This window comes from Aotus nancymaae, unplaced genomic scaffold, assembly GCF_030222135.1.
Source record: "Aotus nancymaae isolate 86718 unplaced genomic scaffold, 86718_ANA_hifiasm-v0.15.2.pri h1tg000022l_1, whole genome shotgun sequence".
NCBI classification, from domain to species: Eukaryota; Metazoa; Chordata; class Mammalia; order Primates; family Aotidae; genus Aotus; species Aotus nancymaae.
This window is the reverse complement of record NW_026988435.1, coordinates 46,916,827-47,166,745: the sequence shown is the minus strand read 5'-3', so window position 1 is coordinate 47,166,745 and position 249,919 is coordinate 46,916,827. Positions and strand designations below refer to the sequence as shown.

The following is a 249,919-nucleotide window of genomic DNA, read 5'->3' as shown; positions in this document are numbered from 1 at the left end:
GAATAACATTTTGCAGCTTTTTCAACAGACGCCGTCGTGTGAGTGGTGCATCTGGCTTGTCGCCACTAGACGCCAGCACCTGTTCCCATCGCCCTTCCCTCCTGCGGTTGCGTCCAAGCGCAGCTCCCTCTCGTCTCTCCGCTGTGGTGCTCTGTGGTCACGATCTGGTGGTGATGAGACCCGCCTCTATGATCAGACCAGCCTCTGCATCTTGTTACTTAGCATGTCAATAAAGAGACAGATTCCTGGGTCACTGATTTGCTGTTTCTGTGCCTCGTTCCCTGGGCTGGTTCCAAGGCCGCTCCTGGGGCGTACTCTGGACGAGTGTATCAGCACAGGCCCCCAGGAGTGTCTCTTTTGTTTGCCCCGTGTTTTCTCTAACCATACTTTTTAATGACTAAGAACTCTAATGTGATACTGAGTTAGGGTCCCCAAGACCACCCAGGGCGGTGATACTCCAGGAGGCCACAGGCCGTGCAGGTCGTGGTACTCACGGCTGTGACTTCCCACAGGAGAGGATACCCAGTAAAATCAGCCAAGGGAAAGGTGCCTGGGCCGAGTCCAGGGACGCCAGGCTCAGGCTGTGGAGGCCTCTCCTGGGGCGGGGTGACGCAGGACGCGCCTCACTCCCCTGCAAGCAGCTGGGGCGCTGCGCGTGCAATGTTGGGGCCGCCCTGCCTGGTGGGGTGTGTGTGTGTGTGTGTGTGTGTGTGTGTGTGTGATGTTGGGCCACACTGCCTGGTGGGGTGTGTGTGTGTGTGTGTGTGTGTGTGTATGTGTGTGTGTGATGTTGGGGCCGCCCTGCCTGGTGGGTGTGTGTGTGTGTGTGTGTGTGTGTGTGTGATGTTGGGCCACCCTGCCTGGTGGGGTGTGTGTATGTGTATGTGTGTGTGTGATGTTGGGCCACCCTGCCTGGTGGGGTGTGTGTGTGTGTGTGTGTGTGTGATGTTGGGGCCGCCCTGCCTGGTGGGGTGTGTGTGTGTGTGTGATGTTGGGGCCGCCCTGCCTGGTGGGGTGTGTGTGTGTGTGTGTGTGTGTGTGTGTGTGTGTGATGTTGGGCCACCCTGCCTGGTGGTGTATCTGGGGATGGGTCAGGTGAGCAGTTTCTGCCTGGGCTGCGCCATAATTCCAGACTCCCAGCGGGGACACTGGTGTTCTGTCTAAACCGTGTAGTACAAACAGCTCAGGTCCAGTGAGTTGGGGCAGGGGGAGCCCCCCCTAAAATCTTAGTTCCCAGACACCAGCCAAGGGCCACCCCAGCCAGCGGGCCTCAGGACGGCCATCCCCGCCCACTGTGTGGACCCTTTCTGCACAGATAGCCTTAGGGGTTGATAGTGATCTGTACCGTGTCGTTTACTCTTGTGTTTCTGGGATTTGTCTGCTGGCACTGGTTGGCCGCAGTTGTTTGCCTGTCTGGCTGAGTGCCGTCCTTGGTTTTCCCATGCGCCTGTCTGGCTCCTGGGATGGGAAGGGCTGCTGGGGCGGCCAGGGAAGCTCTAGGGTCTCATCTTCTGGGTGATGGGTCTTCTTACCTTTCCTGGGGTTCAGCAGGCCCAGTTCACTGCGTGGGCCACAGCGAGGGTGGTGTCCACAGGCTTTGACTCCCACTTCCGGGATTCCTGCACCTGCTGGGCTTCTCCAGTCCAACCTCTGTGTAGATGAGGTTGCTAATTTTTCAGAGAGGAGAGCTAGTCTGTCTCAGTTTGTTCATAGGATACACACTGCTTCAGCTGCACAGAAAAGCACCTCAGGGCAGCCCCAGCTCCCCTACCCAGGGCGTCCTCTCCACCACGGCTGACGAGGTTGCGGTAGGCCACATATGTGTGCTGGAGATGAGGGCCCTGGGGATGCCACCTGGACACAAGGAAGGGACAGGGGACAGGTACAAAGATTCCAGGCTGCCAAGGGGTAGCGAACACACCAAGGACAGGTGGATTCTGGAAACCCTGCCCAGGAGGGGACTGTGGGGCTGGTTGAGGTGGGGGTAGGGGTTGGGGAGGGGCTGTGGACAGGGCCAACCCCTCTGGGTGCTGGCCTAGGGCCTGGACCCTGGGCTGTGGGGGGCACGCTGGGAGGAGGTCTTTTAGTTCTGCAGTCTTGAGGGAGGGTTTTTCCTGCTCCCTGTTTCTCTGTTGATGCCCGTCTCCTCCCGCCGTCCGGGTGTGCCCACCTTCACCTCCGGAGGATGACTGCCGTAACTGCCTTACAGCCTCGTCTGATGGTTCCAGTCTTGGCCTCGTCTTGGGGTTGGCATCTGTTGATTATCTTTTCCTTGGGAATTGTAGTTTTTAAATTTCACTGTATGTTGAGTAACTTTATTTTTTGTGAATATTTTGAATGTTATGTTTCCAGACTCTCGGCTTTTGAAATTTCTCCGGAGATCTTTGAAAGCAGGGAATGAACCCTGTTAGCTTCAGGCTGAAGTGTGTTCTGCTTCTGTGGGGGGTGGTTCCAACGTTCCTTCAGCTTTCAAGGCCCCGCTCCTCAGGGCCAGCGTGGACTCGGGTAGTGGTGGCGGCAGAGCTCTCTTGGGAGCTTTCCTGCCTGGCGTGGGGCTTTTCTCTGTATGTGGAGCTTTGGGGAGCTGAGAACTTTCATTGGTCCATGCCCGAGTGAGGGGACCTGCCCAGCCCTCCTCCCCTCAATGTCCCCAGGACCTCCAGGGCACCTTCCCCACCTTCTCCGGCTGGAATTTGGAATGTTCCGAGAATGTGTCCCCTGCTCCGGGCAGCTCAGCACAGCTGGAGCCGCCTCAGAACAAGGCAGAGACAAGCATGGGGAGAAAGCCGTGTAAGTGTTCACGGAAGACGCCCCGGACTCTCCCCTTCGCTGAAAAAAACTGTCAGCCGCAGCCACAGCAGGTTGGAGAGGCTGGCCCTGAGCGGGTGTTCTACCTCAGAGGGCTCAGGGAAGGCTGGAGCCTCAGGAGAGGGAGCCAGGTCAGGGTGGGGAGGGCCCAGGGCAGCAGCTGGTTCTGGAATGAGGGTGAAACTTAAGGAGAGGCAGGGGCTCCTGAGCCGGCCTGGTGGGGCTGGGCCTGGGGGTGGGGGATGTGAGGGAGGCGTGGCACGGCTCTGGTGGGCCCTGCGGCCCCGGTTCCAGATGGGAAGGTTCACTTGTGCTGTTGTGTGGAAAAGGGCAGAGTCCAGGAAGGAGGAGGCTGTGGCGGGAGCCCAGGGGCCAGCTGGCGACAGTGAGGAGGGGCCCCAGATCTCACAACGGGCCCCACATTTATGAGGTACCACAAGGACACACAGCTCCAGGGGAGGGGGAGGGGCTGCAAGACCTGGGGGCAGACAGGCTCTGCATGCACACCCATGTGCACCACAAACCGCCCAGTCACCAGTGTACAAGCCCCGGACACGTGACGCCTGATGTTCCTCCAGCTGGGCTCGTCCCACTCCTGGGGCGCCCGCCATGGGGCAGATACCTCCAGCCGGCACTGGCCCCGGGCGGCTGGCAGCGGGCCCATCAGACAGCGCTCCCTGGCCTGGCCCTCAGTGTGTGTGGATGCCTTAAGAAGTAACCTAAATTGAGCCTGTTTGTCATAGATGAATTAGCCACCTGCATCATCTGATTTGCCAGCCTACACGCTTGGCTAGCAGGTGAGCGTTCCTGCAGGGGGAGCCGGGGTCCCTGCATCCTCCCCATCAGGGAGGACGGTGTCCACCTGCAGGTGGCAGAGGAGGTGGCCCGTGGGTTCCCGCTCACACCCCAGGTGAGCCTTGGTGGCTGAGGCTGTCGCTCATTGTGCCTGGAGCTCTGCACTGGCAGAGAGTGCAGCCTGAGGGGTTCGCCTCGGACACTGGCTGGCCCCTTCCACCAACCCCTGAGGGCTGAGCCCTGCAGGTCAGGGAGGTGCCACCCTCTGGCCGCAGGACCATGCTGGGCTTCAGGAACTGGCTTTGGGGATTTGTGGACCACATGGGGCTGCTCGTGGCCACTCATATGGGCTGCATATGGTTTTGGGGGATCCAGGATGGGGACGTGTTTCTGCTAGTCAGAGTGAGCCTGGCTTATGCTGCAGAAACACATGGTCCCCAAATCTCAGGGCTTGAGGGAAGTTTGATTCTCGCACCCATTACCAACCAGTCCAGTGAGCTCTCTTCAGAAGGGCTCTGTCCCACAGAGTCACTCAGGGACCCAGGCTGGTGGGGCTTCTGCCACTGCCGTGTGGCTTCTAGGAAGCCAGTCCAGCCCCCCAGACAGTGGGGCCTTCCCTCTGTGTGCTTGGTCTCTTCTGACTGAGCCAGGCTTAGCCTGAGGTGTGTTACCCACAAGACCACGTGCTGGTGCTTTTGCTTCTGCTATGGGCAGAGGGGAACTGTCAGTCAAGCTCCTCTTTAAACCACCTCCACTGATGTGATCACATTTCACCCAGCCTGGTGCTGGTTTTCAGCGTTCGGGGACTTTGTCTCCACGCCTCTCATGACCCGCCTCCCTCCCAGCTCTCTACTGTGCGGCCTCTTCCTCGGCAGCCCTTCCTCAGCTGCCCCTTCCGTGTAGGCCCTCTGGGATTCTGCCTTGGTATCCGCCTTCCAGCACTCACCACCCTCCACCGTCTCCTCCCGTTTTCTCGAAAATGTCCCTCCCAAACCGTCTGGGTGGTCTAGTCGTTGTGGCTGGAGCTCCATTCGCCAGCCCCAGCTGCCTCGTGCATCAGGTCAAGGGGTCCCCGTGCCTTCCCTGCCAGGCCCTGCCTTGACACATGGCCCCATGTCCTGGTGACTCTCAAACTACCCCACCTGCGTTCTAGGTTGTTCTCTCACTTGGACCATGGCAGTGGCCTGTCATTAAATAGACAAAGAACTGGAAAAAAGCCTTATCATTTTCAATGAAAAATCAATTTATGATCATTTTGGAAAAATTAGAAAGATTAGCAAAAAGCTGGAGCTAAAATACGTCTATGATCCTGGATCAGCACGGATAATTGCTTCTGGGTGGCCTGGTCTTGTGCTGTGGGCTTTGGACACATATTTTAATACCCGGCCCAGTGCTGTATAGCAGGATGCGGGGGTGGCAGAAGTGGCAAGGGTGGGCCTGGTCAGGCCAAGTAGGGGCTTTTCCATGCTGCCTGCCTGCTGGTGTCCCCGGCGCTGAGACGGGGTCCTGATGAACTGTAGTCACCGACTGCAGAGCACAGGCTGTGTTCAGCGCTGCACTTCTGAGCACAGACCGGCGGCCGTTCTCAGCCTCTGCGCGCACCCCCTCCGGCTGGCATTCAGGCGTCTGAGCGGCCCCCACTTTAGAGCCACCTCAGAGGCCCAGCAGTCTTCCCTGTGGAGGTCAGGCTTTGCTGCCACAGAACCACTGCAAATGCTGTCTTTGTTCATACTCTTGATGGTGTCCTTAAGGTGGCGGACAGCTGTTGAGGGGAGCAGGGAAGCAGAGGCCCCGTCACGTGCTAAGACTAGACGAGTCTCAGGAGAAACGTTTGTCCGTAGGGTTCAATGTGGGGTCTGGTAGTCCTGCAAAACAGATCTGGGGCCCTCTGGGTCAAACGTGCTGTCCGGACCTCCCTGCTCCTCCAGCATGCTTTGGTGCTCTAGCCATTGACCCTCTAGAAACTTCTGCAATCCTGAGTTTCAGTAGGAGTGCCCTCCCTCTTCTCTGTCACTCCAGTTCTGCCCATTGTTAATTTTGTGTGTGTGAAACAGGGTCTCACTGTCTTGTCTAGGCCGGAGTGCAGTGGCTCACTGCAGCCTCAACCTCCCAGGTTCAGGCAGTCCTCCTTCCTCAGCCTCCCAAGTAGCTGGGTCTACAGGCATGCACCATAACACCTGGCCAATTTTTGTGTTTTTTGCAGAGATGGGATCTTGCTACATTGCCTAGGCTGGTCTCAGGCTCTTGGGCTCCAGCAGTCCTCCTGCGCCAGCCTCCCAAAGTGCTGGGATTACAGGCGTGAGCCACTGCACCCAGGCCTTAATACATTTTGCAAATTAAAAAGTAATTTGAATTTTTACTGGTGGGGGGGGTCTCAAAGAAATTATTACAGAGTATCAAGATGGTATTCTTTTTTTTTTTTTTTTGAGAGTCTTGCTCTGTCACCCAGAGGACATTTAACCCATTATATAGAACAGTTCCCTGTAAATGTCCGGGGAATGAGTGGTGCTTCTAGGTGGCTGGATGTTGAAGTTTCTGTTTTACTAACCCAGCTGCTGTACAGAGCATGGAGGTCACCTGCAGGGGCATTTGCATGGTGGGAGAACTGTGGATTGGGAAGTGCCACCCCATTGGCTCCTGGCTCCCACGGCCACCGTGCGGCTTCCTGGGCTCCTCTGGAGGAAATCTGCATTTCTCTTTGGCTGCTTTAATGCTTTCCCTTTGACTTTGGTTTTCTGTAGTTTCACTATGATGAGTCTGGCTCTGTGTTTCTTTTGCTCTATCCAGCTTGCATTTCTCTTGGTCTCTCCAATCTGCAGAATGATGCACTTCATTGGGTTTGGAAAATTTCTGGCTAGTATCTGTTCAAATGTTCCTTTCTCTGCATTTCTTCTCCCCTTTCCTTCCAGGATTTGAGTTGAAAATACGTTGGGATAGTTCAGGGAGATTCATTTTGATCTTCCGACCTCCAGAACTGCACGAGAATGAATTATGTTATTTTAAGTTTGGCAGTTTGTTCGTAGTGTTTCAAACACGCAGATTCCACTCTTCACAATTTCTAGTTTCCTGCCAGAATCTCCAAGCTTGCCCAGATGTCCACATCTCTATCTAATCTGGAGTCTTTGAGGGTCTGTTTTCTGTTGTTCTGGCCAACTTTTGCTCATGTGGTTGTGCAGCCTCGGATGCTTGGTTATCTTTGTATTCTGGGCATTTTATTTGAAAACTTATTCATAAAAAATAATTTGAGGCCCAGGATAGTGTTATTTTCTTCCAGATAGGATTTTAAACATTGCTTCTGCTAGGTGCCTGCTGGCATCAGTATTTGGAGATTTCCTTAACATAATTTCTGGACTCGGTGTTTTCCCGCCCCGCATGCCCAGCAGCCAGGCTGCAAGCTGTGCAACGGCTAACTTGTTTTCTGCTCATGCTGGTCCTACAGCGCAGCCCTTCTGGGCCCTGGCATGAGGCAGAGGCGCCTCCCATGGCACCCATCTTTGTCGGGCAGACCCCAGTTCCTGCTCTCCAGGTCATGGGCGACTTAGCTCAGCTGCTTAGCTGCCTCCTGCCCACTGTCAAATGCCCCCAGGGCAAAGCGGTTCCAAACCCTGGGCCCATCTCTTGGCTTTCTGTCCTCTCTTGGGTCTTGGCCCAGGAATGCTCACTGGCTTGTTACCTCTTTGATGGTCCTCATGAGATTTTCGAAATGTTTTCGAGCTCTGGGAAGGCCATCAGCATGCGGAGGGCACAGACTCACAGGCGGGTTTCTTCAGTTTGCTGCCGCACAGACGCACAGATGAGGTGGGCTTTTCTTCCATCCGCCCCGCCAGTGTATGTACTGCTGCACTGTTTTCAGCCCAGAGCTTAGGTTTTCATATCAGAGCCACGTGTGGGCACCTTTTCCACGGCTGCCTCCTGCGTGGAGCGTTCTCCAGGAAGCTGTTCTGCTCGTTGTGAACTGACTCCTGAGAAGCTGCGATGATGAGAAATCAAGGATTGACTGAAACCCACCCTGAGCCCATGCACCCTGCAGCCAGAGCCATGGCCTCCTCTTCACTGAGGGCCTCGCGGAGTGGCCGAGAGCTGGGCTCTGGATGGGACGGTCCTGGAGCTGCTGCGCAGGCTCTGTGTTGTGGGAGCGGCCGCTGTGCTTTTGGACACAGAGCCTGGCGCGTGGCGGGTGCTCAGCAAACAGTTCCGCGTTATCCTCTTCATCAGCACCATCTCTCCCGTCTGCTGGACAGAACCGGCCTCCCCTAGGAGCCCCCGATTCTACGAACACTTGGCCCAGCCACGGACACACAGAAGCGGTAGCTGGGCCCTGAGCAGCTTAGACGCAAAGACGTGTGATTTCTCACAGGGCGCCGCGCTTTCATCTTTTACAGGCACAGGCGCACGTTGAGACCAGTCGCAGGCTGCCTCATTAGCAGTGGCACCCGACTGACACCTCCCCGTGTTTTACACTTGAAAACCTGGAGTCACACTCGGAATGGGTCCAGCTTCCTCCCCTTCAGCCACCTGGAGATGCAATCATTTCCTTTATCTGGCTAGATTCTATCTACCCCATTCAAAGCCATGGGCCTTTCCCCAGTTTTAATTACCTGTGGCAGAAGGTGACTCACACAGCCTTGGAATCTAATGAGGTTATTGCTCTTGGTGGTTAGACAGTTACACTCACATGCATGCTCATGCACACACATGCACATACACGTGCACAGATAGCACGCACATGCGCACACATGCACGCACGTGCACACATGCACACGCATGCAGACAGCACACACATGCACACAAGCATGCATGCACACATGCACATACACATGCACAGATAGCACGCACATGCACACACATACACATACACGTGCACCAGCATGTGTGCACACGCACTCACATGCACACACACACGCGCTCACATTCGTGGACACACACACATGCACTCTTGTGTGCACACACAGCTTGTCAGCCCCAGGCAGCCAGGCCATGCCAGAGGCTCAGCACACAAGCACTGAGCATTTCCAGGCTCCTGCTGCCAAAATCACATCTTTATGCAATAAGTTGTCAACAAATTGCTAGATGTGAGAAGTTTAAGAATCCCCCTTCCCTTCCTCCCTCCCTCTCTTCCTTGTTCCTCCGTTTCTTTCGCTCTTTCTCTCTGCACTGATTTACTACCCATCAGGTGCCCTGCCTTGTGCTCGGTGCTGTGATGATGGAGAAAACATTCGGCAGCTTGTGACCCCTGTGGATTTGGGGAGACGGACGATACGCAAGTGAAAACGGATGACGGAAACATCCAGTGCTCGCGGCTATGAGGAGCTGCATAGGTGCACAGTGAGAGCCCACACAGCCCTGGGTGGGTGGGAGGGGCTTCCCCTCTGCTGTGGCTGGACAGGGTTGCTCTGGGAGCATCGCAGGCAATAGGCCAAGCTGAGCGGAGGGTGAGGGGTCCAGGAGCCAGCGGGTTGAGCCTCCTGCAGAGGCCTCCCAGGCAGAGCTGATGGGGAGAGGTCTGGTGCAGTGGGCTCCACGGGGCAGCCTGGGGGGTTGGAGCTTATCCCTCCAGCAGGGAGAGGCTGGGGGAGGTTGAAGAGCCACGTGTTGGGGGTTCTCTCTTGCTGGTGGATCGGGTTGAAGGAGGAGGAGGCCGAGGCTGATGTGGGGGCGGGGGCGACGGGCTGTATGGAGAGGGAGACGGCAGGTGCACTGGAGATGGATTTGGGGTGGAGTCCACGGGATGGGCCAATGGCTCAGAGGGGGCGGAAGGTGAAAGCGGGGATGAGGGTTGCCAGTGGGGCCCTGGGCAGGGGGCGGCTGGAGCCACAGGGAGGACCGAGGGGCCGGGAACAGGTTTGTATGTGGCGGCCCGTGAGATGCTGTGGGGACACGCTTGTGTATTCGGCCACAGCACCCGTTCTCCCTGATTTGGGTGACACCTCCTCCCCCATTTCCTTTTGGGAATCACCTCTTTCCATATGCAGTCCGTGGGACATGGGGAGCATGTGGCTGTTGCCTCTGCCACTGGGGTCCCACCTCCTGGCCCGTGAGCCCTGAGCTGAGGGTTCCAGGGACAGAGCACACCCAGGAGCCTGTGCTTCTCTGGCAAGGCCCTGTGGGTGTGAAGAGGCTGTGCTCTTGAGATGTTGTCTGGCACAGCCCGGCTGGATGCCGTATCGCCTCCGCGGCCCTGGAGCTGGTGGAGAGGCACTTCATCCACCAAGGGCAAGTTTTGTTCCCGGTGGCACAGGGAGCCTGGTGCTGGGCCTCTGAACGTTCACCCTGCGGGGTGCAGGAGCAGGCACAGGAGCTCCCGAGGCTGCAGGGAAGGGTGCAAGCCCCAGCGAGCCAGGGCCTGGGCACAGGTGCGGCATTCTCGGTTTTGATGCTCCCCTGTAACTGGCATCTGAAGTTTCCGGTGAATTCCCAGGGAGGCCTCCTGCCAGGCTCTGCTCCCTTGGGGAATGTTCTGTGTGAGAGCCGAGGCCATCACCGTCTCTGCCAGCCTCTGACAATTGTCACACTCACTGACCTGTGCCTTGTGAGCTTGGTTCAATTATCTAACACACCTGGCACTTAATTCTACCTTTTACCAAACTCCACCCAACCACAATGGATCAAGGAATTAAATTTGCTTTAAAAAAAAATACCACTATTATTGGAACAAGAACCCGGCTAGTGACGTGTGTGCGGCTCTGTAAGCAAGAGTTTTGGCGAATCTCGTCACCTGGCTGATGGAGAGCAGCCCGTGGAGGAAACCTGGCCTGCGGGCACAGCGCATTACCGGGGAGGATTTGGGAACAGAGCTGCGGGGGGCCAGCGTGGAGGTGGTCAGGTGTCGCTGACCTCTGCCAACACACCCAGCCACGTGGGTTCCCAGCAAGGCTGTCTGACCACGAAGCTGAGAGGCCTGGCTCCCTTCCTGCCCCTCCACCTGCTCAGAACCAGTGGGAGCTGGGGCTCCTGTGGGATGCGGGGACACAGCCAGGCTGCTGTGAGGCCTCCTGGGGTTCACAGCATGACGTTCACATGCTGTGAGGCCTCAGGGAGCCCCACGTCCATAGCAAGTGGGCCGTCCGCCCAGGCATGCACACGGCAGGGACGTTTGTTGGTTTGGGTCGGCACATGTGGGCATCTGCTCAGCCTGAGGGGTGGGGGTAGCTGGGATTTGGCCAAGGGCCTCCAACTCCTGGGCAGAGGCTGGGCTGTGTGCCCCATCCCTAGACACCACCGCCAAGGACACAGCGCCCAGCCTGAGGACGGTTCCGTTCCTGGGGCAGGAGGACTCTGGGTGACTGGCGCTGCCAGGTGCCAGCACCGGTGCGGGTAGCCCAGTGTGTGGGGTGCTGCCTTCGGGTGGCGGTGTTTCTCCTGGAAGTTCCTCCCCCGTGGCTGGTGGGCCCAGAGCATGCTGCTGGAGGACCACAGGCCCTGCCCCAAGCTGGGTCTCCTGGACCAGCCCGGGAGGAGTGAAATTTGAGTAACTGAAAGGAAAGGCCAAGAATCCCGCAGTCGGCTCACAGCCCTGGACGAGTCCCATGGGCAGGGAGGGGCAGGCCTCAGGCTTCACTGGATGCCAGGGACCAGGACCCTGGAAGCAAAGGTTAGGAGTGTCACCCCTCACACCCCACCGGAGGCCTCGGTCAGCCTAGGGCGCAGGCACAGAGCTGGCGAACAGACACCCTCGCTGGGGCCCCTTCATTGAAGCCCGTATCCATTGCCTGGAGACCCCCAGTGACGCCTGGCTCCGAGAAGGAATCCAGGGCCACCCCCATGAGGGGATCCAGCCTTCTCCTTGGGCTTCCTTGCCCCGATCTTGGCCTCTCTCTGAACCTGTGGCTCACAGCCAGGTGAGGACACTGAAATACTTCGAAGTCTGGAAAGAAGCGAGCCCAGGTCTCCCCGGCCTGCCTGGGGGGCAGCCGCAGTGCTTGTGGTGGGATCCCCGGGGAGGGCCGAGGCCTCCGGGTGGGTGTGAGGGGTGGCACTGCTTCCCTGCTCCCAACCTTCCTTCCGGGGTCCTGGTCCCTGACATCCAATGAAGCCCAAGGTCTGCCCCTCCCTGCCCACGGGCCACGTCCAAGGCTGTGCGCTAACTGCGGGCTTCTTGGCCTTTCCTTGTAGTTACTCTGATTTCACTCTTTCTCGTCAACCTGGGCTTCATTCCCCTGCCTGCCACTGCCCCTCCTCATCCACTGGCCCCGCTTCCCAGACCTCACAGTGCTAGTCTCAGCTTGGCTGAATTTCTCCCCAAGCCCCAGCTCTGGTTCCTGGTCCTTAGGGAGAATCAGAGCCACTCAGAGGGCTTGTCAAGACAGGGCCGGCCCCAACCCTGCCTGCTGACTCTGAAGGGCTGGGCGTGGCCTGGGAATTTGCATTTCTAATGCGTTCCCAGGTGATAGCCCTGGGGCTGGTCCTGGAAAGCCTTTGAGAGCGCTGCCCTGGAGCACGGCTTCCCAACCTCCATGCTGGTAAATGCAGCCGGTGGCCTCCCTCTGAGAGGCTGACTCAGGCCTGGACTGGGGCCCCCTGAGAGCTGCTGACGCCCTGCGGGGTCTAACAGAGGGGCAGCACAGGACTCAGCGGACCCAGACCCCACTAAGCCAGACTTCTGCAAGGGCCAGGGACAGTAAAAGGATCTGGTTTTCCAAAAACACAGAGGCTCCACGTCCTCACAGCTGTAAGGCAGGTATTTCTGTTCCAGAAAGTCTTGTTTGCTCATCATGCTTCTCTGCACCAAAATTAAAATCAACTTAATTGAAATTAAAGTTTAAAAAATTCTATGAACATAAGGCTCTAAGTGCTAAATAATTTTTGGGGATTTTTTTCTCTGGATTTTCCCTTAAATATTAATACAAAAATGTGTAAAACAGCACTAAACTAAAGATAAAATTGGAAGCCTCCCACCAACTGAATGGACCTCCGTTTGGCCAAGGGGACCCCAGAAAAACCTGAAAACCAGATTTCTCTCCTGGCACAAAAAGCCCTTGAGCCCAGGAGTCCCAGCGTGCAGTGAGCCATGATCGTGCCACTGCACTGCAGCCTGGGTGACAGAGCAAGACTCCCTCTCAAAAAAAAAAAAAGAACAAACCCATAACGCAGCCACATCAGGCCCTTCCCACTTTCTCAGGCGTCATGAGACTGTTTTTGTGGACCATCATCAGCCATATTGGCTCAGAATAAACCTCTTTAAAATTTAATTTTACAGAATTTGGTTTTTGTGCTAACAGCACCAACACAATTATCATAGCATTTAATAAAATACTGAAAAGTAAAGCAAGTAATTGTTTGGAAAGTACATCTCCTGCTTAGATGGGAATTTTCCATGGTTCACATGTCCAGGCTCCATGTCAGGCACTCCATGTGTCCCTGACACAGGATTTTTACTCCTTAGCTCAGCTGAAACCGGTGTTCTTGTCTCACAACCAGAAAGAATTAGGCACGTGGACACATTCAGAAGGTGAGGAAAGCAGAATTTACTAAAAAAAAAGCTCTCAGCAAAAAAAGAAGTCCTGCCAACAGGCTCCCACCTCAGATCGAATACCAGGCTCCATCCCTCCCCCCCGCTCCCCGCACAAAGCTCAAACCTCAAACTTCCCACGGCTCCACCGCATCCTCCCAGTGTGCAGACTGACCCCCAGCGCACTGCGTGCATGCACAGACTGGTCGTGGGCAGGTCCCCATCTGCCTCCTGCATCTGTCTTTCCGCCTCTAAAGAAGTACGTCTAATTGCCATTAGAATAAGGATGAGAATAAAGGTGAAGACCAGTCTTAACGGCTTCCTGCTGACAGGGGCGCTGTTTTGGGGAGACAGGAGGCAGAGCTCCCTCAGACCTGTCTATGGGTTCCCAGCAGAAAGCACTATTGGCCGAGGCTCCGGCCGAATGACCGATTGGAGCTGATGACCTGAAGGCGAGAGGAGACGAACGTGGCTGTTAGAAAACATGCATCAGAATGAAACCGGGGGTAAGAACAGCTCAAACCTCCTGAGCCCTTTACCTTTTCGCCAGCGTGGTGTGCTGCTGGGATCCCTTCCCTGAGCCCAGTCCTAAGCCAGCCAGTTTAAGGTTTGGGAAATTAGCTTTTCCCAGTTTGGAGGCTGCATCTGAGGGGAGTGTCCCATTGTACAGACACACAATTACCTGTTTGCGAAGAGAGGGCAGAGGAGGAAAGAGGGAAAAAAAGGCTTTTTTTTCCAAAGGAGTCCCAGGGGTTCAGGATGCATTTGGGGTACAGACTGAAGATGGATCTAGACCCATCCAGAAAGAGGGAAGTATCCCAGGTTCCCTTCTCTTCCTAGCAAATACCTGGGGTACGTGAGGGGGAGAGAGTGAGGCATCCCTCTTTCTTCTCCATCCTTATATCCCAAGTCCCTAAGACCGCAACGGGATGCCACCCATGGGTGTCAAATCGGCTTTCACCCGTGTTAACGGGAGCTGGGGGGTGGGAGTTCTTGCTCTCACCCATGTACATCCTATTTCCCCTGCTATCAGTAGCCTTCAAATTCCCTAGACCTAATTTATGCCCTGGATACGAGCATGACCTTTATCCATGAAACGGGAGGCTTGGGTTAACCTGCAAGACTCCCCCGTGCAGTGCTTTTTAACTTCCGTTGTCATCCGCCTCTGGGTCCTTTAGATCCAGTTTTCTTTCCTAGGGCTTTGACCTGAAGCTTGGAATTCAGTGTGGGACAAAAATGTATCTCGAGGCAGTTGCATGGACTCCTTATCACAGGCGGAATGCTAAGGTGAAGCTGTGGAATTGAGTCCTCCTCCACCTAGGGAGAGAAAGGATGTCCTGTGCCACGCCCTAATATAGACGCCGGTGGGTACAGTGATGCTTGCTGAGATTCGGGTGCATGGGCTTGGCTTTGCTTAGCTCTCTTGGTCTACTTTCACAGAAAGGAAACCTCCGGGTGATGGACACCGTATTTATTCCCATCACCCGGCAGGATTTGCAGGATAATTGCTGAGAATTAAATATTGATCCAGATTTTTACATTACTCATCCTCCTTTGTTCTAATGAGCTGCAGCTGGAGATTGCTGGTTGGTTCGCAGGAATAAGCAGGGTTAGTCTAAAATGTAGGCAACAAGTTAGAAACAGTGAATGAGTCTAGAATGTAATGAGAAATGTATGATAAGCTTTGAAACATGATTTCTCTCTCTCCAGTCCTCGTTTTTGTTAAAAACAAATCACGATAAGACTGAGTTGTTTGCAGAATAGACTTTAGACTTCTGCTTGGCCTGGTTATTTACATCAGGTGCAGCAATGATTATCTTTACATGGGCCTTTTAGGTTGGCTTTGATGGAGTTCTGTTTCACAAGGAATCGTAAATAGGACTTTCTAAAGTGGATGTTATGAAATAGAATTCCTGATTTCCATAAGTTACTTATTTCACCAAAATGATGACACAGAAATTTTTTTAAAAAGCAAAAACTTTCTATAACCCTTTATGGAACAGCCATAAATTAAAGTCACATGAGCTAAAAGGTACCACAGTTTTTATCTTCCCCGTAAAAATATTTGATCCAAGTGCTTATCCTTCTTTAAGTCAATTAATTAGAGCTCTTTTTTATAGACATCACACACACAGCATATATATATATATATATATATATATATATAACTACGCAGACAGACAGAAGAACATTCAGTTGCTATAATATTTTTTATTTGCCAATCCCCTAATTGGATTATTGGCCTCTGGATGGAGCCCTTTGAGAAAGACTAGGGAAACATGCAGTTTCTAGGGTCTAATAAACAAGTATAGCTGGAAGATAAAAAACAGATTTTGAGAGGGATCCATCCGCCTCTAATTCCTGGGGCTCCATGAAGAAATCAGAGGTCTCTCCTTTCTCATGTGAACGTTAAGAGTGGCGAGGCATTTGGGAGGCTGAAGCGGGTGGATCATGAGGTCATTACCTGACCTCAGGTGATCCACCTGCCTCGCCTCCTGGAATGCAGGGATTACAGGCGTGACCCACCACGCCTGGCCCACAAATCCTTTTTCATAATTGCTTTCTAAAAGGAAAAACAAGAACAAAAACAAAACCCTCTCACTTAGAAGTTAACTCCTGACCTGGTGGAGAAAAGAAAAAAAGCTTAAATTGCAGGGTTGGAAAGACGCCTTGGGAAGGAACCTCTTATTCTTAAGAAAATAGTTTCCTCCAACAGGGAGAGAAACTGATTGCTCTTTCTTCCCTAGGGCTTGAACAGAGCTGGACTCCTCGGCCATGGGAGGGGAAGACGCCATGGACACAGGTTGGGAATGCTGGCCAGCCTGCCATGTGCGGGCTTGGAGTCATGCACCCCAGCCCCAGCTGGGATCGGGGTGGGGGGCAGGGAGTTCCACTCACCCATCTGTCCCGAGAAATGAAAGAAAATGCCATATAAGTCTGGGTTGGACTGAGGCTGATGTTCTTGACCCCAGGGAGTGGCAAGGGTGGGGCCTGCTTCCTTTACCTTCAGAAGTCTGAGGACAGATAGGCTCAAAAACGAAAGGGAAAAAGGTTTTGATCTGCATTTACTTACCTTTCCCATCTCTGTATGGGCCACCAAATGATGCAGGATTTTTACTCCTTAGCTCAGCTGAAACCTGGGTTCTTGTCCCATTACCAGGAAAAAAATAGACACACAGACGTGTTGAAAGGTGAGGAGAGTGGGATTTATTAAAAGAAAGCTTTGGAAAAAAAAAAAAAAAGAGGTCCTGCCAACAGGCTCCCACCTCACAGAATGAATTCCAGGCCACCACACATGAGCCGAAGTGGCCAGGCTCCTCCCCCCGCACAAGGTGGGCACTTTCTGTGGCTCCACCCCATTCTCCCAGTGCACAGGTGGGCCCCCAGTCCATTGTGAGCATGCGCAGGCAAGACCCTGGGCGGCTTCCCTCATCTGCACAAAAGCATCTGATACAAACACTTGTGGGGTGGACTGGAGATTCTCTGGGGACCTTCGCTTACCTGCCTCCGGCATCATCATTTTGTGGTGGAGTGAAACTGAGACCTGCAGAAATTAAAAGCAAAGAGATGATAATGTCTTGGCCACTAATAAGTCTGGAGCTTTGGATGAGTATTTTGAAGATTGTGATGTCTTATTTAAACTAGAATTGGCATTGTGTTGCTGTTCATGTGACCTAAGTGAATCAGGACTGAGAGGATTGAATGGACAAGTGAAAACAAAGCAGCTGGGCAGCAAGAAGAGAGGCTTGTGCCCAAATACAGAGTGACTCTGGATTTATAGTATGCACTGTAGTCTACTGCTGTGTAACAAACTGTCCCAAACAGTAGCTTAAAGCAGCCAAATGTATTGTGGCACACAGTTTCTAAGGGTCAGGGACTCAAGAGCAGCTTGGCTGGTGGTTCTTGTTCAGAACATCTCGGGAGGTTGCAGTTAAATGTTGTCTAGGGCTGCATCATCTGAAGGTTTTAAAAGGAGGATCACATTTCAGAAAGCTTCTTCACAGAGCTGGCAGTCACTTTGTGCTTTAGTTCTCTACCACATGTCCTGTCCAGCAGGATACCCTGGACTTTTTTACATGGCAGCTGGGCCCTGAGAGGTGGGGGAGAGGAAGAAAGAGAATGAGAGAGAGTTCTGATGTGTGTCCTTTTCCTTCAAGATTTATTACTGGTTCATCAGAAGGAAATGTGAGACTTCCCACCTCCTCCTCCTTGAGATGCTACAAATATGCAACTGACCCTGGGGCTGAGGTGCAGGGACAGAAATGGAGTCCTCTCTCATGGCCCAGAACAGAGAGGATGCAGAGAGGTGTTTCACAGTATGCTGTTTGGGTAACATGATACCCCAGTTCTAGGAGCAATAGATGCACAAATGGATGGCTGGGCAGGTGGATGGACAGAGGGAGGGACACTGAAGCTTGTCCCAGGTGTCTCCTACATGGACTTGGGATCCACACTGCCATCTTTCCCTTCTTCCTACATTGTCATTGCTTGAACATGACTGCCCCAGGAGAAATCTGGGGGCTAGAAATTTTGGCAAGTTCAGGGGCTAGAAAAGGAGCAGTTAAGGAGAACTGCCACTGTGCCCACTCTACCTTCAGAGAAGCCCATTGTGGCCTCAACATCCCTTTTTTAATGCCAGCTTTTCACTTTACATTTCAAGAAAAGAATATATCTCTTAAAGCTCTCAGCATCCTCTGAGGACTGCATACCCTTAAGGGAGTGGGGCTTGTCCCTAGTTGAAGACCTTTGTTCTAAGGTTGCTGTTGATTCGCTCCCCTTGCATCTCTTAAGTCTGTGTGTAGTTGTCCCTCCTTCTTTCTTGCTCCTCTCTCACTGGATCGTTGCCACTGCCTTTGCGGGGAACTTGGGGCTTTTGGCTCCAGGAAAGGAGAAAGCTTGAAAACAGGATGTATTTCTCTTGATTTCATGTGTGCTGAGTGGAAAGGTGAGGCTTGTCAGGGTTCCCCAGGTCGGAGGCAGACCCCTTTGGAGGACACCAGGCAGCTGCTGCTCAGAGGTCTCTGCAGGAAGGACAGAGAGCCTACTTAGGTGGTGCCTACCAGACCAAGGCCTTGACTTAGATTAGTATTTTGAGTAGACAATATAGGAAGATGGCTTAAAGTTGCATGGAGTGATGATGACTTCCTCCAACCCATTTCTGCCAGCTTCTGGATTCATGCATCCTTGGAGAGATGGTTGTTTGCCATCTTTGCTTCTCTTAATGATCTGTCTGGGATCTTGTGTCATGGAAAATATCCAACTGTACCATCTTCATTTGAATGGCTGCATAGTGTCCCTTGAATTGACATCCCACCCTTTAATCAATCCCCTCTGTATTGACAGCCAATTTGTTTCCATCTTCTGTTCTTAAACAGCACTGCCATAATACTTTGGTTCTCATGTTGTTATATATATGTGAAGGTGAATCTGAAAAAAAAAAAAAAAAAAGTCCAAAACAGGAATCACTGGGTCAGAGGTATTGCCATTTTAAATAGTGAGAGATTGCTCCCAAGTAAACATGACTTGTAGATTCTACTAGGTGCATAACAGCAATGTTGCCTTTCATAAACAAATAAAACATTTGGTTCTGGTTCTGCGTTCATGATAGTTTGTGGTGAGCTCTTAAGGCCTCTAACGAGCTTTCTGGTGAGTGTCGGCTCCTTTGCAAGCATATCTTGATTGAGCACTCTCCTTTTTGGATGCTCCCACATCCACCAGCATGTTCTCTGCCTGAATCTCCTGTCCCCTTGTTTTTCCACCAAAAAAACCCCTTCTTTAAAGCCTGTCTTATGCACCCTCTCTTTCCAGAAGTCCTCCCTGCCACACCCCAGGCTGAGTCCCTTGTCCTCCGTGCTCTGAGGTCCTTCCTCTATCTTTTTGTTCAAACGCCACTGTTCAAGTAGGCTGTTCAGCAGAAGTGGGCTGCCTCTGTTTCATGGGTGAGGGCTGGGCTGAGAGGGAGCAATTCGGGGAAATAATTTATTTCCTCATCCACTGGAAGACTCTTCTTTATTCCTCAAAATGCTTTGTCTGGAATATGACACATTTTAAATTTATTTTCCCCAAAATCACTCTTCATGCTGCATTTTTGACCAATGGGAGAAAAATCAGAGTCCATGCAGTGGCAGGCTATCCCTATCCTTTGTCCTGCCTGCTGTCTGGCCAAGCAGTGGTGTGTGAGGGAAGAGGGCTCCCCGTGCCTGCTCTCCTCCCTCACATCCACGTCTCATCCTCCTTTAGCTCTGTCTGTCCAGCCTTCAGAATGTGTTAGTTTTATCTAAGCATCATAGTCTCCAGGAAACCCTAGATCCTCTTAACAGTCTCTTTCTCCCACCTCTACCCCCAAGTCTCTTCTCCCTGGTGCTCAGATCATGGACCCCACCCTTCTCAAACCCTCCCTGGCTCCTTGTTAAACCAGAGTAAGACCCAGACACCCTTTCCTGCCCACAAAACAGATGAAGCCTGCCACCACTTGCCTGCCCGTCCCCTGCTCACTTGCCCCACCACCATCTGTCCTTCCCCATCCCCCTGCCCTGCCACCCCACCCCACCCCTGGCTGTTCTTGAGAAACCTCAGCCTTGTCCCCTGCAGAGCGCCTCTGCATCAAGTTCCTTCTCAGAGAGGCTTGGCTGGTTGTTTGCTGGATCCCAGCTGCCCTGTCACTCTCTGCTGTCCCCTCTGTGGGCGTTTGTTTACATGATCTGCCAGGACAGGGCCTTTGTGGCTCCACAGCAGATGGGGGGCACCCAGAAGGGCTCTCAGGAGGGAGCTGTGATTTATCTCAGGGCATAGGACCCTGCAGGTCCTTGCTAAGCACTGGCGTCTGTCCCTCCCTTGAGCACCTGGTCCAGCCAGGGCGGCTGCGTCACTCACTATGTAGGCCTCGTGCCCACGTTCTGCCAATTCAGCTGGACTGCAGTGTCCTGCCATGTTTGCTAACTTGTTCCCGCCAGGATATTGCCTTGGCCTCTGGACATGCAGCCTGCTGTAAACGATCATCTCAGTGACCTTGTGCAGCTTTGTCACAGGGACCCTGAGGAAGACGCCTGCTCCTCCTGTCCACTCCTGTGTGGGTGAACTGGCAGATGATGAGAAGGGAAGGATCACTCGGGGAGGGCTGGAGCCCTGGAAGTGTGTGGAGCCTGCAATGGCCCTGCTGCTGCTGGCTAGGACAGAGGTGGGAAGTCAGGTGGGCCTGGGACACCCAGGGATGTGGCAAAGGGACAGCAGTGCTGCGACGGCCTCAAGGCAAGGCTTCTGGAGAGCACCAGAGGATCCGCCCAGGAGTGGGCCTGGCTCCTTTCCAGCTCACCCTGCCTCAAAGAACCCTCTGGAGCTCTCTGCCTCAGTTTCTCCAGCTTACCACTGACAGGCTGGACCTCAGGCCCTCTGCAGTGGCTTGTGGAAACACCCATGATTCTGCATGGTCACCCCCCCCCCCCAAAAAAAATTGCTAAAGTCCTGTTTCTGTGAATATGCCCTCATTTGGAAAAAGGGTCTTTTCAGGTGTGATCAAGTTCAGGTGAGGTTGTTGGGGTGGCCCTAACCCAAGATGCGTGTGACCGTATGTGAAGGTCTTGTGGAGACAGAGACTCGTCAGGTGGCTGCATGACAATGGACGCAGAGGTTGCAGTGCTGCGGCCACAGGCTGAGAAACACTGCAGCCGCCAGGAGCTGGAGGAGGCAGGAAGGACCCTCCCTCCCCTGGAGCCTCCAGAGACAGCTTGGCCTGGTGACACTTTGATCTGGGACCTCTGGCTCTAGGCCTGAGACAAGACTTTTCTGCTGCTTTAAGCTGCCTGGTTTGTGGCTGTTTGTCACAGCATCCCCAGGACGCTGGCACCCCTGACATCTCAGGTCTCCCCCGCTTCCCCAGCCACCACCATGAGAGGAGCCAGCTGTTCTCCCTTCAAGCCCACTTTTCTTCAGCCTAGACCACGAGGAAGGACAGTCTCACACACTGCAGGGAGTGCCCGGACTCTGTTGGGGGAGCGAGGCCCCGTGTATCGTGGGGGGACGTGACACATCTCTGGAGGGAGGACCATCTGCTTCCCCTCTCCTCGAGGCGCCTGGGCCTGGCCTGGAGTTCAGAGCTCTGGATTAACTCACTGCCTGTGTGGCGGTTGCTCAAGCGGGACACCTCTGTGAGTTCTGGGGCATTGTCCGTCTGAGGTCAGCGCCAAAACGCACAGCACACTTTTTGTGCCTTTCAGTACGCACAAAATCTGTCAGAAGGCAGGACGTGCTGGGTAAACACTGGGAGCTGGGGACTCTGGCCTGGCCGCGAGGGCTGGAGAAGGCGGTGCCTGGAGCCCCGCAGAGCCCGGGAGCTCCACACCAGCCGCCCTTCCTCCTGCTCTGAGCATCTCCGGGTAGCCGCTGAGCCCGCCCAGTGTCACCAGTTTCTCAGGTGACTTCAGTGGCCGGCCAGTCGGGCCTCAGGGCTCATGCATCCCATGAAGAATTTCTGGGTCCTCATTTTCCTGAACATTTATCTTCCATCCTGGAACACTTGTGCTTCCTCACTGAGAAGACGGAGAACGCACCCCAGCCCTGACCCCACGCTGGGACCGTGAGGCCCTGCTCGTGACTTGCTGCCGGGCAGGCCTGGCCGTTCCCGGAGCAGCTCTGGCCTTGTTTCCAGGGATGGGGCCTCTCCTGTCCTGCCCTCTCCTGTCGGCACCCTTCTCGCAGCCGCAACCGGGGCCTGGGGTTAGGAGAGGGAGGCTTCGACGGTAGGGAATGACCTGGCATTGTCACTCGAGGAGGCAGAGGTCTCTGGGACAGGCACGGAGGGCAGGGCTGGAAATGGGAATTGGGAGGGGCGGGGCCGGGAGTGGGTGGGGCCACAGTCCACAGGGCACAGTCTGCCGCTCTAGCTCCAGCCGCATTTCTCCCGAACCTCTAAGTTTTGGGAAAGTCATTTAGGACACATTAAACAAATGCGTCCTACAGACCTGTGTCACTCCCTGAATCCCATGTGTGGGTGAGAAGTCATCCAGGTAGACAGCAGATCCACACGGAGTGTGCCCTCAGCACCTGCGTCCCTGGCACGGGGGAGTGGATGGGCCTCTGCTGTGTGGAATGACTGAGGGGCCGCTTCCTGCTTCGGGGACCCTTTGAGTGGAAGGCTGAGTTTCCAGGGGCCGAGTGGCATTTGGGAATGGCCGCTGCTGAAGTTATGCTAATGGCATCAGCTCCCAGCCCAGTGGAGGCGGCTGAGCCCAGACCCTCCCAGAGTGTGACTCAGGCCACCTGCTTTGTAGAAACTCAGGGAGGCAGGACACTGGCCACCACCAGTGTTCCCATTTTATGGGTCAGGAAATGGAAGCCCAGCGAAGTGAAGGGATTTGCTTTTCCCTCTCACCCGGGGGCGGTTTACCTTCACCTGCAGCCCCACCCAAGCTGGGGCCCATCTCCAGCAATGACATTCAGAGGGGACAGAGAGCCACAGCGCGTGTCGGGAGGTCAACCTCAGGCCACGTGGCGCTTTCTCATGGGCGACTTGTCCTGACCCCACAAGGGTTTTGCTCCCCGGGGGTCATGCTCTGAGTCCGGGGGCCCCGTACTCCGAGCCAAGAGCTGAAGCAGCTGAGTCTCTGGATCTCTCTGCCTCAGAGAGGCCCCAGAGAGTTGGAGACGCAGGCCCCCAGGCGCTGTTCACATCACGGAGCGGGCAGCTCACATCCCAGTGGCTCAAAACAGATAAGACCTATTTTTGCACATGCACAAGGCCAAGGAAGGTTGAATTTACTCAAGGCTCAAGGGGAGGAGGACGCCATGCCCTAAGTCTCTGCTGCCCGTGGTCCAAGGCTCAGGAAGCGAGTAGTCAGAGCCAAGAACCAGCCAACACCCCCACCCAGAAGACCTGAGGCCAGGCCCAGCTCCAGGCGCAGGGAAGGCAGGCACAGGTGCCAGAGACCAAGAGTCCGGCTCCACAGACACAGCCGCGTGGCAGCCTGACGCAGCCTCTGCCTGGGTGCTAGAAGGCCCCGTGTCATAATCGGAAATACAGATTTGGTCCCTGAGTCGGTTCCTGGCACAGAGCTTCTAAAGTCCATGTAAGTTCCTGAGCAATGGGGTGAGTGAGAGGAGCATCGTGCGTTACAATATTTTGTCCTAGCTCCTAAGACCCTGGGAGTCTCAGGAGAGATGAGTGTTTCCTGTTTGTTGATGACATGACTAGAGGCGGGGCCCTAGCCAGCTTCTGGATGGGGCGCTGGTGGCCAGAAAGACGAAGGCAGAATTGGAGGCTGGGACTTGCTGGAACCTGTGACCTCCGTCCAGAGGTTGGGGACTGAGCCAGTCACCAGGAGTCACTGACTTCCCTAGTCATGTGTCATGGAGGCTCCCAAACCCCTGCACAGCGGGTGCAGAGAGCTACCGGGCTGGTAACATGTCCTGAGCCGGGAGGGCAGGTGCAGCCCGAGGCCCACGGACGTAGCTCCTGCACTCAGGACCCCTCTGGCCCTTGCCCTGTGCACCCCTCACCCGCTGCTCGTCTGTGTCCTTCAGCACATCCTTTATTAGGAGAGTAACCCAGCAGACGGAAGTGACCTTTCCCTGAGTTTTGTGAATCATTATAGCAAATTACTGACCCCAAGGAGGGAGTCATGGGAGCTCCCAGTTTATAGCCGAGCTACCGAGGACAGGCGACACCCTGGGACCTGTGATTGGAACTGGGAGTGGGGGCCGTCTCCTGGGCCAACCCTCGGCCTGAGGGCTCTGTGCTGGCCCTGAGCAGTTAGTGTCAGAACTGAATTAGATTGCAGGACACTCTGTAGGCACTGACGCGGAATCGGAGACTCAGTATGGAGACCCACACGTTTGGTGTCAGACGTGTGGTAAAAAACACAGTTTCTTTCCATTTACCCCCATCTTGCTTCTATCTTTTAATGCCATTTTATCCTATTCCTAAAACTGGGCAGAGGGAAACCGAGCCCTGCAGGACCCCCTGCTCTGGACCCCCCAGGTCTGGGCCCCGGCTGCAGCTGCGCTTTGTCCGTGCCAGGTGCCTCCCCAGCCTGCTGCCTCCTACTGAGCTCCCACGCCTCCCCCGTCCCGGGCCGCAGGTGCCTCCTCACTGCTGCAGGGGCAGACACCCCTCTACCGCTGTGCATTTGACCCACAGCGGCCAGGTGCATCTTCTGGAAACCCTACATGGCTCTCTCCAAGCTGCCGACGGCTCTGCTGCCACCTCCTGGCCCTCGAGGCCTCCAGGCTCTGAGTCTCAGGCCCAGCAGTTCCCGGTGCTTCTTCCCCTCACCTGCATCTCCTCTGTGAAGCGTGCCTTCCTCCCTGCCCATTCCCCTCCTTCCCTCACCATCCTCCTGCCACCAGGCTGTCAGCCTCTTGCAGACAGGACTTGTGTTGGATGTGGCTGTGATGAGCTATCCATGTGACACGAAACCTAAGCATCTTAATGTGAGGGGTCTTGCCGTGCTGTTTGGATTTCCCTGAATGAAAATCTGGGCTTTGTGGTCATTGTTGTGGACTGAATGTTTGTGTCTCCCTTAAATACATCTGTTGAAACTGTAACACCCAAGGTGACGGTGTCAGGAGATGGGTCGTTTTGGGGGTGATGAGGGTGTATGAGCAGAGCCTTGTGAACGGGGTTCGTGTCCAAATAAAACAGGCCCCAGAGAGCTGCCTTGCCCCTTCCACCGTGTGAGGGCACAGCGAGAAGACGGCCGTCTGCAACCTGGGAGAGCTTCTAGCGAACCCGCCGTGCCGGCACCCTGGTCTCAAATTCCCAGCCTCCAGCGCTGTGAGGAAATAAATTCCTGTTGTCCAAACACCGTCCAGTCTACAGTGCACTGTGCAGCACACAAGCCAGGACAGAAGGCCAGCGCAAGGAGCGGCAGCTGCTGGAACCAGCGCCCGGGAATGTGGAGGTGGCTTTGGAGCGGATGAGGGGGAGCAGCTGGAATCATTCAGAGGCACGTGCTACAGCTTTTTAAAGGTGGTTTTGGCGAGGGCTCAGAAAGACAAGGAGCACTGCAGAGAGAGCCTGTCTTCTCAGAAGACGCACAGGGGATCGTGAGCAGAACCCTAGTAGAAGTGGATGGGAAGGCCATTTTTGGGGAGGCTCAGATGGAAACAAGCTAGTCTCTTCTGGAGGAAGAGCCACCTTGTTAAAAAGTGGCAAAGAACGTGGCTGAACTGTGTTCATGTCCCAGTGTTTTGTGGAAAGCAGAACTTGTGAGTGATGAAGCAGGATACTTGGCTGAGGAGATTTCTAAGCAAAGTGTTGAAGGGATGGCTTAGTTCCTCCTGACTGCTTAGGATAAAATGTGAGAAGAGAGAAACGATCTCAGAACCGAGCTGTCAGACAAAAAGAAACCAGAACTTAAAGATTTGGAAAATTCTCAGCCTGTGCATAATATAAAAAGCTGAGAACTTGTGCCTGGAAGCGAGCACTAAGGGTGTGTGGCCAGTGACCTTCTGATAAGGGGATTTGTGTGGGTGTGAACCACAGGCACAACCAGTTGTCCCAGCTGGAATCCTGCCAGCTTGAACCGAAGGTGAAAGAGAGGGGAAGGAAGTGAGGATGGCTGGCCGACCTCTTGGGTTGTACCGAGCAGGACCAGAGCGATATTTGGCTCTGAACGTGAGCTATTCTTCAAGACGAGGGAAGAGGGACCCATAAGGTGATTTAGAGGCCATCAGGGCTGCCACATGGGCTTCAGCAGGCCAGATGCCCCCTGCCCAAAGCCATGGGGGCAGGGCTGCCCAGAGCCTTGCAGGCGTGACCCCTGACCCCCAGAGCTGCAGGGGCAGGAGCACTGCCACAGTGGGTCTGGAAGGCAGGACCAGCACCCCAGTGGCCACAGAAGATGATTCTTGAGCCTGAAGGTTTAGCATCATCTGCCCTGTTGGGTTTCAGGCTCCGTGGGATCTGATGCCTCTTTCTTCCTTCCCATTTTCCCCTTTGGAATGCGAATGCCTGTCCTGTGACTGTCCCGTGCCTGTCCCATTATAGTATTTTAGATGCACATAACTTAATCCATTTTACAGGTTCACAGCTAGGGTGGAAGTGGACCTTGAGTGTCACCCGTATCTGGTTTAGAGGATGTTTAGATGAGACTTTGGACTTTAGACTTTAGAGCTGATGCTGGAACAAGCCACCACTCTGGGGTTTGAGGGACGAAATGAATGTTTTGCGTGTGAGAAGGACACGAGACATAAAGGTCAGGAGTGGAATGTGTGGACCAACGGCATCGCCCCAGAATTCCCGTGTAGAAATTCTAACCCCTAATGTGGTGGCACGAGGAGGTGAGGTGTTGGGGAGGTGACTGGCTGTGGGTGTGGCCCTCACGATGGGGCCCTCTCGTGAAGGACACCCCAGACGGATGCTCTCACTTTCGCTCTCTCTGCCACGTGAGGGTGCAAGGAGAAGACAGTGCCAGGAAGACTGTCCTCGCCAGAACACGACCTGCTGCCAGGTTGGCCGCCGACTTCCAGCCCTGGACTGTGAGGAAAACAGTGCTGTTGTTCAAGACACCTCGTCAGTGGCATTTTGTTAGAGCAGCCGAAACCCATTAATGGTCATCGAGAAGCTAATGTGTGATTGGGAACCACCCCTTGCCTGGTGTTCAGGGAATCGGTTGGACTCCGACAGAGCTGCCTTGGTCAGGAGTCCCGGGTTCGGGGGCATCCACAGAGCCCAGAAGTTATGGAGAAGCTGCTGGAGCACACGCAGCTTGGCTCCCCAGGACACAGAAGACACCAGGCTCTCCGCCCCCTCTGGCTGCCGGCCACTGCGCTATGCCTCTTGCTATGGTCAGGGTGCTGTGTTCCCCTGGCTGCCTCTGTGCTGCCTCGAGCCTCCGGCCTGCTCGTGGCTTGGGCTTACTGTGGGGCTGTTTTGTGAGGGGCACAGATGCACACCATCAGCGCTCGAGAGGCTGACGCGAGATCAGGTGATACTGGGCCAGCAGGGCAGCGTGGAGCACCCGCCACTTCCCAGCCCTCACAGTGGCCACTGTCCTGAGCCTGCGGCCAGCGGGGCCCTGCCCCCTCATCTGTGCATATCCACAGGGATGGAGACTCAAGGGTCCTGGGGCTGGAAACAGCCAGTGCTCCTGGTGAGCTCACTCCGACCAGCTGCGCAGCTCTGCACAGGCCGTGTGGAAGGAGGGGACGAGCCCCAGGTGCCATGGGCCCTCCCACCCCCCCATCTCTTCAGGAGAGGGATGACAGCCACTCCCAGCTGTGACTCAGTGCCTGCACCAATCACATCATCAGCTGTGCTGGCAGCTCACAGATCACAGGACAAGCCACGTTTTGTGCACATATATCATATGCCTTTTATATAACGTGGGTATCTACATACATTCCTGCTGCAATGTGCCAAGATGCTCCGTGGCCATCTCTCTCAGTGAAATCGTCGTCCATTTTCATTTCCTGTGTCATCAGTATGTGATGAGGCTTCAACAAGGAACTTATTATTACTTGTGTCATAAGAAAAATAAAGTTACTTTTGAAAGCAAATGTATGTCTAAGTGATGTAATCTATTTGCTGGGTGTAATAGACTAGAAGCCTTCCCCCGACAGCTCCCCTCAAATCTGTCAGCGGGGAATAAAGCCATAAGAGCTCGATGGCCTTTGGGTTGTTAGTTTAGCAAATCGCAGGACTTTAAGGCACAAGCGCGTTCTCGTCCAGCAACACAGAAGTGGGCCGTCGTGGCAGGGGCAGGACGAGTGCTACGAACTGGCTGTGATTTTGGAATTCTGCCTGAGAAAACTGCGGTTGTTCAAGGGACGCTTTGACCACTTACTTCTTGTATTTTGCTTGGACCAACGTGATCAATGCCGAGGCCTGGGGTCTCCACTCTCCCACCACAGACGTCACTGCTGGTGACGCTGAATGAGTTGCCATTTTGCAGATTTGACGTCTGATGCTGAGAGTGGCACTAATGCCAGGATTCGCCTTTATCTGCCTACTCTTGTTCTGAATAATGGCCTCCAGTCTCTTCTCTGACGTGGTTTTTCCTGGCCCCGGCTGCCAGATGTTCCCGGGCCTCCTGGGTCCTCCCAACCTCCTCCGGGGTCTCTTTCTGTGGCTCTGGACCCCGTCCCTCTCCTGTCCCCTCTGTGCCATCCCTGCTATTCCCAGGACCCTCAGCTCTTCCTGCCACAGGCTTGTTCACTCTGCTCCCATGGCCTGGAAGCCCGTGGGCCACTTCCTGCCACCTGCCTGAAGGACGATGACCCCTCAGAGAAGCTCAGCAGCCCAGGACTGCCCCCACCTGCTCCACCCACAGCACCCCTGGGGCCACTGTGCTGCCCTCCCACACCACTGTCACCAGCACCAGGCTCTGGGAGCCCAAGCTCTGTGGGCTGAGGGTTGAAGCTGGGCCTATTTGAGCATCACCTGAATATGGGCACCAGGCTGGACCTGGGATCGCCCAGGGACCAAGGCTTAGAGCAGCCACGGAGCTCACAGGAGGCCAGGAGGCTGTGGAGCGGGGAGGCTGCAGCACAGGGTCAGGGGAGCTCAGGGCAGCTGTGCTGGGTGGGGCGAGGAGGCCCAGGTCCTGAGTGGAGGCAAGTGAGGTGCACATGTCCCTGCAAGATGGAGAAGGACCCTGGGGGGACCAGCACCTCTGCTGGGGATGGAGCTGTGGTGTTTCTCAAAGCTGGAACCCCCATGGGTTTGTGTCCACTGGACTTGAGAACCCCGTCCAGGAGTGGTCCCTTAGAGGAAGAGGTGACAGGACTGAGTAGGGAGGGTGCCCTCAGGAATGAGGACTGTGGAGGAGAGTTGGCGTGGACAATCCAGATGGCTGCTGGCCCTTGGTGGAGAAAGGGACAGGCTTGGGGTCGGGGAGACATAGAACCCGTGGCCTGTGGACCTGGGGAGGAGGAGTAGGCGTGGCAGGCTGCCCAGCTGCAGCAGAAGCGGGCACCGGGAGTCTCTCCAGCATCTGTGATCTGCAGGGCAGCTGGGGCGGACTCACGGTGCCCAGCAGGTGGGTCATGAGGGCTGCCGTTGAGTCCAGGAATCAGCCCACCACGGGGATGGGGTGGGTGCAATCTCAAGGAGATGCCTGGGTGCGCACTGAGGACTCCTTGCAGGGTAAAGACGCCCCCCAATCCCCACAGCCCCCACCACCACTGAGACAGGCTCTCCCCGATCCCACCTCCCTCCGGCAGGCAAAGGCACTCACCCAAGCCCACACAGGAAAGAAGAGCTTGCCAAAGGAAAGCTTGATTCATGACAAAGTCCACAAACTGCCACCAATTATATTTCCAGCGAAGTTCAAATATTGTGCGCTCTTTAAATAGCCTGCCCATCCCTGACTGCCACAAAACACAACTTAAGGTAAACACACGGGTGCCTCAGTGACAACATTTGCAACGTTAACCTCACTTTCTAAATTAATTTTTAAATCGAGGTATAACGCACACATGTAATGTACCATCTGTACCATTTTCAAGTGTACAGCTCAGGGACAAGAAATATTTAGATTTCCCTCCTTTATCTCCCCCTCCGCCTCCTTCCCCTGGGAACACCATTCCGCTCTCCGCATCCACGGAAGCCTCTGGTTTAGCTTCCACCCGAGTGCCAGCAGGAGATGTTGGGCTTTCTGTGCCTGGCCTGTTTCGCTTACCATAGTGACCTCCAGTTCCATCTGTGCTGCTGCAGATGGCAGGATTCCATCCTTCTTTGTAGCTGAATGATATTCCCTGGTGTAGATATACTACATTTTCTTTATGCGTTCATCCGTTAATAAGCACTCAGGTTGATTCTGTGTCTCGGCTATTGTGAATGGAGCTGCAGTAAACACGGGAGTGCAGAGATCTCTGACATATTAATTTCCTTTTTTTGGAGAAATGCCGGTAGTGGATTGCTGGATTACGTGGTAGTTGTAACTGCTGTGCTGTTTTCCACGGGGGCTGTGCCGTCACCTTCCCACGCGTGTCTGAGGGCTCCCTTCTCTAATCCTCACCAGCGTCTGTTACTGTCTTTTTGATCCAAGCCATTTCACGGGGCTGAGATGATGTCGCAGTATGGCTTTGATTTGCATTTCTCTGATGCAAAAATATGCGATGTGGAGCATATTTTAAACACCTGTTGGCCTTCGTATGCCTTCTTTTGAGAAGTGTCTGTTCGCATCTGTTACCCATTTTTAACTGGATTACTATTATTTGTTGCTGTTGTTTTGAGATAGGGTCTCACTCTGTTGCTCAGGCTGGAGTGCAGTGACATAGTCACAGCTCATCGCCACCTCTGCCCACCGGGCCCGAGCCGTCAATCAGCAATCCTCCCACCTCAGCCTCCTGAGTAGCTGGGACCACAGGTGTGCACCACCACGCCTGGCTAATTTTTGTATTTTTTGAGGAGACAGGGTTTTTCCCTGTGGCCCAGGCCGCTCTTAAACTCTTGGGCTCAAGCGATCCACCTGCTTTGGAGCCTCCCAAAGTGCCGGGATTACAGGTGTGAGCCACCGCGCCCGGCCACTTTATCAGATTTTTAAAGATATACTAGAAAACCATAAGAAGAAAAATAGTTCGTAATCCCAAATAATCCCTTTTGGTCCTGGTAGAAAAGAAGTAATCCATGGCTGAAACCTGGACTATTTGAACATTACAGAAATGTGCACAGCGCCTTCTCACATGGCCCCGCCACCGTCCCCAAAGAGGCTCTTCTTGGGATCATTCTAGGAAGAACGGCCCTGCACACGCGCCCGTCCACACCCACAGGCACGCGCGCCCGTCCACACCCACAGGCACGCGCGCCCGTCCCACCCACAGGCACGCGCGCCCGTCCACACCCACAGGCACGCGCGCCCGTCCACACCCACAGGCACGCGCGCCCGTCCACACCCACAGGCACGCGCGCCCGTCCACACCCACAGGCACGCGCGCCCGTCCACACCCACAGGCACGCGCGCCCGTCCCACCCACAGGCACGCCCACTCACGCAGACCCCGAGCCCCTCGGCACCTTGCTGCCGCAGGCATCCCGCATCGGTGTCCTTAGAAAATCCGATTTAAAATGCCTTAAGAAAACAAAGATAGGACAGCAAGACCGAGGCCCAAACACCCTGACTTGGAGTCAGTCTGGGACCAACAAGCCATCAGGAGGTGGCGCATGCTCGGCCACCTTGAATCCCACCCTTCCTTCTCTCTGCGTGGGTCCTTCTGGAAGCTTCCCCACAGCCCCCTCCCCAGGGCTCCTGGTCCCTTAGGCAGGGAGGGGGCCTCCTGCTCGCCAGCGCCCCCCCAAGCGGACACCCAGGGCGGCCCCGGCGAGGTCTGCGCTCTGGGAGAAGGGAAGTGGCTAGTCCAGGCCCTATGTCCGCGGATCCCAAAGGGCGGAGTGGGGGGCAGGCCCGGCGTCTCCATCCTGCTTCGGGGGCTGGGGAGCGCGGGCAGGGCGGGGTCGCTGTCCCCGTGATCGCCCCTGAGCCCGGCTTCCTTCCCTGCTCGGCCGGGACTGGGCGGAGAGCTGCGCCCGCCTCCCTCCCTCGCTCTGGGTGATTCACATCAAACAGGAGGCGTCTTTGTTCCTCCCCGGCTCTGGCTCCCACGCGGGCCTTCCTTGCTCCTGGAGGCCGCGAGGCGTGAGCAGGCCCGTGGTCGCCCGGCGGGGCCGCGTAATTACAGCCCTACCTCCCTGCGCTCCTCCCGCGCCTTTGAAGTGGGGGCCGCGGCCCGCCGGCCTCGCACCCGGTAATTGCAGGTTCGCTGGAGGCCCCGGGGACGGCTGGTTGCTAAGTTCCCTGGGTCTTTTCAGCAGGTTGTTGGGGTAAATTACAATGCGGCTCGCAGCAGAAGGGAAAGCGTGTGCTTTTACCCGGCTTAGATTAATGTGGGTTAATCTGTAAAGAATTTTAAGAACACGTTGGCTTGGTGGGGTGGGCTTGGCCTGGAAGGCTGGAAATGACGGGCTTGGGAACCGGGGCTAAGCGCGGCCGTGGCCTCCCACCGTGGCCTCCCGCCGTGGCCGAGGCAGCCTCCTCCACTCCCCAGTCTGTGGCTTTAGGCCAGAAAGCCCTGCTGGCAGCCCACCTGGGTGCCGGCTTCCTTCTCCCAACCAGCTGAGAAGAGTTGAAAGCTCACACGAATGCAGGCTTTGATATTTGAAATCAGCCGAAAGCCAGTTACTGAGGGAAAAGGAGGGAAATAGTTCCTTCTTACCCCCGGTCCTTTGATTCTCTACAAGAAAACGTACTGTCGAGTCCTTTGGCGATTTTGTCTCCAGCAGTAAATAATGTAGAAACCATTCCCTGGGGGCCGGGCGCGTGGCTCACGCCTGTAATCCCAGCACTTCGGGAGGCCGCCGGGTCAAGAGGTCAAGAGATCGTGACCATCCTGGCCAACATGGTGAAACCGGTCTCCTCTAAAAATATGAAAATTAGCTGGGCGTGGTGGCGCGCACCAGCTGAGCAGGAGAATCGCTTGAACCCGGGAGGCGGAGGTTGCAGTGAGCCGAGAGCGTGTCAGTGCACTCCAGCCTGGCGACAGAGTGAGATTCTGTCAGAAAAAATAAAAATTTAAAAAAATTTTAAAAAAAAGAAGAAAGGAAGGAAGGAAGGATTACTCGGGCTGCGGGCAGGGGAGTTTTGAGAATGCAGGGAGCTTTCGAGTACTCCCTGCGAACACTGGCTGCCTTCTCTCTTCCGGAACGCATGGCTCCCTCAGCCACTCCACGCCTGCCTTCCACGTGGCGGGAGACCCACTGTGGGCACACCTGGCGGAGCCCATAATCTTCAAAGAAAAACTCCAGGGCTCTCCTTGAGTTGCAAGTGTGACATAAGTTCCTGAGCCCTAGGAAAGGGTTTCTCTGCGCTGAGTCTATACTAAAGGGTCCCATAGACATTGACGGGATCTGATTATAGAGCAGAATGTTGTGGAAAACAGTAAATAAATGCCTAATTCATGTCTCAACCTACTCAAGGAAGGGAGCGCATTGAAAACAGACCCTACCATCAAATAAGTCGCATTGAAATTCCCGAGAATGGTGGTTTCCAGGCTTTTACACTTTAATTTAGGAGAATCTTTCCCCTCAAAGTGACGTTACATAGAATTCCGATGTATAATAATAATAATAATAGCAGAACTCCTCCGTTGGTGAAGAAGGCAAGATCCAGGCGCCTCACTCCCTCAGTTCAACCCCTCCCTGCCTCCTTCTCCTCCACTCTTCCCACCCAGCCTTAGGGTGTATGTTGGAAAATAATTTCAGAAGCACTCATCTATCTATCTGTCTATCTTATTATTTTTGAGACACAGTCTCACTCTGTCACCCAGGCTGGAGTGCAGTGGCGCTATCTCGGCTCACTGCAACCTCTGCCTCCTGGGTTCAGGCAATTCTCCTGCCTCCACCTCCAGGTAGCTGGGACTACAGGCACATGCCATCATGCCCGGCTAATTTTTGTATTTTTTGTAGAGACAGGGTTTTGCTATGTTGGCCAGGCTGGTCTAGAACTCCTGACCTCAGATGATCTGCCCACCTTGGCCTCCCAAAGTGTCGGGATTACAGGCGTGAGCCACTGCGCCCATCCCTATCTATGTATCTATCTAGGACATATTTTTTTGGAAAATCACCCACTTCCTCGTGTGTGTGTGTGTGTGAGAGAGACTGATTTACACATACATATGAGATTGATTTAAGGAACTGCCTTATGTGCTTGCGGGGGCTGGCAGGTCCAACATCTGCAGGTGAGTTCAGCAAGCTGGAGATTCAGGGAAGAGTTGGTGCTGAAGTTCGAATCCGAAGGCCGACTTCTGGCAGAATTCCCTCTTCTTCATGGGGAGGTCAGTCTTTTTCTTAAGGCTTTCAGTTGATTGGAGTAGGCTCACCCAAATTATGGAGAATAATCTGCTTCACTCAAAGTCTCCTGATTTAAATGTTAATCTCATCTAAAAAATATCTTCACAATATCCAGGCGTGTTTGAGCAAATATCTGGGTCCCATGGCCTAGCCAAATTAACACATAAAATTAACCGTCACACTAACAAATGGAAAAGCATCATTAATTTTCCAAATCAAGGCACTTTCTCTGAGGATCCTTCTCATGGGCTCTGAGCAGGCAGCCCTGGATCCCTGGAAGAGGGGTTAGCTCTTCTGAGAGTGTGGGACTCAGTTTATGTCCAGCTGCTTTTTCTTTACTGACTTGGTTGAATATCATGAATGATAAATTATATATATTATTATTTGTTTTTCCTGAGATGGAGTCTCTCACTGTCACCCAGGTTGGAGTGCAGTGGCACAATCTCGGCTCACTGCAACCTCCGCCTTCCAGGTTCAAGTGATTCTCCAGCCTCAGCCTCCTGAGTAGCTGGGACTACAGGCACATACCACCGTGCCTGGCTAATTTTTTGTATTTTTAATACAGACGGGGTTTCACTACATTGGCCAGGCTGGTCTTGAACTCCTGACCTCGTGACTTGCCCACCTCAGCCTCCTGAGTAGCTGGGACTACAGGCGCATACCACCGTGCCTGGCTAATTTTTTGTATTTTTAATACAGACGGGGTTTCACTACATTGGCCAGGCTGGTCTTGAACTCCTGACCTCGTGATTTGCCCGCCTCAGCCTCCTAAGGTGCTGGAATTACAGGTGTGAGCCACCACGCCTGGCTTATGAATGATATTTTATAGTACCGCTCCTTTCAGTCTGGTGAAAAGAGGTGATTAAGAGGAAAAGCAGAGGGTGGAGATAAGCTGGGCATTAGGCTTTATTTGACATGAAATTCACTGGTTAATCATGAGCTCCTTACCATGGAGATTTACAATGTGTTTCTATTTCAGGACTGGTTCAAATGTCTCCCATTTTGTGACTCCTTCACCAGCTCCTCAAAGCCACACCCCTCCTGTAGGCTGTCGTGGTACTTTTGTTTCAGGTGGAAATCTGTATGGTGGTGTCTGGTGAGTGAAAGCAGAGACAAGTGATGTGGACGTCAAGCACTGTGAATGTTGGTGGACTGTGGGCCCGGGCAGAGCTAGAGCTGCTCAGGAGAGCTTCGGGGATAAAGAGGAATGTTATCTACCAGCCAGGGAAAAAGAAATGGAGGGCATGAAATGATCATGAACATATACGCACTTAACAACATGGCATTGGAATTTATGACAATAGACAGAATTACAGAGAGAAATGGAACAGAATAGAAACTCAGAAACACACATACACTCACACAAACACACACAAACTGTAGGAGAGTGAATTGTTTTGTAGACAATGTTGGTAAAACTATCTACTCTGTGGAGAAAAAGCAGAGTAAGACCTGTACCCAAATACTTAACATATGTATAAATGTATTAAAGATCAAAAACTGAAAGGAAGAATTACAAAGCTAATAAAATGTCAAGTCAGGGGAAAAACAGAATATCTAAGGGCTTGGTAAAACGTAATTTTAACATACATTTAGAAAACTTGGGTATTCAAAAGGAAGGACAGAGCACAAAAATATGCAACATTAAATATGAGAAAACATAATTGCAGATACAGAAGAGATTTATTTTAAGGACATTTTATGTTAATTATTTGGTAATAAATTAAAACATTTGGAGGAAGTGGGTGATTTTCTAGAGAATTATGTCATCACTATTATCTCATGGAGTAAAAAACCAGAATAAACCAATAATCATAAAAGAAATAGGAAAGTTGGCCGGGCGCGGTGGCTCAAGCCTGTAATCCCAGCACTTTGGGAGGCCGAGGCGGGTGGATCACGAGGTCAAGAGATCGAGACCATCCTGGTCATCATGGCGAAACCCCGTCTCTACTAAAAATACAAAAAATTAGCTGGGCATGGTGGCGCGTGTCTGTAATCCCAGCTACTCAGGAGGCTGAGGCAGGAGAATTGCCTGAACCCAGGAGGCGGAGGTTGCGGTGAGCCGAGATCGCGCCATTGCACTCCGGCCTGGGTAACAGGAGCGAAACTCTGTCTCAAAAAAAAAAGGAAAGTTTAATGGCTCTACCACCTAAAGAGTCCCCAGCTGGAACTGAAATGTAGAGTGTATATTAGCTATTTTTATGGGCTCAATGATATTTTTCTTAGATGTGATAATCTTATTGTAGAAATTTGGAGTGTCCTTATTTTTAGGAGACAGTGCAGAAATATCTAAGGGTGAAAATCATGTGAATAATTTACATTCAAATGATTCAACAACGAAAAGAGTTTACCTGGGCACACGTAGGCATGAGAGAGAAAGCGATGTGACGACGTGGTGACTAGCAGTGCACCGGGCGAAGGGTGCGTGTCAGATTTTCTGCAGGCTGGAAAAGTGTTTTAAATGTTGCAAGGAGAAGAAGCCTCGAAAGTTTTCACAAACGAGTTCCAGTTTATCTTCAGGAAACAAATTTTATGATAGCCAAAGTATAAGTATTCCAGACCATATAAAAGCATGAAAAGCACTCCAATTAATTTATAAAGCTAGCGTAATCTTAGTATCAGCTCACAGTCAAGAAAACGAGTTCATTCACTGATTGATTACACAGTTATTGAGGCAGGCACTGAAGATACAAGGCTGGATCTAAAGATGCCTGGTCTGAGCCACCTGGAACTTCCCGTCTGGGGAAAAACGCACGCAACGATCACCTAAACAAGGGATGGAAAGCATCACCCAGAAGGAGAGGCAGCACGTAGTGCACTGGGCGCTCCTAAGGGGGTGGCTTTCCCCAGAGGAGTTAATCGGGATGGGGAAGGAGGAAGGGTGTTCAGGGAGAGGGCGCAGCCCAGGGACAGCCTTGGTAGGAAGAAGCACGTCATGGACACGTGCCTGAGAGACACCAGTGCTTGGAGCAGAAGAGGGAGGGCGTGTCCAGGGCTGAAATTGCAGCTGGGCGGCAGGTGAGACCACCCCAGGGACCTACAGGCCACATCCTGGAATGTTGTCTTTATTCTGGGAGCAACCAGAAGTCATTGAAGGGAGCTCTGGCCTAACCAGTTGTGGGTTTTGCAGAGATGGCTCTGAATAGATCCAGGAGACCTAAAGGGGATGGGGGAGACTATTGGGCAGCGAAGGCCATGGGCAACGAAGGTGGCTGGACCAGGAAGGCGGCGGGGGTGGGGAGAGAGCAGGAGTGCTTGAGGTCAAACTTGGACTTCCTGAGAGAGATGCCAAGGATGAGATTAGGGCTTCTAGCCTGAACCCCTGGATGGGGGTGGGAGTCATTTTTGAGACACTCAGGAGGATGCCAGGTGAGTAGCTGCAGATAGAGGCCTACTGCTCAGTGGAGAAGGGTGGGCAGTGGCACCCACTTCTTAGTCTCTGCATTGAGGGAAGGTCAAAGCCTGAGGAGACTGCCTGGAAAGAGAGCAGTGAGAAGAGAAGAATGTGATGCATGCAACATCAGACTGAACTCGGCACTGTATTAAAAGAAAAATGCATCCTCACTCTTGTGAAACTTATTCCAGGAATGCAGGGACGTTCAGCATTAGGAAAGCGATACTTACAATTAATTCCATTAATAACTGAAATTGGAAACGTGAGACCATATCAACGGATATGCAACGGCATTTAAGAAAATTCAGCAGCCATTCCCACTCTGAGAGGGAAAGAGGAAAAATTCTTTAATATGAAAATGACTACCACACCCCACAGCTGTTACTGTTGAAATCAGGAATGAAATAAGAAGTCTGCTGTTGCCACTACTTTCAACATTGTTTTAAAGGCTCTAGTTCATGCTATAAAATATGAAAACAAATATATTGGTACACATAGTAAACTGAAGCGGAAAATTATTTGCAGACAACGCTTGTTAACCTAGAAAAACAAGAGATTCTAAAATCACCTAGTAAATTTAAGGTTGCTAGATATAAGATAACTGTACAAAAATGAAACTTTTTTATATATAAGCAATAACCAATTACAAATAGAAATGTGGAAATATTTTTATAATAATGATAAAATCACAAATAAATTTTTAGGAAGAACTTTACAGAGAAAATACAGAACCTCTACAGTCAAAACTATAATTTTTAGAAAAAAACTTAATTGAAGGTTGGAATAAAGAGAGAGATATGTTCTGTAGGAAGACTTCATCTCACAAAAATATCCATCTGAGGTAAAAATGTCCATCATTCTCCAATCTGTAGACGTATTGCCATTCTAACAGGTATTTCTATAGTGTTTTTTGCTTGTTAGTTTGATTTTGACTTGGGAGGTACAGATGGAAAACAATTTTTAAAGTCATGTGGAGGAGAATGTATGTTAGAATTGCTAACACATTTTTGAAAAGGGAAACTAATGCATATATTATTTATCAGCATGAATACTTACTATAAATACTGTCATTAAAATAATATAAATAGAGCCGAGATTAATGGAATAGATCCAAGTATATATAGAAGCCTAATTAATCACAAATGTGACATTTCAAGGTGGTGGGAAAGAAGATTTAATAAATGGAATGTGCATAACGACTTTCTGGAAACAGAGTTAGACTCACTGCATTCCATACGCAAAATCACATTCCAGATGGAATAGAGATCTAAATAGACACAAAAAGTCTAAAAATTGTAATTCAAAAATTGTCTTCAAGTTTAGTGAGCATCAGAATAAAAATTGTATTTTAAGACCCATAAAGTCTCAAAGAAAATATTGCTGACTAAATGAACACTTAAAATACCTAGCAAAATGACAGGGTAAAACAAAGCGTCCAAAAAAGGGAAGCAGGCCAGGTGCAGTGGCTCACGCCTGTAATCCCAGCACTTTGGGAGGCCCAGGCAGATGGATCACTTGGGCTCAGGCATTCACGACCAGACTGGACAGCATGGCAAAACTCTGTCTCTACACACACACCACACACACACACACACACACACACACAGAAGCAATCAGGAGAAAGTAGACAAAGGATAATACCCTACTATTTAAGGAACTCTTCAAAAAGGGGGGAAAAAAAATAAATGGTAACCCTAATGTAATAGGTCAAAGGTCAGATTCTAGTGTTAGATTTTAAGAACCACAATTGCCTCTCCTTGGAGGTCAAGATGAATAATTATGCTGTTCTTAGTAATATAAAAGACCAACAGTATTTCTTGTTTGAAAAAAAAAATAACTCTTCATGTGAGAAGATAATCTCTTATTCTCTTATTAAATAACTCAATGAGATCTAAATGACTTTCAGATTGGAATTCTAGCATGCATTTTCTGGAGACAATGGACCTCACGTGTGCCTGGCCAGGTGAATCGGTGACTGATAGGCCCAACCGCTCTGTGATGGGGAGCCCAGCCTTGGAGGGCCTGGCCCAAGAGCATATAACCCCAGTGTACTCGTTCATTCCCACACCTCTTTAAAGAACTACCTGAGACTGGGTAATCCGTGAAGAGGTTTATTTGATTCTCGGTTCTGCAGGCTTAACAGGAAGCATGACAGGGAGGCCTCAGGAAGCTTACAATCATGGTGGAAGGTGAAGCGGAAGCAGGCACATCTTACCTCAGTGGAGCAGGAGAGACTGAGGGAGGAAGCGCCACACACTTTTAAACCGTCAGAGCTGCTTCTAACTCACTCACTATCACAGGAACAGCATGGCGGAAATCCACCCCCATGACTTGATCACCTCCCACCAGGTCCCTCCTCCAACACTGGGAATTACAATTCAGCATGACATCTGGGTGGAGACTCACAGCCACACCATATCACCCAGAGTTGGATAATGCTCATTTCCAGGCGTGCCAAGTACTTCCCAGTCTATCTAAACTCGATGTCAGATGTCATGTGCATGCTCTCTTTTCAAATGTCATACAACAGTGGTCATTACATACCAAGTGATGGTCTATCCTGGAAGAATTTTTGTGTCTTTAAATTATTAAAAACCAGCCTGGGCAGCATCGTGAGACTCCATTTCTACAACAATTTAAAAAATGAGCTGGGCATGGTGGTACGTGCTTCTCTGGTCCCAGCTACTTGGGAGGCTGAGGCAGGAGGATCACTTGAGGCCAGGAGTTCAAGGCTGCAGTGAGCCATGATCTTGCTGCTGCACTCCAGCCTGCGTGACAGAGCAAGACGCTGTCTCTAAACAAGAAACAACAAAAACCAAAATTCTGTGGGTTCATAGCCCACAGAAGTGTTGGTTTAATAGAACCCAAAAGTGGAGGAGTGGATGTAAGAGTCTTATTTTTGTAATATACAGCTATCATTTCCAGATTCTCTTTGACCTCTGTTCCTTGTTTTCTTGGAGAATGCCTCGTTCCCTGGCTGGGGCACGTTGAACATCTAAAGACATGGATGCACTTCACAGGCACCTTTGGCCAAGTGATGACACGCTCAGGGCTACTTTTGCAGCTTGATGAAGCCCATCATGACCTCCTGGGGCTCGCTTGTTGATCTGACTTGATTAACAACCTGCATCCTTACAGAATACATGGAGCCCTCCTCCTCTTCTATTGATCGTCTCTATTTCCCTCGAAGCAGACAAAGGTGAGTGACAGCCTGCACCAGGATGTGTTTGGGGGAAGCTCTTGGGAGATTTTCTCTCTTATCGTTTGGAGGCAGAGTTAGCAGATCTGAGATGGGCTGCTGTTCCTTCCTGTGCTGTGAAGGCCTGGTGGGCGGTGAATTCACTGGTTAACAATTGCAGAGATTACCCAGCCTGCTTCCCCGAAGCTCAGCTCAGCTCAGCTCTGATGTCTGATGTTACGGCAGGAACATGGTTTCTTCTTCACACATGCATGTCTTTTAGTGGGTTCTGGGGATATGTCTCCATGAGACTTTGATGCTCAAAAGAAAAGAATTTCTCCCTTTTCTTTTCCTCTCCCTTTCTTGATTAGTCTGTTTTCACACCGATATAAAGAACTACCTGAGACTGGGTAATTTATGAAGAAAAGAAGTTTAATTGACTCACAGTTCCACAGGCTTAACAGGAAGCATGGCTAGGAGGCCTCAGGAATCTTACAACTCTGGTGGAAGGTGAAGGGGAAGCAAGCTCGTCTTACCATGGCAGAGCAGGGGGGAGAGAGAGAGAGAGAGAGAGAGAGAGAGAGAGAGAGAGAGAGCGTGCGCGCACGAGAGCGAGCAAAGGGAGGTGCCCTATACCTTTAAACATATCTCATGAGAATTCCATCATGAGGCAGACAAGGGGGAGGGTGTTAAACCATGAGAAACCTACCCATGATCCAATCACCTCCCGCCAGGCCCCTCCTTCAATATGTGGGAATTACAATTCCACATGAGATTTGGGTGGGGACTCCCCTCCCTGCTCCCCATCCCCACTCCCCTCCCTGCTCCCCACCCCCCCTCCCCTCCCCCACTCCCCACCCCTCCCCCTCCCCTCACCCATCCCCTCCCCCACTCCCCTCCCCTCCCCTCCCCTCTTTTTTCTTTCCTTTCTCCTTACCTCCCTCCCTCCCTCCCTTCCTTCCTCTTTCTTTTTCTCTTCCTTTCTCTCTCAACACAGTCTTCCTCTGTTGCCCAGGCTGGAATGCAGTGTGGTATGGTCAAGGCTCACCGCAACCTCCACCTCCTGGGCTCAAGCAATCCTTCAGTCTCAGCCTCCTGAGTAGCTGGCGCTATAGGTGCACACCAACACGTCCAGCCAATTAAAAAAATTGTTTTGTAGACATAGGGTCTCACTATGTTGCCAATGCTGGTCTAGAACCCCTCGGTTCAGGCAGTCCTCCCACTTCCGCCTCACAAAGCGCTAGGATTTCAGGGGGGTGCCATCTCGCCCAGTCTAAGCTGGCTTCTTATCACTGACGTCAGTGCTCCGCATGGGTGAGCCACGCTGGTGTCCCCGAGGAAGGGGTGTGGTTTTTCTCATTGAGCATTTTGGAGCTGGCATTCCCTGGGTCAAGGTTCAAGAAATGCTGTTTTAGGTACGTCACACCTGTCACTTAATTCATAGGACAGTCCTACCACTCGGGTCCTCCTAGGCACATTCTACAGACCTGGAAATTAAAGTGACTTGTCCAGGGTCACACAGGAGGCCGCCGTCTAGAGGAGGGAACTCTGAGCTTCCCCCCTGCACTCAGCATGTCTTTGTGAAGTTTTGTATATGAACAGTATTTCCACTGGCTCACCCTTATTTATCTTTGAGACTATTACTAGTGTTACTAGATCAAATGTAACATAAAGAAAATTTCCTGGAAGGATTCGAGGCGACATAATTATGATTCTTTAAATTAGGAGATTTAGAAGAGATGCAGGATTTCATATCTTATCAGGTAAAAGTCAGCAGGGGCTTGGGCTCAGAGGCCAGCAGTCCTGTGGGGAGGTGGCGAAGTCCAGAGATGCCCCCTGGGCTTGGCCCTGCACGAGTGCCACCTGCCTGTCCTTTAGGGGGAGTCCCCAACCCCCCAGGGGCGTGGGCCCAGAGGCCACTGTGACCCGCAGCTGGCCTGGGAGTGGCCGGCCCAGGACAAACTTCTCAACAATCGGGAAACAAAAGAGGAAGGCTCCATTTATTCCATTTACACAACAATCAGGCCTTTCATTCCTTTGGGGAACCACGGGCTGCTTCGTCAGGTTAGAGCTGTCATGAATGGTGCTGAATGGAGCGTTTCCAGCTGCTGAGCCCTAGTGGGGTGGGGGTGTCCACTCAGGAAGCCTCTGTCCCTGCACGGTGTGCCCCCCGGAGCTGGCAGGGGGTCCTGGGGGGTGAGGGAGGTGCACCCCAGCCTGGGACTCACTTGGATGATGGAAGAGGAGTCACATACCGAGGGAGACCGTCAAGCTCCCTCCATAAGATCGCAGCTCCCTCCAGCCTCAAACCTACAACTATGAATTACTATTACTATGAATGATCATCCACGGGGGCGGGGCCGGGTAAAAGAAGAAAAGGGAGGGAGAGAGAAGGCTCTCCAAACGACGGCGGGGCTGCTAGGGAACGGCCTCCTGTGCCGGGAAGCACTCTGTCTCTCCCAGTTTCTCTCTTTTCCCTCTCCCTCGAGGTGTTTCCCCACCCTCTGTCTCTCTCTTCGACCCCTTTCTCCTCCCCTCCCTGGGTCTCTGCCTCTGTGTCTCTCAGCAAGTCCTAATGACAGGGTTTGTGCTCTTGGAAAAGTCCTTGTGTCTGAGGCCACCCTGCAGAGGTCCCGGAGCAGGGCTTCCTTCTGAAACCAGCAGCAGTGTGCGCTTTGGGGGCCTGTGAACCAGGGAGAGCCGTCGGCCTCTGACCAGCTTGCCAGGGCCTGCACTCCCAGCACAGAAACCCAGCACCGGCTGCGCTGGAGATTTCTGCGGGAGTATGCGGTGTTCGGTGGTGTTTGCAGAGGCAGGGCACTTCTGTAAAAAGAGCACTCACTCCTATTTAAAGCTGCTTCCCCTCCGGTGGCATTTCATGCCCACCCATTGCAGAGTCTTGAGGTCAGACGTGAGGGTCTTTCAGCTCCGGTTGAGTGACCCTGGCCACACCCCTTCCCAAGGGACGCTCGCCTGCTCCTTCTCCTTAGCTGTTCCCTTTAAGGACCGACTTCCCTCCAGAGGGAAATTCCTGAAACCCAACAGTTGACAAACCCACACACCCTCGGGAGGGCTGGGCACCCGATAAAAAGCCCTCCGAGGTAGCCCAGCCCCTCCTGGGGACGGCTGCTGCTGCCAGAGGACCCAGCAGAGCCCCGGACCTGCTGCCTAGACCCCCAGCAGAGCCCGGGACCTGCCTCCAGGACCAGTCCCCCACCAGAAGAGCCCAGGACCTGCCGCCTGGACCCCTCACCCCCCGCGGAGCACAGGACCTACCTCTGAGACCCCCCCCCAGCAGAGCCCAGACCTGCCTCCAGGACCCTCCAGCAGAGTGTGGGGACCTGCTGCCTGGACCCCCAGCCGGAGTGCCCCACCCCGCCCACTCCTGCCACAGTCACCCGTGCCCCTGGTCCTAAGAGGTGGTGAGCCCGGGGGGCCTGCACCCGAGGGAAACGGGTCTTCCGTTTCTCCGGCTCTTTCTCAGCTCTCCGCAGCACCATCTATTTCTGTCTTTCCTTCTGGAAAGTGTGCTTTGCGAGTGACTAATTGCAGGCCGAGCCGAGATTGTTATCACCTGTCACCTGAATGCAGGACCCAAGCCCATCGGGGAAATGAGATAAACCTGCGGCTGCAGCCCCACCTGCCAGGCCACCTGCCTCCCGCAGGCAGCAACCAGAAGCTTCCCCACGGAGACCGCCAGGCCACCTGCCTCCCGCAGGCAGCAACCAGAAGCTTCCCCACCGAGACCGCCAGGGCCACCTCTGGCCCCGCCGGGGGCCGCTGGCATGTGGCCGTCGAAGTGACCCCCGGGGGCCCCACGGCCACCCCCGGAAAGGCTGACGCAGGCGTCTGAGGAGCAGCCGCCTCCCTGCAGGCTGAGCGGAGCCCTGGATGGAGCTTGGCACCCAAGCCCCTCATGTCTGCCCTGCTGAGGCTGTGTTTCGTGCTGCCCCTGGCAGCCCCCCGCCACAACGCGCAGCGCTGGGAGCCCTGCACAGGTAAGGCGGGGTGTGGGGACTTGGGTGGGTGGGGGAGGGTCTCGCAGGGGAGCTAGAAGGGGTGTCGAGTTGCAAATGCCACTTTCTGACGCTGATGGAAGCCACGGCGCCGGTGCCCGCGGACGATTTGGCAGGGCTGGCAAGTAGCACCCTGGGGAGACGGGCAGAGGCGGGAGGGGCACAGGTGGGGAAGATGAAAGCGCGGGGCAGGCGGCGGCAACAGAGGCGCGGCTCTTCAGAGCGAGAGCAGGGTGGGGACGAGCTTCAGGAGCGAGCGGCAGCCACGGGGCCTCCACAAGTGCTTACCTGCTGGGTCTCCTGGGAGACCCTGACACCTGCTTTGGGAATGAAGAATGAAGTCGCAGCAGCCCGCAGGCCGCCGCGCATGAGCCGTTCCCGGTGGGGACGCCCCCGGCCCGCACTCGGCAAAGCGAAGGGCCACACCGGGCCTGCCCTTTCCCCACGGGAGCAAGAAATCAGAGACGCAGTCACAGCCCCAAGCACACCACCCTCCGGAGAGCAGGGCTCAGCTCAGGGGAGAGCCAGGGGCTGGGCCGGCGGGCCTGGCAGGGCCTGGAGGTTTCCTTCCCACCTTTCAGAAAGGCCATTTGGCTTGCTAATGACCGTGGCACGCTAACACTTTTCTAGAGTTTCTACTGAGGGATTTTACTTTTCAACCAACATTTAAGAAACAGTCTAACAGGTGAACTTGACCTGGTCACTAGAAAGCCGGTTACAGGACAGTGAATTGGTGACCCGAGCACTGAGGCTTGGCAGCGCGGCTGTCGGGGAGGCCAGGAGATGGCTTGGGCTTCTGGTTTTGTTTGCGAATCAGCATCCTTGGTTCCCTGGAATAGATGAAGTCCGCCCCTGGCACCAGGCCACAGCTCCCTGCTCGGATGACACTCAGATCCGATGACATGACCAGGGGATGGCCACGGTCACCGGAATATGGAAGGCACTGACCTGCGTGGGGAGGGGGGGTGGGGGTGGGGGTCATAAACGTGTCCGGCCACCCAGGGCCGGCCGGCTGTGATTCCAGGACAGCCCTCGGGCTGCGCGGTGGGAGGCAGGCTGGCCCCTCGTGCTGGAGCCGCTGCCGCCTGGGTGTCCGGGACAGGACGGAGGCCCCTGCTTGCTCCCCGGGCTCCAGCACAGCTGCACCTGCCCGCAGGGACTGCCTTGGAACCGGGTGATTCTGCAAACAAAGCGGGCGCCAAGTCAGCTTGTCGCAAAATCCCCTGGCTTCACGCGACCGAGGCACTGCCAGCCCTTCTCCCTTCCCTGCTCGGGGACCCCGGGGCAGCGAGCGACTCCGCAGCACACCCTGGCGTGGGGAGGGGGGGAATGAGTCACAGACATGTATTTTCATGTTCCCTTTAGCTCGGGGAACAGAATCAACCTGCATAATAATAATACAGGTTCTTTATAAAGCCCGCCCCCTGTCCCCTGAAGCTACGTTGCAAATAGTTAAAAGATGACCCAGTTATAAATACCGAGAACCAGGGAGGAAAGATGAAAGTCAAGTGAATAAAGTTGAGCTGAATCTGGAGCACTCCCAGGAGACCCGCACGAGGGCCAGCCAGGGGTTCAGATGGGTTCCATTCCGTCCTGGGAGGCACAGGCGCTTGCGCGGCTGCGGGGGGTGTGGGGTTCCGCCTCCTCGTGGGCCCCGCGGCTGGGGCCGTGCCGCTGTGTGCGCGAAGGCACCGCGCGTGGCAGCGCGTCTGCGCTTTCTCGTCCTGCTCCCCGAGTCTGTGCCCACGGTGTGGAGCCGCGGCTGGTGGTCGGCCCGCAGGTCCCGGGCGGTGTGAGGCTGGGCTGGGTCTGCCGCGGGGCCCAGGCCCCTTCTCTGGAGGTGCCGCGGGGGCCACCTGCTTGGATGTCCTCTCGCTTTGCCTGGTCCGGCAGTTTCTAGTACTTCGTTTGCTAATCGAGTGACTGCCCGGCTCTGGGGAAGCTGCGGGCTGGAGTTTTCAGGCGGCCCCGGCCCCGTGGGCATCCGTGGAGGACCGGCCTGTGTTTTCACACCTCACCGTAGGAAGCCTCAGCGCGAAGGCGATTGCGGGGGCCCTTCCGACTCCCGGAAGGAGCCTGTGGTCGGGGCTGCTGGCGCTGCGGAGCCGGCAGAGTGGGCTGCGTTCTGGGCTCGGCCCCCTCGCTCGGAGCAGCGCACGTCACCTCCCCGTGGACAGGAGTCAAGGCGGGAGATTCCGCGGGAGCCCTCCGAGGACAGCTGGGCGCAGCGGGCAGCGTCACTGGCGGGTGGGCTTTGGGGGCGGGGGGGCTGCAGGATGCGAGGGCGGCAGCGTCTGTCCTCAGCGTTACCCCAGGAACAGTCAGTGGTGGGGACCCCGCACGCGGGACCCGGCTGAGCGAGGCCTCGGCCCCCCACCTAGCCGGCACTCCTCACTCACTCCCCTGCCCAGTACGTTCCCGCAGGATCCACCCAGGAAGGGCCGTGCCCCCACCCGGGATGCGGCAGCCACAGGCCAGGGCCCCTGCCCGCACGGAGCCGGCAGCTTGGCCAAACTGCAGCTGCGTCCAGGTCCAGAGCGAGTGCCGCGAGATCCCGCGGGCTGCGCCTGCCCCGCTGGCAGGAGGTGTCCAGGAGGGACTCAGGGAGCAGCATTCAGCAGGGACTGCAGTGTGGAAGGCTGTCAGCAGGTGGAGGGACCCCGGGGGGTCCGAGGAGGAGTGGGGGTGGTCAGGTCTCTAGGCTGGGGACGGGCGGGGTGCCTCCCAGGAGCTGGAGAAGGCACAGAAATGGCGCAGCTTCAAGTATTTAAAGATCACTGCGGCGTGCGGGCTGCGGGCTGCGGGCTGGAGGCCTTTGCAGTAAGGGATTAGGAGAGGTTTCCCAGCCCAGCCCTCCCACTGCACTGGTGCTTCCTGGAGTTCCGCCCTCAACCTCTGTCCTCTGCACTTCAGTGCTTAAAGGAGTGTGAGCGCTGGGGAGTCCTGGTCCCTGGCGAGGTCTCCAAGGCCGCTCCTGGAAGGCTCTGTGCCGGCGACACCTTCTCTTGGCTGCGTGTGCTTGACCAAAGCCCTTCGAGTGGCCTGCAGTTCGGAAGCGTGCCCATTCCTGAGCAGGCAGCACAGTCCTCTGTCCAGGGGGCCCAGCTCCCCACTCAGAGCCAGAGCCTGCAGTCCCCGAGGCTGGGGACACGGGAGGGATCTGAGACCAGCCTCGCCTGAGCTCCAGCCTGTTTTGCCCAATACATGAAGGCACGGGTTACCCCAGCGCACACCTGCACTCCCGCTCTCTCCCCTCCCCTCCTTCCCCCCCGCCACTCCCCCCTCCCCTCCCGCCTCCTCTCCCCCCTCCTCTCCCCCCTCCTCTCCCCCCTCCTCTCCCCCCTCCTCTCGCCTCCTCTCTCCCTTCCTCCCTCTCTTCCCTCCTCCCTCTCTCCTCCCCTGTCTCTCAAATCTCTATAGCCTCGTGCTGGGTGTTGGGGGGTGGTCGGGGGGCACAGGCTAGGCAGCCAGGAGGGATGTGCGTGACCCCCCAGGGCTCTGAGGGACCCACTGGGGACGGACTGTCCAGTCTACGCTGATGGGCCTAGGGCTTGTGGCATTAGTTTTCCATCATGTTTATTTATTTGATCCATTTATGTTCTGGAATGAATGACCCCCACCTGTAGAGGATCAGAGGCTCAGCTGCGTCACCTGTCACCTATGTCTCTCGAGAACAAATCTCAGAGTTAAGGACCCCCTCATTCCCTGCCGCAGCCAGGCGGTCACTGTGGGACCCCTGAAGTGCAAATTGTCAGTGGCCACGCCTTTCCTTTTATAAAATTCTAAACTCTAAGGCCAGGGCATTTCCCCCACCCCCACCCCCACCCCCGATCTTCAGGAAGCAAAGAATGTTTGTCTTTGGGGCTGAGCCCCTTAGCTCTGTCGGACACTAGGGTTCGCTCCAGCCTCCCTGTTTCCAGGATAAGGAGCCGCATACGCAGGGCCCCGCCAGTCCTGCGCTTGGTTCCCCGCTGAACGCCCCTCCTCTGCCCCGCCCTGCACCCTGCAGCTACGCGGCCTCCGTCTCCACCTCCACCCCCAACACTACCCCCCCACCCTCCCCACCCGTCGTCCTCTGCCCACCCCGGTTCCTCTCCCCACCCCCATCTTCCTGGTGGAGACCTTGGTGTTGGGGTGGGGGCAGAGGTGGAGCCTCAGGAGTGGGGCTGGCAGGTGGGGTCCTGGCTGTCACTCCCGTCCTAACCCCAAATCCGCGTCCACTGGACTTCGCCGCCCTGATCGTCTGTGCTGGGGCTAGGGGTGCTCGCCCGGCCCTACCCAACTGATAAATGGAGGCGAGCCCGTGGGATCCCTCACTGGTGCCCACGACCCCCAACTGATGCCCGCACCAATTCCATTGGGAAAGCCGGGCGGAGGCGGGCGTGAAAGCGGTATTTTTAGCCTGCCTTTGTCCTGTTGGGGAGTCGTTGGGGGTGTGGGGACCCCATCTCTCGATGGCTCACTTTTATCCCTCCCACCAAGGTGGGGCTTGGGGGCGGCTTTGGCCCTGGGTGGGGTCTGTGTAGGGGGCTGTGGCAAATTTAATCCCATGGGCACCACTGTCAGAGGCTCAGGGGTGTGGAAGAGAAACAGAAGAGAAGCTCGCCAGGCTTTGAGGGTGACCGGGCTCGGTTCAGCCTGGGGAGCCCGTCCCTGTCTCCTGCTCCAGCAGCTGGGAAGGATGGGGTGGTGGGGCGACCCCTGAGGCCCGGAGCTGCTCGACCCACACCCCCGCCCCCGCCCCTTCGCCTCGGCTGCCTCCTCTGGGAAGTGGGTGTAGCGCAGCCCAGTGAAATGACTGCGTGGGAAGCGTTTAGCGTGTGCTGGGCGCGGGTCGGAGCCGGGGACTCAGGGAGGGTCTTTCTGCACGGCTGGGGACGGCATGTGTGCGCGCAGGAGTGTGGGTGGGTGTGCGCTTGGGTGTGTGGGTGGGTGTGTGCGCGTGGGTGTGTGGGTGTGTGTGCACGCAGGTGTGCACCTGTGGGTGGGTGCGTGCGTGGGTGTGTGGGTGGGTGTGCACGCAGGTGTATGCGCGTGGATGTGCGGGTGGTTGTGCGCACGTGGGCGTGCACGCGTGGGTGTGTGGGTGGGTGCGCGTGTGGGTGTGTGCACGTGGGTGTGGGTGGTGTGCACGTGGGTGTGTGGGTGGTGTGCACGTGGGTGTGCGCGCGTGGGTGTGTGGGTGGGTGTGCGTGTGGGTGTGTGCACGTGGGTGTGTGGGTGGTGTGCACGTGGGTGTGTGTGTGGGTGTACACATACCTGTGCAGGAAAACCCGTGACACAGCCGCCCTTCCTTAGTTTTGCTGGTGCGTGTTTTCTGAGGTTCCTATGGCAGCCTGGTGTCCAGCAGGAGAGGTGCTCTCAGCTCTACCTGGCCCAGGCAGCGGGTGGGCCCTGGGAGGGGCCTGGGGAGACCTGTGCTCCTACGGGGACTCCATCTGCTGCTGGGGTTTGGGGACTGAGCTTGGGGCACCAGGGAAGGGTCACTAGTCGTTGGGGACAGGCCATTGCCGGCCACGGGGAACAGGTCAGCTCATCTGGGTGGGGCCGGCATCCAGGGCTCCTTTTTAGTTGAACTGCGCTCCTACGGCCGGGCTCCATCCAGTGTCCGTGGGTGGCGTGCAGGGGCCATGAGGTGACTCGGGTGGCAGCCACTGCATCTTTTTCCTGCAAACATCTCCCCAGTGACAGAGTGGAGGCTGTGTGGACAGCACTTGTCACGGTCACCCACCCGGGCTCTGCTTCTGGTCCCCCGGCAGATTTGCGGAAATTTCATGCGCGCCCATCCTGGAGAGACCCCTGCTCCTCTTGCTGATCCAAGCCTTAGTGGAAAGGCCCTTGTGCCGCTGTCCCTCGGCTTTGAGCCATCAGGGTAACCAGCTCCACGTAGGTGTCCCCCTTGGAAGTCAGGTGTGTTCTCGCTCCTGTGTTGAGAAACCTGTGCTGAGAAGGGCCGTGGGCTTTACCCACCGGCTGGGGGCCAACAGCCCTGGCAGGTTCCGGGCCACCCCCCACTGTTTGAGTTCCCTGGGGCTGGGGGTGGACTTGGCTAGAGGGAGGCCGATGATGTCACAGACAAGGAAAAGTCTGGACTGACAGGCCACAGAAAATGTCTGGCCTCAACAGCCAGGGAAGTGGGGAACTGCCTTCTCTCCCCTCTCCCGTGTTCCATAGTAGGGCCCCTGGAGAGTGGTGTGGGTTAGGCGAGGTACCCCGGGGAAGCAGGGGGCAGGGTCCCAGCTGCCTCCCACCCCCACGGGCTAGGAAGAGGACGGTGGGACCCATTCTGTCTGAACACATTTACACCAATCCTGTTCTAATTGTGGGAGGGCTCTCCTCTCACTGAGGGTCTCTGGGGACCCCCTTTTTCGGGGAGAGTAGGACTGGAAAAGCCGAGGGTATCTGTGCCAGGCTCTCCAGGAGAGACCGAGGCCAGGTGATCTTAGACCTGTGCTGAGGGTCCTGGGAACATCTTGATGGATTTCAGGGCCTCCTGGGATTACAGCCCCGGGCACCCCACTCAGTCCCACCCTGTTCCAGCTCGTTGCAGCTGGGGGGCTCAGGAGCTGGGCAGGGGCGCTAGTGTTGGTGTGGAGGTGACAGCAGGTGAGGAGGCAGCTCTGGCAGGGAGTGAGGCTGGGTGTGGGACCCTTGGGGCTCCTGGAAACATTGGTCCCAAAGGAAACCCCCAAAGAGCGGCCAGCTTGGGCCCCAGACCCTGTAGTGTGGGGTCCCCAGGTCACAGACTCATTGGCCTCTTTCCCTCTGACCTCTGCCGCACCCGACTGGACCTGGCGCCCCAGAAGAGCTGTTGCTGTTAGCCTTCCCAAGCACTGCAGGCGGGGTTGGATATTTAAATAAAATGCCAGGGCTGCAGGGGAGAGGGAGGTCCCACCCCACCCCACCCCACCCCACCCTGCGCAGGAGCTGGTAGACCGCAGCGACACTCAGCTTCAGCTGTGCCTGCTGCAGGCCCTGTCCCCGGCTTCCTTAAACTCACCAGGGACAGGGAGACATGGGACACCAGGACCTTCCTGCCAAGGAGCCCTCTGGCCATGCCGCCAGAGACATCACCACCTGAATCCTGGACTCACAGCAGCGCCGCCCCCAGAGCTGCCTGGAGGTGCAGATCCAGGAGGCCTGGGCTGCCAGGACGGGAGCCTTGGAACTCAGAGCCTGGAAATGCTCCCAAGACGTGGCTCATCTCCAGGGTCGCTGAAGCCAGGGCTGTGTCAGCATAGAAGGCCTGAGAAAGAATGGCATAGAACACCAGGCCGGGAGAGGGGCAGGCAGAAGCCAGGAAAAGCAGTGTATTTGTTGTGTGACACATGCAGAGGGCAATGGGGCCGATGGCTTGGAGAAGGGCAGGGGGGTGGAGCCAGGGCCTCCTGTGGCTGTGGGGGAATGCCAGGGAATACCCAGGGTCCCTCAGTCATAGGAGAGGGCCATCTCATGGTTACCTGGCCCTGACTTGGAGGTGGTTGTGGGTGTGAGGTCAGCCAGCCTGCACACTGTGATATGTACTAGTGTGGTGCGTACCAGTGTGTGTTGAGAGGTCAGCAGTGGGAGAGTTTGAGGGGACCTGAGCCTGGCTGGTGCTTGGGGACGTGCCTGACAGCAGCTGGGCTTCTGGCCTGAGCAGAGGCCTCAGCAGGTGGGGCGGGAGCACATGGGGCGGCAGAGGAGGGACACGCAGGAGGCTGGGTGGCAGCAGCTGGGCTGGCAGGAGGGGACGGGCACACAGCAGGAGGGGACGGGCACACAGGAGGCAGGCCTGCACACGGGGCAGCAGAGGAGGGACATGGAGGAGGAAGGTGTGCAGCAGGAGGTGGTGCAGCAAGCCGGCTGGCAGCTAGACCGCTGGCAGCATGAAGTGGAAACCCCATAGCAGACGGGTACACAGCACACAGGCACGCAGCATACAGGCACGCAGCAAACGGGCACACAACAGACAGGCTTGCAGCAAACAGGCACACAGCAGACAGGCTTGCAGCAGACGGGCACGCAGCAGGCCTGCTGGCACGGGGAGGAGGTGCAGCAAGCCGGCTGGCAGCTAGACTGCTGGCAGCACGAGGGCGTGCAGGAGCTGGTGCAGCCCGATTGGCAGGGGCTGGGCTCACAGGCTGCCTGGCAGCAGGGGCTGGACACACAGCTCACTGGGGTGCAGACCAGGGTCAGGCACGGGGCCGGGGCGCAGCAGCTGGGGGCGCAGCAGGGGGGCTCGCAGCAGCTCTCTGGGCAGTCGTCCACCTGCCAGGAGTCGGAGCAGGCGCTGGAGCAGACGGACATGGTGGAGGCGGCCATGCTGGGGGTTGAGCTGGGGGAGACTGGAATGAGTGAATGGGTGAGGGAGTGTGTGAGTGGGTGAGTGAGTGAGCAGGTGGGTGAGTGGGTGGGTGAGTTGGTGAGGGAGTGGGTGTGGGAGTGGGTGAGTAGGTGTGGGAGTGGGTGGGTGAGTAGGGGGTGAGTAGGGGGTGAGTGGGGGGTGAGTGGGGGAGTGAGTGGGGGGTGAGTGGGTGAGGGAGTGGGGGAGTGAGTGGGGGTTGAGTGGGTGTGGGAGTGGGCAGGTGGGTGAGTGGGGGGTGAGTGGGGGGTGAGTGGGTGTGGAGTGTACGGCGCTGAGGTCTGGGAGCGTTTGTGTCTCTGTGTGTTGTGTGTTGTCCCAGCACGAGGCTTCTCCGTCTTCCTCTTTCCTCGTGTTTGAAGCCAGTTCTTGGGAGCCCTCATCAGGGCTGGTTTATTTCCCTGGGGAGGCCACCCCCTCGTAGACGCCTTGGCTGCGTTGGTTCTGGGCTGGCAAGTCCTGACTGGGCCTACCTACTGGGTGGGTGAGGATCACACTCGGGGGTTTGAACCCTTGGGTGCCGGGCTCTCATTTTGGGGGACCCAGTGACGGGGTGACTTGGACTCTGAGCTCATGGAATGGCCGATGTGTGAGCCCCGCTCTGGGGCCATGGTCCCCTTCCATATGTGTTTGCCGCCAGGTCTCCACTGCTAAAGAGAGGGTGGTGATTCCAGGGCCGTCTCTACCCATGACTGTGACCCACTGTTCCTGCTTCAGGCTGCGCCCCGGATGTCTGTGTGCTTCCCGGGGCACCAGCAGCCCATGCGTTTTTCCCGCTGACTGAGACATGTGGGCTCCAGGTTGCAGGGTTGTTTGTGGGCAGGGGACCGGGGGGTCGGTGTCTGGCTGAGCAGTGGCCACGTCACTGAGCAGTGAGTCCCTTCTGCCACGCCTGCTCACCGTGCCCGTGGTGCTGGCCCAGCAGGGGCTCAGCGAGGGGTGTGTGGCTGCTCTGCGTGTCACAAGCTGGGGGCTCTGGAGGCCCCATGGGCTTGGCTTTTGCCTCTGCTGCCCGCCATGGAGGTGGGTGGTGCTGCCTCTGCATCTTCTCCTGCTGCCCTCGTGTGGGGGCACAGATCCTCATGCCCAGGGCACCTTTCCTGGTGGCCAAGCTGCAGCATCTGTCCATGGACCCTTGGACAACCCCTGGGCTCGCTGGTGGTCAGGAGGCAGTGGCTGATGCTGTGCCAGAAATGAAAGTCATGGTGTCCACTCTCAGGGAGGCAGCGGGTGGGCACCACTGCATTCAGGCTGCCCGGGCCCTGGGCTGGCAGGACAGAGGCAGCCGCCCCTGGGCAGGTGTGGGCTGAGGAGCTGCATGGCGGCAGGAAGCAGGTACCTGTGGGGCACACAGGGGCAGCTGGAGCACCACAGCCACCGGATGGTGGGAGCCCGAGGCAGGGAGGCCCTGCAAGGGGACTGGGAGTCATCAGGCGAGGCTGGCAGGTCCGGAAGGCCAGGAGCACCTTCGTCTGCCAGGGACTGAAGGGGGCTAGACCTGACCCCTTAGAAGGCTGGGGCTCCGTTTCACAATTTCCGTTTCATTATTACTGTTGTCTCAATGACGTTTTAAACCAGAACACCTGGAAATTGTGCAAGTTACATTGATTATACAAAGCTTCACACACATTTGCAGAGTTTCCTGTGGCTGTTATGGTAACTCAGCACAAACCTGATGGTTTAAAAAGCAGAAATGTATTCTGTTATTCCAGAGGCCAGGTGCCTGGGAGTGGTGTTGCTGAGCAGAGAGCCAGGAGTCCGCGGAGCTGTGCTCCCCGCCGGAGGCTCAGGGAGGATCTTTGTTCCTTTCCTGCTTTTGTTCTGGGGGGTGGATGGCGGCCTCTGCCTGCCTCGCTTCAGTCTCCGCCCCTGTGCTCACATGGACGCCGCCTCTCCCGGGTGAAGTTTCTCTGTCTCCCTCTCATAAGAACGCGTGTGATGGCTTTTAGGCCCTCCCTGGCTAAGCCAGGGTCATCTCGCATCTCAGGGCTCTGAACTTCGCTCAGAGATGGAAGACAGAGTGAGTGGATCTCGAAGAAGGAGAGCAGGGCAGGAGGTGCTGGAGGCTGGAAGGACGGGGCAGGGAGGAGAGGAGGGGCCTGTTGAAGGACACAGAACCACAGCCGGTCGGGAGGGGCAAGGTCTAGTGTTCCACAGCAGGCAGCCCCACCCTGGTGCTGCAGACCCGTATGGCCCGTGGCCTGTTAGGAATTGTGTGGCCGCAGCGCAGGAGCGGGTGGCAGGTGAGCGAGCGTGACCATCCGAGCTCCACCTCCTGCCAGGTTAGCGGCAGCACGGGACTCTCAGAGGAGCGCAAACGCTGCTGTGAACTGCGCATGGGAGGGATCTAGGTTTCGCACTCCTTGTGAGAGTCTAATGCCTGACGATCTGTCCCTGTCTCCATCACCCCCTGGTGGGACCGTCTCGTTTCAGGAAAAGTAGCTCAGGACTCCTGCTGACCTGACGCGACGGTGAGTTGTGTAATTATTTTATTATATATTACACTATAATAGAAACAAAGTGTACAATGAACGTAACACACCAGTCATCCCAAACCATCCCCTCCTGGTCGGTGGAAAAACTGTCTTCCAGAAAACTGGCCCCCAGTGCCATAGAGGTTGGGGACCGCTGTAGGGTGACTGTCACTCAGCAAGATGCATAGTCTCACGTCGCTGGAAGGAGGGTATCAAACGTTCCCCACAGAGAGAAACGGTCCCTGTTGGAGGTGGCGGGAGCTCTGGACACCCAGCCCGACCGCCAGACCGCTGGCGCTGTCTGTATGGAATCGTCGCTGGGAGCTCCATGGAGATGTACAGTCATGATTTGTCACTTTAAAAACATTTTGAGTCTCTTGATCAGCAACCTGTAATCAATCTGCAAAGTGCCTTTTCTCCCTATGAGGCCAGATTGACAGGTTCCAGAGAGTCGGGTGGGGACGTCCTCTGGGGAGCGCCATTTGGCCACCACGCCTCCTTCCCGTGTTCTCCCGGGCCATCTGGTTTCTGCCTCTGTCCATCCCTCACCTCCGACTTGGCTTGCACGACCTTGGAAGATCACCCCGTGGGCTGCAGCCTCCTCTTTTCAAGATGGGGTCACGGTCCACCTGTCCCACAAGGCCACGTGAGGATTATGTGGTTCAAAACAGGTCACGAAGGCTTTCTGAAGGTCGGCCACTGTTTTTATTGGCCACGAGGCAGTATCGAGCTTAACAGTGACGCTGGAATTTCCTCTCAAGCCTGGAAAGCCTGGGGCGCCTTTAGATGGAGGGCTCGCTGCTGCAGTGGGTTTGAGCAGACACTCTTGAGGGCTGAGGCTTCAGTGCCCCTCTAGTTCCTTAACCGTAAAGGTCACGCTGCCCGGCCCCAAGGCAGGTTCAAACCACCGACCTCACAGGTACCGTGACGTTCTAACAAAAGAGAAGTCCTCATGCGGCAGCCCGGGCTTCCAGGCCCCGCTCACCGTGTGCTGCTTGATTGGCAAGGGGTGCTCGGGGAGGACTCTGCTCCCTCGGCCCTTCTCACTTGGACCGGCTTCCTTTCTCCAGCCCTTCAACGCTGAGGGACTTGCGGGGGTGGGGGCGGCAGAAGAGGGGCCCAGCAAGGACAGCAGAACCGCTCTCCCTGCCAAGCACACGTGATGTCAGCGCGGCACCGGCCTTTCTGCCGGCGGGCCCTTGGCTTCCCCTTGCGTCCCACTGTCTAGCAGTCATGGTGGTGGAAACCTGGACTGGAAGGCACAGTGTCTCCTGAAGTTACCAAGTTCTTCCTGTCTTTCTCCAAAATCGGCATCTTCCACTAGACAAGAACATGCTTTCTTCCGAAACTAAATTCTGTAGCAGAATCTCTGTTGTCATGGGAGCTCTGGAAGCACGGGCATCTCCTGGGAGGCTCAGACCTGTGGACGGGGCTGTTGGCCCTGCTGGCCCACAGCGGTTTAGCAAATCGGGGGCCAAAGTCACCCTGAACTAAAGAAATGGCGGTGGGGAGAGGCAGGGCAGATCCCACAGATGCCTGGCAGCTCCGTGAAGGTGGCAGGGCCCCGGGCAGTGCAGGGGACGAGGTGGAGTCCAGCTGCCCCCGCCGGCCAGGGGAGAGGGCAGTCAGGAGGAAGATGGGAGCTCAGCTTCAGATGTGCCAGGCACGGCTTCCCTTCCATCTGGGGCACCTCTGGAGGCCGCTACAAGCGTGGCCGGGAGCCCAGGGTGGGCACCGGGGTGGAGGCCTGGAGGCTGGGGGCAGGGAGGGACCACACATAGAGAAAAGGCAGAGGAATGGGAGCAGGAGCTGAGACAGACGCGCCCCAGGAGCCCAGGGAGACAGGCACAGCAGGGGCCGGCCAGCAGAGGGAGGACAGAGGGACAGCGTCCTCAGCACCACAGTTCCTGACCAACTGCAGGAGGAGGGGGGGAAGAATGGTGTGCCGGAGGAGCTGGGGGTGAGATGGGGCCGCGAGGAGCCGCTTCCTCTGGGAGATGCGAGGCAGGACTGAGTCAGAGGCTGCGACTGCGCCAGGGGATTTCAGTCACACCCGTTCCCCCAGAGACAGGGTCTTACTCCCACCCAGGCTAGGGTGCAGTGGCTCAATCACAGCTCATTGCAGTCTTGATCTCCCAGGCTCAAGTGATCCTCCCACCTCAGCTTCAGACGGGCTTGCAGCAGATGGGCACACTGAGTAGGTGGGACTACAGATTCATGCCATCATGCCCAGCTACATATTTTTTATTTCAATTAATTAGTAATTAATTTTTTGAGACAGGGTCTCACTCTGTCACCCAGGTTGGAGTGCAGTGGTACAATCTCGGCTCACTGCAACCTCCGCCTCCCAGCTAAAGTGATTCTCTGACCTCAGCCTGCTGAGTACCAGGGACCACAGGCACATGCCACGATGCCAGGCTAATTTTTGTATTTTTAGAGACAGGGTCTCACTCTGTTGGCCAGGCTGGTCTCAAACTCCTGGGCTCAAGTGATCTTCCCACCTTGGCCTCCGAAAGTGCTGGGACTACAGGCGTGAGCCACACGCCTGGTCTTTTTATTTGTAATGGAGACAGTTTTACTCTGTTGCCCAGGCTGGAGTTTTATCTGTTTTCTGTTAGAAAAGACTTCAAGATATTCATGGTCTGGGCAGCAGGCTCCAGACATGGGAGGTATAGGAGCGGTAGAAGGAAGCTGGGCAGCTTCTGGAGCTGGGGAGGCGGGAGAGGCTTGGGCAGCTGAGCCTGGGCACTTGCCCCTCGGCCTCTGAATCTCCCTGAGGACTGAGGGGCTGGGCTGCAGGTGGAGCGGACCGTCCTCTCTGTCTGGGGCCTGGACTCCGTATCCAGCCAGCCCCCACTCGGCAAGGAGAGCAGCCCCTCAGGGAAAGGTCGGGGGGGGGGCTGTGCCTGTGAGTGCCCCTGCTGCCACCCCTGACACTCGCCCACCAGGGCTCTGGGAGACGGACTTGCCGGCTGGGGTGGGGACTGCCATGCCGTTGACCCTCCCTGGGACTGGCACATTCCTGCGGGGATGGCACCAATGCCAGGCTAGTGTGTGTCGGACCTGGAGAAGGGCTGGGCTGGGCGCGAGGGTCCCAGGAGGCTACACCTGAGTCCTGGCCTCCTGTCCGGCTGGCCAGCAGTTCAACCAGAAAAGACCCAAAGGAGAGAACGAAGTGCAGCCAGGCTACGTGGAGGGTCTTTAATGGGGTCTCCAAGCAGGGTCCTCGCATGGCCAAAGAGGCGACACCACAGGGCCTGGAATGTGGGACCCGGTCCAGGAGGAGCGGGGGCAGTGGGTGGAGGCGGGGCCGCCTGGAGCTTAGCAGGAGCCCCCAGGGCTTAGGGGAGGAGAGGCTGTGTACACATCTCCAAGGAAGAGACAGACCAGGGCAGCCGAGGGGCCAGTAGTGGGAGAGGTGAGAGACTCTGCCCAGTGAGCCTAGGGACGTGGCTGGCAGCAGCTGGACTCCTGGCCTGAGGAAAGGCCTCAGCAGGCTGGGCGGGAGCATGCGGGGCGGCAGAGGAGGGACACGCAGGAGGCCGGACGGCAGCAGCTGGGCTGGCAGGAGGAGGCGGGGGCACGACAGGAGGGGACAGGCACACAGCAGGCAGGCCTGCACACGGGGCGGCAGAGGAGGGACACAGAGGAGGAGGGTCTGCAGCAGGAAGTGGTGCAGCAAGCCGGCTGGCAGCTAGACTGCTGGCAGCACAGAGAGGAAGCCCCATAGCAGACGGGCACACAGCAGACGGGCTTGCAGCAGACGGGGTTGCAGCAGATGGGCACACAGCAGGCCTGCTGGCAGGGGGAGGAGGTGCAGCAAGCCGGCTGGCAGCTAGACTGCTGGCAGCACGAGGGCGTGCAGGAGCTGGTGCAGCCTGATTGGCAGGGGCTGGGCTCACAGGCTGCCTGGCAGCAGGGGCTGGACACACAGCTCACACAGTTAGACTGCTGGCAGCATGACGAGGAAGACTCAGAGCAGGTGGGCACGCAGCACATGGGCTTGCAGCAGACAGGCACACAGCAGGCCTGCTGGCAGGGGGAGGACGTGCAGCAAGCCAGCTGGCCTCTAGACTGCTGGCAGCATGAGGAAGAAGCTCCAGAGCACACGGGCACACAGCAGGCCTGCTGGCAGGGGGAGGAGGTGCAGCAAGCCGGCTGGCAGCTAGACTGCTGGCAGCATGAGGGCGTGCAGGAGCTGGTGCAGCCCGATTGACAGGGGCTGGGCTCACAGGCCGCCTGGCAGCAGGGGCTGGACACACAACTCACTGGGGTGCAGACCAGGGTCAGGCAGGGGGCCGGGGTGCAGCAGCTGGGGGCGCAGCAGGGGGGCTCGCAGCAGCTCTCTGGGCAGTCGTCCACCTGCCAGGAGTCAGAGCAAGAGTCACAGGAGCCGGGCAGGCAGACGCGGCTGCCGTAGCTCAGGTCGCTGGAACAGACGGACATGGTGGACACGGCCATGCTGGGGGTTGAGCTGGGGCAGATGGAGGGAGGGAGCAGTGGGTGTCTGGGTGCTGGATGGAAGGAGGGAGGGAGGGCATGAGGAGTCTGGCTGCTGGAGCTTATATAGCTCTCAGGGGTGTGTCTGTTGTCCCAGCACAAGGCCCCAGGCGTTTTCCTTGTTGGCGTTTGGGGCGGATTCCTGAGATGCTCACCACGGACCGTGACGCGGGCTCAGCTCACGCAGCTTCCCAGGTGTCAGAACTGAGCGGGTCCGTGGGACCGTGCAGGGAGCCGGTGGAGGGCTGGAGCCCAGCCTCTGCGTGGACTGCGAGGGTCGGCGGCCCCTGGCCGCTCCTCTGCGATTGTCCTTTGGGGCTGCTTACTATTATTTCCCCTAGTTTCTTGACACAGTTCAGTCAAGGATGTTTCTCTTCTTGCTTCATGTTCTCTATATTTGACTCCATAGACCCACGAATGGCTTGGGACCTGGATTTATCTTTTTTGTCAGACAGTCATGTGAGAGGTCCTGCCGTGTGTCAGGGAGGACCTGAGCAGGTTTGTGAATGTGACGTCACTAACCCGTACACCAACCTCGTCAAGTAGGGGCCGTTATTCCCACTCTGCAGATGGAGAAACTGCAGCACGATGAAGAATCTGTGCAAAAGCCCGCCCTGGAGGCAGAGGAGCCCGCACTGGAGGCCTGGCGGGCCTGTGTTCTGCGTTCTTCACCACCAGCCTCTGCTGCCTCAGAGAGCGAGGGACGTAGGCAGTCAGAATGAGAAACCCAGATTCTGTGAGGGGGCAGGCAGGGCACGGTGTGGGACTGATGCGAAGATATCTGCTGGCTGCCCGGAGGGGTGGGTCTGGCCATGAGAAAGGAGCTCCTTCCATCTAAAGAGAGGATTTGGGTTTATTTATGAGTGGGAATGTGAAGAAACACTATTTGCAGGGAAGCTCCAGTTCAGAGTTCAGAGGGTTGTTCTAGGAGGTTGAGAGGTTTCTTTTTGGGAAGTGAGTTGTTTTTCATTTTGAGAAGAGGACACTGCAGCCTTTGTGGTCCAGGACTCTAGAGCCCCAGGGCTAATCCAGTCTGGAGGATCCTGAGATTAAGGGAGAGCGGCTTGCTTCTGCCTGGAAAGCTGGAGGGCTTCAGTCCCATAGGCAGTGGTGAGCAGGTGAGGGCCCGGGGTGTGTGGTGGATGGACCCCTTGAAGTGAAAAGCCCTGGTGTGTGCTGTGTGCTATGTCCGTGGTGTGAATATCCCACTGTGGTGAGATGAACGCCCTGGTGTGTGATGTGTGCCATGTCTGTGGTGTGAATATCCCACTGTGGTGAGACGAAGGCCCTGCTGTGTGCTGTGTGCCATGTCCGTGGTGTGAATATCCCACTGTGGTGAGACGAAGGCCCTGCTGTGTGCTGTGTGCCATGTCCGTGGTGTGAATATCCCACTGTGGTGAGACGAAGGCCCTGGTGTGTGCTGTGTGCCATGTCCATGGTGTGAATATCCCACTGTGGTGAGACGAAGGCCCTGGTGTGTGATGTGTGCCATGTCTGTGGTGTGAATATCCCACTGTGGTGAGATGAACGCCCTGGTGTGTGCTGTGTGCCATGTCCGTGGTGTGAATATCCCACTGTGGTGAGATGAACACCCTGGTGTGTGCTGTGTGCCATGTCCGTGGTGTGAATATCCCACTGTGGTGAGACAAAGGCCCTGGTGTGTGCTGTGTGCCATGTCCGTGGTGTGAATATCCCACTGTGGTGAGACGAAGGCCCTGGTGTGTGCTGTGTGCCATGTCCATGGTGTGAATATCCCACTGTGGTGAGACGAAGGCCCTGGTGTGTGCTGTGTGCCATGTCTGTGGTGTGAATATCCCACTGTGGTGAGATGAACGCCCTGGTGTGTGCTGTGTGCCATGTCCGTGGTGTGAATATCCCACTGTGGTGAGATGAACGCCCTGGTGTGTGCTGTGTGCCATGTCCGTGGTGTGAATATCCCACTGTGGTGAGATGAACACCCTGGTGTGTGCTGTGTGCCATGTCCATGGTGTGAATATCCCACTGTGGTGAGACGAAGGCCCTGGTGTGTGATGTGTGCCATGTCTGTGGTGTGAATATCCCACTGTGGTGAGATGAACGCCCTGGTGTGTGCTGTGTGCCATGTCCGTGGTGTGAATATCCCACTGTGGTGAGACGAAGGCCCTGGTGTGTGCTGTGTGCCATGTCCGTGGTGTGAATATCCCACTGTGGTGAGACGAAGGCCCTGGTGTGTGCTGTGTGCCATGTCCGTGGTGTGAATATCCCACTGTGGTGAGACGAAGGCCCTGGTGTGTGCTGTGTGCCATGTCCATGGTGTGAATATCCCACTGTGGTGAGATGAACGCCCTGGTGTGTGCTGTGTGCCATGTCCGTGGTGTGAATATCCCACTGTGGTGAGACAAAGGCCCTGGTGTGTGCTGTGTGCCATGTCTGTGGTGTGAATATCCCACTGTGGTGAGACAAAGGCCCTGGTGTGTGAGGTGTGCCATGTCCGTGATGTGAATATCCCACTGTGGTGAGACGAAGGCCCTGGTGTGTGCTGTGTGCCATGTCTGTGGTGTGAATATCCCACTGTGGTGAGATGAAGCCCTGGTGTGTGCTGTGTGCCATGTCTGTGGTGTGAATATCCCACTGTGGTGAGACAAAGGCCCTGGTGTGTGATGTGTGCCATGTCTGTGGTGTGAATATCCCACTGTGGTGAGATGAACGCCCTGGTGTGTGATGTGTGCCATGTCCATGGTGTGAATATCCCACTGTGTTGAGATGAAGGCCCTGGTGTGTGCTGTGTGCTATGTCCGTGGTGTGAATATCCCACTGTGGTGAGATGAACGCCCTGGTGTGTGATGTGTGCCATGTCCATGGTGTGAATATCCCACTGTGGTGAGATGAACGCCCTGGTGTGTGAGGTGTGCCATGTCCGTGGTGTGAATATCCCACTGTGAGACGAAGGCCCTGGTGTGTGCTGTGTGCCATGTCCGTGGTGTGAATATCCCACTGTGGTGAGATGAACGCCCTGGTGTGTGCTGTGTGCCATGTCTGTGGTGTGAATATCCCACTGTGGTGAGATGAACACCCTGGTGTGTGAGGTGTGCCATGTCCGTGGTGTGAATATCCCACTGTGGTGAGACGAAGGCCCTGGTGTGTGCTGTGTGCCATGTCTGTGGTGTGAATATCCCATTGTGATGAGGTGAAGGCCTAGTGTGTGGTGTGTGCCATGTCCGTGGTGTAAATATCCCACTATGATGAGATGAAGGCCCTGTTGTGTAGTGTTAGCTGTCATCCATGGTGTAAATATTCATATCTTGGCTCATTTCAAGCTATGAGCAGTTTAACAGCCTGCTTGAGAAAATTGTGAATACTTGACAATCATTTCTCCTAAGCTAAATAAACTGGCACATCATAAGGGACCAGGGCCTTGGAAGAAAAATGGACTTTGGGAAAGGATCTTGGGATCCGAGGTCCTTGCAACCCTGAGGGAGCCTGAGCCAGGTTGGGTCATGGCCAGGGACAGGCCCCGAGGGAGGGAGGGCCAGCCAGTGCCTCTGACCTGGGTCCTGCATTTATTTCCTGCTTTGTGTCATGACCTGACCCCCAAACTTTCAGTAGAAGGTCCGAGAAGAGGTGCTTTGGAGACTGAGACCCAGGGACCTGTTTTGCTCAAAGGCAGAGTCTGTGGTGGCACTTGCAGACCCGAGAGGCAGCATGGCATCCATTCCAGCGGAATCAAAGATGCCGGGACAGAACTAGGAGAATGTGAATGCCCCAAAGCCACAGGAGTTGGGGTGGGGTCGGGGAGCCTAGATGGGCTCCCCACAGTTTGGAGGGCACTGTCTCTTGCTATTTTATTTAGATCATAAAGAGTGACCTCAGAAGGCCAGAGGATCTGGAGACATCTGGGTTAAACACCTCTGAGGTCAAGTGTCTGCATCAAGTAGCCCCTCCCCTAGCTGGCAGCAGAGGCCTGAAGGGTTGGGGCAAAGCCAGGTGTGACCCTCCAGGCTCTGTGTACTATCCTTATGCTAGTGCCACATTGTTTTATTGCTGTAGCTTTGTAGTACGTTTTAAAAGTGGGAAGTGTGAATCCATTCATCCATTCATCTGTTGGTAGCTACTTGGGTTATTCATACCTTTTGGTTATGACGAATAATGCTGCAAAGAATGTTGACATACAAAGATCTGTTTGAGCCTTTCTCTTTTTATTTATTCACTTATTTTTAGTTCCTTGGGTACTCCTTATTTCCTACGAGTGGAATTGCTGAGTCATGTGGTAATTCTATGTTTAACTTTTGAGGAACCACCAAAATGTTTCCATAGTAGTTGCACTATTCTATATTCCCACTGGTAAGGTATGAGAGTTCCAATTTCTCCACATCTTTGCCAACACTTGTTATTTTCCTTTTTTCTTTTTTTTAAATTACAGCCATCCTGGTAGATGTGAAGTGGCATCTCGTTGTTTTGATTTCCATTTTCTGAACAACTAATACTGTGGCGCATCTTTTCATGTACTTATTGGCCATTTGCATACCTTCATTGGAGAGATGTCTACTCAGTCCTTTGACTAATTTTTAGTTGGGTGCTTTGTCTTTTTGTTGTTGAGTTACACTCAGATATATGATTTGTAAATATTTTCTCTCATTCTGTAGATTGTCTTTTCACTTTCTTGATGGTGTCCTCTGATTCAAAAAAGTTTTAAATTTTGACAAAGTCCAATTTATTTTTTCTTTTGTTGCTGGTCCTTCTTGTGTAATATCTAAGAACCCAGTGTCAAATCCAAAGTCTTAAAGCATTTCTCCATTCTTTTCTTCTAAGATTCTTATGGTTTCAGCTACTATATTTAGGGCATTGATCCATTTTGGGTTAATTTTTGTATATGATATTAGGTAAGGTCCAACTTCATTCTTTTGCATCTGGAAATCTAGTTCTTCTAACACCATTTGTTGAAGACATGATTCTTTTCTCATTGAATTATCTTGATACTCTTGTTCAAAATCAATTGACCATAAATGTATGGATTTATTTCTGAACTTTTACTTTTATTCTATTGGTCCATATGTCTATTCTTAGGCCAGTACCACACTGTTTTGATTACTGTAGCTTTGTAATATGTTTTGAAATTAGGAAGTGTGAATCCTCCAACTTTGTCCTTCTTTTTCAAGATTGTTTTGGCTATTCTGAGCCCTATAATCCGTATGTGCTTGAAGATCAGCTTTTTCATTTCTGGAAAAAAGAAAAGACTTGGATTTTTGATAAGAACTCCATTGAATCTCTAGACTGCTTTGGGTGGTACTGCCATTTAACAACATTAAGTTTTCTAATCCATGAACATGGGTGTCTTTCCATTTATTTAGGTCTTCTTTGATTCTTTCAGCAATGTTTTATAGTTATCATTGTACAAGTCTCTTATCCCCTTGATTATATTTGTTACTAGGTATTTTATTCTTTTGGATGCCATTGAAATGGAATTATTTTTCTTAATTTCTTCAGATTGTTCATTGCTGGTATACAGAAACATGCGTGATTTTTGTACGTTGATCTTGCACCTTGAAACTTTGGTGAATTCTTTAATAAAGCTCTGGTAGCTTTCTGGTGGATTCTCTGGGATTTTCTATAGACAGGATTATCACCTGTGAACAGAAATAATTTTACTTCTTCCTTGCCAATTTTAATGGCTTTTATTTATTTATTTTTCTTGTTTAATAGCCGTGGTTAGAACTTCCAGTCTAGTGTTGAATATTGGTGATGAAAATCCTGTCTTGTTTCTAATCTTAGGGGGAAAGTTTTCAGTCTTTTACTGTTGTGTATGATGCAAGCTGTGGGTTTTTCACAAATGCTCTTTATCATGTTGAGGAAATACCCTTCAATTCCTAGTTTTCTGAGTGTTTTTAAATCATAAAATGGTGCTGGACTTTGACAAAGCCTTTTCTTTATTAATTGAGATCATGTGTTTGTTTTTTTTTTCCACTTCATTCTGTTCTTGTGTTATACTACATTGATTGTTTTAAATCTTGAACTATCTTTGCATTCCTGGGATAAATCCCACTTGGTCATGGTATATAACCCTTTTAATATGCTGTTGGAATCACTTTGTTAGTATGTTGTTGAGAATTTTTTGTATCTGTATTTATAAGGCAGTTGGTTTGTAATTTTCTTTTCTTTTGATGTCTTATGTGGGTTTGGTATCAGGCTAATGTTGGCCTCACAGAGTGAGTTAGAAGTTAGTTCTTCTACTTTTTTTTCCCACAACTTGAGGAGGTTTTGTTAAACTTTTAAAAAATGTTTGGTGACATTTACCAGTAAAGTCATCTGGTCTTGGGCTTTTGTTTGTTAGAGGTTTTTGGTTAATAATTTAATTTCTTTACTTGTCCTAGGTCTGTGGAGATTTTTCTGCTTCATTTTTAGTCAATTGGATAATTTGTTTATTTATGGAAAATTTTCCATTTCATCTAGGCTATCTAATTCATTGGCATGCAACTGTTTATAGTATCTCCTTATAATCGCTTTTTATTTCTGTCAGGTTGATAGTAATGTCCTCACTTTCGTTTCTGATTCTATTTACACCTATTTTTTTCTGTCAGTTTAGCTAGAAGTTAGTTTTTTATGTTTTCAAATATTCAGCTTTTGGTTTTTATTAATTCTGTTTTTCTGTTTTCTCTTTCATTTATTTTCCCTAATCTTTATTATTTCCTTTCCTCTAGTTTTGAGTTCAGTTTGCTGTTCTTTTCTAGTTCCTCAAATTAGAGAGTTAAGTTATTGATTTGAGACCTTTTAAATTTTTTTAAATATAGCATTTACAGCCTTAAATTTCCCTCTGAGCCCCACCTTCGCAGCATCCTATAGCTTTTGGTATGTTGCATTTTAATTTTAATTCATCTCCGAGTTTTTTCTAAGTTTGATTGTGATTTCTGCTTTGCCCACTTTGTATTTTGTAGAATGTGGTGTTTAATTTCTATGTATTTGTGAGTTTTCTAGTTTCCTTCTGTTATTGATGTCTAGCTTTGTTCATTCTACCACGGTTGGAAAAATAAAGTTTGTATGATTTCAATTTTTAAAAGTGTATTGAGGCTTGTTCGCTGCCCAGCGTGTGATGAGCTTGACGTCCCATGTTCACTTGAGAAGAACGTGTTTTTCTGTTGGTGGTGGAGCGTTCTGTACGCGTCTGTTGTGAGTGACTGCTGAATGGTGTGCTTCAGTTCTCTCTTTCCTACTGACCCTCTGACTGGAGGTTCTGTTCGTTGTTGAAAATGAAATACTCAGCTCCCCAGCTATCGTGGAACTGTCTGTTTCTCACTTGAATTCTGTCAATGTTTGCTTCGTATACTTTGGGGACTTTTTGTATGGTGCATGTGTGTTTCTAATTCTCGTATCTTTGATGAGTCGAGTCTTTTATCGATACATAACATCCTCATGCATGTCTGTAGTTGGCACAGTATGGATGAATAGGTCCCTGGTGTTACGGCGCTCAGTTCTTAGGGTCTTAGTGTATGGATGGGGACGTAAGGATTCTTGAAAGAATAAGCTTATTGTAGAGAAAGTCAGCTGTAAGTAATGGCTGATACATCGTACGGTGTTAACAGTTATACGTTAGAGGCAGAGGGGTACGTGCCGTCCTTTGCTGTCAGCTCTGTTCCCTGGTACCTACTGATGCACATGCTAATTCCATAATCTCTTGAAGCTTGGAGAGAGAGAGGGACTCAAAGCAACAAGGTTGTAAAGTCATGTTCTTAGGAGACATATCAGATGCTACCTCGGTAAGGGGATGAGCGGGGAAGAGAGAGAGAAGTGGGGGTAGAGGACAGAAGGGGAGAGGAGGAGAGGGAGACGGAGGAAAGGGAGGGGAGGGGGACAAACTGAGAAGTCTCTGGGTTCTCCATCCCACTTTAAATTAGGCCAGCGTGGTGGCTCGTGTCTGTAATCCCAGCAATTTGGGAGGCCGAGGCGGGTGGATCACGAGGTCAGGAGTTCAAGACCAGTGACCACTGTGGTGAAACCCCATCTCTACTAAAAATACGAAATAAAAAAAAAAAAATTAGCTGGGCATGGCAGCTTGAGCCTGTAGTCCCAGCTACTCAGGAGGCTGAGACAGGAGAGTCGCTTGAGCTCAGGAGGCAGAGGTTGCAGTGAGCTGAGATCGCACCACTGCACTCCAGCCTGGGTAACAGAGGAAGAGACTCGGTCTCAAAAAATGAATAAATGAATAAATAAAACTAAATTAGAGAAGCTGTGTTTTAATATGTTTTACAGACTTGGCGTATAGGTCAGATTCAGTTTGAGAAAGTATTTCCACTCCTTTAAAACATTTTGGAAAAAGCCCAGCATGGTGCATACCTGCAGTCCCAGCTCAGCTACCTGAGAGGCTGAGGCAGGACACTTGAGCCCAGAAGTTTGATGCTCGTCTGGCAACATGGCAAGACCACCCTATCTACACTTTTTGTTATAAACAAACAAACAAACATGTTGAAAGGCAAATGACCACACACCCAGAGGATAAAATGCGTGTTACTCAGTCTAAGAAAAACACATATGCTTACTTACTGGTTTCACGGCTAATAATTTGCTGTCATGTTTATTGCTTAAGGACTGTTTGTCTTCTCTTAGTCTGCTTGTGTACAGCAGGCTCATCTTTGGAAGCGTGGGCTGAGTGTTGACCTCCGGGCATGTGAACGTCGTTCTGGGACTTTGCGGCATTCGTGCTGCTGATGAGAAGTCTGGTGCTCGACTGATTCTTATTGCTTTGCGGGTGACTTGTTTGTTTGATTCTCTGGAAGCTCACGGGAACCACTTGTTACCTTTGATGTTATATAATTTTAACAGGACACATCTAGGATTTCTCCATTCAATTTCTTGGCGTCACCTGGAGACTGCGTCTTGCCTTGGGAAATGCTCCTCTCTAGGGATGTATCAGTGCATTCTCCCATCATTCTCACTGTCCCTCTTTTTGGGGCTCCCATACATTAGGGGTGGCATTCCCTAGATCAGTCGTTTATGGTATTTTTTCCTCATATTTTCCTTTGATGTTTTGTTCCAAATCGGAGAGATTTCTCACCCTCTCTGTGATGGTTAGGACTGAGTGGTCAACTTGATCGGGTTGAAGCATGCAAAGTGTTGATCCTGGGTGTGCCTGTGAGGGTGTGGCCAAAGGAGATGGACACTTGAGACAGTAGACGGGGGAGGTAGACCCACGCTCTTTCTAGGTGGGCACCAGCTAATCGGCTGCCAGTGAATATAAAGCAGGCAGAAGAAACGTGAAAGGGCGAGACGGGCCGAGCCTCCCAGCCTACATCTTTCTCCCACGATGGATGCCTCCTGCCCTCCAGCATCGGACTCCAGGTGCTTCCGTTTTGAGACTGGGACTGGCTCTCCTTGCTCCTCACCTCGCAGACGCCTACTATTGTGGGACCTTGCGATCGTGTCAGTTAACACTTAACACACTCCCCTTGGTGTGCGTGTATATATATTCTATTGGTTCTGCTCCGCTAAGAGAACCCTGAATAACACACTCACGTCAAGCCTCTCTATTTAATTTTAAATATCAATGAGATATGAGATGTTTAATGTCTATGACATTTTGGGGATAATTGTTCTAATTGTTCTTTTTCAAAGCATCTTGTCCTTGTTTGATAGACGCGACATCCTCCTGAATGTCTGAGTGTATTTAGGATTTTTTAAGTTCCTTAAACCACTGGTTTCCTCTGGGTGCAGTGAGACGTTAATTTATCTTGTCTTTCTTTTTGTGCTGCCGGCTTCCCTCCCGGCTGGGGCGAGGGGTGGTCCCGGCTTCCCTCCCGGCTGGGGCGAGGGGTGGTCCCGGCTTCCCTCCCGGCTGGGGCGAGGGTGGTCCCGGCTTCCCTCCCGGCTGGGGCGAGGGGTGGTCCCGGCTTCCCTCCCGGCTGGGGCGAGGGGTGGTCCCGGCTTCCCTCCCGGCTGGGGCGAGGGGTGGTCCCGGCTTCCCTCCCGGCTGGGGCGAGGGGTGGTCCCGGCTTCCTTCCCGGCTGGGGCGAGGGTGGTCCCGGCTTCCCTCCCGGCTGGGGCGAGGGGTGGTCCCGGCTTCCCTCCCGGCTGGGGCGAGGGGTGGTCCCGGCTTCCCTCCCGGCTGGGGCGAGGGGTGGTCCCGGCTTCCCTCCCGGCTGGGGCGAGGGGTGGTCCCGGCTTCCCTCCCGGCTGGGGCGAGGGGTGGTCCCGGCTTCCCTCCCGGCTGGGGCGAGGGGTGGTCCCGGCTTCCCTCCCGGCTGGGGCGAGGGGTGGTCCCGGCTTCCCTCCCGGCTGGGGCGAGGGGTGGTCCCGGCTTCCCTCCCGGCTGGGGCGAGGGGTGGTCCCGGCTTCCCTCCCGGCTGGGGCGAGGGGTGGTCCCGGCTTCCCTCCCGGCTGGGGCGAGGGGTGGTCCCGGCTTCCCTCCCGGCTGGGGCGAGGGGTGGTCCCGGCTTCCCTCCCGGCTGGGGCGAGGGTGGTCCCGGCTTCCCTCCCGGCTGGGGCGAGGGGTGGTCCCGGCTTCCCTCCCGGCTGGGGCGAGGGGTGGTCCCGGCTTCCCTCCCGGCTGGGGCGAGGGGTGGTCCCGGCTTCCCTCCCGGCTGGGGCGAGGGGTGGTCCCGGCTTCCCTCCCGGCTGGGGCGAGGGGTGGTCCCGGCTTCCCTCCCGGCTGGGGCGAGGGGTGGTCCCGGCTTCCCTCCTGGCTAGGGTGAGGGTGGCCCAGGCTGCCTGGGCTCCTCTCCTGCTGTGTGTGTTGTCTGCTTTCTGCTGGAGAAGCTCCCACCTGACTGGGGAGGTTGGCCTGGTGCTCTGTGCTCGGGGTTCAGGTCCATCAGTCACAAGCCTCACTTTGGAGTAAAAGTGATGGGAGCCGAGGCCAGCATGACGGAACTGTGCCTGGTGCCCCTCGGGGCCTTGGGAGGGCCTTGCCCGGTGGTGCTGTGCTCACACCTTCCATCCCCCTCTCCACTGAGGCCCTCCCCATTCCCCTTCCACTGGGCTCGCCAGGAAGCCGGGCTGCATGGGGCTCCGGGTGGGCGGGTCGCACCTCATCCCTGGCTGGCAGCCCACACGCACCCCGCTGCCTTCCTTTACATTACTGGAGTCCCTCATCCTTGGTAAACTGACTTCCCCTCCCCTGTGGTGGTCTTGGGAAGGTGGAGATGGGAATGGTGGGCCTGGTCTGCCATCCTGCCCTGGGGCAGCTGCGCTGTGTGAGTGTCGGCTTCCTCATGACAATCCTGCTGCTCCTGGAACATTTGGCTGACCCTCGAGCCACCATTATTCTCCTTGAATGCTGGGTGCCCCAATTCTCTAAATGCACCCCACTTCCCTCTGATCATAGCCCAGTTCTCTCATTCAAAGCAAGAATCCATGGGTGGCTTCTATTTTTTATGAAAACGCTTATTATTTTCATCTTCTTAACTACTTTTTTAAAACTATCCGGCTGGGCATGGTGGCTCACGCTTGTAATCTCAGCGCTTTGGGAGGCTGAGGCAGGTGGATCACCTGTGGTTGGGAGTTCGAGACCAGCCTGACCAACATGGAGAAACACCATCTCTACTAAAAATACAAAATTAGCCAGGCGTGATGGCACACACCTGTAATCCCAGCTACTCTGGAGGCTGAGGAAGGAGAATCACTTGAACCCGGGAGGTGGAGGTTGTGGTGAGTTGAGACTGCATGATTGCACTCCAGGCTGGGTAACAAGAGCAAAACTCCATCTCAAAAAAAAAAAAAGAAAAAAAGGAAAAAGAAAAACAAGCAAACAAACAGAAAATCCCAACGATCTTTATTTTCCTTTTGTTGTGAAAAAATGGAGACATACAAAAAAGTTGAAAAAATTAGCCAGTGGGCATCCACGTGGCTGGCCTGGATCTGCAGCTGGCACGGCGCTCGCCCTGCGTGATCGGTGCTGACCCTCAGGCTGGTCCTGGATCTGCGGCTGGCACGGCGCTCGCCGCACGGCGCTCGCCCTGCGTGATCGGTGCTGACCCTCAGGCTGGTCCTGGATCTGTGGCTGGCACGGCGCTTGCCCTGAGTGATCGGTGCTGACCCTCAGGCTGGTCCTGGATCTGTGGCTGGCACGGCGCTTGCCCTGCGTGATCGGTGCTGACCCTCAGGCTGGTCCTGGATCTGTGGCTGGCACGGCGCTTGCCCTGCGTGATCGGTGCTGACCCTCAGGCTGGTCCTGGATCTGTGGCTGGCACGGCGCTCGCCCTGAGTGATCGGTGCTGACTCCCAGGCTGGTCCTGGATCTGCGGCTGGCACGGCGCTTGCCCTGCGTGATCGGTGCTGACCCTCAGGCTGGTCCTGGATCTGTGGCTGGCACGGCGCTCGCCCTGAGTGATCGGTGCTGACTCCCAGGCTGGTCCTGGATCTGCGGCTGGCACGGCGCTCGCCCTGAGTGATCGGTGCTGACTCCCAGGCTGGTCCTGGATCTGCAGCTGGCACGGTGCTCGCCCTGAGTGATCGGTGCTGACTCCCAGGCTGGTCCTGGATCTGCGGCTGGCACGGCGCTCGCCCTGAGTGATCGGTGCTGACCCTCAGGCTGGTCCTGGATCTGCGGCTGGCACGGCGCTTGCCCTGCGTGATCGGTGCTGACTCCCAGGCTGGTCCTGGATCTGCAGCTGGCACGGTGCTCGCCCTGAGTGATCGGTGCTGACTCCCAGGCTGGTCCTGGATCTGCAGCTGGCACGGTGCTCGCCCTGAGTGATCGGTGCTGACTCCCAGGCTGGTCCTGGATCTGCAGCTGGCACGGCGCTCGCCCTGCGTGATCGGTGCTGACCCTCAGGCTGGTCCTGGATCTGCGGCTGGCACGGCGCTTGCCCTGCGTGATCGGTGCTGACTCCCAGGCTGGTCCTGGATCTGCAGCTGGCACGGTGCTCGCCCTGAGTGATCGGTGCTGACTCCCAGGCTGGTCCTGGATCTGCAGCTGGCACGGTGCTCGCCCTGAGTGATCGGTGCTGACTCCCAGGCTGGTCCTGGATCTGCAGCTGGCACGGCGCTCGCCCTGCGTGATCGGTGCTGACCCTCAGGCTGGTCCTGGATCTGCGGCTGGCACGGCGCTTGCCCTGCATGATCGGTGCTGACTCCCAGGCTGGTCCTGGATCTGCAGCTGGCACGGCGCTCGCCCTGCGTGATCGGTGCTGACCCTCAGGCTGGTCCTGGATCTGCGACTGGCACGGCACTTGCCCTGCGTGATCGGTGCTGACTCCCAGGCTGGTCCTGGATCTGCAGCTGGCACGGTGCTCGCCCTGAGTGATCGGTGCTGACTCCCAGGCTGGTCCTGGATCTGCAGCTGGCACGGCGCTCGCCCTGCGTGATCGGTGCTGACCCTCAGGCTGGTCCTGGATCTGCGGCTGGCACGGCGCTTGCCCTGCATGATCGGTGCTGACTCCCAGGCTGGTCCTGGATCTGCAGCTGGCACGGCGCTTGCCCTGCGTGATCAGTGCTGACCCCCAGGCCGGCCTCTGTCAGCACATCTCATTTCACGTGCACTGCCCAGGAAGGTGCAACCACCGCACGCTTCACCCAAACGCTTCAGCCACATGTAGCAGCCGCCCACTTCACTCAGACACTTCAGCAACGTGCCGTTAACTTGAGTGCAGCGTTTGTTTCTGTGTTTGAAATGATAGAAATCTCAAGGGTATCATTTGATGAAGTTTGCAAATCCGTCAACACAGGTAACCCAGGCCCCCTCAAGGCCCAGGGCAGGGAGGGCTTCTCGCCCCATCAGGACCCTGGAGTTTACCACCCTCTCCAGAATTCCTCTGCTCTCCCAGTCAGTTTCACCCGATCCCCTAGAGACGGCCACTGTTGAGGATTTTTTAAAGCGTGAGTTGGTTCGGTGTGTTTTGACCTCATTTGGCCGGAGCCAGGCTGCCAGTCCTCCTGCGCCAGCCTCTCCCACCCTGCACGGTGTTTCTGCGACGCGTTCCTGTTGCCGTGTGCGTGAGCAATGCCGCCCTCAGCGCGGGTGTGATTTCCACTGTACGGCTGCCTCCCGCTCTGTTTATCCATCCACTGGCTGGTGGACATGTGGGCTGGTTGTGGTTCTGTCTGTTTTGAATACAGTGGGAGAAGTGTGCCTGCCGTTCAGAGCCCTCAGCACCCAGAAGCCAAGTAATCACCAGGCACCAAGTGTGTCGCCAGGAACCCCAGCTTTGAGGGCCCACTTCCTCCTGTTGAGCTGGAATCTCTCCCTTCACGCTGGCTCAGTGGCCCCAGTCCAGCCTCGGGGGAAGCGCACGCTGGGAAAAGCCCTGCAGACACCTAAGGCGGCCAGCAGGTCCCCCAGGCTCAGCCTCCTCCTCTTGCAGCCCCTTGTCCTGAGGCTTGGTTTCCAGGCTCAAGAAGAGCCCTGGGTGAGAGGCCGTCATCTGAAACCCCTGGGCAGGACGCGGCCCCTTTGGCCTGAGCAGCTTCGGCCACTGCTTTTCTCAGAGCGGCTTCCCAGCATCCCAGGAGCAAGCTCCGCCTCTGAGCAGCGACCAAGGAGGACAGGACCCCGTGCTGACATGGTCTTGGTCAGGATGGCAAAGGACAGTGAGGGACAGCTTCAGGGAAGTTTTTAAAAAGACCCGGTATTGAGGAGCAGAGAGACTTATTTTTGATAGGGAACTAAGCCTTCTTGCCCAAGAGTGTTCAGGGGAAATTCCAGCCCCTGTGGGAGGAGGACCCAGCTCGGGGTGCTGAGAAGTGCAGGGGGATTCTGATAGTGGGACAAAGGGAAAGGCTTTTGGTAAACAACAGCAGCGGCGATTATCAGGATAATCCGTCAGCAGCAGGCTGCTGTGGCAGGTCTGGGTCTGCAGGCCGGGAGGGGGCAGGAGGGGCACCGGGAGGACCTGAACGACAGGCTCCGTCTGAGCAGGGGTCCCAGTAGGGCTACGCTGGCCGTGTTCACTTCTGGTCTCTTCCCCAAAGTTTCTGCTTGATGCAACCGAAGCTGTGGTTCGAGGACATCCTCTGGGAACCAGCCGTGTCTGCCCTAGTGTAGGACTAATGAAGGGAGGCAGGCATCAGTCAGCTGGGTCTAAAACCGCCTGTGCATCACTGATAAATTTGGGCAGCTTTCCAAACGTAACAAGCGCTTGAAGAAGGTGCAATTAGTTACGAAACTAAGGGCCAAATAAAAACATGAGCATCTACAACAGAAAACTGAGTTCCAGGAAACACCCTCAAGGAAGAAAAACAAGGAAGACGCAGGCGCGCCTCTGTGCTGCGGGGATGCCTGGGTCCGGGTATAAAGGCTGCCCGGGGAAGCAGTCTCCAGACATCACTGCCCTCCGCCTCAACCTTATCCAGCCACACGCCACCATGTGCCACACCAGCTGCTCCTCAGGCTGCCAGCCAGCCTGCTGCGTGCCCAGCTACTGCCAGCCAGCCTGCTGCGTGCCAGTGGGCTGCCAGTCCTCCGTGTGTGTGCCCGTGAGCTTCAAGCCAGCCCTGTGCGTGCCTGTGAGATGCCAGTCCTCTGTGTGTGTGCCTGTGAGCTGCAGGCCCGTTGTGTGTGTGGCCCCCTCCTGCCAGTCCTCCGGCTGCTGCCAGCCCTCCTGCACCAGCATCCTCTGCAGACCCATCTCCTGCAGCATCCCTTCCTGCTGCTGACCACGAGTGTCTAGACCCACTGCTCCCAGTGCAGACGGGGCCACACCTGTACCCTCCCCGGATGAGTCCTCAGTTGGTCTTCTGCACTTGGGGCTGCTGAAAAGCATGCTCGGTGAACCCTCTGAATTCTGGGTTGAGAATGTGACAGAATGATCTGGAGCCCTCGCTGACCCTGCGCATCCCTCCAGGGAAGTCGGGGTCCCAGAGTCATTCTCTGACCCCATGAGAGCCAAATAAACCAGCTTTCCCCATGCAGTTCTGTGTTTCTGGACTTTCTTTTTTACTCCTATGTTCCCCGCTATCTATTCCGCCGATTACATAGAATTTACTGCTAAACCGTCTTCAGCGATCCCGTCGCACGGTGCTCATCAGAAGGTGGTGTCCCGGGTGGAGGGCACGGCCACAGATGCCCATGTGGTCTCTCCTAAGGCTCCCGGGGCCCGGGTGCACCGGCCCCAGCGATGACTTTCCCGCCTCTGGTGGGGCGCTCTCGCTTCCCCACCGCTGTCCACTCCTGCCCCAGCCTCGCAAGCCCTGCGTTGACGGCCAAAGCTTCAGAGCATCGAGGATTGGGTTTTCCCGTGTGGTTGGTGGACGTCCTGTGTCCCAGGTCATGGAGGATCTCAGGTTTACAGACCTGCAGCACATACTCCCATTACTGGTCCACAAAGGCCCAGTTTTTACTGATTGACTGATGAGCAATTACTGAGAATTCTAATATAATAAACCCCCATGAACCCACTGCCTGAAATAGAAATGAGTACATCATCAATAATTTGCCATGAACTTCTTGGGGCAGCCGCTGTTGGGATTGTGTGCTTCTTTTTTTTTGAGACAGAGCTTTGCTCTTGTTGCCCAGGCTGGAGTGCAGTGGTGCAATCTCAGCTCACCACAACCTCCCGCCTCCCGGGTTCAAGCGATTCTCCTGCCTCAGCCTCCTGAGTAGCTGGGACTACAGGCATGCGCCACCATGCCCAGCTAATTTTGTATTTTTAGTAGAGACGGGGTTTCACCATGTTGACCAGGATGGTCTCGATCTCTTGACCTTGTGATCCACCCACTTCAGCCTCCCAAAGTGCTGGGATCACAGGCTATGTGCTTCTTATTCTGTTACTTTCTAGAAAAAGTAGAGTTGAGTCATATCTCTGTGTGTTCCTGAAATGTGTGTTTTCTAATTTAGTAACTTCTGGTGATATGAAAAGGGAATGTAAGCTGGAACTTGCTCTTCCCCGTCTGTGTTGTGCCGGTAGCATCGTTCTTCACATTTCCCTTGTCCGGGTGCATCCTTCTCCTCGGGGCTCTGCTGCGACTGTCTCAGGTTAAACCTTCCTCAGTGGAAGGGCCGGCCCTCCTGCCCTGGGTCTGCTTCCCAGACAGAGCTGTCCCCCAGAAACATTCTCACTACAGCTGCCTTCGATGCCAAGTCTTTTGTTTGCCTTGGAGGCAGGTGTTGAGTTTAGAGTTGAAAAACTGGTTTCATAATCTTTTAGGCAAGGTGGTCAGGGACCTATTGTGTTGTTTGAATTGGGGGGCTTTGGATACAGCTGAGCAAGAAATGGAACTAATCAACTCAGACATATGAATGCTTGCAGCTGAACACATTCAAACCCATGAACACACCCAATGTGTGCACTATACAACGTGCACACGCAGGCACACACGTAAGCAGTCTGGTCGCCCAGGCTGGGAGTTGGAGGTGAAACTGGAAATCGGAGCATGAGAGGAGGGAGGGTTGGTAACCAAAAAATGCTTCCGGAGAACCTCCCAGCCCTGTGCTGAGAGAAGCATGGACGAGGCCCAGCTCAGCCCCCGCCCTCCGGAGCTGCGGGGACGTCGGGGCCACTCGGAGCCCACGTGCTGTGCTGCTGCTGCTCCGCGTGGAGCATGCGTTAGTGTGTCCGGGTTTCCGCGTGGACAGACCTGTTTCTCTCCTTTGGGTGAATGTCTAGGAGTGGAATAGCTGGGTCGTATGCTAATAAATGCAGCTTTATAGCAGGGCTTGAAATCAGCTAGTGTGAGTTCTCCAGTTTTGTTCTTCTTTCAAGTTGTTTAGGCTACTCCAGGTTCTTTGTCTTTCCATATAGATATCTAAATAATCTTATCCGTATCTATAACGTTTACGCCGATGTTTTGATCCATTAGAGGAGAGTTGATACATCCAGCAGTCCGTAGCGTGGTCTGTTTACTAGGTTTTCTCTGATTTTCTCATCAGTATTTTGTAGTTTTCAATGTACACATTTTATGTTTCCCCTAGAATCTATCCCTAAGTATTTTATAATATTTAATGGTGTTATGGTACTATTTTTAAGTTTCAACTTCTGATCGTTCGTTGCTAGTATATTAAAATAAAATTGATTTTTATATATTGACATCTTTTCTTTGACCTTGTTAAATTCACTTCCTGGTTCTTGTAGCTTTATTGTAGAATTTTTGGGATTTTTCTACGTAGCCAACAATGTAGTGCGTTAGTAGAGACGGGGTTATTTCTTCCTTTGCAGCCTGCGTACTTTTTGCTTCGTGTTCTTCCTTTACTGCGCCGTTTAGGAAGTTCAGTATGGTAATAAACAGCAGAGGTAAAAGTGAAGGTTCTTGCTTTATTCTTGATTTTAAGGGGAAAGCATATGTCTTTCATCATTAAGTATGACATTAGCTATAGACTTTTCACAGACGCTCTTTAAAAGAAGCTCCTTTTATTTTTAGTTTGCTAGCAGTTTTTATTCGGAATGGATGTTGAATTTTGTCGAAAGCCTTTTCTGAATCTATTGAGATAGTAATATGGGACTTCCTCTCTAGTCTGTTGATATAGTGAATTATATAAGTTGATTTTTTAACACTGGACCAACCTTGCATTCTTGGGATAAGTCCCATATGGTCACAATCTTCTATCTCTTTTACATATTTCTGGATTAAATTTGCGAGTATTCGGTTGAGAATTTTTGTATATTATTAATAGTTTGTAGTATTCTTATAATACTTTGTTCAAATTTGATATCAAGATTATGCTGGCCCTATAAATTTAATTGGGAATGATTCCTTTCCTTCTATTTTCTGGAAGAGTTCCCGTAGAATTGGTTATATTTCTTCTTTAAATGTTTGGTAGAATTTTCCAGGGAAGGCATTTGTCCCTAGTTTTGTTTGTTGAAAGATTTTAACTGCAAATTCAACTCTTTAATGGATGTGATTCTGTTCAAGTTACCTACTTCTCTGGAGAAAGCTTTCATACTTCTGTCTTTTAAAAAATGTGCCAAATTTATGTAAGTTATCAAATCTAGTGGTATGAAGCTGTTTACATCATTCCTCTCTCATGTTTTTAATAATCATAAGATTTGTGATGATGTCTCTTTTTCACTCCTAATGTTGCTATTTTGTGTTGCTTCTTTCTTTTTATTATAATTTTCCTGCTCAGTCTGACCAGGTGCTTATTTATCTCATTGTTCTTTTCAAAGAAGCAGTTTTTAGTTTCATTGAATTTTTTTTCCATTTTCTACTTTATTTTTTTTTGTAGATTTTTAAATTATTTCATGTCTTTTGCTTATTTAGAGTTTAATTTGTCTTTTTTTCCTGTAAAGTGCAAACTTAGATAGTTGATTTTAGGACTTTCTTCTATGTGAATATAAGCACTTACTGATATAATTTTATCCCTCTAAATACTATTTTAGCCATGTTCCATCTGTTTTGACATATTGTCTTTTCATTTGCATTTAATTCAAAGTATTTTCTAATTTTTCTTGTGATTCTTTTTTGAACCATGGGTTATTTAGAAGCGTGTTGGTTAATTTACAATTCTGCAGGTGTTTCTAGCTATCTTTTTGTTGTTAGTGTCTAATTTAATTTCTTTGCAGTCAGAGAACACACATTGTATTAGTTCAACTTTTTTACATGGATTGATGTTTATTTTATGGCACAGAAAATAGTCTTTTTCGTGAATGTTTCATGTGCGCTTGAGAAGAATGTGTATCTGTTATTGTTGGGTGGAGTGTTTTGTAAGCATCCATCAGGTCAAGTTGAATGATGGCCTTGTCCAGGCCTTCTGTGTCCTTCCTGATTTCCTGTCTAGTTGTTCTCTTGAAGCTGAAGTCCAGCGATGGCTCTGATTTGTCTGTTTCTCCTTTCCCTTCTGAGTTTTTTTGTGGCATGTGTTTTGAAACTTAGCTGTTTGGTGCTTACACATTTAGAATTGTGATGTTTTCATGATGAATTGATGCTTTATCTTTATGTAATATTCCTTTTCATCCCCGGTAACATTTCTTTTGTGAAGTTGACTTTGTTTGATATTAATATAGCCATTCCAATTTTATTTGATTAATGTTTGTGTGGTATATTTTTCCATCTGTTTACTTTTAACCTATCTATGTTTTTATATTTAATCTGAGGCTTCTGGTAGATAGAATATAGTTGGATCCTGAATTATTTAATCCAATTAAAAATCTGTGTCTTTGGTTTTGGTTTTGATGTTTAGATGATTTGCATTTATTTTAATTGTTGATCTACTTAAACGTAAAATGTCAGTTTGCTAATTGTATTCTATTTGTTCCAGCTGTTCCTTTTTATTTTTTCCCTCTTTCTATGCCGCTTTTTGGTTTAGCGTTCTTAGCTATTCCATCTGATGTCACTCTTGGTGTACATCTCAGCCTCCTGAGTAGCCGGGACTACAGGCGCACGCCACCGTGCCCAGCCTTTCCCCCTCTTTCTATGCCGCTTTTTGGTTGATGTCACTCTTGGTTTACATCTTGATATTGGATTTGTGTAGCCGCCCGAATCTCACGTTGAATTGTAATCCCCAGTGTTGGAGGTGGGGTCTTGTGGGAGGTGATTGGATCATGGGGGTGGATTCCTCCTAAATGGTTAGCGCCACCCCCTTGGGAGACCTGGTGTTTAAAGGCATGCGGCCCCTCCCCTGTCTTTCTCTCTTGCCCCTGCTCTGGCCACGTGATGTGCCTGCTTCCCCTTCACCATCCACCATGCTTGTAAATTTCCTTACAATTCCGCCTCCCCAGAAGCTGAGCAGATGCCGGTATTATGCTTCCTGTCCAGTTGGCAGAATTGTGAGCCAATGAAACATCCTTTCTTTCTAAGTCACTCAGTCTCAGGTATTTCCTTATGTAGCAAGGCGGTAATAGCCTAATACGTCTTTTCAAACTTATTTGGCCCAAGATTTATAAGACGTACCTTTACTGTAGCAAAGGATACCTCCGGGTAATACGACGCCACTTCATCTGTAAGTGGCGGGACTTTGTGGCGGTGTACCTCCACGTCCTCTGCTGGATCCCTTGTGTTATTGTTGCCACGTTTTATTATTACTTATGTGAAAAATCCCACAATGCGTTGTCACTGTTTTTGTTATGGACAGTCAATTAGTTATAATGCTTTTTGTATTTATCTTCTTTTAAAATAATTTATAGAGCTCTTCTTTTCTTTCTTTCTTTTTTTTTCCCCAAGATAGAGTCTTGATCTGTCACCCAGGCTGGAGTGCAGTGGTGTGATCTTGGCTCACTGCAACTTCCGCCTCCCAGGTTCAAGCAATTCTCCTGCCTTAGCCTCCCTAGTAGCAGTGATTACAGGTGCATGACACCACGCCTGGCTAATTTTTGTATTTTTAGTAGAGATGGGGTTTCACCATGTTGGCCCAGGCTGGCCTCAAACTCCTGACCACAGGTAATCCACCCTCCTTGGCCTCCTAAAGTTCTGGGATTATAGGTGTGAGCCACCGTGCCCAGCCAAGAGCTCTTCTTTTCTTTGTGTGGATCCAAGTTTCTCTCTGCAATCATATTCCATGGCTTGAAAATTTTTTTAAAGGATTTCTTATAGTGCATATGTGTTGTTAATGAAGTCTTTCCATTTCTGTTCGCCTGAAAAAGTGTTCTCTTTCGTTTTGAAAGATACTTGTAGTTTCATAGGGTTGACAGATTTTCTTTCCATATTTTGAAGATGTACTTTGGATTTTGTGATTTCTAATTAGAAGTCTGATGTAAATCTTACCTTTGTCCTTATGCTTGTAGTCTGCCTTTAAAATATAGATGCTTTCAAGATTTCCCTTTTTGCCTTTGGTTTTTGACAGTCACAGGTTTAATGTGACATGTCTAGTCATTTGTAGTGGGGATAGAGTTACCCAATTTGGGGTTCTCTGAACTTTTTGGATATGTGGTTTTATGTATTTCATTATTTTTAGAATATTTCTCAGCTATCATCTCTTTAGATTTTTCTTCCACCCTGCCCTCTCTTTCTTCTCTTTCAGGGACTCCAATCACACCCATAAATGACGATTTGATGTTTTGATCTTGTCTCCCTTTGCCCTCATCTTTCTCTTTGTGTTTCAATTTGGACAATCTATATTTGCCTGTCTTCAAATTCAAGGCTTCCACGTGTGCTCATATCAAGTATACTGACGAGCCCACTGAAGGAAGCCATCTTTGATACTGTATTTGGATTTCTACCGTATTCACTTGACCCTTTCTTATAGTTTCCATCTCTCTGCTGAAAGACTCATCTGTTCATATTTGCTGTTCATGCTTTACCCTTGATCCTTTAACACATTCACTATATTTATTTTAAAGTTTATGTCTGATAGCTCTAACTCCTGGGTTATTTTACTTTTTCTTGTTACCTTTTTTTTTAGACATAGTGTCTTGCTCTTTTACCCAGGCTGGAGTGCAGTGGATCAGTCTCAGCTCACTGCAGCCTTGAACTACCAGGCTCAAGCGACTCTCCAGTCTCAGCCTCCCAATGTGCTGGGATTACAGGTGTGAACTGTGCCCGGCCTCTGGGTCACTTTTGAATCCAGTTTTGTTGATTTCTTTATCTCCTGATGATGGCTTGGATTTTCCTTGCTTTTTTGCATGTCTTGTAATTTTTTATTGAATATCAGACATCATCATTTCCTTCTGGAAATGCATGTGTCTCTTTTTCTGTCAGGTCATTAGTGTGTGGGGGAGGTGGATGAATCAATCTGGTCAGACACTGACCATGGTTTGGGTTTTGTTGTTACTGTGGTTACCTTCAGTGTACCAATGGCTTGCGCTTAGGGTGAGAGCTGGGGAGGTCAGTGCTTTTGCTCCGCCCTAAGTTTTCAGACGCCCCACATGCCTGACATTCAGAGGCAATCTCTACACACTTCTGCCTGTACCCAGACGCAGGCTCGTGTTGCTTATTGAGTGGTGCCTGCTAGGCTGGAGCTGGAGACAGGAGGGCTCTGTCGTCCTGGTCCAGTGTCAGTCTTAGCCTGATCCTTTGCATGGGGACTTGGAGAATGTGACTTTCTTGGACTTCTGCTGCCCCTTCCCAGGACACACGAACTCTGCTCTGTATGGAGGGTGTTGTTTGAAAGTGTTTCCTGCCGTCTTTGCCATATTAATCCTTTGAGGTGCTGCATGAGATCTGGGGCCAGGACTATTTCCCGTCCATCCTTCAGGGTAGAGGATGGTTTTCTTCCACCCTCCCCGCTACATCCCACATCTGGAAGCTCCTTCTCTGGTGGTCTTTATACCTGGGCCCCAGGCATCTGGGTAACATAAAAACACAACAGTTGTCTTCTTCATGGTTGTTTCCACTGTGTTTCCAAACATCTTATTAACCCACAGGGCAAGGCTTGGGGAGTGAGTGTGGGGACAGCACCTTCAGGCCACTCCCCCGACCAAGGACGCTCCACTTCAGCTCAGCCATCAGGAAAGTGGCTCTCTGAAGAGGTGCTGCTGTCCTTGAAGTTGGTATGTACCTTCAAGGAAAGAACTTGCAAATTATATGAAGATAAACGAGAGAGAAGTTGTATAGGGACAGCTGATTTATTTGGCTCACATGGGTGTTAGTTTCCTGCTGGAATGAGAGAAGGACTCTGGAAGCCAGGACTTCCTTGAGGGAGTTCCCAGGGAGGGTCATGGAAGGTCTGAATCATTTTTCCACATTCTCACCCCTGAGTTCAGAGGTTTCCTTGAGTACGCTTTTCATCTGCCCCACGTGTACAATCTGGGGGTCCACCAGACGCTTGTTCATGGAGGGATACAGGTGTGTGCCCCTGTGTACCAGGAGCAGCTGGTCAGCCGCAGGAAGTGGTGCTGCAGGAGTGAGTCTGCAGCAGATGGTGGTACAGCGGGGCTGGCAGCACCCGGAGGGCTAGCAGGAGGGAGTCACATATACAACAGGCCTGCAGCTCACAGCCACGCACGTGTCGGGCTGGCAGGAGGGGGCTGCACGCACAATGGGTGTGCAGCTCACAGGTACGCACACAGAGGACTGGCAGCCCACGGGCATGCAGCAGGATGCCTGGCAGGGGCTGGGTATGCAGCAAGTTGGCTTGCAATCTGGGGAGCAGCTGGTGTGGCACATGCTGGCATGCGGCTGGGCTGGTACTGGGGAGGAGGGAGGTGCTATCTGGAAGCTCCTCCTCTGGTGGTCTTTTACCTGGGCCGCAGGTATCTGGCTAACACAAAAACACAGCTGCTGTCTTCCTCCTGGTTGTTTCCACCGTGTTTCCCAACACCTTATTACCCCGCACGCACTTTCCCGTGCTGTGCTTCACCATGAATAGCTTTGGCCTTGAGGTTAATTTCATCTGTAAACAGGATGTCCTGGTTTGATGTTATGCAGGGTTTTTTTATTTTTCAGGCTACTACTCTACACAGAGCACCACTGTCTTGACTCAAAGTCCCAAATCCTGTTTTTTCACTTCTGTTTCATGCTATCGAGGAAGATGTTGAGGTAATAATGTGTTTTGCGCTTTATTTTACAGAGTAAAATTTTAACACATAGGTTGGCAAACTATGGTCTGTGAGCCAAATCTGGCCACTGCCTGTTTCTAAATGAACTTTTATTGGAACACAGAATGCCACTGGTCTACGTGCTGTCTGTGGCTTCTTTTGTGCTACGTTGGCACCACTGAGTAGCTGTGGAAGAGACGGTAACTTAGAAAGCCTGAAGTATTTGCCATCTGCCCTTTACAGAAAGTTAGCCAGCCCTGCCATAGAGTGATCTATACAAGAATGTATTTGATCATGCAACAAATATATATTGTGTCCTAGCAGCGAAGAGGTCTTGGCGTCAAGAGCCCTCCAGCAGTGGACAATGAGTAAGAGTGAGGGAAGAAATGAATGCATGAAATAGCTCCATATAGGGCTGAGTCCTAGGGAAAAACGGGCTCAGGAGATAGTAATGGGGGTGCTGGCGGGTGGTCTGGGGGCCTCTGTGAGGAGACAGCATGGCCATGGCGAGAGTGAGGATGCTGCTGCAGAAACTGTTTCCAGAGGAGGCAGGAATCCTGCGCTCTGGGTATTGGGCCATGGGTGCAGGTGAACTGGTCAGATCATGAAGACCCAAGAACCAAGCATCACAATCCCATGCTGGGGGTCTGGGGTCTGGGGTTAGGAGCTACCTGATAGAAAAAAGTCAGTGAACCTGAAGACACACCAGTAGAAATTATCTTGTCTCAGGAAGAGGCAAAAGAATCAAGAAAAATGAAAAGACAGGCATGTGAGCCAGCGTGAAAAGTCATGTGAGCCAGCGTGGAAAGCCGCGTGAGCCAGCGTGGAAAGGCGTGTGAGCCAGCGTGGAAAGCCGCGTGAGCCAGCGTGGAAAGTCATGTGAGCCAGCGTGGAAAGCCGCGTGAGCCAGCGTGAAAAGTCGCGTGAGCCAGCGTGAAAAGTCGCGTGAGCCAGCGTGGAAAGGCGCGTGAGCCAGCGTGGAAAGGCGCGTGAGCCAGCGTGGAAAGGCGTGTGAGCCAGCGTGAAAAGGCGCGTGAGCCAGTATGAAAAGGCATCTGAGCCAGTATTGAACTGTCTAACATACTCTTAATTTCAACCTCAGAAAGAGAAGAGAGTGATACCAAACCGTAAATAATTTTTGAAGAAATAATGGCCCAAGGCATCAAATTTGATTTAAAAAATAACAACTGACAGACCCAAGAATCTCAGAAACCTGTAGGAGGATCAACACAAAGAAAACCATATCCAAGCATCAAAGAGTAAAAGTAATGAAAACCCAAAATAAAGAAAATGCTGAAGAGCGGAGAAAAAGGCACTTCGTGAAAGGTACGCGGTTCTTGCAAGGTAAGAAAATCCCTCACTTCTCAGCAAAAACAGTGGTGGCCAGAAGACAGTGGAACAACTTCTTTAAAACGCTGACAGACAAAATTTGCAACCCAGAATTCTACACCTAGAAAAAAATCCTTCAAAACATGTTGAGGTGAAAACCTGTTTAGAAGAGCAAACGCCGAGAGAAATCCACCCCCGCAGACGTGCGCTGCAGGCAACGTGGACGGATGCCCTTTACGCTGACTAGGACGAGGCCAGGTGGAGTCTGACCTGCAGGACGGAGTGGGGGGCATAGCAGAAGGTAAAGGAGCATCAGAGACACGTGCTCGTTCTTCTGCGGTCGGCTCATAAGACAACTAACCTTTAAAATGTATTGCTTGGTGACTAGGTCACATAGGAACACGTGGTCACTGTGGCTGCCCCAATTCTCTTTGTTTTTAAGTGTGATTTTGCACTATAGCCAGGGAAAGGAGTGGCCTGTGACAGGGCTGACCGTGTGGCCTCGCCGGGCTGGTCCCCAGGCCTCAAGGTCACTCCCACCACATGGCCAAGGATCGGCTGAGTCCATGGACTTCCAAGTTCTGTCCACAGCTCTGAGACGCCACTTGGTCTTCAGCCTTGGAGGGGGTTTTATTAACATGGTGTCTGACTTGTCCAAAGGCTTCCTGGCAGGAATCCACTGTACCCACCGCCAGCAGGCACAGGAGGACCCACACAGGATCAGAGAGTACCCCTAGGAGCTGCCCGGGCTGGAGGGGCATAGCTCTGCCCTGAGAGATGGCTCATCCCCTACCGTGTGACAACACCCTAGAATAAAGTGCTGTGGCCACTCCACCAAACAGAACAGCAGGGAGTGTGCAGTGGAGCACATGGAGGAGCACGTCACCCACACTCCCGCCCGCCGCTTCCCCGTGTGCAGGGGCTTCCTGGAATTCCACGCCAGCTCCTCACTTTCCCCCAAGCTGCCTCTACAGGGGTGAGAACGATCAGACCCTCAGCATGGGAGAGGAGCCAGGCACGAGCAGCTCAGGCACCCCCTCCACGGTGGGTCCTCCTGGGCTCCATCTGCAGAGGAGGTGGCCTGTGGCTGCTAGTGCTACTCGTGTCGAGGTGGGCACTTCTGAGGTGTGTCAGGGGGCCCGTGGTGATCACACGCCTGAGCCATGCTCTGCAGAGGCCGGCGTGGCCGACGTTTCCATCTGCCTGTCCATCACTCTTCTCTGCCCCAGCTGGTTCAGGACTTGAGGATGAGTCACTTATTGGACCCTTGAGCCCAGTATAATTTGGCACAGTGGTAACGACCGTGGATTCCAGAGTAAAAGGTAGCAGTCTGGCTCCCTGCATCTCTGCTTGCAGTGGCACGGAAACACATCCATAATGCAAACGCTCTATGACATGCAAATTGCACGTCTGTAAAATGGGGTCTCGGCCACCCCGAATGCTGGCAAGGATGAATGAGATAACCCCATAAGATGCCAATCCCAGCCTGGCACAGTGCTAGACCTCTGCGCATTACTGTTACCCCAATAATCATCATTATCATTCCACAGTATGGAGCCCGGTAGCCTGGCTCTCGTTACTTGGGAAGACCCTGATGATGACAAGAGCTTCTCAATCTAAACAGGCTCCTGGTGCAGTGAGTGTGATTGTGCTGTGTGAGCTCCAGATGGCATTTACACTGGGGGGGCCCTGAGCGTCCATGAGGTTGGCCCCTGGCCTCACTGACAGCCCTTCACCAGCTACCCCCGGCTCCGTTTCCAGGAAACGCACAGTCTGCTGAATGATAGGGCACCTCAGCTGGAAGAGTTTCCTGAACTGAGTAGTTTCAATATGAAAACCCAGAAAGATCAACCTGAGAGGGCAGAGGGGGAAAACCCACCCATGAGGAAGATGGCCAGGGGCTTGCTGCCAGGATGCCCGTGGCCTGGGTGTAAAGGCTACCCAAGGAAGCAGCTCCAGACCAGCCGTGTCCTCTGCGCCCCCACCTGTCCACACTCCATGCCACACCAGCTGCTCTTCAGGCTGCCCGGTGTCCTGCCCGGCGTCCTGCCTGGTGTCCTGCCTGTTGTCCTGCCCGGTGTCCTGCCCGGGGTCCTGCCCGGTGTCCTGCCCGGTGTCCTGCCCGGTGTCCTGCCCGGCGTCCTGCCCGGCGTCCTGCCCGTGCTGCATCCCCAGCACCTGCTACCCACACCTGGGCTGTGGACTCCCTGCTGCTGTTCAGCCTCCTGTGTGGCTCTGCTGTGCCGGCCCCTGGGTGGGGTGCCCACCTGCTGCCAGCCGGCCTGCTGTGTGCCTGTGAGCTGCAAGCCTGTTTTGTGCGTGGCCTCCTCCTGCCCCACTCTGGTCTATAGACCTGTCACCTGCAGCACCTGCACCGGCTGCGGAGCAGCTGGCCTCCTGGGACCCTTGTAGGTGTGAGGTCAGAAGCAGGCAGGCTCTGTGATCTCCCGCCAGGCAGTCCCACAGCCCAACTTTGTCACCACCTGCCTGCCTTGCAGCACAGTCACTAGATCCCACCAGTGAGGCCACACGGCTGTCTGCAGTTTCCCCGGGGTTCTCAGCCTGGGTCATCTACATGGCCCTCTGCACTGTCTGATGTTGGGTCTCTTGCAAATATGTAATAAATACCAGGTGCTGTGTGATGCCTTCTCCTCTGCATCTTTCCCATGCTCCCTCCTCAGGATTCTGGAAAGCTCCTTCTCTGCAGAGAAGGCACAGGTAGCAGACGCCTGGTGAGCAGCCACCCAACAGCACCCTCTTGGGCTAGTGTGCTGTGCTCCTGAGCTTGGCCTGGTGGGAGCCCTCTGCCCCATCACTCAGGCTTCCTTCCCTCTCACTTTGTTCCTTAAATTTATGAGTAAGTCAGTTCTTACTCTCTTCTGGGTGAGATTGAGGACAAATCATGAATTTTGTAGTCTGATCCATTTTAGGTAAAACAAGCCTTCTGTTTATTAGCTGGTATGTGCAACCCACTCCTGTCAAGAAATTAAAGCTCTAAACTGCGTTTAAATCTATAGCTACTCCTTCTTCCAGCGGGATGGGAAAGAGGTTTGTGGTGTTGATAAGAAAAGTCAAGCTTTTAAAGAATTAAAGTGAGCTTTACTCAGAGGTCGTTCTAGGACTACGGAGGACCCGGGTCTCCAGCCCACGGGCAGTTCTGTGCAAGGCTCCAGCGCCGCGTTTCAGCTCAAGTTCCTCCTTTCGGTCATAGGTCAACTGTCTGGTTGCGTCTGTAAGACCAGCGTCTGTTGTCCCATGTGGCTGGGAAGGCACTTTCCTGGGAAGGTCGATAGTCTACAGTTGTCATTGTAAGGAATGAGCATTGGCCCTGGCATGTATGTTTGCAGATTTATTGGAAAACATGCTTCAGATTGCATCTATTTTTTAATTAGCATGATATGCGTTTTTCCCTAATGTTGCCTTTTCCTGCACCTAACACAACACCTTAATAGCACAATTACAAGGATACTACAGGTTATTCAATTTATATTTAATTACATGTACATTTAATTATATATTTATGTATATTTAATTATATTCGAGTCAGTTGCAGATAGGAAAAAAATATGATAGCCATTTTAAAAAACCAGAATATATGTTTGTATGGTTTTTCATTAATTGTATTCCTCATTTTTCATAATTTTTTCTGTCCATACTTATTAGAGTCTTTTCCATGAAAAGAACTGATCATAAATGTTTTTAGAGAAGAATTCAGAACCATAACTGTAGATGACAAAAACTTGGAATAGCCATGGTTAAAAGTTGCTGGAAGTTTCCAATAGACAAGGAAATATAGTTACTTGTAAGATTTTAAGATAAGAATCACAATCATTACTGGCAATGTTACATCAGGACAATCAGAATTTTAAATTTCATATGATTTTTAGAATATTCACATTAACATTTTCACACAAACATAACTTTGGAAAAAATTTAACATAATTAAAATTATGACAACACATTATATTTTTATGAATTTATATAATTTTTGAAACATTTATATCAACAACATTCCCATAAATGTAACTGAAAAAGGTCTAGTGTAATTTATTATTTTACAATATTTTCCATACAATTTACCAAATAAGTCCAGAAGAAACCTGTCAAAGATGTCAAAAGTTTTAAAAATTTGATCAAAACAGAATTAAGGGTCATTTTAAAATAATAGGTATTTTAAAATAATAAGTATTCATTTAACCACAGTGATCATCGAAAGACCTCAAAAGCAGTATAGAAAGTAACGTGGAACAATTCAGATATATCAAGAAAAGCCAAGTTACAGAATAAAGTGACACTGGAGGAAAAATGCTGCCTTTCTAAACTTTTAGAATAAATATTTCAGTGTCAGGCCACGTAGAGTTAGAATTGCATGAAAAAGTTATAGGAGCTGATAAAAAAATTAGAGGAGTTATCATCCCAGGTCTTCTTAAGGGAAGAAAAAACTGAAGGTGATGATATCTGACCTGAAAATCACACACAGCAAGGTGTAGCAGAAGCTGGATTTCTGAGGCATACGTCCAGGAAGTTTTAAAAAGAAACAGATTTCAGAATTAAAACCCAAAACCTCTTGCAATTTTACTAACAGCAAATCAATACCTTAAGAAAACCTTTTGCTCTAACACAGGCTATCAAAATGTTTAGTTTTATATTAGTACATGTTTTAATATCAATGTTCAATCTTCAGAAAGACTATTATAAATAAGTTCATTTTAACTATATCCAACCTAATCATATACAAAATTCCTTTCCTAAATTCTCTTTTCAAGAGCCTTAACATGACTTACACAGACCAGTTACAACATGCCTGGATTTTCTGCTTTTTTCTATTTTTCCTTTTTCTTAAATAACCAGTCGTTTTACTTAAGGATAAAAATTCACCATGTAAGATTCTTTCTCATACAAAATTATTCTCTTTTCTCTTTAATCTTCCTTCCCAAAAGTCCACATCCTGGTTCTCAGAACCTGTGAGTGTGTCACCTTATGTGGCAGAAGGGACTTCACAGGTGTGGCTACTTACGGGATGGGAGTCCCCTAGATTATCCAGGTGGGCCCAGTGTCTCCACAGGGTCCTTCTCGGAAGGAGGGAGGAGGAGGACAGAGGAGAAGTTCACAGGCAGGTGTGAGTGACCTGCTGCTGGCCCTGAACCAAGGACTTGAGCCAGGCGTGTCCTGGGTATGGGTGGGATTTGCCTGGAGCGGGTGCTGTCCTCAGCAGAAGGGGGTGCTGTTGGCACATGTGGTACCAGGGGAGCCGTTTGGGAACCAAGAAATCAGCTAAGAGGAGCACCTGCCGGCCTACCCCTCCTGCTGAGAGGCCCATATCTAGAAACTTCTGTTACCAGAATGCTCTGTGTTGACGAGTGTGTGAGGTGCAGGAGGACTCCTGAGAGGGCCCCGCAGGAGGCCCTGCTCATCCCTCATCTCAGGCCTGCAGCCTCGCCAACTGCACGGGGTTTCTGCTTCCACCCGACTCTTCTTTAGCTTGGACTGGCAGGGGACGGTCGTGGCAGGTGGTCCAAAGCTTAGCAGAGGCCAAGCCACTCAGCTCTGCTCCCCTCCCTGGCCCAGCTTGGGGGCTCATCCCCCGTGGGCAGGGTGTGGAGCTGATCACATCTGCTTTCAAAGCCTGCTCTCTCTCAAGTGTTTGATCGTGGAATGAGAGACACCGTCCTGTCTGCCTTCAACAGGACAGTGGTCCCACAGTCCAAATTTGGAGTAGGCACAGGAGCTCAGGGGATGACAGAAAGTGCACGCCAGCGCGGATTTCCTGACTCAAGAATTTATTGATTAGAGCAATTCTTCTTTGTCACATCGGGTGCAGGCAACACATTTGGAGAAGGGGCTCCAGAAGGCCACAGTCCGCCTGCTAAGGGATTTGCGAGTTGTCTCTTCCCAGACAGGGAGGAGGGAAGTGTGATGTGCTGAAAATCCCCTTCAGGCAGCAACTCTGTGGTGCCTGATGGGAGCTGGTAGATTCTGAGGCCTCCAGGGGCTCCTGAGCCTGGAGAATCCTGCTTGGCAGCAAAGACACAGTCAGCAGGAGATGAGGACTGAGCACTCAGCAGCTGGACTTCTGGCCTGAGCAGAGGCCTCAGCAGGCTGGGCGGGAGCACGCGGGGCGGCAGAGGAGGGACACGCAGGAGGCTGGGCGGCAGCAGCTGGGCTGGCAGGAGGAGGCGGGGGCACAGCAGGAGGGGACGGGCACAGAGCAGGCAGGTCTGCACACGGGGCGGCAGAGCAGGGACACGGAGGAGGAGGGTCTGCAGCAGGAGGTGGTGCAGCAAGCCGGCTGGCAGCTAGACTGCTGGCAGCATGAAGTGGAAACCCCAGAGCAGACAGGCACACAGCAGATGGGCTTGCAGCAGACGGGCACACAGCTCACAGGCTTGCAGCAGACCGGCACGCAGCAGGCCTGCTGGCAGGGGGAGGAGGTGCAGCAAGCCGGCTGGCAGCTAGACTGCTGACAACATGAAGAGGAAGACTCAGAGCAAGTGGGCACACAGCACACGGGCTTGCAGCAGATGGGCACACAGCAGGACTGCTGGCAGGAAGAAGAGGAACAGCAAGCCGGCTGGCAGCTAGACTGCTGGCAGCATGAAGAGGAAGACTCAGAGCAGACAGGCACACAGCAGACAGGCTTGCAGCAGACGGGCACACAGCAGGCCTGCTGGCACGGGGAGGAGGTGCAGCAAGCCGGCTGGCAGCTAGACTGCTGGCAGCACGAGGGCGTGCAGGAGCTGGTGCAGCCCGATTGGCAGGGGCTGGGCTCACAGGCCGCCTGGCAGCAGGGGCTGGACACACAGCTCACTGGGGTGCAGACCAGGGTCAGGCAGGGGGCTGGGGCGCAGCAGCTGGGGGCGCAGCAGGGGGGCTCGCAGCAGCTCTCTGGGCAGTCGTCCACCTGCCAGGAGTCAGAGCAGGCGCTGGAGCAGACGGACATGGTGGAGGCGGCCATGCTGGGGTGCGGAGGAGGTGAGTGGGGGAGGTGTGAGTGAGTGAGTGAGTGAGTTAGTGAGTGAGTGAGGTGCTCTGGGCTGTGGGGCTTTTATACCCCTCCCTGGCACGCGTTGTCCTGACAGGAGGCTCCACAAGCTTCTCTTCCTCGTTGGTGTTTAGAGCTGGTGGCTGGAGATGCGTCATTTTTCTGTTTGTATTTCCCTCATTAAACTTGTGTGTAGTTGCAGGGCTCTGCTTCTTCATGAGTTTTTATTTTGGCCCCAGAAATGTGGTGGAAAATATTTCAAGCAAGCTTTTGTTGAGTTGAGGTTTTAGACATGAACATTTCTCCAAAGGGAGCAATTCTGGTTCCACCTATCCTGTTTCTGGACTGATTAGATATATTTTATTACTTTAAATATGGGCCAGGCACGGGGGCTCATGCCTGTAATCCCAGCACTTTGGGAGGCTGAGGTGGGTGGATCACAAGGTCAGGAGTTCGACATCAGTCTGGCTAACATAGTGAAACCCTGTCTCTACCAAAAATATGAAAAATTGTCTGGGTGTGGTGGTGTGCACCTGCAATCCCAGCTACTCGGGAGGGTGAGGCAGGAGGATCCTGTGAACCCGGGAGGTGAGCTGAGATTGCATCATTGCACTCCAGCCTGGGTAACAAGAGCGAAACTCCGTCTCAAAAAAAAAAAAAAAAACCATAAATACGGAGAAAAACGTGTACTTCGTATGAAACACAAATAGTACAGAGAATAAGATAAAAGGAAGCTAAGTGGCCTCCAATCCCTTATGCCTTATAAGGCTGATCCACGCTTTATCTTTGTCTCTTCCATGCCACCCTCAGAGGCCTCTCTTTGTTTTATTTGAAGCTGCACCCTGGATCCTTTCAATTTTCATTTTCCATGGTAAAAGATCAAGTAATTTTTCATATATGGTGATTTTAGGACATACATTTTAAGATTCCTTGCTTGTCTGAAAATGTATCAACTTTATCCTGATACTTATAATGATAGTTTAGCTGGGTGTAAAATTGTAGTTTTAAATTACTTTTCCTCAAAATGGTGAATATATTTCACCTTTTGTTTTTTTTTTTGTTTGTTTGTTTGTTTGTGATATCCAGTGTTACCGATGACAGTCTGATGCTGGTCATTTGTCATCTTTTTTGTTTCTCTCTCTCTCTCTTTCCTTAACTCTCTGGGAGCTTTTGGGTGTCTTTTTGTTGTTCTAAAATGTCATGTTTTTGTTTCTAGGCTTATGCATTGTTTTACTTTCTGTGGTTAGAACTCATTGAGTTCTAATCTTTCCATATAAAGATTCATCTCAGAAGTGTTTTTGCGCTTTTAACCATAATTTTATCTTTCCTGGTCTCTCTTTTTATGACCTTTTATTTTTGTCTTGTGTTGAATGAAATATGTTATCCATTCACTCTGATGATGTTACTTTGAGTTTTTAAATATTCTTCCTTGTTTCGCTGGACATCAGATAAAGTCTGCTCGTTGGTGGCAGTTCATTTAATTTATTCTAGTGCATTAGGGTCCTTCTCCAATTTGCTCGTTAATCTGTTTCTGTTTGCTTCTTTTTTCTACAAACATATGAAGGACCCTGCTGAGCCTCCCTTTATTATTACTTTTGATTTCATTTTTTATAACTCTTTAGATATCCTTTCAGTGACTATTAGTACAGGTGTGTGAGAACTGTGTGCTTAATCTACTTTCTGGAATTGAAAGACTTGGTGCTGCTTTCAGGAAATGATAGGAAAGCCAGGAAATCTAGGATGACGTCATATTAGTGGGCGCACTGCAGACACACACAGTACAAGTGGGGCCTTTTTACATCAGCCACAACGTGAGGTGCAACCTTGGAGCCCCGCGCTCACTGCAGATGTGTCCTTTGGATCATGGAACTTTCTGCTGGGTGCCAGCAGGCCTTCTGTGGACAATCAAATGATCAGACTATTTCTTAAATCAAGCAGACACTCTGGGGATATGAGTGAGCTGAACTGCAGGGATTAAATGGTCCAGGGTTGGGAGAGGGAGGTGCTGGGAGGGGATGTGAGTCTGGAGGGCAGGGTGGCCCATAGCCGGGTCTTCTGCAAGGGACATGTTTGGATTCTTCTTTTCCAAAACGTAGTCTTTTGTTTTATTTGACTCCCATCCGTCATGGCTGGCTGCCCAGCACAGCGCTGGAGACGCGATGACAGCAGCCCTCTGGTGTTATTTCCAGAGTTAACAGAAGCGCCTCCCGCCGCTCTGCACTAAGCCCATGTTTGCTGGTTTGTGGCACAGCCTTGGTCTCCTGCATGTGGTGTTTTTCTATTCTAGTTTACCAAAATTTTGCCTTGGGCTTTTAATGAGGGAGTGAGTTTGTTCATATATGTCCACGTGTGTAAATGTGTGTGTATTAATGTACTGAGAGTTCCAGTGGCTTTTCTGCTTCTTTTTTATGAGTATAGTTAATGATATCCTTTATAACTTGTGATCTAAGATACACATTACTTGACAGTAGCTCGTGATCCCTTTTTCTCCAGCTTTATTGAGATGTAATTGACAAATAAGAATTATATAAATTCTAGGTGTACAACATGACATCTTGATACATGTGCACGTTCCGTGATGATTACCGCAGTTAAGCTAATCAGTATGTCCATCGCCCCACGTAGTTACCTTTATTTTGTGATGAGACATTTAGATGGACTCTCTTAGCAGATTTCAGTGTCACTGCATCCCATTCTGCATTAAGGTCAACTGTCCCCGTGCTGCACATGGGGTTTCCAGAACGGACTCATCCTGCGCCACTGAAACTGCATCCTGTCATCAGCATCTCCCCGTGCCTGCACCCCCAGCCCCTGCGAATCACCACTCTGCTCTCTGCTGTGGTGAGCTTGGCTGTTTTAGATTCCACGTATGAGGGAGGTCTGCAGTATTTGACTCTCTGTGCCTGGGTTATTGCACCTAGCGTAATGTCTGCAGGTTGGTCCATGTTGCCACAAATCCCAGGATCTCCTTCCTCTCCGTGGCTGAGTCGTAGTCCATCGTGCATACACACCACATTTTCTTTATCCACTCAGCTGTTGATGGACGCTTAGGTTGCTTCCGTATCTTAGCTGCTGTGAAAAGCGCTGCAGTTCACATGGGAGTGCAGGTATCGCTGAGATCTGGCTTTAATTTGTCTTGTATAAATACACAGACTGGGATTGCTCATCACGGGGTAGTTCTATTTTTAATTTTTTGAGAAACTTCCATACTATTTCCCATGATAGCTGTACATAATGGCTTAGTTTTCTGTTAATGTAGGTTCATAGAATCTCTTATCTTTTGAAATCAGATTGGTCTGCAGTCCCATCTCTCTCACTGTTGTTACTGGTTTCGTCATCAGGGTGTCACCAGTCTTACTAGAGGAATCCAGAAGCTCTCTGGCTTCTTCTGAGCTCTGGAATATTTCAAGTATTACAGGAAGGTCTTTATATTGAAGGCCGACGGTATACTCCTTTGAAACATATTAAGTCTGCCTTCTGAAGAATATCTTTCAATACCATTTCCATATTTTTCTAGATATCATTGTATTAAAATTGTTTTGTTTTGTTATTCAGTGTAGGTAATTTACATTTTTTAGAACACAGTAGATTTCATTTATATTTCAGAATTTTAGGAGAAATATACCCATACTATTTTCTTATGCTGAAAAAAATCTCTGAATATGTGAGCATACTTCTTTTTCCATCTTTAATGTCTGCTGATTATTATTAGACTGTATTTTTATTTTCTTTAGATTTTCCTTGATGGACATCTGTGGATTTCTGTGGACATTTGAAAAGAGGGCGTTGTGTTTCTTCTTGTTGGAGATTGCTGAGTAAAAGTTTCAGAAGGCGTTGTGGGTGGTCCACTTTCCAGATCCCTGTTGTCTAAGAACAGCCCTCCCGCGGATGCCTGCCACAGCAGAGTCTAGGGGCGGAATTACTTCCTTCAGCCTTGGGAGAGGCTGGACCACCAATGCGTCTCATGTTTGCATAACTTTGATCTTTTATGAAACCTCTTCTCTTTCCAGAACCTGGCACTATTGCTCCTTCTTGTACTTCATTCATTTCACCAGACCCCCTCCCCATCACTGTCCTCAGCTGTGTTCATCCCCCGGATCCCATCTTCCTTTAGTTCAAGAACTTTTATCCGCATGTAGGTTTGATGATTTTGTTCCGTTCTTGGGTTCTCTCCTCCTGTGATCCTGGTATCATAGACCCTGGGTCTCTAGGCTCATCCCGCTCGGAACTCAGGCTCTTCTCGGCTTCATCTCTTTGTCCTTCTGCATTGGGTTTGGGTCAATCCTTGCCTGAACTGGGTCACTGCATCAGCTCCTCTGCTTTCAGGATCTATTACACAGACCACCATTGACATGTGTATTTAGAGTGTCACACTTTCAGTCTCCTGGAACTTGGGGTGTTTTCCTTCTTCCTCTTCCTCCTCCTTTTTGGTAGCACCCTGTTCTTGTTTCATGAAGTGACAGCCTCTCTGTTTTCTCGCATCTGCATCATCGCTTGACCAGACTTTGCTCCTCTGTCATGCTGTGATTTCCTCACATGTCTGAGGATCCTTCGTTGTTGTTCACGTTTTTAAGGGAGGGTCTAGATTGTTTGACATTCATTGCTGAAAGGTTCTCTGCCCATAGATACACATATTCTGCACCCAGGGCTGATGCTGGGGCTCTGAGGAGGGGGGCCTTGTTCACTGCTGGTTGGACATGGGGGATCCCGTTCATCGGGGCATCCACAGCTTCCTGGGGCGTGGCCTCTTCCTCTCCAGCTTGGGACCTAGGCTGGGAGTCTCCTGGGCCAGCCCCACCCTTCCTGGTTCTCCCAGTGGATGTAGGCCACCGAGTGGCTCTTCCTGAGAACTTGACACATCAGGTAAAGACCACTGAGCGCCCACAGTCATCCTCATGTGTGGTCCCCGTGCTACAGTCCCGGGAAAAGTCATTTGTCTTCACAGTCCTTCTGCTTTTCTTTCTGTTGGATTTAAAGTCAACAGAACCTGATCTTTTTGTCTTGCCTTTTCCAGAAAATCCTTACTGACCTGGTCTGTGGATGGCATGCTTCCGTTTTCTATCACTGCTCTGGCACCATTCATTTTTATTTGGTTAAAGGGGATATGGAGGCATCGGCCAGTGGCCATCTCAAATGGAGGGCTAAGACTGTTTTTAACAGATGGACTGAGATAAAATTCATAAGCCACGAAGTTCACCCACTGCAAGTGCACAATCCATTGGTTTTTAGTGTAGTCCCAGCATTTCTCAGCTGTCACCATTATGTAATTTCACAACATTCCCCCTCCGAGAAAAACACTGATCAGCAGTCACTCCTCATGAACCCCTCACCCAGCCTTGAGCACCCACACATCTACTTCCTTTATCTGTGGCTTTGCCTGTTCTGAGCCTTTTACACAAACAGATCTAGCCACAAGTGGCCTCTCACTGAGCATCATGCTTTCAAGGCTCGTACATGTGGTAGCCTGTGTCAGTATGTGATTCCTTTTCGTAGATAAGTAATATTCCCCGTGGAAATGGGCCACATTTGGCTTGTGTGGATGGGCTGTGTTTTGCTTGTCATTCATCCTCGGATGGACATTTGGGCTCTTTCCACTTCTTGGCTACTGTCAGTGCTGCTGTGTACATGGCCCACAAATCTCCTAGAACTGGACTGGCAGGATCACACGGTCACACAGTGAGTGACATTTTGAGAAACTGTTTTCCAAGGTGTTTTCACTGGAGGCTGAAGCTCTGATGAGGCAGAAGACACCTCGAATGGGAACCCAGAGCAGGGGTCAGAGCTGAGACCTCCCCACAGGAGATGTCCTCCCTGGGGATGGCCAGACAGGCTGGGCCAGGTCCTGTCAGTGCCTCGGACAAGGGCAGGTGGGGGTCAGTGACAACGTGGAGGAAGTCAGAGAGCGAGCCCCTGGCCCTCCGTGGCTCTGTGTTCTGACCCTGTGGTCAGCAGTGGGCACAGTGAGGTGGGGCTCAGCCATGCATGTGTGGGGAGCCCCTCCCCAGGATGGCGCCGGAGCCCTAGGATGAAGCCTCAGCCCGCACCAGCTGCCCCACAAACCGGGGCAGGAAGCAAACATCTCTGTACCTGGAGGCCCTCATTTGTCCCTTCATGGGGACCTAGCTTTGCTTCCAAGGAGGTGGACAAGGCTGTGTCAGTTTGGCCCCGGCCCTGGGGACGGCCGCTGCTGACTGTCCTGGGTGGTCTGCCTCGAGGGGAGCGAGGGAGGTGGCTGTGCTGACCACAGTGAGCTCCGTGGGGTGGGACTCTGGGAGGTCCTGGTGCTGGGGCTGGCGGCCTCTGGCACTGACATGCAGGGGTCATTTGCTGGGGCAGGAGTGAGACCTGGGCTCTCAAATGCGCACAGCGACCTGGTGGAAAGAGTGTGGCGGCTCGTACCACTCGCCCGACGCGGCATGCGGGATGGAGGGTGGCAGGCAGAGCCGAGGGCTGTCTGGGAGAGACCTGGGAGACTGGGGGTGTGCGGACAGGGTCCTCAGGGTAAGTGTCCAGGACCACGGGATCAGGAGGGAGCCGAGACCCTGAATGTCTACGTGAGGCCACACGGGGCAGGAGGGCCGGCAGGCTTGGTTAGTGGTGCCATGGTCCCTGCCCATCTGTGCTCTCGCCAGCGATGCCTGAGCAATGGGTATTCAAGAATCCCGTGACAACCCCAGGCTGCTGGGCTGACGTCCTGGAGGAGGGCGTGGTCCTGTGTCTCATGGTGGAGGAGACCAGGGCTGCAGGGACGGGCACTGTGTCCATAGCTGGTCTCCCAGGGGTAGCAAGAGGGGTGAGGCTGCTGGGCGGAGCCAGGCCCTGGGGGGGCCTCCCGCAGTCCTGGGGGGCAGCCACGGAGCTAGGGAGGGTAAATGTGTCTCAGGGGCCCACAGCGGCTGGCCTTGGTTCCAGAGGCGGCTTTCCTGAGATGGGCCTGGGGGCCACGTGCTGGGGCTGGGGACCCACAGGGCTAAGGGGGAGCCTGGGCTGCAGGGTTCCAGAGGCCAGCACCAGGCGGCTTTGCTTCCTGCTTCATTCCATCCCGCAGAGGTCCACAGACAGAATCCAAGGTTGACAGAGACAGAGGCAGCTTTCTTAGGACACAGAGCAGGCACTGCCCAGGGTGCAACCAGCCCTGCTGGGGTCAGGACTCTCCCTGCAGTCAGGGGTGGCATCACTTCCCACCTCACCCTGTCCCCCACCCCGGGGGTCCACAGACAACACAGAGGTTGGTATGAGACAGGGGCGGCTTTATTAGGACTCAGACGGGGTACTGCCGAGGGCGAAACCAGGCCTGCTGAGGTTGGTTCTACAGAGCTGGGATCTGGGGGCACAGCTGGGGTCCCCCGTGCAGCCAGCATCTGGGAAGGACTGGGGGAACATCCTGGTCCCCGAGACAAAGAGCCTGCCCCATCCTCTGAGGGTGTCAAAGCCAGAGAGGGCAGGGCTGGCTGCGGCAGCTGGGAGGTCAGCCCCCGGGGGGAAGGGACTCTGGATGACATCCAGGGCCATCAGCTGCTGGACTCCTGGCCTGAGGAAAGGCCTCAGCAGGCTGGGCGGGAGCACGCGGGGCGGCAGAGGAGGGACACGCAGGAGGCCGGACGGCAGCAGCTGGGCTGGCAGGAGGAGGCAGGGGCACAGCAGGAGGGGACGGGCACACAGCAGGCAGGCCTGCACATGGGGCGGCAGAGGAGGGACACAGAGGAGGAGGGTCTGCAGCAGGAGGTGGTGCAGCAAGCCGGCTGGCAGCTAGACTGCTGGCAGCATGAAGAGGAAGCCCCAGAGCAGACAGGCACACCGCAGATGGGCTTGCAATAGACAGGTACGCAGCAGGCCTGCTGGCATGGGGAGGAGGTGCAGCAAGCTGGCTGGCAGCTAGACTGCTGGCAGCATGAGGAAGAAGCTCCAGAGCAGACGGGCACACAGCAGACAGGCTTGCAGCAGACGGGCACACAGCAGGACTGCTGGCATGGGGAGGAGGTGCAGCAAGCCGGCTGGCAGCTAGACTGCTGGCAGCATGAAGAGGAGCCCTCAGAGCAGGTGGGCACGCAGCACACAGGCTTGCAGCAGACGGGCACGCAGCAGGCCTGCTGGCAGGGGGAGGAGGTGCAGCAAGCCGGCTGGCAGCTAGACTGCTGGCAGCATAAGGGCGTGCAGGAGCTGGTGCAGCCCGATTGGCAGGGGCTGGGCTCACAGGCGGCCTGGCAGCAGGGGCTGGACACACAGCTCACTGGGGTGCAGACCAGGGTCAGGCAGGGGGCCGGGGCGCAGCAGCTGGGGGCGCAGCAGGGGGGCTCACAGCAGCTCTCTGGGCAGTCGTCCACCTGCCAGGAGTCAGAGCAGGCGCTGGAGCAGACGGACATGGTGGAGGCGGCCATGCTGGGGTGCGGAGGAGGTGAGTGGGGGAGGTGTGAGTGAGTGAGTGTGTGAGTGTGTGAGCCTGTCAGCTGCTGGGGCTCTGGGGCTTTTATACGCCCGGCGCCTGTGTTTTCCCCAGCACGAGACTCAGCAACGCCTTCCGTGTTGGTGTTTGTTGCTGGGAGGACCCTCATTATTTCTGCTTCCCTTGCCATGACTTGTCCTCACTCTGCTCCTTACACTCGGCTGGTCCTGGGCAGAGCCGGTGCCCCTGGCTGAGCCTGGCCTCCGGGACACCAGGGGAGAAGGTGCAGTGTCTCTGGGGCTGCCCTGGTGACTTCCACCTGGCAGGTCCCGTGACTGTCCCCAGCGTGGTCTCTTGGCCCAGGGGATGCCCAGCCTCTGTCTGCAGGGGCCTCACAAGGCAGGCTGGACTGGCTGGGATTGGGAGAGCCAGGAAGGAGGCGCCTGTGTAGGGAAAAATCGCTTGAGGACAGCCCTTCCTGGGGGGCTCTGGGATCTTCTGAGCTCCTGATGTCTGCCAAGGGCAGGAGGACAGGGAGGACCTCCCCTCCCCTGAGAGGGAGACGGAACGTTCTGGCAAAGTCTCTGGACAGTCAGTTCATTGGGAGGACAAGGTTTGGGGACTGGCCTTTGGGTCTGGACCCCTGTCCCCTGGAGCCCTGGTCAGGTGTCCTGAGAGGGGTGGGCATAGGTCACGGCCTGAGGATGGGGAGGGGCCTTTGCCTTGGAGATGCAGGAGTGGAGTGAGGGTTGTGTGGAGAGTAGGACACTCAGAGTTGACAAAGCCTGTGCTTTGGAGGCCATCAGGCAGGGCTGGCCCTGACCCTGGGGCAGGGATGGTCACAGGCGAGCTTCTCTGTCCTGGGGCCTGAGCGCAGCGCAGCCTGAGGCTGGTCTGACAGGAACCGCAGACCTCCCAACATCCTTCCAGCCTCTTCTGAATGAGAAAAGGATCCCAACATCCTTCCAGCCTCTTCTGAATGAGAAAAGGATCCGATGGGGACACAGTCAGTCCTGCTGCCCAGATGCCCGGGAACTTTACAGGGGACAAGAATCTTACTCTCTGTTTGCACCTTGACTGAAGCCACAAGCCAAGACATTGAAACGTGATGTGAATTTCTGGTGTCTGTAGGTGGCATGATTGTCCACCTAGGATCAGAGTGACTGTCCCAGGCCACGTTCACCAAAGGGCTGTATGAGGGACAAAGTCACTGCACCCAGCAGCCCCACCTGTACCCCTGCCAAGGCCGTGTGACAGTGCAATGGAAAGGGAGCCCGTCCGCCTGGCAGCCCCAAGTATAAAATGCGCGATGGGAATGTGAGAGGGTCAGATGTGAACAAAAGCGTAAACCTTGATGAGGGCGCATACAGCACACGTCCCCTGGAAACCCGGCAGGGTGGGTGCTGGAGACTGGTCCATGCGCCTCAGCTCAGCATCCGCGTCATTCCCATCACAGCCCCGAAGGAATCACTGGGTGTGCAGATGAAGATACTGAACTGCCAGAAAATACTTGCAATCTCCATGACAGGTGGAAGATTAATGTAAAAAATTGAAGGTCCTTACCACTAAAACAGGATGAGATCCAAAATAATTGAATACAAGGTTTAAAATTTTAAATTTCCAGTAAGCATTAATGAGATGACGGTGACCTGACCTCATTAATAACTAAAGTTTCTCAAATTTAAACACGTCTCCCCCCGTAAGAGGAAACAAGGTTTAAAATGCTGAGGATATCACTCTGGAGCGCGGGGGCTTCATTCTCAGAAACGCTTGGCAGGTGTCATTTAATTTAAACTGTGGTAAACAGTAATATAAAATTTACCATTTTACCCATTTTAAAGTGTGCAATTTGGTGACATTTAGTGCAGTCACAGTGTTGTGCCACCATCCCACTACCTACCTAGTTCAGAACACTATCATCACTCCAAAAGGAAACACGTCATATGTGTATAGATTGTACTTTAGGTTCTGGGATACACGTGCAGATCATGCAGGATTGTTGCATAGGTACCTACGTGGCAATGCGGTTTGCTGCCTTCATCCCCCCATCACCTATATCTGGCATTTCTCCACATGCCCTCCCCAACCTCCCTACCCTCCACTGTCCATCCCCTAGTCCCCCGCAACAGACCCCAGTGTGTGATGCTCCCCTCCTTGTGTCCATGTGTTCTCATTGTGCAACCCCCACCTGTGAATGAGAGAGAACGTGCGGTGTTTGACTTTCTGTTCTTGAACCGCGTACTATTAAGCAGCCACGCCCCAGCCCCGGCAGCCACGCCCCAGCCCCGGCAGCCACGCCCCAGCCCCGGCAGCCACGCCCCAGCCCCGGCAGCCAAGCCCCAGCCCCGGCAGCCACGCCCCAGCCCCGGCAGCCACGCCCCAGCCCCATCAGCCACGCCCCAGCCCCGGTAGCCACGCCCCAGCCCTGGCAGCCACGCCCCAGCCCCGGCAGCCACGCCCCAGCCCCAGCAGCCACTATTCTGCTTGTCTCCCTGGCTATGCCTGTTCTGCACGTTTCGTATCAATGGAGTCAGAGAATGTGTGGCCTTTGTGTCTGGCTTTGTTCACTTAGCATATTTTCAAGGTACACCGTGAAGTGTGTTTCGGAACTCCATTCCTTTGCATGGCTGAACCACATTCCGTCGTATGACACGCCACATTTCACTTAGCCATTCATCTGCCGATGGACTTTGGGGTTCTTTTCAACTTTCGGCTAGTGTGAACAGTGCTTCTATAAACATTCCTGTACACATTTTTGTTTGAACATCTCTTTTAAATTCTGTTGGGTATACACCTAGGAGTGGGAACTGATGGGTCATATGGAATTCCATGTTTACGTTTTTTTTTTGAGGACCTGCCAGACTGTTTTTCATGGCATCTGTACCATTTTATGTTCTCACCAGCAATGTGCAAAGGTTCCAGTTTCTCTTCATCCTTGTGAACGTCTGCTACCTTCTATTTGTCTGTGCATGTGTGTGTTAAATTATAGCGAGCTTAGTGGGTGTAAGTAGTGACAGCATTTCACTGTGGTGTGCATTTACGTCTCCCTAATGGCCAACAATATCGGGCTTCTTTTCCTGTGTGTATTGGCCATTTGCCAATCTTCCTGGGAGGAATGTCTGTTAAAGCACTTTGCCTCTTTTTGAATTGGGTTGACTTTTTGTTGATGAGTTTTAGGAGTTATTTATATATTCTGGATGTTAGATCTTTACCGGAATTACGATTTACAGGCACGTTCTCCCCTTCTGCGGGTTGCTCTGCTCTCTTGATGGTGTCTTTTGATGCATACAACTTTTTAATTTTCATGACATTCCGTTTATCTTTTTCCTTTTGTTGCTGGTGCTTCTGCTGTCACATCTAAAACACCATTGCCCAATATAAGGTCATGCGTATTTACTTCTATTTTTCCTTCTAAGACTTTTATGGCTTCATCTCATATATTTAGGGCTTTGATCCAGTTTTAATTTGTTGGTGTGAGATATAGTGCAACTTCGTGATTTTGTGTGTAGATAGTCAATTATCCCAGAACCATTAAAACAAATATAGACAGGGTCTTGGTCTGTTGACCAGGCTGGAGTGCAGTGGCACAATCATAGCTCACTGCAGCCTCAAACTCCTGGACTTAAGTGATCCTCCCACATCAGTTTCCCAGGTAGCTGGGACTACAGGTGTACACCACCATACTCAGGTAATTAAAAAAAAATTTTTTAGGGGCCAGGGTCTTGCTATGTTATCCAGGCTTGTCTTGAGCTCTTGACCTTAAACAATCCTCTTGCCTCAACCTCCTGAGTAGTTGGAATTACAGGCATAAGCCATCATGCCTGGTCCTAGAAGATAAGACAATTATAAACATTAATGTGCCTAACATCAGACCCTCAAAATATATCAAGCATAAATTGACAGAATTGAAGAAAGAAATAGACAATTCCAGCTCAACAATAATATTTGAAGACATCGATAAGTCACTTCCACTGATTAAAAAAATTTTAAAAATAGAACAACTAGATCAAAGATCAATAACGAAATAGAGAACTTGAAGAACACAATAAACAAGCTAGATCTAATACAGTCACAAATAAAACACTCGACCCAACTACAGCAGAATTCACATTCTTCTCAATTCTCCAGATTAGGCCATACATTAGTCCAAAAAGCAAGTCTCAATCAATTTAAAATTATTGAAATCATATAATGTATCTTCTCTGACCACAGTGGAAATTAGAAATCAGTAACAGAAGGAAAACCGGAAAACTCACAAATATGTGGCAATTAAACCACACACACTTAACGAGTTGATCAAAGAAGAAGAGAAGTTAGAAAATACTATGGGATAAATGACAATGACAGTGTGACAACCCAAAACGTGTGGGATACAGCAAAAACAGTCTATGGAGGGAAATGTATAGCTGTAAATGCTTATGTTAAAAAACAAGAAAGATCTTAAGAAACCAGAAAAGAAAGAGCAAACTAAACCCAAACCTAGAAAAAGGAAGAAAATAAAGATTATATATAGAATAAAGGGAGCAAATAAAGAAATTGAGAATAGAAAAATAATGGAACCAATGAAGTCTAAAATTAGTTTTTGAAAGCAGCAATAAAATTATAAACCTTTAACTAGACTAAAAAAAAAGAAGGCTCTAATTACTACAATCAGAAATGAAAATGGGAACATCACTGCTGACCTATATAAATAAAGACTATAAAAGAAGTGAACAATTGTACACCAACACATAAAACCAATAAAATTCATTCCATTTAAGCATGCTCAGTGATATCAAACACATTCATAATGTAGATAACTAGATGTAATGGATAAATTCCTATTCACATACAAACTACCAAAATCGATACCTTTATTAGTGTTCTTTATTTCTTAACATGCCTTCAAGGTATCGTCTAGTGCCCTTTTATTTCATCCTGAGCTGGCATTTCTTGTAGGGCAGGCCTACGGGCAATGAACTCTCTCAACATTTATTCATCCAGAAGTGTCCTAGTTTCCCCTTCAGTTTTGAAGGATCATTTCACCAGACATAGACTTCTTGGTGGACAGTTTTTTCTTTTTCAGCACTTTAAGTACATCATCCCATTACCTTCTGTTCTTCATGGTTTTTGATGAGAAATTGGCTGTTTATCTTCTTTCATCCTGCTTTCAAGATTCTCTTTTTGTCTTTCAATAGTTTAATTTTATATTTCTGTGTGGATCTTTTTGAGTTTATTCTACTTGAAGCTCATTGAGCTTCTTGAATGTGTAGAGTCACGTTTCATCATATTTGGGAAGTTTTTGGCCCTGATTACTTCAAATAGTTAAAAAATTATTGTCATAAAAACACATAAAATTTATCCGATTTTAAGTGTACAATTCAGTGATATTAAATGCACTCAAAATGTTTTGTGCAGTCATCACCACCGGTCTTCATAACTTTTCATTTTGAAAACTGAAACTCTGTCCCCATTAAACACTAACTCCACATTCCTCCTCCCTCCGAGCCCCTGGCAACCACCATTTTACTTTCCGTCTCTATAGTTTTTCTTCAAATGTTTTTCAGTGCTTCATTATTCTCTCTCTGCTCTTTTTCTGACACTGCTGTTAAGTGTGCTGTTGGTATGTTTGATGATGACCTACAGGCCAACTAAACTCTGTTCAATGTTTTTTTGTTTTTGTTTTTTTTTGTTGTTTTTTTTTTTGAGACATAGTCTCACTCTGTGACTCAGGCTGGAGTACAGTGGCATGATCTCGGCTCACTGCAACCTCTACTTCCCAAGTTTAAGTGATTCTTCTGCTTCAGCCTCCTGAGTAGAGATTACAGACATGAGTCATCATGCTCAGCTATTTATTTTATTTTATTGATTTTTATTTCATTTTATTTTTAGTAGAGGTAGGGTTTCACTATGTTGGTTAGGCTGTTCTCAAACTCCCAACCTCAAATGACCTGCCTGCCTCAGTCTCCCAAAGTGCTGGAATTACAGGCATGAGCCATCATGCTCAGCCTCTTGTTTTGATGCCCTTCAGACTGGAGTATTTCACTTGACCTATCTACCTGTTCTCTAATTTTTCCTTCTGTCTGCTCAAATCTGCTATGAACCCTTTCTAGTGAAGTTTTTGTATCAGTTAGTATACTTTTCAACTCCAGAAGTTCTATTTGATTCCTGTTTATCATCTCTCTTTTGATATTTTCACTTTATTGAAATGTTTTCTTAGTTTCTATTTGGTCTTTGCCTATGGTTTCCTTTAGCTCTTTGCATATATTTTAGAACTAATGGAAAGGCTTTGTCTAGTAAATTCAATCCTGGGCTTCTTCAAGGACATTTTTTACTAATTGGCTTTTTCCCCCTGTGAATGAACCATACATTCTTGCTTTTTGCATGCTTCATAATTTTTGTTGCAGGCCTGCTGGCAAGAGGAAGAGGCACAGCAAACTGGTTGGCAGCATGAAGAGGAATCCCCACAGCAGACAGGCATACAGCACACAGGCACAGAGCAGACAGGCTTGCAGCAGACGGGCATGCAGCAGGCCTGCTGGTAGGGGGAGGAGGTGCAGCAAGCCAGCTGGCAGCTAGACTGCTGGCAGCAAGAGGGTATGCAAGGAGCTAGAGTAGCCTGATTGGCAGGGGCTGGGCTCACAGGCCGCCTGGCAGCAGGGGCTGGACACACAGCTCACTGGGGTGCAGACCAGGGTCAGGCAAGGGGCCGGGGCGCAGCAGCTGCGGGTGCAGCAGGGGGGCTCGCAGCAGCTCTCTGGGCAGTCATCCACCTGCCAGGAGTCAGAGCAAGCGTTAGAGCAGACGGACATGGTGGATGTGGTCATGCTGGTGTGGGGAGGAGGTGAACTGGGAGAGATATGACTGAATAGTGAGTGAGGGAGTGAATGAGAGAGGGAGAGAGGGAGTGAGACAGTGAGTGTGAGTGTGGGTGTGAGTGAGGGAGTGTGTGGGTGTGGGTGAGTGTGGGTGTGTCTGTAAATGTGAGTGTGTGAGTGTGAGTGAATGTGTGGGTGAGTGAGTGTAGGTGAGTGTGAGATTGGGTGAGTGTGTGGGTGTGTGAGTGTGTGTGTGTGGGTGTGTGAGTTAGTGAATGAGTGTGAGTGGGTGTGTGTGGGTGAGGGATTGTAGGTGAGTGTGTGTGCAAGTGTGTGAGTCAGGGAGTGTGTGGGTGTGTGAGTGAATGAGTGTGGAAGTGTTGGTGACAGTGTATGAGAGTGAGTGGATGAGTTTGAGAGGGTGTGTGTGAGATTATGATGTGGGTGAGTCCGTGTGTGGGTGAGTCAATGAGAGAGTGTGGGTGACTATGTCAGTGAGTGTGTGTGGGTGTGTGAGTGTGGGTGAGTGTGACTGTGGGTGTGTGTCAATGAGGGAGTGTATGTCAATGAGTGTATGTGAGTGAGGGTGTGACAGTGTGAATGAAGGTGAGAGTGAGTGAATGTGAGGGTGAGAGTGTGGGTAAGAATGTGAGTGAATGTGAGGGTGACTGTGGGTGAGTGTGTGTGGGTGTCAGTGAGTGTGAGAGAATGTGAGTGACTGAGGGTGAATGAGACTGACTGTAAGGGTGTGTGAGTGACTGAGGATGAGTGTGCCAGTGAGGGTGTGAGGGTGAGTGTGACTAAGAGTGAGTGTGTGTGGGTGTTAATGTGACTGAGTCTGAGTGAGGGTGAATGTGAGTGTGACTGAGGGTGTGACAGTGAGTGAATCCCTAGTAGAGGGAAAGTACACAGAAGTGAGTCCAAATTTTCTTGTGCATTTTATTATTGAGGCATTTACTGATTCACAGACCATAGCCATGAGGCTGAGGTTGAAGCTGAGAACAGCTTTTTGTAGTCTCATAAAATTGGAAGACAAAGACACAGAGTTCAGGACTTGACAAGGTGGAGGGATTCTGGTTAAAAAGTAGCAGCTGTAATCCCAGCACTTTGGGAGGCCAAGGCGGGTGGATCATGAGGTCAAGAGATCGAGACCATCCTGGTCAACATGGTGAAACCCCGTCTCCACTAAAAATACAAAAAATTAGCTGGGCATGGTGGCGCGTGCCTGGAATCCCAGCTACTCGGGAGGCTGAGGCAGGAGAATTGCCTGAATCCAGGAGGCGGAGGCTGCAGTGAGCCGAGATTGCGCCATTGCACTCCAGCCTGGGTAACAAGAGCGAAACTCCGTCTCAAAAAAAAAAAAAAAGTAGCAGCAACATTAACAACAAAATAGGCTTTCAGTTGGAAAAACTGAATATAAGTGAAGGGCTACTCCCTAGGAGGAAAGAAAAACCAGAAAGAAGAATGCAGCCCATCTTTAAATCGGCTCCTATTGAACTCATGTGATCTGTCCATAGCCTAACTGCCCCCAGAAACAAAAGTGATCTTCTCTGTGGACAGCAGCATCAACAGAGGCTCAAATAATCTGACAAATTTTCATAAAGTCCATCATTCAGTCAAAAATTACTAGGGGTACTAGAAGACAAGACCAAAGGACCAAGAGAAAAAACCAACAAGAGAAACAGATACATGGGACCTTTAGATATCAGAATTGTCAAACTGGAATTTAAAGTAATGCTGATTAGCTTGCTCAAGAAAACAGAGGACAAATGGAGAATTTCAGTTTCAAACTGGATTTTTAAAATGGAATCAAACAGAAATTCTGGAAATGAACATAATAGCTGAAATTAAGAACTAAGTAGATTAGCTAAACAACACATTAGGCAAAACCAAAGAGAACATTAGTGAAGGGAGATGAGGAAATGTCAAGCTTGAGTACAGAGATGGGAAAGAAAAGAGGGAAATAAAGTGGAGTAATAAGCATATACTTATGTTGTAAGTAATTATGAATATAAATGGTTGAAATCACAGAAGATGAGTAAAATGGGGGTTGTAAAATATTTGAAGATATAATAGACAAGAACTTTAGAGTGATTTGAAAGACATTAACCCATAGATGCAAAAAGCATTTAAGAATCTTTAGCAAGGTGAATACAAAGGAAACCACACCTGGGCATATTGGGGCTGAAATTCAAAGACAGAGAAAAATTTTAAAACAGCCAGGGTTGGGGGGGTGGGGGAGAAATATTACCTTTAAAGAAGCAACAATAACATTTACAGATGACTTCTCAGTGGAAATGATGGAACCAGATGACGATAGAATGATATATTTACTGTCTGAAAGAAAAGAAGCATCAAACTAGAATTCTACACCTGGGAAGAAGATCCTCAAAAATGATGACAGCAAATGATGTTCTCTGGACACTGAGAGAATGTGTCACCAGCAGTATCTGCACTAAAGAAAATAAAAATATAATTAGGCAGAATGAAAATGATCACAGATGGAAGCAAGAAGTTGATAAGGAAATGAAGTGTAACAAAAGGAGGACACACATGGGAAAATCTAAATGAATATTTACTGTAGATATCTTAGAAGTTGTAAAATATTTATAGAAATAAAGTTCATGGCAAGAAGATCACAAAATTCAGGAGGGGGCTATATGAAGTTAAAGTGGTCTTAGTACACTGCACTGTCTGGGAAATAATTTAAGATTGAATTTATAATAGACTTTAAAAAGCCATAGATTCATGTTGTAATCTCCACTAGAGTAATAAAAGAATACACAATTCAGGAGGAAGAAGATGAGTGTAGTGGTTGAATCATGCCTCCCCAAAAGTCATATCCACCCAGAAAGGAATGGCTCTTTTCCTGGCCATTCTCCTGGCCTGTGGCTGGCCCCTCTGCAGTAGGGCCATCATGTCCCCAGGTCACACGCATGTGACTTCCTGGGTAGCACATAGCATTCCTCAGTTGCTTTCACTGGAAGCCAATACTTCAGGTCCCCACTTCCTAAGGTCTGGAAAATTATGACAACCTAATAAAACAAGCTGAGAAATTTAAGACTGGTATTATTTCTCTCCCAGTTGTTTGGGAACATTAGGCAGTGAAAGTATTTGGGTCTGTAGGTGGCTCTGTAGGAAAGCTTTTAATTTTAGATTCAAGTTATTTAATCAATATGGGATGTTTGTATTTTTTTCCTTTTGTGTGGATTTGGTGTCTTGACAAATATAGACAGTTGTGTCTCCAGCAACAAATGTATTATTTGTACCCAACAAAGTAGATACCAAGATGTAATGGAAAAACTCCTATAAACACACAAACTACCAATATGGCTACCTTTGCTGTTGATCTTTCTTCATTCATATTGCTTCAGGTTACTATCTAGTGCCCTTTTATTTCAGCCTGAATTAGCATTTCTTGTAAGGTAAATCTTTCAGCAATGAGCTCTCTCAGGTTTTATTTACCTCAAAATGTGTTACTTCTTCACTTTTGAAGGATAATCTTGCCAGATGCAGATGCCATTTTTGTTGCTGGGTGCTCCCTGCCCCTGGCCCCCCACCCAGCATGTTACATATGTCATCCCAATGCCTTCTGGCCTCCATGGTTTCTGATGAGAAATCTGCTGTTAGTCTTCGGTCCGGCTGCTTTCTAGATTCTCTCTTTGTTTTGACTTTTGAGAGTTTGATTATACTATGTTTTTGTGTGAATCTCTTTGAGTTAGATTGATGTGTTTCCTCAGTTTTGGAAGTTTGAGCCATTATTTCTTTAACTATATTTTTCTGCTCCCTCTGTCTCCCCTTCGTTGGGAAATTCTGCTAAGTATGTTGGTATGCTTGATGGTGTCCCACAAGTCTTTTCAGATTTGTTCATTTTTCTTCATTCTCTCACCTACTCCTCATTTTCTTATCTACTCCTGAGACTAGAATACTTTAATGGATCTATCTTTGCATTCACTAATTCTTATAGCTGCTAAAATTTGCTGTTGCAACCGTATCGTGAGTTATTTATTTTGGTGATTGTACTTTCCAGTTCCAGAACTTCTATTTAATTAATTAATTTATTTATCTTATTATTATTATTATTTTGAGATGGAGTTTCACTCTTGTTACCCAGGCTGGAGTGCAATGGCGCAATCTTGGCTCACTGCAACCTCCGCCTCCTGGGTTCAGGCAATTCTCCTGCCTCAGCCTCCTGAGTAGCTGGGATTACAGGCACGCGCCACCATGTCCAGCTAATTTTTTTGTATTTTTAGTAGAGACGGGGTTTCACCATGTTGACCAGGATGGTCTCAATCTCTTGACCTCGTGATCCACCCGCCTTGGCCTCCCAAAGTGCTGGGATTACAGGTGTGAGCCACTGCGCCCGGCCTCTATTTAATTTATTTTAAAAATTCCTCCTGTTTATTGATATTCTCTATTTAGTGACACATCATTCTCCTGGTTTACCTTAATTCTTTGTCTGTGATTTTATTTAGTTTTTTGAACATGTTTAAGAGAGTTGATTGAAAGGCTTTGTCTAGTAAGTCCAATTCTGGGCATCCTCAGGAAGATTTTCTATTAATTGTTTTCCCCTCATGAGTAGCTCATATTTCTTGCTGCTTTGCATGGCACATGCCTCTGGTGAAAACTGGACAGTGACTATTACAATGGGAGATTTCTGGGTATCAGGTTCACCTCCCTCTGTACAGTTTGCTGTTGCTGATTGCTGTAGATTATGGTTGTTTTTGTTTGTTTATGTCACTTAAAAAATAGTTTCCTTATCATATGTGCTCATGTTCTATTAGCTTAGTGCTCGGATAGTAATTTGACAAAGAGTTCCTTAAACCCCTGGAATCAAGAAATATTTTTCTGCCGGATTTGTAGCTGGACTTTGTATGTTGGTCCACACCCTCAGCACTCAGCTGGGGAGTTTGCAACTCTGCCTTCCCCTTCACTTCCTGCTTGCACCTTCACTTCCTGCTTGCTCCTTCACTTCCTGTTGCTCCTTCACTTCCTGCTTGCTCCTTCACTTCCTGTTGCATCTTCACTTCCTGCTTGCTCAGAGCCTGAAGTTCAGCCAGAGGTGAGCACTGAGAGCTTCTCAGGTTTTTCTGAGCCTCTGCCCCATCATGGACATGCACGGGGGCCTTCTGGACTCCCAAGAATATGTGGAATCTCCCAAGACCCTTATTCCTCAAAGCATGTCATCTCCCAGCTTTTCCTCCCAGAGTTTTTGGGCATGTCCAATGTTTTCCCAACTGATAATTTTTGACCTAGGTGTTAGTGACTTGTTCATTTATCTTTAAATGTTCAGACACACACCCTCCATGTAGCTGCTCCTCTGCCTTGAGAGAGTCTGAGTTGGTGAAATAAGGAAGCCCTGTGTGTTAGCCCTTCAGGGAGCTGCCAGATGGGTTGAAATGGACAACTGCACTGCCTTGCAAACAAGGTCCCCTCTGCTTCCCTGGCAGCAGCACCCCACACCAGGAACTCTGACTGTCACCCTGCTGAGGATGGGGGATGGGGTAAGGGGAAGTTAAAATCCATGAGGTTTTCCTGTTGGATTCTGTTGCTCTTAGTTGATTATGTGTTCCTTGCTTGCTGCAAACCTTCGACTATTTTCCAGAGTTCAGTTAAAGTTGATTTTACCAGGTAGTGTGTGTTTGTTTGTGTATTACTTCTTTTTCACACTGCTATAAAGATACTATCCAAGACTGGGTAACTAATAAAGGAAAGAGCTTTGATTGACTCACAGTTGCACATGGCTGGGGAGGACTTAGGAAACTTTCAATCGTGGTGGAAGGTGATGAGGAGGCAAGGACCTTCTTCACATGGTGGCAGAGAGAGAAGCAAGTGAAAGCAGGGAGAACTGCTTTATAAAACCATCAGATCTGGTGAGAACTCATTCACTATCACGAGAACAGCACGGGGGAACCATCTCCATCATGTCCCACCAGCTCTCTCCCTCAACACCTGCTCAAGATGAGATTTGGGTGCACACAAAGGCCACCCACATCAGTTTGTTTTGCCAGTTTCTGACGTTCCGTGGAGGAACAGGCCCTTTCAGTTCCCCGCTGCACCATTTCCTCTGTCATCGGTCTTAGCAGGCACAGTTTGGACAACCTTTTTGAGTGTATTTCTAAGCATCTCTATGAATTCATAATCTGCAAATACTCCAGCTTAGAAGTGCCACTCCTGGGAATTTAGGCAAACACGTACCTGAGTGTGGAAAGGTATATGGTAGGAGCACCCACAGAGGTGTTGTTTGTAATAATGAGCAGCTGGAGAGACATTCGGTGCCATCCACCTGCTGCTGTGTACATCAGGTGCAGCGGGTCCACGCTTCGGAATGCCGTGCACCTTGCTGAAGAAAACTGTAAGACATTTTTCTTTATCAAATTGGCAAAGAGAGAATAATGTAGCCCCCACGTTGTGACTGTACAGCTGTTGACAAGTGAAGACTCAGGGCCTCTTGTGGGCAACGTGGTGACGGTCACACCTCACCAGCGTCCCTTGCCTGCAGTTGCATTTCTAGGAGTCTCTTCTCAGATTTGCTCAATCCTGTTTGAAAGCACATCTGGCTACATCTGGACCTGTGTGTCCATGTGTTTCTCTCGCCCTCTGGTCTGCATGTGCTGCCACACGGTCCCAGCTTCCTCTGCCATTGGGGTCTTCCTGTTCCCACCGGCCCTCTGCCCACCCAGCACAGCACGGGGAGCTCCGGAGAGTGCTGCCTCGTTTGGCACCCTGGGCAGGCCGGGCTTTCTTCTGCAGCCTGCGCACCTGCGCTCCTGTGTGTGCCTGGCTCCGGTGAGCGCACAGCATTAGTCCAGGGCCCCCTGGTGCGGCGCTGGCTCCATTCACCTCCATTCCCTCGTGGATGGATATTTCGGTTGTTTCATGGTAATAGACAGTGCCGCTTACGTACATGTGCTGGAGATTTTCCAGCACTGCAGGGTGGGCTCGCCCAGGTGGGACTGTGGGTGCAACAGTCCTGGGGCCTGGAGAGCCCCACAACCAGGGCACGGCAGCAAATGACCAGGCTCAGGAAGTCTTGGGCACTGGGACTGAGTGGGGACTGAGCCTTCCTCGGCGTGGCCGTGAGTCCCACCTGGTGACCCTCCTGGAGGAGTTAGGCCACCGTCCCTTGTGACTTCAAGGTTAAGTCACTCATTCCTAGAAACAGTCATGGCTGGAGGAGACCGATGTCAGCGCAAACCATGTATCCCCCCACGAGGAGCACACAGGAGAAGAGAATCAGGTGACCAAGGAGAGTTTATTGGGAGCAGGAGGAGGTGCTGACAGGCTCAAGTCGAGGCCAAATGACCCGGGCAGAGAAGCTGGGAGGGAGGACGGGGGCCCAGCAGGCAGGTGGGCAGGTGCTGGGAGGCAGGAGCTGGGGAGCAGCAAGGATGGGGGCTCCTGGGAGCAAGGAGGGTGGTCACCTCAGCACAGTGGAGACATGGGGACCCTGTCCCCAGGTGGGGGCAACCACTTAAGCCAGATCAGGACCTGAGCCCGGCTGGCCCTGGGGGAAATGCCTGGCAGCAGCTGGACTCCTGGCCTCAGCAGAGGCCTCAGCAGGCTGGGCGGGAGCACGCGGGGCGGCAGAGGAAGGACACGCAGGAGGCTGGGCGGCAGCAGTTAGGCTGGCAGGAGGTGGGGGCACAGCAGGAGGGGATGGGCACACAGCAGGCAGGCCTGCACATGGGGCGGCAGAGGAGGGACACGGAGGAGGAGGGTCTACAGCAGGAGGTGGTGCAGCAAGCCGGCTGGCAGCTAGACTGCTGGCAGCATGAAGAGGAGGACTCTGAGCAGACAGGCACACAGCAGATGGGCTTGCAGCAAACAGGCTTGCAGCAGATGGGCACACAGCAGGACTGCTGGCACAGGGAGGAGGTGCAGCAAGCCGGCTGGCAGCTAGACTGCTGGCAGCATGAAGAGGAAGACTCAGAGCAGACGGGCACACAGCAGACAGGCTTGCAGCAGACGGGCACACAGCAGGCCTGCTGACAGGGGGAGGAGGTGCAGCAAGCCGGTTGGCAGCTGGACTGCTGGCAGCATGAGGGTGTGCAGGAGCTGGTGCAGCCTGACTGGCAGGGGCTGAGCTCACAGCTCACTGGGGCACAGACCAGGGCCAGGCGGGGGGCTGGGGCACAGCAGCTGGAGGTGCAGCAGAGGGGCTCACAGCAGCTCTCCTGGCAGTTGTCCACCTGCCAAGAGGAGCCGGTGCAGGTGCTGGGGGAGGAGACTCGGCTGACACAGCTCGGGTCATTGGAGCAGACAGACGTGGTGGATGCAGCAATCACATACGTCCTGGTGCGGCAGGTGTCAGCCATGGTGGGTGCTGGGCTGGGCGGCGTGAGTGCTGGTGTGAGGTGTGTGGGTTTGTGTGCCCTGGCTGCTGAGGTTTTATACTCTCCCTTGGTATTTTCCTCACAGGTGTCTCGCAAGCCTTCCCCTTCCTTGTTGTGGCCGAGACTTTGCATCCAAGCAACCCTAATTAGTTTACTTGCTGTGGGATGTTATTGTGGTCCCAGGACTGCTGTGTGTGGCTGAGTGATGCCGGCCACTTGCTGATGCCTGTGCCCTGCAAACAAACACAGCAATGCTGCATGTCTGCTGGTGGAGTGGGAGTTGAACAGATTGCGAGTTGGTGACTCTGGAAAACCCAGCCCCACTTTCCTTCTCTCTTTTCCTGTGTATCTTTGCTATTGGGATGTTTGGTACCAGGCTGGGGTGTTTTCTACCAGCAGATGCTCTCTACCTGTCCCAGAGTCCTGCTCCACTGAACAATGGGTGTCTTGGCCAGGAATGCCCCCAGCTCCCTACTCTGCCACCCCTTCCTGCTCCATCTGCAGGCTCTGGTGGGATGTCCCTGCATTAGTCCATTTTCACACTGCTGGTAAAGACATACCCAAGACTGGGAAGAAAAAGGGTTTTACTTGGACTTACAGTTCCACATGGCTGGGGAAGCCTCAGAATCTTGGTGGGAGGCGAGGGGCACTTCTTACCTGGCAGCAGCAAGAGAAAATGAGGAAGAAGCAAAAGCGGAAACCTCTGATAAACCCATCAGATCTCGTGAGACTTATTCACTATCACAAGGATGGCATGGGAAAGAGCAGCCCCCATGATTCAGTTACCTCTCCCTGGGCCCCTCCCACAACAGCTGGGAATTCTGGGAGATGCAATTCAAGTTGAGATTTGGGTGGGGACACAGCCAAACTATATCATTCTGCTCCTGGCCCCTCCAATATCATGTTATCTCATTTCAAAACCAATCATGCCTTCCCAACAGTCTCCCAATGTCTTAATTCATTTTAGCATTAACCCAAAAGTCCACAGTCCAAAGTCTTATCTGAGTCAGGGCAAGTCCCTTCCACCTATGAACCTGTAAAATCAAAAACAAGCTGGTTTCTTCCTAGATACAATGGGGGTACAGGTATTGGGTAAATACAGCCATTCCAAATGGCAGAAATTGGCCAAAATCATAGGGGTTACAGGGCCCATATGAGTCCAAAATGCCCCAGGACAATCAAGTTTTAAAGCTCCAAAATGATCTATTTTGACTCCAGAAGTCCCATCCAGGTCATGCTGATGCAACAGGTGCGTTCCCATGGCCTTTTGCCATTGGCCTTTGCCACAGGAACGCCACCACTGTGGCTTTGCAGGGTACAGCCTCCCTCCCAGCTGCTTTCACAGGCTGGCATTGCGTGTCTGCGTTTTTTCAAGGCACACAGTGCAAGGTGTCAGTACACAGCTCCACTAGGAAGTGTCCCAGTAGGGACTCTGTGTGGGGGCTCCAACCCCACATTTCCGTTCTGCACTGCCCTAGCAGAGGTTCTCCATGAGGGCCCTGCTCCTGCAGCAAACTTTTGCCTGAGCATTCAGGCGTTTCCCTACATCTTCTGAAATCTAGGCAGAGGTTCCCAAACCTCAGTTCTTGACTTCTGTGCACCTGCAGGCCCAACACACCATGGAAGCTGCCAAGGCATGGGGCTTGCACCCTCTGAAGCCACAGTCTGACCTATATGTTGGCCCCTTTCAGCCGCAGCTGGAGCGGCTGGGACACAGGGCACCAATTCCCAGGCTGCACACAGCATGGGGATCCTGGGCCCATGAAACCACTTTTTCCTCCTAGGCCTCTGGGCCTGTGATGCGAGGGGCTGCCATGACCATCTCTGACATGGCCTGGAGACATTTTCCCCATGTCTTGGGGATTAACATTAGGCTCCTTGCTACTTAAGCAAATTTCTCCATCCAGTTTGAATCTGTCCCTAGAAAATGAGTTTTTGTTTTCTATCGCATAGTCAGGCTGCAAATTTTCCAAACCTTTGTCGTCTGCTTCCCTTAGAAAACTGAATGCTTTTAACACGCCCCTCTCCCTGGCAATTGAACAGATTGTGCATCCCTCCCAAGGTCCATGATCTTCTTAGTTCTCCTGTTTATCTCACAATTATTAAACAACATGCATGCTCTGTTATTTCTTGCATTTTCAATTTCAGATATTTGATTCCCTATCGTGGAGAAAAGTACTTTCTCTTCTTTATCACCAGCTCCATGAAAAGCTCCCCTCTTCCCATCCTGAGAAGGCAAAGGCAGTAAAATATCAATATTTAGTTACATCAGTGTTCAGAATGTGTATTATAATAAAGTAAATATTGTTCATAGCCAAGTCTGAATAGTGGAATCAGATTTAATTTTCTTATTTGTACATGTTTTTGTTTATGTTTTTTTCCTCTTAGAGTTAACAATTGCTCCTCCCCAAACTCTGACTCATTCATCCCCATGCTCCACTCAAGAGGTTCAAACATAACAATATATTAGCTTCATTGATTTTATGGAAAAATTTTCCTTGGAGCTCTCTTATTTGTGGGCCAGTCTCTATTGGCTGCTCCCTCAGCCTGGTACACAGGTTTCCTGGGATCTCCCTTCACTCTTGTCTTTGGATTTTCCTTCTCTCTCTGATGATGGGTCTGTTACTTCCTGGATGCCTTGTCTTTTTCTTTCTAGACTTATGGCCTTGTTTTGGTGGAGCACATTCTCCAGTAACTTTCTGAAAATGGGTGCAAGGAATATCTATTTTTGAGCCATAGCAGAACTAAAAATGCCTTTATTCTGCTCTTCTATTTGATTGATAGTTTAGCTGGATATAATCTTCTCAGTGGAAATGTTTCCCCTTAGAATATTTTGGGAAAGATATGGAGCATTTCCAGAATCCTAAATGATCCCTTGTGCTGTCTCTCTTTTAGCCCCTTCTCCCTAAGTATTAGTTGCTGTTCCACCTTCTCTCCCCATTGGCTAGCTTTGCCTGTTCTATGGAACTCTTTTATTAGTTCCCTTGGTTCAGCACAATGCCTGTGAGAAGCACCATGTTGCTGCGTGCATCAGCACTTCACTCTTTCGTTCTGCTGCCCCATGGCATTAAATTCTCCTACGTGCTATTTGTCCATTCTCTTTCCCAGTGTTAGAGATTTGGATTGTTTACAGATTTTGGCTGCTATTAATAGTGCTGTTAGAAAAATTCTTATAAATGTTTTCATTGATATATTTACTAATTTCTCTTCATTGTGACCCCAAAAGTGAAATTGCTGGGTCATAGACAGACATATGTTTAGTTTAGCATATACCTACAACTTTCTAAAGAAATTTACATTCCCACTAGTTGATTTTATAATTCCATTTATTCTGATGAACAAAATGAGGTTTATCAGTGTTTTAAAATTTGTTTATTTTGGAAAGTGTGTAGGAATATTGCACTGTTGCACTAATGTGCATATCCCTGATGAGTAAACACACTCACTGAACTTTGGATATCTTTTCTTGTGAGGTGCCTGTTGAAGGCATTTGCTTGCTTTTTAAAATATAGCTACTTGTGTTTCTTACTGACTTGCAGAAATTTATTATATATTCTGAATATGAGTTGTTGCATATATACTGTGCGTTGGTGAATGTTCAATAGCTGGCTTTTATTTTTGTAACAAAAATAAAAACAAAAGTCACAATTGGTTGCATTTGCCAATGTCCATGTGTGAATGCTCCCAACAGAAATAAATCCAAGCGACCAAGATGACGTCATGTAACACCGACGGGAAGAGAGTGGTGCTTGCCAGCTCTCATGAGCCAGGGCACGCTGGCTTCAGTGCACCACTGGGTGCACATGGGAATTGCAAATAACTCATCCAAGTCTGGAGTTTAAAAAAAAGTTTTTAAAAAGTCAATTTTATTGAAGTATGATTACATGCTGTAAAATGTACCTATTTAAAGTTACCATTTGATGAGTTTTGAGAAAATATGCACCCAGGTAACCACTACCACAAGCAAGATCTGGATTTTCCGTCATCTCCAAGTTCCCAGTAGTACTTTTTGTGATCAATCCCCACCCCTCCTGACTCTGCCCCAGGAAACTACTGATCTCCTCTCTATCTCAAATAGGTTTGTCTTTCCTGGGATTTCATATAAATCAAATTCTATAGTACAATTGACCCTTTAACAATGTCCAGTTTGAGCTGTGTGGATCCACCTATATGTGGATTTTTTCAATAGATATATTGAAAATTTTGAGGAGATCTGTGACCGTTTGAAAAACAGACAAATCATATAGCCTAGAAATATTAAAAAAAAAAGAAAAAGGTACGTCACGAATGCATAAAATATATGAAGATGCTAGCCTGTGTTATTGCTTACTACCATAAAATATGCACAAATCTTTTACAAAGAGTTAAAATGTATCAAAACTTACATACGCTCTTACAGACAATGCACGGCGTCACTGGCAGTCAACAGCAACGTAAAGTGATGTGGACGTGCAGTGTGAAACCGTAACTGCCTCCGGGTAAGTCAGTCCGTGCTGTGCGGCTGGAAGGTCTCTGCAGCCGCCTCCTGCTGCCATTGAGCTCAGGCGTTTTGCGTCACCGTCACCGTGTGATGCTGATCATCCCCAAGGAGCAGCTCACCTCCCCAGCCAATTTCACCTCACAGCAAAAAGTGCTCTCGTGATTCACATGGATTTTCTGTCATGTCTAGTCCTTACGCCACACCATGGGACTTGAGTGCCACTAGTGCTCTGCTCCCAAGAAGCAGAGAAAAGTTGTGACAATATAAGAAAAAGTCAGAGTGCTCTACATGCACAGAAGACTGAGGTCTGCAGCTGCGGTTGCCGCCATTTCAAGTCACACAAATCCAGTGTAAGAACTATTGTAAAAAAAAGAGAAAGAAATCTGTGATGTCGTCATTGTAGTCACACCAACTGCTGCGAAAACCAGGCACTTTTTGTGAAATACATTTGATCTTGTAGTGAAAGTGCAGCTTTTATGTGGGCACAGGACTGCTGTAGGAAAGGCATACCTACCGCCTCCAGTGTGATTCGGAAGAACACAAAGTCATTATGCAACAAAGCAAAAGGAAGGGGAAGGATCTAGAGCTGGAATTTAATGCCAGCAAAGGATGGTTTGATAATTTTAGGAAGAGGTTTGGCTTAAAAAGTGTCAGGATAACAGGAGAAGCAGCTTCTGCCAACCAAGAAACAGAAGACAAGTTCCCAGAATCCGTGAAGAAAAACATTGGGGAGAAAAGACGTCTGTCTGAGAAGGTTTTTAATGCAGATGCAAGTGTCCTATTCTGGAAAAATAATGCACAAAAGATTATTAATGGCAAGGAAGAGAACTTAGCACTAGGCTTTAGGGCAGGAAGAGACAGGTGAACTCTTCTGTTTTGTGCAGATGTAGTCAGGTTTACAATCACGCTATCGTTGTGTATAAAGCTTCTGACCCCCGGGCCTTGAAGGGAAAAGACAAACGGCAGTTGCCGCCGCCAGTCCTTTGGTTGAACTTCAGGAAGGCCTGGACCACAAAAACCCTTTTTCTACATTAGTTCCTTTGGTGCATTGCCTGTGAAGTCAGGAAGTATCTTGCCAATAAGGGATGTCTTTTAAAGTTAGTTTAATATGGGACAATGCCCCTGGCCACCCAGAACCCCGTGAGTTTAACACCAAAGGTGTCAGAGTGGTTCACTTGCCTCCAAACACACGTCTCTAACTCAGCCTCTAGAGCAGGCGGTCCTAGGGACCTTTGAGACTAATGACACCTAGCAGTCTCTGGAAAAGATTGTCAGTGCTGTGGGCAAGAACCCCGATCGAGAGAACACAGTGAAAGTCTGGAAGGATGGCACAACTGAAGATGCCTTAATTGTTATAGAAAAGCCGTAAGAGCCATCAAACCCAAAACAATAAATTCCTGCTGGTAAAAATTATGTTCAGATGTTGTGCCTGACAGGGTTTAAGACAGAGCCACTCAAGGGGATCATTCAAGATATTGTGGATATAGTCAAAAAAAAGGTGGCGGGGAAGGGTTTCTAGACGTCGCTCTTGGAGAAATCCACACAAGATGCCTTGGTGGAGATGAGTGCTTCTGAACCAGTGCCAAATGCTGAGGAGGAAGGCAGAAGAAACAGTTCCAGAAAACAGATGAGCACTAGACAATCTCGCAGAAGGGTTCCGATTATTCAAGCCTGCTTTGACTTCTTTTTTCTGTTGAGATGGAGTCTCGCTTTGTTGCTCAGGCTGGAGTGCAGTGGCACGATCTTGGCTCACTGCAACCTCCACCTCCTATGTTCAAGCGATTCTCCTGCCTCCGCCTCCTGAATAGCTGGAATTGAAGGCACCCAGCACCACACCCAGCTGATTTTTGTATTTTTAGTAGAGACGGGATTTCACCATGTTGATCAGGCTGGTCTCGAACTCCACACCTCATGATCTGCCCTCCTCGGCCTCTCCAGGTGCTGGGATTACAGGTGTGAGCCGCTGCGCCCGGCTTGCTTTGACTTCCTTTATGACATGGACTCTTCTATGATACAGGCACCGGAACTAAAGCAAACCGTGGAGGAGGGATTGGTGGTGACGGGAACATTTTTGGAGAAATGGAAAAGCAGAAAAGTCAGAAACTACCATGTATTTCCGTAAAGTCACACGGAAGGAGCCTGCCTCTCCCGCCTCCTCCTTCACCTCCTCCACCTCTTCTGCCTCTGCCACCCTTGAGGCAACAAGACCAACCACTCCTCTTCCTCCTCCTCAGCCTCCTCAGCCTACTCAACGTGAAGACGACGAGGACAGACGTTTAAGATGATTCAGTGCCACTTAATGAATAGTAAATACATTTTCTCTTCTTTATGATTTTCTTAATAACGTTCTCTTTTATCTTGCTTGCTTTATTGTAAGAATGTGGTATACAATACATGTAAAATACAAAGAATGTGTCAACCAACTGTTTTATGTTATCAGGTCCTCAGCAAGCTATTAGCAGTTAGGTTTTGGGGGAGTCAAAAGCTATATGTGAATTTTTGACGCTGCAGGCGTCGGTGGCCCTAACCCCTGCGTGGTTCAAGGGTCAGCCATATGCACGCTTTTGATCTGGCTTCTCCCCTTCAGCACATTCACGCTCATAGTTCTCCATCTCAGGGGTTGCTCGCATCAGCGGTTTATTCCTTTGTGCTGAGAAGTATTCCACTGTGCGGATGTACTAATAACACAAGTTGTTAATCCCCTCAGCCGTCGAAGGACACATGGCTAGTGTGGCAAAGGCGTCTTTAAGCATTTGTGGGCAAGTCTTTGTGATATTTCACTTCTCCTGGGTAAACACACGGAGGTGGAGTGTGCGGGGCGTGTGAAGGGATGTGTGTCGTGTTTACGACACCCACAAACTGTTTTTCAGAGGGATGGTTCCATTTCCCATTCCCACCCAGCAAACGTAGGAGGGCTCCATTTCCTGCGCGCATGTGCCGACACCCGGTGTTGCTCTATTTCCGTTTGAATCCCGCTTGCGGATGTGTTGTGGTATCATGGTGTCGTGTGATGAAACGATGCTTTTACTTGTAGTAAAATCCGATTTACTAATTTACTCTCTTCCGTGTAGCATTTTTACCTCCTGTTCCCAAAGTCTTTGCCTATATCGTGACGGCATTCCCCTGTACGTGCTTCTAGAGCTTCATTATTTTTATTTCATTTATTGTTTATTTACTAATTTTTAAATTGACAAATAATAATTGTGTGTATTTACTGGCTATAATATGAAGCTTCGACCTATGTATGCATTGTAGAAACGTTAAATCGAACTACTTAACATGACCAGCATCTCACCAACTTACCATTTTTCTCATAAATTAAAAATGTATTCTTTTACCAGTTTTGAAGTCTGCAACACCTGATTTTTATGTGTCACCAGGCAGCGCAAGAGGTCACTAAAGCTTTGTCCTGCAGCCTCATGGGAATGCTGTTTCCTTTGATCGACACCTCCCTTCCCCCGTTCCTTCCCCCGGCAGCCTCAGACCCTAGTAACCACTTTCTGCTCTCTGTTTCTAAGTTTGACGTTTTAGATTCTTTCTATGCCTGGTTTATTTCACTCAGTGTAATGTCCTCCAGGTGCATTCAGGTTGTCACGAATGATAGGATTTCCCTCTTTGTTTATGGCCAAATTGTACTCCATTGTGTATATATAGCACACTTTCTTTATCCATTTGTCTGTTGATGGACTTAGACGGATCCCATATGTAGACTCTCGTGAATAAGACTGAAACGAACATGAGTGCAGACTTCTCAACAGAATGGTTTCAGTTTTTTGGATACAAACCCAGAGGCGGATTTGTGGACCGTAGGGAAGTTCCATTTTTAGTTTGTTGAGGAAGCACTATGTTGTTCTGCGTAGGGGTTATACTGATTTAGATTCCCACCAAGAGTGTGCTCCCTCTTTTCTACACCCTCCCTAACACTTGTTTGCGTTTGTCTTTTTGATAAGCGCCATTCTGACAGGTGTGAGGTGAAGTCTCGTTGTGGCTTCAGTGTACGTTTTCCTGATGACTTGTGACGTTGAGCATTTAAAAATATACCTGCTGTCGATTTAAATGGCTTCTCTTGAGAAATGTCTGTTTAGATCTTTTGCCCATTTTAATTTATTTGTGTAGTTTCATTTTTTTGAGCCAGGGTCTTGCTCTGTTGCCGGGCTGTTTTGTCCATTTTTAAACTGGGTTGTTTATTTTTTTGCTACCGCGTTGTTTGGGCTCCTTGCTGGAATAGTAACCCCTTATCAAACATATGGTTTGCAGATATTTTTCCCCATCCGTGGGTGGTTTCTTTCCACTTAGATTGTGGCCTTGGCTGTACAGCTTCTTCGTTTGGTGGAATCCCATTCGTCTATGTTTGCTTTTGTTGGGTGTGCTTCTGGGGTCCCATTCAAGGAGTAACTGCCTGGACCAATGTAATGGGTATTTTCTGCTATGCTTTCTTCTAGCAGTCTCATGTTCCAGGACTTATGCTGAAGTCTTTAATGCATTTTGAGTTGATTTTTGCATAGGATGTAAGATGAGGGTCCAATTTTAGTCTTCTGCGCGTGGATGTGGAGTTTCCCTAACACCGTTGATTGAAGTCCGTCCTTTCCCCATCGTGCGTTCTTGGCACCTTTGTCAGAATCAATTGACAACAAATATTTAGGTTTGTTTCTGGGATTTCCATCCCATTCCATTGGTTGATACGTCTATTTTTATGCCAGTCTTATGGTGTTTGGATTACAATAGCTTTACAATATTTTGAAATCAGGGAGTGTGATGCCTCCAGCTTTGTTCTTCCTACTCGAGATTCTATTGGCTATTCAGAGTCTTTTGGTGATTTCATATACATTTTGGGATTATTCTTTTCTATTTCTTTGTAAAAATGATATTGAAATTGATAGAGATTGCATTGAATCTGTAGATAGCTTTAGATAGTGTGGACATTTTAACAATATTAATTCTTGCGATCCATGAATATGGGACACTTTCCCACTTATTTGCATCTTCTCCAGTTTCTTTCATTAATGTTTTGTAGTTTTCAGTGTACAGATATTTCACCTCCTTGGTTAAATATTTTTCTAAACTCTTTTTAATGCTATTGTAAAGGAATTTTTTTCAATGTCTTTTTTGGATCATTGTTCATTGTTAGTGTATAGAAATGCTATTAATTTTTGTACATTGATTTTGTAACTTGCAACTTTATTGAATTTGTTTATCAGTCCTAACCAGTCTGAAGACTAACAGATAGAGTCTTTACAAGAAAGGAAAACTACAGGCCAATGTCAGATGAATATAGATGCAAAAATTCTCAAAAAAAGACCAGCAAACCAAATTAAACAGCACATTAAAAAGATCGTTTGCTATGATCAAGTGGGATTTATCCCAGGGATTCAAGGATGGTTCAACATACGTAAATCAATAAATGTGATACATCACATGAACAAAATTGGGGACAAAAACCACATGATCATCTCGATAGATGCAGAAAAAACATTTGACAAAATTCAGCATTCATTCATAATTAAAACTCTCAAGAAAATAGATACAGAAGAGATGCACCTCATCACAATAAAGGCCATATGTGACAAGCCTGCGACTGACACCATACTCAGTGGTGAAAAGCTGAAAGCTCTTTCTCTAAGATCAAGAACAGGAAGGATGCCCACTCTTGTCACTTCTATTTAACGTGATACTGGAAGTTCTAGCCAGAGCAGTTAGGCAAGAAAAAGAAATAAAAGGCACTCTAGTAGGAAAGAAAGAAATGAGACTGTCTCTGCTGATCATATGATCTTACATAGAGAGCTCACGACTTTATCTTAGACATTCAAGTCTGGGTTGACCCCTAGTTAATTTTTGTGCATGGTGTCTTGATTGTCGGTGAGATTGGCTATCTCATCCTAGGATTTTTGGCCATTGGCCATCTTCTCCTATAATGGTGTATTTCCATCTCTTATTCATTTCTTTTTATGTTTTCTTTATACATTCTGAAGTTGAATCCTTTGCCTGTTACATGCCGTTGGTGAAGTTAGTCAGTGCTGGTTCAGAAAGCGACAAAGTCAGCGTGTCAGTGGCTGAAGCCCGCCAAGCCTTCCCCACTCCTCACGTTGCCATCCAAGCATGCCACGCCCCTACCGTGCAGACCCACTCGCTGGCATGTGAGCCTTCAAGATAGCCTGGCAAGGAGGAGAAGCAGAGGGCTCCAAGAATCTGTGGCCCAGAAATGCAGACATCTCCCCGCCACATTTAACCAGTAGAAACTCATCGTGTGGCCCCAACTCACGGCAGGTGGCTGGAAGCTGCCAGCCCACATGCCCAGGAGGGAGAGAGTGAGCCTGCAGTCTCCCTGCAATGCCCCACAGGTGACTTCTCTGGGATGAGACTTGCGCTTTTGTGTGCATTTTACCGCATTCAAGATTGTCAGTATTTTCGCTAATGATCTGTGCCTTTTGCATGTTTTATGAGACATTTGTTCTTCCACCAACGAGGGCAGTAGGCATTGTTGACCGGGGGCAGATGGTGAACGTCCAGGTGACAAAGGGCAGTTTCAGCCACCATCAGCCTCTGTGCTGCGGTCAACAATGGCCCCTGGGAAGAGGCCACTTCCCTCCGCCCAGCACGCTGGCACACCCTTCCTCTGCAGGAGGTTCTGAAGTTCCACCTGTTGCCCTTGGAAAGGAACTTGACGTCTCTCCTCCACGGCACACCTCCCTGAAGTTCACCCTGGCGTGTGGGGGTGTGTTAGCACAGAGGCTCACATGCCTGGATGCTTGCTGGGGCCACACCCCAGGAGAGGAACTGAGTCTGGGATCCTCAGAGGAGGACGTGCTTCTCTGAGCAAGGCCCCTCCGTCTTGCCGTCTGTGGGATTCAGGTGCCTGTAGCTGGGGGGCTCACCATGTGGTCCCCCTGGAGGGTGCAGCCCTGGTGCCAGAGAGAAGCCTGGCTCACTTCTTCTGTGTGGGTGACAACACCCCTGGGCACCGAGGAAGGAGAACTGTCCAGACCCCAGGCACAAGTAGTGCCTGAAGAATATCTTATAGTGTCACTGCTCAGCTGTTTCCTTTATATAATCCTGCATATAGAATCATATATTAGTTAGTGCTTAAAGTGTAACTTACTGCTTACATATATCTAGTTTATATAATCATACTTGGTACTTGTATCTACTTAGTTCTATATAATCTCTCTATATAATCATACGGGTGTTGTAGCCGGAGCTGCACTGACACATTCAGTGCTGATTTATGGAATCCTTCCATATAACCATATGGTAGTCTGTAGTAGGAGGAATGCCTAGAGCAGTCACAGAACAGAAGCCGTACATGGGAAAAGAGCCAGACCAGGACGAGAACCAAAGACCCAGGCGGCGGCGGCCCTGCCTGAAAGGGCACACGCTGTATGGCAGGCTTGGAGCAGGAGCCTCTCCTCCTGATAAAGGAGTTGTAGCACCTTGCATCCAGTTCCTGTGGAAAGTCGGCCTCAGGCCTGAGATCCTGGAAGTAACCGAGGGAGAGGAACCCTCTGCTGTGACCAGTCACGGCGGCCATACACCCTGTCAGTCTTTCTCCCTTCTGTGCTGGCTCAAATCATCCTCCCATAAATATCTTAAGAGAAGAGCACAAGTCTGTCAGCTCCTACTGCATTGGCTTACAGCATCCTTCTATTAGAAATCCTTTGAAGTCTCCAGCCCCCAGATAAGAAGTGTTGCGCACGACACCTGTTGCACACAGCCCACCTCCTTGCCTCGGTGACCTAACGGGGGCGGACGCCTTTTCTGCACACGACCCTCTACTACTGCGCACGGCACGACATGGACCCCTACTGCACACGGCCCACCTCCTTGCCTCGGTGACCTAATTGGGGTGGACGCCTTTTCTGTACATGACCCTCTACTACTGCACATGGCACGGGCCCCTACAGCGCATAGCCCACCTCTCTGCCCAAGTGACATATGGGGTGGCCCCCTCACTTGTGACTCACATGATTACGTATGCCCTATTACTAAGTCTATAGATGATGGCCTCGCTCACGACCCTGCCCCCTGCTTGTACCTAATAAATACAGATGCTCTGGGGCATTTGGGGGCCGCCGCTGATCTCTGCCCACAGGTGGTGTGGCCCCCCGAGTCCAGATGCTCTTCACCAGTTCTTCAGTGTCCTGTCTCTTTACCTCTCAGATCCTGCACCTCTACATGGCATAAGGGACGCCCCACGACCCTGTGGGGCCCTATAGCCCTACACCTCTGCACTGGGGCCGGGGGTAGGGGCAGAAGAGTGCCAGGCGGGGCCTGGAGGGGCTTATTCCTTTCCAGCTGGTGCTCCAGTTTCATGCCAGAGTTTCAGGCCACAGTCTCTGTGGCCACCAGAGGGCAGGGACAGCTTTTCGCAGGCGCAGGATGGCTCTGCTCCTCATGAGACCCACGATGCCCTGGCCTCACACAGCCTCCTTCTCTGTCTCCACCCGCTCTGAAGCAGGAGTCAAAGGAAGTGCCACCAGAAATGCACCCAGTACTGTCTGAGGACAGCATTGTCCTCGCTTGCGAAGGACAGCCTGGGGCCTGTGTCAGGGTCCCCAAGACCACCCAGGGCGGTGATACTCCAGGAGGCCACAGGCCGTGCAGGTCCTGGTACTCACGGCTGTGACTTCCCACAGGAGAGGATACCCAGTAAAATCAGCCAAGGGAAAGGTGCCTGGGCCGAGTCCAGGGACGCCAGGCTCAGGCTGTGGAGGCCTCTCCTGGGGCGGGGTGACGCAGGACGCGCCTCACTCCCCTGCAAGCAGCTGGGGCGCTGCGCGTGCAATGTTGGGGCCGCCCTGCCTGGTGGTGTGTGTGTGTGTGTGTGTGTGTGTGTGATGGGCCACCCTGCCTGATGGTGTGTATGTGTGTGTGTGTATGTGTATGTGTGTGTGTGATGGGCCACCCTGCCTGGTGGGGTGTGTGTGTGTGTGTGTGTGTGAGATGTTGGGGCCGCCCTGCCTGGTGGGGTGTGTGTGTGTGTGTGTGTGATGGGCCGCCCTGCCTGATGGGATGTGTGTGTGTGTGAGAGATGTTGGACTGCCCTGCCTGATGGTGTGTGTGTGTGTGTGTGTGTGAGAGATGGACTGCCCTGCCTGATGGTGTGTGTGTGTGTGTGTGATGTTGGGGCCACCCTGCCTGGTGGGGTGTGTGTGTGTGTGTGTGTGTGATGTTGGACTGCCCTGCCTGATGGGGTGTGTGTGTGTGTGTGTGTGATGGGCCACCCTGCCTGATGGGATGTGTGTGTATGTGTGTGTGTGAGATGTTGGACTGCCCTGCCTGATGGTGTGTGTGTGTGTGTGTGTGTGTGTGTGTGAGAGATGGACTGCCCTGCCTGATGGTGTGTGTGTGTGTGTGTGTGTGATGTTGGGGCAGCCCTGCCTGGTGGGGTGGGGGTGTGTGTGTGTGTGTGTGATGTTGGACTGCCCTGCCTGATGGTGTGTGTGTGTGTGTGTGTGTGTGATGGGCCGCCCTGCCTGATGGGATGTGTGTGTATGTGTGTGTGTGAGATGTTGGACTGCCCTGCCTGATGGTGTGTGTGTGTGTGTCTGTGTGTGTGTGTGAGATGGACTGCCCTGCCTGATGGAGGGTGTGTGTGTGTGTGTGCTGTTGGGGCCGCCCTGCCTGGTGGGGTGTGTGTGTGTGTGTGATGTTGGACTGCCCTGCCTGATGGTGTGTGTGTGTGTGTGTGTGTGTGTGTGTGTGTGTGTGATGGGCCGCCCTGCCTGATGGGATGTGTGTGTATGTGTGTGTGTGAGATGTTGGACTGCCCTGCCTGATGGTGTGTGTGTGTGTGTGTGTGAGATGGACTGCCCTGCCTGATGGGGTGTGTGTGTGTGTGTGTGTGTGTGATGTTGGGGCCGCCCTGCCTGGTGGGGTGTGTGTGTGTGTGTGTGTGTGTGTGTGATATTGGGGACACCCTGCCTCGTGGTGTGTGTGTGTGTGATGTTGGGGCCGCCCTGCCTGGTGGTGTGTGTGTGTGATGTTGGACTGCCCTGCCTGGTGGGGTGTGTGTGTATATGTGTGTGTGTGTGTGTGTGTGTGTGTGTGTGATATTGGGGACACCCTGCCTCGTGGTGTGTGTATGTGTGATGTTGGACTGCCCTGCCTGGTGGTGTGTGTGTGTTTGTGTGTGTGTGTGTGTGTGTGTGTGATGTTGGGGCCGCCCTGCCTGATCGTATACCTGGGGGTGGGTCAGGTGAGCAGTTTCTGCCTGGGCTGCGCCAGAATTCCAGACTCCCAGCAGGGAAACGGGTGTTCTGCCTAAACCAAGTGGTACAAACAGCTCAGGGCCAGTGAGGTGGGGTGAGGGGAGCCCCCCAAAAGCCCAGTACCCAAATGCCAGTCAAAGGCCAGCTCAGTCAGCGGGCCTCATGATGGCCATCCTCGCCTACGGCGTGGCCACTTTCTGCACGCGGCCATGGGGTTTCCTTTCTGGAGCTGGGGCTGGACACAACACAGCTTCAGGGGAGCCCCCAGGCAGCCCCAACAGGGGCAAGGGCTGCTGTCGGATCACTAGCCCTTCCCAGTCCTCGGGCCTGCCTACCCCTCGGATGTACGTGTGGTGAGGGTGGCATGGGGCTGCCAGGACAGCTGGGAAGGACAGGGACCTCTTGGCATGGGAGCAGCCCAGGACCACCCATGGGTGGGGACCCTCAGGAAGGGGTCTTTGGTTGTGAACAAGAATGAATTCCGGTCATACTTTTTAGGAAAGGAATTTATTGGAAGGGTCTGACCCGTTCCTGTTGTCAGGGAAGACAGAGAACGAGGCAGAGGCCACAGCTGGGTGGAGGCCGGCCTCGCCACTGAGCCGGGCAGCGACAAGAAACGCACACTGCCGTGGGTCTGCCCTCGCTTCTCGCCACACCGGGCCACGACCTGAGAGGACCCGGCTGGCCTTGCTGGGGAGGCAGGGCTGGGTGACTGGGGGAAAGTCAAGACTTGAAGAAACAGCTGAGCTGCTGCCAGAAGGAGGACTGCATGCTGGGTGGCCAGCTGACCACGGAGGCCCACGGCAGGCTCAGGAGCGGGGGCTGCACGGCCGTCAAGGGCAAGGAATCCAGGGGTGCAGGTGGCAGTGAGCGCTCAGGCTTTGGATGATCTTAAGGAGATCACTCAGCAGCTGGACTTCTGGGTGGAGGTGGGGCCACAGCAGGCTGGGCGGGAGCACACGGGACGGCAAAGGAGGGACACGCAGGAGGCGGGGCGGCAGCAGCTGGGCTGGCAGGAGGAAGTGGGGGCACAGCAGGAGGAGGCGGGGGCACAGCAGGAGGGGACGGGCACGCAGCAGGCAGGCCTGCACACCGGGCGGCACAGGAGGGACACGGAGGAGGAGGGTCTGCAGCAGGAGGTGGTGCAGCAAGCCGGCTGGCAGCTAGACTGCTGGCAGCATGAAGAGGAAGCCCCAGAGCAGACAGGCACACAGCAGATGGGCTTGCAGCAGACAGGCTTACAGCAGACGGGCACACAGCAGGCCTGCTGGCAGGGGGAGGAGGTGCAGCAAGCCGGCTGGCAGCTAGACTGCTGGCAGCATGAAGAGGAATCTTCAGAGCAGGTGGGCACACAGCAGACAGGCTTGCAGCGGATGGGCACACAGCAGGCCTGCTGGTAGGGGGAGGAGGTGCAGCAAGCCGGCTGGCAGCTAGACTGCTGGCAGCATGAGGGCGTGCAAGAGCTGGTGCAGCCTGATTGGCAGGGACTGGGCTCACAGGCTGCCTGGCAGCAGGGGCTGGACACACAGCTCACACAGTTAGACTGCTGGCAGCATGATGAGGAAGACTCAGAGCAGATGGGCACACAGCACACGGGCTTGCAGCAGACAGGCACACAGCAGACAGGCTTGCAGCGGACAGGTACACAGCAGGCCTGCTGGCAGGGGGAGGAAGTGCAGCAAGCTGGCTGGCAGCTAGACTGCTGGCAGCATGAAGAGGAGCCCTCAGAGCAGGTGGGCACACAGCAGACAGACTTGCTGCAGATGGGCACACAGCAGGCCTGCTGGCAGGGGGAGGAGGTGCAGCAAGCTGGCTGGCAGCTAGACTGCTGGCAGCACGAGGGCGTGCAGGAGCTGGTGCAGCCTGATTGGCAGGGGCTGGGCTCACAGGCTACCTGGCAGCAGGGGCTGGACACACAGCTCACTGGGGTGCAGACCAGGGTCAGGCAGGGGGCCGGGGCACAGCAGCTGGGGGCGCAGCAGGGGGGCTCACAACAGCTCTCTGGGCAGTCGTCCACCTGCCAGGAGTTGGAGCAAGAGTCACAGGAGCCGGGCAGGCAGACGCGGCTGCCATAGCTCAGGTTGCTGGAGCAGACGGACAAGGTGGACGCGGCCATGCTGGGGTTGAGCTGGAGGAGATGGGAGTGAGTGGGTGAGTGTGTGTGTGTGTGAGTGTGTGTTACGTGCTCAGGGCTGTCGGCTTTTATATCTCTCCCTGGCCTGTTGGTCCAGGAGGAGTGTCAACAACTCCCGCCCCTTCCTTGTTTGTGTTGAAAACCTAGAGGATGCTTATTAGTGTGAGTTTCATGTTTAGTCCTAGGAGATGCCATTCAGTTTGTAAAGTCCTGAGTCTATATTTGGGTCTGTTGATGCATCCTCACCTGACTCGGCTCCAGAGCATCATACTGAGGTAGACAGGGTGTAATGTCTCAAGCAGAGTCCCGGGGCCCGTGCCGGCTGCAGGAGAGACCTGTCCATCCTACTCCCGGCGCCTGTGCGCCATCGCCAGGGACTCTGCTTGTCCGGGTTGCTGCGGCTTCTGGAACGTGGCAGGCTAGAGAAGCCCCAGTCAACGCCGGCGTGAGGGTGGAATGTTTCTAGAAGTGACTCCCCATACTCCCTCTGGTGCCTGAAGTCCCCACAAGGGCTTTAGAGCAAGCGGCAAACCAGCAAGGGTGGAGAGTGGAGTGAGCCCTTTCCCGTCAGAATCGCACGGTTCCTGGTGGGCTGTGCACCCCATCTTCCATCTGGGCACTTAGGGAGGCCGCGGATCCCTGTCTGGGGCCTCACATCTCCACTCGATTTTATCCCAAACACCGCAAACTCGTGAGTCTAACCCAGAACTCCTAGTGCAGCTCCCCTGCAGAAAGCACAGCTGTGTGCACCAGCACAGCCGTGTGAAAGCTACAAGACTGCTCCGCGCGGCCAGTGTGTTTTTCTTGATTGCTAAGTGACTAAGTCTTGGTCACCCCAGCTAGACATCTCACCTAAGTCTCCGTTTCTCCTGCAAATAATATCCGATTGGCCGCCCGGTCTTTTTGTCTTTCTGCTGAATGTTCCCAGGGTTACCTGATACTTTAATTTCTCAAGCATTCATTTATTCACGATGCAATGAAGCTCCCCATGTGCTGGAAATTGCACCAGGTGCCGAGAATGCAAAGGTGAAGGAGTGCTAGCCCTGACTGTGAGCCCCCGCCAGGGAGGTGGTGGGCTGCCTGGTGCCTGTCGGTGATGACCGGACATGTGAAGGAGTGCTAGCCCTGACTGTGAGCCCCCGCCAGGGAGGTGGTGGGCTGCCCGGTGCCTGTCAGTGATGACCAGGCATGGCCCAGCATACAACATTGATTGCTTGATGAGAACGTTGTGAGCAGAGGCTCATGAGACCCTAACGCTGCACTTCCTGTAGGAGCAATGGTTCCGTATTTGGTTATTCGGTGCTGGTGGAGATTGTATGGAACGGAACCTCCGGGAATAATGAGAATGGGCTGTGTGTGCATATACAGAAGAGCCAGGCAGAGAGAGACGGAGAGAGACAGAGAGAAAGAGAATGGGTGAAAGTAGCCGCTTCCTGAGAAGGGAATTGGGTGACTGCTTGTGTTAACTTAAAAAAATCACAAATCTGGCCAGGTGCAATGGCTCAGGCCTGTAATCCTAGCATGTTTGGGAGGTCAAGGTGGGTGGATCACTTAAGACGAGGAGTTTGAGACCAGCGTGGCCAACATGGTGAAACCCCGTCCTACTAAAAATACAAAAATTAGCCAGGCATGGTGGGTTATGCCTGTAATCCCAGCTACTCAGGAGGCTGAGACAGGAGAATTGCTTGAACCAGGAGGCGGAGGCTGTAGTGAGCTGAGATTGTGCCACTGCACTCCAGCCTGGGCAGCAGAGTGAGATTCCATCTCAAAAAAAAAAAAAAAAAAAATCACTAATCTGTAAGTTTGGAAAAAAAGAGGAGACTTTGTTTCTTGTAAAGGGGCACAGGCTGCGAGGAAGCCATCCCCAGGCTGGGAAGCCCAGCCTCTGCCCAAGACCACAGCCAGGAGGAGGCGCTTCGGAGTGGGAGGGGCTGGGCAGGAGCTCCATGCTGGCCAGGCCGGCTGAACACACGTGTGCAGTAGCTTATGGAAGAGCACTGAGTATTCATGGAGGAGGCACCGAAGCGACATGCGTGTAACATGCGACCTGTTTTCACTCTGGGGTTGTGAGAAACACTCACCCGTCCAAATCCCAAGATCGGACTTAGAGGCACGAAGAGCAGCGGGAGTGAGACTTTCCTTGCAAGAGGAGGTGTCTGACGGGCAGGTGCACCCAGCCACTTGTCCCCGTGCGTAGGTCCCTCCCCGGGTCCTCACGGCTGAGGACGGTGGGGTCGCAGACTTCCCGGACGCCACCTCCGTTTCCTTGTCCCCTCCCCCACTTTAAGTTTGGATTTTCCAATGGTGAAAGTTTCTTTCCTTTGAATGGGTTAGCCACCCCCTTTTCTCCGTCCCCTCTGACTTCTGTGAGTCTTACCGCTCTTCCCAGATGTATGCGTACGTACGTACGTGTTTACACACACATACATGTGTGTATACATACATGACAGGACGAGGTGGCGTGCTGCTTTCCTGCCTCGGCCCTCACGCGGCAAACACGTGTCCTTGCACGTTCTCCTCCGTGCCGTGCGTTCCTCCACGAGGCTGCGATCTTGTTGTTCAAAGTGCCCCAAGTCTGTACTACGTGGCTTGTCATGTCTGCAGGGGAGCTGCCGGGACTCGCCAGGGCCTGTTTTCTGAATATGGACCACTTAAAAAGTACTTCTTGGCCGGGCACAGTGGCTCACGCCTGTAATCACAGCACTTTGGGAGGCTGAGGTGGGCAATCACGAGGTCGGGAGATGGAGACCATGCTGGCCAACATGGTAAAACCCCATCTCTACTAAAAATACAAAAATTAGCTGGGCGTGGCAGCGGGCACCTGTAATCCCAGCTACTCGGGGGGCTGAGGCAGGGGAATTGCTTGAACCTGGGAGGCAGAGGTTGCAGTGAGCCAAGATTGCACCACTGCACTCCAGCCTGGGCGACAGAGCGAGCCTCCATCTCAAAAACCAAAAATGTACTTCTTATAGGGTGGAGCCTTCACATGTGACTGTGTCACCGTGAGGCCCTAAACGTCAGGGTCTTCTCAGGACACGCAGGTGCTCAAGTGCGCAGCCTCTGTAAACCGGCCAGAGCCGGTCCATGGTGGGGGTCCCTTACCAGGATGAGGTTCCTGAAGTCAGTGTCCCGCCCAATCAGAGCCGTGGTCACGGCGGTGGGACGGGGTCACCCGGCGTCTGCAGGTGGATGAGCTGCGGTCGTCTGAATCTTGCTCATCGGGGGGCCGGTGCGTGTGTAGCCGCTGGAGGCAAAGCGGCGGTGGTGAGGGCAGAGTCCGTCCTCTGGGTGTGGGGCACGCGGCTCCACCCTTCCTGGCGTGCCTGAGGTCCCGTCTGTAACTGGTATCTTATTGCCACAGTGTGTTCTCTGTCGGTCTTATGGTTTTAACTTTAATGCTGGGCGGTGGTTGTAGGTAAACTTAAAGGGAAGAGGGGGAGCCGGGCATGTCTGACTGCCCTTCCTGCCATGCCGGGAAGGTAGTTTTTTAGGGGTCTCCATGGCCAAGATGGGGTCCATTTAGTCAGCTAAGGGGCTTAGGATTTTATGTCTAGTTTACACCGGCGATGGTGTCGCAGTGAGATCAACTTCTCATGGACCCGTTTTGTGTCTTCTGTGCTGGTTCTTTGGATAGATGCCCCTTAATTTTAAGGTGGTGATACCGAGAGGCCTGGCACGGGGCTTGGAAGACAGGGCTGGGAAATGGGCCCAGCAGGAGTGCTGGGAGGGGCTGACGGGCTGCCTCGGAGAAACAGCCTCCCCGGGAAGGGACGAGGGCTGCTGACCGCCCGCACCCAGCACAGCCACCCCGCAGGTCCAGAACCCAAGACCACAGCCCAGGAGGCGGTCATGCTGCCCAGGCTGGGAGGGGCTGAGCGCGTCCTTCCCCTGGAACACACAGGTCCTGCTGCCTCCGAAACACAAGGACAGGTGGGCACGGAACAGGGCAGGAGGTGCAGAGGCCGTGGGCGTTAGAAGTCGTCTAGAGCTCAGGGCCGGGAGGTCGGGGCACAGTTTACAGCTGCCCGCACCCCCAATGCCAAGGCTCTGGGCAGGTCACTGAAGGCTCCCGGGCCCCAGGTTGTCCCTCATAAGATGGCCACAGTCCTGGGTCCTGCCATGGGGGAAGGACCAGGCTGGATGAGGCGTTTGTACCACAAGAACGCTTCCTAAGGCCGGCTTCCTGCACGGGAAGTCTGTGCCCCGGGGCTGCTGGGACCAGGGCTGCATGATGCCCCTGCCTGCGGCTCTTCCAGACCCCAGAACCCAGTAGGACCAGGCCCACCCCAACTCCTGCCCCCAGAGATCCACATGGGACAGGACACAGCACAGATGTGATGGGAGATATATGAGCTGGGCCAGATCACAGGCAAACACACACCCCTAATCCTGGCAGACTCCAGCTCTCAGCAGCACGGAAGGGGAAGCTATGGGCCTGGGGACAGCAAGGCTGGAGGGAATAAAAGCCCGAGAGCCTCAGCACCTCATAGGCTCACTCCCTCCCCAACTCACACTTCCCCCACTCACTCCTCCCCTACTTATCCCTCCCCCACTCACCCCCACCCACCCCTGCCCACTTACCCCTTCCCTACTCACCCCTTCCCACTCACCCCTCCCCTACTCACCCCTCCCCACTCACCCCTCCCCTACTCACCCCTCCCCACTCACCCCTCCCCCACTCACCCCACCCACCCCTCCCCCTCCCCCTCCCCTACTCACCCCTCCCCACTCTCCCCTCCCCTACTCATCCCTCCCCCCTCCCCCTCCCCTACTCACCCCTCCCCACTCACCCCTCCCCTACTCACCCCTCCCCACTCCCCCCCTCCCCTACTCATCCCTCTCCACCCACCCTCCCCCACTCACCCTCACCCACCCCTCCCCACTCACCCCTCCCCCCTCCCCTACTCACCCCTCCCCACTCACCCCTCCCCTATTCACCCCTCCCCACTCACCCCTTCCCTACTCCCCCCACTCCCCCCCTCCCTACTCCCCCCTCCCCCCTCACCCCCAGCCATCCCTCCCCACTCACCCCTCCCCTACTCACCCCTCCCCTACTCACCCTTCCCTACTCACTCCTCCGCCATTCACCCCTCACCCACTCGCTCCCTCACACCTCCACCAGTTCAACCCCAGCATGGCCGTGTGGCCCCCAGGCCCATCTTAGGGAAGCCGCCTCTGGAACCAAGGCCAGGAGTTTTGGGACAATGTGGACCCTGGCAGCAGCTCTGGGCCCCTGAGACACATTCACCCTCCCCAGCTCCGTGGCTGCCCCCAAGAACTGCGGGAGCCCCCCAGGGCCTGGCTCCGCCCAGCAGCCTCACCCCTCTTGCTACCCCTGGGAGACCAGCTATGGACACAGTGCCCGTCCCTGCAGCCCTGGTCTCCTCCACCGTGAGACACAGGACCACGCCCTCCTCCAGGACGTCAGCCCAGCAGCCTGGGGTTGTCATGGGATTCTTGAATACCCATTGCTCAGGTATTGCTGGCGAGAGCACAGATGGGCAGGGACCATGGCACCACTAACCAAGCCTGCCGGCCCTCCTGCCCCGTGTGGCCTCACGTAGACATTCAGGGTCCCGGCTCCCTCCTGATCCCGTGGTCCTGGACACTTACCCTGAGGACCCTGTCCGCACACCCCCAGTCTCCCAGGTCTCTCCCAGACAGCCCTTGGCTCTGCCTGCCACCCTCCGTCCCGCATGCCATGTCGGGCGAGTGGTATGAGCCGCCACACTCTTTCCACCAGGTCGCTGTGCGCATTTGAGAGCCCAGGTCCCACTCCTGCCCCAGCAAATGACCCCTGCATGTCAGTGCCAGAGGCCGCCAGCCCCAGCACCAGGACTTCCCGGAGTCCCACCCCACGGAGCTCACTGTGGTCAGCACAGCCACCTCCCTCACTCCCCTCGAGGCAGACCACCCAGGACAGCCCGCAGCGGCCGTCCCCAGGGCTGGGGCTGAACTGACACAGCCTTGTCCACCTCCTTGGAAGCAAAGCCAGGTCCCCATGAAGGGACAAATGAGGGCCTCCAGGGACAGAGATGTTTGCTTCCTGCCCCGGTTTGTGGGGCAGCTGGTGGGGGCTGAGGCTTCATCCTAGGGCTCCGGCGCCATCCTGGGGAGGGGCTCCCCACACATGCATGGCTGAGCCCCACCTCACTGTGCCCACTGCTGACCACAGGGTCAGAACACAGAGCCACGGAGGGCCAGGGGCTCGCTCTCTGACTTCCTCCACGTTGTCACTGACCCCCACCTGCCCTTGTCCGAGGCACTGACAGGACCCGGCCCAGCCTGTCTGGCCATCCCCAGGGAGGACATCTCTCCTGTGGGGAGGTCTCAGCTCTGACCCCTGCTCTGGGTTCCCATTCGATGTGTCTTCTAGCTCATCAGAGCTTCAACCTCCAGTGAAAACACCTTGGAAAACAGTTCCTCAAAATGTCACTCACTGTGTGACCGTGTGACCCTGTCAGTCCAGTTCTAGGAGATTTGTGGGCCATGTACACAGCAGCACTGACAGTAGCCAAGAAGTGGAAAGAGCCCAAATGTCCATCCGAGGATGAATGACAAGCAAAACACAGCCCATCCACACAAGCCAAATGTGGCCCATTTCCACGAGGAATATTATTAAGCCATGAAAAGGACTGAAATACTGACACGGGCTACAACGTGCATGACCCTTGAAAGCATGATGCTCGGTGAGGGGCTGCGTGTGCTGGGATTCCAGTTGTTTTATTTTTATTTTTATTTCTCTAGGTTATTGGGGAACAAGTGGTGTTTAGTTACATGGGTAAGTTATTTAGTGCTGATTTGTGAGGTTTTGGTGCACCCATCATCTGAGCAGTATACACTGCACCCAATTTATACTCTTTTATCCCTCACGCACTTCACACCCTTTCCCCCGAGTCCCCAAAGTCCACTGTGTCACCCTTACGCCTTTGCATCCTCACAGCTCAGCTCCCACTTGTGAGTGAGAACTTACAGTGTTTGGTTTTCCATTCCTGAGTTACTTCTCTTAGAATAATAGTCTCTGATCTCATCCAGGTCACTTTTAGCATCTTGAAATATAAGTATGTAGAAAAATATGCATTTCTTATAAAATGCAGCTGGCACAGAAGGTATAACGAATAAAGAGGTGAAGAAGTCGCCACGCCCATTCGATTAAGGAGGCTGCCAGAGACAGCTGTGGGTCCCACTGATTCAGGACCACCTCCCTCCCTGTCTCCCACCCACAAAGCACGCACTCTTCTGGGAGCTGTGTGTCGGCGCGGAGCCATCTCCGGCCGTGAGAGAAAGGAGTGAGGGCCCCTGGCTGTTGGGTTCACCGCTGGCCAGCTGTCCTCTTTCAAGGTTACTTACCTTCTCGGCATTTCCGCATCTGCCAAAATGGGCTGCAGAGCCGCCCCCACACTGGCTGATGTGGACGCCACGCCTGCACTGTGCGTGTCTGTAGCACACCCGCTAACACGACGTCATCCTCGCCTTCTGGCTTTCCTGTCATTTCCTGAAAGCATCGAGCCCTTCAGTCCCAGAAGGTGGGTTAAGCACGCGGTTCTTGCACAACCTCTACTAATAATCCTGAAAGAATATTTAAAGAGTTGTAAAAACTGAAATCAAAACTGTCTAACAAACAGTGAGGCTCTTCAAAATCCTGTATATATTTGTGGAAAAGAGAAACACATGGAAACAAATTAGGGTGTAAACTGGATCAGGACCCCGCTGCCCTACAAGAAAATAGTCTTTTATTCAGAGAATCAAATGAACGGCCACCAATGAGCAGAGCTTAACTGATGTCCAGTGAAACGAGGGAGAATGTTTAAACGCTCAGCATAACATCATCACAGTGAGACAACAATGTATTTCACTCATCATGCGACAAAATGAAAGTCACAAAAGGAAAGACCTCAGGAGATAAAAATTATTTTTAAGAGTGCAAAACACTTCCTGAGTCTTCACGTTGAAAGGCTCAATGAATCTAACCACAGAAAGTAACATAATGCATAAGCATAGAAACAAAACAAGAATAAAAAGAAAACCAAATGTTCCCGTAGGGTCCAGCCCTACAGGCTCCTGTGAACCCCTCTGTACGGTGCAAAGACAAGAAAATGTGGAAATAAAAGACACAGACACCAAGAAAGAGGAAACAGAGTTGGGGGCCGGGGTCCACCGCCAACCAAAGCACGGAGACCTGCAGTGGCCCGAGTGCCTGGACGCTCTGACTTTCATTGAGTACAAGCAGGGGGCAGGGAAGGTCGGGGGAGGTCATGGTGGTCAGTGATAGGGTCAGGTAAATCACGTGTCTCGGAGACAGGGGGCCCAGGACTTCCAAGTAGCCGAGACGAGAAGAAAAGCTCATGTGCCAGCATTTTTCTCATACTTGTCAAGAAAGAACAAAGACATTAAGATTTATGTTACTATTGCTGATTTTAACTTTTAAGAAAAAGAGGGACCACGTGCAGAAGTGGAACATGAGAGTGGACATGGAAGGTGACCACTGAAGCACAGCGTCACATGGAGACAGTTAAGCCCCCGGATGTCTGTGGGCCTCCCTGACAGCCGTCAGGCCTACTGCAAGAGCTTGGAGAAGCGGAGTTTTCTCCCAACTTCCCCAAGGAAGGAGACGTCTTGGCCATCTTGGATGTCTCTTTCCCTAGCTGGCTAAACAGCGGGCACTTTCCCAGCACTGGCACTGCCACACAGCTGAGGCGCCCTCCAGCAGCCCTTATGTGGGCATGACACAGGGCTTAGAGCATCTTGCCTTAGGATCACTTTGTTCACAATGTCACCTCAGTTCCATGCTTCATAACCAGATAATCATTAGTAAAATTAAAAGGTTATATTCAGTAATATACTTTTGTGATTACATATGAATAACTGTGATTATTTATGCTTATATATAGGAATAACTATGTAAATCTATCTCTAATTCTTTATGGGAACAGGCTGAAGCTTCAGACCCTTGCCTTGGCACTTGCAGGGTCTCCCATGGGGTCTCCTACCCACGTGTTCCCAGAGATTTAAAAAAAGGAGAGAGAAAGAGAGACAAACTATAAAAAATGACAAATGACCAGCCTCCGTCTCTCATCAACTATACTGGACACCACAGAAAATGGTGACGTGCTCATTTTGAGAACACATATATTTTTATTATTATTTATAATAATTCTGATATAAAACTAGAATTATATACCCAGCTAAACTATCACATAAGTGTGAGGTAAAGTTAAGTACATTTTCAGACAAGCAAGAAATCTTAAAATGTACGTCCTAAAATCACCATATATGAAAAAGTACTTGACGTGTCACCATGATGAAATAAAAATAGAGAAAACCCAGAGTGCTGCTTCGAATAAAACAGAGAGGCCTCTGAAGGCAGCATGGAAAAGCTGAAGAGATGAAGATAAACCTCAGATCCACCAGATACTGAATCTCTCAGCAGTCTCCCTACAAGGCATGAGGGGTTGAAGGGATGGCTGCTTAGTTTCCTCATACCCTCTGTGCCAGCTGTATTTTATAAGAAATGCATATTTTTCTGCATACTTATATTTCAAGATGCTAAAAGTAATAAAATATATCCAATCAGTCAAAACAGAGGATAGGTGAATCTAGAATTCCTCCCTTTGGAGAAGTCTTCATCCCTAAAACCTGTACTCAACAAAAACTTGCTTGAAAGACTTTCCACCACATTTCTGGGGCTAAAATAAAAACTGATGAAGAAACAGAGCTCTGCAACATACACACAAATTTAATGAGGGAAGAACAAACAGATAAACCAGCATGAATGATGCATCTCCAGCCACCAGCTCTAAACACCAACAAGGAAGAGAAGCTTGTGGAGCCTCCTGTCTGGACAACATGTGCCAGAGAGGGGTATAAAAGCCCCACAGCCCACAGCTCCTCATTCACTCACTCACTCACTCACTCACTCACACCTCCCCCACTCACCACCTCCGCACCCCAGCATGGCCGCCTCCACCATGTCCATCTGCTCCAGCGCCTGCTCTGACTCCTGGCAGGTGGACGACTGCCCAGAGAGCTGCTGCGAGCCCCCCTGCTGCGCCCCCAGCTGCTGCGCCCCGGCCCCCTGCCTGACCCTGGTCTGCACCCCAGTGAGCTGTGTGTCCAGCCCCTGCTGCCAGGCGGCCTGTGAGCCCAGCCCCTGCCAATCAGGCTGCACCAGCTCCTGCACGCCCTCGTGCTGCCAGCAGTCTAGCTGCCAGCCGGCTTGCTGCACCTCCTCCCCCTGCCAGCAGGCCTGCTGCGTGCCCATCTGCTGCAAGCCTGTGTGCTGCAAGTCCGTGTGCTGTGTGCCTACCTGCTGTGAGGATTCCTCTTCATGCTGCCAGCAGACTAGCTGCCAGCCGGCTTGCTGTTCCTCTTCTTCCTGCCAGCAGTCCTGCTGTGTGCCCATCTGCTGCAAGCCCGTGTGCTGTGTGCCCACTTGCTCTGACTCTTCTTCATGTTGTCAGCAGTCTAGCTGCCAGCCAGCTTGCTGCACCTCCTCCCCGTGCCAGCAGTCCTGTTGTGTGCCCATCTGCTGCAAGCCTGTCTGCTGTGTGCCCGTCTGCTGCAAGCCTGTGAGCTGTGTGCCTGTCTGCTGCAAGCCTGTCTGCTCTGGGGCTTCCTCTTCATGTTGCCAGCAGTCTAGCTGCCAGCCGGCTTGCTGCACCACCTCCTGCTGCAGACCCTCCTCCTCCGTGTCCCTGCTCTGCCGCCCCGTGTGCAGGCCCGCCTGCTGTGTGCCCGTCCCCTCCTGCTGTGCCCCCGCCTCCTCCTGCCAGTCCAGCTGCCACCGCCCGGCCTCCTGTGTGTCCCTCCTTTGCCGCCCCTCATACTCCCGCCCGGCCTGCTGAGGCCTCTGCGCAGGCCAGGAGTTGACCTGCTGCTGGGCACATCCCCCAGGGCCAGCTGGTCCTGACTCAGGTTAGGAGATTGCCCGGACCTGGGACAGGTCCCCATGTCTCCACTGTGCTGAGGTGACCACCCTCCTTGCTCCCAGGAGCCCCCATCCTCACTGCTCCCCAGCTCCTGCCTCCCAGCACCTGCCCACCTGCCTGCTGGGCCCCCGTCCTCTCTCCCAGCTTCTCTGCCCCGGGTCATTTGGCCTCGACTTGAGCCTGTCAGCACCTCCTCCTGCTCCCAATAAACTCTCCTTGGTCACCTGATTCTCTTCTCCTGTGTGCTCCTGGTGGGGGGATACATGGTTTGCGCTGACATCGGTCTCCTCCAGCCATGACTGTTTCTAGGAATGAGTGACTTAACCTTGAAGTCACAAGGGATGGTGGCCTAACTCCTCCAGGGGGTCACCAGGTGGGACTCACAGCCACGCCCAGGAAGGCTCAGTCCAGGCTCAGCCCCTGTGCCTGGGTCTTCCTGAGCCTGGTCATTTGCTGCCGTGCCCTGGCTGTGGGGCTCTCCAGACCCCAGGACCGTCGCACCCACTGTCCCACCTGGGCGAGCCCACCCTGTAGAGAGTCAGCTGCTGGGAAGCCAGCCTGGGGTCCCCGCACCGCAGCCTCCGGGCCTGGTCACCCTCCCTGTGTGCCGCCCTCTAAGGGTTCTACCCATTTAGCAGAAACGAGAGGGGAGAGTGAGAGGCTGCTGCACCTGCGTGGGAGACGGGGGCTGGGTGGGACAGGAGCATCGTGGAGGGACACACAGGATTCCTGAAAGCCGGCACTGCTCCAGCTCCTCCTCTGGGGCACCAGGTTCCTCATGGGCTTTCGGGACCCGGAGTCCACACCTGCAGGGTGTTCAGTTCCCCTCCCTGCAAGCCCATCTCAGGCATGGCTGTTCCCTCACAAGCTCCTCTCTCATCCCAGGGGCCCATGTCCATGGCCACAGCCCACAAAGGAAGCTCCTGCCACCTGTGAGGCCTCAGCTTCCATCCCCTCATCCCTAGCAGCCTCGCCGGCACTGCGTCTCCCCCACCCTCACCACAGTTTTCTGGAAAAGTTTGGGTTAAATTGGTATTATTTCTTCCCTAAATGCTTGGTAGAATTCAATAGCAAAGCCACTTTGGATTGGCATCTTCTCTGTGGGAAAGGTTTTAATTATGAATCCAATCTCTTCAATTGATAGAGGGCTATTCAGATTTCTGTTTCTTCTTGTATCCCTTTTTATAAATTATATGTTTCTAATCATTTGCCTATTTCATCTAAGTTGTTGAATGTATTGACATAGAGTTGTTTACATTATTTATTTGGTCTCCTTTTAATATCTATAGATTCTGTAGTGGTAACATTTTATTCATTTCTGATGCATTAGTGCGTTTTCATGCTGCTGATAAAGACATACCCAAGACTGGGCAATTTACAAAAGAAAGAGGTTTAATGGACTCCCAGTTCCACATGGCTGGGGAGGCCTCACAATCATGGCGGAAGGTGAAAGGCACATCTCACATGGCGACAGACAAGAGAAGAGAGCTTGTGCAGGGAAACTCCCCTTCTCAAAACCATCAGATCTCATGAGGCTTATTCACTATCACGAAAACAGCATGAGAGAGACCCGCCCCCTGATTCAGTTACCTCCCACCAGGTCCCTCCCACAACACGTGGGAATTCAAGACACAGCCAAACCATAATAACTGGCCTTGGTAATTTATTTGTTCTCTTGTTTTATAATAGTAAAGCTAGAAATTTGCCAATTTCATTGCTCTATTAACAACACTAGGTTTGGTTTATTTCCCAGTTTGTCCACTTTGTATTTGGTAGGTGATATTGCGGATGTGTGTCCCCTCCAAATCTCATGTTCAAAGGTGATCCCGTGTTGGAGGTGGGGCCTGGAGGGGTGATTGGGTCATGGGAACGGCGGTTCCCTCATGAATGGCGTGGTGCCCTCCCCACCATAATGAGTGAAGTCTCACTCTGTTCTTCATGGAGAGCTGGTTGTTTACAAGAGCCTGGCACTCCCTCCTCTCTGTCTCTCTTGCTCCCCTCATACCATGTGATAACTGCTCCCCGTCCACCTTCCACCATGAGTAAAGCTTCGTGAGACCTCAGGAGAAGCCAAGCAGGTGCCATGCTTGCTTGTACAGCCTGCAGAACTGGGAGCCGGATAACCGTGGGCCTTCCTTAGAAAGTGCCCAGTCTCAGGTATTCCTTTCCAGCAGTGCAAAATGGATGAACGCAGTCGAGTTTTTAAGCTCTTGATCATTTTATTCTTTCTAGTTATTTTTGGGTTCAACATATGCTTCTTTAGCTTCTTAAGCTGGAAGCTTAGATAATTGATTTTAGGCCTTCTTCTCTAGTAAAGCAAATTACTATACATTTTCCTCTACATGCTTTGTTAGCTGCATCCCACAAATATTGATATGTGGTGATTTCATTTTCATTTTATTCAAGATATTTCATAATTTCCAATGTGATTTATATTTTTACTCATAGATCTTAAAGTGTGTTGTTTAATTTCAAGCATATGACAGTTTTCTAAATGTCTTTCTGTTAATGATTTCCAATTCTGTGTGGTCAAGCAGCATACTCAGTCCTCCCATCATTTCAGCTCTCCTGATGACGCTGAGACTTGCATTCAGGCCTCTTCGGTGGTTTGTGTTGGTGCATGTTCTGTGTGCACTTTAAACAATATGCATCTTGCTGTTGTTGGATGGTATATTGTAAAAATATCCATTAAGTCAGCTTGGTTTATAATGGTTTCTCAACTTTTCTATACACCTCATAGAAAACTACTTTCTGAAGAGTAAGTTTTGGTAAAGACACAAAGGACCTCAACCAGGAGTGACCTCAGCTCATGTGACGGGGAACAGCACTGTAGCTTAATGAAGGGTCTTCCACAGAATCTCCCTTCTCTGGAGTTATTTTTAACTCTCTGGTTCCATGGGTTGCAATCCACACACTGAGTTGTGTTGCTGAAAACCATGGGCACGTTCACCCATGAGGGGCACATCCTCACCCACCGCGGGGACATCCATGTGTTTATTCACTTGTGAGCTGCATGCTCTCACCCACCCTGGAACATCTCTGTGTGTGTTGACCCATGAGGGGCACATCCTCACCCACCGTGGGGACATCTGTGTGTTTATTCACTTGTGAGCTGCACGCTCTCACCCACCCTGGAACATCCGTGTGTCTCTTCACTTGTGAGCTGCTTGCTCTCACCCACCCTGGGACATCCGTGTGTGTGTTCACCCGTGAGGGGTACATCCTCACCCACCGTGGGGACATCTGTGTGTTTATTCACTTGTGAGCTGCACACTCTCACCCACCCTGGGACATCCATGTGTCTCTTCACTCGTGAGGCGTGCACTCCCTTTCACCCCGGGACTGTGACTCCGTGTGGCCGGTGCTCTGGGTCTGTCCTCCACAACTCCACCTCCGCTGCAGCTGAGTTCCTGGGCCACTCTCTGACACCTGTGCGTGGAAATGCTTTCTGATCTTATCATCATTGCTTTGTGAACATGTTTTATAATCATTGGAATAGTTAGCACTTCCTCCAGTGGTTACAACACATCATTATTCCAAATATAATTTTTAAAGATTTCTTAAAATGCCCAAAAGTCCTCAGGCCGTCCAGCTCTGGCCAGTCCACTGGCCCCGTGTGGTCATAACGTGCTCTGTGTGTCATTCTTGCCACTCCATTTGGAAAACTGAAAGAGCGAGTCCTACTTCTTGGACCTTAGAGAGGCCAGAGGGGTTGAGGATGTGATTGTGCTCGCACAGGGCAGAAGTAACAGCGATCTGATTCCAATCGCCAGCCTGTGTCTCCCCCACCATTCCAACTGCCACCTTCACCCACCCTGGGACATCCGCGCGTTCCTTCACCTGCTGATTTCAATCGCCAGCCCGCGTTCCTCCCCCCATTCCAATCTTCAGCCTGCCTTCCTCCCCGACTTCCAATCGCCAGCCCGCGTTCCTCCCCCCATTCCAATCTTCAGCCTGCCTTCCTCCCCGACTTCCAATCGCCAGCCTGCATTCCTCCCCCATTCCAATCTCCAGCCTGTGCTCTCCCACCCGCTCATTCCAAGCTCCAGCCTGCGTTCCTCCCACCCATTTCCATTGCCAGCCTGCATCCCCCACCCCCCACCTCCCATTCCAAGCTCCAGCCTGCGTTCCTTCCACCACGCCAGTGGTGTCTGCACAGTACACAAGAGCGTTGCGGCGATATTGTGGTGATATAGATGAAGACTACTGACTGTGAAGGTAGGAGGGCATTTGGACATGCTCTGGGCAAGCAGGGCGCTAGAAGACACCATTCTTGATTTGACAGGTATTGTGCAGAAGAAGGAGAATTTAAAAAGCAAATCAGCAAAAAGAACTATTGCGCAATTAATGACACAGGAGGGTTAGGGACAAACCCCAGGGCCCAAAGTGTCCAAAGGGCTGCAAGTCTCCCCCGCCTGAGTCCATCCAGCCTGGACCCCTGGGAGCCACACACCCGTGGGCACAGGAAAACACTCAGGAGCCTGAAGGACAGCAAAGGGCTGTGTACAAAGTAGAAAACCACGGCCGTGAGGTCCAGCCCAGGCACCCATCGACACACCAGGCAGTCAGTGCCATTGCAGTCTTAGGGCTTTTATTGGTCAGTTTGAGGGCACCCAAGGAAGGTTCTGGGGCTCTGAGTCGGAGGGACAGAGACCTCATGGGTCAAGGCTGAGCTGACCCTCACGAGAGGTGGGAGATAAGGAGGGGAGGCCACTGTCATGGGAACTTTCTAGAACCACCCCCCATCAAGAGGGCTGCAGCACTGAGGATAGACATTCAGTTCTTCCATTGTCCAGCTCAGTAGCTGACACCGGGAAGTGGTCAAAGTATGGGAGCAATTCAGGACGTGACTGTCAGCTTTTAGGGGGGACCTGAGCCTGGCTGGCCCTGGGGGACATGCTCATCAGCTCCTGGGCTTCTGGCCTGAGCGGAGGCCTCAGCAGACTGGGCGGGAGCACGCGGGGCGACAGAGAAGGGACACGCAGGAGGCCGGACGGCAGCAGCTGGGCTGGCAGGAGGAGGCGGGGGCACAGCAGGAGGGGACGGGCACGCAGCAGGCAGGCCTGCACACGGGGCGGCAGAGGAGGGACACAGAGGAGGAGGGTCTGCAGCAGGAGGTGGTGCAGCAAGCCGGCTGGCAGCTAGACTGCTGGCAACATGAAGCCCCAGAGCAGACGGGCACACAGCAGACAGGCTTGCAGTGGACGGGCACACAGCAGGCCTGCTGGCAGGGGGAGGAGGCACAGCAAACCGGCTGGCAGCTAGACTGCTGGCAACATGAAGAGGAAGCCCTAGAGCAGACGGGCACACAGCAGACAGGCTTACAGCAGACAGGCTTGCTGCAGACAGACTTGTAGCAGACGGGCACACAGTAGGCCTGCTGGCATGGGGAGGAGGTGCAGCAAGCCGGCTGGCAGCTAGACTGCTGGCAGCATGAAGAGGAAGCCCCAGAGCAGACAGGCACACAGCACACGGGCTTGCAGCACACAGGCTTGCAGCAGATGGGCACACAGCAGGACTGCTGGCACAGGGAGGAGGTGCAGCAAGCTGGCTGGCAGCTAGACTGCTGGCAGCATGATGAGGAAGACTCAGAGCAGACAGGCACACAGCAGACAGGCTTGCAGCAGATGGGCACGCAGCAGGTCTGCTGGCAGGGGGAGGAGGTACAGCAAGCCGGCTGGCAGCTAGACTGCTGGCAGCACGAGGGCGTGCAGGAGTTGGTGCAGCCTGATTGGCAGGGGCTGGGCTCACAGGCCACCTGGCAGCAGGGGCTGGACACACAGCTCACTGGGGTGCAGACCAGGGTCAGGCAGGGGGCCGGGGCACAGCAGCTGGGGGCGCAGCAGGGGGGCTGGCAGCAGCTCTCTGGGCAGTTGTCCACCTGCCAGGAGTCGGAACAAGAGTCACAGGAGCCGGGCAGGCAGACGCGGCTGCTGTAGCTCAGGCCGCTGGAGCAGACGGACATCGTGAATGTGGCTGTGCTGGGAGTGGAGCTGGGGGAGGTGGGAGTGAGTGGGTGAGGGAGTGAGTGAGGTGCTCGGGTGTGTGGGGCTTTTATACTCCTCCCTGGCGTGTGTTGTCTGCACAGCAGGCTCATCAAGCCCTCTCTTCCTTGTTGGGGCACACGGCTGGCTCCGGGAGGACAAACAGTGCTTGTGTTTTATTTCCCAAGAATTGTTGCTCAGTTTACAGAACTCTTGGAACTGGCCTGGGGCACATGTGTGTGTTTCAGACTCAGGAGGAAGAGCTGGGGTGCAGCTCAGGCTGTGTCGCTTGCTCCCCAGGCTCACATGGAGAGTGGCACAGTCTGTGGCTCTGCTGGGCTCTGGGGAGCGGGTGTCTGCGGTGGCTCGGTGGGGCCCTGGGTGTGCTGGACTCTGGGAAGCAGGTGCCTGAGCTGGCTCTGCGGGGGCCCTGGGTGTGCTGGACTCTGGGAAGCGGGTGCCTGAGCTGGCTCTGCGGGGCCCTGGGTGTGCTGGGCTCTGGGGAGCGCGTGTCTGCAGTGGCTCTGCAGGGGTATGGGTGTGCTGGGCTCTGGGGAGCGGGCATCTGAGCTGGCTCTGCGGGGGCCCTGGGTGTGCTGGGCTCTGGGGAGCGGGTGTCTGAGCTGGCTCTGCGGGGCCCTGGGTGTGCTGAGCTCTGGGGAGCGAGTGTCTGAGCTGGCTCTGCAGGGCCCCGGGTGTGCTGGTTCTGGGGAGCGAGTGTCTGAGCTGGCTCTGCGGGGCCCTGGGTGTGCTGGGCTCTGGGGAGCGGGTGTCTGAGCTGGCTCTGCAGGGCCCCGGGTGTGCTGGTTCTGGGGAGCGGGTGTCTGAGCTGGCTCTGCGGGGCCCTGGGTGTGCTGGGCTCTGGGGAGCGGGTGTCTGAGCTGGCTCTGCGGGGCCCTGGGTGTGCTGAGCTCTGGGGAGCGGGTGTCTGAGCTGGCTCTGCAGGGCCCCGGGTGTGCTGGTTCTGGGGAGCGAGTGTCTGAGCTGGCTCTGCGGGGCCCTGGGTTTCTAGGCTGCTGAGCAAGATCACGTGCCTCTATGATTCCAAAGTTAGGGAGAGGTTCATTTGGGTTCTAAATGAAGATAATGTGAGTTGTGATTTTTATGCAGTAATGCATTTCTTCCCTTGGGCTTCCGTGACAAACAGTACCACACACTGGCTGGTTCCACGATAGAAACTCCATGTCTCAGAGATCGGGGTGTGGGCAAGGTGGGTTCCTTCTGAGGCTGCGAGGGCCGCTGTCACGCACTGCTCCCCTCACTGCTACGGGCTGCTGCTATCTTTGGGGTGCTTGGCTTTCAGTGGCCTCACCTGAGCTCTGCCTTTATCTTCACACAGCTTCTCAGTGTGTGTGTGTGTGTGTGTGTGTGTGTGTGTGTGTCCAAATCTCCCCTCTTTTTATAAGGACACCAAACATACTACAGTAGGGTCCATCCTAACAGCCTCCTCTTAACGCGAGCACCTACAAAGACCCCATTTCCTTATACAATCACAGTCACATGTACTTTGGCACCTTTTGAGGAGCACAATTCAACCCACAGCAAGCAGACACGGTGGCAGAGCCCGGGACGGGAAGGGCGACGTGGTGCAGAGCCTGGGATGAGGAGGTGGGTGCAGCAGGCATCTTCCTCACCGACTGGGGCCTGGGGCAGGTGGAGCATGGGGCGCAGAGGGCAGCACGGGACGGCAGGTGCCCGCACTGGGCATTCAGCAGCCTTTGCTTGTGAGGTGCAGCTTGAGCTCGTGGGATGGTTTTAGGGAACAGTGGCCGAAAAGCAGAATCCACATCGCCCTTCACCAGCTTCCCGACGCCACCGCAGGTCGGTTCTCAGCTCTGAGAACTCCCCACTGGTCTGTTTCTTCTCACCCAGGACGGGTTTCAGGCCGGTGCACCAGCTTCCCGCGGGCTCCATTCAGGACCCTGCACGGCGTTGGCTGAAAGGTCTCCTCAGGAAGCTCGGTTTGTGACAGTCGCCTGGTCTCTCCTTGGCCTCGGCGACCTTGACTGGCGGGGTGCTTTGTAGAATGCTTGAAAGAGCAGGCACCGTGTCGGGGGAGGAATCCCACAGGAGCAGCGCCCAGGGCACGGAGGTGACGGCCGCATCCCATCCCCGGCAGCGCCGCCGTGTCCCTCTGTAATTGGTCATGTCTGGGACCTGGCAGCTGTTCTGTTTGCCCAGTGGCGTGGGTGCCCTCGGGGGCCTGGCCTGCGCAGTCCCTGTGGGGCTCTGTTGAGGATTCTCCTCCCTGCCCCTGTTCCTTCCACACTTACTAATTGAAATTGTCCCGGGAGGAGGAGCTGTCCTGCTCTTCTGTGTGTCTATTTGCTTCCTTGTGTATTCATCTCAGCGTGGACTAAAGACTATTTAATCCAATATGGTCACTGTGTGTTTTGTGGTTGCGGTGGTTCTGATGTTGGCCCTGGCACCCTGTCAAAGTGCTGCCCCTCCCTGCCCTTCTTACTTTGGGGTCCATGTTCATCTCACAGCTGCCCAGTTTCATCCCTGGAATCAGACGCTTCTCCTGGAAGCCCTGCTCCCTCTTGGTGGACGAAGGTGTTTGGTGTGCTCACGCTGGTGGGGTGTTGCTTCCCCAGCCTCCCAGGGGACAGCAAGGAGGCCGGCATGTGCACTAATGCCCACCTGGTCTTAGAGGGAGGACTTTCCCCGCTAAGAATTGTGTTGGTGCTAGTTTCTCCAGACTGGTATTATCTGGTTTGAAAAGTTCCCTTCTAGGCCGAATAGGATGGCTCATGCCGGTAATTCCAGCACTTCGGGAGGCCAAGGGAGGAGGATCATTTGAGGCCAGGTGTTCGAGATCAGCCTGGGCACCATAACCAGACCCACCTCTACAATGCATGGCCTTTTCTATATGTTGCTGGATTTTATTTGCTAGTATTACACTGAGGAATTTTGTGTATATATTTATGGAAGGTCATTGGTCTGTAATTTTCTCTTACCGCAATGCCTTTCTGGTTTGGTAACGTTGACTTCAGAAAAGAGTTGTCTCCGCTTCTTTCTTCTGAAAGAGGTGGTATAGAGTTGACATTTTTACTTCTTGAAGAGATTGGTAGAATTTTCCAGGAAACGGTAGTTTCTCTGTGTTGGAAGGTGTCCTTTGGTAGATACGGGACCTGGCAGAATTTTCCAGGAAACGGTAGCTTCTCTGTGTTGGAAGGTGTCCTTTGGTAGATATTGGACCTGGTAGAATATTCCAGGAAACGGTAGTTTCTCTGTGTTGGAAGGTGCCCTTTGGTAGATACGGGACCTGGTAGAATTTTCTAGGAAACGGTAGTTTCTCTGTGTTGGAAGGAGCCATTTGGTAGATATTGGACATGGTACAATTCTCCAGGAAACAGCAGTTTCTCTGTGTTGGAAGGTGCTCTTTGGTAGATATGGGACCTGGTAGAATTTTCCAGGAAACGGTAGCTTCTCTGTGTTGGAAGGAGCCATTTGGTAGATATCGGACCCGGTAGAATTTTCCAGGAAACGGTAGTTTCTGTGTGTTGGAAGGTGCCCTTTGGTAGATACGGGACCTGGTAGAATTTTCCAGGAAACGGTAGCTTCTCTGTGTTGGAAGGTGCCCTTTGGTAGATATTGGACCTGGTAGAATTTTCCAGGAAACCGTAGTTTCTCTGAGTTGGAAGGTGCCCTTTGGTAGATATTGGATCAGGTAGAATTTTCCAGGAAACCGTAGTTTCTCTGTGTTGGAAGGTGTCCTTTGGTAGACACCAGACCTGGTAGAATTTTCCAGGAAACAGTAGTGTCTCTGTGTTGGACGGTGTCCTTTGGTAGATATGGGACCTGCCAGTTCTCTTTTCTTCTTTAATGAGATCTGGCGCTTGCGCCTATCAAGGAATTGGTCCACATTATCTGAGGTTTTGAATATATACACGTGGTGCCGTATATGGAATTCTCTTGTCAGCCTTTTAATTTCTGACAGTTGTTCAGCAATAGCCCCTTTTGTTCCCCACACTTTTCTTCTCGGTCATTCTTAACCAACGTTTATCAATTGAATTGATCTCAAAGAACCGGCTTGGGTTTAGTCCATTTCCTATACTTTCCTTTTGTTTTCAAGTGCATGGATTCCTCCCCATCCTTCCCTTTGCTTGCTGTGTGTTTCTTTCCCTCATCTTTCTGTAGTTTCTCAACGCAGAGATCCTGGGTTGGATTCAATACCTTTCTTCTTTTCAAAGCAGCACTCGGCTCCTCCTCCTCCATCCTGGTGGCTGCGCCCCACCTGTCCCCAAGGCTGTGAATGAGCTGGTCTCTGCAGCCCCTTCTGTAATTCCGTAACTCCTGGTTTCTGCACCATGCCTCACAGATGATGGAGTCAAGGAGGACCCCCCCACAAGGTGGCTATGGGGGCAGGTCAGCCTCCAGAGGCCCCCACCCAGCATTGCCCAGGCTGTGTCGGGGACTCATCGGCCCTTGGGTTTCCACTCCCAGGATGCTGAGAGACACACAGGAATGCTGGCTAGATCGCAGGTGTCAGGTGGGGGAGCCAGGAAGAGGCGATTTTAATCAAACACTGGAGGAACAGGCTCTTGCTGTGATGGGCAGAATTCTGCTTCCTGATTGCCAAAGCCCAGCGAGCGATGGGCTGTCCATCCCTGGGATCAGCAGGGCAGAGGCTCATCCTGAGTGCTAGCCAGGGCACCTTCCAGATGGTGGCCCCCACGTTTCCTTGGTGAGGGGGTGGCCCCTGGTCGTACTCGAGCTAAACCCCCAAGGTGAGCCCAGCACCAGGAGGTGCCATGAAGCAGTGTCTCTCTGAGACTGAAGGGAGGGGCAGTGAGGGTGCATCGGGTTTACTTAGGGACCCACTCTCTCCGGGGCACCCAGGACACAATGCCACAGAATGTGGGGTCTCATCCCCCACCCCCACCAGCCTGAGGCTTGGGCCAACATCAGAACCCTGAGGCACAGAATCCTCCCACACCAAGATGTCAGAATCCTCCCAGAATGAGCCTGGGACGCCCCAAGACACACACAGTGGCCTCCATTGGGGGCGCTTACTGTACACAGAACCCTCTATACAGTGTCCACCATTGCTGTCCCTATGTCATGGCATGTTTTATAGCACAGAGTCTTTCCAAGAAGTGGCAAAGCCTCCTGATACTCTACCTTTTGTTACTATTGAATTGCATAAATAATAACAATAATATACAATCTCCTGTCTTCTAAAGCAGGCCACTCTCTCTTCACAGTGCTCCCCCATCGGCAGTTCCCCACACTCTCTGGTGCTGTGTGTCACCCCCCACTGCCCCGGGCCCTGCGTGTCTTTTCCATCCTTGGCCCATGATGGGTCCCGTCACATCTTCCCGCTCTATGCCTGGGCCACGCCCATGCAGCACTGATGCTCACGATGCATCCAGCAGCCAGGATTGCTGGCTGTTCCTGCACTGCATGTCTGGGTCACCTCCGGTTTTTCTAACAGAGAAGCGCCGTCCACAGCCTCACTTGCACCTGTGCTGTTCACACCCTTGCACGCACCTGTGCCGTTCACACCTTCACGTGCACGTGTGCCATTGACACCCTCATGTGCACCTGTGCCATTGACACCCTCGCGTGCACGTGTGCCATTCACACCCTTGCGTGCGCCTGTGCCGTTCACACCCTCACGTGTATGTGCTGTTGACACCCTCGTGTGCGCGCCTGTGCCGTTCACACCCTCACGTGCACGTGTGCCATTGACACCCTCACGTGCACGTGTGCCATTGACACCCTCACTTGCATCTGTGCCATTGACACCCTCGTGTGCAGCTGTGCCGTTGACACCCTCCCATGCACGTATTCCATTGACACCCTCGTGTGCACCTGTGCCATTGACACCCTCGCGTGCACGTGTGCCATTCACACCCTTGCGTGTGCCTGTGCCGTTCACACCCTCACGTGCATGTGCTGTTGACACCCTCGTGTGCACGTGTGCCACTGACACCCTCGCGTGCACGTGTGCCATTGACACCCTCACTTGCATCTTTGCCATTGACACCCTCGTGTGCAGCTGTGCGGTTGACACCCTCCCATGCACGTATTCCATTGACACCGTGTGCACCTGTGCCATTGACACCCTCGCGTGTAGCTGTGCCGTTCACACCCTCACATGCGCCTGTGCCATTCATACCCTCGCATGCACGTGTGCAGACAAGGATGCTTCTCTATGGTAGGGTCTTCTGCAGACCTGCTCCGCCCCAGGTGCTCACACTATCTGGAGGACATCAAGGACCCAAGTGTCACTGCAGCGGTGGCACTGCATGCACATGGCGGTGCGAGGAAGGGCTGCCTCCTCCTGGCCTGGAGTGGAGTCCTGCTCTTCAGCCGCTCACTGGGGTCCCGTCATGCACAGGTGGGCTGGGGAGGAAGGTCTCTGCTTGAGATCTTTGACCAAGCCTTTCAAAGGCCTTCACAGGGAATCCATGACACCCCTGGGCAACGCCAGCCAGGACGGGCATGTAGGAAGATGAACATAGAGGACTGAGTGCCAGAGTGGACTGACCCCAACACTTCCAGGCCAGGCTGAGGCAGGAGGCCCCTTAACAATACCAAGGGAGACAGCTCCAGAAACCTGCTTCATTCAGCCACGCCCTGCATTTACCCAGGCTGGGGCCAGCTGCAGTGGCCTGGCCAAGGAGGGTCCACGCCTCAGCCTCAGGCTCTGCTCGCAGCCACTCAGCCCGGGCCAGGGATCTGGCCTGGAGTCCTTTGCCAGCCCGTAAGGCCCTCCCCGCTCCCTATTTTCCTCCCTGCCATCCAGCCTCAGAGGAGGCCAGGCCACCCCATCAGTTATGTTCCCACCGACTTTGAACTGTGAATCCAGGGTTCCCCAGGAGCTTATCCGCTACCCCTGCATGCCCTGATGGGGACGAGGGGAAGGCACTGCCAGCTCCACAGTGGCTCCAGCCTCCTATAGCACCCAAGAGCAGCACAGGGACCCAAGGGAGACCAGCAGATGGGAGCCGGGCGTGTGTGGTCTCACTCCCAGCCGCCTCCCGCATTTCCTTGGGGGTCCCCGTGGCTGCCGTGGGGCCGTGCATTCCTTCCTTCATCCCGCACAGCTTACCCTGCACAGCCTTTGGCTGCTGACTCGAAACAGCAGCAATGGGCAGAATGCTACCTGTAGCTCAGAGGCAGGCGTGCAGAATCCCCCAGGAGCACGGTGCGGAGGGAGGCCACACGGGAACGCCTCATGGAGCTTCTTCTGGCAAATTAAAAAAAAAAACTTTTTTGTAGAGATGGGATCTCACCATATTGCCCAGGTTGGTCTTGATCCTCCTGCCTCAGTCCCCCAAAGTGCTGGGATTGCAGGTGTGATCCCCCAGGCCCAGCCATGACTCCTACTTAAACAGTTTGATTGAGATGCAATTCACATGCCCTACAACTCACCCATTTGAAGTGTATAATCTGATGGGTTTTGGTAGGTTCACAGATACGTGCGGGCACTTTTATCTCTGTTTCATCACTGGCGAAACAGAGATAAGCATGGTTCACAGCTCACAGGGGCCGTTGTGCTGGGTAAACAGCCTGCCACACTGACGCCCCATACATGTGGGCTGTCATGAGTATCCACTCTTGGGGGTGTCCTGGCCTAACCCACCTGCGATTTCTTTGCCACAGACCTGCGGCCCCTGGACGTCCTGGCAGAGGTGGTCCCTTCCGATGGTGCCACGAGCGGGATCAGGATCGTTCAGGTTCACGGTGCACGGGGACTCCAGCTCTCCGCAGCCGCCCCCCACACCATGAGCTTCCCCGCATCCAGGATTTTCTCCCGGTGTGACCTCTTCCCTGAAGAATTTTCCATCGTGGTAACTTTGAGAGTTCCCAATCTTCCAGCCAAGGTCAGTGGCACTTCCTGCTCTTCGTGTTAGAACAGCCTCGTTTTCCCTTGTGAGGTTCCCAGTACCAGTGAGTGCACAGGTTGAGGGGTGGCATTTGTCAAGGACTCCTTGGGTTTCCTTGAGATCAAGAGTGGCTTGCCTTGCTAGGTAGTGAGGTCCCTGTCACTGGCAGTATGAGAGAGTCTGTGTGACCATTTGCTAGGGGTTTGCACAGCCAGTTCCTGCAATGGAGGGTCTAGTGCTCAGAGCTTTTATGTTGGCATCCTTTGGCAGGAAGAGCTAACAATAAAATCACATCTAAAAAGGTGCACTTTGTAGACTCATTTGTCTAAGACCTGAAGTGCCATCAATCCCAAATCTGACAGACAAGCCCCATCCCATCCTCTGCCTACTAGTTTGGAGGGTGAAGACAATAATGTTTGTGCCTGTCCCCTCCCCACGGTTTCTGGGACAGTGCATGCCGTATCTGTGCAGCAGGTCCTTCTGAACTAAATAAAGATGAATTGCATTTCCATTTCAGCACCACTGATTAATGGAGGAAAGCCCTTCTTGCTGCACTGCTGCTCTGGCCGTGTGATGTTCTGAGTGTGGCTATGTACTGGTCTCTCCATGCGCACCATCCTCTCTCCTCCTTCTAACCTGCAGCAAACCCCAACCACTGAGTTCTCAGTGTCAATATTTTCCAGTTCCCTAACTTCCATTTGTTAAAAATATAAATGCCAATGTTCAGGTTAAAGCCTTCATCATCTTGGTTATTTTTCTTGAGCGTGATTCCAATATTCATTATGTGGACAACTCCAACACATGGGCCACCTCAAAGACTGGTTCTGTTTTCTGCTTTATCTTTTCACTTTCTGTCATGCACCATACTTTTAACATTTTATTTATTTATTTATGTTGAGCCTGGATCTTGCTCTATAATCCAGGCTGGAGTTCAGTGGCACAATCATGGCTCACTGCAGCTTCAACCTGCCAGGCTCAAGCTACCCTCCCACCTCAGCCTCTAAGCAGCTGGAACCACAGGTGCGTGCCACCACTTCTGGCAAATTAAAAAAAAATTTTTTGTACAGGTGGGGATCTCACATATTGCCCAGGCTGGTCTTGATCCTCCTGCCTCAGTCCCCCAAAATGCTGGGATTACAGGTGTGATCTCCTGAGCCCAGCCATGACTCATAGTTATTAACAGTTTTATTGAGATGTAATTTACATGCCCTACAACTCACTCATTTAGTGTATAATTTGATGGTTTTTGGTAGATTCACAGATATGTGCAGGCAATTTTAGGACACTTTCCTCACTTCGGAGGAGGCCCTGTATTCGTCAGCTATCACCCTGGACCCTGCATCAGCCCAGCGCTAAGCAGGGACTACACTCCTTTCTGTCTCTAGGGATTTGCCTCTCCTGCACTTTCCATGCAGAGGAAATCATAGGGTGTATTTGTCTTTTGTGACTGGCTTTTTTTGCTGAGAGTGTCTCCAAGGTTTATCCATGCTGTGGCTTGTGTCAGTACTTCTTATGGTCAAATAATACTCCACAGTATGGGCCTGCCACAGTGGACAGGCCTTTCCTCAGCTGGCGGGCGTGTAGATTGCTTCCACCATTTGGCTGTTAAGAATAATGTTACTACAGGCATTCATGCATTCCTGTGTGCACTTTTGTGTGGGTGGTGTGGACACGTGTTTTCATTTCTCCTGTGGATGCACTTAGGAGTGGATTCCTGCATCATGCAGTTAACTTTTTGAGGGACTGCCAGCCTGTTTACCAAGGTTGCTGGCAGCATTTCACATTCCTGCCAGTGGTGTGCAATGGTTGTGATTTCATCACATCCTTGCCTACACTTGTCATCTGACTTTTTGGCTCTAGCCATCCTCAAGGTCATGGAGTGGTGTCTGATTATAGTTTTGAGTACACTTCCCTGATGAACAGTGGTGTTGAACGTTTCTCATGTGTATACTGGTCATTTTGCGTCTTCCTTGGAAAAATGTTCATTTAAATTTTTTGCCCAGTTTTTCATAAATTAATGGACTTTGTACTGCTCTGTTGAAAAGAATTCTTCATATATTTGATGAGCCCCTTATCAGATATATGATTTGCAAATATTTGCTCCCATTCTGTGGGTTTTCCTTTTATTTTCGTGGTAGAACCCTTTGGAGCACAAAACTTTTAAACCATGATGATGTTCAATTTATCTATTTTTTTTTATTTTGTTGCTTGTACTTTTGGCGTCATATCCAAGAATCCAACACCAAATCCAAGGTCATGAAGACTTACCCACGTGTTTTCTTCTAAGAGTTTTATAGTTTTTGTACTTACATGTAATTCTGCAATGCATTTCATTTTTGTATATGGTGTGAGGTAGGGGTCAATTTTGTTCTTTTGTATGTAGATATTCAGTTGCCCCCACACCATTTGCTAAGGAGATAATTTTTTTCTCATTGAATGGTCTCAGCAACCTTGTGAGAAATAAATTGAACATAGATATGTGGGTTTATTTCTGGGCTCTCAATTTTACTTTATTGATTCATTTGTCTATTTATATACCTGTACCATACAGTCTTGCTTACTGTAGCATTGTAGTAAATCTTTACATTGGGAACTATGAGTCAACCAACTTTGTTCCTCTTTTTAAATTTTGTTTTGGCTATTCTGGGTTCCTTGTAATTAAATATTGATTTTATAGTCAACTCGTGAATGTCTACAAAGAAGTTAGCTTGAGAGTAGACAAGTCCGCAGATTGATTTGGGGAGTACTGTCATGTTAACAACATTAACATGAGTGGATCATGGACTTTGGATCATGAACATATGATGCTTTTCCATTGATTCACATCTTTAACAAAACAAAAACACCGTTTTATAGTTTTCAGAGTGTAAGTTTTATACTTCTTTTGCCAAATCGAGTCCTATGTATTTTTTTTTCCTTTTTGATGCTATTATAAATAGAATTGTTTTCTTAATTTCGTGTTTGGCTTGTTTATTGTAAATATGTAACAACACTTTATTTATTTATTGAGACAGAGTCTCACTCTGTCACCCAGGCTGGAATACAGTGGTGCAATCTTGGCTCACTGCAACCTCTGTTTCCCAGGTTCAAGTGATTCTCCCACCACCGTGCCTAGCTAATTTTTGTATTTTTAGTAGAAATGGGGTTTTGCCATGTTGACCAGGCTGGTCTGGGCCTCCCAAAGTGCTGAAATCACAGATGTGAGCTACCACACTTGACACTGATTTTTGGGTGTTCACCTCGTATCCTGCAACCTTGCTGAGCTGGCGGTCGTTTAACAAATTTCTTAGTGTTTTCTATATATAAGATCATATCACCTGTGAATAGAGATAATTTGTTTCTTATTTTCCAATATGAATGCTTTTTATTTTTTCCCACTAAGTATGATGTTAACTGTGGATGCTTCACAGATGCCCTTAACAGATTGAGCAACTTTCCTGCTCTTGCTATCTTATTGAGTGTTTTTATCATGAAAGGATGGTGAATTTTATCAAGTGCTTTTTTCTGCATCTATTTTAAAATCATGCTATTTTTTAAATTCTGTTTATATGGTATGTTGCATTAATTGATTTTTAGATATTAAACAATCTTGCATCCCAGGGATAAATCCCATTTAGCCATGGTGTATAATTTTTCTTTTATGTTGCTGGATTCAGTTTGCTAGTATCTTCCTGAGCATTTTGCATTCATATCATGAGAGCTATTGGTATTGGTATGTAGTTTTCTTGTGATGTCTTTGTGTGATTATGGTATGAGAATAATACTAGCCTCATAGAATGAGTTAGGAAGTAATACTTCCTCTTGGTTTTTAAAAGAGTTGTGAAGAATTGGTTTTATTTATTTATTTATTTCCACTTTAATCTTCGTTATTTCCTTCATTGTCCTTGCTTTGAGTTTGCCTGTCTTTCTCCAGCATCTTAAAGTAGTTAGGTTATTGATTTGAGATCCTTCTTAATACAGTTATCTATAATTATAAATTTCTCTCTAAGCAATACTTTTGCTATATCTCATTAGTTCTGGTATTTTGGGTTTCATTTTTATTCATCTTGATGTATTTTAAGATTTTCCTTTTGATTTCTTTTTTGACTTCTTGGTTGGTTATATAAGAGTGTGCTGTTTAATTTTCACATATTTGTTTGTTTCCCCAGATTTTTTCTGTTATTGATTTCTAATTTTATTTTATTTTATTGTGGCCAGAATACATACGTTGCATTATTTCTGTCCTTTAAATTTACTGGAGGTTTATTTTATGACCTAACATATGTCTATCCTTGATGATGCTGCATATGCATTTCAAAAAAATGGATATTCTGCTGTCATTGGGTGGAGTAGTCTACAGATGTCTGCTATATTTTATTGGTTTATTGTATTCAAGTTTTCCTTTTTCTTGTTGATCTTCTACCTAGTTATTCTATCCATTATTGAAATTGCAGCAGTGAACTATTCAATTAACATTGTTGACTCGTCTGTTTCTCCTTTCGTTTCTGTCAGCATTTGCTTACGTATTTTGATGCTCTGTTATTACTTGCATGTATGTCTATATTTATTATATCTTCATGATAGGCTGACTTTTTATCATTATAAAATGTTACTCCATCTCTAGTAACAATTTTTCTTATGATTGCTGTTTGTATGATTTATCTCTTTCTGTTTACTTTCAATCTAGTTGTATATTGGAATATAAAGAATGCCTATTTTACAGAGCATCTAGTTACATCTTGTTTTTTATTTAATCCAGTCTGAAAGCCTCTGCCTTTTGATTGGATTATTTAATCTATTTACATTTAATGCTGTTAATGATATACAGTCGACCCATATTTTTAATGCATTTTGTATTCGCGAATTCAGCTACTCTCTAAAATTAATTTGTAATCTCAAAACAAATACTTGTGGCACTTTTGTGGTCATTCAGTGACATGCACAGAGTAATGAGAAATTTAAGTTTCCCAATATGCATGTTTCCAGATGAGGTTAAACAAGGCACACTCTGCCTTCTTGCTCCAGCTCTCATATTGTAAATAAGTTTTTTGTTTACTTTTTTGTAATCTACATAATGCCACATTTTCACATTTTTGTAATTTTTGGGGGGTGACTTTACTGTTTAAAATGGCTCTCAGGCATGGTGATGAAGGGCTGTTCAGTGTTCCTAAGTGCAAAAAGGCTGTGGTGTGCTTTATAGAGAAAATATATGTGTTAGAGGAGCTTTGTTAAGGCATAAGTTGTAGTACTGGTGGCTGAGTTCAATATTAATGAATAAACAATAATTATTAAACACATATGACACAAGATTATATGTTGATACCAGAGGCCTACAAGAACCAAACTCTGTATTTCTCCTGGGAACAATGGTATAGTATTTCCTAATTCAGTATTTGCAATGACTTTATGTAATTACTACTAACAACAAAAATCAACTGTAGTTGGATTTATGTCTAAGTTTACTTTTTATTTCCCGTATGTTTTATATGGTTCTGTGCCTTTATGGGGTTTTCTGTTACTTTTGTGTTCTTTCTTTACTACTTTCTCTTATATTAAGTGAATATTTCCAAATGTAGCATTTTGATCTCTTTAATGTTTTCCCATGACACTGTTTTAGTTTTTCCTTAGTGGTTGCTCTGGGGCTTACCATATACTTATTTTGACTTGTCAAGGTCAACTTCAGATTTGTGCTAACTTAATACCAGTGAGATACAAAAAGATTGCTCCTATATTAATCTTTCCCTTCTTGCACTTTTCATGGTCTTGTTGTTATATATATTACATCGACAGATGTTAAAACCCAACAATATATTGTTATAATTACTACTTTCTACAATTGTATTTGTGGGCATTTTTGAGGCCGCTAAGAAAGGTGTGTTTGCTTTTTCCTTATGTGAGGAACCTCTGATTCCAGGAGCACCTTTGACTAAATACGTGGCTTCAATTAGCGTGGGCCACCCACAACGTGCCAGTGTGGGCTGCAGAGCAGAATGCGCGCAGGCTCGCTGGGGCAGGATGTTCTCCTCTGGGTGAGCGGAGTCCCCGGCAGCCAGCAGCCCCCGGGATGGGCAAAGCCCTGCGTGGCTCTGCCTCGCTGTTCTCTGAAGGTGTAGCCCGTGCTGTCTTTAGCTTAACGTAGGGCGGTCCCCTTTAGACCCACCACGAGGGGGCTCTCAGCTTCGATTTCTGTCCTCTTCATCCTGCAAAACCATTCAATCCGAAATTTAAAATGGCCAGATCACCAAATGCCCTCAAGAACAAAGCGAATTCTGGGTGTTTCTAAACGCTATGGGTTACAGCGGGTGTACTTCACCTGGGATCTGTGAGCTCAGATGAGAAGAATAAAAAATGCATCTTTATTTCCCAAACCTCTAACTGAAGTGCAGTGTTTCAATCAGTTATGAATGTAGCCAAGAAAACTCATGGCACCTGCAGCCTGTCACCCACAGAAGTGAGGTGTGGGGCGTCCCATTGGGTTGGCTGCACATACTCAAAACCTCATTCTGGCCACTGCTATTTCATAATGGTGGCAGCGTGAGATGCGCTGCTGGGTCCCGCCGGGCGTGTGTTCCCTAGAGAAGCACGGGCTAGATCGTTAATTCGCGTTTTCACAGTTTAATAACCGCGTTTTGTTTTTTTTTTGTTGTTGTTGTTTGTTTTGAGACAGAGTCTCGCTCTATTGCCCAGGCTGGAGTGCAGTGGCGCAATCTGGGTTCTCTGCAACCTCCACTCCCCGGTTCAAGCAATTCTCTGCCTCAGCCTCCTGAGTAGCTGGGATTACAGGCACCCGCCCCCACACATGGCTAATTTTTTTGTATTTTTAATAGAGATGGGATTTCACCATCTTGGCCAGGCTGGTCTTGAACTCCTGACCTCATGATCCACCTGCCTTGGCCTCCCAAAGGGCTGGGCTTACAAGTGTGAGCACCACACCCGCCCCATCACCGTGACTTAATGCAGTTGGTTTCCTTTTACTTTACTCGTTTGGAAACCTCCAACGGTTTCACAAGGTGGTGGGGAAGGCCCCTGGCCCAAAAAGGGCAAAGACCCCTGCCTTTGATTTGGGCCTGTAATCCTGTAATTCTTTATTCCTTTTCCAGTTTCCTGCTGTGACTAGGAAGATTCTTCCCAGTGCCTTCAGTTGTTTTCAGCAGGATGGTGGGTCAGACAATCTCACCAACAGGTTTCCAGAGCTGGAACCCTGTCGCAACTCCTCAATTCTTAAGACTAACTGGAAGTTTTCTGTAACTTTCCCCTGTTGTTGGTGGATTCCTTAATTCTTGAGTAGGTCTTTTCTTTTGGACTGTTGTGTCTGTTGACTCGTCCAGGCAACGGTTTGTTCCTTGGTAGTTTTCATGGCATGTCTGTGCAAATGTAACACACAGGGATGGAAGCCCCTGTCCAGGGTCACGGGCTCCCAGGATGGAAGGACACAGGTGCCTTGTCCCTGTCATTTTCCTTTCCAAGCTTCCAGCCTGGCCACCAGGACAAGGGGAACAGACAGGGCAGGAAGGGCTGCCCCCAGCCCTCTCTGTGTCCCGGCCTGGTCAGCAGCCCAGGGCGAGGCTGCCCCACCCTGAGCCCCACGACCTGCTTGTGCGGCCTCCACCCTGCTTATGAAGGGGGGTGGGATGTGTGTGTGGGGTGGGGGGACTCACCACACAAGGACTGGGAGGGGACTTCTCACGCTAAGTGCCCTTTGCCACCCATCTCCCACAGCCCTTCGCCAGCCGGCCTAGCCACGTGCCCATGTCTCCCCACTGGGTGGGACTCTGTAAGGGAACATGGTTTCCCCACCTGCAGGGAAGCCTGAGCCAGGCCACCCTCCCTTCGGCTCATCCTGTGGGATGTGGGGGCCCTGCTAGTGTGGGAGCCCCCAGTTCTAGGCTGTGTGCGTCACCCCTTGGGGAGGATGGGAGAGGAGGCCGTGAGGGCCCCGCAGCCGTCGGACCTGGGGGGCGTCTCTTTCCCTCCTATTGCTGTTTAATTGTGACATTCGTTACCTTATTCTGGTTTTTATTTTATAAACCATTTTGAGAAATGTTTTCATCTAATAGGAAACATCAGATGAAATTTATTTTCCTTTCTGTCTGCTTCGCCCTTCACCTGACATTTTCACTGTGTTCTCTGCTCTTGAGGTTTTCCTCTGGTTTCAATTGCTTTTCTGTCTTTACAATATCCACCACGGTTTGCTTTTTTCTTTTCTGCTTTTATTTGCTGTTTTGAAAAATGTACATCCTGTTTCTAATTGTACAAATAAATAGTTTTTAAGTTTACCTTTATGTTTATTTTCTAATTATTAAAGTGAGGAATGGAACTGTAATTTGAGAATTTCCATTTAAAACAGCATTAATCTCGCTCTGCCCGACATCCGCCCACGTGTCCAGCCCCACCAGCTTCTCAGTCTTTCCTGTTTAATTGAAAGCAACATACAGCACATTCCAGGAGAAGCAGAACCACACACACAATCGTAAATATTGTAACAGCCACATTTAAGGACGGCAAAAGGAACAGGTGAAGTCAGGAGAAGCAGAACCACACACGCAATCGTAAATACTGTAAAAGCCACATTTAAGGACGGCAAAAGGAACAGGTGAAGTTTATTTAGGAATAGACGTTATTTAACCCAGAACATCCAAAGTGTTACCATTTCAACATGTGGCATGAGCCACATTTCAAGAGCCACATGTGGTTAGTGGCCTCTCACATTAGCATGCAGTAAAGTTTTAGAATCTTATCACTGCTATTCAATTACAATGTTGAATATGCATCTGTTATAACCGATGTGAAATGTGCATTTGCAGTTATAACTGAGCACATTGGTTATGTGGACACGGGTCAGCGTCTTCCCGTCCTCGTATCTGGGCCGGCTCCTTGATTCCCCAGCCTCTGCATTCCTGAGCTCTTGTCTTCGCTTCTTCTCTGTCTTAGACCATTGGGGCTGATAAAACAAATTGCCATGGACTTGGGGTGTTGAGCAGTAGGCATTTCTTTCTCCCAGTTCTGGAGGCTGGAAGTCCAGGATCAGGCAGGGTGCCACACGGTGGGGTTCTGGAGCGGGCGCTCTTCCTGGTCTACAGAGAGCCACCTTCTTGCTGTCCTCACATGACAGAGATAATCTCCCCAGGGTTTCTTCTCTAAAGGGCACGAATCCCATTCTTGACCTAACTACCTCCCAAAGGCCCCACCTCTTAACACCATCATATTGGGATTAGGGTCTCAACGTGTGAATTTTGGGAGGACACAAACATCCCATCCGTAACAATCACTTTGCCATTTGTCGTATTTCCTTAAGTATTATTTTTTCCAAGAGGGATACCTGGGTGGAGTACTTTCTGAGCTCTTGCTTTTATGAAAATACATCACTGTTATCTTTGAGAAAGATGTAATAATTTGAAAAAAGGAAAAATAGAGCCTTAGTCCACCAAAGCTTCCCCCGGGAGCTCTGAGGATATTGCCGTATCCTGGTCAGTGGGAGAGGGGTCTGAGCTCAGCCTGGTGCGGTTCATTTCCAGATCGGATGTTCTTCGTCCTGCATGTGAGGGACTGTTCTTACGTCTTCTGTTTAAAAACGTGCCAATGCAGTCCTAGGGTGGGCTCTAAAGGCCTGATTTTCTTGGAGTTCATTCAGTTCTTCTCCAAATACACACACCTCTGTTCATTCAGCCAGAATAGCTGATCTTCAGTTACGTCTGTGGAGTTCATTCAGTTCTTCTCCAAATACACACACCTCTGTTCATTCAGCCAGAATAGCTGATCTTCAGTTACGTCTGTGATTATTATTTTGAACCTATTTGTGTTTTTCTCCTCAGCGATTGAATTTTCACGTTTGGTCTCCGATAAATACACACTCTGTCATGTTTTCCCTCGTTATATTTGTGGGTTTCTCTTTGACCTCGGTGTTTGGAAGAACTGCTCATGTGTGCTCTTAAAACCACTGCATTGCTTCTCTGTGGTATTAGCTTTGCTCTCCTGCCTCTGATGTGAATTTTTAATCCAGTTGTTTGGTATTAAATTTGGTAATGAAGACGTGCTGACCTTCATCTTCAACATCTGTTTGGAGGATGTAGATCCTGTGTGCAGACTGGCTAGCTTCTGTTCCTGGTTCTGTCACGTTTCCTGTGTGACTCTGAGCAGACTGCTCAACCTCTGCGCTGGGGCTTCCGTATCTGTCCGTGGTAACTTCCACAAGGAGCTGATGCCAAAGTGAAGTGAGTTAATAGATGCCAAGTGCTTGGAATCCTGCCTGGCATAGCTCGCGCTCGGCAAATGCTCTCACTTCGCCGGCTTCATCATCAGGGCTACTGTGGGGGTCATTTTCTAAGATCGCTGAAGCTGTCACTACGGTCACGTGCTATAACTTGGGGCTCCAGGTCTGTGGGACGATCCCCCCTCATACCCCATTAGGGAACGCGCCGCCTCAGTTTTGCGTTGGCGCTGGCCCTGGCTCCCAGGCTGACCGCGCTGTGTCTTCATGAGAGGTTCCGGTGGGGAGCTACGTCTTCACAGACATCGCCCTTGAGAGCCCGGAGGGGCTTGTTCAGTTGTGGGGCTCGGAGTGACTGGCACGTGCTGGAGGCCAGATTCCGACGGAATTTCCATCACAGTGGCGAGGCGGGTGTGCAGGCAGGGGCTGTGGGGGGCTGTGAGTTTAACCCATCCCAGGCTGCTGTAGGCTCACTCTCAGCTGAAAGAGGCTGGAAGGACGCTGGGAGAGGTTTGCGGTTCCTGATGAGAACTAGCCTCAGGCCTACAAGACAGAGGAGCTCACTTGTGACCGTCCCTGCCCCGGGATCAGGGCCCGTCCTACCCGATGACCTCCCAGGCACAGGCTGGCTTTGCCCACCCCGAGTGTCCTCCACTCTCCATGCGACCCTCACTTCACACCCGCCTCCCTGAGGCAAAGGCCCCTCCGCACCCTCAGGCGGTGACCTATGCCCACCCCTCTCAGGACACCTGACCAGGGCTCCAGGGGACAGGGGTCCAGACCCAAAGGCCAGTCCCCACACCTTGTCCTCCTAATGAGCTGACTGTCCAGAGACTTTGCCGGAACGTTCCGTCTCCCTCTCAGGGGAGGGGAGGTCCTCCCTGTCCTCCTGCCCTTGGCAGACGTCAGGAGCTCAGAAGATCCCAGAGCCCCCCAGGAAGGGCTGTCCTCAAGCGATTTTTCCCTACACAGGCGCCTCCTTCCTGGCTCTCCCCATCCCAGCCAGTCCAGCCTGCCCTGTGAGGCCCCTGCAGACAGAGGCTGGGCATCCCCTGGGCCAAGAGACCACGCTGGGGACAGTCATGGGACCTGCCAGGTGGAAGTCACCAGGGCAGCCCCAGAGACACTGCACCTTCTCCCCTGGTGTCCCGGGGGCCAGGCTCAGCCAGGGGCACCGGCTCTGCCCAGGACCAGCCGAGTGTGAGGAGCAGAGTGAGGACAAGTCATGGCAAGGGAAGCAGAAATAATGAGGGTCCTCCCAGCAACAAACACCAACACGGAAGGCGTTGCTGAGTCTCGTGCTGGGGAAAACACAGGCGCCGGGCGTATAAAAGCCCCAGAGCCCCAGCAGCTGACAGGCTCACACACTCACACACTCACTCACTCACTCACACCTCCCCCACTCACCTCCTCCGCACCCCAGCATGGCCGCCTCCACCATGTCCGTCTGCTCCAGCGCCTGCTCTGACTCCTGGCAGGTGGACGACTGCCCAGAGAGCTGCTGTGAGCCCCCCTGCTGCGCCCCCAGCTGCTGCGCCCCGGCCCCCTGCCTGACCCTGGTCTGCACCCCAGTGAGCTGTGTGTCCAGCCCCTGCTGCCAGGTGGCCTGTGAGCCCAGCCCCTGCCAATCGGGCTGCACCAGCTCCTGCACGCCCTCGTGCTGCCAGCAGTCTAGCTGCCAGCCGGCTTGCTGCACCTTCTCCCCCTGCCAGCAGGCCTGCTGCACCTTCTCCCCCTGCCAGCAGGCCTGCTGCGTGCCCGTCTGCTGCAAGCCTGTCTGCTGTGTGCCCGTCTGCTGCAAGCCTGTCTGCTGTGTGCCTGTCTGCTCTGGAGCTTCTTCCTCATGCTGCCAGCAGTCTAGCTGCCAGCCAGCTTGCTGCACCTCCTCCCCGTGCCAGCAGGCCTGCTGTGTGCCCGTCTATTGCAAGCCCGTGTGCTGTGTGCCCGTCTGCTCTGGGGCTTCCTCTTCATGCTGCCAACAGTCTAGCTGCCAGCCGGCTTGCTGCACCACCTCCTGCTGTAGACCCTCCTCCTCCGTGTCCCTCCTCTGCCGCCCCGTGTGCAGGCCCGCCTGCTGTGTGTCCGTCCCCTCCTGCTGTGCCCCTGCCTCCTCCTGCCAGTCCAGCTGCTGCCGTCCGGCCTCCTGCGTGTCCCTCCTCTGCCGCCCCGCGTGCTCCCGCCCAGCCTGCTGAGGCCTCTGCTGAGGCCAGGAGTCCAGCTGCTGCCAGGCACTTCCCCCAGGGCCAGCCCGGCTCAGGTCCTGACCTGGGTTAGGTGGCTACCCCCACCTGGGACAGGTCCCCATGTCTCCCCTGTGCTGAGGTGACCACCCTCCTTGCTCCCAGGAGCCCCCATCCTCACTGCTCCCCAGCTCCTGCCTCCCAGCACCTGCCCACCTGCCTGCTGGGCCCCCGTCCTCCCTCCCAGCTTCTCTGCCCCAGGTCATTTGGCCTCGACTTGAGCCTGTCAGCACCTCCTCCTGCTCCCAATAAACTCTCCTTGGTCACCTGATTCTCTTCTCCTGTGTGCTCCTGGTGGGGGGACACATGGTTTGCGCTGACATCGGTCTCCTCTGGCCATGACTGTTTCTAGGAATGAGTGACTTAACCTTGAAGTCACAAGGGACGGTGGCCTAACTCCTCCAGGGGGTCACCAGGTGGGACTCACAGCCACGCCCAGGAAGGCTCAGTCCAGGCTCAGCCCCCGTGCTTGCTTGGGTCTTCCTGAGCCTGGTCATTTGCTGCCCTGCGCGGGGCTGTGGGGCTCTCCAGACCCCAGGACCGTCGCACCCACTGTCCCACCTGGGCGAGCCCACCCTGTAGAGTCAGCTGCTGGGAAGCCAGCCTGGGGTCCCCGCACCACAGCCTCCGGGCCTGGTCACCCTCCCTGTGTGCCGCCCTGAAGGTTCTGCCCATTTAGCAGAAACGAGAGGGGAACGTGAGGGGCGGCTGCACCTGAGTGGGAGACAGGGGCCTCGGTGGGGCTCAGTGGGCACATGGAGGGGGCAGGGGGATGCATAGGATTCTCCCGGGGACTCAGTGGGGACAGGAGCATCGTGGGGGTGGGGAGGGACAGGCAGGGTTCCACTGCCCAGGCTCTCCTCTGGGGGCACCAGCTTCCACGGGGTTATAGGGATGAGGAGCCGGGGCTCCCGCAGATGACCCGGGGTGGGCACAGTCAGCGATGCCCCATCTCTCTAAGGCTTGGTCCATGCAGGGGCATGAGCTGCCTGTGATGTCCTGTGGCAAAGGCCATCAGCGGGGACAGTGGTGACATCAGGCTGCGCATGGGGCTCCGCCACCAGGGGTGGGCACAGGGCAGTGAGCCCTCCGGCTGTGAGACAAACTCCTCCAGGCCAGCTGCAGAGACCAAAACCCTGACGTGAATGCCCACCCTGGGATGCTCAGACGCCCACAGCCAGGCCAGCCACAGCCTGATGGATGTGGTTCTGCCATGGCTGTGGTCAGAACCGGTGCAGAAACACCACAGAAAGCGGCCTGGAGCCCAGGGGGAGGCCCTCGGTGGCATGGCTCTCAGCTCTCTGCCCTCCGCGCTGACGGCTGCTGCGAACCTCCACCGCCTAAGCGCACGGTCGTCCACACTGCTTCCCGGGCTCGTTCCTAGCCCATTTCCTATCATGCTATTGTGTTTAGGGCTGGGGATCCTCTGTCCATCACGTGCACTCCAGGTATTTCCAACCCATCACTGCTTCTGTACCGCGCACTCCCCAGACTGGAAACCCGTCTAAACGTGCTGCTGCTGGTTCATTGTTATTGGTTACATTTAACTGTTTACCGCATTTGCTGATATGACTCGTGTGAGGCAGGACGCACTGATCTTTCTCTTACACCAACAGCCAACTGTCCTTTTAAAGCGAGTTTATCCTCTCCATCTCCCATCTGAAACACCTCTTCTGCCTGATAAAAAGGTTGGTACAGTCTACTTCTGAGGTCTCTATTCTGTTCCATCAATCTCTCCATCTGTCCGTGCACCCACGCCAGACGTTTGATCCGCGTTCTTCAGCTTTGTAACATGTCCTGACAGCTCGCAAGGAAGGCGCCACTTTCTCATTTTTAAAAACATTGGGTTTAGCTTGTATATTTGCTCTCCTCAATTAATTTTAGAAAGCTTTTCAAGTATTTTTAAAACTGCTATAATTTTGATTGGGATTGCATTGAGCTTTTAAATATTTAGGAGGAAACTATAATTTTTAATATTGCCTTCCAGTTACATAGTGAAATTGGTCCATTTAGAATATTCTCATTTTCTTCTATAAAAGTCTAAAATATTCCTATTTGGATTAAGTCCTCGGTGTTTCATAGGCATGTTTTGCTAGTGTAAGTGGGGAACAGTTTTCTATCACGTTGTCTTAGTATATAAATCTTAAACATAACGCGTCTGTATAAATTATTCACGTATCTGTCGTCGTCCTATCAAACCATGTGTTTAGCTCCTGTCCTTTGCAAGCCCTTTCAGTGGTTCTTATGGTTTGTCATTGATGTTCTTGGCGTTTTCTCTGCAGATGAGCTCATCATTGGAAAATGAGGAGAATTTAACTTCTTATTTCCAGTCTTTACAAATCCCACTTCTATTGCATCTCCTGTCGCCACATTACTTTGAACATGCAGAATTATGCTGAATAAAATTAAAAGAATACCTGGTGGTTTCCGCCTTCCATGAGAACGAGTCAAAGGTTCACCACTGCGCGTGCGCCTTGCTGTGGGCTTTGGGTAGAAACCTTTCATTTTTAAACCAAATCTTTCTATTTCTTTTTTGCTGTGAATTTTCATTTACTAGAATCAATAAGGAATGTTTTGAGGGGGACGGCTGGATTTTAGAGATGTGTGGTGCCTGAGGCAGAGTTTCTAAATCTCCCTAAATCCCAAATAGAAACAGGCAGAATTCCCAGATAGAGAAAGAAAAACCCACGGGTTCCATTTAGGACAGAACTTAATGACGAGATATCACCCAGGGGCCCAAAATGCAAGTGGGTAGGAGCCAGGCCCAGAAGCCAGAGTTGCTGAGGTCTGAGCGGGAGGACGCCCAGGGAGCACCGGGAGGAGTGGCAGCCTGAGGATAGGGGAGCCCAGGACCGCCTGGACAGGGGCCAGTGTGAGAACAGCTGCTGCAGCTGGGCAGGGCCCTCCTCTCCATCAGCCACGCAGCACAGGCGGCTGCAGGAAGAAGCCTGACAGGGCCGGACTCTGGCCACTGTGAGCCCCCGAGCCTGAGCCACCAGGGCTTCCTTCCACGGAAGAGTCCCTCTTCCTCTCTCCCAACCTGAGGGTAAGGAGCTTGGAGTGGAAACAAAGGTGGGCGGAACAGAAAATCCACTTCCAGTGGAAAAAGACCTAACAGTCCATAGATAGGTTTTCTGGATGAACACGGAAATTGACCCTGCTGGTCTTAAAGCTGAAAACTTTGCTTTACCTGTAATCCCAGCACTTTGGGATGCTGAAGTGAGCAGATCACCTGAGGTCAAGAGTTTGAGACCAGCCTGGCTAACATGATGAAAACCCGTCTTTACTGAAAATACAGTATTAGCTGGGTGCAGTGGTGTGCACCTGTAATCCCAGCTACTTGGGAGGCTGAGGCAGGAGAATCGCTTGAACCTGGGAGGCAGAGGTTGCAGTGAACAGGGATCGTGCCATTGCACTCCAGCCTGAGCAACAGAGTGAGACTCTGTCTCAAAAACAAACACACAAACAAAAAACTTTCCTTTACCTGGGCAAGAAAGCGATGACGATGGCTGGAGGGTCCCATACCTCACTGTCAGGACGTGGCGGTCGGGTGAGATTCGCCTCATTGATGCTTTTTTGAGAGGCCTTTGTTTTACACGTTGTTACGTTTCTTCCCTGCTATGTAAACCCTTGGTTTGAGTCAGGGCCATGGATTTGAGACTCACTCCCATCTCCTCTGCTGCAGCGCCTGACTAAAGCCGCCTTCTCAGCAACACTCCTCGTCTCAGTGACTGGCTCTCCGTACGTGAGCAGTGGGACCCAGACTGAACCCTGGGCGTTTCAGTAACACACCAGGTTGGAGTAAGAGGGACTGGATGGACTTTCCCACCGGGGACAACTCAAACAACTATGAAAATCATGCAACAGTGGTCTTGGGATATTGGACTTCAGGCAGCACGGCCCAGGCCACCCCTGAGAGCAGGAGGCACACGCAGAAGCCTCACGACCATCCCCCCCACCACCCTGCTTAGAGAGTTTCCAGGAGACGGTGCAGACGGGGAACCTGAGTTTCAGACACGGATCTGGGAGGCGAGGAAGACCAAGGCAGCTCATGCTCCTAGGACAGAGTGCCACAGAGGAAGGGAGGGGCTGCACCAAGAGAGCTCCCAGCATCCACAGAGGTCTCCTCAAATCTTCAGCTGAGTAATGGCCAGCAAACGTGTGTGAGACTGAGACTGGAGAGAAGCAGCAGATTGGGGGCATAATCCTCAGAGACCAAACAGAGCCAGAAATAGCGCCTATCCCCACCCGCCAGAGTGGAAAAGCCTCCTAATTGTCAAGGCAGTGGGTAGATGACTCACAAGTGGGAGCATAACTAGCCCTAGTGTAACCACTGGTCCAGGCCTGCCTAACCCGGCTTATAGACAAACTGCAGGAGGATGAGCTTTCCAGTAACTGCACCCTAGAACAGAGCCCAAGAGCATTCGTAGAAATGCAAAATATCCAGCGCCCAAGAAAATGAAATTCACACGCCAAGACGGAGGCGAATGCGATGCATATTAAGGATCAGATCAGCTGAAACCGCTCAGAAACGTCACCGATCATAGCGTTAGTAAGCAGGGACATTAAGGAGTCATAACTAGAGTCCGTACGTTCAAGAAGCCAGAGGAAAAGTAAGCATATGAAATAAAGATGAGGAGGATCTTTTTAAAGAAGACACAAATGGAACGTCTAGAGAGGAAAGCGACCATACCTGAGGTGAAAATCACACTGGATGAGATTAGCAGCAGAACAAACACTGCAGGAGAAAAGTCAAGTGCATTCGAAGACACAGCGACAGAAACGATCCAAAATGAAACACGGACAAAAGGAGAAGCATTAGTGGGTTGCAGCAAACAGCCAGTAGCCTCATACACATGTAATTGGGGTCCCCAAAGAAGAAGAGAGAGGAGGAGGCATGGAAAAGACACTGTCGGATTAGATAAAAAGCCAAATCTCAACTATGCTTCTTGCAAGAAGTACACTTTACATAAAATAACATAAAGAGGTTAAAGTTTTTCTTTCTTTCTTTTTTTTTTAAAGATGGGGTTTCACCACGTTGGTCAGCCTGGTCTTGAACTCCAGACCTCAGGCGATCCGCCCGCCTTGGCCTCCAAAGTGCTTGGATTACGGGCATGAGCCACCACGCCCGGCCAAGAGGTTAAAGTTTTTAAATGAAAAAAGGACTAAATTAATCCCGAAGCAGGCATAAGGTATGAGATGGATTAAGTGAAAAATAATAAAACAATGTGATAATCAATGAAACCAGAGCTTGCTCTCTGAAAAGATAAATTTGATAAACATGTAGTTAAACTGACTGGGGAAAGATAATGAAGGCACAAATGATCAGTATCAGGAACGGAGAAGAGGCATTACCATACACCCCACAGCATCTGAAGAATAAAGAGGGGCCAAAGCAGTGGATCACACATGCAATCCCTGCATTTTGAGAGGCTGAATTGGGAGGATTGCTTGAGGCCAAGAGTTCAAGACAAGACTGGGCAATATAGCGAGACTCCATCCATATAAAAAATTTAAAATTACCTGGGCAGGTGGCGTGTGCATACAGTCCCAGCTACTTGGGAGGCTGAGGCGGGAGGATCACTTGAGCCCAGGAGTTCAAGGCTGCAGTGGACCATGATTGTGCCACTGCACCTTAGCCTGGGCAATACAGTGAGACCTTGTCTCAAAAATAAAAATAAATAAATAGAAAGAAAATACAATAATTCTATGCCCATAAATTGGGTAATTAATATGAAGTGGGCCCATTCCTTGAAGGCACAAACTATTAAAAAACAGATAACCCTAATTGTCCTGTATTAATTTTTTAATAAACTTTATGTTTTAGAGCAGGTTTAGGTTCACAGCAAAACTAAGTGACAACTCCAGCATTCCCATGTACCCCCTGCCCCACACATGCACAGCCCCCCTCATTATCAGTGTTCCCCGCCAGCGTGGCACATCTGTTGCCAGTGATGAATCCACACTGACCCATCACCACCACCCAGAACCCACAACGGACATGAGGCCTCACTCTTGGTGTGACCCACGTCATGTGGGTTTGGGCAAAGGTGTAATGACACGATTTGTCGTTAAAGCATCACACAGAGTTTCACTGCCCTAAAGATCCTCTGTGCTCTGCCCAGTCGTCCCTCCCTCTCCTCTGCCCTTGGCAACCACTGATCTTTTTACTGTCCCCATAGTTTTGCCTTTTCCAGAAAGTCATGTGTTTGGAATCACACAGTAGGTAGCCTGTTCAGATTAGTTTCTATCACTTAATAATATGCATTTAAGGTTTCTCCATACCTTCTCATGACTTAATAGCTCGTCTCCTTTTAGCATTGAATAATAACCCACTGTCTGGATGCACCACAGTTTATCCATCTGCCTACTGAAGGGTATCTTAGCTGCATCCAAGGTCTGTCAACTATTAATAAAGCTGCTACAAACACCTTTGTACAGGTTTTCCTGTAGACCTAAGTTTTTAACTCATTTGGGCAAATACCAAGGAGCATAATTGCTGGATCCTAAGGGTATTTTTTGTTCTGTAAGAAACCACGAAACTGTCCTCCAAAGTGGCTGTACCCTCTTGCGTTCCCACCAGCACTGAACGGGAGCTCCCGTCGCTCCACGTCCTCATCAGCCTTTGGTGCTGCTGGTGTTTGGGATTTTGGCCATTCTTGCAGGTCTGTAGTATCTCATTATTTTAATTTTCAACTCTCTAATGACGTGGGATGTTCAGTATATTTTCATGCGCTTCTCTGCCATCTGTAAATCTTCCTTGTTGAGGCATCTGCTCAAGTCTTTTGCCCATGTTTGTAACTGGGTTATTCATTTTCTTATTGTTGGGCTTTAAGAGTTCTTTTTATATTTTGGACAACCATTTTTATCAGATATGTCTTTTGCAAATATTTTTTCCCAGTCTGTGGCTTCTCATTATTTTGCTGTTCTAGTCAATTTTAAAGAAAGCTTCAGGCCCAGACTGTCCACTAGTGAATGTAAGTATCAAAACACTTAAAGAAGAAAAAAATGACAATTCCATACAATCTCTTCATAAAATAGAAGACAGAACACTTCACTACTCATCTCAAGAGGTCAGCATTACTCTGATACCCAAAACAGATAAAGACATCACATAAAAGGGAACTACAGACCAACATCCCTGATGAATATAGACACAGAAATCCTCAAGAAAATATTAGCAAGTCAAGTGAAACATGAAAAGACTAATACATTACAACCAGGTTGTATTCACCCCAGAAATGCAAGGGTAGCTAAACAATTAAAAAAACACACACACAAAAACACACTGAATGTAATTCACCATATTAACAGACCAAAGAAGAAAAACAATATAACTTTAATAGATATAGGAGGAAATTTTACAAAATTCAACATCAATTCATGATTTCTTTAAAAAGCTCTCAATGATATTTAGTTGAAAGGTATTTATTTCTCTATGAAGAAAAGATATTTATTTGGCTTATGGTTCTACAGGCTGTACAAGCATGGTGCCAGCATCTGCTGAGCTTCTGGTGAAGCCTCAGGAAGCTTACAATCATGGTGGAAGGCAAAGGGGAACAGAGTGTCACATGTCGAGAGAGAGAGCAAGAGAATGACATAAAGTTGGAACTTATAATTAAAAGGGAAGCAGGTCATAAAAAACTGGAAAATCCATGGACTGGCCATGTGGTAAAGAAGGAAAAAGCATTTTCAGGAGAGAAATACAAACAGGCTATGGAGCACTGCTGGAGAGATCTGCAGGCTGAGAGGGAGCCAGGTGCTAACATCCAAGACAATGGGAAAAAGGCCTTGAAGGCATTTCAGAAATCTCTGAAGCAGCTCCTCCCATCAGAGGCCCAGGAGCCTGGGAGAAAAGAATGGTTTCAGGGGCCAGGCCTACAGTGCTGCTGCCCTGTCACCCAGGGAGGCTGCTCCCACATGCCCCGTGTCACCCAGGGAGGCTACTCCCACATGCCCTGTCACCCAGGGAGGCTGCTCCCACATGCCCCGTGTCACCCGGGGAGGCTGCTCCCACATGCCCCGTGTCACCCAGGGAGGCTGCTCCCACATGCCCCGTGTCACCCAGGGAGGCTGCTCCCACATGCCCCGTGTCACCCAGGGAGGCTGCTCCTACATGCCCTGTGTCACCCAGGGAAAGAGTATTTGAAAGAATTACATGGGGGCAAAAAAGTGAACCTCAACTGGTATCTCACACTTAATGTAAAAATTAAAATTGGTCATAGAGCTAAATGTAAAATGTAAAAGTTTTTAACATTAAAAGAAAAAAACACAGGGGAAAAATCTCTGTGACCTAGTATCAGGCAGATTCAATACCAAAAGCATGGCCTAGAAAAGATAAAGGCTGATAAATTGGACTTTTTCAATATTAAAACTTTTGTCTTCAAAAGATGCTTAAGAAAATGCAAAAGCTAGGCACTACTGGAACATATTTGCAAATCACACATCTGACCAAAGTATTTCTATCCAGAATATCTAAAGCATCCCCAAAATTTAACATCAAGAAAACCTAAATTAAAAAGGGGGCCTGTGGGCATGGTGGAATCCCAGCACTTTGGGAGGCCAAGGTGGGTGGATCACCTGAAGAGTTCAAGACCACCACTCTGGCTCACATGATGAAACCTCATCTCTACTAAAAATATAAAAACTAGCTGGGCATGGAGGCGGGCACCTGTAATCCCAGCTACATGGGAGGCTGAGGCAGGAGAATCACTTGAACCCAGGAGGTGGAGGATGCAGTGAGCCCAGATCGTGTCACTGCACTCCAGCCTGGGTGAGACAGCGGGACTTTTCTCCAAAAAGAAAACAATAATAATAAAAATGAAAAAATAAAAGGGGGCCTGAAAATGTAATGTTTCTGCATTTTGCCAGAACAGATGCGCAGATGGCAGATAAGCACATGAAGAGATGCTCGGTATGACTACTCATTAGGGAACGCAAGTGGAAGCCGCAGACGGGCTGCACGCCTGGTGGAAAGGCTGCGGTTACAGAGACCGGCCAGGGCAAGGGCTGGCAAGGAAGGAGGAACAGGAACAGGAACACCGCCCTCTGTTGGCGGAAATGTAAACTGCCGCATCCACTCCAGCACACACTTTGGCAAACAGGCACGTTGAATATGTCCAGCACGTCATTAATCACCAGTTACAATGGCAATTACAACAGTTACCACTGCGTGCTTACTAGAATGCCTAGTTTTGTTTTTGTTTTATTTTAACTTGCAACATCACGTACTGGCAAGGATGGACGGGAACGAGAACTCTCATGCATCACTGGCAGAAATGTGACACAGCACTGCCACCTTGCAAAACGGTCTGGCGGTTTCCTGTAAAGTTAAACAGGCACTGACCATATGATCCAGCAATTCCACGCCTGGGTATTTACCCTAGACAAATATAACTCATTATCATGCCAAAAACCGTACACAGGCAATGTTTGTAGACGTGTTCATAATCATCTAAACAGGAGACAAAACATCCTTCCGTCACTGAATGGATAAACTCTGGTATACCCATACAATGGAATACTACTCAGCAGTGAAAAGCAGTACGCTACCGACATGCAGCACGATCTGGAGGATCCCAGGCGCATGCTGCTAAGTGAGACAAGTGAGACCTGCCAGGCGGCACACTGAATGTCCACGGTCCATGACATTCTGGAAGAGACATGAGTGAGGGAGGGGCTGGCCACAGCGAGTCAACGCAAGGGGATTTTTGAGGATGCTAGAATTCCTCTCTGCAGCACTGTGGTGGTAGATACAGGGTTCCATGCACTTGTCGAAACCCATGAACTATAGACCACTGAGGGTAAATTAAATGAAGAAGGAGAAAGAGGGGGAGGGAGAGGAGGACGAGGAGGAGGAGGATCACTCACTGTTACTTGGTTCTACAAGGCTCAGGGAAGCAGGTCACTTCCTCTCCCTGAAGAGGTGAACAACCTAATCTTGGCTGATTTGTTTTTTGGCTTCTTTCTTGTTCTTTTTGTACTTCTCTTTGAAGTTGCTTTTTGTTTTGAGGCACCGTGTGCTCTGAAGACATATTCACAGTCGCATTGTGTGAAACTCTTTAATTTCCCCTACACCGGATGATTTAGTAGCGTTCTGTACTCCTAGGAACTTTCCCGAAGACTAAGACTTGGCTCAAGTGTCTTTGGACGTGCAAATTTCCTCAGCTGCAGTAGGACGCCCGTCTCTCTGGAGGCTTTGAGGGTTTCTCTTCATGTTTGGTGTTGGAAACGCCACCAGCTTGTCTAGACGCGCACCATTCTCCATTCAATTTGTCCCATATTTGATAAAATTTCAAATCTGAAGACCCTTGTTTTCATTCCGTCCTGGAAAGTTTTCTCCTGCTTCTCCCCTTTGCGCTCTCGTTCTGGAAAATCTTATTTGAGGAACATTAGATATTCTGGAAGAATCACGTTTCTCTTACGATCGCTTCCGCGTATTCCGCCTCTGTCATTCCGTGCTGTGTGTGAGACTTTCTGTCTCTGCCTGTGAACTCCTCACCGCGGCGGCTCAAGCCTGCCCTTAGCCCTTGCCTGCGTGCGGTGCTGCTTCAGCTCACGAGCAGCACTCATCGCAGGGACCCCGGCTCTGCCCTGACTCTCGGTGCCCTGTTGCCCAGCCATAGACACTGGGAATTCAGGTCCCCTCACCTGCAACGTGACAGAGTGCAGAACTTGAAAGACAGGTTGCGTGCTGAGGACACGTCTTCCCTGAAGAGTCTGCTCAGAGGACCACCCACGGAACAGGGAATCGACACAGGCCTCAACCCCACCTGCGTGTTTTACAGGCTTGGCAAATACTGTTGTGTAAATAAACTGGAACAAATGAGGACTTCCAGGACCCAGCTCAGACCTCCAACAAGGAAAGGGAAGACTCGCGGAGCCTCCAGCTAAAACAACACACGCCCTGGCCAGATATAAAAGCCCAGCTGCCCACGACACCTCAGACACTCACGCACACACTCACCCACTCACGCACTCCCCCAGCTCAACCATGTCCGTCTGCTCCAGCGACCTGAGCTACAGCAGCCGCATCTGCCTTCCTGGTTCCTGTGACTCTTGCACTGATTCCTCCTGGCAGGTGGACGACTGCCCAGAGAGCTGCTGTGAGCCCCCCTGCTGCGCCCCCAGCTGCTGCGCCCCGGCCCCGTGCCTGACCCTGGTCTGCACCCCAGTGAGCTGTGTGTCCAGCCCCTGCTGCCAGGCGGCCTGTGAGCCCTGCCCCTGCCAACCAGGCTGCACCAGCTCCTGCACGCCCTCGTGCTGCCAGCCGGCTCGCTGCACCTTCTCCCCCTGCCAGCAGGCCTGCTGCGTGCCCGCCTGCTGCAAGTCTGTCTGCTGTGTGCCCACCTGCTCAGAGTCCTCCTCTTCATGCTGCCAGCAGCCTAGCTGCCAGCCAGCTTGCTGTACCTCCTCCCCATGCCAGCAGGCCTGCTGTGTGCCCGTCTGCTGCAAGCCTGTCTGTTGCAAGCCCATCTGCTGTGTGCCTGTCTGCTCTGGGGCTTCCTCTTCATGCTGCCAGCAATCTAGCTGCCAGCCTGCTTGCTGTGCCTCTTCCTCTTGCCAGCAGTCTTGCTGTGTGCCCATCCGCTGCAAGTCTGTCTGCTGTGTGCCCACCTGCTACAAGTCCGTGTGCTGCATGCCCACCTGCTCAGAGTCCTCCTCTTCATGCTGCCAGCAGTCTAGCTGTCAGCCGGCTTGCTGCACCTCCTCCTGCTGCAGACCCTCCTCCTCCGTGTCCCTCCTCTGCCGCCCCGTGTGCAGGCCTACCTGCTGCGTGCCCATCCCCTCCTGCTGTGCCCCTGCCTCCTCCTGCCAGCCCAGCTGCTGCCGCCCGGCCTCCTGCGTGTCCCTCCTCTGCCGCCCCGCGTGCTCCTGCCCAGCCTGCTGAGGCCTCTCCTGAGGCCAGGAGTACAGCTGCTGCCAGGCACATCCCCCAGGGCCAGCCCGGCTCAGGTCCTGATCTGGCTTAGGTGGCTGCCCCACCTGGGACAGGGTCCCCATGTCTCCCCTGTGCTGAGGTGACCACCCTCCTTGCTCCCAGGAGCCCCCATCCTCACTGCTCCCCAGCTCCTGCCTCCCAGCACCTGCCCACCTGCCTGCTGGGCCCCCGTCCTCCCTCTCAGCTTCTCTGCCCCGGGTCATTTGGCCTCGACTTGAGCCTGTCAGCACCTCCTCCTGCTCCCAATAAATTCTCCTTGGTCACCTGATTCTCTTCTCCTGTGTGCTCCTGGTGGGGGGACACATGGTTTGCACTGACATCGGTCTCCTCCAGCCACGACTGTTTCTAGGAGTAAGGGCAGTGACCTATCTCCTCTGGATGGGTCACCAAGTGAGACTCCGGCCACACCCAAGAAGGCTGTCCCTGCTCAGCCCCCTCGTGCCCTGGGTGTGAACAGGGCTGGGTGGAGACTCCCTGCCACGATTCTCCTGGCTGCGGGGTCAGCTCTCCTTTCCCAGCCAGCTCCCTGCCCCACGCCAGGGCTCCCTACTGTTCCTGCCATCACTGGAAGGATTTTGCCTTTCCTTCGTCACTTACTGGCATCCACCTATCACACCCTCTTTCTGAAAGCCTCCAGTTGGGAGTGCTCCCTCTCAGGGGAGGGAGGTGAGTTCAGGCGGCCGCCTCCCACCATGGACATCAAAGGGGCTGGGCCGTCCTCGCCACTCCCCAAACAGCCAGGGTCACGGGACCCAAACCAGGACAAGTTGTTCTTGCTGAATTGAAAGTTAAATTAAATATGCAGACTGTAGAGGGTGTTTCACTTCTTCTTTAGAAAAGTGGCTTCCTAGAGTATGGCCTGCAGTTTTACACGGGCAAAGACTTGCCAAAATATATATGCAGTCATGCGTCGCTTAATGACTGGGTTACGTTTTGAGGAATGCATATGTTAGAAGATATTGTCATCGTATGAACATCAGACTGTGTTTACACACACCCAGATGGTGCAGCCCACTACACACCTGCATGCTGCAGGCGCTACACACCTAGGCTTACAGCCTGACGGCACGTCGCTACTTAAATGCCGGCCATTGTCGACTGGAACGCGGTGTGGCCGCACATGGCTGTATACGCTCTGTCTTCATACCAGCTTTACCTTTCAGGCTTCATCACGTTCAATTCTATAATTGCGTTAGGCTAGGAATTGATGGAACCTAAATGGCAGCTAAGTATAGCCAGGCTAAGTTTCACATAGCCCAAGTAGGAAGGGAACCCACAAAGCGCTGAGGTCTCGCTGGACACTGCGTGTGTGTACTTTTTAAAATTGTGGTAAAATACACACAACATAAAATTTGCCACGTACACTATTTTCAGGTGTTCAGTCCAGTGGCATTCAGGACATTCATGCTGTGCAAACGTCACCACCGTCCATTTCCAGAACTTCTTCATCTCCCCCAAAACTGACACTCTGCACCCATTAAACACTCACTCTCCATCACCCCCCAGCCCCGGCACCCGCCACTCTACCTTCTGTCTCTATGAATCTGACCAGTGTAGGGACCTCGTATCAGCAGAACAGCCCCAAGGTTCATCCCTGTCGTAGCGTGTGTCAGCATTTCCTTCCCTTTTCGTGGCTGGCTGACGTTCCCCCGTGTGGATGGACCACACTGTGTTTACACATCCACCTGTTCATGGACACTTGAGCTGCTTCTACCTTTTGGCAATTGTGAGTCAGCTGCTATGAACATGGCTGTACAAATACCTCTTTCAATTCTTTTGAGAATAGACACAGAAGTGGAACTGCTGAATCATTTGGTAATTCTGTTTCTAAGGTTTTGAGGAACTGCCACCCTGTTTTCCACAGTGGCTGTACAATGTTAGATTCCCACCAACAGTGTGCAAGAGTTCCAGTTTCTCCACGTTGTCGCCAGCACAGCACATTCTGCTCTTTGCACATTAGCCATCCTAGTGCGTGGGGGCACATTTGGTTTTACCAGGGACCCGTGCTCCTGACTGAGCCAGTCCCTACTGCCTGGCACCAGCCTTGCCCCTGGCCCAGCAGTCCCACCCCCCTCACACAAGCCCCACCCCTCACATCAGCTTCACCCCTCACATACCAGCCACACTCCTTCACAGCAGCCACACCCCCTCACACCAGCTCTGCCCCTCACACCAGCTTCACCCTTCATAGCAGCTCTGCCTCACACCAGCTCCACCCCTCACACCAGGCCGCCCCTCACACACCAGCCCCGCCCCTTATGCAGCAGCCCCGCCCCTCATACCAGCCCCACCCCCACACCAGCCCCGCCCCCTCGCACCAGCTCCACCCCTCACACCAGCCCCGCCCCCTGACAACCAGCCACATCCTCACACCAGCTCCAGCCCTCACACACCAGCCCCGCCCCCTCACACGCCAGCCCCACCCCCTCACAACCAGCCACACCCTCTCACATCAGCCCTGCCCCTCACATGCCAGCCCCGCCGCCTCACACCAACTCCGCCCCACACCAGCTCCACCCCTCACACGCCCCTCACACACCAGCCCCGCCCCCTCACACCAGCCCCGCCCCCTGACAACCAGCCACACCCTCACACCAGCCCCGCCCCACACACCAGCCCCGCCCCCTGACAACCAGCCACACCCTCACACCAGCCCCGCCCCTCACACACCAGCCCCGCCCCTCACACCAGCTCCGCCCCTCACACACCAGCCCCGCCCCCTGACAACCAGCCACACCCTCACACACCAGCCCTGCCCCTCACACACCAGCCCCGCCCCCTGACAACCAGCCACACCCTCTCACACCAGCCCCGCCCCTCACACCAGCTCCAGTCCTCCATCAACCCATTCCTCCTCATTAGAGGGCTAATTAGAGGGCCCCATCCGCCCTGCCCTGCCCTTCCCCCGCACCTCCTCCTCGGCCTCGCCCCTCCAGCCAGCCCGCTCGTCTCACCACCTGCGCCCATCACCTCTGCCCTTCCCACCAGCCCTGCCCCCGAGCCGAGCCCCTCCCCGCCCCGCACTGAGCCCGCCTGCTCTCCACAGAGGAACGAGTACCTGCTGACTGTGGTGGCCGAGGACAGCGACCTGCTGCTGCTCGGCCTGCGCTTCTCGCCCTCCCAGCTGCACTTCCTGTTCCTCAGCGAGGACGTGGCCGGTGCCTGGCAGACCCGCGTGTCCTTCCGCAGCCCGGCCCTGGGGGACAGCCGCTGGCACACGCTGGTCCTGGCTGTGACCGCAGGCGTGTTCTCCCTCACGACGGACTGCGGCCTCCCGCTGGACATGTAGGTACCCCCGCGGGGAGGGTGCCCCTGCGGCCGCGGAGCCCTGCCTGTAGGAGCTGCCCTGGGTAGGGGCCGACCAGGGGCCAGGAGCTATGGGGTGGAGGGGCTTTTCCCGTTCCTTCTGTGAGCAGACCGGGAGCCACCGCTCTCCTGTGGCCCTAACGCTGTCCTCTGACGCTTTCAGAATGGCCGATGTGCCCTTCCCAGCCACCCTATCGGTGAGAGGAGCTCGGTTCTTCATCGGCAGCCGGAGGAGAGCCAAAGGCCTGTTCACGGCGAGTATGGAGGGGCCCGTGGGACGGGGCCGCCCTCCCGGCACCCGCGCCCGTGGGATAGGGCTGTCCCAGCCGGTTGTCCTGCTGCTCTAGCTGAGCAGATCCCCAGATGTGCTAACTGGAAGGGAGGGCGCAAGCGTGCGTGGAGCGTCTACCACAGGGCCTTCCAGCTTGCCGTTTCCTCTTCCTGGCACTCTCCTCCCTGGTAGTCTTGGGTCCCTACCCAGCAGTCCTCTTCAGGCTGCCCCCACCATGCTGAGCCAATGCCCACACTGCACCCTGCAGCCCCTTCCCCCGAGCTGCCGCTCCTCGGTGGTGCTGACTGCTCTCGGGCCGGCTGTGTGTCTGCTCGGCACCTGTCTCTTCCCTCGAATATGAGCAGGGACCTCACTCCATGAAGCTAGAGGCTATTGTTCGTTGCTGGGTCCGGTTTCTAGAGCCATGTCTGACACATAGCAGGTGCCGTGAATGCTTATCAGTGCATGCTTGGACAGATGGATGAGCAGATGGGCGGATGGAGGGATGGACAGATGGACAGATGAATGGATGGATGGTTGGGTGGATGAATGGGTGGAGAGGTGAACCATGGACAGAAAGATGGATGGATGGATGGATGGACGGTTGAGGGATGGATGAATGGGTGGATGAATGGGTAGATGGATGGACGGACAGAGGGAGAGATGGCTGGATGAATGGATGGGTGGATGGAGCGATTGATGGATGAGTGATGGATGAAGGACTGGATGGATGAGGGATGGAGGGATGGGTGAATGGAGGGATGGAGGGGTGGATGGATGAGAGATGGATTAATGGGTGGATGGGTGGATGGGAGGGATGGAGGACTGGATGGATGAGGGATGGAGGGATGGATGGATGAGTGACAGATGGGTGGATGGGTAGATGGAGGGATGGAGGTGTGGATGGAGGGATGGAGGACTGGATGGATGAGGGATGGAGGGATGGATGGATGAGTGATGGATGAATGGGTAGATGGGTGGATGGAGGGATGGAGGGGTGGATGGATGAGGGATGGGTGGATGGGTGGAGGGATGGAGGACTAGATGGATGAGGGATGAGGGATGGATGGATGAGAGATGGATGAATGGGTGTGTGGATGGGTGGATGGAGGGATGGATGGATGAGAGATGGATGAATGGGTGCGTGGATGGGTGGATGGAGGGATGGATGGATGAGTGATGGATGAATGGGTGGATGGATGGATGCATGGATGAACATATGGGTGGATGGGCTAATGGATGAGCAGAGTTGCCAATCACTCTAAGTTCACACAAAAAACCCCTTCTGTGGTTCAGTTCCCTGGGAAGGTGGGCAACTCTTCACCATTGCTCCCATGGCCACCCCAGTAACCATCATGTAGACGCTTCCCACTTAGTTCTGCAAAAGGTTAGATTCCATCCACCCCACCCTCCTCCAGGGTCTGGATGGGCCGCCCCTCCTCAGCAGGTCACTCCTCAGCAGCGTGGGCCTGAAGGAGCTGTCCCTCTCTCTGCAGGGCCTGGTGAGGCAGCTGGTCCTGCTGCCGGGCTCAGACGCCACCCCAAGGCTGTGTCCCAGCAGGAACGCCCCGCTGGCCGTGCTGTCCATCCCACGGGTCCTGCGGGCTCTCACGGGGAAGCCGGAAGATAACGAGGTGCTAAAATATCCCTATGGTTAGTAGGGGGGCCACCTGCCCCCACACCAAAGGTGACGTGAGAGCTCTGGCCTCACACCAGGCGGGAACTCGGGGCTCAGTTCTCAGCCCATGTGCTTGCCCCTCTCTTTGCTGCCATGGGGGGCAGCGGTCACACTGGCCAAGGGGATGACACTCGGGGCCCATGCCCAGGAAGGCAGGCGGTGCCATTAGACAGGCCAGTGTCATCTGCTCTTCCCTCCGAGCACTCCCACAACAGCTGCCCAGCCCCTTCCTGGGCACCCCCGGCAGACAGCAGGCCTAACTTACTTTAGAAACTCTTTGTCCAGAGCTATCTGACATCCCTCATCCCCTTTTGCCCCCCATAACAGCATTTGGGCCATTTCTGCTCCACCCCCAGCCCCGCCTCCGTCCCACAGTCATCCAGACCAGCCCGCCCCAGTCGGGCCCACCCTGGCCGTACACGCACATTTCCCACAGTCCCCCTGGCCCAGAGGGTCTCCCGGCTTGGCTTTCTCTCGCACGAAGTTACAAGGCTGACCGTGTTTATTTAAACCACACCCCTGCCATGGAGAATCTGAAGCGCCCCTTCCCGCCGCATCCCCCACTGCTCTGCGGCCACCCCGAGGGACAGTGAGGTGGAGGACAGCCAAGCCCCTGAGCCTCAGGGTCAGCGGTTACGAGGTAGGGGAGCCCCCACCTCCCACATATCCGGCCCGCACAGTATACCGCGTCACACAGCTGGTCAGCACAGGCCGGTGGCTGCACAGAGGTCCCACGTAAAGTCAAGAGGTAGCAGAATTGGGACCCACAGTGGGGTGTGACTGCTGGCAGTGATGAGATCAAACTGTCGCAGATCCATGCCAAGTCGGGGTTAAGATACCCCAGTGTTAATAGGGACTCACTCCCGAGACGGGCCAGCGCTGCGTGCAGTCCCATAATGAGGTGCTAAAATATCCCTATGCTTAGTAGGGGGGCCACCCGCCCTGACACCAAGGGCAGACATGAGAGCCCTGGCCTCACACCAGAGAAGTGGGCTTCTCTGTCTCAATGGGACGGAAAGCCATGCTTTTCAGAGTGGATAGAGGGTGGGCTGACCGTATAGGGGGCATCGTAATGTCCTTCGTCACCAGTAGGCCAGGTTCTCATTCCCCACCTGTGGTGTGGCACGCCTGTGCCAAGATGGCTGCGGGGGCCCTTCCCAGCTCGCGCGCAGAGGCAGAGGCAGAGGCGGGCAGCCTGCTTTGGCCCTCCTCCCGTGTCATCTTCCTCGGGGGCACCGGCTTGCTGGACACTCATCTTCCTGGTCTTCCCTGCAGAAACCAACATTCGAGTGACACTGGGACCCCGGCCACCGTGTACCAAAGTGGAAGACGCCCAGTTCTGGTTTGATGCTGGCCGGAAGGGGCTGTACCTGTGTGTTGGCAACGAGTGGGTGTCTGTGTTAGCAGGTGAGGCAGGGCCGCTCTGGCACGGCGCGACTGGGAGCCGCGGCTAGGAAGGGTGGCGCCTCAGCCACCTCTGAATGACCTCAGGCTTGGCCGCCAGGCTGGGGCAGTGTCAGTCCTGACCCCCAAAGCAAGTGGCGGCCAGGATGGCCAGCAAGCCAGGACACTGTCCCACCCAGAGCTGCAGGACCCTCAGCCACAGGCCCTCCTTGGGACAGGTGCCACTCAGGAGAATAAACCACCCCATTTGGAAATGTGAACCTCCAGGGCATGGCATGGGCTGGCAGGGCTGGGCATCACTCAGTACCCCTTCCCGAACTGTGGGAAGATGATGCCTGCATCCCTGCAGCCTCCTGGTAGGGTGGCCTGGCCGCCGCCTCTGCCCACACCCTCCCTGTCCGCTAGATCAGAGATGAGACGCAAGGAGAGGAAGAGCCTAAAAGGTTATTTTTACAACAAGCCTTCTCAGCAGTCTGTTCCTGCTGCTGGGGAGGTGAGAGGAGCTTGCAACTGATGCTCCAGACGGGTTACCCGTGGGAAATGGGCACGGGTTCCAGCTGGCACGTGTGTGAGCTGCTCTCTTTCACTTTATCGAGAGCACAACTTGCCGTGGAAGAGGTGAGACTTTCACAAGGTCGCACTGTGTAAACCTCGTCCTGTCGGTATCACTGGGGGCTGCACACATCACAAAGCCCTGGCAGCAGTGAGGACCTCCCTGTGATGGCCTTTCCTGTGACAGTACACTGTGGAAACTGATGCCGAGGCTGAGGCACAGGAGTTGAGGCTTGGGGCTTGGGGCTTGGGGATCGCGCTCCCATGATGATTGATTGCTCCGGGTGCCCATTCTCGGAAATCTTAACCGAGTCACAATACTTCTATCATAAGCCAAAGAAAGGCTGGACTACGTGGAGGAACATCAGAAGCTGCTCACCAGCTCCGAGACCCTGGGCATCGAGGTCTTCCGCATCCCCCAGGCGGGGCTCTTCGTGGCCACGGCCAATCGCAAAGCCACGTCCGCCGTGTACAAGTGGACCGAAGGGAAGTTCGTCTCGTATCAGAGCATCCCCACGCACCAAGCACAGGCCTGGAGGCATTTCACCATCGGGAAAAAGGCAAGTCTGTGTTCCGTGACTGTCTCCAGCCCCTTTAACCTGGAAAGTCCACGGGCAGGGCTCCCTGCGCTGATTCTGCAGGTAAAGGAGTTTCTCATGGTGTCAACGCCTCATTCAGGTGGTAGAAGGCTCACCGAGTCGCACACCTGAAATCCAGGGTGTGACTTTAGATGGTCTGAATGGAAGGCCAGGCCATCTCCCAGATGCCATCCAGTTCTACATAGACCCCGAATCGCTACACTTAAAACCTGCTGAGAGTATTTACATGAGCCGGTCAAGAACCAGAAATCGTTTCAGAAAGAAATTACAAGATGGACATTCCTGGTTGAGGACACGTGATGTCCACACAGAAGGCTGAGGCTAGGCTCGCGAGCCATGGGTGATGCCTTGCACGCAGGCAGCCGCCTTCCCGTCCGGGCTGCTCTGGGCAGAGGTGGCAGGTCTGAGAGATGGTTGACATCACAGGGGAAGGACGGGGCTTCCTCTCCCCAGCTCTGTCCACTCCCTGGACTCCACACAGCAGTGTCCTGGAGACAGCACCTCCCGACTGCCCCCAAATAGTCACTCACCTGACCGCACTGTGCCAAGCACACCCACCAGACCCCGCCTGGACACGGGGCTAAAGCAGTGAGCACAGCAGGTGGAAACTCTGCTCTCCTGTGACTTATGGCCACCCTCAACCCGGCTGCGTCCGCGTCCAGTATGGCGGGTGAATAACTAGCTTTTTTTTTTTTTTGATTGATGATATCATAAGGTTTTAATTTTTTATTATAAAAAAATAACTTTACATCAAGGAAAACTTGAAAAATTCAGAGAAGCAAAGGGGAAAATATTTTGTCCCCCCACCCAGGCAAGCACACAGGTTCATGTGGCACCCTCGCCTCCAAGCACGTCGCCCGTGACCCGGGCACCTGCCCCTCATTGCACATGTCCACGCAGCTGCGCCGTGAGGCCGGCTCACTGCACCCTGTTCCTGTTTTCCACGCCTTGTCCTGACACAGCTCTGTGTGGAGATCACACCCTTACCATGGGGGAGCAGGCTGTAATGAGTTTTTCCAGTCATCTGGGTTAGGAAGAACGTTTTTGTGCATAAAGCGTTTCCTGAATTTGGGGATTTTGGCTTTTGTGATTTTTTGCCTTCAGAAGGCAACAGAAGTAGAAATGTTGGGTAAAGGATGTAGACGTTTTCAAGGGCCTTGAAGGTAGTGGCTGGCTGTGCCCACCCCACCGTGATGACCTGTGATGCGGGGCCTCTGTCCTCTGTCCCTGTGCCACGTAGCAGCCGAGGCTCTGGAGAGAGGCTGATGTTCAGGAGCCTTTGGCCCCAGGCCCCTGCCCCAGCCCCAGGCAGGCTCACGTGGTCCTGGCTTACCTCTTTCAGATCTTCCTGGCAGTGGCTAATTTTGAACCAGATGAAAAGGGTCAGGAGTTCTCTGTCATTTACAAATGGAGCCACAGGAAGCTGAAATTCACCCCGTACCAGAGCATTGCCACACACAGCGCCCGAGACTGGGAGGCCTTCGAGGTGGACGGGGAGCACTTCCTGGCGGTGGCTAACCACCGGGAAGGTAGGGCAGGTGTGGCCTTTACTCCACGTGGGGATGGCACCTGTGGATGCCTGGAGGTGGGGCCGGCAAGGGGCTGGCTGAGGGCGGGAGACTCAAGGAGGGAAGGGGAGTCCCCAGCGGCTAGCCTTGCCCTTGCGGGTCTCTGGAGCTCTGGCTCCGTCAGGGCCGCCACGGGGCCATGGAATTTGCCTCCTGCCCCCAGCGCAGCCCCTTGGTTCCAGGCGACAACCACAACATTGACAGCGTCATCTACAAGTGGAACCCGGCAACCCGGCTCTTCGAGGCCAACCAGACCATCGCCACCTCTGGTGCCTACGACTGGGAGTTCTTCAGTGTGGGGCCCTACTCATTCCTGGTGGTGGCCAACACCTTCAACGGCACGTCCACCAAAGTGCACTCGCACCTCTACATCCGGCTCCTGGGCTCCTTCCAGCTCTTCCAGTCCTTCCCGGTAAGGCCCCAGCACGAGCCCCGGCTCTCCATCACTGGCCACCGTGCCTGCCGTGTGCACCTGCAACCCCAAGACCCAGGCAGGGCCTGCCCGTCTGGACAGCACAGGGTACCGCTCCTTGCCTGGCATTTGAGCCCTTCCTGCCTAACAGCCTCTGCGTACCCAGGGACAGTTCAGGTGCCCGGAAATGGGGTGGGAGGTGCACCCTGGCTCTGCCCCACCCTGGCATGGTGTTCTCCATACAGTGCCCGCCCCCTCCCTGGGCTCAAAGCAGGCCCTCTGTCCCCTTGGAAGCTCCTGCAGTCTCATCCAAGTCTGTATGGGCATTGGGGCCCTGGCCTGGGGGCAGCTGGGCAGCTTGGCTCTGGCCCAGGGCAGTGTGGGGTCTGGGTGGGGGCAGCACGGGACACTCCCCGCCAGGCCTCACATGTCCCTGGGCAGGTTCCAGTCACCACGAGGCCTTTGAGTTGAGGCAGTGACACGTGCTAATGAGGCCACCTCTGGGGTGGGGACAGCACGCTCCTGCTCCTGGCAAGTGTGCCAAGGATGGGGACAGGAGCCAAGGTGCAGGGTACGGGACAGGTCGGGGGGCATCTCCCATGTCGGGCTCAGCCTCTGTGTGAGCCATGGTCCCTGGTTCCTGGGGAAGCAGCTCAGGGCCTTGCAGTGCTGCCAACAGCACTCCCACTGTTTGCTATAAGCGTGCCTCTCATAAGACATCACCTCCCTCGTGTCCTTCCGGAATCTTCCGTGCCCTCTGACCTGGTGACTCATTCCCCTGCGGCAATGTTCTCAGGCTGCTCTGCACCCGAGGCAGTGAGACTCACCCAGGCCACTCTTGCCATGTGAGCTGCCCCCAGTGAGGCTGGTACAGGGGCAGAGCCGTGGCGGACACTGAGGCCTGGATCCCCCCACCCCCATCAGTGTGTCTGGAAAAACAGGGACAGCAGTCAGGCCCTGCCAAGCTGCCCCTGCATTAGACAAGAGGCTGCACATGCAGTGGTGGGGGCTTTATGGCTGAAATGATTGAAGGCATTCTGGAACATTCCATACATACATCTCATGAGAGCAAGCCTGCAGGTAGCACATGGGAATGAGCTTCAAAACGAAAGGGAGGAAGACGTGCAGCAATCGCAGGTTCCTGGAGCCCCTCCACCCGGCAAGAGTGAGAGCAGCTCAGGAAACTGGGAGCATGAGCACCTTGAGAAGCCCGCAGGGGCCGGACCAGGAGCTGCGGCTGACAGGGACCAACCACGCATGTTGGTCCCGTCCTTTTGGCCCTGCTTGCAGAGGATGGCAGCAGGATGCCTGTGTTGCTCGGCCGCCTGGGAGGCTGGGGCACAGCATCGTCCAGGTGACCAGCACCCCACCCTTAGGCCACTCATGGGTCAGTGGGGAAGGGCAGCTTCAAGTGGATGTTCTGGGCACAAGGAGAGCAGATGTCAGGGAACACCAGGAGGAAATGGGGGCTGGGAAAGTGGGGAGGGCACCTGCAGGGTAGCAGGGCCGGGAGTGGGCAGCAGGGTCACCACCCAGAGCCACAGGGCTGCAGGTAAACATTAAGCCTGCCCTTGTGGGGTCGACAGGGCTGCACTGTTGTGACTGGTCGGTGGCTGGGAGGGGGCAAGCCATTGGGAGGCTGCTGTGGCCGCCCAGGTAAGCCGCAGGTGCCCAGGTGAGCAGCCGCCCAAGTGAGCCGCGGGTGCCCAGGTGAGCGGCCGCCCAGGTGAGCCTCAGGTGCACAGGTGAGCAGCCACCCAGGTGAGCCGCGGGTGCCCAGGTGAGCGGCCACCCAGGTGAGCCGCGGGTGCCCAGGTGAGCGGCCGCCCAGGTGAGCCACGGGTGCCCAGGTGAGGGGCTGCCCTGGTGAGCCGCGGGTGCCCAGGTGAGTGGCCGCCCAGGTGAGCCGCGGGTGCCCAGGTGAGTGGTCGCCCAGGTGAGGAGGCAGCAGTGCCGGAAGGAGCACACTTTGAGCTCGCTGGTGCTGTGGACGGAATAGGCGAGCGTGCCTGTGAGCCAGGAGGCGGCAGGATGAGGCACTGGGACGGAGCGAGGCTCAGTGCACTGGGGCTGTGGGTGAGCGAGATTCCTTCCGGCCACTGGTCTTGGTAACAGCCTCAGGGAGTGGGTGGTGGCGGCGGCTGGTGCTGGCTGAGCCTCGACTCTTAAAGTGCATGTGCCAAAATGTCTGCCCATGTCCTGCCACGTCATCCTCACAGCACCTTGAGAGGGGAGTGCAGCCACTCGTCCCTTTACCCACGAGGACACTCAGAGTGGTGGAGGGGTTTGCCTGTGGCAGAGTGGGATCAAGCCCGGCAATGTGGCCTGCCGCTCAGTGTGACACGGCGCAAGGCAGAGCCGAGCACAAGCGCCTCGTCTTACCGGTCCCTGCACGGTCCCCTCACCACAACACGCATGCTGCTAAGACGCTGGGAAACCACATGGGCTTCCTGGGCTGGTGGCCACGTGCTGGCGTGCAGACAGCTGACCTGAAGGAGGGTTCAGGAGCCTTCGGTCATGGGTTAGCCTGGCCACAGGGCTCAGCAGGGACGGCTCCCCCGACGAGGAATCATTGGCCTGGAGCCGGACTTGAGGCCAGTGAGGTTTGAGATGCGAAAGTGGCTGCAAGCCGGAGCCAAGAGCAGGACATGGGCTGGAAGTCGGGACCCCCAAGGAGGCCTCTACACGCAGGGACAGCGGCTAAAGAGGCAAATGGTGACATTGAGCAGCAGCACAAGGGTGGTTTGGGGACCAGGGCGCAGCTGCAGAGCACCGGCGATCTAGCCGACAGTGGTTCCCTTGGAAACACCCGGGCTCCATAGCTGTCACATGTGCCATCAGGATCACGTGGGTGCCCTAACAGGAACGTGTGCCCTGCTGGAAACACCTGGGGCTCCACAGCTGTCACATGTGCCATCAGGATCACGTGGGTGCCCTAACAGGAACATGTGCCCTGCTGGAAACACCTGGGGCTCCACAGCTGTCACATGTGCCATCAGGATCACGTGGGTGCCCTAACAGGAACGTGTGCCCTGCTGGAAACACCTGGGGCTCCACAGCTGTCACATGTGCCATCAGGATCACGTGGGTGCCCTAACAGGAACGTGTGCCCTGCTGGAAACACCTGGGGCTCCACAGCTGTCACATGTGCCATCAGGATCACGTGGGTGCCCTAACAGGAATGTGTGCCCTGCTGGAAACACCTGGGGCTCCACAGCTGTCACATGTGCCATCAGGATCACGTGGGTGCCCTAACAGGAACATGTGCCCTGCTGGAAACACCCAGGGCTCCACAGGGGTCTCATGTGTCATCAGGATCACATGGGTGCCCTAACAGGAACGTGTGCCCTGCTGGAAACACCTGGGGCTCCACACCAGTCACATGTGCTATCAGGATCGTGTGGGCACCCTAACGGGATCGTGTGCGCTGCTGGAAACACCCAGGGCTCCTCATTGGTCACGTGCATCATCAGGATCACATGGGTGCCCTAACAGGAACATGTGCCCTGCTGGAAACACCTGGGGCTCCATAGCTGTCACATGTGACATCAGGATCACGTGGGTGCCCTAACAGGAACATGTGCCCTGCTGGAAACACCTGGGGCTCCATAGCTGTCACATGTGACATCAGGATCACGTGGGTGCCCTAACAGGAACGTGTGCCCTGCTGGAAACACCCGGGGCTCCACACCAGTCACATGTGCCATCAGGATCGTGTGGTCACCCTAACAGGAACATGTGCACTGCTGGCTCCCAGCTCACACATGCAGAGCCTGGCACACCAGAGCATGTTCGAGGAGCTTTGCCAGAATGAGGAAGGGATTTGAAACGTATCACACAAGGAACAATTGCAGGACTTAAGGCTTTATCCTGAAAGAAGACGTGGGTAGTCACTTCCAAGCAGCTAATAGATGAGCCAGAGAGTGGGGAGTGAGCCTTCCCAGGGTCTCGAGAGCAGAGTTGCACATCCTGGATGGAAAGGCACCACAAGTGACTTTCTCGTCAACTAGGCAAGGTCTCCTAATAGCTGTTGAACCACGGAGAGGCTTCGGTCCTGGGGGCCCTGCATTCTAAGTCACAAAGTGAGGTGACAAGAGAAAGGATCCCTGCAGTGGCTTGGGGGGTACATTTTGAAGATTACCATCCTACATCTACCAACACTGTGATCTTAAAGCTCCTATGATAACACCAAGTCCAATTTACAACGTCCTCTTCATGACACTTCACCAAGGTGCACAAGATACCCCAGCGTCCCGGAGTGCACCTGGCCAGCGGCACACGTCACCTGCTACCATCCTCCCCAGAGCACACCCAGCCTGCTACAAGTCACCCATGCCATTCTCCCCAGAGTGCACCCAGCCAGCTACATGTCACCCATGCCATCCTCCCGATATCACACCCAGCCAGCCACACGTCACCCATGCCATCCTCCCCAGAGCACACCCGGCCAGCTACACGTCACCCACTGCCATCTTCTCCAGAACACACCCAACCAACTACACGTCACCCATTCCATCCTCCCCAGAGTGCACCCGGCCAGCTGCACATGTCACCCACTGCCATCCTCTCCAGCTAAGGGGCCCTGATGTTTGCCAAAAATCCTAAAAAGTGCAGGAGTCGGGCTAAAGAAAATAAAGATGTGCTGAAAGAAACTGAGCTAGCTCTAGAAACAGAAAGGATTTTTTTTTTTTTGAGACTGAGTCTTGCTCTGTCGCCCAGACTGGAGTGCAATGGCGCAATCTCAGCTCACTGCAACTTCCGCCTCTCGCATTCAAACCATTCTCCTGCCTCAGCCTCCCAAGTAGATGGGACTACAGGCACGTGCCACCATGCCTGGCTAATTTTTTGTATTTTTAGTAGAGATGGGGTTTCATCATGTTAGCTAGGATTGTCTCCATCTCCCGACCTTGTGATCCGCCTGCCTCAGCCTCCCAAAGTGCTCAGATTACAGGCGTGAGCCACCGCACCTGGCCCAGAAAAGAATTTTTAAAGTTATAACTATCTTCAGAAGTGTTCAAGAAGATATTGCACTTATGAAATAAAGAATGCTACTAATGAAGACAACTTAGACATTAAAAATGCAATTGCTGGCATTAAAAGAAGACATTCATTAACGTGACTGAAACATAAAGTTAAGAATATCTTCTAGAATGTAGAATGAAGAGACAGAATCAACCCAGGAGATTCTGTATCTGGCTAACTAAAGTTCTAGAAAAAAAGAAGAGGGTGAAGAAAGTGATGGAGTTGTCAGAGAAAGCCTTTAAGAAAACCTCCCAGATCTCATCAGACTGAAAGGACGCTGAGACCTAGGAGGGCGAGAGCAAAGGAGTTACCTTCAAAGCGTGCAGGAGCTGCCGCAGCCTCGGATTTCCCATCGGCAGCCCTGGATATTGGGAGGTAGGAGGGCTCAGTTCTGAGTGTGAGTTGAACGCGGTCTGCCCATAGGACAAGGCCGCTGGCCACTGCCGTGCACAGCTCCCACGTGTCAGCGGCTTCCTGCCATATTGAGTTCCCATATTAAGTGAGAGACCACGAGGTTGCACCGTCCTGTCTCGCGCACACAGTGGGAAACGACTGGAAGGGGCTGGCCTGACCTGTACTCACAGCCCATTGGCCAGTGCCGGTCACATGACCCAGCCTAGCTGGACCCGTGCTCACGTGTGCTGACAGCTCAGAGGCCAGTGCCAGTCACCTGACCCAGCCTCACTGGACCCATGTTCACAGCTTATTGGCCAGTGCCAGTCACATGACCCAGCCTCGCTGGACCCATGTTCACAGCTCATTGGCCAGTGCCAGTCACATGACCCAGCCCCGCTGGACCCATGTTCACAGCTCATTGGCCAGTGCCAGTCACATGACCCCACCTCGCTGGATCAGTGCTCACAGCTCACTGGCCAGTGCCGGTCACATGATCCAGTCTGGCTGTCAGTGTGGGACACGTGGGAGCCCTGGATGAGGCGGTGTCCCTGGGGTGCACTGGAAAGCCAAGACTCAACCAGATGCAAGAGAGCAGAACTGGAAGTGGTGGCTCCACCCAAAGATGACCGTAGATGTGGATCCTAGAGAGAAGCCAGCCCAGATGGTCTGGGGTCAGGGAGGGCATGGAAGGGGGATTGGGGGTCGAGGAGCCCACGGAGCACAGTGTGTGTCCAGGAACGCGCTAAACGAGTGCTGGAAGCACGGACTGCAGGAGACGAGGAAGGCAGAGACTCCAGAGCCAGCCCAGGACGGCCTTCCTGCGCAGCAGCAGCCAAGGCGGACGAGACCAAGAGCCCTAGCGAGCAGGAGCAAGGGGCTCCTGGGATGGGAAGATGGGAGAGCTGGGAGCGTTCTTTCTTCCTCTGGGAAGGAGGGGAGGGCCAGACCCAGGAGGGGACAATGAGAAACATGTTGAAAAGCAGCTGTACGCAGATCACGGGTCCAAGTACGAAGTAGGTGAACCGTGCTGCGATTTTAAGCACGAAAGGAGAAGGCTTGACTGGCATGGGGGACTGTCCCAGGGATGACGTGGCAGTCGGTCGTCTTGTCCCGACATGGAAATCGCCCAGGAGGGTGGTGCCATAGCCTGGCCCCTGGCTATGGGGACCGACATTACCATAAGGTCAGGACCACGCCAAGCTACTCGTGGTGTCACTTGGAGAATCGCCCTGTGGCTGAGCCCAGGGAAATCTGTCTGGGTCCAATGGTAGGCACGTATGTTGCTGTTTATTAGTGGAGGTACAACCCGGGCCATGTGAGGAATCGGGGAGAGGGGAAGGAGGGCAGAGGCCCTGCGTGTCTGTCCCACACCCTACACCGTGGGCGAAGAGGCGAGGCCAGAAGCCACCCAGCAAGAATCAGAGGAGCTCCCAGCAGCACACCTTGAGGGGGACAGTCACCCACAGACCCTAAGCAGGAGCAGCTCTGCTTTTGGGTGCCCAGACCAGATGCAGGCAGGCAGCCTGGCACTCCCAGATAAGCAAGACCTGGCAGCCCTGACCCCCTGCCCTGTGTATGGAGCCGGGTTCCCTTCACCCCTGCAGCCTTGTTCTGGAAGCCCTGGAATTCTGCTGATGGCAACCTTCCTTGCCTTCCTATGTTGGAAAGCCTTTTGGAGATTTCTGGAAGGTGGCCTGTAGCTGCACATCCTCAGCTGGTTGGCGATTCCACCTCAGACCCATCTCACAGATGTGGAAACTGAGGCTCAGGAGTGGGGCCCTGGCCACAAACACTTGGCGATAAGCGGCTGAGCCAGGTGTCCCTGTCCACACCTCTCCACAAGTGTCTCTGCATCCACATGCGGTCCCTCCTCCATGCCTGCCCCGTGGGGGTGGAGCCTGCAGCCTGGTTTGGGCCATGATGGGAGTACCTGGGACACCTCACACCTGTGGTGGGTCTCAGCCCTTCACTCGTGGGGCCCATCCCTTTGACAGACTACACGCTCTTCATGAAACGACATTGGGACTGGATTCTGAGCTTGGTTGATATTCGTGTGCTCTGGAAGGCAGTCGGGAGGCGTTTGTGGAGTATGGTTGCTGAAAACACAGGGCTTCTGTGGCGGGCGATGTGGTGGAAGGCGGCCACTCTGCATTTTCAGGACACACGTGAAGGGCGGCTTCCATGTGCACTGAGGACTGGGGCACTGGTCCTGGAGACACATGGGCATCCTCAGAAGGAGGCCAGCGGCAAAGGGGCAGAAATGGAACCACCTGCCCAAAGGGAGGGTCTGGGCTAGCGACCTCTGAGGAGGAGTCCCAAGGGGTGGGTGACATCTGCCTGAAAGAGATGTCGGAGAAGAGCAGGGGCTGGCGCAGGACCACAGTGCACAGAAGGAGGTGCGGCTGCAGCTCCCCTGGCAGAACCAGAACTCCGGGACCTGGGACCTGGCTGCTGGGGGCACCACCATGGCCCAGGCCCTGCAAGCATGGCAGGAGGGCCCTGGGCAGACGCGGGGGCCACACACACGTGGACAGGCTTCCCCTCCACCCGGCCTGAGCCTCATTTTTCACAACTTAGTAATTCCTCAAAACTCACAAAAGCCCACTTTCATGTTTTGCCAACATTTTTCACATTGTGTTGAAATCCTTTTAGGTCCTAGAGATGTCTTAATTTGTTTACTGTTTGGTTTGAGTTTTGCAATGTCTTTCACGAATGCAAGCTTTGAAGCGGGTGAAGCTGAGATGCTTTGAATGTGTGTGTGTGCTGTAGCAAGGCGGCTCTCTGGAGGGGTCTGTGGGGGTGTGGGTGCAGGTGGGGTTTGAGGAGCTGTGCGCACAGACCTGGCTTTCTCCCAGGAGCACAGGGCAGGCATTTCTGGGCCCGCAGGTTAAGTGCAGTGCTTCAAACACATGGTCAGTGGACATGGCAGTGTTCTGCAGCCCCAGGGCAGGGATGAATGAGGAGCTGGCTGCCCACCCTGCAGGAGGCAGAGTTTGATGTCCCCTTCCTCTGCCTGCCCTCAAAGTCTTTCTGCCCATCCCACCAGGAATTCTAGAACTTTCTTCCAGGTGGTAGAGACCAAGCCTCCAGTGACTGGGCCTCCCCAGTTTGGACCAAAGGAGGAGTGAGCTCTGTCCCTGGAAGTCCAGGCACAGGGTCCTGCTCCTTGAGCTGATGGAGTGAGGCCTGCGGTCACAGTCACCAAGTGTGGACTCCAAAATAGGTCTGGATTCTAAATGAGTTTGCTGCAGACCTCAGTAGGTGTCACAGCTTCCAAAGCTTGGTGGTTCTGCGATTGTGGCTGTTGGCTTCTGGGGTCCTCCCAAGGATAGCAGCAGCCACCACGTCAGCAGGGAACCCTCATCACAGCCAGGCCCCCAACTCGGTGCCACACACTTCCCGAGGGTCCCGCCCCTGGCTTCTCCACACACATGCACACGCACACTCATATGTGCACACGTGTGCATACCTGCTTCCTTGGTGATGGAGGGGCAGGAGGGGCTGTGGGAAAGGCTGCAGTGGGGGCCACCCTGGGGACAGGCGCCTGGCAGGCAGCTGTGTGGCGGTTACACAAACAGGCAGGAGACTCCAAGCACCCCCATGAGGCCTGGCTGAGTCTCTCTGAGTCTCAGTCTGCACATCTGTCCAGGGGTGGCATGAGAGGCCCCCTCTCAGGGGTCAGCACTGCCCAGGACAGCCTGGAGGGGCAGGGCAAAGCCTGGGTGGAGCCTGGGCAGGAGGGCTCCAGGCGGGCGGCAGCTCTGCTGCATGACTCCTGTCTTCTCTGTGATGTAGGAGCTGGCATACGCATAGGCAGCTTAGGGAAGGTGCCAGGCTTGCGGGGTCTGCAGGGCAGGGAGAGTACAGAGGGGCACCTAGGATTTGGCTGGGGGTCTGCTGAGCCCAGTCCCCTTGGGAGTGACCCGTCTGGTAGCACTGCCACCCACGGCCGCCCGGGATGCTTGTCCAGCCTTAGCCAGCTACCCTTGAGAGGATGCCAGCACCCCCCTCACCAGGGCCTACTGGGGGACTGACTTCTCCTGGCAGCTGGGGAGGGAGTCCCAGGGTGCACTCTGCCTCCCTCCCCTCCCCTGGCACTCCCAGACCACAGAGGCATCCTCTTTCTTTGCCCCATCAAAGCCGGAACCCAAGGGCCTCTCTGCCCAGCAACTAATCCACTGATTACCGGGTGCCTACCCGCCCTCAAGGGAGCTGTTGGGGGCTCCAGGTGCTCCCGACTGCCAAGTCCCGGAGGCACCATCATCTCAGCAAGATGCTCCTGAGCTGCTAGGCTCCGTGCCAGGGCAGCAGGGCCAGGCTCTGGGGAATTCCGTTGGAGGGAAGGCAGGAAGAGCCTGCCCAGCCCAGCAGGTGCCTGGCCGCTTGGCTCCCATGCCAGCCAGGGTTTGGCAGGGCCTTTGATGTGCAGATTCTTTTAATGTGCTTAGAATCTAGGCGTGGCCTGACTGCGGGCCCCGCTGCACACCCTCTGCCTGCGTTGGCACAGCCCTTGGGGGGCACCTCCTCACTTCTGAGTGGGACAACACACCAGCTTCAGCAGAAGGACAGGTTCCCTCCAACCTGCAAGGGGCTTCTGACAGCTGGAGTAGGGAGGAGGGGCCGTCGACAGCCAGTGACAAGAACCGCCCTGCTGTGGACTCGGCCAGCTGAGTGCCGGGACCAGGAGCTAGTAAAACCCCCTGGGAGTCTCTGCCAGCCTCCAGCCAGTTTCAGATAAACTAATTTTTCTTTTGCCAAATACGTCTTAAGTATTGCATGGGATACACACAAAGAATCCTTCATTGTCTGCCTGCAATTTAGATGGAACAGGGACCCTGGATTTGCTAAATCGGGTGCGCAGACCCTGGTGAGTTCAGGGAGCAGAAGAGTGACTTGCCCCCAGCCCCCGAGCTGCCCCCAGCCCCCGAAGCCTGTCCGGCCCTGCACTTCAGCAGGGGCTCTGCTTTGCAGCGGCAGCCAGGCAGGGACCACACAGCACCAACTCCCGCCACTGCTGTGTCCTGGACAGGCCTCCACGCCCACCCCCACAGCAGACACGTGCTCTTCCCGGAACAAATGCGCGTCCCACCTTGGGCTCCAACCAAGATGCAACTCAAGGCTTGCTCCCTGCCACCCCAGGAAATACGGACGCAGCCCCTGCCCGGAAGCAGGATGCAGTGCGGCGGGTCCCACCAGGCCAGACAGCCCGTCTCCAGCTTTCCCGACCTCGGGTCTCCACCAGCCTCAGGTCTGTGGCCAGAGCGCCACCACCTCCACCTCACGCTCCTGCTGCCTGCCCCTCCCCAGGGCTCACACAGCAGTCCTTGTGCCACCCATGCCTGTGGAGGTACTCAGTTCTCTGAGGGGCCTCCCCAGCCACTATCTCCAAACACACCACCCTTCTTCCCCGCCTTGGGAGTGGGACCCGCCCCATCCCCACAGCACTTTGCTCACCTCTCCCCTGACACCCTCCTAGCTCCTGTGGGTTTTAGAGCCGTCGACGTACATCTGACCTCCTCGCTCTGCTCAAAAGCCTCCTTGGCCTCCCCAGTGACCTTTGGCTGGAGGCTTAGCTGCTTTCACCACACCCTGGCCCTCTAGACCTGCGCCAGCCCCTGCTCCCCACTCTGTATGCTCCCAGCCCTCCTGGCTCCCTGGGTCCTCTCTGTCTGTCCTGCAGTTCCTTCTGCCTGGATACCCTTCTCTGCCTTCCTGCCACCAGCTCCCCTGTCCTTCCTCCCTGCCTTGGGCCCTCTCTGTCTGTGCTCCCAAGGCCTCGGGCAGCCCCTCCATGGTCCCCCATCTGTAGCAGCCCCTGCTTCAGGGTTCCTTGGGGCTGGGAGGGCACCTTGCTCGTCACCGAGATGTGATGCCTGGTCAGCCCCTGTGTGCAGTGAGCACTCTCTACACAGTGCTCAGAGGGCCAGTTTGGGGTCTCCCAGCTCCCTGGGCTGCTACAGGGCAGGCACTCCGGGGCCTTCCCTGAGAGGGAGTTTCAGGCTCTTCCGGCCCCAGAGTCCATCGGGACCTGCTTCAACACAAGTGAGTGTCAGCAAGTAGCTGAGAAGCGGGGGCGCCACGAGAAGGACACCCAGGGCTGCAGGCATGTCTCCTCGGTCCTCCCCAGCAATGTGGGGAGAGCTGCACTATGTGTGTGCACGTGTCGATGTGGTCATGCAGCAGGCACGTGTGTGCAGGGCTGTGCTGTGTACAGGCATGTGTGTGCATATACATATGCACATGTACACACATGCCCATACACATGTACGCACAGGTGCATGGCTGCACGTGTACATACATGTGTGTAGGTGTACGTGTGGGTATATACATGTATGTGTGGCTGTACGTGTGGTGTCTGTGAAGGTGTACATGTGTGCGCATGGGTGTAGGTGTACATGTGTCCGGGTGTACACGTGTGTGGGTTGTGTGGGGTGTACAGGTGTGTGGGTGTGCATGTGGATGTACATATATTAAAACATGAGCAGGCCTGTGCATATGTATCTGTGCATGTAAAAATGTAGGCACGTGTCTGCATGTGTGTGCAAACACAGTGCACCTCCGTGTGTGCATGCACCCAGGTGTGCAGGTATGGACCTGTGTGGTATGTGCATGTGTGTACAAATAGGTGTGTGCATGTATGCGTGTGGGTGTGTGCCTGTGGTTGTGTGCAGGGGTGCACGTGCAAGTGTGTGCATGCAGGGATGTGCATGTGTGCATGCGGGTGTGTGTGCAGGTATGTGTGCACGTGGGTGTGTGTATGTGGGTGTGCGGGTGTGTACATGCATGTGTGTGCATGCAGGTGTGTGCGTGCAGGCATGTGGGTGTGTGCATGCATGCGTGGATGTGTGCTGGCGTGTGCAGATGTGCATGTGTGCAGGTATATACATGCATGTGTATGCGTGTGTGTACATGTGTGTGCATGCCGGTGTGTGTGCACGTGTGCATGCAGGCATGTGTGCTGGTATGTGTGCATGGTGTGTGCAGGCGTGTGGGTGTGCATGCGTGCGGGTGTGTGCTGGTGTGCATGGTGTGTGCGTGCAGGCATGTGTGCACGTGCATGTGTGCGGGTGTGTGCTGGTATGTGTGCAGATGTGTGCATATGTGTGTGCATGTGTGTGCGGGTGTGCTGGTATGTGTGCAGATGTGTGTGCATGTGTGTGCGGGTGTGTGCTGGTGTGCATGGTGTGTGCGTGCAGGCATGTGTGCACGTGCATGTGTGTGCGGGTGTGTGCTGGTATGTGTGCAGATGTGTGCATGTGTGTGTGGGTGTGTGCTGGCATGTGTGATGTGTACACACACGAGGGCTGCCCACTCCATTGGTTTCCTCAGCACAGCCCTGGGAGGAGCCCAGAGTTTAACAGTCTGCAGGTTCCTGTTTCTTTTCTGCTGAGTCATTGAACCGGCCCGTGTGTAACACTAGCAGCACCTGCCCTGCTGTGAAGCGGCCACAGGACAGATGATGCTGAAGGTCCCAGAGTCCCTTTGGTGGCCCTGGGCAGCTGTTGTGACCTAGATAGGAATAGTCACGTCTCAAGGAGCCACAGGAAGGGAGGGTGCAGGGACCCAGGAAAGCCTCAGCCCGCCCCTGGCCCTACGAGGGTTCGGAGCTGCCCATGTCCCAGTGCCCTGCCCTTGCCTAGCAAGTCTTGGTCTCTAGCTTCAGCTCACCATGTGCGCTCCTCTGGCCGGCTGCAGATCTGCTCTGGGACCTTGCCTGGCGCCCACGGAGCTGTGTCCTCACCTGTGGCGCCCTCCCCCGCAGTCCCGCACCCCCGCACGCTTCCCTGAGCCGCGCTCCGGGCTCGGGAGGGCAATGGCGCCCCCTACTGGGTGTGGAGAATACGAGCTGACGCTGGGCCCAGAGCTTTCTCTTTCCTGCGAGACATGAGCCTCCGGGCAGGTGCGGGACAGTCGGGGGGCCAGAGGACACCTGGGCAGCCCCTCCTGAACAGACAAGCAAGGGAAGGGGCCTGACCTACTGCGGAGGGCAGGTCGCATCAGACCCTGGGGCATCTGAGCCGGGCCTTGCCGGTGGGTTTGGGCGAATAGGAAATGTCCCGAGGTCGCTGTCACAGGAGGCGTTCCGAGCGGCCTCCCCCAGGCCAGGTGGAGCATGTGTCCCTCAGGCTGGAGGCGCTCTGGACAGGGTGAGACGGGAAGACGCAGCCCCAAGCTTGACCGGCTCTGACCTCAGCCAGGACAGCCTGGGATGACGCGCAGGGACGGCCTGCCTGTGGGGACACTGGGGTGGGGACACTGGGGGGGGGGACACTGGGGTGGGGACACTGGGGTGGCACACTGTCCCCAGGGAGGTCACCTGCCCCCTCTCCATGCGGGCCCACCCTCATGTTCCACACTGTCCCCAGGTGTGGGTAACACCCCACCATGGTCACTGAGGAAGGAGAACTGTCCAGACCCCAGGCACAACTAGCGCCCAAAAAATATAGTGTCACTGCTCAGCTGTTTCCTTTATATAATCCTGCATATAGAATCATATATTAGTTAGTGCTTGAAGTGTAACTTACTGCTTACATATATCTAGTTTATATAATCATACTTGGTACTTGTATCTACTTAGTTCTATATAATCTCTCTATATAATCATACAGGTGTTGTAGCCGGAGCTGTGCTGACACATTTACTGCTGATTTATGGAATCCTTCCATATAACCATATAGTAGTTTATAGTAGGAAGAATGCCTAGAGCAATCACAGAACAGAAGCCGTACATGGGAAAACAGGCAGACCAGGACGAGAACCAAAGACCTAGGCGGCGGCGGCCCTGCCTGAAAGGGCACACACTATATGGCAGGCTTGGAGCAGGAGCCGCTCCTCCTGATAAAGGAGTTGTAGCACCTTGCATCCAGTTCCTGGGGAAAGTCGGCCTCAGGCCTGAGATCCTGGAAGTAACCGAGGGAGAAGAACCCTCTGCTGTGACCAGTCACTGCGGCCGTACACCCTGGCAGTCTTTCTCCCTTCTGTGCTGGCTCAAAGAATCCTCCCATAAATATCTTAAGAGAAGAGCACAAGTCTGTCAGCTGCCACTGCATTGGCTTAGAGTATCCTTCTATTAGAAATCCTTTGAAGTCTCCAGCCCCCAGATAAGAAGTGTCGCGCACAACACCTGTTGCACACAGCCCACCTCCTTGCCAGGGTAGACTTAATGGGGGTGGACCCCCTTTTCCGTACACGACCCTGTACTACCGCGCACGGCACGGACCCCTACTGCACACGGCCCACCTCTCTGCCCAGGTGACATATGGGGTGGCCCCCTCGCTTGTGACTCGCGTGACTATGTATGCCCTATCACTAAGTCTATAGATGGCCTCACTCATGACCCTGCCCCCTGCTTGTACCTAATAAATACAGATGCTCTGGGGCATTTGGGGGCCGCCGATCTCCGCTCACAGGTGAGCCCCCCGAGTCCAGATGCTCTTCACCAGTTCTTCAGTGTCCTCTTTACTTCTCAGATCCTGCACCTCAACATAGCATAAGGGACACCTCACGACCCTGTGGGGCCTCCACAGCCCTACACACAGGGAGGCCGCCTGCCCCCTCCCCGTGCGACCCCAGCAGCCTCATGTCCCACACTGTTCTCAGGGAGGGAACCTGCCCCCTCCCCGTGTGGCCCCAGCAGCCTCATCCCAGGGGTGCAGCTGTAAGCTCCCTCCCTTCGGCCCCACATGCACGCAGGCTCCGCAGCTCGAGGCTGATGGCAGAGGTGCTGCAGTGGGCCTCCGTGTGCAGCCCCAGACCTGCTGCCTCTTGAGGGTGGTAAGTGGTTTGTGGAGGGTCAGCACAGGAACCCAGAGATGGCTTCTGTCTACACAGCCAGGGGAAAGCCTCAGCCACACTGTGAGGCCAGGGAAGGCGTGGAAAAGAAAACTCGAGGGGTTTTGTGACCTGACGTCGCTTCAGTGACTGGGGCTGGGACTAGAGGGATCACGGTGGGCTTCCTGGAAGAGGTGGGATAGCAGGTGGTGCTCGTAAGATGCACAGCACTGGGGCCTGCAGTAGGGGAGGCGTGGATGGCTGAGAAGCGAGTCATACAGATGGTCGCTGTGGGGGGTGGTGGGTGCAGCTGGCACTAACTTTCAGGAAGGGAGCAGAGGCCAAGGAGGCTGCTGGCAGCAGTGCCGTGTCTGGCATCTGGAGTGCAATGGACACACTTGGCAGACCTGGGACAGCCAGTGAGAGTGCTGCTCACCCATACCCCTGCACCCATTCACCCACACTCCTCCACCCCCTCACCCACACCCCTCCCCGCCTGCTCACCCACACCCCTCCCCACCCACTCGCCCACACCCCTCCACCCCCTAACACACCCCTGCACCCACCCACCCACACTCCAGCCCCTCACCCGCACCCCTGCACCCACCTGCCCACACCCCTCCACCCCCTCACCCACACCCCTGCACCCGCTCTCCTTTGGTCCTAGACGTTTGGTGCTGCGGACTGGGAGGTCTTCCACATCGGGGAGAGGATCTTCCTCGCAGTGGCAAACAGTCACAGCTACGATGTGGAGATGCAAGTCCAGAACGATTCCTACGTCATCAACTCTGTCATCTACGAGCTGAATGTGACTGCGCAGGCCTTTGTCAAGTTCCAGGACATTCTCACCTGCAGGTACGTGCCGCAGCAGACTGGGGGAGGGCAGGCTGATCTCTGGGACGCCCATCGTGTCGGAATCCCCTTTAGTTCTTCCTCACCATCTTTCCCACATGAGGACTGGCCTGGGAAAGTCAGTGCCCCCCTGAACCACAGGCTTGGTTCTCAGAGCTCTGCACGTTCATACCCGTCGCCTCCTTTCATCCAGGAAGTGGAGGGGGAGGGGGAACGTTCATACCCGTCGCCTCCTGTCATCTGAGAAGTGGAGGGGGAGGGGGCTTCATGCCGGTCGTGCGGAGGGGCATACGAGGCCCCATGGGGCAGGTTCGAGGTGCAGGCTTCGAGCAGCTCTTCTGACCATCGCCCATCGCCTGCCGGTGCCTGCTGCCATGACAGAGTTACTCCCTTCCCCAGAGGCTGCATCCTCCTCCTCGGCAACACCAGGACATCGAGACAGGCGTGTTGAGACAGACGTGAGACCCAGGGAACCTGGAGGGGGGTCCATGTGTAGGACAGGGTCGGGCCCCAGATGACACGCTCTGCAGGGCCCAGGAGGTTGTGTGGACACCATATTCAGCACAGCGGGCACTGAGAATCCGTAACTGTCCTGACCAGCATGGGGTTTCCTCTGTCTGTGACTAAAACTGCAATTGAATCCATATGACTCAGACCCCAGAGCTGGAATCTGGCCCATGCCCACGCTGGGATGGAGCAGGCAGCTTTCAGGTCCCCTTGGGTTTCATTCACTCTGTTTCACTTAGTAACGATTCACCAGCCCCTCCTGGGCACTGGGCTCTGGTCAGCCTGAGAGACACGACACTTGGAGGAGAAAAGTCTCCAGGACAAGCTGCTCTGTGGAAAGGGCGGGCTGCGGTGCTGCGAAATCTCGTGACCCAGGCACCGAGGAGCCAGCCGGCGTGGGTGCCACCTAGCTGTGCACACCCTCGGAGGTGCGGAGAAGGCTCTGGAAGGGAGCGCCCTGCCAGCAGCCGTCACCCCAGGACCGGGTGGGCTGCAGGGCGTGCAGGCAGGCCAGGAAGGACTTTCCCTACTTGCCCCATTACTTCTGAACTGCTGGTTTTGCAAAGGTCTGCAATGTTAGCTTACTAATATCTTACTTAGATGATTTTTAAACATTTTTTTTTTTAAAGCCTCAGAATAAAGAAAAAGAGCCAGTAGCGGTGCCTGCCGGGGGCACTGGGGATTCCAGGGTGGCCCCTGCGTGGCCTGGCAGCCGTGGCAGGAGGAACAGGCACAGGGCGTCGGCAGCAGCCGCGTGTCCCCAGCACGAACCCACACCCTCCAATGTCAACACCGAGAACAACCGTAGACTAGGCATTTTAGAACAACGTTTAGAATAAGACAAGTTGGAGAAGGAACTGTGATTCAAAGTTAGTCGTGGGATGAAATGTGCCTCATGGAGACGGTGCCAGTCTGGAAATGGATGAGGCAGATGCCTCGGTGTTTGAAGCTGTGGACCCAACAGAACCCAGCTACGCTGCGACTTATGGCCACGTCACCACTGGGCAGTGGTGTGAACAGTTAATGAACTAAATTATGAAACACAGAAAGTACTTACTAATTAAGGTTATGTTTAATAATTATTGTCAAAACAGCACATGAAAGCCAAACTCCTGACCTTCTCCCCAGTATGGGGGGTCTCTATACTTCTGGAAGGCTCGATGTGGCCTCACCAAGTCCAAAACCCCCTCCAGGGCAGCTGAGGGGTTCCTCAGAGCTGTGTAACCTCAGCTCTCACTGCCTTCAAACAGTCTGCTGTGTTTGCTTTTTACAATTCAGTGGTTTTACGTGCAGCCATTGCTGCAGTCACTTCTGGAACATTCTCATCCCCACAGAAGGAGCCCCCTCACCCTTTGCCAGCCCCTTCCCTCCCCCCGGGCAGTCCCAGTCCACTTCCTGTGTCTGTGATCCCCTGTTCTGGACACTGCACGGAAATGGACTGGCAGACCCGTGGCCTCTGTGCCTGGCTTTTTCTCACAGCACCGCGTCCTCCGGGTTCGCAGCGTGGCTGCGCAGCTCAGAGCATCCCCCTTCTTGCGGCTGAGTCACGCTCCATCCATCCATTTGCCACTGATGGGCGTGTGCGTTCTGCCTTTTGGCCAGAGGGCGAGATTCTGAGGAATAACGCTGTCCCAGGCAGGTGTGGCCAGGGCTGCTTTGGAGGCAGAATCGGGGACCCACACTAGATGCCTTATTTTGCGGTTAAAGCGAAGCTGGCTTCTGACGCGAGCCTCAGTGCAGCCAGGCAGGATCTCCCGCCACTGCTACATCCCACGGGGCCGCGTGTCTTCCTCGGTCCTGGGTCCTCAGGTCCAACTGAGGAGTCACACTGACCCAGGGCCCCTGGCTGTGCCTCCAGACCAGGGCATGTGATCACGGGTATCCTCATCCTCCTCCCGGCGAGCTGGCACAGGCTCCATGGGGACCAAATTATAACCCACCAGCAATGGAGGTGGCTCCAGATGTCACCCTGACCGATCGAAGGAGTGAGGAGCCCAGGGCCCCATGGGCCCTGCCGGTCTCTAGACACCTCCAGGCTCCCTGCCTCTCCTAGGGACCTTTCCAAGTCCCTCCTGCAGGTGGCCCCTCAACTGCCTCCAGGGACGCTCCGAGATGAGGCCCAGCAAGGGAGGGGCCCCTCTGCTGCCTCAAGTGGCCACAGCCCTGAGGCTGCTGCACGCAGAAGGCCGGCCTGGCCTGCATGTCAGCAAGACGCCGGCCTGTGCAAGCCTTCCACCTCCATTTCCTCATCTCAAGATGAGGGGCTGACGCTGACAGCTCAGCAGGTGGGCTCCTGGGGGGAAGGGCTCCAGAAAAGTCACTTGCCAGACCCCTCAAACCGAGCTGACCCCAAGCACAGATGCACCCTTGGCAAATTCAGGCGAGGCTTATGCCTAAGACAGAACTCAGCAAAGTTGTCTGCAACAAGAAACAGCGTCCACCTGCAAGTCAACATCTGTGACCCCACAGGTCCTGCAGGCCCCTGCTGGAGTGACCTCACGCTGCTGACCTCACAGCTGACGACACGATGCTGAGAGAAGAAGCCAGGTGCAGTGGCCATGGTGCTGTTATTCTCTCTCTGCGCAGCGTCCAGAACAGGAAATCGAGCTCCTGCCTGCAGCAGGCGCCAGAAGCCTGAGACTTTTTCTGATTGTTTCAAGCTCTTAAAAGTGGACTTTTCTACCCCAGTGTTCACAGCAGTATTATTCACAGTAGCCACATGGAGGAAATTACCCAAGTATCCATCTGAGGATGGACGGGAGAACACAACACATCCATTCACACAGCGGAACATTACTCAGCCTCAAAAAGGAAGGAAATTCGGACACACGCGACAATACAGATGAGCCTTGAGGTCACTGGTGTCTGAGCTACGTCAGACACAAAAGGACAAATACTGTGTGATTCTATTTCTATGAGGTCCCTAGAGCAGTCAGATTCATAGAGACAGAAAGTGGAGGGGGTGGGTGCCGGGCTGGGGAGGGGATGGGGTGGTGGTGACTGGAGGGAGAGCTTCAGTTCTGCAGGATGAAGAATTCCGCAGGGGGACAATGGTGACGGCCACACAACAGTATTAACGTGCCTCATGCCCCTGATCCGTGCACCTGAAGATGGCTGAGGTGGTCCATTTTATGTTACATATATTTTACCACAATTTAAAATTTGAGGCCGGACATGGTGGCTCACGCCTGTAATCCCAGCACTTTGGGAGGCCAAGGCAGACAGATCACTTGACCAGCCTGGCCAACATGGTGAAACCCCATCTCTACTAAAAATACAAAACTTAGCCAGGTGTGGTGGTGCATGCTTATAATCCCAGCTACTCAGGAGACTGAGGCAGGAGAATTGCCTGAACCCCGGAGGTGGAGGTTGCAGTGAGCTGAGATCATGCCACTGCACGCCAGCCTGGGCAACAGAGGGAGACTCCACCTCAAAAATAAAATCAATAAATGAAATTTGAAATATTTTTAGGTAAACAATTAATTTACATTTTCCTGGAATAGACCAACTCATCTGTGACTTTGAGAAAACCACTCCCGACTTTGGGCCCCGGCTCCTCCTCTGTGAACTGTGGAGGTGGCTTCGGGCCAAGCCTCCAGTTCTCCAGCGATGTCCGTTATGTGTTGATTCCCCCTGCTTGTTCCGCAGTGCTCTGGACTGGGAGTTTTTCTCGGTGGGAGAAGATTCCTTCCTGGTGGTCGCTAACTCCTTCGACGGGAGCACCTTCTCGGTGAACAGTGTTATTTACAGGTAATGAGCCGCGAGCCGGCTTCCTCCCAGCACCTGGCTTCCCCTGAGGGCTTGCCTCCTCTCACAGGTGCCCCCCAGCTCACAGTGAGTCCCAAGTCAGCTGCCGTTTCCCGAGATTGGCTGGGCCTGGTGGACGGCCTGGAGCTGGCTGCACCCGTGTCGGGGCTGAGTCAGCCCCTACCCTGGGTGTAGCCACCATCCATGCGTGCCGGCACTTCTGCCTCTGGAGCCTGGCAGGGATACAGTGTGTGGACATCCTAGCCTCGGAGTTGTGGATATTTAACTTTTCTCTCATGGACACTGTGGTGTTCTCACCACATTTATTTCTAGGAGTTTTCCAAGTATTCTAAGTTTAACGAATAGGGCTGGCTTTTTTATTTTCATTTGCAGTTGCTCATCATGACAATCATTTTTCGCATCTAGCCATCTCACAAACTATCAGTCCTAATAGCTTTTCTTAAAAAGATTCTCCGGAGAGTTAGAAATACAATTACATCTGAGAATAAAGAACATTTCCCCTTGATTTCTAGGGTTCTAATTGAGTATTTAGTTTGCTTCCCTAGCTAAAGATTCCAGAACAATCTCGGATGGTGGCAGAAGCGGCAGCCGCCGCACCCTGCTCTGGTTTAAAGAGCGCATGTGAGCATGGCGGTTCCACGGGCTGTGGGCTGTCAGGCCTGGGCTGGGGTGGGGTCTCCTCCGGCATGTGTGAGTGCGTAGTGACGTTCCGCTATGCGCCTGCCCCTGTCACGATTTAGAGTGAGAGAGGCAATCCAGTTCTCAGACCCGATGCCGCTTGGTGATGATGCACAATTATTTAATAAGCCGCTGACTTCCAACTGCTTATCTTTAAGCTTTTAGCATCTATAATAGGAAATAAGGTTGCTCAGTGGTTTTCTTTTGGGGACTTAACTATCCCGTTTAAGATGAAGCCTTACGATAAATACACACTGCTGGGCTTTCTAACCACACCTGTGGGCTGGGATGGGATTAATAGTAGGATTTTTCTCTCATTTCTGACAGCTGGGTTCAACTCAGTTATAAAACCATCTGGGCCTGGTACCTTCTTAATAGTACCTCTTTTTTTTTTTTTTTTTTTTTTTTTTTTGTGACAGGGTCTTGCTCTGTAGCCCAAGCTGGAGTGCAGTGGGATGCTCTCAGCCCACCACAGTCTGATATGCCCAGGCACAAGCTATCCCCCCACCTCAGCCTCCCAAGTAGCTGGGACCACAGGCATGAGCCACCACACCTGGCTAATTTTTGTGTTTTTAGTAGAGATGGGGTTTCACCATGTTGGCCAGGCCGGTCTCAACTCCTGACCTCAAGTGATCTGCCCGCTTTGGCCTCCCAAAGTGCTGGGATTACAGGCATGAGCCATCACGCCCCGCCACGAATGCTGTATTTGAAGGCAAAGAGAAAAGGATGTGTTACGTGATAATCCCATATGATTCGGGAGATTAGCTGTAGAATAAAACAAAGCTGTTCCCCTACTTCACACTGTACACAAAAATACATTTCATATGGATTAAAAGTTCAAACGTGAAAGAAGAAAAGCTACGTGCTGTCGTATAACCTCAGGGTTCCATGAAGAAGCCACACCAGGAGGGAAAGGCCTCGGCTCTGGCCACCTGTTTAACAGCTTTACACGGGGGCAGACGTCCCATTCAGAACCAAAAGAGAAACCTTCCCACACAGGTGACAGAAAAGGAACCCTTACAAACTAGTAAAAGATGAGAAAAACAGAAAAAAGATATGAATAGGAATTTTTAGAAGAAAAGTATGAATAAACATTATAAGTGATTTGTTCTCAGAGCAAAACCCTGACAGGTTTCCCCGAATTTGTTTGGAAGCGTTTTAAAGATGGACAGTGGAGGGGGTGTGGGGGATCCCAGCCTGCCGTTTTCCATGAGAACAGGACTCACCACGGCTTCTCCAGAAAGCAATCTGGAAGAATTTAATACTTTAATTAAATGTAAACAACTGGTGCCCTTTGATGTCGGCGCCCTGCCTCGGGGACTCCACGCCTCGGAAATGGAAGCCACTGGGACAAGTGGGTCCCTTTGAAGGCAAATCCCAGGGGCCTGCAGCTGCCTGGAGAGGGAATGAGGGCCGGGCGGCCCGAGTGGGGCCGCAGAGCTGCAGGCAGAGCCGGGCTCCCGCCCGCCTGGCGGCCTGTGTGCGTTAGAGGGCCCCGAGGAAGGTCACCTTGCACCCCACGGTCAAGGCCGGCCCCGGCGACTCCACGCTCGGGAGCCCCTGGGGTAGGACCCGGGGTGCAGGGGAGCTAGCGCTGGGACCTTCCCTCTCCTGGGCCTCGGCCTCCTGCGGGCCCTCGTGGCGCACACCTGCCGTCTCCGTGCCGTGCCAGTCGCGGGGACGGGAGCGGTCTGGATGTGACCGGAGCTGCCGGGTCCCCGGCGGCGCGGGCGGGAGCGGGGGAGAGGAGCTGACCCGGCTGCCGTGTGTCCCGCAGGTGGCAGGGCTACGAGGGCTTCGTGGCGGTGCACAGCCTCCCCACCGTGGGCTGCAGGGACTGGGAGGCCTTCAGCACCGCGGCCGGCGCCTACCTCGTCTACTCCAGCGCCAAGGAGCCCGTCTCCAGGGTCCTGCGGCTGAGGACGCGCTGAGGCCGCCGCCATCCGGGAGAGCTAGAGGGGCCGCACGGGGCGGGACCCCAGCACCTCCCGTAAATGGCCCTGGACGTGTGGCGGGCGGAGCCTCGGGCGGCCGGGGCCTGGGCTGCGGGCAGCGTGCAGGCGGGAACACGCGTCCACCTCTGGGTCGTTCTGAGCCACAGCCCCAGGGACGGCCTGGCCGCACCGCACAGCTCTGGGTCCTGCAGGCGGAGGTCCGCAGTCCCCGCCGGCGCTCGCCCATCTGAGCGTCAGGCAGGGATTTCACCACCAATGAAACGTTCTATAAAGAGTTACCTCAAACAACAGGCCCTCAGGCTTGAGACCCCGAGCTGGCCTCCGCTGGCCCCTCCCGCTGTGTGCACCCGGCCGCCCGAACAGACGCGACGCCGCCCGAGCAGACGCGACGCCGCCCGAGCAGACGCGACGCCGCCCGAGCAGACGCGACGCCGCCCGAGCAGACGCGACGCCGCCCGAGCCGCACGAGCAGACACGACGCCGCCCGAGCTGACGCGGGGCCGCACGCGCAGACGCGACGCCGCCCGAGCAGACGCGACGCCGCCCGAGCAGACGCGACGCCGCCCGAGCAGACGCGACGCCGCCCGAGCAGACGCGACGCCGCCCGAGCAGACGCGACGCCGCCCGAGCAGACGCGACGCCGCCCGAGCAGACGCGGGGCCGCCCGAGCAGACGCGGGGCCGCCCGAGCAGACGCGGGGCCGCCCGAGCAGACGCGGGGCCGCCCGAGCAGACGCGGGGCCGCCCGAGCAGACGCGGGGCTGCCCGCGACGACTCCACCTATTTATTGTGTTTCATCTGAACGGAACTGTATTTATATTGCTCTTTACAAAATCACTCTCGGCAGCAGGCGGGCACAGCCCTTTGCCACGGACACAGACAGAGAGCCACCTCCCCTGGACGGGGAGCGGCCTCCCTCCCAGCCTCAGTTTACCCATAAATGCACCGGGGCCAGGTCAGAAATAACAAGCCTGGGTGTGGCCTGGGTGGCACCGCCTCCCCAAGGCCGCGCCCGCAGGGACCTCAGTTCCCTGTGGAATTGCCTTTGGGCCCAGAATTTCCTTCCCTCTTCGCAGCATGTTAAGCACCTACCCTCCAGCTGGCGGGGCCGTGGACTGCGTGCCTCCGTCTGCCCGTGTCCGGGCTGTCCTAGCCCCGATGGCAGCGTTCTCCACCGGCTCTCCTGTGGCCATCTTGTCTCTGCAGCCGGGAGAGCTGAGTGTCCGCCCGTCACAGGCAGCAAGGACCCGGGGCTCCTCCTGCTCAGTGCACGTGGGCGCCAAGGAGGCCTCCCCTAGACAGGAGGCTCAGACATAGGCTCCGGGCCGCGCAGCGCAGACCCGCCGGGGTCTCCCTGGAACCGTGCTCCTGCTTCTGCGACACAAATCGGAACAGCCACGATCCTGAGAGTTTACAATTCGCTTTTCCCGCCAGTCGGAACTGCGGACAAAACTTCCTGCTTTCCACAGCACGGCCGTCCCTTCGCCTTCAGTTCATAATGAAACGGGAGCCTCCCCTCGTCTGGCGAGTAACGCGCTCAGTGTCTGCTTCGGCCGGCTTCGGTGCCGTCGTGTTTTTCCGGGCTCAGGTCTTACTCCGGCCGTCGCTGTGGCCGCGGGAGAGCCAGTCCCCTCCGAGGGCAGTCCTGAGAGCCTCCTTCCCCTCTGTCCGTCCCCGAGGCCTTCCCAAGCCGCCTGGGCGTGGCGGGGCAGGCCCTGCTTCCCTTACCCATCACTCCGAGGCTCCCACTCGCACATAATTGGCCTCACTGGGTCAGCACAGTTCACTCTACCAGGAAGAAAAAGTTAAGCCGAAAGCTGAGTCATGCAAGCAGCCGCCTCTCCCTTTGCCCGGAAGCAGACAGCCACGGCGTCTCCACCAGCAGCTGCGCCGTGTGCGCCTGCTCTCGTGGAAAGCGCCGGTTTACCGAGCACGAGTGAACACTTCGCTGACTGCCCGCACCTGCTCCTCTTCCCCTGCAGCTGGGGACTCGGTCACGTGACCACACCTCCCTCCGCCCCTCCAGCCGGCCTTTCCCCCTCACTGAAGCCCTCAGCCTCATGTTAGAGAAAGGCACAGACCTGTCCCCTGGGCGCGTCCTTAGCCGTGGCAAAATAAACTTCTCCACCGACTGAGGCCTGCCTCGGGCACTCTCCTGGTTTGCAGACTCAGCCACGCGCTTTTCCAGCTGGGCCTTGTTCTCATTTGTCTGCACCGGGGAGTGATTTGTTTCAGTTCACGTGAGGCTGACGGTGCCACAACCGTTCCAACTTCCATCTCGGCCGGACCCCTTCCTTCCCCAAACTGTTCTAGATTTGGCCTTATTTTGGAAATCAGAGCCTGGCTTGAGTAGCTGAAAAATCTAAGACCTTCTAAGTAAAGTTACCAGACACTCAGTATTCGGGTCGCAAAACTGAAAGCGTCCGACCAGGTGTCAGTCGACTTAGTGGGTTATGATGCCAAGGCTGAGCATCTGCCTGGGTAAAAGCAGCCCCAGTCACGGCGGGACCTGTGGCCCGACCTTCTCCAGAGAGCGTTTTGAGGTGCTGGGTATTTAAAAGAGGAAGAGAGGAGAGGGCAGGAGGGGAGGGGAAAAGAGAAAAAGGGTGGGCAGGCAGCGAGGTGAGTGGTCAGGTTCCTGCGAGGCTTCGATGAGCCCTCGCTGAGTGCACGAGAGGGCAATGGTGGGGAGAGAGCCAGGTTTCCAGGAAGCATCTAAACGGCCACGCAAAAGTTGACCCTCTTCCTTCCCGCCACTTGGGTGACCGGCCCCAATGGGACTTTCAGCATCACAATGGAAGAGGCGCCAGCAGAAGAGCAGGGCCATTTCCTGCGTCGCTCGGGATGTGCCTCCTCTGGCCCACATCTTCCTGGGGCTGACGCACGGGGACTTTTCCAGCAGGTCTGGCCTGAGGGTGCTGGAGCTTTCTTTTTGTGCTGGTGCCGGCAGTTTTCAGGCTCAGATTAAAGTCCCTTTAGCTGTGTATTTATCCTCCCAACAGCATTTTGTGAACCCCTCTCCTGTCTGTCAGGGCTTGAACCAATAAGCTTGGTAGCTCCAATTCCGAGACACAAAACCCGGCTCCAGCCGAGCTTCCTGCAGCTTCTCTGCGGCAGTTTTCACCACCCTTTATCTTCCCCACTTCTCCACTGTTGCTTTGCCGACGGCGGCGTCTGCCACCAAGGAGCGGGGGAGACCCGGAAAAGGGGATGCACAGCGCTTGGGCTGAAGATGTTGGGAAGGATGTGGAAGCCGGGGGCTGACCAGAGTTTCCGCATCATCTGCCAACCTCCCCTCTCTCCCCCATCCCTGTGGTGCCGCCTCATCGGACACTGAAGCCAGGCTCCTGATCTAAGGGCCACGGTTCACCTAAAATTCCATCCCGGGCTGGATGCTGTGGCTCACACCTGTAATCCCAGCACTTTGGGAGGCCGAAGCAGAGGATCACCTGAGATCAGAAGTTCAAGACCAGCCTGGCCAACGTGATGAAACCCCGTCTCTACTAAAAATACAAAATTAGCCAGGCACATGCTTGTAATCCCAGCTACTTAGGAGGCTGAGGCAGGAGAGTTGCTTGAACCTGGGAGGTTGAGGCTGCAGTGAGTCGAGATCAAGCCACTGCACTCTAGCCTGGGCGACAGAATGAGACCCTGCCTCAAAAAAAAAAAAAAAATCCATCCCAGCATCCTCAGCTGGAATAACTGCCAGATGCCACTGGCTGCCCCAACGGAATTAACGGAAGCTGCCACAGCCCTCCTGACCTCATTGGACAGAACCGCGCCCCCAGCAGACCCGAGCTCCTCCATCCTCTGAGCTGCCCCGCTCCTGTCCTGGAGTGGGAAGTCCTCTCCTGTGGAGTCTGAGCTTCAGACAGGGCGGGGCGGGGGCCCTTCTGTACTCCCATTGGTGTCGCCCTGAAAGGAAGAGGCTGAGGCAGAGTCTAACCTAGAGAGCCAGCTCGAGCCAGGGTGAAGACAGCGGCCTGGAAGACTCACACCCAAGTGCGCCTGGCCGCGAGCTTCCTGGCCACGAGCTTTCTTTGGCCATCATTACAGGCAGGTTTTCAAAGGCAAAAGGGGGACATGGAGCAGGCCCGACACAAAGCTCTTATCGGGAATCCTCCCTGGCTCACGGAATAACACTGCTGACTGTGGCGTGGGTCACAGCACCCGATAGGTGAGATTTGTTGGTTAGGGCTCCTCGTGGCCATCACACGAAGCTCCTGAAGAAGAGCACATACCTCAGGGAGTGGGACGGGACGCTAGCCCCTCTCCACGTCTCTCTGGACCTGATCATATAATGAAAGAACTTGCATTCCTCACAGAAAAGTTCTTTTCTCATCAGGATCCCCATTTTCTGCTTTCTCTGAGTGTCAGGATGGGGTCCCCTGGAGAGCTTCTTGGGGGAGCAGGAGAATCACAGGAGGGGAAACTGAACGGCTTGGACAGGGGCAGCAGCCCCCATCTACAACCAGCCTCACGGAGCAGGTCACTGTGGCTGAGACGGAGGAACCGGGTGCAGTCCCGCACATGTATTCCCCAGACGGACCTGGGGGTTCCTGTGCCCAGAGACTGGGAGGCGTAACTGCAGGCAGATGGAAAAGCCATGGAAAACATTCATCCCTGCACGAGCTTGGGGCTCACCCCTGGGAGGTGGTGAGTGGCAGAGGTGCCTGGAAAATGGGTGTAGAAAGAATGGAATGAGCAGAGGATTCCAGGCTTGGCCCTGGTGGAATCAGAGGACAGGCTGGGAGCATGGAGACGTAGACCCGAATCGCAACGAGTTCAGGAAGTGAGACCTCAAGACTAAAACGATGAGTGACCCTGAGAATTTGTTTCTGGTTCCTGGCTTGAGGGTAGGGTTATGGTTGACGGGTGGAGGTACGCACATGCAGGCAGGCATGTGCACCTTCTGTCTGGGACTGTGGACAGATGTTCTCTGGGCTGAAGAATGTCCGCTAGGTGAAAACATCAGGGAAGGTGATCGTTGCTTTTTCTGCCTCTGGCCGGGAGGTTGGATTTTCGTAGACTCGGGTGCAGGTGCACCGCCTGGAGGGACTCGCGCTGGGTTCACTTTACTCAGCCCTGCCAGGCTGTGTGCTCTGAGACAAGCCATTCGAACTTCCAGCTGTGCTGTGGGCAGAATCGCGCCCGTCCTGCAGACTCTGCTGGGGATTAAGAGGTAGAATCACCGGGAAAAGGATGTGTGATCTGTACCCCTCCTTGCAATAGTGACTGATGTGGTTAAACCCCAGGACGGTGGGTGCACACCCGCGCCTAGAGTGGTGGCGTGCACAGGGTCGTCCCTCGCAGTGAGGAGGGGTACCGACACAGCCAGACCCACTCCCGACCACATCATGCACAGAGAGCAACACTGAGGGTCTCGGTTACAACGGGGTGGAACGTGTGGGTGTGGGGGCTTTTCACAACCCGAGAGCAAAAGTAAAGCAAGTCATTTATGTTCAGGAACACGAAGCCGCCACCACCAGCAGCAGAAGGAATGCAAACCATGTCCTGCTTGTTTAAAGCAGCAACGGAACAAAGTGACATGGGCAGGGAGGTGCTTCCGTGTCCCCAGCATGACCTCTGGTTAAAAGTGCACAGACACCTCAAAGACAGTCAAAACCTGGGGCCGGGCGCAGTGGCTCACACCTGTAATCCCAGCACTTTGGGAGGCCGAGGCAGGTGGATCACGAGGTCAAGAGATCGAGACCATCCTCGTCAACATGGTGAAACCCCATCTCTACTAAAAATACAAAAAATTAGCTGGGCATGGTGGTGCGTGCCTGTAATCCCAGCTACTCAGGAGGCTGAGGCAGGAGAATTGCCTGAACCCAGGAGGCGGAGGTTGCGGTGAGCCGAGATCGCGCCATTGCACTCCAGCCTGGGTAACAAGAGTGAAACTCCGTCTCAAAAAAAAAAAAAAAAAAAAAAAAGACAGTCAGTACCCTCACTTCAGCGCCAAATGTGATGTGTTTCCGTAAGAAAAACAGTCCTGGGAGGGGAACGGCACTCACTGAGTCCTGTGGGGGGAGGCAGGGCGGGGGCCAGAGAGCATGCGGGGAAAGAGCTGATGCGTGCTGGGCTTCAAACCCAGGCGATGGGTTGATGGGTGCAGCAAAGCCCCATGGCACATGTTTACCTACGTAACAAACCCGCACATCCTGCACGTGTACCCTGGAACTTAAAACAATAAAATATTAAAATTTTTAAAAGAAAAAAGAAAAAAAAATCCTAAGGGCCAGGCACAGTGGCTCATGCGAGTAATCCCAGCACTTGGGAGGCTGAGGTGGGAGGATGGCTTAAGCTCGGGAGTTCGAGATCAGCCTGGGCAACAAAGTGAGACTCTGTCCCTCTGATATGTCCTAAAATGCAGCAGTGTCGCGCTTTCTCCAGCTTGCTGTCTCGCCTGAGCGTTCTTTTCCGTCCCGTTGAGAAAGTCTCTAGACATTGTCTATTACCTCCTACCGGGTGGTACTTCCCAGGCATGGAGTGGGAGAGGGCAGCTGTACTTTTTACGACTGTGCAATCATTCATTCACTCAGCATTTATTAAGACCTATTGAAACGGGAAACGTTCCCTTGTCCCTTCGCAGGCGTGCAGTGGGGGTGTGGCTCGCCTCTTCAGTGCTCCCTCTCACACCTCTAGGGGAGCACCCAGACCGGCAGGCTGAGGGGCTCAGATCCCACAGCAGGGTCTAGAGGTGAATGTTCACAGCTGAAGCCGCAGTGGGTGCGTGTTCCAAGGTGCTCTGTTAGTTTGCTGTCTGTAGGCACCTCGCTCTAACCAGCTCAACGAGACCCTCCTCTTGTCTCACAGACAGAGGGCTTTCTGTAGCCCCGGTTCTTGCCTTAATGGATCAGAGGAATCGGATCACACCTGGGCTTGGAGAATGAGTGCAAACTGTTATTGAGGGGAAGAAGCTCTCAGCCGATGGGGGAGCTGGGAGGGAGATGGTTTTCTTTCCCCTGGAGTCCCGGCTCTCCTCCGACTGCGCCGGCCAAACCCGCCTCGTCCTGTGGGTTAGGGCCTGCCAGCCTGCCCCCATCCGTGGGTGAGCTCTTCCGCCCACGGGCTCCTTCCACGGGCTCCTTCCACGTCCTCTCTGTGTCCAGCTGCTTGTCTTGTTCCTCTCAGTATTCAGTGGCTTCAGTCTCTGCCTTGCTGGGGTCTTGGGTTTTTATAGGCCTAGGATGGGGGCATGCCGGGCCAGGGTGGTCTTGGAAGATGCCACATGTGGGCGTGAAGACAGAAGTGCCTGTCCTCACCTAGGTCCGTGGGGGTGGAGCCCTAGCCAGGGACAGCACCCTCCCCTACCCAGCACCTCTCTTCCGTGTCATTTAAAGGGACCACACTCTTCCCTTCCCTGAACTCTGGTATCACCGCCATGTGCTGAACTCTCCACTAGGCAGAGATGACAACAGGGAACCCAAGTGACCCCGCCCTTAAGGGAGGTAGACACGCACCCCAGGACCTGTATTCGGGTACAAAGTGATTCGTTAAGAGAGAGATTACAGGTTTGAGATTGGCAAACTGCCCTGGCTGACAAACAAGAGGGGCTCCCAATGGCTGACTGAGGTTCTCAAATTTGAAACATACCCAGGTGGCCACGGCTGGGTGAGGGAGTGGCCAGGAACTCTGTATTCTCAGAAAGACGTAAATGCACCACAGGACCCCCATTCCACCATGAAGCCCAGTCAGTCCCCGCTGTCCGTGCCAAGATAAACTGCAGCCAGATCCGCTCCCATCCCCCTCGGCCTGCATGCCTCTCACCTCCCCCCCCACACCCCACATCACCGTTTGCAAGAAGCATCTAACAGAGACCTGTTTTGCGGCTTGGAAACCAACCCATCAGGGCTCAGCCGTACCAACCAATCGGAACGAAGCACGTTTCAACCCTTCGTTTGCTTACAGGGACCCGACGGGGACCCCGGGGAAGGAACTGTTTTGCTCTAAAACCTGAACTCCCTGTTCGCTCTCTGAACACAGCTTCGTTTTACACCAAAGTCTACACCACCCAGGTTTGCACACTGTTCGCTGGAACTGTCTCTTTCCTCCAAATTCCTTTTCAGAGAACTTTTTCTTAAGTGTTCAGAAGGAGAGGCAGTTATTTCTAGGAAACCCGTCTGCTGGCAGTAGACTGGGCTCAGTGCCTGAAAAGGGAAAACTCAGGGGCAGTCCTAGCAGAGGTAGATTTAACCACACCAACCACGTCTTGGGTGATGGACCAGGGATTCGTGACTTCATTTTGAAGGCACAGGAGTCATGAAAGCTTTTGAGCTGGGGGCACCAGCGTCGTCTGGCTGTAAGCAGATTCTGAGATTTGGAATCTCATTTTTGAGGATGAACTTAGAACGTGGGTGGATTCAAGGACGATCTGAGGACGTGTGAAAGGACACAGCCGTGTTGGCCACCTCCTGCTGGCATGTTTGCTGCTTCTCACTCTGACTTTAGTTAGCACAGAGGGCTACGCACGTGCACCCAGGAAAGTGTCATCTTCCTTGACTCATCCCTGTGGCCAGGGCAGCCTCTGACACTTAAGAAATCTAGACACCACTCCTGACTAAAATGCCAGGAGAAATTTGACATGGCTGAAAGCGGGGAGCCAGGCGTCCCGGCCCAGAGGTGTTTGCTCCTAAGAGGAGGTGCACTGATGCAGAAATCTGTAACATGCTGTAGCGACCAGAAGGATGGACCCCCTGCTGGCACCTGCTGTTGGGGAGGGTGGTTTGTTGCAGGTCAACAAGCTCTGCCAATCTCGGTTCACATCTGGGCATTGCCACTAATTTGCTGTGTGACTTTGAACACGTCACTTGTCTTCCCTGGGCCCGAGTCTCTGTGTCTATAGACTGGGAAGTAAGACTGAATGGTCTCCTTAGAGCGGTTACTCTGTGAGCCCGTGGGACTGAGTGGGATGGCCGGGCTGAGGCGCCCCAGGGTCCTCTGCCCTCCCACTGGTGCCAAGGGAGGCACTGCCATGCGCTTTTGCTCACCACCCTGGTCCAGTCTCAGGGCCTGAGTTTAAGTCCTGGCCCTTGTGAGAAACAAACTCAGCCATCCACACCCAGAGAATGGACTCAGAGACCCAGAGAACGACGAGCGTGAGATTTTTCATGATGAGCTTGCCAGATCAAGTGTCTGATGGGAAGGCACACCCCGCGGCACTGCTGCTGCTGCTGTCTTGAGATGGAGTCACCCAGACGGGAGTGCAGTGGTGTGATCTGAGCTCACTATAACTCCGCCTCCCGGGTTCAAGTGATCCTCCTGCCTCAGCCTCCCGAGTGGCTGGGATTACAGGCACTCACCACCATGCCGGGCTAATTTTTGTGTTTTCAGTAGAGACGGGGTTTCACCATGTTGGCCAGGCTGGTATCAAACTCCTTACCCCAAGTGATCCGCCCACCTTGGCCTCTCGAAGTGCTGGGATTACAGGCGTGAGCCACCGCGCCCAGCCCGCAGCGTGGTTTCAGCAGGCCATTTATCCCTGAGTGCACAGGCCACTCCCCTGGTTCCTCGTAGGATGAGCACTGTTTTACCCGGGTGAGTAAAAGGAGTGCACCACACTCTGAGATTGAGTCAAGAGTCCTGAAAGATAAACTAGCGCATGAGAAGCAAACAGTGCCGGGCGCGGGGGCCTCCGCCGTAGTAAACGGTGCCAGGCGCGGGGGCCTCCGCTGTCACAAAGACATACAACTTACAGACGTGGCGGCTCTGGGTGCTTGGCAACATCTGCGTTCCCAGGGTCTGTTGGTACCGCTTGACTCGGTATCTTATCAGCAAATGCATTGCTGGCTGTGCGTGGTGTCATCCTGCCCCGGCCACACGCTACAGCTACAGAGTTAACGGAGAGAAAGTAACTGCACGTGACGAAGCTAAGATGGAGTTTGTCCGGCTTCTTCAATTAAGAATGAGTTGGTCAGGCCCACACAGGGTGGGTTAGCGCAGTAGTGTCGGGTCACGGTCTTCCCGGGCGTGGCCTACTGGCTGCTGGGTTGGGGCTCTAGATGTCACGTCTAGGGTTTTGTTGCAATCCACGACGCACTGTAATCCTGCTCAGCTCAGGGGCGCTTCGAGCATCTGACTTAGGACCTAAGCAGCCGGGCAGGCTGATAAGACACACAAAGCCAGCTATTTTGCAGGCTATAAACTTTTACATCTTAGACTAAACTTCTTTGGTTCTGGTGAGGGAGGGCAACTGGGGGGGGCCCCGACAAGCAGGTTCCGGCTCTCCACACGGGGGCCTCGTATATCCTGGTCCTTCTGCGGTTTGTGGGCCTGAGCCAACTCAAGGCACTTGGTCTTGGAAAGGACCACCGTGCACGTGATTTCCTTCAGCCCTGCTGTAGGTCAGCGGTGTGAACTTGGACAAGTCGTTAGCCTCCCGGAGCCTCTGCTTCCTTTTCTGAAAAACATAAGTGAATGTATCAATACCCTCCCGCCCGAGAAGAATAGAATAGAAATGAAAAAGCGAGGCAGCTGGCTTCCCCATTCGCACGACAGTGTCACCATCAGGCTAAGCAGGTTCCTCTTGCAAAAGGAAGTAAGAACTTAGATACAGTAAAACAGATTTTGAAATATACACTCAAAAGCTAGCGGCCTTATCCTGTTTTTGACGATAGCTTAGCCTTTGTTTCATCAAGGTATACAACAAAACGCAGCACTTCTTAACCCCAGAAGTAGGGAAACAAGGAGGAAACTGTCTCCTACGTTAAACTGATGTCTCTTTCCACAAGACAAGCTCTTCATGGAGGCTCTGGCACCTTCTGCTGGATGCCGCTCAAATGAACAAGCTTGCTGGCCTCAGAATTCCCCAGTGTGGCCACTGCAATCCTCAAATGTCTCTTAAGAAACTGAGTCAGAGACCTAAGATGAGTTAACGCAATAGAGAGAAAATCTGCAGCAGGTGTTTGCCCAGAAAAGAGCCATTTCGGATGAAGAAGGTCCCGCGATAACCATGGAAGGCTGTGAAGAGACCTCCTGTCTCTGGAGCCAGGTCAAAGCCCAGGGGCTGTGACTGTCCCCAGTCCGCCTGACTCCAGGCAGACAGGGCTTTAGAGAGAGAGCTCTCAGGAGAAGCATGGCAACAAGGGGCCTGTCCCTCCCATCCATGGGGCTTGTCCCTGATGTCCATGGGCCCTGTCCTCCGTTTCCTGGGACATCTGTGGCCTTGCTGATACATCTCCCTCCCTCCCATATGGTTTTTTGGTGTCATTTGTGGCACTCGGGGTGGGGAAGGCTGGACACTGATGTGTGTGTGTGTGTCTGTGTGTGTGTGTGTGTGTGTGAGAGAGAGAGAGCGAGAGAGAGAGAGAGAGGGTCTCAATCCAGACCCAAGTGATCTTTCTGCCTCAGCCTCCTGAGCAGATAGGACCACAGACACACCGCCAGCTAACTTTTAAAATTTTGTAGGGACAGGGTCTCACAATGTTGCCCAGGCTGCTCTCAAATTCCTGGGCTCAAGTGATCCTCCCTCTTGGCTTCCCAAAATGCTGGGATTACAGGTGTGAGCCACCGTGCCCAGCCAGCACTGACTTCTAACACCAGACTCTGGGATCACAGGTGTGAGCCACCACGCGCAGCCAGCACTGACTTCTAACACCAGACTCTGGCACAGGGTGGACAGCACAGTCTGCTGGAAAACCTAAGGTGCAAGACAGAGGAGACGCATGGCAGTGGCCTCCAGGCTCACCCTGCGGGCTCTTGCCCGCTGCCACGAGGGAGTCCGGGATGCGGCTCAGAAGGATCCTGGCATCTCCTCTACTCAGGCAGGTTGCCACAGAATCGCCACCTGGCTCTGGCCTGCGTGGACGGTACAGTGCAGTGCCCTGGGCGGGAGCCCAGGCCCCTCCCTCCCCTGCATGTGGGGTCCACGTGTGTGGACAGTGCCCAGGTCTGTGGACTGAGTCAGAGGTTCCGTGGCAGGCAGCCCTTCCCTGGAGGCCGAGGCCACTGACCCGACACCCTCCACACAGAGGCCTTCCCAGTGCGCTCCAGCTCCGCGTCTCACCCTTGGCCTTAGCTTCGTTCCTGCTTCCCCCCTTGCTGGGCCGTGTCTGCGTCCGTCTCTGCCCGACAGACTGGGAGCTTTATGTGTAGTCTGTACTTGCTGGATGAACAACGCCCTGCACTGCGGGGTCTCAGGCCCCAAAAGGCTCCTTGCAGCTCAGCTCCATGTGAGGACTGGGCAGGACTCCCAACCACCCCAGCGAAGGCAGCCTGCGTCCCCACCCAAAGTCTTATCTTGAATTGTAAAGCCCCGTAATCCCCACGTGTCACGGAGAGACTGGGGGAGGTGACCGGATCGTAGGTGGGTGCCCCATGCTGCTCTCTCGGCTGTGAGTTCTCAGGAGACCTGCTGGTTTCACAGATGCTTGGAAGTTCCTCCCGCGTTCATTCTTTCCTGCCACCTGTGGAGAAGGGCCTTGCTTCCCTTCCACCATGATTGTAAGTTTCCCGGGGCCTTTCCAACCATGCTGAACTGTGTCAATTAAAGCTCTTTCCTTTCTAAATGACCCAGTCTCAGGCAGTTCTTCACAGCATGTGAAAACAATGAATGCAGCCTCCACACCCAGCCTGTTCCTGCTCGGTCCAGGCCCACATCTGGGATCCTAAGACTGACCAGACCCTCTCTGTTTCCAAAAGCTTTGATTTTTCCAGAACCTCCTTCAGGCTAGTAGGTAACCAGGAGCCCTGAGAGGGCTGGTGGGGGCCGACCTGTCACAGCCTCCCCAGAGAACCTGAAGAGCAGGGCCAAGGGGCGAGCCCCAGAGGCTAGGAGAGCCCAGGGAATTCCATGACCTCGGAGGGCGGCCTCCACCTCCCCTGCACACGCGTGGCACACGGGGATGTGGCCAGCCCAGCGCAGCCTGCAGCAGAGGCCCCGCCCCCACACATCCCTGCCATGGCCATCCTGGGGCCTGGCCCTGCCCCTGCCTCTCCTTGGTCCGTCCTGGGCAGCCATGGGCTCCAGTGTGTCAGGCTTGGAGTTGCTGGCCTCAGGAAAGGTAGGGCCAAGGACGCCAGATAAGCATGCAGGATGCCCAGTGGCATCTGAATTTCAGATAAACGGTGAGTACATTTTTAGTGTAAGTATATCCCAAATGTCACATGGGATGTACTTACACCAAAAGACATCAATGGATCTGAAATCCAGCCGTGACTGACTCCATCTGCCCAGCGCACCAGTGGACTTGCGACCTCACCTCTACGTGGCTGGGATGCTCTGGTTTCACCAGGGTTGCAGGTGTGGCCTGTGGGAGGAAGGATGGGGCGCTGGAGGAAGTGCAGAGAGCATCGCGATGGGCCTGGGTGGGCCTGTGGGAAGGCATTCTCAGGCAGCGCAGGCTGGCCATCCAGGCTCACCTGCTGGCCAAGCTCTGGAAGTGCCCTCAGAGGCAGGGTGGCCACGTGGGGAGAAAGGGAGAGACCACCCAGGCCGGGTTCACTGTGGGGGCCTCTGAGAGCCCCACCCCACACCTGTGATGGTTAATTTCATGGGTCAGTTTGGAGGGTGTTCTTGGGCGAGATTAATTTTTAAATCTGTGAACTTCGGGTAAAGCAGGTGGGTGGGCCTCATCCAATCAGTTGAAGGCCTGAGTAGGATAAGAAAGCCAGCCCCGGGCCAGAGGCCTTCTCCTGCAGCCTGCCTTTGGGCTTGGCCCGCACCGCGGGCTCTCTGGTGTCCCGAGCCCGGCCGCCCGCACCGCAGGCCTCACCGTCACAGGGGACGATGCCTCCTGCAGTCTCTGCTCCTCCCCACACATCCTGGAGGCTGTTTCCTTGGTGAGCCCTGATGAACGCAAGGCTGGAAGAGGCAACGGCCCCGCACAGGAGTCAGGGCAGCTTGTGTTTGGCTCCACCGGCCACTTACCTAGCCCCGAGCCTCAGTTTACCCATGAGTGGAGGGGAAGGGGGCGTCCTCCGTGACCACCTGAAGCTACACAGCCATGCTCTGTGGAGGGGCCTGGATGTCCCTGCACTTCCTCCCTGTCCTGTGGGTGTCGCTGGGCCTCCGACTGCGTCAGGAGCTGGCGCCAGGGAGGAAGGAGGCCGACAAGGTGCCGCCAGCCCCCGGGCACACGCGGGCAGCCACGTGCACTCCTGCCCCCCACGCTCTGCTCTGTTTACGACCAAAGGGCACCAGCGCTGCTGGTGGAAACATACCTAAAAACACCGGAACTGGCCAATCAAGATTCTTAAAATTCTGAATGCAAACCAGAGGGGGAGGTGCTGGGAACACCAGAATACTTAGCTCTGTCCAAGATTGCTCTTCTGGTCTTTGTCTCTGCTGATAAACATTTACACGTGGCAAGCTGTGCAGTGAGCGTGGCATGCCAGCTGCCCCGGCCGCAGGCTCCAAGTTTCTGGAAGCCGCAGGGCCCCCTCGTGACAGCACTCTGGAGCGTCCTCGGCCAGGCGTCGGGGTTTGTTTGTGGGAATTCTTTGTAGTGGTCGCTAAGGAGCAGCACTTTAGGATCACGGTTGTGTGAATTACTTTCCCCCTTGGAGCTCCTTCTTCGGTTCCTGTTTTCCCAGAGGATCCTGGAGCAGTTTCTGCCTCCACTGCTTGCTCTTCAGCCTCTTCCTGTAAATCCGCTGGAGTCTCCAACCAGCCGGCAGAGCCCCACCTGTCCCATCAGCTGACAAGACCGCCCTTGACCTGTTGATGGCCATGCCAGGGCAGGAAGTGGACGACGGCTGCAAAAATGTTTTCACTGTGCTCACTGCTACCAGTGCTGGGTGCAGGTGCCCAGGTGCCACCCAAGCCACCCACCCCACCATGGTGCAGGTGCCCAGGAGCCACCTAAGCCCCCCTGGTGGTGCAGGTGCCCAGGTGCCACCCAAGCCACCCACCCCACCATGGTGCAGGTGCCCAGGTTCCACCGCAGCCTCCTACAAGGTGCAGGTGCTCAGTTCCCAAGCCTCCCTGTGGTACAGGTGTCCACAGGCCATCCAAGCCTCCCCCGCAGTGCAAAGCTCCAAGTGTCACCCAATCCCGTCCCATGGTGCAGGCGCTCCAGGTGTCACTCAATCCTGTCCTGTGTCCCATGTCCCCTGCGGTGCAGGGGCTCCAGGTGTCACCTAAGCCTCCCCCGTGGTGCAGGCGCTCCAGGTGTCACTCAATCCTGTCCTGTGTCCCGTGTCCCCTGCAGTGCAGGGGCTCCAGGTGTCACTCAATCCTGTCCCGTGGTGCAGGGGCTCCAGGTGTCACCCAATCCCGTCCCGTGGTGCAGGGGCTCCAGGTGTCAATCAATTCGTGTCCCATGTCATAGCCTTCCCCATGGTCCCAGCTACTCAGGAGGCCGAGGTGGGAGGATCACTTGAGCCTGGGAAGTCGAGGCTGCAGTGAACTGTGACCATGCCATTACACTCCAGCAAGAGCGATACACCCCATCTCCAAGAGCAGAAAACAAAAAACCAGAAGCGTAATGGTTGACATTTGAAAAACGCATCACCTACTAAAAATTATGAAGCACTTCCTCATTGACTTCCCAGCGCCATCGACTATCTCTGCGTGATGGAATTCCGGCTCATTTTTGGGAGTCTGCTTAGCCCTAAAAATCATGACAGGACTTTTTCTGGCGATACACTATACGTTACACACGGTAGCTGCATTTTCCTCTGCTACACATATCTGCTGAGATGTAAATTATGGCTGAGGTACCTGACGTTGACGTGCTAATGGAACACCGATATTCTCATCTGCCTATTGGTACAGGTAGGACGAGGCCTACACTAGGGGTCCTACGCTTTTCTGGAAATCCGAAACGCTGACGTCATTTCCGCTACCTGCAGTGACAGCAACGGCATTTACAGGCTGTGTCCCACCCGGAAGACAAATGTCTTTTTGAGGAGTGACACGTTTTGGATTTGTGTCCCCACCCATATCTCATGCTGAATTGGAGGAGAGGCCTGGTGGGAGGTGACTGAATCATGGGGGCGAATTTTCTCCTTGCTGTTCTTGTGATAGCATGTCAACAAAAAGAGTCAAACTCCATAAAATATTTGAAGAGATTTATTCTGAACCAAATCTGAGTGACCATGGCCCGTGACACAGCCCTCAGGAGGTCCTGAGGACATGTACCCCGAGCAAGGCGGTCGGGGCACAGCTTGGTTTTATATGTTTCAGGGAGGCTCGAGACATCCATCAAATACGTGAAAGAAACACATTGGTGTGGTCCGGAAAGCTGTGACAACTCAAAGTGGGGGCTCCCAGGCTGCAGGCGAATTTACACATTTTCTGGTTGACAATTGGTTGAGTTTGTCTAAAGACCTGGGATCCATAGAAAGGAAATGTTCAGGGTGAGATGAAAGATTGTGGAGACCGAGGTTCTTTCGAAGTCTTAGAGACAACAGATGACAAAAGCTTCCTATTCAGACCTTTAAAATGTGCTAGACGCTTAGTTAATCTCTTCAGGATTGGGAGGGCCTGGAAGAAGAAGGTCTAGCTATGTTAACAGAGATTCTTTACACACGCAAATTTCCCCCCACAAAGGACGGCTTTGCAGGGTCATTTGAATGTACGGCAAAAAAACATGTTTTGGGGTAAATTATTTTGATTTTCTTCTTTGTCACATAATGTGATGCCAGAGTCAGACTGCGAAGCAAGTCACGACATGTAGGGTTAAATAAAACCATCTCATGAGAATTTATGGTTTGTAGGATATGACCATCCAGCCCCCTTAGATAGGAATTTGGTCAAGATTTAAAAAAAAAAGAAAGAGCTTGGTCCTCAATAGTGCGTGAGTTCTCATGAGGTCTGACGGTTTAAAAGCGTGTGCCAGTTTCCCTGCTCTCTCTTCCCTGCTCCATCGCGTGCAGAAGCCGCCTGCTTCTCCTTAACCTTCCGCGTGGCCTCCCAGCCATGCTTCCTCTACAGCCTACAGGACTGTGAGTCAATGAAACCTCTTTTCCTCGTGCATCACCCAGCCTCAGGTAGCTCCTTATGGCAGCGTGAGAACGGGCTGACACAAGCAGCACTCACAGACAGTCAGTACGACCCTGAGGTGGGCGGCTCCGTGCGCGGGCGCCCGTCCAGCGGAGTGAAGTGGAGACAGATCTTCCGTTGACAGAACCGCCCTGACAGGATGCTTCACTTTTCCCTTAATTTTGCCTCTCAGCGTCGCTGACTTGGTAGCTGTCCACCGTCTCTCCCTTCAGGTAGCAGGATCCAGCAATGCATCAGGAGTTTCGTCGGACTGTGACCAATCCCGTTTCACCCATTCTGCCTAGTTCTTCCCCCACGATGATTACCTGTTGTAGTCCTGTTTTCACCTGACCTACCAGGACAGCTAGTTAATTATACCCCAGCGAGTCCCCTAACACGCCAGCTCCCATCAAACCAGGACTCATCGACCCTGTGCTCCATCCCCAGTACATCAGGAGGAGTTCCAGCCCTTGTCTTCCCTGTTCTTATCCGGGCCATTGTCCCAGCACTTCACCTGTCTAAACAACGGAGCGTCCATAATATTCCACCATTCAGCTGATGTCTATTTTAATTCTAGGAGCAGATCTTCTCACACATACACAGATGGGGGGTCAACCCACTGAACAGCCTTTCATTCTGATTGGTCAAGCAGCGTCCATTACGTGCTTCCCTCTCATTCTCCTTTCAGTAACACTCACTAGCTGAATCGAAAGCAAGCTACTTAAACGAAGACGTCCTTGTGGCATATTTATGTCACTCTGGTCTTATAAAGCAAAAATGGGGAATGCTGCTCCCTGGGCCAATTCCAGGAAGAAGCTATCGGTTCGACCTCTAGCACCCAAAGCCATGATTCTACTTTATCCCCTGACATTCGGACTTGAGGTGCAGTTAATCAATTCTAACTGCTATGTCAGTATTGGAAAAACTCCTGTGAATGACGACCATGCTTGTGAACACTGTGCACTCCTGCTTTTCCCATTAATTGTGTATGTGTTTGATCGTACAGTATACGTTTATGTATTATTGTACACTAAGTTGCGCCCTGCAAGAATATTAAGCAGAATATGAACTGTCGTGACAACCTGTCATGCATCAGCCAGGCCAAATCCACAAACCGAGTTCTCAAGTATGTGCGTGTCACCAGTACAGATAATCCTAAACATGACATGGGACATGTAATTACAGCTCATGCATAGCACATGTGAGTCAGATCATTTCCCCACAACTTGCTTATCCCCTCCAAATAAACTTCTTTGCTACCAAGCTTCTAGAAATTAGCAGCCCCCTGGGGAGTGTCCCCTCCTTCCTCCAGGCCATAGAACTTGGGTCTCTCGCCATCTGTGAAGTTCACTGGTAATGCCTGCTTCCCCACGTCGTACAGGAAGAGAACCTGATTAAAGCCATCCACACTCCCTGGAAATAAACACATCAGACTGCAGGACACAAAGACTTAGACAAATCTTCAAACTGATGTCCTAGCATTGCCACAATGTCTCAGGTTAATAGGTAGTTTCTATGCAGTTCCAATCAAAATCCCAAAGCAACCCTTTTTTTTTTCTTGAGACAGAGTCTCGCTCTGCTGTCCAGGCTGGAGTGCAATGGCACAATCTCGGCTCACTGCAACCTCTGCCTCCCAGGTTCAAATGATTCTCCTGCCTCAGCCTCCCGAGTAGCTGGGACTACTGGTGCACACCACCACACCTGGCTAATTTTTGTATCTTTGGTAGAGATGGGGTTTCACCATGTTGGCCAGGCTGATCTCAAACTCCTGAGCTCAAGTGATCTGCCCACCTCGGCCTCCCAAAGAGCTGGGATTACAGGCGTGAGCCAGCCACGGCGACTGGCCAATGCAGCCCTTTTAAATAAATGACATATGTCACAAAAGCTTCTTAAAGAATTACTTGGTAAAACTACTTAATACTTGGCCTCCAGGTATTAAATTACGTGAAAATGCTTAGTAAACAAATCAACCTCTGATTGGCATAATTTTTGGAAAGGTTAAAGTTACAAATGTTGGAAACGAAAAGATTTTAGAATAGACCTTTTTTTTTTTTTTAATTTCAGGGAAAAACGTTCTAAAGGTAGAACAATGAAAGTAAATGAAAACAGAAGACACCCATCCAGTGTGACGTATTTGTGAAATAAATAGTTTTATATATTTTAAAATATAAGTAAATAGATCTAGGCTGGGTGAGGTGGCTCACGGCTGTAATCCCAGCACTTTGGGAGGCTGACGTGGGCAGATCACCTGAGGTCAGGAGTTTGAGACCAGCCTGGCCAACATGATGAAACGCCGTCTCTACTAAAAATACAAAAATTAGCCTGGCGTGCTGGTGCATGTCTGTAATCCCAACTACTTGGGAGACTGAGGCAGGAGAGTAGCTTGAACTCGGGAGGCGGAGGTTACAGTGAGCTGAGATCTTGCCACTGCGCTCCAGCCTGGGCGGCTGCATGAGATCTAAACAAAATAAGTTCAGATCAACTTATTTTATTTTATATTTATTATTTTTAAAAAATAAAATAATAATAAACATAAAATAAAATAAGCTGACCTGAAATACCAGCACAAATGTGGAAGCTATGGCACACCGAGGGCTTGCTTCACTCCAGCAGTTACACCCAGGAGCGAAAGAGACGCAGGCTTCAATCCTAAGTGACACCACAGGTACCAAGCAAACGGGATGCCAGCAGCCCAGCCCCGCAGGAGCACCCGGGCCAGCCTTGGACAGAAGTGCCCTTCCCAGTCCTCATCGCTGGGCTGCTAAACACCTGAAGACTGACGAGATGCCCCCCTCGGGGACGACAGTGCGAATGGCTGACTCAGGAAACCTCTGTCTTCACAGCCCAATCATCGTGACTACCAGAGCCACAGGCTCTGAATCCAAGTGACTTCTTGGCTGAGACCCTAGGCCAGGGCAAGGATGAGGGGTAGGAGTTTCCACCCTGAGACTTGGATCTCCTCACCCTGCCAGTGGCTACAGGGACATCAGAGACACCTGGGCCCCGCTGATCTGAGCAGAGCTGCTCTCTGGCGGCACTCTGAGCCCACAACCTGCACCCACCACCCACCTTGGCTGGGGCTCAGAAGTGCAAGCCGTGTCCAGGAGGGGCGAGAGGGCGGCTTCCCCAGCATGCAGCCATGCTGAGCGTGAGGACAGGAGAGAGGGCGCCCGTCCCAGGGTGCTCCTCCAGCTCACCCGTGTGCGTGGAGGGGCCCCCAGTGCAGCCTGGTAAGGACCACATCAGGAGCTGTGCTGGGGCCCACGTGGCACCCAGACGCTTTGAAGCTGTGAGCCTCTGGTGTGAGCGCAGAGCGAGGTGACCGCTGCCCACAGAGGCCTGCAGGGTCTGCCGCTGATGGCCTAAAATCTGAGCATGTACGTGGCCAGGGAGGCAGGCGATGGAGGGAGACGCGGGCCAGGACCCCAAAGCTGGTCCGTGGTCACCTCGGGCCAGCTGGCACCTGGAGCCGAGCACCTTGACACAACGAGACGAGACTTCCCACCGACGTCTCTCGGTCTCCAGCCTGGTCTGGGTGCTGCACCCGCCACAGTTAGTTTGGGCAAATATGCAATCGCCACGTCATTAGGTGAAGACACTCACTCCTCTCAGGGGTTCTCACGAGTGACTCTGGCGTCATCGCCCTGGCAGCTGAGTCCTCCCAGGTGGCCGTGAGCCGCCCACCCTGTCTACGTGCCCACCACGGCTCTCACGGCTGGTATCACCTAGGGCGAGTCATCAGCTGTGCCTCAGTCTCCCACTCCGAAGGGCTTGCTGGGATCAGTGTCCTGACCTGGCTGCACTGGGGAACGGGTGGCCGCCCTCCATCTTGTCCCAGGCCGCTGCTCCGTCCCCTGTGTCTGCTGCCCTTCCTCCGACGCCCCCTCCTCTCCCTGACAGCTGGGCTCTCAACTAGGTCAGCCTGGGTGGGCCTGTCTCCACAGCTCCCTGTGCCTGAACTCGGGGCGAGGGGAGTGAGTCCGTCCTGCTGACCCCCAGCTGGGTCCCAAAGCCACAGGTGGCCAGCATCGCCCAGTGGCACCTGAGCGTCCACTCCATCCACAGCCAGCACCGTTGCCGTGGCTACGGGTGCAGAGCCCAGTGCACTGGGCTCCCGGCATCGGCATCCCCGCCCCTGGCCAGCGTGGCCCTGCATGGCTCTGCCTGGCGCTGGCCACTGCCTGGGGCACCCCTAGGGACTTGCTGGTTTGTTTGGACACCTGCCACAGCCCAGGTATCCGAAAGAGGGTCTCCAGGCCTGGGTGTCAGAGACCCGGACTCCAGCCCAGCTATGCCCCAAACAAGCCCCGTCCTGAGTACGTCCTTCCTCCCTTCCGCACCTCAGAGTCTCAAGTTTCTCATCTGAAAATAGAAATACGACCGGCACACCAGGCCAGTGTGAGAAGGAACTGAGGGACCCTCCCCAGCAAGCTTGGCCACGTGAGGCCGTGGCGCTGTCCCCTCCCAGGCAGGCAGCCCCCCTGGCCCCCGTCACAAGGCTGCAGGGGTTTTGCTGTCACTGACCTGAATCTCATCTGTCAGGGCTTCCCCAGCTCAGGCATGTAGGACAATGTGCCTGAGCGTGTGTGCCGGTGTGCGTGTGCGGTGAGATCAAGTGTGTGTGTGTGTGTGTGTGTGCAGGGAGAGCGGGCGTGTGTACATGTGCCTTTGCGTGTGCCCGAGTGTGTGTGTGGATCCAGGTGACCAGCAGCATTGAGCCGCCCCACACTGCAGCCCCTGTCCCATCTGGGAGGGACGCTCCCATCCTGCAGGGAAGGGAGAGAGGCTGACAGGCAATGTGAGTCCCTGCGGTCACTCGGCCATGGCATTAATACACACCCCAGAACTGAGCCCCAGGGACAGTGTCCAGGGTGCCCAGAGCACGAGGTCCTTTGGCTCTGCCCCTGTGGGCAGCTTTCACTGTGGGGAGGTGGCTGGTGTCCTGTGGCTGCTGAAACAAACAGCCACAAACTTGGGGCTTGAAGAGCATCTATTTCAGAATTCTGCAGGTCAGAGGTTGGACACAGGCCTCACGGGGCTAGAACCAAGACGCTGCCCCGGCTGGCTCCCTCTGGAGGCTCCAGGAGAGAACCTGCTTCCTGCCTTTCCTGTACCTGGCCTGGGGTTGCCCCCACCGCCCCCGCCTCCAAGGCAGCTGCACAGCACCCCGACCTCCTGTGCTCACAGCTCGCTCCCCACACTCACCAGGACCCTGTGACGACATTGCCCATCTCTAGGTCCTGGATCTAATTCCACCTGCAATGTCCCTCCTGCCACATAAGGTGACGTCTTCACAGGCTCCTGGGATGAGCATAGGGACATGTTTGGGGGCTGCAGTTCTGCCCACCGCAGAGATGACCTTGAAGAGGGAGATGACATGAAGGTGGAACCCTCTCCCTCCAGGTACTTGAAGCCAAGGTGAGCTGGAGATGCCACTGAGGGCCAGGTGAGGGTGGGAGGGCGGCACGTGAGCCCAGGGCCACACCATGGGCTGTTTGGGCTTTCAAGGAGACAGACCAGGGACGCCTGAGGGGCAGAGCTGGGTCAGAGTGAGCACCCGTCAAGTCCAGGCCTTGGGTGCCTCTCCCCCGAAAGGAATCAGGGCTCCCCAGGGCCAGGGCAGGAGGGGACAAGACAAGAACCCCTTGTCCCACCCAAGAGCCACGAAGCTGCGAGGACAACCAGGGAAGGTCATAAAGACAGCAGATGTGGAGGTGCCACTGGTCACAGACAGGACACTGTGGCTGCATCCGGAAAAGTAAGGCCACCAAATGTGTTTAGAGTCACGCAAAATGAGGCTTACAACATGACGGTCACTGTTAGAGGAAGCAACTCTTCCCTCTGCATCTGGTGAACCAAGGAAAGTAGTCAGTGACCCTCCACCATCCCGCAGGAACCAGGCGCAGGGAAGGAGGCACGGATGTGCTTCCTGTAAGATTCTAGCTGATAAGCGAAGAGGGCTCATGGACAGCGGATCCTGCTCAACCACCCCGTGAATGAACAGCGTCCCCAGGTGACAACAGGAGAGACGCAGCAGAGCACAGCCAGCAAGCCAGGTGCTGCCCGGGCATCGTGGCATCGTGGGGGCGTGCTGCAGAATCCAGGAGGAATGTTCCCCAGCCAGCGGCCAGGCAGCTTCAGCAGAACCACCTCGAGGGGCCCCTATGCTGAGACACCTAAGAGGCCTCGGCCAGCTGCCTCGGCAGAGTGCTGGGGAGACCCTGATTCCAGCGATCCCAGGAGATACCATGAGGCTGTCAGGGAGAGGCGAGCACCAAGCCGGGGAGGCTCAGGAACCGCTGGATGTGATTCTCAGGTGGATGGCGGTTTTGTGATTTTATATCCAAAACAAAAAGAGGCCCCGTCTGTGAAGGGCTCCTGCTTCTATTTACTGATAGCGTTTTTTTTTTAGGTCTGGGATTTGCTTTTACACGTTTGTAGGGAGAACGCAGACTGGTGTGAGGACGGGAAGCTGGTGGAGCAGGCGTGGATCGCGGCAGCAGGAGGCGAACGGAGCCGGCACAGCGCTCTCTCTTTCTTCGCGTGTGTGAAACTCTCTGTGATTGAATGTTATGATTTAGACATTGATCACGGGGACTGAAATAAACGGATGCATCCAGACACTGGGAAATGCTGCACTCCACGGAGGATTCACGTACGACCTCTCCCGAAAGAAGGTGAAACTACAGAAAACAGTGTTCTGCTTGAATGAAACCGCTCCCTTCCCCTGGAGAGATGCCACGGGGTGCGGAAGCAGGAGCTGGGCCTCCACGCGCTGAGGAGAGCAGCCCGGCTTCTGCGGCCAGCCCTTCCCGAGGGGCAGGACCCGGGATCCACATGGCTGTCCCGTCCCTATGCTTGGGAAAGGGCAGGGCTTGGTGGTCGTGCCGCGGGGGCTCTGTGACAGGTGGGAGTCACTGCAGGCAGAAGGCGAGGTCTCCCCTCCACACCCCTCCTCCCACACCCCAGGAGCTGAGGGCCAGGGTGTGCTTGGGAAGCAGGTGGGCCGGCAGGGGCCAGCAGGTGGGAGCAGCCAGGCTGTCCTGAGGACACAGGGAGCACCAGGTGGTCAGGAGGACAGCAGGGACAGGCCAGCACCCGTGACCCTTGGGCAGGCTGGGGCCTGGGGGTGGGAGCCAGGCTGTTGGGGTCACCAGGCACCAGTGGGAGGTGTATCTGAGAGTCACGGTCCTGGAGAAGCAAATCACATCCTGACCTGGGCTGTGGAGGTCACACAGAGAATGCATCCCCCCGCGCGGGGACCACACTCTGCTACTGACCACGAGCCTGCACAATGGGGTTCTCCGGAGCCCCTCACCCCAGCCTGGGAGGCGACCACACAACAAGGCCCCCAGTGTGTGGACTGGAAGACACCAACAGCCTCCGGGGCAGGAGGGGGGCCCAGTGGGTTGAAACCTTAACAGCTGGCTGTCAGGAGCTGCCTTTAACTGTCCGCTGTCATGAGCCTGCAGAAGCTGGCTCTACAACCCCGTGGGGTTCATGCAGGTTCGGCTCCTGCAGCCCTGCTGGGCCCACAGCTACGGACTCACAGGTCCCTGGGCCCCATGGCACTGCGAGGTCCGGGGGATGGGGAGGCTTGGGGTTCCGGCCGGGCTGCAGAGTTGCAGACAGCAGAACCCACGCTTGCTGACTGAAGCACGGTGAGCTTTACTGAGGGCTCACAGAAGGGCTGAGAGGACCAGAGAGGCAGACACGGGCACAGTCCCGGCCAGCAGCACAGCCGCTCGCACCCGCACCTGCCTCTCCAAGTTCAGAATCCAAGTTCTGTGCAAACGCATCTGACTGGCGGATAGAAATCCCACGGAGACCAGCTGCGGGCAGCTGGGGCTCATCGCTTTCAGCTCCTGGCCGCTGCGGTGCAGGAAGGCCAGGCACACCAGACTAACACAAGGGGATGTGCCGGGAGCGTCCAGGGCTCCAGGCCACCCTCTGTGCTGTGTGCCATGGGGTCAGCTGCCTCCCAGCCCTGGGCCATCCATACCTGCTCAGAGTTCCTCAGGAGCCAGGCTCCCGGCCTTCCTGCCTTGGCTCTGGTGATGTCAACATTTTGCAGACCCTCAGGAAGAATTGCCCAAGACAGCAGCTCCACTCCAGAGCCTGTCTGATTCCAAAGCCTGTCTGATTCCAGAGCCTGTCTGATTCCAGAGCCTGTCGTAGTCCAGAGCCTGTCTAATTCCAGAGCCTGTCTGATTCCAGAGCCTGATTCCAGAGCCTGTCTAATTCCAGAGCCTGTCTGATTCCAGAGCCTGTCTAATTCCAGAGCCTGTCTGATTCCAGAGCCTGTCTAATTCCAGAGCCTGTCTGATTCCAGAGCCTGTTGTAGTCCAGAGCCTGTCTAATTCCAGAGCCTGTCTGATTCCAGAGCCTGATTCCAGAGCCTAATTCCAGAGCCTGTCTGATTCCAGAGCCTGTCTAATTCCAGAGCCTGTCTGATTCCAGAGCCTGTCTTATTCCAGAGCCTGTCTGATTCCAGAGCCTGTCTGATTCCAGACCCTGTTTGATGGCGCATGCATGTCTGCACATTTCACAGAACGTGACCAGCCGTGGAGCTCAATGGGAAACGGCCCTTTGCTGGCTGGCCCTGCCTTCAGCCTGGACACTCGTCCCCGTCTCCTGCCCGATGACCTCTGGGTGGAGCCAGAGCTTCCTGGCTGCTTCTGTTGTGAAACACACATCCAGGTTTATCCCAGCCTCGTGTGCAGTTTACAACTGCCATCCACCTCCCTGCAGGCCAGACTGGGGGCCCCAGGCTCTGAGGGAGGTGGTCTCCGGTTCCCCTCCTGTGGGCAGCCCTGCAAAGGAGGCCGGGGGTCTCTTGGGGCCAGATTCCCCTCCACAGGGCCCTTCCATGAGAGGGGCCTCCTCACTCCCCACAGCCTGCCACGCAACCCCTGCAGGCCCATACCCTGCACCCCCAGAGCCTCCAGCCAGCTTCTGTGGGGCCTGCGCAGGGACTGGGCCTGGGAGTCTCCCTTCCATGGGTAGCTTTCCTGTCCCAGGGAGCCCCACCACACCAGGGACGGCCTGCCCCATGGATCAGGATGGTTCTGCTGGTGGCCACACCAGCTCCGGGCCCACCCCCCACTGGGGACCCCACCGCATTACCAGCGAGCCTCTGGGCAGGTATCTGGGGCTCCAAAGCCCAAGAAACTGGAGCAGGGGGAGCGACCTGGGCCTGGGCTCCTCTCCTAGGGTGAGGGTGAGGGTTGGGTTAGGGGTTAGCATTAGGGTTACGGCAAATGACAAGTCCCCTGGCAGTAGGGAAAGAGCCCCTAAAAATGCGAGACGGGACTGGCCAGCACCCACAGAACTCAGGGCCAAGTCAGGGGCCTGCCTTCACCACCCAGGCGTCGGTCCACACTCTCCTTGGGACCTGGGGTCACACGTGTCAGGCAAACCCACCACAGGCTCCCTGGCATGGAGAAGGGGTGGCAGGAGGATGCCAACTGCCACGTGAGCCCAGGCCCACCGGCCAGGCCAGCAACAGTTCACCTGCCCCGCCTGCATCCATCAGAGAGCCAGGACGGCACCGGTCCTTCACCCACACAGCCTCATCCTTTGCTTTTAGCCACGGGTCCTCCAGATAGAAACCCCCACGGCCTGGGTACTCCATCGTGTCAGTGCCCACTTCCTCCAAACAGTGGAACCAGACCCCCCACCACGTGCTGGGCCTGTCTGGACCGCCAGGACCACGCAGCCCTACGCCAACACCGGTGCACTCTGATCTAGCTCTCACCGGAAGGGTGAGCGGTGCTGGAGGTCTCCGTCCTCTGAGCACAGCGACATTCAGGCAGCGTGGCATAGGGAAGCAGGCAGGGATGGCACTGCCTCCACTCACACGCTGGGCCCGGCTCCCCACCCTCCCCGCATCTGCACAGGGGAGCAGAGCAAAGCCCACCAAGAACCTCACAACGCAGACGCCCCCGTGACTCACTCTGCACACTGGGCACACGGGACAGGCTCTCACCTCCCACTTCAAATCGCCTGATGCTTTCCAAACAGAAACCACCTGAAGCTGCTAATCATTTTTAAGCATCTGCTTGGTGAAACGTCTCTACATTCATACAGTTCAGTCAACACACAGTGTACACTGAGAACTCATTTGCCCCCCTCAAAATACACAAAGTACTTTAAAATATAAACACTCATTAAAAAGACAATAAAAAATAAAATCAGGAATTACTGTCATATAGATGGAGGTCATACCTGACCTGAACGTGAAGTAAGGTAAGAAAACTGAGCACTAAATTATCTCTGAGATTCCTGGCAGCAAAGGTGAAAAGAGAGAGTTCCTGTTGCTAGAGAAACTGAAGCATCCCATTGACTGGCCTTGAAACATCAAACACCAGTACTCCTGGCCTTAGAAAAAGAGCTGTTTTAGATCTCAGTGACTAGAAAAGCAAGGCACAGGGCCAGGCATGGTGGCTCACACCTGTAATCCCAGCACTTTGGGAGGCCGAGGCGGGAGGATCACTTGAGGCCAGGAGTTCGAGACTGGCCTGGCCGACATGGTGAAACCCTGTCTCTACTAAAAATACAAAAGTTAGCTGGGTGTGGTGGTGCATGCCTGTAATCCCAGCTACTCGGGAGGCTGAGGCAGAAGAAGTGATTGAGCCCGGGAGGTGGAGGCTGCAGTGAGCCGAGATCACGCCAGGGTGGCACAGCCAGAGGGGCGGGAAGCAGGCAGGGCCCGGGTGTGTGGCCGCTGCCTGCTCCTGGGCGATCGACCCTGGACTTCTCACAGGTCTCTCCGGCACTGCTCACCCCATCACTGCACTGAAATTTTGGCACTACAGTTACTCAAAACAAACATTGTGAGAATAAAGGACAGGTTGAGCAGCACATCCCACTTCGCTCTCTAGAAAAACCTGGTCTCTGTTACTTCGCTCTGGAAACAGGGCTCATGTCCCAGTGTACTCGGAACGTTGTAACAGGGCTCATGTTTACCCACAATGCACTCTGTAGGCAAACAAGGGCAAGCCAGCTTCCCAGCACAGGACTTATCAGCGCCTTCAGCAGGTGAACCCGCACCCAAGCCCCCTCTCGTGAGCCCTCTAGCTGTGGAGTGCGCCCTTCCTCCTCTGAGTGCATATCCACAGCCTGCAGCCCCGCGTGGCAGAGGCTGGCATGGCAGAAGGAAAGCGGACTGCCACGATGGACAGCCCAGGCTGAAGTCCCACTGGGATCATCTCCCGACGGTGTCATCACGGGCAGTCACTCCGTTTCTCTAAGCTTCAGGTTCCTCATCCGTTAAGCGGATCTGATGGCAAAACCCCGCTGCCTGGACGTGCTGCTGCACCCGAGTGCGGGGGTGGGGTACAGCATACATGTCTGTGACGCCTGCCTTGGGGGACAGCAGAAGCAGCATCAGTCACTGGCGAGGGTCTGCCGGAACAGACACTAGGGCCCCGGGCCGAGGGGGTCCTTGGAGGCGGGCGCGCTGGGCAGGGACTTCAGGTACTCCAGGTGCCGGCGGGCATCTTCCTGGTTGTGGCGCACATAGTACACGACGTAGGTGATGACCATGGCGAACCAGCCGAACATGGTGACCAGCATGGCCACGTCGGTGGTCCTGTGGGGGACACTGCAGAGGCTGGCACCTGCGTCCAGAGCCTGAACCAGAGGCTTCCCCACGAACTCCTCCTGCACCGCGGTGTGGCAGGTGATCCCGTCCACGGAGTCGTGGTCCAGCTTCAGCTCCCACAGGGCCTCCTGCAGGGCGCACTCACAGTGCAGGGGGTTGTGGGACAGGCGTATCTTGGCGCCGAGCTTGCCCAGGGCGTCCTTGGGGATCCGCTGGATACGGTTGTAGGACAGGTCCAGCAGCCGCAGGCCCCCTGCCAGGCCCGTGAAGGTGGCGGGGCCAATGGCCTCGATGGCGTTTCGGGACAGATCCAGCTCCCTGAGCCGGTGCAGGTGCTGGAAGGCCCCGTCCGGGAGGTGGGAGATCTGGTTGGCGTGGAGCTTCAGGAGCACAGTGTCGGCGGGGATGTCCTGGGGGACTTCCTGCAAGCCCCGAAAGCTACAGTCGACAGCCACGGACCCCACGTGGTCAGGGCACTGACAGGGCTGTGGGCAGGAGTCGCCCAGGTGCAGGCAGAAGCCGAGGAAGAGGCAAGACGCCCGGGCGAAGACCAGCAGCAGCGAGGGGCGAGGTGGGCCCATGGAGCCCATCCTGACCTGCTACGGCCTGGGGATGAAACTCTTCTCGGGGACAAGGCCTTCTCCAACCAGACGCGAACCCGCCGTCCTGCCCCGCTGGGAGAAGCAGTGCGCTCCACTCTGGCAGCTCTGAAAGGGAAGAAGCAGGGGTAGGGGGTAGGGAAGACGGAGGGAGGTGGTCAGCGCTGCCTGCTGCAGTCACCTGGGAAACCCAGTGGGGACGGTGCCGAGTGCCCACTGAAGGGTCTGGGGTGCGGAGGCGCCTTCTTAAACAGCTCTGCCTGTAACTTACTTCTGGAGACTCCCAGCATGTGCCCGGGAGGAGCATCGCACAAGTGCAGGGAGCTGGCACTGCCGGGGAGTCCTGCGCGACCCAGGCGGAGGTCACCGCGGCCAGCCCTGGCCACCTACCGCACCGCTGGGGACCAAAAGCCGGGCGGCCGGGAGGCGGCGGCCCGGGGCCACCAAGCCCCTCCTCAGGGTGGAAGCCCGGAGGCTGGGGACGGCTGGAGCTTCTCCCGAAGCCGGAGCGCGGGTCAGGCCGGGCACGTGGCCGGGCACCAGCGGGCGCTCGCGCGCCAGGGGCTACTCCCGCGGCCATCACCCGGCTGACTCCCACAATCCCCGAAAATTGGAATAACCCAGCAAGCGCTTCCCCGCCAGCCCCAAGGGAGCCGCGGCTCGCACCGGGCACAGAACCGCGCCTTTTCTTCAACTGCCTGAAGAAGGAAACCGGGAAAACAGAAGCCAAGCCCCGTGCGCGCGGCCCGCGCTGGGCGTGGATGGCGGGGCCGCGCGCAGAGCCGGCCGGGCGGGGCGCCGACCCCGGGACCTCGAGCCTTTAGACCCTCGGCCCTGGGACCCCCGGAACCTGGAGCCCCGGGACCCCGGCACCCGCGGCGGGGGATGGGCACGGGTAAGCGGGGGAGCCACGCTCCCGGGGCTGGGTGAGGGCTTTACCTGCGCGGCTGCGGCTGGAGGCTGCTCTGCGAGCCGCTGCCGGGCCTCTCGGAGCCCGCCACACCCCTCCGCAACACCCGGCGCGGCGGCGATCCCGCTGCCCCTGCGCCGGCGCCCCCGACCACTCGCTGGGGAGGCCGCGGCTCCGGCCTGCGTGGGCGAGGGGCGGGGCGGGGTGGGGCGGGGCCTGGAACGAGGGGCGGAGCAAAAGGCGTAGACGGGCGGTGTTGATTCCCGTGGGGCGGGGCCTAGGGGCAGGGGCGGGGCAGGGGCGGGGCAGGGGCGGGGCATGTAGGGAAACCTGAACGCGACTTGTGGTTAGGCGGGGGCGGGGTTTGGGGGCGGGGCCTGAGGCAGGGCGGGGCCTGAGGGAGATGGGGCGGGGCGTGGGAGGGGCCGGTGGTGAGGCTTTAGATGGAGCTGGTACTGAGACCCAGGTCGCAAGGGCTGTGGGCGGGCTGTGGGCGTGGTTTTGGGGGTCGTGGGCGTGGTTGTGGTGTGTGGGCGGGGCCTGCGGGCCGGGCGGGGCTGCGGATCCAGACCCTGGACCTCACTCTGGGCAAATCCTCTCTTCCCTCTGGCACCGGACTTCTGAGGCTTGAAGACCCTGGGTCTGCGGGAAGCCCGTGCTAGGGGGTGAGGAGAGCTAGATCTCCGTCCGTCTATGTCCTCTCCTGCCCACGACCCCAGCTCCTCCACCCGGCGTCTGACAGCCCAAGGAAGGCAGGAAATGCAGGATGGGGGCATTTGAGCTGGACCTGAGCTGTTCTCATGGTTTTCAAAGAGTAGCTTTGTCGTGGCGTAATTGATAAAGCCACATATTTAAATCTGATACGTTTTGACACTTGGATACACCTGTGAAACCGTCAGCACAATCTGCGTAGTAAACGCCCTGGGTTCCCTCTTGGTCATCTCATCACAGGCGAGCACTGATCTGCCTTCTGTCACTACTGATTACTTTGCATTTCCTGTAATTTGCATAAATTTAATCATATAGTATATACTTGTTGTGTAGCTTCTTTCACTCGGCACAAGGATCTGTTGGATTCGCCTGTGTCCTTGGGTTTATCGATGCCTACTTCCTTTACCACCACGTGGTACTCCAGTGTATGAATGTACCGCAGTGTGCATCCGTTCATCCGCTGTGGGCATTTGGGTTGTTTCTGGTACTGACTCTTGCAGATGAAGTTTATCCAAACGTTGTGTACAGGTCTTTGGAGGAAGGATTTTCTTTCTCTTGACTCCGTATCTAGGAGCGGAGTGGCTGGATGCCGTGGTAGCCATATGTTATTTAAAAACTGCCGAAGTGATTGTACGGTTTTACACTCCACATCCTCCCCAGCACTTGGTATGGTCGATCTTTTCAATTTCAGATACTTTAATAGGTGTGTGGCGGTAGATGGAATTCCGTTTTTAATTTGCGTTTTCCCGTTGGCCAGTGGCGTTGAGCATTGTTTCATCTGTTTATTCCCCATCTCCGCAGGAAGTGTTGAGCTCAGTTCTTTCACTCACTTTTAACTGGGTTATTTTCTCGTTACTGAGTTTTGGAGTTTGTTGCATATTTTGGATACAAGTCCTTTATCAGATGCGGGATCTGGAAATGTTTTCGCTGAGCCTTTGGAGTGTGTCTTCATTCTCTTAACAGTTTTTCCAAGAGCAGACGTTTTTAATTTTGAGGAAGTCCAATTTATCTGTTTTCTTCTATGGATACTGCTTTATGTAAGAAATCTTTGCCTCACCCAAAGTCACAAGGGTTTGAGAGTTTTAAAGATTTGCATTTGGGTCTATTACCTATTTTAAGTTGATGTGGGTTTATGGTATGAGATATGATTCAAAGTTTATGTTTTGTGTATGTGGCTAATTAGTTTTTTCAAGGCTGTTCAAAAGACTATCCTTTCTCTAGTTTGCTGAGAGTTTTTTTAATCGGGAATAAAATTTGGATTTTGTTTTTCTGCGTCTGTTGAGAATCTTTTTGCTTGATGGTCTGTTACTATGATAGAGTATACTGATTGATTTTAAAGTGTTAAATCAATCTTGTGTCGTTGGGATATACCCCACGCGGTCATGATGTATTATCATTTTTATATGTGGTTGAATTATTTAACGGATATACAACTGCTGAGGTTACTTTATTCTTGACTGAATGTATGTAGTTTGTATCACTCAAGAAATTGCCCATCTCATATACTTTGTTGAATTTATTAGCATAAAGTTGTTCATAATATTCCCTTATCCTTTCAACACCTGTGAAGTATGAAGTGATGTCACCTTTCTCATTTCTGATACTGGTAATTTGTGGCTTTTTTTTTTTAACTGAACAATCAGATAGAAGTTTATCAATTACATTGATCCTCTCAAAGAAATAGCTTTTTGGTTTCATTGAATGTTATCCTTTTTTTCATTGCCTTCCACTCTTATCTTTATTCTTTCTTTTGCTTTTTTTTTTTTTTTTTTTGAGACAGAGTCTTGCTTTGTTGCCCAAGCTGGAGTACAGTGGGGCGATCTTGGCTCACTGCAACCTCCATCTCCCAGGTTCAAGCGATTAGCCTGCCTCAGCCTCCTGAGTAGCTGGGATTACAGGCATGTGCCACCATGCCCAGCTAATTTTTGTATTTTTTGTAGAGGCGGGGTTTCGCCATGTTGGCCATGCTGGTTTCAAACTCCTGACCTCAAGTGATCTGCCCACCTCGGCCTCCCAAAGTGCTGGGATTACAGGCAGGAGCCACCGCACCGGCCTCTTTTGCTTACATTGGGTTTGACTTTCTCTTCTTTTTTACGTTTCTTAAGGTGGAGCTGGGGTCACTGATCTGTGACCTTCTTTACTAGTATAAGCATTTAGTACTATAAATGTCCCTCTAAGTCCAGCTTTCACTGCATCCTAGAAATTTTGACATATTGTATTTTTGTTTTCATTAAGTGTATGATAATTTACAATTTTCCCTCTGATTTCTTTTTTGATCCATGAGTTTAGAAGTATGCTATTTCATTTCCAGATATTTGGGCGTTTTCCAGAGCCCTTTCTGCTATTGATCATTAATTTAAATCCATTGCTGTCAGAGGACATAGTCTACGTTTTGGATCCTTTTAAATTTATTGAGACTCATTCACGGCCCCAAATATGGTTGGCAGCTGTTGTATGTGCACTTGAATTTGTGTTCTGTGGCTCAGTGGATTATCCTGTAAATGGCAATGACCGTGTTATTTGAGTAGTCTAAGTTATCATCCACCTTGTGTCTGCTTGCTCTGCTAATTACTGAGAGACCAGCCTGGGCAACAAAGTGAGACACCATCTTTACAAAAAAAATCAGCCATGCATGGTGGCACGTGCCTGCAATCCTAGCTACCTGGGAGGCTGAGGCAGGAGGATTTCTTGAGCCCATGAATTCAAGGCTGCAGTGAGCCTTGATCGCGCCACTGCATTTGAGCCTGGGCTACAGAGGCAGTCAGAGGTTTCCACACCATCAAGCAAACAAACAAATTCCTGATAGTGGTGTCGAAACCTCTGACTGCAATTTCAGATTTCTCTGTCATTTTCCCCTGCAGCTCTCAGCTTTTGCTGCGTGTGCTTTGAGACCCTGCGCTCACACTGTGCATGCTGACCCGTGTCATCATGAAATGACCCTCTTCATCCCTAGACTCCGACTTGAAACTGACTCCTGCTTTCCTTCGGGTTTAGCTCGGGATAACGTCTTTCACCTTTTTACTTTTTACCTAGAATGTCTTATACTTCAATTAGCTTCCTTGGAGATTTCCGTAGGATCAAAGTATCTGCTTCAACATATTTATTAACTTTAAAAAAGTGATAACCGCTTTTCAGTGGAGAAACCACCTCACCCACGTGGCAAGGCTCGGCCATCGGCGGCGAGGCAGACTGGCATCACGTTACCTCGATACAGCACTCTGAGAAGGACGTCATTTCTCCGACATTCCTGCCAAAAACGCACCGTCCCATTCCAATCTCAGGAACACCCCAGGCACACCCCAACTGAGAAACACTCTACAAAGTGACTGGTCAGTGCGTTCAAAGGCAAAAAGCTCGTGGAAGACACGAGAAGACAGAAGTGACAGCTGAATGAGCATGGAGTCCTGGAAGGGACAAAGAACGCGAACAGAGGAACTGCAGACGCTGAGCGGGGGCAGCGGTCCGGCTTGCCCGGTTTTGCGGGGGTGACTCTGGCCTTGCTGACCTTGTTTTGAGGTGAGGATCACTCTGGCCGGCCGGTGTGTGCTGATTCTTCCCTGGACGCTCCAGCTGGCCCTGTTCCTCTGAACTGTCTCCCAGCCTCATGTCTTCCTCAGGATTCCGCGTGTGTTCCCCGCCTGGCTCTTCAGCAGCGGCTCTGCTGCCCTTTCAGTGGCTGTCCCAGGGCAGAGCGTGACCTACCCCCTGCTTCTCCAGCCCCAGCGGGTCAGGCGTATGGTAAGATCCTCCAAGCAAGTGCCACCGCCCTCGCCTGGACCCCACACTGTCACCATGACACCTTCTCATGTGTCATAAACCCCACAACACGCTGTTAGGATTTTCACTTTAAATCAGCAATTATCTCTTAAAGGGACTAAAATAATGTGAACTGTGAAGCTGATATGTTAAAAACAGAAGAAACGCCAAGCCCAAACGTTCTGGGATATTTTAGACATTTAAATCAGATGAATTCACGCAGCTGTCACTGAACACTGCCGTGTAGACAGGATGAATCCGCAGACGTCACAAAGAGTGAAGGAGGTCAGGTTCCGCTTCGGGAGGTTCGGGAGCAGATGAGGCTCGTGGTGGGGTGAGGAGGTCAGGAGCGTGGGGACAGCCACGCAGGGGGCTCCAGGCTCTGGGGGCTGGAGAGGACCCGGTGCTGGCTATGGACCTGGGTAAGAACCCATCTGCTGCTCACACCTAGGAGGTGTACGCGTGACTGAGTGGGCATTATGCCACCGTCGGAACGTTTCAGATGTGTGGCATGCGCGCTGGTCTGGACGCTTCCAGGTGTTGGCAGCATGTGCACTGATGGGCTGACAGAGGAGTCGGGGGCGCTTGCGTGAAGCCACAGAGTGAGCGCTTTCTTTGGGTCCCGTGGGTCCTGCGTGTGTGGCCTGCCCCATTTGGTGAAGATGTCAGCAGACTGTCAGAGCCCTGCACACAGCCTGGCAGTGCTCTCAAAAACACCACCTCCTCCTGCCTCCCTGGCCTGACTGCTGTGGCCTCCCTCATGGCTGTAATTGGGTCCGGGCTCAGCATCTCACACCCGTGTCTGCCCAGGATCCGGTCTTGTGGTCTGGGGTAAAACGCAGCCGTGAGAGCGTCTGGCCCGTCTCACTGGGGACTGGCGTGGAGGAGCTGCAGCTGCGGCATCCACGGGGCTGGGACGCCCTC

General features: G+C 53.3%; 14 protein-coding genes across 22 annotated transcripts; 5 read left to right on the top strand and 9 right to left on the bottom strand.

Annotated features, from left to right (window-relative positions):
* Nucleotides 1–44,320: 44,320 nt before the first annotated feature.
* On the top strand, nucleotides 44,321–214,464 carry TSPEAR (thrombospondin type laminin G domain and EAR repeats). The gene is made up of 12 exons (XM_064380221.1): nucleotides 44,321–44,402; nucleotides 157,159–157,379; nucleotides 184,796–185,034; nucleotides 185,219–185,309; nucleotides 186,823–186,979; nucleotides 188,280–188,411; nucleotides 189,294–189,520; nucleotides 190,902–191,088; nucleotides 191,310–191,539; nucleotides 207,396–207,583; nucleotides 211,736–211,837; nucleotides 214,311–214,464. Exons 1-12 carry the CDS (start codon nucleotides 44,321–44,323, stop codon nucleotides 214,462–214,464), a joined length of 2,010 nt encoding a protein of 669 aa, XP_064236291.1.
* LOC105711733 (keratin-associated protein 10-3-like) lies at nucleotides 52,068–52,724 on the bottom strand. Its single transcript, XM_012444601.2, has one exon. The coding sequence runs from the start codon at nucleotides 52,722–52,724 to the stop codon at nucleotides 52,068–52,070; it is 657 nt and encodes a 218-aa protein (XP_012300024.2).
* Nucleotides 58,728–59,699, bottom strand: LOC105711681 (keratin-associated protein 10-12). Of its 2 annotated transcripts, XM_012444539.3 has the most exons (3): nucleotides 59,349–59,684; nucleotides 59,219–59,267; nucleotides 58,728–59,116 (listed from the first exon to the last, which is right to left on the bottom strand). In XM_012444539.3, the coding sequence occupies exons 1-3, from the start codon at nucleotides 59,682–59,684 to the stop codon at nucleotides 58,728–58,730; spliced, it is 774 nt and encodes a 257-aa protein (XP_012299962.3). The 2 variants fall into 2 exon arrangements, with proteins under 2 accessions (XP_012299962.3, XP_021525123.2); XM_021669448.2 differs by having other exon boundaries at nucleotides 58,728–59,699.
* On the top strand, nucleotides 74,292–75,548 carry LOC105711743 (keratin-associated protein 12-1). The gene is made up of 2 exons (XM_012444611.3): nucleotides 74,292–74,483; nucleotides 74,610–75,548. Exon 2 carries the CDS (start codon nucleotides 74,823–74,825, stop codon nucleotides 75,291–75,293), a length of 471 nt encoding a protein of 156 aa, XP_012300034.2. The 5' UTR covers nucleotides 74,292–74,483; nucleotides 74,610–74,822; the 3' UTR covers nucleotides 75,294–75,548.
* On the bottom strand, nucleotides 83,323–83,612 carry LOC105711750 (keratin-associated protein 12-3). Its single transcript, XM_012444623.2, is given in 2 exon segments — nucleotides 83,323–83,354; nucleotides 83,357–83,612. Coding segments are annotated over 2 exon segments (288 nt in total).
* LOC135276368 (keratin-associated protein 10-3-like) lies at nucleotides 91,404–92,267 on the bottom strand. Of its 2 annotated transcripts, none has more exons than XM_064379992.1 (2): nucleotides 91,947–92,267; nucleotides 91,404–91,850 (listed from the first exon to the last, which is right to left on the bottom strand). In XM_064379992.1, exons 1-2 carry the CDS (start codon nucleotides 92,265–92,267, stop codon nucleotides 91,404–91,406), a joined length of 768 nt encoding a protein of 255 aa, XP_064236062.1. The 2 variants fall into 2 exon arrangements, with proteins under 2 accessions (XP_064236062.1, XP_064236063.1); XM_064379993.1 differs by having other exon boundaries at nucleotides 91,404–91,724.
* Nucleotides 99,839–100,672, bottom strand: LOC105711709 (keratin-associated protein 10-3). Of its 2 annotated transcripts, XM_064379991.1 has the most exons (3): nucleotides 100,352–100,672; nucleotides 100,204–100,255; nucleotides 99,839–100,092 (listed from the first exon to the last, which is right to left on the bottom strand). In XM_064379991.1, exons 1-3 carry the CDS (start codon nucleotides 100,670–100,672, stop codon nucleotides 99,839–99,841), a joined length of 627 nt encoding a protein of 208 aa, XP_064236061.1. The 2 variants fall into 2 exon arrangements, with proteins under 2 accessions (XP_064236061.1, XP_064236060.1); XM_064379990.1 differs by having other exon boundaries at nucleotides 99,839–100,255.
* On the bottom strand, nucleotides 114,960–115,813 carry LOC105711724 (keratin-associated protein 10-8). Its single transcript, XM_012444594.2, has one exon. It carries the CDS (start codon nucleotides 115,790–115,792, stop codon nucleotides 115,031–115,033), a length of 762 nt encoding a protein of 253 aa, XP_012300017.2. The 5' UTR covers nucleotides 115,793–115,813; the 3' UTR covers nucleotides 114,960–115,030.
* LOC105711647 (keratin-associated protein 10-7) lies at nucleotides 131,400–132,611 on the bottom strand. Its single transcript, XM_064379989.1, has one exon. The coding sequence runs from the start codon at nucleotides 132,609–132,611 to the stop codon at nucleotides 131,400–131,402; it is 1,212 nt and encodes a 403-aa protein (XP_064236059.1).
* On the top strand, nucleotides 142,583–143,473 carry LOC135276367 (keratin-associated protein 10-3-like). 2 transcript variants are annotated; one of them, XM_064379988.1, is made up of 2 exons: nucleotides 142,583–142,873; nucleotides 143,138–143,473. In XM_064379988.1, the coding sequence occupies exons 1-2, from the start codon at nucleotides 142,583–142,585 to the stop codon at nucleotides 143,471–143,473; spliced, it is 627 nt and encodes a 208-aa protein (XP_064236058.1). The 2 variants fall into 2 exon arrangements, with proteins under 2 accessions (XP_064236058.1, XP_064236057.1); XM_064379987.1 differs by having other exon boundaries at nucleotides 142,583–142,903; nucleotides 143,015–143,473.
* LOC105711665 (keratin-associated protein 10-12-like) lies at nucleotides 148,494–149,522 on the bottom strand. 3 transcript variants are annotated; one of them, XM_012444483.2, is made up of 2 exons: nucleotides 148,809–149,522; nucleotides 148,494–148,691 (listed from the first exon to the last, which is right to left on the bottom strand). In XM_012444483.2, the coding sequence occupies exons 1-2, from the start codon at nucleotides 149,520–149,522 to the stop codon at nucleotides 148,494–148,496; spliced, it is 912 nt and encodes a 303-aa protein (XP_012299906.2). The 3 variants fall into 3 exon arrangements, with proteins under 3 accessions (XP_012299906.2, XP_012299913.2, XP_012299925.2); XM_012444490.2 differs by having other exon boundaries at nucleotides 148,494–148,778; nucleotides 148,920–149,522; XM_012444502.2 differs by having other exon boundaries at nucleotides 148,494–148,892; nucleotides 149,172–149,522.
* Nucleotides 168,993–169,760, top strand: LOC105711715 (keratin-associated protein 10-3). Of its 2 annotated transcripts, XM_012444580.1 has the most exons (2): nucleotides 168,993–169,382; nucleotides 169,497–169,760. In XM_012444580.1, the coding sequence occupies exons 1-2, from the start codon at nucleotides 168,993–168,995 to the stop codon at nucleotides 169,758–169,760; spliced, it is 654 nt and encodes a 217-aa protein (XP_012300003.1). The 2 variants fall into 2 exon arrangements, with proteins under 2 accessions (XP_012300003.1, XP_012299997.1); XM_012444574.1 differs by having other exon boundaries at nucleotides 168,993–169,760.
* LOC105707899 (keratin-associated protein 10-12-like) lies at nucleotides 180,802–181,698 on the top strand. Of its 2 annotated transcripts, XM_064380224.1 has the most exons (2): nucleotides 180,802–181,080; nucleotides 181,192–181,698. In XM_064380224.1, the coding sequence occupies exons 1-2, from the start codon at nucleotides 180,802–180,804 to the stop codon at nucleotides 181,696–181,698; spliced, it is 786 nt and encodes a 261-aa protein (XP_064236294.1). The 2 variants fall into 2 exon arrangements, with proteins under 2 accessions (XP_064236294.1, XP_064236293.1); XM_064380223.1 differs by having other exon boundaries at nucleotides 180,802–181,698.
* A 26,993-nt stretch (nucleotides 214,465–241,457) lies between the features above and the next one.
* Nucleotides 241,458–243,612, bottom strand: LRRC3 (leucine rich repeat containing 3). Its single transcript, XM_012447357.2, has one exon. It carries the CDS (start codon nucleotides 243,607–243,609, stop codon nucleotides 242,836–242,838), a length of 774 nt encoding a protein of 257 aa, XP_012302780.1. The 5' UTR covers nucleotides 243,610–243,612; the 3' UTR covers nucleotides 241,458–242,835.
* Nucleotides 243,613–249,919: the final 6,307 nt, after the last annotated feature.

Coding starts and splice junctions, on each gene's coding strand:
- LOC105711709 (XM_064379990.1), bottom strand. CDS start 100,672: ATGGCCGCCTCCACCATGTCCGTCTGCTCCAGCGCCTGCTCTGACTCC. Junction 100,256..100,351: donor TGCCCGTCTGCTGCAAGCCT/GTGTGCTGCGTG, acceptor CCATGCCAGCAG/TCCTGCTGTGTGCCCGTCTG.
- LOC105711724 (XM_012444594.2), bottom strand. CDS start 115,792: ATGGCTGACACCTGCCGCACCAGGACGTATGTGATTGCTGCATCCACC.
- LOC105711665 (XM_012444483.2), bottom strand. CDS start 149,522: ATGTCCGTCTGCTCCAGCGGCCTGAGCTACAGCAGCCGCGTCTGCCTG. Junction 148,692..148,808: donor AGCAGTCTAGCTGCCAGCCG/GTTTGCTGTGCC, acceptor TCTAGCTGCCAG/CCGGCTTGCTGCACCACCTC.
- TSPEAR (XM_064380221.1), top strand. CDS start 44,321: ATGTCTGCCCTGCTGAGGCTGTGTTTCGTGCTGCCCCTGGCAGCCCCC. Junction 157,380..184,795: donor TTCCCAATCTTCCAGCCAAG/GTCAGTGGCACT, acceptor TGCTCTCCACAG/AGGAACGAGTACCTGCTGAC. Junction 186,980..188,279: donor GGTGCTAAAATATCCCTATG/GTTAGTAGGGGG, acceptor TCTTCCCTGCAG/AAACCAACATTCGAGTGACA.
- LOC105711647 (XM_064379989.1), bottom strand. CDS start 132,611: ATGGCCGCGTCCACCTTGTCCGTCTGCTCCAGCAACCTGAGCTATGGC.
- LOC105711743 (XM_012444611.3), top strand. CDS start 74,823: ATGAGCATCTACAACAGAAAACTGAGTTCCAGGAAACACCCTCAAGGA.
- LOC135276367 (XM_064379987.1), top strand. CDS start 142,583: ATGGCCGCCTCCACCATGTCCATCTGCTCCAGCGCCTGCTCTGACTCC. Junction 142,904..143,014: donor TGCCCATCTGCTGCAAGCCT/GTGTGCTGCAAG, acceptor TCCTGCCAGCAG/TCCTGCTGTGTGCCCATCTG.
- LOC135276368 (XM_064379992.1), bottom strand. CDS start 92,267: ATGGCCGCCTCCACCATGTCCGTCTGCTCCAGCGCCTGCTCTGACTCC. Junction 91,851..91,946: donor TGCCCGTCTGCTGCAAGCCT/GTCTGCTGTGTG, acceptor TCCTGCCAGCAG/TCCTGCTGTGTGCCCATCTG.
- LOC105711715 (XM_012444574.1), top strand. CDS start 168,993: ATGGCCGCCTCCACCATGTCCGTCTGCTCCAGCGCCTGCTCTGACTCC.
- LOC105707899 (XM_064380223.1), top strand. CDS start 180,802: ATGTCCGTCTGCTCCAGCGACCTGAGCTACAGCAGCCGCATCTGCCTT.
- LRRC3 (XM_012447357.2), bottom strand. CDS start 243,609: ATGGGCTCCATGGGCCCACCTCGCCCCTCGCTGCTGCTGGTCTTCGCC.
- LOC105711733 (XM_012444601.2), bottom strand. CDS start 52,724: ATGGCCGCCTCCACCATGTCCGTCTGCTCCAGCGCCTGCTCCGACTCC.
- LOC105711681 (XM_021669448.2), bottom strand. CDS start 59,699: ATGGCCGTGTCCACCATGTCCGTCTGTTCCAGCGACCTGAGCTACGGC.